Source organism: Platalea leucorodia (assembly GCF_965183815.1).
Source record: "Platalea leucorodia genome assembly, chromosome: 14".
NCBI classification, from domain to species: Eukaryota; Metazoa; Chordata; class Aves; order Pelecaniformes; family Threskiornithidae; genus Platalea; species Platalea leucorodia.
Genome location: NC_138836.1, coordinates 1,516,947 through 1,788,765, shown reverse-complemented (window position 1 = coordinate 1,788,765; position 271,819 = coordinate 1,516,947). Strand labels below are relative to the sequence as shown.

Sequence of the window (271,819 nt, the reverse complement as noted above, 5' to 3'; positions counted from 1 at the left end):
CGTTGATTAAATGCATTTGATTTCCTTTAGAAATCCCTTGTCCGGTGTAAATATTTCTTTCATTTCACAATGAAAAGATAACAACCGTGCAGTGTTTATTGTACCTTGTTACTCGGTGAGTCTCTCTCTCCTTAAAGTTTATATTGGATTAGATCTGCAGAAAATATGGTGGGGTTTTTTTGGTTTTGTTTTGGGTTTTTTTAATGCTGTCTTTTCTAATCAGTTCATTGTATTCAATGCGTGTCCCAAACTTAAATTAGCCTAAGGGAGTGTAGGAGAGTTCTTGTTGAGTGAGTACTCCACTGAAGGCTTTTAGACTGTCCTTAAGTTTTGGATCTTCAGTAGATACTGAGAGGTTTGAACAAGACTTCTTAAATCTTGCATCGGCCAGACTGTATGTCTTTGGTCAAGTTGTTGATACTTGCCTTGCCATGGTCTTAGACAGTAAACTGAGCAAATATGAACAAGCACCGTAGGAGGAGTCGGTCATCATTTTGTTTTCTGCAGGCATTTAAGAGGCTTGAAAGTAGTCCGACTTAATGAAAAGCTGTGTTGATGTCTTCAGCTTGTTAATGACGGAGCAGTGGGTGTAGGTACGCAGTAATTCATCAGTAAGCAAAATTCATGTCCTCTGGGCAGTGAGGTGTGGCTATGATATGTTAGTGAACTTGTTTGCTTTTGCTTGGTGTAGCTCTGGGGTTTCTGATGCCTTGGCTGTGGCCTGAGGATGTGGAGACCAGACTTGCTTGAGCGGCTGTGGTGAAACGGGTGTGGGCGATCAGGCCAGGTAGGCACGCACTGGCGGCCTGATAGGACTGGCTTTATTTAGCCTGTTACAAACGGGGCAGGCTTGTGCTGTACCTCTGGGATTAAAGGATACAAATTAAAGGGCGAACTTACTTCTGGTGAAAGCAAACTTACTGACGATTCTGGAAATTCATAATATGTACTATTTACCGCATCTGACGTTTTAGCAATATTTGTCTAATGTAAGGTACATAACAGGAGAGGGTTTGGCCATGAAATTATCTCTCAGAATATTAGTTCGTGTTTCCTGAGAATTGCGTGCTTATGCTTGGCGCTGGCTCCAAACAGCTACAGGAGACTTAAAAACGGGCTTCGGGAAACTTGAGAAATAGAGCAGCTAGCCTTGCAGCCCTGTTAACTGGCCAAATGAGAGGGCAGCCTTCCTGAGGGCATTTAGTACCTGTCTAAAGCACCTGAATTTGACTGTGCCACCGGGTTGCACAGGTGCCTCCTCGGCAATATTGGTCATTTGGGCGATTTTTTTCTCTTGCCTTTGGGTTCTTGGATGGTGAGAGGACAAGCGGGCAGAAGATGGGAAGGATAATGGAATAATAAATACAGTGCTGGGCAAGAGGAAGGATCAAGAGGTGCTTGGGGACGTAGCCTGTCTCTTCCTCTTCCCTCTCAGTCCACTTAAACCAAAACTTTCAAAAGGTAAGAGTGTAGGATATAATTCAGTCAAGGTTGGAACAAAAGCAGTTCCCTCCTTTCACCTCAACAAACACTTGCTTGTTGTCTCAAACCAAGGCAAGAAACACTTTTAATTACATATCTCGCAAGTTCTCCCCCGAAGGGAATAAAGCAGCCTTTCTGACCGCACGTGTTCGCTGCCTGATGAGTCACTGCATGCTGCCCGGACATACGTTCCCCTTCTGTCTGTAGCTCTGTGAACTTCTCCAGCCCGCGTGCAACGTTTGCCTGCTAATCTGAATTTGTCCTCACCACCTGCTAGTTACCGCAGAATTGCCCCCACTTCTCGGGTCTTCACTGATGCTCACCCGTCTTAGCACCGCGTCGATGTGGTCAAGGCTCACCACGTTAACGCCGCGTCTGCCTAGGTTTGTGGGGAACACAGCCTGCATTCCCTGGGTTCCTGTCCGGTGCTCTCACCGAAGAGGGCTCTTGGCATAAGTTTTCTGCTTTGAAATATCATGCTTCTGTTTTAATTTTTTTCTGCCTGTGCTGTTTTTTCTGAAGACCCCGGGAGAAGAGGTGTTAACGCGCCGCACCAAGTGCGTTAGCTCAGAGGGGTTGGAGCTGTCGCGCTGCGGTCCATCTCACAAAGGGGCCTGGGGCCTCGCCAGCTGGCCAGCGAGAAGATGCGTGTTCCTTCGTGTATTTTTTTTTTTTCTGAAATAGCTTTAGCCTTGTATTTTTGTGATCCAAGTGTACTTAGGGAGAAACAGTGCTTTTTTTTTTTTTTTTTTTTCCCCCCCGTGAATGGCTATAAAAAGTGCCCTGTAGCAGTGAGTGCCATGCAAAGAATTTGTTTTTCTGCTTCCAGAGGGCTTTGGTTTCTCTGCAAATTGGTGGGGTTTCGCAGTGAGCCTGGCACAGCCTGTTCCCCATCTGGCTCGGTGACCTTGCTGCCTTCTCCTCACCTTGGGCATCTCTCACCTGACTGGAAATGGAGTAAAGGCTTAGAGAGTGGTTACTAAGCAGCAAGGAGGCAGCGTTCTGTCGGTGTCAGGTTGAATGAATAGCTTCAGTGTTTGGAGGCACTGAGGAATTTTGGAGGCACAGTCCAGTGAGTCACAAAAGATCTTTGAGAGGCAGGCGGGGGGAGAGGGCAGTGTTGGGATACAGCTGATAGTGTTTCAGAAACTTCATTTGTGCTGAATTTGATATCGCTTGTCACTCTCCTGGGGTCTCTCAGAAGCACCACAATATTTGAACGTTGGTCTCAATATGGTGAAAGCATATTTAAGAGTGTCTTATCCTCCATAACACCTCCCGCTCAGCAGGTTCTGGTGCAAACATCTGCTGTGTTCCCACAACTGAAGCGGCCTTAATTTATGTAACTACGGAGGGATTAGCTGTGTTGAGAAGATCTCCAAACAGAGCATTACAAGCCAGTGGAAGTTGCCCTTGAGTTTCTGGTAGAGCAGATTGGCTATATCACTCCTGGAAAGGAGCAGCCCAGAGAAATGACAGCGGGAGCGTTCTTCCAAAACGGGAATACAGGATCTGCGTTGCCACCGCGCTCCCTGGCATTTTGGTTCGTAGAGGTTTTATCAGCCAAAGCCCTGAATGGCACAATTACAGAAGTGAATTCTGGCAAGGCTCTGCGGCGCGGGACCCTGCAGAGCCCTGGGTGCCTGCGGGGAGCCCGCCCCGATGCCGCTCCCGAGTCGCTGTGCCCTGCCGCCGGCTCTGGGACCATTCCGGCTGTTTTCATGTTACTCTGGGGAACGCATCCTGCTGGCCCTGCTTAGAGGACTGCAAGTTGCACAGGCCTGTCGTAGGCATTCCCAGGGCTTAAGGAGTTTTCTGTGGGCTGGATCCAGCTTATATTTAGCTAGCTATGCTCTAAAACATTGACTCTTGGCTGGTGCCAAGGGCCAGCCACCAAAAATGAAAAATCTGTGGTTTGGTCTGTTTTGAGGAAAGGCTTCAAGTACAGCAGTTCTTGTGGAATTCAAAAGGAGCTGAGTGTCCAGGACTCCTAGAAACAAAGCCTGAATTCTTTCATTAAATTTAGACTCTAGCTTTGAAAGGAAACAGAGCATCCTGTTAGGCTTTGACTTTCTATGGTACAAACATTACCCTATTATCTAATAACGTGCATTTCATAATTTTTTTCTTTTGTCTCAGAAGTAATGTATAAACTTCTAAACAAATGGACAGTATGGCTTTTTCGACTGGAAGCATACCTTGACTAAAATCTGTTTCTTCCCCCTTCCTCACAGGAATTGTCAGAACTGGAGAAGAGAGATCCTCAGGAGCTAGTTGGTAAGTTCGCTCAGAAGTATTTCTTCACATGTTTTTTTTTTCAAACTAGACCTTCTAGGCTCCCCCTTTGTAAAAAGCATCTTCCCTCTGTCCTGGCAGTGCTGTAGTTTGAATTATTGCCTGCAATGTTTTATCTCAGTGGAATATTTTCAGTGAAGTCTTCCTTTGGGAGAAGGGTACCATGCCTAAAAATATGAAAATGTTTTCGTATATTACATGTCTAAGACATATATGTAAAGGGCAGTGTTGGTGTTTTTCTAGATGAGCCTAAAAACAATAAAGCAGTAGCTTTGTCCAGACACCTCTGTGAGAGCCAGCATAACCAGGAATGAGGACAGATACTTTGTTCTGTGGCTTCAAAAACTTACCTAAAATATCCCCACTTAAATGTGATCCACGTAGCGATTTATAGCTGCTGTGTTGACAGAGCGTACCGTATGCTTTCTAATGGTTACTGAAACGTATTTGATTCTTGTGACTTCTCATTTACTCATTGCACCACTATTAGATTTGGAAAAAATGCTTGGAAAGTCCAGGGTCATCAGCTTGAAATAGCATCCTCTGCTTGGCCTCTGTGGAGCTGTACAGAAAGTGTATTTTATGTTGAAGCTCTGCCTATCTTGAACTAACCCTTTGTTCCTGAGGTTACTAGTACGGTTGTGTGGTAGCATGTAATAATATCATAAAAAATCATGAGTTTAGAAGTTGCTTCATTACCTGTCAAGTCAGCTTGTCAAGGCTCAAGCGTGACATTTCAGCCCCGAAGTGTGGTAAACATAAAATAAGACAGGCAGTACCGGGATGCTAAGCTGTGACTCCTACAACAGCCATCAGTGAAGTTTTGGACTTCAGTCCTTTTCAATTGGCCTGCCCAGACTTTGCACCAACCCAACTGGTACATTGAATTTCCAGCCTTCAGAGGGCAAAACTGCTGTAACCAGTCTCATCATAGAATGCAACAGAGATCTTTCTCCAAACTACTGATCTGCCCCCAAATGCACGCTAGAAACACGGATGAGACAACAGCATTTAGGGTAAAAAGTAAAGAAGAATATCTGAAAGCCAACTGCCCTTCTACTCTCTACTTTACATATGGGTGGAGCTCTGCACTTGTAAAGCCGTGTAGTGGAAAGTCCTTTCTTAGGTAAGGTATAAGGCTCAGGATCCAATTTGGTTAGTCTCCTTTTCCCCCGGTGGCTGCCCCATCCACAGATTAGAAGATTGAATCTCATTTGTCTCACGATAGCCCAGACTTGCACGCAGGCCTAAAAGCTGCACAGAGGGCACTTGCTACCATGTCACGCACTCGGGAGTGGACAGTGTTGGTGAGTCCGGGACCTGGATTAAGGTTTGCAATGTATCTTTAATATCCTTTCCCAATAGTAACACACGCAGAGCAAGGTGTAGGCTAGCTCTGCGCGGAACCAGGTCATTAGAGATCAGCACACTTGCCATGCTGGATTCTGTAGGTCTTTTGCATTAGACCATATCTTATCTAGTTGAGAAGCAACTGCTGCAAGAGCCTTATGGTTGGTGAACGTGAGAACCACGCCCTTCCTGGAAACTTGGACTTCCAGAGTTAGAATTCTTGAATGGAAAAAGGTGTGGGATTTTCTGACACAAAGCAAGTAACTACTCCAGTCTGGACGTCGAAGTTTTGTCTAATATCAGTATGTGGAAGTGGAAGTCTTAGTTTTCCACAACTGCTTTTTGCATTAAAAGCTTGTGGGCCTGTCCTTCTCCGAAGGTAATCTTACGTTGTTCAGCATCACCTCTGTTAAAGTCCGTGGTTATGTAGTTGCTTAAGTACAGCATAAATGTAGGCTCCTGCCAGAAGTAATGTTGCTGTTTTGCCTCCCCCGGACGCGTGCTAATGTTTGTGTGCCTTGAGCTGGTCTGGGGGTTGGAGCCAGCTGAGATCCACCTTCACTGCTCTTTTTTTTTTTTTTTTTTTTCCTGTGAGGCTTCCAGCTGGATCCATTCCCTGATCTGCTCCGTGCATGCTAGGTGAGCACTAGTGTTGCCACAGAGAAAACAGCAGGGATGGGCAGCTGGGAAGGGCATGGTCCTGACTTATGCTGAAGTGGTGATCAGGTAATCAAAGCCTGAAAGAATGGGAGGGGAGGTTTCCAGCAGTAATGGCCCTGTGGTTGAGGAGAGCGTATATGGGAAACTTACTCTGATAGGTTTCTGCATCAGTGTCGTCCTTTGGGGTTTTCTGTGCCACTCTGAAGAGTACACGGTGCTGGCGGACATGGCGTTTGCTGTTTCCTGCAGCCTTTCAAAATGATACTTTTAGGATGGACTTTTTTGTTCTTTGCAGCATGGTTGTTTACCTTTTGGACTGTAAGAAATGTTCTCTCCAGCCCTTAGGATATCTGAGCACAAAGTCAGTGTTCATAAGAGCAGAAAATATGGCTGAGTTGCTGGTCTCTTTCTGCATTTCTCAGCCCACAGAGCAGAAAGGGAACTAGTGTCCTTCCATGGATGGGTGACTCACTGGCATGTTGTTGCCTCCAGTTCTTTCCTCCGATTTGGCTGTTCTGGTGCCAGGAAATCAGAAACCCACACACCCTGGTTTATGCCAAGCAGACTTGATTACAGTGCCAAAGAATGCCGTTCTGGAGACCAGGCACCACCGGTTCACGTGTCTCCAGGGGAAAGCCATGCCCCTCTGATTACCCTTTCCAGGTCCTTGCTTGTTTTTTTGCACAGCGTGACCTTTATAGACAAGCTGGCGTCTGATACTGCCTGTAATCCCTTGTGGCTGCTTAAGACACGGCACACAAGTGAACCTCGAAAGGGACAGGAGTTCTGGGGAGCTCGGTACGCCCTGACAGTTGGCTGTGCTTTGGCCTGCTCTGCAGAGACCAGCAGCAGCTGAACATCTCCGCTTTGCCATAGTGCATGCACTGACTGCATAAAAAGCTGCAAGCACCTCTTGCTTGTGCTGGTGAAATTTTAAACTTTTAGGTCAGCTTGTGGAAGGAGAACGCGTGGGCTTGGCACCAGCAGCAGTGGCCTTCAGCAGCAGGATGCTTGAGTTGCAGACCTATCAGTGTGCTGGCTCCTACTTTCTTGAACTCCCATTTGAGTCATGGGATCTGCTTTATGGCCTTAGTTGTTTATCTGGGCTGTGAATCTGATTAGGGGCAGATGTTTACTTACGGTGAGCCAGATGGGTGTGCCCATAGTGGTTAATGGTGCCAGCAGCCAACTTCCTGAGGTCCCCACATGGAGATCCTCTAGGCTGTGATCCAGCAAATCACAGGCCCAGTTAAAGACTGTGCCAGTGTCACTACCTATGACTCATGTAAAAGTAAAACTTTGATCTTGGCAGAAATAACAGGATGCACAAAGCAGTTGGATGTATCCTGTGAGGACACACCTTGTTGTTAGCTGTCCATCTGCATTTACCGCTGTATAGACAGTGGAAAGCTGTGCCTGGGCCTTTGAAAACACAAAAACTTTTTATACAGGAGCCTGTGGCCGTATATGCAAGTTCCAGGGTTATTTCGAATGATAATCCCAGCTGCTCCTTCCTCTAGGGAAAGAGCTGGTGGGAAGAGGCTGTGGAATGGGCCATTCCGCTATCTGTTTGGGCAGGAAGCTGGGGGACTGCTCGAGGGCATGGATAACTTGCACTTCCTTACTGTAAATAAGCCTGAAGGGGCTAAACTCATCCTTTTCTTCCTAATGATGTGGCATCTCAGCCTGTATGTGATGAAATAACTGAGTAACGATGAAGGCTTGTGCTTAGTGTGCGAGGTGCACGTAGCCTGGCTGCTGACTCAGTCTTCAGCCGCATACAACTATGGCGGGATTGCAGTAGACAAAGATGTCTTAGTTCCAGTTCCTTGTAAGGCATTGAGAGATGCCTTCCCCCATCAGTATGATGTTGATAAATGAGCGTTTTCACACAGTTCCAACAAAAGAGCAAACGAGCACCAAAACCTGAAAAGTCATGCGTCAAAATATATCGTCTCATTGGGAGCTCTTGCTCTGCCTCCAAGGTTATTTCTGTTTCAAGGGAACTTTGAATCGATTGCTGAACGTATTCTTAGGACTTTGTGACTTCTCTTCTGGCTAGACAGAGTTCTTGCCCAGAGTTCCTAAGTTTTCATGAGCCCACAGTTCTCCTTCCCATAAATGTGTTGTTTCTCTGTGGCTCTTCTGGTCATCTGCAAGGATAAGGAGCCTGTGGGATGTCTAGTCTGGAACTAGGCTTGATTTTTTTTTTTTTTTAAGGTCCTTTCTTTTCCTTTTGAAGTCTGGGTTTGGTGGCCTTGTTTCTTTTTTAAATGTTTCTGCTGATGCTGTGAATCTCTTAAGCCATTAATCAGCTTTCACCTTTTCCAGAGAGCCTAGCGTGCCGTCTATTATGCCCGCTCCTGTCCGTTTGCTACCCTCTCTGGGTTCCTGAAGCCCTAATTAAACTAGAGGTTTCCTCATCCCACCAGCAGCTGTAACCTATAACAAATGTCTGCCTTGTTGTCAGGGAGCTCCACTTTGCCTGCCTTTCTGTAGGGGCTCTGGCAAGCTTTCCTTCCTCCATAGAGACACCCTCTCAGTAAATGCCAAAGGACACTTTTTGTTCATTATTAGCAATGGCTGAAGAATTTAACCCTCCGCAACATCTTGATCAAATAGAATGAGCGGTCGCCTGCTAGCTTTGCATCTCCAAAGGATATTGTCCTTAGTGCTTTACATTTTTACAAAAGAAATAGAAACTGTAACAGTACTGAACATGTGCGGTGTTGGTTATTTGTAACCTCAGCCATCCGATGCTCTGTGCTGGAAGGCAGGAGAGCACGCTGTGTTGAGATGCCGGGGTCTGCCCTTGGGGCCCTTCTGGGCTGCGGTCAGAGGAGCTGAGCTGCAGGCAGGTTTAATGTATAACTGCGGAGCTGCAAATGTGAATGGCTCGGTTGATACGACTTCTGTGCTGGTGTCAGGTCTCTTTTATCCACTACAGACTACAACTCTGGGATGTGTTCCCTGTCCAAATTATGGTTGAAAACAATCCCAGCTGCTTAAATGTGGCACAAATCTCTGCTCCAAGACTTGGCTAGAAAGCTGCCTGGGTTTCCTGTAGTAGTGGGAAAGCGGCAGGCAATAGAGGGAAACATGGCAGTTTCTTTTGCTGATAGCTCTGTAAACTGATCTTTACAGGGCAATCGGCACTCTAATAATACATCCCAACACAAACAGCTATAGAAATCTGGCAATCTGTACCGGTCTGTTCTCAGTCCTGCAGAACGAGTTGTTCTTTCTAGCAATAGTCTGCCTCTGTAAGCGAAGATCAAAGTGCCTGTTAAGGAAATGTTAACTTAAGGATGAAATGTAATTTCTTGTGGTTAACTCCTGACAGCCTTGGGGAGGGTCGTTCCCTTCTTGAACCATTTTGGTTCATGTAGGTAGGTCTTGAAATAGATAGGACCCAAAGTGATTACCTCCCCCAAAATGGCAATGAGCCAGGCTGCTTTAGATGGATCCCGTGATCCTCCACATACAGCGTCTGATCTGCTCTCTGAGAGCATCCTGGCGCAAGTCTTGTCGGAGACTCCAGGTTATCTGAGCTGTTCAGAGCAGGACTTTAAAGTGCATATGGAAGACCTGCAGTAGTGGTGGGCTCGGCATGTGGTGCACAGTGCGGGGGTTCAGGGATACGTTCCACAAGCCAACCTTCGTTCCTCTGAAGATCCTTTGCCTTTGAGGATCTTCAACAATTGCAGCTGGAGTGGGAAGTAGCTTAGCTTTTCCTATTTCCATTCTGGGGTGAAGAGATCCCTGAAAATAAAGCTGTAAGCATGGGTGTGACACAGAGCCACAGTACAAGGTAGATATCAAGAAAGCAAGCACCGCATCCCTCTTCTGAGGATCTAACCTTTAGGTTAGTTGCTTCTTGCTCAGCACTTTGAAAACACCACGAGTACCAGCTGACAGTGTTCCCGTGTTACCTTTACCCATGGGTTCTCAATGGTAGACTAGCACTAGCAAGGACATAAAACAAGTTTAATGACTTCCAGGGCTTAAATTCCCTTCAGTATTGCCAGAACTCATGCTCAGTTTGCTCTCTACAGCTTCTTTTTCAGAGAGAGTGCGGAACATGTCTCCAGATGAGATCAAAATCCCTCCTGAGCCTCCTGGCAGATGTTCTAACCACTTGCAGGTTGGTACAAGTCCACTTTATTTTTTTAAAAGGCTTGCAATTCAGTAGGGAGGGGGGATATTTGGAAACTCGGCTCAGTATTTTTGCACAGGTCAAAAATCCAGCATTAAAGCTGGGTTTTTACTACACTGAGTTTATGAATGCACTGTGTTAATGCTTTAGACTTTACAGCAATTCTAGCCTAGGAATCTCAAAGTAGCTTAAAGCTGTTTTCCAGTCTCTGTGGGTCACTTATGCTTTAAAATGGCTCTTGATCCCACCAGTGACACAGAAGCAATGTTTACTGTGAAGGCTGCTATCCTCTTACCTCAGCAAATTCAGCTCCGTAGGAAAGAACAAATCATTGTTTTTCTATACGGGCCTGAGAATCCCCTAGCTGGAATAGTTGAGGCAGCATTGACTGGATTCCTTTTCCACCTACGCGTCTAGATGATAAACATTGAGAGGGAAGGCTAGTAACTTGGAGGCAGCAAAAGAAAATAAATGGGTGTTTTCTCTGGTGCACACCCAAATACTTGCAGTAACCATCTTTGCAATAACCTTCCGCTCTGTTTTCCGCCTCCTGATGGAGGGCACATGAAAGAGCAGGGGCTGCTGTCTCCTACCACCCATTTGGGTTTTAACTGCAGTTATCTGCCGGGTAGAGATACAAGTAAAGAATCACTTCTGGAATGCTCTATAAAGCAAGCTACTGATGCGCAATGGTGATTCAGAATGATTCACCGTCCAGATCACGCTTTCTTCTTCTCCGCACAGTGTACCTGGGCACACCCATTCCTCCTCTTGTGCTGGAGGAGGATTTTACTGTTCTGACATCAATGAATTAGAGTGTTAGATCTGAGGAATGCACAGAGCTTGAGAGAGCAGACAGAATAAAGCAGATTTTCTTCCCCTTTGACAGCAGTTTACTATGTTAAATCAAAGGAGAACTTGTCCTCTGTTAGCAGGTCAAACCACATCTTAGAGCACTTTGAGCGAGGAGATGGGATTGTTCTTTAGAGATGCAAAATGTTCTAGGCTTCTCATGGCTGGTTTGCTCTTTCCTTTTGTCAGATTCTTCCTCTAATAAACTGTATCTCGAACTCTGCCAAAGGAAGTATTTCTTATTATAAAGTTGACTGAGTAGTTCCCCATCTGTGGACTTTGTGAACCATACTGCTGCCTCCACGGGGAGGGGACAAAAGGCAACACCTATTCCATCATTTCTACTCCCCAAATTCACCTTTTTGCAGTTGTTCCTTCAATCCTCCCGATGTGTGCGCTGGATGTGGAGATTGTGTAATTTCTTCTTGCTAATTTTGTGAGGACCTGATGAACATTTTTCTTATAAAGCTTTTTTTAAGGTTGATGAAAGAGGAGTTTCACATCAGCTCTTAACAATCCTCTTTTCTTCAGGCATCAGCAAACCCTTAGACAATAGTCAGTTCTGTATTCGAGCTGACTGTCCATACGGAGGGAGACATGAAGTGACTTATCCAGAAGCAACAAAGGAAAATTGACTCAACTCTCCCATCCCGAAAGACTGAAGGCCTAGCCTCTGGCCTTATTTTATATGCCTCTTGTACGTGAGAAGTTTGTGTCAAAAAGAAAAGATGAAGGAAATTGCTGAGAATATTCTCCTAGTAGTAGCACTAAAGTGTATGTTCCATCTGAAAGTTTCTGCTTTTGCTATCCCTTCAGCATCATCAGAGTAAAAATACTTCTAAGGTCTTTAGCTACCTTGCTGAGGAAGAAAAAAATATCATGTTTATTTTTAAGTCTTTCAGTCTTTTTGGAGAGTAGACTGCTTGACGTTTCCAGCCTGAGTCAGTTAAGTTGCCTTTTGCAGGGGCTTGTGGCTTCAGTAAGATACCATAGGCTTTGTAACTATGCGGGTGATCTGCAAAGAGAATCGATTCCGTCGACCTGGCCAGTTGTGCCCAAGCAGGGATTTAGAAGTGCCCCGCTCCTAAGAGCGTTTGGCTGCCAGCAGGCACCACCAGCAATACCTGATGATGGCATTGGGTTTAGTTCTCCAGCAGAACGTGGCTCTGCTCATCTTACCCAGGCACAGCCGTGCGCCTTGCCTTCTGCGCAGCGTAGCCCAGCAGCTGCTTGTCAGGTGCAGGCCTGAGTCTGGCGGTGGGTGTGCTGGTCCCTGCAAGTGTGGGAGAGCCTTTGTGGAGTTCACCTCTCCCTCTCCGAGCTGGCTTCTGCTTCCCTACAGTCACAGCTATAACGGGAAACAGCAGACTGGGAAGAAGGAGTGTGCCCTACTGCCTCAAATAGAAATCTTTAATCACTGAAGCCTTCAGAAAGTGCAAAGCTCAGCTCCCTTACCCATCCAGACAGTTCACGACGGTACTTTCAAACCTTAAAGGAGTGTCTGTACTAATCAGCCTGCCTGGCCTTAGGGGAGAGGTGCAATCCTTGCTCCGTGCAAGAAGGTCACTGGCTCAGTTGGCTTGTTTCCCCGTGTACGCTTTTGATAGTCAGCTGGTGTGCTCCTCCTTTTCGTACTGGCTCACCCTGTAATCTTTCTCCCTTAGGATAAAATTCAAAAACTATATGAGAGGAAGATAAAAGAGGGCATGGATATGAACTACATCATTCAGAGGAAAAAGGAGTTCCGCAACCCCAGGTGAGCCACCACCTTTTCCTGTGTGACCAAAGCACCACACGGCAAATTCCAAGAATTTTCCTCTTTGTTGGATTTGTAGCAGAAACAGGATCCTGAGCAAGAAGTACTACTGCTTACAAAAATGAGAAAGACATAATTTGATTGTAACTGAGACAGTAAACCTTTCTTTGTGTTCTCTGAGGCAACAACTAGAGTTGGTGTGTTGGTTAGATTTTAAATGTACAGGCTTTGGATGAAGTATTTTAGAAGATGTGTCTGTTCTGGGAGCTGGGAGATTAATTTGGGGGAGGTGGGAAATAATGTGGTTAGCGGCATGCCACATCCATCGTAGCAAGCCTAGCTTCCCAGGTTCCGATTTTACTCTTGCAGCGTGAAGAGGTGACAACCTCTTTCTACTAACAAATCTGAAACGCTTCTGTTTACTTTTAGCTCCCTGGCTCTGTTCTGAACTCTTGTCTTTCCTTTGCAGCATCTATGAAAAGCTGATCCAGTTCTGTTCAATTGATGAACTCGGTACAAATTATCCAAAGGTGAGGTGCGATACTTTTGACTGGCAAGGGAGTGGGTAAAAGATAATATAGGGCTGTAAGGCCTTACCTCGGGCTTTCTTGAGCCTGCTTGTTCAGAGATCCTTTAAGGGAACTTTAGTCTGGATCTCTGCATTGAAATGAACGTTTTTATGTGGTACTGAGCCTCAGTGCCTCCAACTTTGCTATAACGATTCTGAACAGAAGCTGCTGAAGTGTGTGGGTATACATGAACCTCCTTGGGGGGACAGAAGCTGAGCAGCAGAAAAATGCATGTCTTATCCCAGCATCCTTTTGGCTTCAGAGCTGTTTCTTCATTCACAACAGAATGTGGTCCTATAAAAGAAGGTCCGATCTGATCTTTGTGTCACTGGGATACAAGAAATTAGTGATGAATATCCTCGGTGAACAGAAATACGTAAAACATTTTTGAACTGGGTGTTGTGTATATGTGGAAATAGCCCTAATCTGACTTACGTTTTTTTCTTTAGGACATGTTTGATCCTCATGGCTGGTCAGAAGATTCATATTATGAGGCACTAGGTAATTCCAGGAAGTCTTCTTTTGTCCTAGCTTAGCTCTTTGTGTTCTGCAGTTAATTAACTGCACTAGGGTCTTCACTTCCTTTATAAATGAGAAGTCATCACATGCTGCTCTTGAACTACGGCATGCTGGTTGGATGTGCCTGAGTGTTACTGATGCTTCATCAGTCTGGAAAGCCTTTTCATTTAAATTGGTTCTTCAATGTTTTCATCTCTTAAATCATTAATTTAGTGCAGTAATGCTGTGATTAGAAAGCAGGAGTTAGTTTCACAGCAGTTTGATTTTCTATACACAATTTGAATTTTTTGATTGTTTGTGATGGGAAGTGTGTGAGTGAGAGAACTGTGGATTTTTGCTGTTCCGAGTGCTTCTTGTAACTTCTCATCTTCCTCAGCTAAAGCCCAGAAGATTGAAATGGACAAATTGGAGAAGGCCAAGAAGGAACGCACAAAGGTAGCTAAAAAACAAAAGAGACTGAGCTGCAGAGGTTTTGTTTGTTTTCCTGCTGAATTTCATTCTGTTGCTTTGCTGTTTGGTGTGAACTGTGCTCTGTGCTAATACTGTTTTGGTTTTCCCCGGTTCTGTCCTTTCTTCTTGCATGCCTTTTCCCAAGCTGCACAGATCAAGTTGTTTGCCATTCCTTATAGGTCCATTTCTCTGGGTTGTTTATTCGACTGGATTTTCTTCTGTTTTGTCAGTATTTTTAAAGCAGAGCTCTTAATGGTATTCAGTAAGCCAGATGTGGGCAAGATAATGCATGAAGAACAGCTTTTTTCTTAATCTATGACACTTTGTCTCGTGGCATAGCCTAGTTATAGCTTAATTTCCTCACCGCTCTCATTGTGAGACAATATCTGCTTTCTGTTCTCCTTGATATTGCCTTCTTGCATCTAATTTCCAGAAATGTTGGGCCTATTTTAACTTTAACCGGGCTTGTCGCAAAATGTACGTTCTTATGTACCCCCCAAAAAGAACACAGACAGGCTTTGGAAGATTTTATTCCTGTCCTTCAGTGGTGTTGCCTTTAAGCTAGTGGCTGGCATCAGAAAACTGTCTAATGTCAGAGATTGCTATCTAACCTTACAGAAGGCTTCTTATGTATTCAGTATGTGGAGGTATTTTTTCTTGCAGTGCATGCTGTGTCTTGCTACTTGGTTTGGTTTTTGCACAGTAACCCCGGTATCTGATTACGTCCTTGCCCGTATCTGCAGTTTTGAAAATATGAGACTGCATGCTGTTATAGCTCCTGTTGCTAGGTTTCCTGATATGATGCAGTCGCAATAAATCGTGCAGGTAGGGACTTGTCTTGCATGTTTCTTAAGGGAAAAAGAAGAAGAATTTCTAACTGTATAAAATACATTCATTAATGACCAGTATCTGTCCTTTCTGAGCTATATCAAGTTCCTGTGCTTATGCTGGTTAACAAACACTTTTTTATCGTATCTGACTTAGGAGCTGGGTTGCAGGAATCCTTAACAATCATGACTTCAGTACCCTTGGGCCTGAGATCTAAGTCTTTCTTTCGGCGTGACAGTCAGCTTGGAGGCCAATGTCTCACATGACACTAAAGCTGTTCTTTAACAACATAGAGAGGCGATGTGGTTTAAAAAAAGACTGTATATTAATACTTCATTTTTATCTTCTCCCCTTTCTCCTATGTGTCTGTCCCTTCCCAGATTGAATTCGTGACTGGCACTAAAAAGGGTACAACAACAAGCGCCGCCTCTACAACCACCACAACAGCCAGTACCACTGTGGGAGGTAAAGAACAGTTGTGATCGTACCTGTTAAGCTGCAGTAATGCTGGGATTAGTGCTTCCTGGAAACCCCGAAGGCTCCTTATTGATTGCGTATACAATGCAAGAAAGTGTTCTTCCAGGGGCTGATGGACTAGCTTTCCTCTAGTCCCCGTTGCCCGTGGCTGTCCTTCTGCAATGAAAGACTAGGGACAGACGGGATAGCGAAGAGATTTATTAGTGGGTCAAGAAGCCTGCTGATGGCTGGGGTCGTAGGGTGTTCTTGGGACTGATGCATCTCAAGAGATTCGGAAAGACTGAAAATCATTCTCCTGCCTACAGCCTGCCTTTTAAACCGGGAGGAAGGGAGAGAAACCCCTAGAGGCGGAGGAGTGGGTCCTGTACCCGCAACTGAGATCCCTGTGCTCTGTTAGAATTAGATATGCTTTGGGGCAGGGAGTGAACCTGTCTCCCATTTGGCTGGAGTTCAGGTGGAGAGTTTTACTTTGACTCTTGAGGTATAAAGTTGTCTTTCCTCCTCAACATTTACTGCCAGCGTGTGCTGAAATTAATGTGAGGGAAAGCTGCCTAGTCAAGCAGCGGTATATTAACAGTTGACAAGACAGGGTGTTACGAAGGGACTGGTGGCCTTTAACATAATGCTAATCCTCGTTTGCTTGATCTGATCGAATTCTTAGATGCCCAGAAGAGGAAGAGCAAGTGGGACTCGGCCATCCCTGTCACGACGATAGCTCAGCCCACCATCCTCACCACTACTGCAACACTGCCAGGCGTTGTCACAGTGACAACCAGCGCAAGTGGATCCAAAACTACAGTCATATCAGCTGTTGGCACCATCGTGAAAAAGGCAAAGCAGTGACTGGTGTGCTGGGCCTGGATTTTCGGACTCAATTGTCATTGAAGCTATTGTTCTCGGAAGGGAGGGGTAGCTTTCGCCTTTGGTAAAAGATGACAAGATTCTTTGAAACAGACCACAGTTCCCTTTTGAAAGAAGGGGGCAGGAGCAGGCACGCCAGCTGTGTGCCCACAGGAATGGACCTCTGCCGAAAATGCCTCTGTCTTTTCTTGCTGTGGGAAGAACCAGTCCGTGTGTGTTGTGCTGAAGGAAGGTGGTATCTGGAGTCAGCTTGTAAAAGTTAGCTTATTAAATTGCTGCGTTAGGTTCTTCTTTCCTGCTTGCAAGTCTGGTTTGGGGCGGGGGGGAACGGCAAGTAGTGAAGGAATATCAGTATTACCCTTGTGTATCCCAGGCCACGCTCGAAGGCTGCTAGCAGCTTGTGGTAGGTGCCTCCCCCAGGTGCGCTAACTCCGTTCCAAGGGAATGAAAGCAGAGACGATTGGTCAGTGTCCATCTTCAGACGTGTAGCAGAGACTTGAAGTGATCTACGTCTGTGTAGACTCCCTCTTTGTTATAGTACTGACGTCTGTGCCTGCGTGCCTGTCTGTGTAGATCGTAGCGACCACGTGTTACATAGTTGAACTGTTGAGGAAACTGTGCTGAAATCGTCTTGTTATCGTCTTGCAGGGATGGAGGTTTCTATAAGCTGCAGAGGTTTGATTTGTGAACTCGTTTGCAAAGATAACTCTTCCATTGCCACGGGATGAGATGGGACAGCAGATAAGCAGAGGAGAGTGTCTGATCTCGATTGTGATATTGTCCATCTTTGTACTAGGTAGCGATGTACTGTGAAATGCACACATGGCAGTTACTGCTTGCTCCACTGTTGTGAAAAAGTATTTTCGATTGAAAATTTTATTGTATAAATCTTCTTACCTGTGTAGCAAAAAATTATTATAAAAATGGAAAAGTCTTTAAAAAACCCTGGTGTAATTCATGTGTCTGCATTTCTCATCTTGGCGAGGGAGAATGGGTATCCATTTGTTGTGCTTTGGGTTGCGGATACCATCAGGTGAGCCTGGAATAATTCCAGCAGGGTGGGGGTGGCGTGAAGGTTTTTCACATCATGGATTTTTTTTAAATCTCAGACTCGGGGCGGGGGGGAATCAATTGAGGCATTAAACTGGTTTTCGTTGGAGGTACGTTTGTTGGAGAGGATGTTCTGAAATAGTTGGTAATTCAGCTGTTCTTCATGCTATTGTTTTTCAAACCTGTTCCTGTGTCTTAAACTTCTTAAAGTTACTTTCTAGTACTAGCACCTGGGTCTTTCCTAAAACCTCCATCTCTAGAGGCCAGTCTCCTAAAAAGGAGCTCAACAGCAGATGAAGTGGTTTCTTCATTGTTTTGAGGTAGGTGGGATAAATAACTTGAATGGTTCCATTTGTGTAGAGACACAGCTGCTAATCTGGACTTCTTTCTTCTTTGCACTGCTCGCTCCGGATTATTTAAATGGCCTTTAATTCTGAGATCATGATTTTTCCAGGTTCAGTAATTTCTCCGTTTCCCATTGTTTTAAGTTAAATTTCTGCCCAAAGCTTGTTTTTTCTAGCGCATAAGCGGTGTTAGGAGGGCAGGTTGCTAGATCAACAAAAGTGTAAATTTCTTAGAATTCAGTGTTGCTTTTTCAGGTTTTTATATACCTTATGTCGCTCCTGATCCAGGCTTGGCATCTATGGAGACTTAAGGAAGAAATAAGAGGTTGGTTTCTTGCTTTTAAATAATTTTAAAATGTGTTAAACACTTTGTCTTGGCAGTCATTTTAGCTTTAAAAAAATCATCTGTGTATCCAGGAATGCTCATGCGGGAGAAACCAGGGGACCGATGAGACTGTAGCTTGGGGAACTGGGGAGATGGTGGAATTGCTCTTTTTGTAAAACAATGAAATATTGAAAGACATGAAAACAGCAAGGTGGAAACATCTCTTCTGTTAAATTACTCTTCATTGGGCTTCTGACTTGATTCCTGCAAGCCTGAACTCCATCCTCATCCTATGGAGGATGGCAGCAGCTCCCTTGGCTGAGGGCTGTCTTCTGGTTCGGGCCTGTTGCGTGCTCTGCAGAGGGTGACACGTCTCACCTCAGCTCTTCCAGCTGCTCGTTCCCTTGCCTCGAGGAACGGCGTTTTCAAGGGTTTCCTTTAAAGGCCAGGGACGTACTTGTGGTGGGAAACACAAGCTTTGCAGCTCTGTGAGGTGACTCTCCTGTCTGGAATGTCTTGTACAATTCCAGCCTGTTCAAAACTTGTATGGCGTAAATATCTGTGCTGAAGTCCTGCTGAACAGCCTGCGGATGAAGGTGCACAGCAAATGCAGCAAAGTGGGCAGCAGCTGCTGCAGTTCCTCTCGGACTGCAGAGTCGTGAGGAACTTTGGGCCCCAGAAGGATCACTGCAGTTGTCTGCCCCTGCGCATGGGGGTGGGAGTGTGCCTGGGCTTCCCGAACAACCAGCATTCCTCTAACGAGGATCCCCGATACGCGCGCTGCGAGCAAGCCCCAAGCTGAGCGATGAACTCTCTCATTGAGCGCGTGCCTGGTGCCGGGGGTACCAGCCAGCCTCGCGCATCCCCTCCCTCGGCCCTGTAACGGGTGGGAAGCACAGAGCGGGACAGCCTGATGAGACAACGTTAATTTAACCAAATTTACAGATTACGTAAACTATAATGGAGAAGTTTTTGTGCCTTTTGTAAGAACTGACCGTCTTTTGCCTAGTGTCTTAGGAGTCCTTGTGGAGTTGGACCAGAAGTGATCACTGGCTCCTGACAGACAAAAAAAACGCTTGCAGATGTCATTTTTTTCAGTCTGTTTACACTGGCGTGATGTGAAATTCCTTCCTGACGCTTGCTTCTGCTCCGTTCCTCACTTTCTCCAGTAATTTGGAAAGACTTTCTTCCATGGAAGTGAATAACTGCATCTGACTGATAATGCAGTAAAAGTAATTCTTGATCCTAACCAGGAACAACTGTGCTAGATAAATTAGCTTGATTACAAAGAAATATTATTTATACACCTACTTAAGCATGTCAGCACTTGTTCCTCTGCGTGCCCTACCGTGTCGGGGGAGAGGAGTAGCAAAGGAAAGTGTGTGTGAATTTATTTTTTTTTAAAGCTGCTACCAGATTGCAGCTGAACACAAAGCAGAGGAATAGTTTGCGGGAAGAGAAAAGGGACTTGATTAAAAAATAAATAAAATAAGAAAGTGCCATCTGCAGCTGTGAATATGGAGCGGGGCTCCAGCCTGTTTCTTGGTACCTGGCAACTGCTGAAGTTCTTGGGGATGAATCACTGGGCTCCAGAAGTTACCAAACATTGTTTAAATGCAAGCATCTTGTTCGTATTGCACATCCTGGCACCCCACCCCTTCCTCTTCCATGCGCCCTCTTCCTTCTTGCTCTGCAGCATCCATGTCGTTCCAAACCGCTGGATTTCTTTGCAGACTCTGACCAGAGCTGGGGATCGCTGCTCGCTCAGCTCCCGCCTTGCTGCGGCGGGCAGGGAACGGCAACGTCCGGCGCCTCTGGAGCAATAGGACAACGCCGATCAGCAGGGCCTGGTGGTGCTACCTAGAGGGACGAGGAGAAAGCTTCCTAAAAGCGTGCTGAGCGGAGGTGGCCGTGAGGCAGCTGGAGCCGCGGTTCCCGAGCTCCTGCCGAAGCAGGCTTCTGCAAGGGCCCTGGCTGAACTGGGCTGCGCTCCGGCAGCTGCCTCCCGGGCTCTCCTGGCTGAGTGTTTGCTATCCGCAGCGGAGAATGCAACCTGAAACATGCGTGTTTGGTTTGGGTTTTTTTTCCTCTCTCTCCTTTCCAAAAAGCTGGAGTGGCGATGCCAAGCATTGTATAACAAACTTGCAGCCAGTACAATAGCTCGCTGCTCCTGTTTATCTTGCCTGTTGCTATCGGAAGTAATAGACGGATACAGAGGTTGGAAACTACAGTTCCAGGGTAAAGCCTCTTTCCTACCTCTGCGAGCGCGATGGTACAGGTTGGTGGCTTGCACTGGGCTGTGGTTGGTGCGCCCGAGAAAGGTGGAGGGAGCTTCGGCCGTGCCAGAGCCCGGCCTGAGGGAGAAGGATCCTGTCCTGGCCCACGAAGCCACGGCCTGCAGCCCTCAAACGGGAGGTTTGCCTAGTTTGCTTGTTAGCAGTGCGTATGGCTGCGCCGCTTGCAGGGCTGCGGGACGGCTGCCGAGCGCAGGAGGGGCCTGCGGAGTGCTCAGGTGCCTGCGTGATGAATGGCCCCGAAGAACAACCCGCGTCCGAGCTGCGCTCGTGCAAACTCGCAGCCTACGTGGCTGAAAGGTTCTTTACGCTGCTGCTGCAGCAGTGACTGCTCAGGGTGGGCTTCTGACTCCTAAAAGCTGTAGATGTTCACTCTTACCTCTCCCAGGGCGGGACTAGCTGTGCCCAGGAGGGTAAAACCCGTCCTATTTTCGTTATTCGTTAGTCTGGGAATTAGAGGCTCGTGCTCCTTGAAAACCACGGGGCTTCTCTCTGCTTACCGCCTTGGTAAGCATGGGTGTCTCCTGGCTGGAGTAGGTTTGTCTTAGCTGAACCTCCAGGTTCAAGCGCGGCCCTGTGGCGCTGGGCTGCTCGGGGGGGGAGAGCCGCGGCGCTGAAGTCATCCTTGGCGCAGCTGGCTCTGCCCTCGCCCGCCCTTCTGAAGTCTCTGCTCCCACCTCCATGCCCCGAGGTGTTGATTTTCTTTCCTATTTGCTTGTTGTGATTTAGAGATCTGCCCTCCTTTGATGCTCTTGTGGGAAGGGATTTTGCGCGTTCAGGGTTTGCTTTTTATTTTGTGCCTGGCTGGGTGCTGCCTAACCGCCAGAGCAGGTGGGGAGGGGCCGCCCCTGCCAGCCCCACCTCAAACCGTAAAATGGGAGCACCTGAAGCTATGTTTTAGTTGGATTGCTGCTGTACTGTCTGTTTTATGAGAGTTATTTACTGAAACTTAAAAAAAATAAGAGAGTCTTCCTTGCCGAGGCTTTGGGCCATGCCGAGGCTTTGCCGACGACACCGCCGGCTCCAGCAGCGGGGAGGTGATTGCCTCAGCCGGCGCCCGGCCAGCTGACACCTGCGCGAGCTCCTTTCCAGCTCTCCTCCATCGCCGGGGAGCAGGAGCCGCGGCTTTCTGCGAAGCCCCTCGAGCAGATGCTCTTTGCAGCGTGCCCAGAGAGCTATCGGAGGGGATGGGCTGCTCGCTCCTGTTCAACGTGTGAACCCAGGAAAGCCCGGGGTTGTTACCTCCAGAGAGAGAGAGATGCTTTTCAGCAGGGCTCTCTCAAACTGTCAAGCATTAAAATAAATAAACCGCTCTTGGGGCGCGAGACAGAAGGGGCTGTGAGGCTCCATCAAAGTCTCCTCTTCCATTTGGGCAGCATTTACACCCGCACATTCGTGCCTCGCGGCTTTTCCCTCTCCGAGCCGTGCCGTGCGCTGCCGTTCCTCTGTTTATACCCAGCTTCCTTCCTTTTGTTGTAAGCGAGAACCATGGACACCGATGACTTCCAATATTTAGTCTTTGTTTATCTGAAACTTGTCTTTGGCTGGGGCTGGGCTCGTGCTTTCAGTTGCCAATAAATAGCAAAGCACCAGGATTTCACAAGAAAAAGTTTTGCCTTTTCACGTAGACGGCGTCTGTCTGTCTGTCCTGCCATGGCTGTATGATCCAGCGTTAGGAAGAAAACAAGGCTGCCTTTTGGTGCGGCAGCGAAAGGTGAAGTTGCCGGTGCTTGTAGCCTCTCTCCTCTTTGCGTAGCCCTCGTAGGGCCTGGAGGCCAGGACAAACGGCGACGGTCGCCTTGTCTCCCGCTTCGCCTTGGCTGGCCCCTCGCAGGACTCCCCCGCTGTTGCACGCCTCGGATGGGGCCGGCCAGGACAAACGGGAGGGAAGGTGGGCTACCTTGCTAAACTTTTCAGACATGCCCTCGGTGCGTTTCAGCCCTTCGGCAGCCGGCTAAGATGCCAACCTCACCCTGGAAGGCCCTGCTTCCCCTGGATGGCCGTTAGGGTTGCGGGAGGCTGACGTTTTATCCCGGATCCTTCACGGACACCGTCCTCTTGTGTTGTTTCGGTGGCCCACTTACCTCCCGCTGCCGGCCCATCCCGGGGCAGCGGGCAGCAGCGGCGTTCAGCCGATTCTCTTCCAGGTGCGTGTTGATGCCGCGGAACCTCCATTGCAGAACAGCGGACACGCGGAGCTAATGCTGTCTTAGGGGAAAGGCTGAGGAAGGCAGCATGGGAGGATTTCATCCTGCGCTTTTAATTACCTGGGTAATTATATTAAGCATAATTTAGTGCAATAAATTATGTGCACATTAATGTACATTAATAGTAGATTATTAAACATTCCTGAAATTTACGCCGGGTAGCAGGATATTGCTAATGCTGTGTACGGTGCAGCTATGGGATCAAGTATTTGTTTTCCTTTTAGCAGTGTGTGGTGTTGCCGAATTCAGAAAGGGAACGGACGTGCTCCCGCAGCAGGGCCTGGGCTGTAACCGCTCAACAGAGACCTAGAAAAAGCCCCGGAGCCGCCTCTGGGTGCAGCGTGGTGGCAGGACGGAAAGAAGAAAGGTTCTGTACGAGCCGGCGTGGCATTAAAAAAGAAAAGAATTAACCCTAAAACCACTTATAATTACCAGTAATTGGCACTCGGACTGGTAGTCTCAGCAGAGAGCGCAATAATTTAGCGTGAGCTGTAAAAATGACTTGTTTTCACTCGTAAGGCAAAAATTTTTAGGCCACGTTGCCACAGCAGAAAATCGCCGATTGGTAAATGTGAGGTCCGCCATGGATGCGGCTGTGAGCTTTGGTGGAGCCATCTGCAGCCAAATCTGCTGATCCTTCCCCCCCAAAGCCCCGGTTCCCAGGCATTCGGAGCAGCAGATTTGTGCAGCAGCAGCCCGCTCCAGCAGGCCCCGCGTCCCAGCTGCTGAACGGCGGCGAAAGCTCCAGCTCACCCGGTGTTCTTCTCCGGTGGAAGTATTTTGGAGAAGTTGCCTGAAAGGCAACCCATAAAACAGTGGGGGTTTTTTTGGGTTTTTTGGTTGTTTGTTTTTTTTTTTTCCAAAAGACAAGATGAAATGAAAGCCTCTTAAAGTCTTATGACTGTTTACTGAGAATTTACAATTCCTCTCTGCTTCGGTGCCTTAAAGTTTGGTGGTGGAGTTGTCTTGATATCAGAAAAGTGCCTTGTATCAGCCCTGCAAATGTCTCCTTAAATGCAGCCCAGTTACAAGCCTCTGGGAAAATTCATGCTCCGTTCGCTTGGAGATCTGTTAGGGATGGGGGGACGCTTCCCAAAGAAAGGTGGAAAATGAACATCTGGGGCCTTCCTGGCAGCGCCCGTGGGGAGTAAACGGGCTCCTTCTCGCAGCTGGAGGTGCTGAGTGGAGCCGGTCCCGGTCCTTGCTCCTCCAGGCTGCTGGGACGAAGGGGAGGGTGATGGTGTCCGGCAGCCCCGGGGCTGCCGGGGTGTCTGCAGCTGAGACCAGAGATCCTTTACAGGAGGCAGCATAGACGTCCTCCGTCTCAGGCGGAGAAAGGAGGACATCCAGAAAGCAAGGACACCAAAGACTGGGGTGGAAGCCCGCAGCTCCCAAGCTTTTCTGGTTGGCTCCGGGGCTCCTGTTGGGGAACCATCACTAAAATACCTTTTTTTTTTGGTAACATGTTTCTTGCCTGTAGCTCAAATTGCCTTTTTTAACTGCAGCGCCTGCAGCATTGCTTACCCCGAGGCCGAGGGAGAAGTGTGGCGGTGGGAGGGAGGCTGGGGCTGCAGGAGCAGGGGCGGGGAGCAGCCACCTCTGCGAGCACCGGCACCCGCTCCCCTCCGGCCCCGGGAACCGAAGCCCGGCTTTCCCCTGCCTGCCGCCTCCGTGGCTTCCCGGGGCAGAGCCGCCCCTCGGCAGCAGCGCTCCGCTCTGTGCCCCATCCGCTGCTGGGCCTCGGGCATCGGAGCCTCGTGTCCCCGCGCCGACGTCGCGGCAAAGTCTGTTGTGGTTAAAAAAACCCACACGACCCAACCCCTTAATTTTCAGAATTTTAGCTTAAAACGTATGAAGTGGCACCCCAAAAAGGGCCAGGGTAATGCTGAGTTGCCAAGTCAAGCATTCGGAAACTAGGAAATACCAGACTTCAAGCGCCTGGGCCATCCTCAGCTGCGCCCATGCCTGTTTCCCGTTGCTGCAGTTTGCAGCGGCACGCACACATCCTCCTCTTTCCTGGGGCTTAATCCGTTCACACGTATTTACTTGAGCTTCCTATTTCTCCTGGTGAAAGGAATCCTGCTCCTCGCTTTCATTTGAATCAATGCTCGGTCACCATCCTTAGGGAGGCCATCAGCAGCCACCATGATGCTGTATTAATAATGAAGAGGCCAAAATTGCCCTGTTTGTATTTTTAGTCTCCAAGAAAGGCAGGAAATAGAGGACTTTTTTGTCTGGCTGTTGCTATTGTTTGTGCTGAAGCTGAGGGGATGCAGTTTTCCTTGCGCAGATTTATTGGGGAGCTAAAATGCAGCCTCCGCTGTTGCATCTGCTCTGGTACGTGCACGCTCCGCGCCTCGGGAGGTGCGAGCAGGGCTGAGCTGTGACAAACCCCGGGCTCTAAGGCAGAAGGGTGCTGTGGGACAAAAAACCCTGACGTGAACTCCAACCCCTCCTCTGCTGTTCCTTCGACTGGGGAAGGGGTTTCGGATCCAGCCCAGCAGCCGGGCTGGCCGCAGAGGTGGGATGGCTGCTCCTTGCTCCCTCGCAGCCCGGTAGGACGCATCAGGAGCGGGTGTGGACGGGCCGCAGCTGCGGCGCTACAAGGGGCCGCGTTGCCCCGTGAGCCGGATCGATCGCAGGTGAGGAGCGGGCTGTCGCGCTCGTGCCCGGGATCAAGCGGGATGCGGATCCGTCCTCTTTGTGAGCCGGGTACCGCGGCGGGGCTCGGCGGCTGGGTGGTGGCGGTTGCCGCGGCAGGAGCTTACCTGATGTTTCAGCTAGGGGCTACCTGGGCGCTGGGGATGGCGCACCCCACCCCGGCCAGCGGGAAATTTGGAGGAGAAGCCCCCGGCGAGGGGGCCGGGGAGCACCCTCGGCTCTGCCCCGAGCAGGCGGGTGAGGCCGCCGCTGCCCACGCCGCCCATCGCCCGCAGCCTCCCCATGGCAGGCGCCTTCCCACCGCCCGCTTGGCCCTTTCCCTGTGGGATGGCGCTTGTGCAGCGGGAGGGCGCGGGGCGGCGGCGCGGGCTGTGCCTGCCCGTCCAGGTGTGCGAGGGAGGAATGCCAACCCCTGAGTCACGGGCACCCCCTCCTCCCTCCCCAGCTGGGATAAAGCTCGTCCTCACCTGGGATCTGCTCTCATTTATCGTGGCTCCCACCTTTCCTCCCCGCCAGCCCCCCGGGAGGGAGAGGCGGCAGCTCCGGGCCGGCGAGGGGAGCAAGCACAAAGTCTATATTTGACTGGAGGGTACAGAAACCAGCGGGGAGGTATGCGGGATCGCGGGCTGCCTGCCCTCCCCGCCGGACTGGAAGCTGACGTTTAACCGGAAAGAGAAAAGGGACAGAAAATAGAGAGGAGGGAGGGAAAGAAAAAAAAAAAAGAAAGAAAAGGGCAAGGCTGGAAATCAAGTTGCAGCAGCAAAGCAGCGCGTTTCCCCTCTGCCTTCTGAAGAATTTCTTGGCTTGGCGTGTGGGTGCCTGTTATTCGGGCTGCAGCAGAGGATTTGGACACTGAGTCAGACCCAGCGCTAATGAGGTTTGTGGAATTAATTCATCTGTGTTCTTTAGCAGCCAGCTTGCTTTAATTTTTGCTGTGTTGATTAACCGGGGGTGAAATAAGGTGCGGGGCTCCCTGCGGAGCAGGTGGGCAGGGCACGGAGCGAGGGGGCTCAGCTCCCTGCCTGCTCCTGCCCCCTTTTTCCGCTGGTTTTGGCTGTCGGACGCCGTCCCGTGCCTCTCGCCCAGCTGGGAAGGGCAGCGCTCGGGCCCGAGCAGGGCTTCGCAGGGCTGCGCGGGGCGGCTTTTGGCTCTGAAGGTATTTGGGTGGGGGGCCGTGGGGCGGAGGTGGGGGTGCCGCGGTGCGCTAAGGCAGAGCAGAGCCCTTCGGGGACCACGGGTTGCAGGTTTCAGAGGTTGCCCTCTCCGTCCGCCCCGCTTCCAGGGAAAAAGGCGGTTGTGCCTTGGAGCTGGCACCCAGGGAAAGCTCTTAGGGGTGAAAGCACCAGCGGTCGGCCGGGGGGTGGGTGGCTCCGACTCGGCGAACCTCCGGAGGTTGTTCTGCAGAATGGGTGACTGCATGCAAAGCCCCTGCGAGGGGGGAGCGAGGGGAGGGGGTGTCCCGGGAGGAAAAGGCCATGGGGGAGTGGGGGGTCGGGGGGGCTTTGCCGAACTGCAGACGTCGGGGTATTTGCGAGCCGCCGGATCTGAAATACATGGGAAACAGGGAAATAGCTGGACGGATGGGTGCGAGGGAGCCGACAGGAGCGGGTTAGGTGGGGGAAAGGGGGGATGAGGAGTGCCCATGGAGGGCAGGGAGAGGAAAGGGGTCTCGTGGGGCCAAAGGAGCAGCGACCGCGCCGGGAGCAGCACGTGGGGAGGCGCGGGGGCACGGGAGGGTCCCGGGGCTGCGCGGTGTTCGGGCAGGGTCCTGACCGTCCCGCCGGTTCTGCCCCTGGGGGTTCCCCCTGCCCCAGCCCGGGGGGCAGAGGGAGGAGATGGGACGGAGCCCACGGCCCTTTGCCGGCACAGGGTGGTGTCAGCCGCTCCCTGACCCCGGCAGCTCCCTGTGGGTCCCCGGGCTGGGTCCCCCTTGTTTTGTCCTTCGCTGGAGGATGCTGGGGGCCGTGTCTGGGGTCTGGAGCTCGGCCTGGGAGCCGAGAGCCCCCTTCTCACTGGAAACAGCAAATGGTGACTCGCATGGAGCCTCCCGGCTGCAGAGGCACACCTGGGGAAGGAGGGGAAATGGATGGCAAAGAGAAACAAAATCAAAGACAAACATGATTTTGTGTTTAACCGATGCTTTGGTTTGCGGGTCAAGCTTTTGACGGTTTTCTGGAGGTTTGTCCTGATAATTTCCAAGTTTCGGAGCACGGCCCCCGGGAGCTCTGCGCCACCGCGTGTGCCGGGGAGGGAGCAGCGAGCCTGAGTCGTGGCCCCGCTCCGTGTGCCCGCAGCCCTGCCCGGGGAGGAGAGCGGAGCCTGCATGAGCCGTCGCGGCTGTCACTGCGTGCCCGGGGGGGAGCGGGACCCGGCTGCCTTTCTGCTTTGCCTCCACCGCTATTAGCTCTCCCTCAGCCCCCCCAGCCCCGTGCTGAGGCTGGCCACGGTGACCAGCACTGCCTGCCTGCCCCAGCACGCTGCGAGCACCGTGGTCCCCAGCACGCGTGGGCAAGCAGATGCTCCTCCAGATGCCTCCCATCTACCAGGGCGTCGGTCCCCTACGCAGCCCCAGCGCACCCCTCGACGGGACGGGGTGTCTGCAGCCACAAAGCGTTGCACTGCCCACCACAGGCGTTGCACCGGGGAGCTCCAGCATCTCCCTCGCTTTCCCATTCCCGTGTCCCCACCCTGCCGGGTGTCCCCCTCGCTTTCCCATTCCCGTGTCCCCACCCTGCCGGGTGTCCCCCGCGTGGCAGCTGGGGCCAGGCTCCCACCACGGGCTTGTGGCTCATCATAACCTGGTCCTTGGTCCCTCTCCTCCCTGGGGCAATGCCCAGCTTCAGCCTCGTCCTTCCCAGCAGAGAGCTGCTGGGTGGGGATGGGGCAGGGAGGGGACAGGGGATGACGCTCTGCTGCTCCAGCCCTGTCCCCGGCTCATTGCTCCAGTGGTTCCTTTGGAGCATCCCCTGGTTCTGGGGACGAGCTACCCAGCCCAGGCTTCCCCAGACTCGGGGCTTCCCAGGGTCTTTCTGGAGCAGGTTTGTTGGCTGTGCCGAGGTGCAGGCAAAGGCTGGGGGAGTGGGAGAGCGGGGGAAGGCCAGAGCGGCGGCCTGGGACAGGGTGGGATGTTTGTGTGCAGCCAGGAGCTGTTCCACTTTGTTCCCTGGTTTTGCACAACTGAGCAGCTTGTTGTTGTTGTTGTTGTTGTCGTTGTCATGAAAACCCAACCAAACCCCTGCAGCTTTTCCAAAGTGAAGGTGGGGTTTTCCCTTCCAGAGGACACTTCTGTCATCGAGGGATGGCCACTCGCGTATTTTTGCACGCACGTTACGGGCTGCGTTCTTGCGGCCGGCAGCGGCCATGGTCTGTGCCACCAACGTCCGGCGCATCGCCAACTGCTCAGCTAAATCCTCGGGGGCTGATAGCTCACAAGGCAACAGGACGTTAATATCGAGCTGAGTTTTATGGCCTTTTATCTCGGCACTTGAAAAGATATGACAGCAGTTTATGTGTCCAAAGCCCAGGGTGTGCCCGTCCAGCCCTTGGTGACTCTTTCTTGACTTGTGATTAAAGGAGGCTGAATTAGGTCTGTGCTTGGAGGCTACCTTGGAAGATGGGTGTGTGAGCTGAGCAGCCCAGTCCCCCGTACTCAATCCTTTCCTCATGGCCTTTGCCGTGATGGGAGATGGGATTTGCCAAGTGCTCGGGGAATGTTTTCGCTGTGTTTTCCCTTGACGGGCTCAAAGGACTTCCCTACCCTGTTATCTCGCCTGACTGGCATCTCCCCACCTCTCTGTAGTGCCGGTCGCTGCGGCTGGCCTGGCTTGCTGGGGCGGAGCAAGGGAAAAAGGTATTTTCCTGGCATCAAAACCCGCCCGTCTCGGTGGCGAGGGACATCACGTTTGCCAGCGAGTGGTGGCGTGAGGACTTTTGCTGAAGGAGGTCACGGGCATGTCCAGGGACAAGGACAACTGCCGGCCTCGGAGCCAGCGCTGGGGCTTGGCAGGGGGGACCCCCCCAAGGCAAACCTGCGCAGAGCCTGAGCTGGGGACGGTCGGTGTTGCAGGGAGCTGTGCTCAGGGGCCGCGGGAGGAAAATACAGGGATTTCCTTGGCCAACTGGTACCTTGTACCCGTAAGAAAACCAGCACATTGGCTACCAGGTCCTGACGAACAGCAAAGCTCCCCTGGCTGTCCCCCGCGGAGGTGCTGCCCTGAGGTTTCCATATTTCTCATGTTTCAGCTATGGGGGGTTAATTACGGTGTGATAAATCCCTCTGAGCACAGCTGACAAGATAAATGAGATACCAATGTCTTGTCCTGTGTTACCTGCGTATCCAGCGACCGTCGCGGAGAACAAAGAGCGAACGCCAAGGGAGACGTCTCCTGGGGTCAATGCCATGTTGGTTCAGTCCCTGGGCTGCAATGATTCCTGCGAGTGCTCAGCTTCATCTGTTCAATGTATTTCCACTGGCTTCAGTGACTGATGCAGGATCCAGCGCGATCCAACGCTGTTCAGACCAGAGCCGGTCTTCCCAGGGCTTTCCCTGGGCCCCAGGTCAGGCTGTCAGCAGCTAAGTCACCAAGTGACGGGTCTGCGATGTCCCCCGGCAACTCAGACATCTTCACTGCACACGACTCTTCCCATTTTCCTTCCCTGTTTTAAGTGGTTTTCACGTTCTCTTCATTTATTTTAGAGTCGGGGCTCACACAGCAAGAAGCTATAAGACAATTCATTTGCATCTTAGATTTCACACTTGCATCTTCCAGAAAGGAGATGCTTTACAGGTGTCTCTACACCAGATTTTTTGCCTCGACTGCTCTCACTTGCTGTGCTGGGGTGCTGGAGCCAGAGCCACCCTCCAGCACCGCAGCCGCAGAGCTCGGGTTCCAGCTTTGGCTCCTGTTTACCATGTGCAAATGCTGACTTCGGGATGGCACTGGGTTTTCTCAGTCACGTGCGGGTGCCGGGAGAAGGGGTCACTGTTTAGGATGTGGCCTCCGGATCCACGCAAGGGGTCCTGCTGCGCTGGACAGGGCGGGGGGAGCTGCCGGGCTCTTGGGATTCATTCAACAGTTCCAAAGCTCCAAGTCTGGCATCGCTATTTATTGCTGGTTCGACCATCCTGGAAACTCAGTGCAATAGGAAATAGCTGAAGGGAGGGGTCTGTTTTGCTTTTGGGGAAGAGATGTAGGCAGTTGCTTTGTTTTCTTCCTCTCTTTTTTCCTTAACCCACCAGGAAAAGCAAGGTCTTGACCCGGTCGGTGCTCCCACGTGTGGATAGCGCTGGGCTCTGGCCGGGAGCAGCCTGGGCTCCGGCTGCCTGCACCGACCCCGCTGTCCCGGGGCACCCGTCAAGCTGAGCACCCCGACTCCGGGGCGCGGGGGTGCTGTGGCGTGGCAGCTGCCCTGCCCTGGCATTGCCGGGGACTTTGAGCCTTTCTCACGTGCCTGAGCAGAGAAGGAGCCGCTCTTGGTTTTGCCTTTGTGCCCTGCCCTGCTGAGATCAGAGATTGCTTCCAGGCATCAGCTTCCCCTGGGCGGGCAGGGCTGTCCCACCCCGGCGGGGCCGGGAAGGCGCTGGCGGGAGCTGCCCCCACGGGCTCCGGGACCGTTTCCACCTCTCGGCTCCCCGCGACGTAGCGATCCATGTGTTTCAGGAGGAAGAGGATGGATGTGCTGCCACGGGCATGTGTCGGGCTGCTCCTCCTGTCCCTGCTCTGTGCCACCGGCCTCTGCCAAAGGAGCAAAAGTGAGTGCAGCCCTGGTGTGTCTGTCTGCGGCCTCTGCTGGGGCTGCGCGCCTCTCCTGGGCTCTGGAAACGCCGGTCCTCACGTTGATAAGTCCCTAGCAGATCTGTCCTGTGCCTTTCCTCCTATTTTCTATCTCCCCAGCAGCTGGGGCCCCTCTCTTGCTACCCCACTGCTCTTTTGGAGCCAGCTTCCACTAACCACCCAGGCAAAACCTCTACTGACTTGCCTGGGGAACGGGGTCAGCCTTTCTCATGCCCTCCCACGGCTCGCCTGGTTTTCTCCATTCCTTATGCCCTGATCTTCCCCTGTAGATAACCGCTGCGTGCTGTCCCGGGCGAAGAGCTGCACCGAGTGCATCCGCGTGGACAAGGAATGCTCCTTCTGCACGGACGAGGTGAGACCTTGCAGGGCAGCCCACGGCTCTGCTTCCCACCCTGCAGACGGGGGGATCCCACCATCCCTGGCGAAAAGCGGGAGAGGGACCCGACAGCAGGCTCAGCTTCTGGCTCCAGCTTCTCTCTGCGAAGAGCTGGTCTGGATGGGAAGCACCGAAACGTGGGTTTCCTTTGGTGCGGACAAACGAGGAGGAAAGGGTGTCTGGGGCAAACCAGCAGGAATACAGGAGTTTATCAGAAAATGCCAGTGTGCCAGATCTGAAACAGTGGGTGCAAGGGATGGAGGAAGAGTCTTATCCCAGACAACCCAGTAACTCACTGGTGGTCGCATTGCCCTGGTGCTGGGGGACACTGGCTCTTCTGTGCGAGGCTCGTCCCCATCTCTGCCCCTCTCCTGCTCCCAAAGGCTCGCTAATGGTCTCAGCAGAGGACCCTGACAAGAGCCCTCCCCCCTCGCATGGAGGATTCGCTGCTTTCTGTGGCTGTAATGTTGTTCTTGCTCCTCGCAGGGCTTCAAAGAGCCTCGTTGCGACTTGCGGGAGAACTTGCTGCGGTACGGCTGCAGGGAGGCCAGCATCGTGTACACCAGGGGCGAGATGCGGACCCAGCAGGTGGGTGCTGGGGAGGCAGCCCTTGCTCGGCTTCTCCTGAGGGGTCCCACCATTCCCAGCGTCCTTCATGTCCCTCATCCTCCTCTAGAGTCTTCAGCAGGAAAAATACAAAGTCCAGACCTCTGTTTATGTAGGGTCTACTAAAAACCAATGCTCTGCCTTCGCTAGCTGATGAACCTGTTGGCAACCAGCCCCGATCGCTTAGGGCTGGGGTGGCTTTTCAGGCCAAACAGATGTAAGCAAAATGCCAAGGTCTGGAGGAGGTGCCCAGCTGGACGCCGGGGAGGCTGCCCCGGTCCCCGGCTCTACGTGAGGGAAGGGAGTGTGATCATCCCTGCCTTCCCACTTCCCACGTACCTCCCTGCTCCTTGCCTCCCCCTCATTGCATCTGCGCAGGAGATGGAGTCCATCCCCTTCGCATCACTCTTTCTTCACAGAATTTCAGTATCAACACGTCCCTGAAGAGGACCCAGGTGTCCCCCCAGAGCATGTTCATGCGGCTGCGAGCTGGGGAGGAGATGAGCTTCGACATGGATGTCTTCCAGCCCTTGGAGAGCCCTGTGGATCTCTACATTCTCATGGACTTCTCCTACTCTATGTCTGATGATCTGGACAACCTCAAAAGCATGGGCCAAAACCTAGGTGAGACCAGAGCTGGGAGAAGAGGGGAGGCAGCTCCTGTGCTGGTGAAGGCAGGCAGCTCGCCGCTGCCCGCGGCTGCGAGTTCTCTGCCCGCACCAGAGAAAGGGATGCAACTGGCAAAGGGCCGAGAGGTGTCTGTTGTAATCAGAGTTTCTTATTATCGCTGCTTTGTGCAGCTTTGTGGGGGGATGTCTCTCCTGGCCCTGCAGGGACCATCCCTTGAGCTCTCTGCTTTCAGCCCACCTCGGGGCTGGTGCCCTGCAGAGTTGATCTGTGCAGTGGCTTTGGCATCCTGAACCTATAGGTGTGGTGTGTGCTCTTGCAGAAGCTCTAGCCTTGGAAAGGGGCTACCAAAGGTGGTATAGGCTTCTACCCCAAAAAAAGACAAGCCCCAAGCCCAAGCAGCTTAAAAGCTGATAGTTTGGGAGTCTCATCTAAGATCTGACCAGCAGAGAAGATGCCGAGGAAAGGACTTCTCTCTCTGGGGCAGCGACCTCACAGACATCTCTTTATTCACTTGCCTCCTCCTCCCTCCCTTCCTCTCCTCTCAGCGGGGTTCCTGCAAGCCCTGACCTCCAATTACACCATTGGATTCGGCAAGTTTGTGGACAAAGTCTCATCCCCTCAGACAGACATGAGACCTGAGAAGTGAGTGAGGCCAATGGGTCCCCGGGATGGGAGCGGAGAGGGGAGGGCGGGCACCTTCTGTTTCTCCGTGGCTTTCCTGACCTTTGGTGCCCGCGGTGCGAGAGCCTCCGTCCATTTCTCTCCCTTCGTTGTGAATGTCCCCCCTGGCCTCCCCACCCTGTGCTCAGGGCTTCTGTAGCCCCGTGCCAATGCCAGCAGTGTCCTCCTCCGCTTTCAGACCTTCCATGCTTTGCCACGACAGACTGCATGTCTTGTCTTCTCCTCCATCTCTGCCCTCATCGCCTCCCCCTCTCGGTGCCGATCGCTTGCCAACTCAACTTCGTGCCTTCCCTTGAGGGACTCCCCAGCCCCCGGGTGCTCTCCCCACACTTCCTCTGCTTGCACCCAGGCATCCCTTTGCTCCTGCCCCCGCTAAAACCCTGCTCTCCCCTTCTTTCCTAGGCTGCGCGAGCCCTGGAACAACGCCGACTCCCCCTTCTCCTTCAAGAACGTCATCCGCCTGACCAGCAACATCGACTACTTCAGCCAGGAGCTCAGGAAAGAGCGCATCTCCGGCAACCTGGATGCCCCCGAGGGCGGCTTCGATGCCATCCTGCAGACAGCTGTTTGCAAGGTGATGGTGGCCAGGGATGCAGGAGCCGTGTGGGCAGGGCTCTGCTTTTAATGAGTGGATCTTCTTGATGCTGGGTGATGAGCAGAAGAGCAGCATGCTGGGCAGCTGATGAGACAGCCAGGGAGCCCAGGTTGTACGTTCAGCTACAGTCGGTTCTTGCCCACCCAGCCGCACACTCCCAGTGCCGAGTTGTTTTGCATTCCCGGTTTTTCCTAGGTCTTAGACCGTCTGTGTGTGTATCTCTGGTGTTTGATCCCCAGCACAGGAGCCGCTTGCTGGGTGCCCTGCGTGTGCCCTTTGCTCTGTCCCGCTTTGTGCCTGTGCTGCTGAAACTCTGCTCCCTGGCAAACAGCCCACCTGGGCTTGGCCATTTGGCTGAGGGATGAGCACAGCTCCAAACACATCCAGAAAAGTGTGGGCTTGCCCCCTGTACCTGTATGTGCCTGGCACCGAGCTGCTGGGAGACACCCTGTGCGTTGGGGGTGCAGGTGGGGGAAGCGGAGACCTGCTGGCTTGGATTCCCAGGGCCACGTAGGCGGTTGCGTTTGCTGCCAAGTGGAGGTGGTGCCTTGCCCCTTGGGTTTTCCAGCTCCTGCCAGTGCTGGCCTGCCAACGGGTGCAAGTGCTGTGCAGTGGTTTGAGGGGCACAGAGATAAAGGTTTCTTCTCCCCCTCCCTGGCTGTAGGATAAGATCGGCTGGAGGAAGGACAGCACTCACCTGCTTGTGTTCTCCACCGAATCTGCCTTTCACTACGAAGCTGATGGTACCAACGTCCTGGCAGGGATCCTGGCGAGAAATGATGAGCAGTGTCACCTAGACACCAAAGGCACCTACGTGTATGACACCAAGCAGGACTATCCTTCGGTGCCCACCCTGGTGCGCCTGTTGGGCCAACACAACATCATCCCCATCTTTGCTGTCACCAACCACTCCTACAGCTACTATGAGGTGAGGAGACCACGGCGGTGGTGCCACGTGGGCTTACCTTTCCTCCAGGACCATTGCTCCTCTGCCTGCAGCTCAGCTGTGAGGAGAAAGTGTTCGCCCATCTCTTGTCCCCAAGTGCTGAACCACCACCTTGATACTTTGGGAGGGTGCCATAGTGTGTTGGGGGGCTGCTCGGGTTGTGGGAGGTCTCAGGGTGAGTATTGGGTGCAGGAATCTGGGCTTCTAGAGGCCTCCTCGTGTTGGTGTCCGTTTCTTGTAAAGCAGTGGGGACACAGAGCTGGAGAGTCATTTAGGTTGGAAGGCACCTTTGGAGGTCTCCGGTCCAAGCCCTGCTCAAAGCAGAGCCCACTTCAGTGCTAGAGGAGGTTTCTCAAGGCTTTGGCTCAGGGGGCTCCTGTCTCGTTGCAGAAGCTGCACAAGTATTTCCCCGTCTCTGAGATCGGGGTGCTCCAGGAGGACTCTTCCAACATCGTGGAGCTGCTCCGCGCAGCCTTTCAGGTAAAGCTCTGGGGCTTTGCTCTGCTCCCAGGGAAGGCAGAGGGTGGGCACCTCCTGCCCAGGAGAGCAGGCGGGATGCGGCCCCTCTGGGGCAGGCTGTAGGGTGGTCACAGGGCTACTGCTGAAAATCAATGCTGTGATGGTCTTCTGCCCCCCAGCGCATCCGCTCCAAGATGGACATCCGGGCTGACTTTGTCCCCAAAGCCATGAAGACAGAGTTCACCTCCTCGATGTACAAAAAGACAGAATCTGGCTCCTTCAACATCACCCGTGGGCAAGTGGTGAGTTCCCAGACAGCCCTGGAGGGGAGACGTGTGCGAGGGGCTGAGCCCTCCGCTGCGTCCCTCCTTCCTTCTTCACCCAGGGTCGGTCTGGCCGAGCTGCGGTCCAGCAGAGCTGGCTCAGCCCTGCGGCGTGTCCCTTCCTTCCAGGGCAAGTTCAACATGCGCGTGAAGGCGCTGGAGTACATCGGCGGGCAGCACGTCTGCAGCCTCCCTGAGAAAGACCGGCAGGGAGTTATCCACGTGAAACCCTCGTCCCTGAGCGACAACCTCGAAGTCACAGCCTCTGTCATCTGTGACGTGTGCCCTTGTGAACAAGTACGTGGGGGTGCGTGTTGCAGAGAGGTGACCTCCTCCTGGCCAGCCTGGGGTGGGAACGCGTTGACCGGTGCATATGGGTCCTGCTTGACCCTTCACCATTGCTCAGCGGAGGCTCAGCCTGGCCAAGGAGAGCTTCACCACTGCCTGTACCAAGCTGGGCATGTTGTCCTATGGCAGAGCTCAGTCTTGTGGGCAAAACTTTGCCCCCTAGATCTGCCTTTCTGATTCCTGAAATGGTCTTGGGGGCAGCTAAGCCCATGTGGCAACATCTCTTCTCTCTTTTCTTACAGCAACAAGAGTTTAACTCGCCCAAGTGCAGCTTCCATGGAGACTTCGTTTGCGGACAGTGCATCTGCCACCCGGGCTGGTAAGGACTTTGCCCAGCCCCGTGCCCCTCCCAGGGTTCCTGCTGGGTCTGGGGACCCACAGTAACACACGCTCATGCCCTGGGCATCCTGCCCGTGTGCCGTCCCCAGGCCAGGACCCTGCTGTCCTGCGCTCTGCTCCCGCCTCTCTCAGCACCATTTCCTCCCCACCAGGCGAGGGGACACGTGCGACTGCTCCCCAGCATCGTCCCCCAACAACGAAGCCTGCATCCGCCCTGGGGACGTGGAGCCGTGCTCGGGCCGGGGCGAGTGCCTGTGCGGGAAGTGCCAGTGCTACTCCGAGGACCTGACGCAGCGCTTCGATGGGGTGTTCTGCGAGTACGACGTCCTGCAGTGCCCGCGCACCTCCGGCTTCCTCTGCAATGGTGAGAGAAGCCCCGCCACCCCCAGCATCCCCCAGCTGTGGCATGCGCTGTGCCCCGCTCCGTGCCGGTGGCATAGGCAGGGTGTCCCTGGGCTGCTGGCACTGGTACGAGGGGTTGAGTGAGCGGCGATGGGCTGCGGGGACTCTGCGCTTGAAAAATGTGCAGGGAGGATGCTGTGGAGCCTGTTTGCAGCCCCTTTGCACCCCGAGGAAAGCGGGAGAGCCGGGGCAGCCTGCGAGCAGGGCCAAGGGAGCAGCGCAGTGCCGGTCCCTGGGTCATGCCTCCTCTTGCGTCGCAGATCGCGGTCGCTGCTCCAGGGGCGCGTGTGTGTGCGAGAGCGGCTGGGAGGGTCCGGGCTGCGAGTGTCCCACAAGCAACGACACCTGCATCGACAGCCGAGGGGTAGGTCCTGCCCTGCCTGCGCGAGGGACGGCCGGAGCAGGCAGGGCTGTAGCGAATTGCCCCCACGCCTGAGGCTCAGGGCCGCTGGGAGCTGGCGCCTTGCTGACTCCCAGTGCCGCTGCACGTCTGCTTGGATGCTAACTGTCATCTTTCCCTCCCAGGGCATTTGCAATAACCACGGGAGGTGCGAATGCGGCAGATGCATCTGTGACAAGGCTTCGCTGTACACCAGCTCCACCTGCGAAATCAGCTACTCCCTGGTGAGGCTTAGCCTGGGTTCCTCTGGGTTTATCACTTCTCCTTCCCACGTAGAGCCTCTGGGGAAAGAAAGGAAAGCAGGGATGAAGGCACATCTTGGTCAGGAGCAAAATCCTGAGCAGGGGTTAGTCTTGCCTGTCCCGCTTTCAGTGGCCAGGAAGGGTCTGGTATGGGAGCTGCTTTGCAGCCGTGGGCTTTCTTTCCCCTCCAGTTCAGCAGCAGCAGCTGCTGAATGTCCGTCTGTGTTTATCTGCGCACAGGTGAAGGGCAGAGGCTTGAGGCTTGGCTCCCGGCTTGTTCTGATTTGTCTCGAGACTGGAAAAAAACCATTTCACGGTCTCGTGCCTGTTTCCCCATTGACAAACATGGGCTAATCCCACAGTGGGAGTGGAGAAAGCTGGCTTGGTCATTGGGAAGGCCACCTAAAATCGCTGCCCAAATGCAGGCTGTTGGTATAAGAGATTTTGGAGCCCGCTTCGCTAGCTGCTTGCTCTCTGTTCGACCTTGCTCTGGCGCTGGGCTGAGGACCGTGCGTTGCCTCTCCAGCTCTGCCTTTCGGAGGCGATGGCCTCCCTCGCTCCCCGTGGGCTGTCTGCTGACCGTCCCACCTCGCCTCTCTGCCCAGGGCTTCCAGGCTGTGTGCGAGAGCATCCGGGACTGCGTTCGCTGCCAGGCCTGGGGAACAGGCAGCAGGAAAGGGAACTGCAGCACCTGCCACCTCCAGCTCCAGATGGTGGAAGAGCTGAAGAAAGGTACCAGGAGAAGCGGAGCTGGGTGCAGACACATGTGGCATGTGTCCCGTGGGCCCTGCCCCGTGTGTGTGCATGTGGGGCTGCTCCCCAAGCTTTTCCTGGTCCTGATGGCTTTGCAACCATGTCCCCTCTCTCTGCAGAGGACACCGGCGAGTACTGCTCATTCCAGGACGAGGAGGATGATTGCACGTACCACTACACCCTGGAGGGAGACCCCACTGTCGTCCCCAACACCACCGTCCGCGTGCAGAAGAAAAAAGGTGAGCAGGGACCCGGCAGGAGGGGATGTCCAGCCCAGGGTCTGGATCAGCAGTGACCTGCTCCACAGCACCCCTGATCCCCGCGTTGTCCCTTTGCTGTGCCCCTGGGCAGGGTCAGCTGCAGGCGGTACCCCCGCCCACCTTCCTGCGTGACAGGGTGGGTGACATTGCCTGTCACACGAATGGCAAGGAGTGGAGTGGAGCATCCTCAGAGACCAGCACCTTTAGAGATCAGTGCTGTTTCACTGCCGGCACGGGCAGAGATTGATGCGAGGTGCTGAACAGCCCCTCGGGGCGGCTGGATGTGAGCAGAGAGGTGCGATAGCTCTCCCTGAACAGCACTTTTCGTTGTGAGCACCAAGAGAGAAGCGCCCAAGCTTAACCAGGCTGCTCCATCCCTCAAAGAGCTGCGGTCCAGCCTTCCCCCTCTGCCCTGCCTCCCCGCTCCCTCCCTGCACGCCCCACGCAGGGGGCTGATGCCCGGGAGTGACGCTGCTCTCGCTTGCAGAGTGCCCGCCGGGGAGCTTCCTCTGGCTCATCCCGCTGCTCATCTTCCTCATCCTGCTCCTGGGGCTGCTGCTGCTGCTCTGCTGGAAGTTCTGCACCTGCTGCAAGGTGAGCACCTCGGCCAGATGCCCCAGCCTGGGGAGAGGACCAGATAAAGGCCAAAAACGTGACAAATTTCCAGAATCCACTCAGCCTCTAGCACGGCCAGATTCACCGGGGCTGGGTCCCAGTGGTATCCAGCACCACTGCTGTCACCGACATGAGTTGCTGTGGCATTTCCCCCACTGAAGGGATGCCTGGCTAAAATCAGCTTCCAGAGCCCCATCCATCCGTTGCCCACCCATCCTTGCTGATGTGAATCCTCCCAGCTGGAGACGTGGGGGCTTTTTTTGCCCTTGGCCGCAAAGTGATTGTGTCTTTGGCCATTTGTTTTCTAGGCTTGCCTGGCCCTGCTTCCCTGCTGCGCACGAGGTACCAGCCCTTTGACCTGGGGGGAAAGGGATCTGTGGGGTTCACTGCCGTCCCGGGTTGGGGGGGCATGCTGGGATAAGCGTCCCTCCTCCTCCTCCTCCTCCTCCTCTCTGGGCTGGGGAGGTGGATCAGGGGAAAAGCTCCTAGCAGAGAGCCTGAGCCAAGGAGCCCTTGGGCTGCGGCTCCACTGCTCCTCCCCGCCCGCCCCCGGTGTGCCCTGCTGGGAATTCCGCTGCTGGCTCTCCCCTGACCCGCGTCCCTTGTAATGCCTAGGTGGTGTGATGTGCTCTCCCCACTCACGGACACCCCTTGCCCACTCCACCCCTGACGTCCCAACACCCTTAGCGTGGTGGAAGCCCTCAAGATTCCCCAGAACAAAGTCTCCGGTGTTGGGAAGTTGATGGCTGGCGTTGTCCCAGTCTGCCCAGGCTCTGACCCTGCCCCTGGCTCTGCAGGTCGCACCGTTGGCTTCAAGGAGGACCACTACATGCTTCGCCACAGCCTTATGTCCTCTGACCACCTGGACACCCCCATGGTCCGCAGCGGGTCCCTCAAGGGTCGGGACACGGTCCGCTGGAAGATCAACAACAATGTTCACAAGCAGGGCTTCACCTCCCTCACTGCCGCCAACCCCAAAGATCTCAGTAAGTGCCACATCTGAGGAACAGGGCACAGAGGAGAGAACTGCGGGTGCCGTAAAGGACACGAACCCTTGGTGGTGGCCCCCAGCTCCAGCAGCCACGGCGTTACCTCCAAGCCCAATTGCAAGGGGGGTTGTTCCTTTATCTGCTTCTATCCTGGGGGAAGCTGAGCAGCACATTCCTGTGTCCAGCCCTGGAGACCTCCTGACAGCCTGGCCACGTGGTGGATGTACCCTGCACGTGTCTTAGTCTCATTAGCTCAGTGACCCGGCCTTGATTTTGCTGCCTCATCAGTCCAGAGCCACCACTGGACACTGTTTCCTTTGCCGGATCTGGCAGAGCACTTCCCAGTTAGCCCTCCAGTTCTCAGAGGGTTTTCTCTGCTGGTGCTATGGGGTTTGGGTGCTAGCGATACAGGGTCTGGACACTGAGCATCATGTGTGTCCCCATGCTTCCAGCTTTTGGCTGGGTTATTTCCCTGACCAAGAAGGAAGAAGTTTGACTTGGGAATTTCTCTTTCCAGTTCCCTACGGGCTGTCTCTGAGGCTGACCCGGCTCTTCACGCAGAACCTGGTGAAGCCGGACACCCGGGAGTGCGAGCAGCTGCGCAAGGAAGTGGAGGAGAACGTACGAGCCCGGGGCACGAGGGGGGCTTGGGGGGGGACTGGGGCAGTGCCCCTTCCCTGAGAGCCCAGACAGCTCTTGAAAGGAAGAAGCAATTTTTCCTCTTTCTGAAAGAAAGCACAAATTTTAAGATCACAATTGTGAGAATTATCAAAGCATCACGTTGATGGGATTTGAGGCTTGCTTCGGGGCACGTGGTCTGAAGCTCCTGTTTGGCCTCAGTTTGCAGCCTCTTGCCACCTCCTGGGGAGAAGCCATGGGGTGGTCTCTGCCTGGCGTGGCAGGGAGAGGTGGGGGGACCTGGGGTGGCCAGAGGGCTCTCGTGTTTGCTGGCAGCAGCGTCTGCTCGCTGAACACATCCCTGGTCAGCAAGGGATGTGTTGTGAAAGTCCCTCTTGCTCCTTGCAGCTGAACGACGTTTTCAAGCACATCCCCGGCTGCCACAAGCTCCAGCAGACCAAGTTCAGGTGAGTCACTGCGGGAGAGACCTCCTGCGGGGCAGGGTTCCCCCAGGGCCCTCAGTGGACCAGAGGGCTGGGGTGTGAAATCTGGGGTGCTGGGAGGGAGCGTGGTCTGTGAGACATCCCCGGCACAAGCCCAAGCCCGGTGCTTCACCCACCCAGGGCTGCAGAGCAGAGCCCACCCAGCCGTGCAGGTGATCTCAGCTGCACCTGGCTTTGGACCTGAGACTCCTACAGACAGGGACAAGTCCTGGTCGCATGGTGCTCAACGGGAAAATTCCCATTGACTTTGAAAGTTTCAGCCCTGTGCAGAGTTACGAGTGCCTGGTGCAGGACGGAGGAGTCTGGGGACACCGGCGCTGAGCAGGGAGTGTTGTCCCTTCCCCACGGCTCTGACCAGATGTGAACGTCCCCCACGGGCACGTTCCTCATTGCATTGGGAAACCCAGGGCTGGAGGGAGCAGCCAGGCAGGAGGGAACATGTGATGGGGCCACGGGCTCTGCAGGATGGGTTGGCACCCGCCGGGCAGCTGCCGCAGCTCAGACCTGCGCCGGGCTGTGATTCATGCAGAACTTTGTCTCCCCAAATGCGTTACTCACTCTGATTCGTTTTTTTCCACCCCCAGGTTACAGCCCAATTCTGGGAAAAGGTAAGAGGAACTTGCAGCCCTCTCTTGTGCTGCTTCTCCCTCTTCGTGCACACACGTGTGGGGTGGCTGAATGCCCCCGCGCTCGCTAGCCCCTCCAGCTGCTATGTGAGATGAGCAACCCTGGCCTCGGCTCATACCCGCCTTTCTCTTCCCGCCGGCCACAGGCAGGACCACACCATCGTGGACACAGTGCTCACCGCCCCTCGCTCAGCCAAGCCAGACATCATCAAAGTGACGGAAAAGCACGTTTCCCACGAGGCTTTCAACGACCTGAAGGTTTCACCGGGTTATTACACTGTCACCTCAGACCAAGGTAGGGAGCAGAGCCCAGCGCTGCCTCCTGGCTGGGCAGGGGGGACATTTCCCACCTCTCACCATTGCCCCTTCCCCTAGATGCTCACGGGATGGTGGAGTTCCAAGAGGCCGTGGAGCTGGTTGATGTCCGTGTCCCACTCTTCATCAGGGAGGATGATGATGATGAGAAGCAGCTGCAGGTGGAGGCCATCGATGTCCCCAGTGGCATTGCAGAGATTGGACGCAGGCTTGTCAACATCACCATCATCAAAGAACAAGGTGAAGGGCTGCAACTGTGGCACGAGATGAAGGGTGTTTGTGGGTCCTATGTCCAGACGGACTCGTGTGGTTTCTAAGGAGGGTGCAGGCTCCCTACCTGAGCTCCCCCAGATCACAAGCTACAGACTTGCCTGGTGACTCTTATGCTAAGTCACCTGGCTCTAAACTAGAGCATCTTTTAAAGCATCCAGAGAGGATTGTCATCCCTGGTGACAGAGACCCAGACATTTGACCACCACAGGTTTAGATACTACCGATTCCGTGGCAGATCCAGGGTTGACTGTATGCTTCTGCTGCTCTAGTTCATACGTTGCTGGAGTAAAGTAAACCCTCTTTGCTGTTGTGCTGTGCTTGGGGCAGGTGAACGTCCCCAGCACTTTGCCTTTGCTTCCCATCTGCTTGTTTTGAGCAGGGAGCAAAAGTCAGGAGTGGTAAAGTCTCCAGCCCATGCAGTAATATTTCATACACAGTTCACACCCATGGGCGACAGAAACTCCGTTCAGGGAGGACACCTGTGTGTTTGTAATGTGACTCTTCATGTATTTGCTCTACACATTCCTTCTCTCCTGCCCCTTCCAGCCAGCAGCCTCATCACCTTCTTGCAGCCAGCCTATTCCCACAGCCGCTTTGATAAGGTGGCCAAGATCCCTGTCCTCCGGGAGATCATAGACAACGGGAAATCCCAAGTCACGTACAGGACACGAGATCTCACTGCCAAGAATGGCAGGGTAAGGATGATGCTTCTGGCCTCAGCAGGCAGGAACGAGCGGGCACAGAGGGCTGGGAAGGATCCGGCCCCGGGGCTGCAGAAGAGCAGCTGGTCAGGCTCAAAGGGGATGTGGCTGGGAGAGGGGAGACCCAAGCCTTGAGGTCAGCACAAGGGCAGACATTCCCCTCCATCCCTTGCTCCCTGTGCCTCAGGGACCAGAGAGGCTGCCTCTACCTGGGACAGAAGGTACCGGCTGCCCCCTGAGCTGTGGGCACTGGGAGGCAAGTGGGGGTTCACTGGGAGACGAGGGGAAGCTCTCTGGGACCCTTCTCGTGGATGCTGTGGGCTATAATCACACACCTCTTCTTCTCCTCCAGGACTACGTCTTCACAGAGGGTGACCTGGTCTTCCAGCCCGGGGAGACCCGAAAGGAGGTGCAGGTCCCCTTGCTGGAGCTGACCGAAATAGATACCCTCCTACACAACTGCCAGCTCAAGCAGTTCGCCATCGACCTCCTCCATCCCAAGTACGGCGCCAAGATCGGCCGATACTCCCAGGCCACGGTGACCATCGATGACCCAGGTAGGGGCTGGCAGCCAGGCGGTGGGGAATGGCAGCAGGGGGTGTGGGACCCCCACACCGGCCCAGCCCACCCGAGGTGGAGTGAGGAGCTCCAGCCCTGCTCCTCACCCAAGCAGCGGCCATGAGGAGGCTCCTCCAGCTCCGACGGGTAGATTTGGGCCTCCCTCTAGAGGCCTCAGTGGGTACACACAACGGGTGGGAAGAACGTGGATAATCTGCGCTGCAAAAGGAAATAGAGTGGGTTCTTCATTCCTTTTCCTTGAGGATTTGAATAAAAAGCTATAAAAATAGGGGAGAGGTGGGACTTGCCATGAGATGTGCCTGGTGGTTCCTGTGGCTGGACAAGCAGAGCTGTAAGGGTTGTTGTCATCAAGTGGGTCGATAACATAAAGGTATCTACCACAGTACTGGTCATGAGTACTGGGGGTACAGGGAAGTCCCTTGTCACTGGGCCAACCAGAACCACTTCAGGGGCAGGCACTGAGGCTAGAGAGGCTCCAGAGAGCTCTTGGCTGGACTTGGTGGGTTTCCAGGAGAAGCAACTGGGCAACTTGAGAAGGCTCTGCCCATCTCCACCTTCTCTCGTGGCGGCACAGGGCAGCCAATCGAGAGGTTGAAGCATTATTAAATACATTCAGACAGAGCTAAAGATTTTCAGAGGCAAGAAGGTGGTCTCCTCATTTCTTCCTACCTGGGCAGCCTGTGAGAAGCAGCAGGAGGTGCAGGACTTGGAGGGTCTGAGCCTGACTCTCGTGCCAGCTTGCTGTGTGGCTTTGGGGGATGTCATCACCAAGTGCCTCAGTTTCCCTTCCCTACAATGGGGATCGGCCCCTCAGAAATGCTTTGAGAGGCTCACTCGGGATGGCCGGGCAGTGCCGGAGAGAGACACACTTCCTTCTTTTCCTTCCCCCTGGGGGAATAGCACTGATGTGCCCTTTCTTCCCTGCGTCTGCAGAGGTGGTGGATGGTGTCCCCTCGATGACTGGCCTGGGCCAGGTCTCCCAGTCCCCCAAAGGCCGCCTGAGTGCACCGCTTAATCCCAATGCCCAGGCTCACAGCTCCAGGGAAATCCGCTTCAGCTGGTTTCCTCCACCGGGAAAACCTCTGGGATACAAGGTAAGGGGCGAGTGGATCCCAGGAGAGGGTGTGGGTCCCATCCTGGGGGTGTTTCACACACCCAGTCATTTGTGCCAAAGGGATGGTGAGAAGAAGCCCAAAGGAGGGAGCAAGCTCACCCTTTCTGGCCCCCTATATCCTTGAGGGACCATTGCTGGGTGGATGTGGGATTTGCAGGACAGATTCCTGGTGGGTTCATCTCCTTTCCATCGCTTACCATAAAATGCCCAGACTGTCCTGGCCTTCCATTTCAGAGGAATGGCACAGCACCCCAGCTTTCCCAGAGCAGGTCTAGTAAGAGATGGGGTGAGGATCTGAAGGAATCATGGCTTGCTCTTGCTTTGCCAGGTGAAATACTGGATCCAAGGGGACTCCGAGTCAGAAGCCCATCTCATTGATGTCAAAGCACCATCAGCAGAGCTGAGTAACCTCTACCCCTTCTGCGACTATGAGATGCGAGTCTGTGCCTACAACGCCATGGGTGAAGGGGCTTACTCCGACATCATCCACTGCCGCACGCTTGAGGATGGTGAGCGACTCTGCACTTTGCTTCCCACCACATGGGAGCGAGTTGGTGCCTGTGCATCCAGCATGGGGTCAGGGCTCCAGCTGTGATGGTCTTGGGGATGAGCACTGAGCGGCTCCCACTGCGACCCAGCTGTGATCCGGGGAGCTCTGGGCATCTGTGTGCTCTGGCTCCTGACTTGCAGTAACCTGGACCCTTTGCTCTTGCCTTTCCAGCCCCCAGCGAGCCCGGCCGCTTGGCTTTCAACGTCGTGTCTTCCACTGTGACACAGCTGAGCTGGGCTGAGCCTGCAGAAACCAACGGGGAGATCACAGCTTACGAAGTCAGTTATGGACTCGTTAACGAGGACAACGGTAAGAGCTCATTTTCTGACCAGGGCAGTTGGGGCAGCTCAGCCAGGCTGAGGGGCTGGAGTACGCTTTCTGCAGGCTGGGCTGGTCCCAACCAGCAGCAGAACCAGAACAGCGCCAAGCACATTTCTTGTGAAAACTGGGATCTGGACGGGTCACTTCTTGATGGAGGGAGTACAGAACTCACCATTCAGGATTTAATCCTGCAAAGCTGAGCACTCTCAGTTCCCATTCACTTCCATAGTGTTTTGTGTCGGTTTTCATCTTAAAAACTTAGTTCATAGGTCTAGACTTAGGGCTAGGGTGCCAATAAGATGCTATTTGGTGACACACCAGCAACAGGAGACCTCTGCTGTAGGTTGACTTCAGTGTTCAGTTCGGGAATTTCCCCGAGACGATGTCACACCTGTTGTGAGCAGCCCAAATAGCTTCTGCACCTTGTCCCAGAGCCAGGCTCTGTCCTGACGTCAAACCTCAGCGAGCCTGTTGGCCAAGGGTGGGGTGCTGTGGGGTCCTCTGTATCTCGTGACTTCATGGGTGATGTGTACACCCATATTTGCAGTACCCATTGGCCCAATGAAGAAGGTGCTGGTTGAAGACCCAAAGAAGCGCATGGTGCTGATAGAAAACCTGCGGGAGTCCCAGCCCTATCGCTACATGGTGAAGGCCAGAAATGGTGCCGGCTGGGGTCCTGAGAGAGAAGCCACCATCAACCTCGCTACGCAGCCCAAGCGCCCAATGTCCAGTGAGTTACTGCCCTGCCTGGGTGGGGAGCGGGGGAGGCAGGAGCAGTGCTGGGGAGCGCTCCCCATCACCCCAGCTGCTTCACTGCATCCTACCCACTCCAGGTAGTGGAGTGGAAGTGGTAGTGGAAGGCCAACCTGAGCGTGGGAGCCCTGTGTGGTTTTGAGCTGCCTGTCTAATGGCACTTTCCACCTCTCCTCCAGTCCCCATCATCCCTGACATCCCCATCCTTGATGCTGAGGGAGGTGAAGACTACGACAGCTACCTGATGTACAGCACAGATGTGCTTCGCTCCACAGCTGGCAGCAAGCATCCCAGTGTCTCTGATGATTCAGGTACGTTGCTCTGAGTTTTGTGAAGGTCACTTTTAACATTCATTTTCCTTAACAACAGCTTTCAGCAATGAGCTTCACTGCTCCTTTCCTCCTCATGGAGATGAGGAGATCCAAGTCACAGAGATGGTGGAGATCAGCCTTTCCAAAGCACAGTAGCTGCATCCATGGGAACACTTGACTAGTCACGGTGTAAATAAGACCAGTGCCTCCTTGTCTTAGCCATGAGGCAACGAGAAATCTCAGCGTGGGGTGAAAAAGGAGCTTTTCATGGCCCTCCCTGCTCATCTTCCCTTCCTGTTGCCATTTGGCTGGACCACGACAGTTACTGTCAGCAAACAAGCACTGGCAAGGCACAGACCCCTGAGTCCCTTGGATGCTCAGAGTCTTGGCCAAGCCAACAGGAGGGAACTCACCAAGTGCCGGGGAGGCACTGGCCTCTCTTCCTCCATCGCTTCACTCTCTGAATGAGGCCGGCTCCCTTGTCTTGTACTGGGCCAACGAGGGGAAGATGGGCCATAAGTGAAATGATGAGGCTTGTCAGTAGGATCTGGAAGGTCTTTCTCAGGGGGTTTCTCCAGGGCCTGGGATCCAGGAGCAAGCCCCTGGTCCTTGCAGGGAGCAGAGGTAATAGGAACGCCAAGAGTTCAACCATCCTGTGTGCACATCAAAGAGTGAGGAAACCTCTCCTGAGCAGAGGACAATTGTCGCAGACTCTTCGTGACAGGGACAGGCGCGTGGTGGGACTTCGACTCTTGCCTTTTGTTGTGATGGATGCAGGGCTGGAAGACAGCCCTAGGGTTGAGGAACCCCATGCATGTCACGTTCCCTCCATCTACCAGTCGCACAATGGTTGCACCGCCTGAACTCATCAGCCAACACTTGGCGAGATGGGCTGTGAACGGGTGTCATTCCCACTGGCGCCTGCCCCTTCCCCTCCCCAGCAAGCAGCACGAAGGTGGTGGATAGCCCACTCTGTCCCCTGCAGATCATGCCAACACCAGTGCTTGCGTTGTCCCAAAAGGCTCCAAGTGGAAATATGTGCAGTTGCTGGGAGAAGACTTGGATCTTCGCCGCATCACCTGGAGGCTCCCACCTGAAACCATTCCCCGCCTCTCTGGCAGCAGCTGCCTCTCCTCAGACACCGAGGGTCTCCTCCGCGAGGAGGACAGCGACGTGGCTACTGGCAGCCTGACGAGGAGCGGGACCCCCCGGCCCCAAGCAGGTGAAGGACGGCTTCGTTACGGCACTGAGTGTCCTGTCTCGTCCTGCTCTGAGCCGAGGGGCTGGCAGCTGGGGTCTGCCCCAGTACCTGTCCCCTTCCTCCCCTCGTGTGCCCATCCTCGTGTTGGCGTGATGCACTGTTCACGTGCTGTAGTCTGCTTCAAAACCTTGTCCTGGTGTGTCTGCTCACGAGAGTGTCAAGGTAACCCCCATCTCGGCATGGACTTGGGAGCCTGCTAGCAAGTTGCTTCTACAAAAGGCTGGACCTTCAAGGCAGGAGCAAACTCAGATGATACCTGCTAAGTGCCACCTCCAAGGGCAGCTCCTCACCTTAATTAAGTGCCCTGAGCTTCTGGGCAGATCTGCTGGACTGTTAAACAGAAATCACTCTCTCATGGGTAGCTGATCTCTCCCGGCCTGCTGGGAAGGGATGGGGGTTTGTCAAGGACCAGGACAATGGAGCAAAGTTTGCTTTTCAGATCCAGTTGAGACGAGATCCAGAGTGAGATTTGGAGAAACTGCCTCCATAAAGGGCTGTTTTTCTTCCACCTTCTTTTTTAATCTGAAATTATAAACCTGTGCTTGCGTCAAAGGAGAGATGTAAGAGAACATGGCGAGAACCACAAGGCAGTGCCCCAGCGAGGCCGAGGTCTGGAGTTACCTTGGGCACCATGGGTGTCCCTGGTGCTGGGTGTAGAGCAAAGTCTCCATTTACCTGTTTGTTTCCCCATCATCGCGTCGGGTGGTTGTGGCTTGTTCTAGATGTAGCACTCCAGAATGACCTTCCAGAGTGGCTGAAGCCGGGATGCAGCCAAGGCAGCGTGCACCATGATGCCTCCTGCTTCCTCCCCATGGAAGCTGGAACAGCAGCCCTGTCCACAGCCACGTTCCTCATGGTGTGCCCTCTTTCACAGAGCACTTGCTGAATGGCCAGGTGGACTTCTCCTCCTTCCCTGGCAGTGGCAGCGGCACACTGACGAGGACAACAAACACCAGCTACCACCAGCTGAGCTCACACATGCAGCAGGAGCACAGGGTGATGGGGAGCTCCTCACTGACGAGAGACTACTCCACAATGCTGATGGGGCACGGTGAGTACTGTGGTGATGGGACCTGTCCTTCCCTTCCACCCCCATGACTGTTTTTGGACCCATGTAAGTCCTGTTGGGGTGGGGACTGTGTTCACAGCTAAGGGGGCCTAGGAACCAGAGATCTGGAAGGTCGTGTCCTCACCACTGATGTGTAGGTGCTTTGCTAAGGCCACCCTGCTCCCAGAGCATTTTGGAAAGGGCTCCCATCCCTCATGTGCAGAGTCCTTGGGAAAGGGAGCTACATCCTTATTCTCACACCGCGAAGCACTCCGGGAAGAGCGCGTGCCTCTTCTTCTTACTCTGTCTAGCAGCATGGTTGCCTTCCAGCTCTACACGTGTACATCAGCTGGCGCTGACAGAAGGTTGCTAAAAGGCTCTTCAAATCTGAGCCTTAAAAAGTCATCTTTGCAGGAGCCAGCACCCGGGCTGAACCCGCTCTGAAGCCTCCAACGGTGTTTTTCTCTCTTTCTCTTGCACCGCTTCTGTAGATTACCCGGGGAGACTCCTCCCTTCCATCCGTGAAGATGCTGGGAGGACAATCCCACGGCCCCGGGATGTGGGTTTCAGGAGCAGGGCAAAGGTGAAGGGTTACTACCCCAGCACTGGCTTTCGGGACTCTATAATCATGACTGATGGGTCCGCAGGGATTTGCAAGTACATAGGTACAGCTTTGTCCAGTGTCTCCTCCCAGCCACGCATCCCATAACAGCCAAGCCACCGGCCATCCATGAGCTGTTGCCATCCACTGCTCGCCCCAAACCCTCTCTCCATCGCTTGCTGTGTGCTGCACTGATCTTCCTCCTGACCCGGCCTGTGCCTCCATCACACCACCTTTCTATTTGCAGGTGACTTCAGCTGTGTTTCAACCCACCTGGGCTGATTAACACTCACGACCACTGCCACCATGCTCTAACGAGCTGATCAGCTCATTGTCCACATCCTCTTCATTCCTAACAAGCTTCTTGTTCTCAGTCTTACCCCACAGGCCTTTGGAGGACTCTTGGGGAGAACGTGTGCTCCATATGAGATGTCCCTCTGCAAGCTCCCTGGCCAAAGCCTATGTCAAAGAGGGGCTTCGTTCCCCGAGTGTCACCTGCCTGGGAGGCTGCTGTGCTCGCCATGAGCCTTGCATCCCAATGGGCTGAGTTGGTGGGGAGCCAGGAGCACATGGTCCTGGTCCCATCTAGTTGAACAGTTCCTGCAGGTGTTGGGCTGCTTTAGCTGTAGACTAGGGTTAGTCTTAACAGAGCCTCATCTAAAGATGTCCATGAAGCATTTGGCAGACTAGACAGGGTGCTTTGGGGTGAGCGAGATGGGCCACACACAGCACCCAGGGCCCTGCTCTGGTCTCTCTACAGCAGGGGCCTGAAGCTTACCTGGCCTTGTCCCGCCCAAGGTTGGCATTCCAAGGCCATGGGATGTTGCTGTAGGTGTGCAGAGCCAGCCAGTCCCCTCTCGTGACAGGCCGGCTTGCAGAGATGACATCTCGCCACGTTCTCCCTGGACCATCAGGACCATCCCATGCTTGTGTGTGCCACTCCCTCCTCTCCCCCAGTCCTCTTAGCCCCCAGCCCCCAAATCTCCACTCTGACGTTCCCTTTTTGCCTCAGACTCCAGGCTGCCGCTGGGCGTCCCCGACACCCCCACACGCCTGGTGTTCTCTGCCCTGGGACCCACCTCCCTGAAGGTGAGCTGGCAGGAGCCGCACTGCGAGAAGGAGGTGCAGGGCTACAGCGTGCAGTACCAGCTCCTCAACGGAGGTCAGTGAACAGGCGGCCGGTGCCCACCAGGCAGTTGGTGGTGAGAGATTCTCGTGGTGGAGAGTCTGGTCTGGGTCTTCTCCTGGGCAACTGGCTCTGGATGACCCTGCTGGAGCAGGGGGCGTTGGACCAGACGACCTCCAGAGGTCCCTTCCAACCTCAACCATTGTGTGATTCAGGGTCTGGTTCCAACTCTGCTCTTTGTGTAGCCTTGAGGAAACATCTCAGCTACCCCACAGCTCCTGTTCCCCATTTCTGCTGGAGGGACAGTTCCTGGGGTTGCTTGTGGAGTCACCTCTCCTCCAAAAAAACCTTGGGCTAGTCCTCCAATAGCCCCAACATCTTAGTTGAAGGTTTTTTCATCACATTGGACTTGGAGGAAGGATTGTGATGAAAATCTCTTATTTTTACATGAAACTTGGGGCAGTGTTAGTGAAAATGTAATTCTCTTTGGCTGAAAATCCTTGAGTTTTCAAGAAGCTGTTGTTTATCCCAAACTTTTTTTGGAACATCTCGTCCTGTACTGGCGGCTGTTGGTGGCAAGGCGTGATGGAGGTGGCTGGGAGGGACCCTGGGTGACTTTTCCAGGCAGTTCGTTTGAGATAGAGTTTAGGCGAAAGCCGTGGCTCTGTCTGTGTGCCTGCAACATGGTGCTGACATCCCCCTTCCCTGTGCGTCCCAGGAGAGGTGCACCGACTCACCATCCCCAGATCCAGCCAGAACTCGGTGGTGGTAGAGGACCTACTGCCCAACCACTCCTACATCTTCAAAGTGAAGGCGCAGAGTGAGGAAGGCTGGGGCCCCGAGAGGGAAGGAGTCATCACCATAGAGTCCCAGGTGGACCCGCAGAGCCCGCTCAGCCCTGTACCAGGTGAGGTGGATGGGGGACAAGGAGAAGGGTGGCCCTGATGTCTCTGCAGCTGTCTACAGTGCTGGCCTTGCTGTTTTCCCTCCCCTTACCACATCCTGAGCTCTCCTTTCCTTCCTTTCATTTAGAAATAGGACCTTCTTCCCCATGCACTCACCTTCCACTAGCTGTCTAGATAGCTGAGACCTTCCAGCTCGTTTCACAAATGCTGTGTGCAGACCCCTCCTGGGCTGCTCCTTGCCACCTTCTGTGGTACTGACCTCTCGCTCGTACCCTGCAGGTTCACCCTTCACGCTGAGCACACCCAGTGCTCCTGGACCACTGGTTTTCACCGCCCTCAGCCCTGACTCCCTGCAGCTCAGCTGGGAGAGACCCCGCAAGCCCAATGGGTCCATCTTGGGCTACATGGTCACCTGTGAGATGCTGCATGGAGGAGGTACAGTATCAGGCTGTGGAAGCCCAGTTCCCTGTGTAGAGCACAAGATACCTCCAGCAAAGGCGGCAGCTTGCTGCATTTTTGCTGGGACCAGCAACAAAGTTGTCTGCTTCCATCAGTGCAGACAAAGTGGGGACATGAGGCTGATTCCAGACCTGGGAGCTGCTGGACCCTGATGCTTTGTGTCATTGTATGGTCTGGTGTAACAAATGTGGTGGGAAGAGGAAGGACCTGTAGCTTATTACAGCCCAAACCCAGTGGAGGTTGGTTGTTGAGGGTCACCACTGTACTGAAATCGGGTTGTCTTAACCCTTGGTAGAACTGGGTGTGATCATACAGTCTGCAGGTGGCATGAAGCTTAGGGAAAGCCAAGACAGCAGCCAGAGTTGGGGGGAGTGTGTTTGGAGGGACCATCACTCCTGTCTGTCTTCACCGCTGGTATGTCTGTGTGGATTAGGGGAGCCCAGGAATATCTACGTCGAAGGAGACAATCCAGAAACTACCCTGACTGTGCCCCACCTGAGTGAGAATGTCCCATACAAGTTCAAAGTGCAAGCCAAGACCACCCAAGGCTTCGGGCCAGAGAGAGAAGGCATCATCACCATCGAATCTCAGGATGGAGGTACAGTACCACGTCTTTGTGGAGGTGCAAAGATAAAAAACCTCTCAGAGCAGAGAACACAACTCCTGGAGTCCCCTTCCAGCTCTGGTGGTGACTCCATTTTCCGTGAAAGACACGGAGACATTGTCTTCCATGAAGACATTGCTGTGCCTTGTGAGCACTGTCCCAGTCCTCATGCACTGAATGAGGGAGGATCGTGAGAACCTGCCAGTGTTTAATTTACTATGAAACTTCTGTCTTACAGCTTCTTACGCTGCACAGGTGTAAGACCTTCCCAGTCCTCCCAGTTCCTCCTAAACCTGGCTCTGATGTCAGCAAGAGAAGCCTCCTGAGCTGACTGTTGGTGCTCACTGTGCAGGGTTGAGGAGGTGGAGGCTCCTTGTCGTTTCCTGGCTGACTCGTCCCTTTTCCTTCTCCCCAGGCACTTTCTCCCAGTTTGGAGGACAGCAGTACATGAGAGAAGAAGCGTACAACTTCCCCACCAAATACACCACCAAAACCACCATCAGCCATTCCTCTCTGGATCCCCACTTCACAGGTAGGGGCTTGCTGTCTGCTTTGAAACCCTCGGAAAGCAAAGGGTAACTCTGCTTGTCCAAAGGTCTGAGGGTGCTTTCACCTCAAGCGTCAAAGGCAGGGAGGGTCCATCAGGCGGGACTGACGAAGAGGACCAGACCCTTTCCGACACCGTGTCCCTGCTCTGCCCCAGAGGCAGTTGCGGTTGTTTCCCCATGTGCTGCCCAGTCACAGAGGGAACGCTGAGTTTTCGAAGTCCCCCAGGACTATCCCTAGGGACCAAATCATAGCTCTTCCTGCAAGGTTAGATCTCGTCAGAGCAGGAAAAATCAACCATCTTTAATTACATCAGTGTAGTTGTCCCATGTTGTCCCACCTGAGTTCATGGACTCGTGGGTTCATGCTGCAACATGGAGAGTTTGGGAGATTCATCTTATTGACTGACATAGCAAAGTACTGAAGCACTTGATCTGGGGAGGTTTTCCATCAGTGAAAGTGGTATTTAAGGAGAAACCTCTGCCAGGAATCATCAGGTAGAGCAGATCCTATTCCCCGTGACCCTGTACTTAGCGCGGTGTCCTGACCACTGAGCTTCTCGTTGCAGATGGCATGCTCATGATGACCCAGCGAGTGGAGAGCGCCAGCAGCACCCTCACCAAACAGGTCACCAAGGAGTTTGTGAGCCAGACCGTGATGTCCAGTGGGACCTTCACCAAACAGACTGAGAGGCAGTTCTACGAGGCCTGAGCCAGGGCAGGCTGCCCGCCAGCGGGACATTTGTGTTCAGATGGCAGGACTTTGTGGAACGATCCAAGGGTGCTTCATCCAGACGCTGCCGCGGTGCCTGGGCAGCTCCTCCTGTGGGAAAAGACCCTCCATGGCACTTCGAGCGCTGGACATCTCCTTTGGAGCCCAGCGCACTCAAAGCTCTGGCACAGTTGGGTCACTGGGTGTGTGCTCATCCTTCAGAGCTTCTTCCCCCCGTCCTGCTCTGCAGACTCAGTTCTGCAGGGTCCACAGGGACGTCTTCCATGAACATTCTTCAATGCCCATCCATCCAAATGCATCTGCCGAAATCCGGGTGTCTCGATGGCTCCAGCCTCCCCAGATAAATGGAACAGAACGATTTCTTCTCAGGTCCTCAGTTTTGAGAGGATCCCAGCTGGCAACATCCTGATCTGTAGAGGGTCACCGTTTCCATCGTTGCTCCAGGCTCTCTGGCAACTTGCCTGTCCACTGGAGGCGGTTATTTTGTTCTGTTTCATTTTTTTTTTTTATGAGAGCTACAAGGCAGGGGCTTGGGGTAACCTATGCTTTCTTACTGCACCTATTTGTGTCTATCCTTCGCTGCTAACATTTGGTACCACAACAGCAAAGTATAGCCTTTCATTTGTATAGCATTACTCATGATGGCCTCTGATGCATATTTTTTTTTTGCATACAATATTGTACAGTTTTCATAGTACATATATAAATATATAAAAACGTATTTTATTATTTTATTAAAAAAATGGAGGTGGATGAGACCTATACTGAATGTGGAGGCTACACTGGGACTGTGGCTGCTGAGAAACCTGCATAAGTGGAAGAAATTAGTTAAGGGCTTGACCCAAAGGCCACTAAACCCTGTGGAAAGCCTGGCGATCAGCTGGTGGGCTCTGCCCTGGGCCTGATATCCTCCAGCACCGGAGACTCCAGCAGAAGGCTGCCAGCGGCCAGACCCGCTCGCTGCACAGCAGCCACCAGCCCCGTGCTCTCCAGCCGCAGCACAGGCGCGCAGAGGAGCTGCCTGGAGCTGGGAACGGTGCCTGGGATTCCTTACGTGGCTGATGCGGAGAGCGTGAGATGTTGGGGCAGAAGATGTTGGGTGTCTTTTAAAAGCCCTTTTGCCCAACAGCAACGTCCATAAAAGGACCTGTGAGCCCTCACGAAACACAAGGGAGAGCAACCCTGGGAAGAGCAGGTGCTGTCATCGTCCTGAGCAAGTCTCTGAGCCTCCTCCAGCCCTCGGCTTTAGCTGTCCTCGCACGTGGGCCTCCTTTCCTGGCTCTGGGCACGATGCCTGGCGCCTCGCTGCCCTCTGCCAACGAGAACACTTGGGCTCCACGTCTTGCTGAACGGCCTGTTTCCCTGGCGCGCTTCAGCTGCGCGGGAGCAGGCGAGGAGCCGGCCGAAAGCAAGGATCCTGCCCGCAGCAGCAGCTGCCACCGTTCTGGATTAGAGCTTCCAACCACAACAGCGGCCGCCTGCTTTCCCCGGCAGCATCGCCTGCCTGATGTGATCTGACGCTGCACCTTGGCTTTTTTGCTCTTTTTTCCTTTTTTTTTTTCTTGTTTTTTTGGACTCGGAAGGAGACTTTCCAGCACTGACACCACCGAGAGCTCCCGCTCCTCTCCGGGCTGTTCGTTTGAGTGGGACGGGTTCTACGTGTTTGAGCCAAAGATGCATGTGGATGAGTAAGGTCCACAGGAGTCTCCAGGACTACAGCTGGAGCTAGGTCAGTTTTGAACTTGGGTCGAGATACTTCATCAGCCCTGTGGTCTTACCGTGCCTTCAAGAAGCACTTATTTTTCCTGAGCAAGTACCAGTGGCGTTAGCCTGCCCGCCTCCCAGCTCCCGTCTCACCTTTGCGGTTGGGGTTTGCTCTCCAGCTGTGCCTCCTCCTGCACAAGGACTCCATAACCCTTTCCCTGTGCTTTGCGGTCCAGGGTAAAACGCTGAAAACTGCCTAAAAACGGAGCCCCACTTCCAAGCATTTTAACCAAAGACTATCCTGCAATCCCAGGGAAGAGCACAGCCCGCCAGCTGCCGCTCTCCCGGGCGCCAGGCCGTCCCCACGCGCAAGGCGGCTGCGCGCCCAGCCGATGCCTCGCACCAGAACAGCGTCACTTCGTAATTCTCGGCTGGTCCTTGGGGCTGGGGGCGATTCGGCCTTTCCAGCACGGACCCGGCAGCCCGCTCTGACAGCGGGTCTTTGATCAGCTGGCTTCCTCTTGCACTCAATAAATGTTTTCTCTACAGTCTGCCTCCTTCCTTCTCTTTAAAAAAAAATTTTTTTTTAAAAATCATCCCCCCAATACCCGCATCTGCAGCAGCAGCAGGACATGTGCCAGAAGCAGATACCCAAGCATCAGCGCCTGCTGCTCCGCCACCACCATCCCCTCCTGCGACTGCAGCTCCAGAGGCACTACTGGACCCCACGGCCCCGGTAATGGCTCGTTACACCAGTGTGAACTGGAGTTAAACCAGTCTCCTCTGAGGAAAGGTCCCCGGTGACTTTGGCATCAGAGCTCGGCTCAGGTGGGCACAGAACGACTGTGCAAATGTTTTGCATTTATTAGGCAAACGGTGCAGACGGACACATCGAATCCCTTGCGAAGCGAGGAAAGCAGCTGCCTCTCGGAGGGGGTGATCCCAGCCCAGGCGAGGTGGTCGCTCCTCTACAGGGGCAGCACCGCTGCCCCTCCGGAGGGTTTGGTGAGGTAGAAGGTGGCCGTGCCGCTGTATTTCTCCTAGGAGACAAGAGGAGCAGTACGCGCTGGCGCGCCGGGGCCGTACCACGCCGCGGCAAGAGGCCGGGCTGGGGGATGCCAGAGCCGGGGGGAAAGGCCCTGCCCGTCAGCCCAGCGTGCGTCTGGCCCAGCCGCCGCTCCAACAGCAGCCAGGCGAGATGCTCTTTGGGGACACTATGCTGTCCTGGCCACTGCCTGGGGTCCCCTGGCCCATCTACAGCGGGGGGCCATCAGCACGCCCCCAAGCTGACCCTTCAGCAGCCCCTGATCGACTGCTCTCTGACTTTTTCCAACCCCTTTTTTTCACCCCGCCGATGCTGCCGACCTCCACGGCCTCTGGTGGCAGCAGAAACCTGCCGCCAGCTCTGCGCAGTGCTTCCTCGGCTCTGTTTTTCTCCTAACTCATCTGGTGGTCACTGGTTCTTATTTTGGAGGATTTGAGGGTCAGTTCCACACTCACCCTAGCTACGCCCTTCGCTGTTTTGTAACTCCTGGTCACGTTCCCCCTCTCCCAGCTTCTCATCAGACAGCAGAGGCACAGCCCTTTCGGTCTCTCCTCGTTTCAGACACCTTCTTTAACCCACCCCGGCTATTTACAGGGCGCACCACGATCTCATACAGCAGCAAAACGAGGCTCTGCCTCATTCACAGCCCCGGTTCCCTGACATCCCATTTTGCTGGCATTTTCAGCTACCAGTGCACGCCGAGCTGCTGATTTAGAGAACGTTGATGATGGCACTGAGATCCTTCCCGGGCTGTAACCGCCGGCATTAAGCTCAGCATTGCCTAAGCTTGGCTTGGATTACTTTTCCCTAGATAGATAGATTTAGCCTTCCTGAAGCTCACCCGGCACCTTTTCACGCACTTTCTCAAGGCAGTAAGGTCCTTGGGCAGTGCTCTGCGACCAGCACGGTGCTGAACTGCCTGCGAGAGCTCAGCAGCCTTGGGGCTACCCCTGCGCAGCCCTGGATGGGCTACACCAACCCCGGAGCGCAGCTTCAGCAGCGTCCCCGGGCCATGCCCCGAGCGTTTCCTTGGGATCTTTAAGTCAAGCCCCTGGCACTCTTCTGCCACGCACCTGGATGTGGTGCTGCGCTCTCTCTGCAGCCCCAGCCTCCAGCAGCGTCACCGTGCAGCCTCCGAAGCCTCCCCCAGTCATCCTGCTGCCGTAAACGCCATCAACCTCCAGGGCTGCCGCTACCAGCTCGTCCAGCTCCGGGCAGCTCACTTCGTAGTCGTCCCTGGAGGGAGGAGACCCATGGTCAGCCCTGTCCTGCACCCTGGCCATAGCCCCTGCACCACGAGCAGCTGAACCACGCTGCTTTGTGCATCCATTGCCGTAGCGACCGGCAGCAATGCAGGATGCCGCGGATCCCTGAAGGGGCAGGGAAAGATGGAGGAAGGTGTCCCCCCGTCGGCTGGCTCTCCGAGGAGAAAAAGTAATAAGTGTAATTATTAATAGTTTCCGACAGATGGCTCCCGAAGTACAGAGGTGATGGCAATGCTGAGTACAAATACCAGACTGGTGTCGTGACCAATAATTTTATCATACCATAAACCAGTCTTACACAGTACAGCAAAGCAATAACCTTAATCCAGCTCCCAGAGGTGAGAAACAGCACGTAAATACTGCTAAGCAGCATATACGGCAAGTAAGGTGTTACGTAGCACAACTCTGAGAACAAATACAACAACTTTGAGAGCAAATAAATCAACATTGTGACCAGCGACTACTAAACTAATATAATGACTGCTTATAACAAATTTGTTTTAACGACAGATCTGCCCAGAGCATGTTATCTCAGCCCTTCGTGCCCCACGTTGGGCACCAAAAAGACTGTTGGGGTTTAACCCCCCAGGCAGCTCAACACCACAGAGCCGCTCGCTCGCCCTCCCCTCCCCGGTGGGATGGGGGAGAGGATCGGAAGGGTAAAAGTGAGAAACTCGTGGGCTGAGATAAAGACAGCTCTTTGCTGCGCACGCAAGCCGAGCAAAAGGAGGAATTCATTCAGTACTTCCCCTCGGCCGGCGGGTGCTCAGCCAGCCCCAGGGAAGCAGGGCTCCAGCACGCGGAACGGTGACTTGGGGAGACAAACACCATCGCTCCCAACGTCCCCCCTTCCTCCTTCTCCCCCCGCTCTGTGTGCTGAGCGTGGCGCCATGCGGTGTGGGACAGCCCTGGGGGCAGCTGTGCCGGCCGTGTCCCCTCCCAGCCCCTTGTGCCCCCCGCTCGCTGCGGGGTGGGGGAGAGGCAGAAAAGGCCTGGACTCTGTGCGAGCGCTGCTCCGCAGTAAGGAAACCATCCCCGTGTTATCAACACTTTCCAGCACAAATCCAAACCATAGCCCCACGCTAGCTGCTGTGAGGAAAACTAACCCTATCCCAGCCCAAACCAGCACGCCGCCTTAAGCGCACGTATACATGAGTGAGACCGCGAGCACTGGGACCCGCTGGGCGCTGCCGTAAGCGGCGCGCGTCTGTAACGTACCTGACCTCGTCCCAGCACCCCCGGCACAGAGGCCTGTGGGGCTTTTCCTAAAACTCCCCGGCAGGCTGAGCCACGAGAGACACGGGGCAGGACACGGCTCTGGCTGCCCCCGCTGCGGGGCCCACGGGCAAGGGGACCCAGGAGGACCCGGCGCAGCCTGCCCTGCCCCAGGGTGGGCGCATCCTCACCTGAGGGACTTGTGACTCTCCACCATCAGCCTCCCAAACATCTCGTAGTCCCTGTCCTGCAGTGCTCGCGCTGCCTGGGCTGTCCGCGCTATCTCGCCGATGACATGCCTGGCCCGCCGGTACACCTCCTCGCCCAGCCTGCTCCTGGCCGCTGCGGAGACACGCATGCCCCTGCAGCAGAGCCGCTCAGGTCTGCGGGATGCTGCTGGGGACGAGCACGGCCGCATCCTGCAACCATCCCATGCCAGAGCTTCTCTACTTGCGGCACGCTCCCATCCCGGTGCGTGCACCCACCCGTCCCAGGTGCTGCCCCACGGTCTCAGCCCACGCCATGGGGCACTGAGCTCCCGCTGCCCCGAGGAGCAGCCAGAGCCAAGGGAGGGACCGTCCCCACCTTCCAGCTCGGCCATGGTGGCATCTCGCAGGCTGGCCTTGCCGAGCGCCGCTGCCGCCTCCTCGCACTGCCGCCGGCGCGTGGGGTACTCGCTGCCCGTCAGCGTGTGCCGCACGTTGGAGTTGGTGATGAGGACGGCCAAGCTGGCATCGGTCAGCGGGACGAGGACAGTCTCCAGGGACCTGCAGCGAGAGCTCAGTGGGGGCCATGTGCCTGTCCCCCCGCCCGCTCCAGCCCTCGGCCCCCCGGGTGAGGCCACGCGGCAGGCAGCTCCTGCCTCCGCAGAGGCAAAGTCCAAGTGGCTTAGGGTTTCACTCGAGCATTTCACTCCCTCCCAATTATTAGTCCCATAATAGACCCCGACGACTTTGCGGGAAAGAGCCCAGGCAAGTAGCAGAAAGGATGCGGGAGGAGGAATCAAGACACAGGAATTAAAATGCAGGGAAGCCCAGCCCCAGGATGACATTTTGGGCTGAGTTCAGGGGTTAACCCTTCCCTGCACTCCTGCATTTATGTCATGGCCACAGGACCAGCTCGGCCCCCCCGCCCGAGGAGGTGGGCACGGCGCAGCGAGCTCGGCGCTCGGCCCTGACCTGCAGTCAATGAGCAGTGCGTGGCCTTCCTTGCCCATCACGGATATGAACTGGTCCATGATCCCGCAGGGCATGCCAGCAAACGTGTGCTCCGCTTTCTGGCACGCCAGCGCCTTGGCTACCAAATCACCGTCATCTGTGCCAGAGCAGAGAGATGGAGGTTAGCAGCTCTGGGACCTTCGCCCCTTGCCCTGGAGCAGGAGGAGCAAACGTGAAGGTAAAGGGTTGCTTTCCCATGGACCGGGATTTTGCTAAAGCATCAGCTGCAGGCGTTTGCTCCCGCACCAGTGCACGGCATCTGTGCCAGCACGGGTCCCCAGGTCCAGCTGGATGCGATAATTTGACACTGGTGTCTCAGATCTCTCCATTTTTGGGGATATGAGGGTGGGGAGAAGATGCTCCCAAGGGAACACCCTCTCCTTCCCCCCGCGCTGGGCCGTGGGCTTTAGAGGCATGGGCAGGTCAGGCTGGGTGAGCCGGAGGAGCCCCGCAGCCACAGCGGTGCCAGCTCCGGCTGCGGCGGGGGGCTGTGACCCACCCCACAGCGGCGTTTCCCCGGGGGCTGCGGGATCTTGCTGAGGGCACCCCCCTCACCCCGGCACCCACCCGGGAACGGAGGCGCCGGGGCCAGGAGCGGCTGCTGCCTTACCAGGGCAGAGCTGCTGGAGGAAGGTGTAGGCAGCCACCTCCAGAGCGGCCGAGCTGGAGAGGCCCCCGCCCAGGGGGATGTCACTGGCGACCACCGCGCTGAAGCCCGGCACGGGACCACCTGCAGGAAGAGAAAGGAGGCGGGGGGCCGTGCCCCACAGCTGGCGGGGAACTGAGGGAGAGGAGCCCCTGCCCGACATCCCATTTAAAAGGCAGCGTGACCTTTGGAGCTGAAAGCGTCTCTGCCCCAGGATTGTACCGGCACTGGAAGAGCCCCTGGAGCACACCAAAAGCCGGGCGCCGAGCACCGGCCCCGCGCGAGGGCAGCTCTATGCCGCCCGGCAGCCTGGGCCTTACCCCGGTAGTGCTGGATGACGCCCTTGATGTAGTTGGCCCAGCGAGGCTGCCCCGGGCACAGAGGGCTGCCTTGGCGGGGGGCCGGGAACTGCACGCTGTGGGGCTCGTCCGCCTCCACCGAGGTGGTGAGGATGGAGATGGTCCCGTCCTGTGTGGGGGACCCCACCAGCACCGTCCCCAGCTGCAGGGCCTGGGGGGGGAGGTGGGCTCAGACCCCGCGGCACCCCTTGCAGCATCCCCACTGCTGGCAGGGGACTGCGGCCGCTTCCACCCACAGCTGGCAGCACCCACCACGCGTTACCCTTAACTCTGCCCGCGCGGAGCTGCCAGCCCCCACCGCACGCTCCGGCTCATCACAGCATTAAACTTTCTGGCTATTTAATGCCACACAGGGTCAGTCTTAGCACCAAAGTGTTGTGACCGACCGCCCCGGCTCAGTGCCGGGGTGCTGGCCGCCGGGCTCCGGGGGAGCAGCAACCCCCGGCGCGGCCGTGCGAGGCTCCGGGAAGGTTTCTTGCCTGCGGGCGAACGCAGCCGACCTGCTCCCACGCTCCTCGGCCTCAAAACGATGAGCTGTAGGTTTGATTTAGGACGGAGCGGGGGCCTCCCCGCCGAGCCGAAGGAGTTGCAGGAAGCCCCAACGGCTTCGAACCCCTCCGCGCCCAACCGCCGCTCTCCGGGAGCGGAAAATTGTTTGCCGGGGTTGAAGAGGCTTCAGCACCCCAGGCGGTCGGGGAGGGGGAATCGCGTCCCCCCGCACTGAGTTCGGAGCCGGTGCCGCCCCCGGTGCCCCGGGTCCTGCTCCGAGCTGCGGCGGGGATCCCGGGCGAGGGATCCCGGGGGAAAAGGCGGCGGCCGGGGACCCCCGGAGGCTGCAGGGGGACGCGGAAGGGCGGCCCCGAGGGCGGCCGGAGCCGGGGCGGCGGAGCACGGCCCTTACCATGGGCAGCACGAAGCCGCCGTTGTAGTCGGTGTGCTCGCCGATGAGGTTGACCCGGCCGGGGGCCCACGCCGCCAGCACCGCCGCCCCCCCGAAAGCCGCTCGGTGCGCCCGGCGGGCGGCCGCCAGCAGCGGGGCCGAGCCGGGCCCCGCCACCGCCTCCGCCTCCGGCTCCGCCATGGCCGCACCGCTCCGCTCCGCTCCGCCCCCGGCCCCGCACCCGCACCGCCTCCGCGCCCGCTCCGCCCCCGGCCGGGCTCGAACCCGCGGCCCCCGCAGCCCCTTCCCTAGGGCCTATGGCCGCCCGTGGCGGTGCCCGGCCCGGGGTCCTGTCCCTGTCCCTGTCCCTGTCCCTGTCCGTCCCTGTCCCCCATCCCTTGTCCGTATCTATGGACAGACACACGTGTACGTGTACGCACCGCATATATACCTATATACGCATATATACATACGCGTTTTATGCCGATACACCTGCCGTGTATGTCTTTTATATATATAGGGATGTATACGTATAGAGGTGCCACTGCCCGTGTTACGCCTGCATGTGCCCGGGGCTGTCTATGCTTTTTATCCAGGCACAGGTGCACGCAGATACGGATCCGCACGCCGCGGTGCCACGGCTGCACTGGGGGGGGGGGGGGGGGGTATGGATACGCCGCTGCCCCGACAGCGATGTCGCTCGGTCCGCGGCCCGCGGGCAGCGGCGGGCGGCTGTGAGCCGGGCCCCCCCCCCCCCCGGGCCGGGGCGGGGCCGCTCCCGCGTCCGGGTCCGGGTCCGGGTCCCGCCCCGGCGGGGGCCGAGCCCATGGCCGGGAAGGAGCCGCTGCTGAGCGCCCTTAAAGGTGAGCGGGGCCCCCCCAGGGCCGGCAGCCCTCGCCCCCCGCCCGGCTCCTCGCTGCACCGGTTTGGCCGGGCCGGGTGGCGGCGGGGGGGCCCCGGCCCCAGCCCAGCCCAGCCCAGCCCAGCCCAGCCCAGCCCAGCCCAGCCCAGCCCAGCCCAGCCCAGCCCAGCCCCGCTGCCGGGCCGGGCGTCCGCGCCGCCGCACCTGGCCTTGGCCTTGGCCTTGAGGAAGTTCTCCTGAATTTCTGGCTGGGGCAGCCGGAGGGGTCGCATCCTGCCGGGGTGCGGGGCCCCTCCCGCAGCACCAGCGACCCACCCCGGGGCTGCACAGGGAGCCGTTCCCATGGCACCCATGGGACACACCGCCCCCCCCCCCCCCCCCCCCCAGCCGGGGCACCCATGGGTGCTGATGGTCCCCCCACCGCAGGCGGGGTGCTGCGGCTGCGGGAGGGCGAGCGGCCCTGCACGGACGCCTCGCCGCACCTCGCCTCCTTCTGCCAGCTGCTGGAGAGCATCCTGCGCCGGGGGCTGCGGCGTGAGTGGTCCTGCGCGCCCGGGCCGGGGGTGGCAGCGGCCCAGTGCCCGCGGCGAGGGGCCTCGCGCTCCCTTTCTCCCGCAGAGCCGGCCTGGGGCTTCAGGAGACGGGATTACTGGCACTGGCTGGAGCAGCTTCCCGCAGGGGACGACGGCAGGTGAGCGGCCCCGGTGAAAACCTGAGCCGTGGCAGCATCTGTCGCGACGGGCTCGTCCCGAAGGCCCCGGGCGCAGGGAGGGTGCTCCCACACGCCGCCGAAGTTTCAGCCCTGTGGCGAATGAGCGGTTAGGTCGCTTAAATAATCGCAGCCACAGATATTTGCAAATAATGATTTTAATAGAAATTCATAAAAGGATGATTTAAGAGTTCGATGGCAAGGTTCACTCTGTCGCTTATTAAACGAATGGAATACATGGGGGGGGAAGATTGCGATAGAAGGGGATACGAGGGGGCAAAGGGGGCCCCCCCTTGAATCACGACGTGCGGAATGGAGCCCTGGCTTTCTAAACTCCTCAGCGAGGAGCCTGGGTGCGGCTGGATCCAGTCCCAGCCTCAGACTTGGTCAACGGTTTATGGCCAAGGCTTACATGTATTGAGCAGCAGCTCAGGGTTTGTTCACAGTAAGGAGAGAATCCCAAGAATTGGGTAGTAACTAATCACTGGTTACTCACCGCTCGTTCGCGACAAGCCCCAAGCTGCTTCCCCTCTCCCCGAGCAGGCCGACCCCTCTCTCCATCAGCATCCAGCAAGCCGGCAGCTGCGAGAAGGCGCGGACGGCGCAGGGCCGCGGGCGGTACTTTCTGCGCGTGGCTCTGCAGGGGAAGGTGCTGGCGGCGGCCGTGCGGCAGCTGGCGCGGACCCCCCGGCTCCTGGAGGTGCGGCACCGCGCGGGGAGCCGCTACCCGCGGGCGGCGGGCGGCGAGGCGGCCGTGCGATGGTGGCATTGCTCTGCGTTTCAGTTTTACGATCCGGCGAGCTCCATCCTCGGCAACGAAGGCCTCCTGGGTAAGGCGGCGGCCCCTCCGAGGCGGGACGCAGCCTGTCCCGGGGCGACTGTCGCAGGCGTTACGGCACCGTGCCGCTGGGGCAGGGGAGGAAAATAGTCCACTGTGATTTTTTTTGTCTAAGCCAAACTTAGCGGTTAAATCTAAATGTGCTGCTGCAGTGATGGGAAAAGAGGTGTAAATATTTCAACGCGATTTGAATCCATTTAAGGTTGGTTTTAGTGTCATGGGATAGGAAAACTGCTTCTCAGGTGTCTCCCGTGTTGTTTCTTTGTGCCAAGGATGCTGGTTGAAGCGGGCCCAGCCGTCCGGCTTCGAGGGGAGCCCGTGGCGGCTGGGCCCGGGCTGCGGTGCCACGGGGGGTCGGTGCGGTGAACGGCTGCGGTGCCTTGACAGGCTGCACCGCTCCGCCCGCAGCCATGCTCCCTGGGGGGCCAGGCCAGGCTGAAAGCCTTTAATCTTCTGATTATGATAAATAACCCCGTGTTAACCTGTACCTAGATGGCTTATAAATCACCCGTGCTGCTGGTGCATGAGCAGATTGCAGATCTCCGTCAGCGTAATTGCAAGGCTCGTGCAGGAGAGCCTGGGCAGCTTTGCTTTGCATTTAGGTGGAGAAACGGAAAGTTGCTCGTCAGCAGCATTTGCTGCGAGCCTTGCTCTGAATTTGGGGAAATCGGACGTCGAGCTGCAGCGCTGCTCTCCCCGTGCTGGCAGCGGGGGCCTGGGACGAGCCTCCAGCGGCAGCCTGGGTGCCGGTGCTGGGACGCTCCCAGGGCCTCGCTCCCCAGGGCTCATTAGTTACACTGAAAACGGCTTTATTCGGACCTCTGCCGTGTCCCCACGCAGCTGTGGCTGCCGGGAACCCGGCGGTGACGCTGCCTCTCCATCCCCGTCCCTCTGCAGAGCCTTTCCTCTCGCTGCTGCTGGTGGTGACAGAGGTGGATTTCTCCCTGGACCTGCAGGTACGGTGACGAACCGGCGGGGTGGTGGCCGGCACACGGCTGCCGGCGCGGGGCCCCGGCCGCTTCCTCGCCGGGACCCATGGCGCTGACGCTCCTTTGCAGAACTGCAGCTTCTTGGACGAAAGCTGGCTGCTGCCGGTAAGAGCTCGTCTTTCCCCGGAGCCGTGCTTCCGCCACTTGGCCCTCGCTGAAAAGTCAACCGAGGGAGCTAAGGAATGATGTGGCGGGGAGGGACGGCCACGCGGCTCTCCGCCCGGCCGCAGCCGCGGGCGAATTGGCTGAGGGTCACCAGTAGCAGCAGAGCCGCCCCTGCCACCGAGGTGGGATCCTGCCGGGTGCCTGCGCTGTCACCAGGAGCAGATCCCAGCATTCCTGGGAGTAAAAGCAAGCAAGAGTAGTACCCAGGCCTAAATTGCTGACATAAATCAAGTTTTCCCATGCTCCCTTCCCTGATTTCTTGCCAGAAAATCCCCATTTCCCTGGGCTGGCACAGGTGACGAGTCAGTTGGTTTCGCTCTTGGTTTTGCTCAGTGAAATATCGGTGCATGTATTGAGAACAGTGGGGATGCCTTGGTGTCTTTTAAAAATGAAGAGCATTCCTCTCCTGCCTTTTTAACCCAAAAGAATCCCCAAAAAAGCTCGAGGCGGCTTTGGGGCTGGTTACGGCGTGTGCCGAGCTGCGGCGCTGCTGCAGAGGCTGGGATCCCGCTGGCTTTTGGGCATTTCTAACAGCGAGTGCTCCCGGCCGAACTGGCCGCGTTTCGGGTCCCTGACTAATGCGATGTGACACTAAGTGCTGCCGCAAACGGCGGCGGCCCTGGGGAGGGGCGGCAGCGCTCCCCCGCCTGCGTGGGGACGCGTGGGGCGAGGGAGGAGGGCTCATGGCTGAGTTAAGGGTTCTCCCGCTGCTTTGCCATCCCAGCCACCCTGCAGGTTTGTCCCGCCCGGGCCTGGGCACAGCCAAATCCCGGGAGAGGACAGGGACAAGCAGGCACTGCTGGCCCCAGCCCAGCCTGCGGCACTGGGGACCGACCTCTGCCCGGGCTCCTGTAGCCCTGGTTTGGCACCAGTGCCAGAAATGACCCAGGGCAAGGGGTCCCCATCCTCCTCCTCACCCTGGTGACGCTCCTTGGGTGTCCTGTGGCCGTTGCCAGGGCCACTGTCACCGGCCACTCTCTTCCAGGTGTCCATCACTTACGAGACGGTCCCATGCCGAGCGCTGGGGATGGTGCTCAGGTAGGAGCCCTGGGTCCTCCTCTCCGCTCTCCAGCGGGATCTGGACACCCTGGCACTCAAAACCCCCCAAAAGGGGGAGATAAACACCCCGCTGAGAGCATCGGGGCTGTCGCGGGTGCTTTTCTCCCCATCGGCTCAGCCTCGCTGGTATCTGCTGTCCACGGGGTGGCTTTTCCCTGCCTCCGCGTTATCGGTGAAGCATCGCTGATGGTACGAAAGGGCTGGGGGAGCCGGGCTGGGTCCCCGGGGCTGAGCCGGGGCTCGGCCGCACCCCCAGGTACGTGGACGGCCGAGTCTTTGTCACCGAGGTGCTCCCCGAGAGCCAGGCGGAGGTGGACGAGGTGGTGCTGGCCGGCGACATCCTCGACGAGATCAACGGCTGCTCGCTGAGAAACGCCTACAGCGGGCAGGTGGGTGGGCACGGAGGCTGGCGCATCCCCCCCTCTCCTGCCCCCCGTCCTCCCCTCTGCTTCCCCCTGCTCCCTCCAGGCCGGGGCCATGCTGCAGAAGCTGAAGGGAGAACCGCTCCGCTTCCGCCTGCTGCGGTGGCGCTGGCACGACGGCGGGGTCTACGAGCCGCTGCTGCCCTACCTGAAGGTCCTGAAGGAGAAGGAGCCCCGCTTCCAGCTCCAGCGCGGCCCCCGGCACGGGGGCGAGGGGGAGCCGCGGGGGCTGCAGGGGGGCAGGTAGGTCCGGCACCACGGGGAGCCCCCAGGCTGGGGGTCCCGGCATCGCCGCAGCCCCGTGCCCGCACTGTCCCCGGTCTCCGCTCAGGGCCTCTGAAGCCTCCCCGTGGCCTGGGGGCAGTGGGGGCTGCGAGCATCTTCCCCTGCGAAGAGGAGCAGGAGGAGGCGCGGGGTCCGTGCTCTGATGCCCCCGAGCCCTTTTCTCCCCAGGCTGCTCTACAACCTGCGGTACCTGGGCCGGACCTGCGTTGGGAAGGTGAGGCGATGGGCCGGAGCCATGCCTCGGGGTAAATTGTCCGTTCTGGGTTGCTTTTCCCGTGCCCGTGCGTTATTTCCCTCCTTCCCTCTCCCTTTCAGTATGGTGGCAAAGAGGTGCTGGACCGGGCCATCCCCGCCGTGCTGGAGAGGCCCTCGGCCGCGCGGGTGAGCGAGGCGGCGGGGGGCATCCCGGGAAGGGCTCGGGGAGAACACGGCAGGGAAATACGGTCTCTGCCCAGGGATATTTTTTTTTTCCTGCCGGCTCCAGGTTCGCTTGGCTGAGTACTTGACACCCCCCAGCCCTGTGGGGTTTCTTTCTGGGTAGAAGCATCTCTGCAGCCGGGATAGGAAAGTGCATTAAGGAGAAAAAAAAATTGCAACAGCCAACGGGGGGAGGCTGAGCCTGGCTCCAGGGGTGCTTTAGGGCTCGGTCGCTGTTGCTTGAGCCTTTGGGGGCTGGTTGTGAAGCGACTCCGGTGCGAGAGCAGGGGGTGGTGACAAAAAAGGGCAGCACAGAGAAAAACTCCTTGAAAAAGCTGTGCTTGACTGCACTTTGTCACCTCCGCTGTGGACTAATCTCTGTCTGGTGAGTGCCTTGTTAGAAACAGAGCTCGGGCGCTGTGGTGATCGGGGCTCTTCCCCTCCCTCCCCACGCAGGAGGTTTTATTTGATGTGAAGGAAGCAGAGGTCCTCGCACGGGAGAAGACTTCTTCCAAGGTGAGCGAGCGACGCCCGAGGGCCGGGGGAGGGCGGTTACGGGAAAACCGGTGGCTCCCGAGGCTGGCGGGGTCGCGGCGCTGGTTTAGACCGGGAACAGGGCCGAGGGGCCCGGCTGCAGCCCCGACGCCGTCCCCGTCCTGTCCCCGGCGCAGCTCCTGTGCCGCTGCCCCTACCCCGCCATCTCCTGCGTCGGACGCCGCGTGGGCGGCAGCAGCGTGTTCGCCTTCTGCGTGGCGTAAGTGCCGCCCGCGGGCCGGGGAGGGGGCGCGGGGCCTGGAAAATGAGCGAGCGCGGCCGGGACCCGCCGCGGGGTCTCTGCTGCGGTTGCAAGGCCGGGCTGGGCTTTCGGAGCCGCGCTCTCTGCCGGCGAGCGTACGCGTGTCCATTTTTAGCGCTTCCCCGGAGAGCCCGGACGGGAGCGCCTTCGACTGCCTGGTGTTCGCGGCGCGTTCGGAGCAAGAATGCGAGGAAATCGTGGGGCGAATGGGTGAGGGGGCGGTTTCTGCCCGCGGGTCTCACCGCGCGCTCGCGGAGCACCAGCAATTGCTGTTCGGGTCCGCCACCTGCAAGCTCGGACTTAATTTCTGTTTGTTGAGGTTACTGAGATGAAGAGAGACTTTGGTACGGTTTTCTGGTGGGTTTGGGGTTCGTGTTGGGTTTTGGGTTTATTTTTCTTTTTTTAGGCACCGCTAGACAATGATTTTATTTTAGGAAACAGCTTCTAGGCATACCCAGATGGTTCATTGTTTCCACTAAGAACTTGGAGGAAACATTGTTTTCGAGGGATGTTATTTTAAACCGGGCTTTTCCTGCGGGAGCCCAGCCTGCCGCCGCAGCTGAGCACCAGCATTCAGAAATCCCATCACTTGGGCTTCTTATTTTTTAACCTGCCTAAGCGCAAGCTTGGGGCTGCGCAGCTTACACAGCTCCTGGGCCACCGGGTTTCTCGTGGGGCCACCCCCGGCCAGGGTCCCCCCCCGCGGGCGAGCGGCTCGGGACCCCTTAGCGTCGGCTGGAGTTGCCGAGCCGGCGCTTAACTCCGCTCCAGCAGTTAAGTGGACAACATAGATGCAAGGAAATGGGGTTTAGCAGTGAGGGAAATCCCTGTTTAGAACCTAATCTTGGCTCCCTTTGGAGCACGCGTTCAGCAGCGCCGCGGCGGAGGCGGGAAGGGCATTCCCGGGGCCGCGGTGGTGCCGCGCGCAGTAAGGCAGACGCCCGTTCCCCAGCCGCAGGGTTTAGGCGCACGGCCTGGTCCGTCTGAGGAGGGAGAGCCCCGGCCCTCGCCCGCCGCCGCCCTTCGGCCGCCGGGAACGCCGCCGCCTCTGCCACGGCCCGCTGGAGTTCCTTCATTGAAATAAATCCCGCCGAGCCGGCCGAACCGCTTCCCCGTGCCGCTTCCCTGCGCCGGCGCCCGGTCTCTAAGATGTAAATGGCAATTACCGGTGCCACAGCCTGGCCAGGCCCGGCTGCTCAAGCCAGGCCTGCCTGAGCCCAGCCCAGAGCGCGAGGGCCAGGGTTTGGGCCTCACCCCGTCCCATCGGAGGTGGGAAAGGGGGGTCCTGCGGGGCGCAGCCCCAGGCCCGGCAGCTCCGCGTTGGGCAGAGCCATGCCACCGCACCGAGCTTCCCCTGCGCCGGAGGAGAGGAAAAGCCAAGCTCTGGAGTCGCGCCTCAAGAGCTGGTGCAGGCAGGTAGCTAAGCCCGGCCTAGGCCGGGCCTCCGCAGCCCTCCCGGGGCGGCCGGGGCAAGCTCCCCGCGCTACCGCCAGCCAGAACCCGGTTGCCACAGCTGCGGTCGCGGCTCGCGGGCATCTACTGCCGAGCGAGGAGAGGAAGCTTCTTCCAGCCCATGCGAACCAAATGACAGAGACTCCTCACATGTGAATGTAAAACATTTAATTTAAAAATGTTGACACTACAATATATAAAATAGCTATTATAAATGCACATAGTGTATTCTATAGCTGCCAGGTTTACGTTTTTAGGAAACTGTAAGTTACACTGTGGTTAAGACTTGTAGCTTCACCCTCTGAAAAAGTCCACATTTGGTCACAGTGATGTATGGTCAGACTAACAGCCCCAATTGTTAAACACTTGGATCAAGTCATAACCAGTTTTATTGCAAAAGGACCCTGTACACATTTATATCGATTCTAGTACCTTACAAGTTTAGCTACCCAACAAGTCATTAACATACAGAAACATGCATGAGAAGCAAGAAAGATCACCCATCCCTTCTGCATATTAGCAACTTGTCACTCCCGAGCAAGACGGCTCGCATCACTGAGGTTTGTGTGAACAGTCACTTTGAGCATTCATCCTGAGTGAAAGATGGAATGACTTAAGTACAAATGCAACATATTATAAACAATTTCTTACAAAAAAGTCACAAATTAAAACCAAAGTATTTTACAGAATTTACTACAAAACACCATAAAAACAGCCTTCACTTAAGCCCTCTCCCCCCGTATCCTGCGAGCCAACTGGATGTCTTTGGGCATGATGGTGACTCTCTTGGCGTGGATGGCGCACAGGTTCGTGTCCTCAAACAGCCCCACCAGATAGGCTTCGCTGGCCTCCTGTTTCAAGAGCACAAGAAGAAATGGCGTTAGAAACCCTCAGCGAAGCACGCTCAGCGCCGCGAGCGCCGGGGCCCCGCTAGCGATACCTGCAGCGCACCGATGGCTGCACTCTGGAACCTCAAGTCCGTTTTGAAGTCCTGGGCGATTTCCCTCACCAGCCGCTGGAAGGGCAGCTTGCGGATCAGCAGCTCCGTCGATTTCTGGTAGCGACGGATCTCACGGAGGGCGACGGTGCCCGGCCTGGGTGGAGGAGGGAGGAGGGAGCGGGTGAGCCGGGGCAGGGGCTGCGGCAGCGCCGGGCCGGGCCGGGCCGGCGGCCTTACCTGTAGCGGTGAGGCTTCTTGACGCCGCCGGTAGAGGGGGCGCTTTTCCGGGCCGCCTTGGTGGCCAGCTGCTTGCGCGGAGCCTTCCCCCCGGTGGACTTGCGGGCGGTCTGCTTTGTACGGGCCATTTTTCTTCACTTACCTACGGGGGACAGGCAGGCGTGACACGGGGCCCAGCTCGCCCCATCCCCGCGGCGGCGGGGCCCGCCAGGCCCAGCGACCCGGTGCGCGTTCCCCCTCCCTCCACGTCCAATCCCCTCAAGCCCCAGAAGCGGCAGATGTCGGCGAGCTGCCCCCCCCTCCCCCGCCGCTGAGGCGGGCAGGCGGCCAGCGGCCTCCCCGGGGAGGGGGAGGAGGAGTCACGGTTCCCCCCTCCACCCCCGCTCCGCGTCGCGTCGCGGCCCGGCCTCTCCCCTCCCCGGGGGAAGCGGCCTGAGTCACGCCGCCTCCTTCTTCCTCCCGGGCCGCCCCGGGGAAGGGGGATGGGAACCGGCCGTGACTCAGGGCACGTAGACAAGGCCCGGCCTGCCCGCCGGGCTCCGGCAGGAACCGAGGCCGCCGAGGGCCCCGCAGCCCCGCCGCCCGCCACGGAACGCGCCCGCCGCCCGCCACTCACCGCTGGGAGAAGAGGGAAGCACCGGTACCGGTAGCGCTGCGCACCGAAGCCTGCGCTGCTCCTGCCGCGACCCGCTCGGCAGCCAACCACCCCCTCACTGCGCCCTCCCCGCCGCGGGGACCCGCCTTTTATAGCGGGGGCGGCACACGGCGCGGTGACCTCACAATGCCTGGAAGCAGCGCGCCCTACCATTGGCCGGGACCTCCGCCGGCGCCGTGGCGTCACGACACACAAAGGCCGTGCTCCGGTTCCTCGCCGCTGATTGGGCGCATGCCCGGCCGCTGATTGGTTCTTAAAGTAGGCGTCCGATTGGGTACTGTGAGCCGAGAAGGGGCCAATCGACGGCGGGCGGGCGCTCTGCGCGCTGATTGGACGAAACGGGGCAGGGTTTGGATCCTACCCTTTGTTGCAAAGCTCCACAATGGGAAGTCAATAGGAGCGGGGCGAGCGGCGGCGGGGCGCGGCGGGGCGCGGGGCTCCCCCGGGCACCCCGCGCCCGCCCCCGCCGCCTGCCGCCCGCCCCACGCCCCCGCCAGAAAGCGCCTTTCCCGGCGCCTGCTGCGGAGGCGCCCGGCGGGGGGCTGCGAGCGGCGAGGGCCGGGCCAGGCCGCGGGGCCGCCGGGGAGCGGGGGGCGGCGGCGGGGCTGCCCCCCTCGCCGCCTGCCCCGGGAGCCGCCGGTGCGGTGGCGGGCCCCGTCCCCCCCGAGCGAAGCCCCTGGCGGGGGAGCAGGCTCCGGCGTTTCTCGCCCGGTTCCGCGGCCGCAGCGGCCCGGGGCCGCCGGTGGCGGGACCCGGCTCGGGGCCGGGCAGCGCTGCTGGCCCCTCGCCCCCCGAGCGTCGGGGCGAGCCCGACCCTCGGCCCTGGGGAGGCCGCCGCCCCCGGCAGCCGGCCCGGGGCACGCAGGGGCTGGGCTGCGCCCCGAATCCCCCGGCTTCGCCTTCAAACTCCCGACGCTAAAGCGAACCGCAAAGTTTCCCTGCGAGCAGGCAGCCAGAACCCCACGTTCCCTGCTGGTAGCACCTAGGAAGATACATGGCAATTAAATAAAAAGGCTGTCTTTCAGGGGAAGTTGCCGCCTTGAGTTACACCTCGCCATACATTACTATTTCATCGTATTTGTAGCGAGTGGTGGGAGCGGAGGCAGGTCCCTGCGCCGCGGGAAGGGTTCCTCCATCGGGAGAACGGGGCCGAACGCCCCGCGGTTGGAGCGCGCGGGACGCGGAGCGAACGCACCCAGGCGCCCGCTTAACGCGCCGCTGCTAAAGGCACCCGCGAGCTCCGCAAACCGGGGCGCAGCTGCCGTCGCCCCGGCGCCGCGGGAGGGTTTTGCATCCTCCCCAAACGCGTGCGTCTCTCGGGCCGAGGCCCGGCGCGGCGGGCAGAGCGAGGAGCGCGGCTCCTCCGCCCGCCCGGGTACGTCAAGCAAACGGGCGCCAACATGGTGCGACGGGACCCTCGCGCGTGCCAGGGCCGGAGCGACGTCGCCTCCTGCGCATCTCTGCTCCTCGTTTTCAGGTTAATTTTCTTTCCCGTAAAGGAAAACATTAATTATTTATCAGTGACAAAAAATCTGCGTATCGAGAGTGACTGGGGAGGTGCAGGTAAACAGTCATCGCACCATGTGGGTTTCGGAAATGCTGAAGTGAAGAATTCCCCTTTCACCTCAGTTGTTCACACTTCGGAAGAAGAAATCTAGAAACCTGTTCTGATGTAACAGCACGTACTTCGATGCGTTATTTTTAAGAGCGTACTCCGCTGTCGCTGATGCCGGGAGACCGGTGCTTAGTGTTTGTTACCAGGAGCGGAGAGGCTCCCGAGATATTTCCTTTCCCATGGCTTTGTAGCGCTGGCTGCTTACGCCTCTAATTTTAGAGATATTTTTGATTTTTCGTTCTCTTTAAGACTGGAGAAAAACTCTGCATCCTCTTGGATGAAACGGGCTGAGGGAAAGGCAGAGAAAAGCTGGAGAGAGCGGACGAGCGCGCATTACCAAGGACCCGCGCAAAGATGGGAGCGAATGCGCCCTGGGCGCTCGGAGCTGCTGTGTCCCGAGCGTTTCCCTGTTGCCTGGCCGAGCGGGCGGCGAGTCGTCCCGACCGTGAAACGAAAGCGAACTGGAAGAGGAAACGGTGTCAGTACTGGATTGTCCATTAAACATCAGCGCACACGGGTTCGAGGCCGTGGTTTCCGAATCCCTGCGCACAAAGCGCACGTTTTTTCCGTGTGATTCGTTGAGAATCGAAGGGTTTTTTCTGGGGGTTCATCGCTGACAGTGATTTTGTGTTGGGAATACAGGCGGGTATATGTAGATATTAACTGAAATACCTCCAGACGTATTGGCTTACGCAAAGTTGTCCTACGTGACCGAGAGCTGCATAATTACAGTGCTCCAGCCTCCCGTCGAGGGTTGTTAGGTGAATAAGGAGGTATTGATATCCTGTGACTTACTCCTCCAAATGCAGGGGAATAAGCTATTAAATTACCCCAGTAAAAGCCTGCCCGCAGTAGATGCTGAATCAGTGTAAATGAGAATTAAAAAAGTTATTTCCCTCCCCGAACCAGCTGCGCCGGCAGCACGCAGACCAGGCCCGAAAGTTTATTATTAACATCGTTCGCCCCGCACGTGCCGGCAGAGTTAAAAAAAGGTGTTTGCCTTATAAATCCTCGCTGCCCTTTACCACGCAGCTGGAGAATCCCAGCGAGGGAAGCGGTTCTGCGCGGAGCCCAAGAGATCAAAGTCCTATTAAAAGAAGCTCATATAATTTCCTCCCCGGGGAGAGAAGTTAATTTACGGAGGAAGCTCTTGGCATGGGAATTCAGCCACTTCCTTGGACACGGCTCCTTCGGGGGGGGATTGTCTCCCGGGGGAGGACAGGGAGCCTGTGCGATCTTCTGCTGGCCCAGCAGCCGGGGGCCTTTGGTGTCACCTACTCGGAGGTAGGTTCTCCAGGCGGCCCCGCTGGGCCTTCCTCCTCCTCCTCCTCCTCCTCCCGGGGACGGCGGTGCTGCTCCCGGGCACTTCCTGGACGGCGTTGTCCCGCCGGTGCGGAAGGCCGTGGAGCGACGAGAGATGCCAACGCTCAAACAACGCCTTGGCCGGGACGCCGCGCTCCCGCGCCCGCGTTGGGTCCCTGAGGCGGAGGGAAGGAAGGAAGTGAGGCCGCCTGCCACAAATAACTCCCCATCCTCTCACAGGCCTCCCGGCCCAGCCTCCCCCGCGCCCTTCCCCGCCTGCCTGGAGGGGCTCGGTGCCGTCCCCGGGGCCCGGGGCCCTCCCCAGCCTCGGGCCCTTCCTCAGCGTCGGCCCCGGCGACGGCGGCCTCGAAGCGGGCGCGATCCCGCCCCGCCGCTAGGGGGCGCCCTGGCGCGCCGCCGCGCCCCCCCCCCCGCACTACAAGTCCCGTCGCGCCCCCCCTCCCCGCGCGGCAGGAAGTGCGGGCCGCGCCGCCGCGGGGCGCCTCTGGGAGTTGTAGTCCCGCCGGCCCGGAAGCCGCCGCCCGCCGCGTCCCGGGTTGGCGGAGCGCGCCCGCGCGGCGGGACTACAACTCCCACCCCGCCCCGCGCACCGGGGCGGCAATGGCGGCGGCGGCGCCTGCGCGCGGCGCCCTCCGTGCGGACCGCGCAGAGTGAATAATAAAGGTCTCCTCGGCGGCGGCGGCGGCGGCGGTAGCGGAAGGCAGGAGGCATGTCCAAGGGCCCGGTGGCGAGCGGCCCCGCCGCGGCCGGGCCGGCGAGCGCCGCCAGCGCGCTGCAGGCGCAGCCCGAGAAGCCGCAGCACTACACGTACGTAGCCAGAGCTTCCCCGCCGCCCGCCCGCCCGCGCGCCAACACGCGCCTGACGTCAGCGGGCAGCGTGCGGCACGCGCGCACGGAGACCCCGCCACCCGCCCGCGCGGCACCGGCTGGAACCGGCCCCGACCGGCGCCGACCGGCGGCTCCCGCCCGGGGTGGGGGGGGGCGGCGGGGGCGGGGCGGGGGATGGGCCCTGTGGCGGGGCGGCCGCCATCGCGGCTCCGTCCCCCGCGGCGGGGTCCCTTCGCCCCGGCCCACGCGTGTCTCGCCTCCGGCGGGGAGGCGGCAGGCGTGGCGGTGGTGGCCCCCGGGGCTGTCAGCCCGGGCCTCCGCCCCCTCAGCGCTCCCGGGGGCTCCTCGGGCACCCGCCGAGGGAGGCGGCGTGAGGGGCCGGGGCCGCGCTGCCAGGGGTGGCGGGAGCGGGGCGCCGCGGAGGAGCTGTCGCAGGCGTGCCCGTGAGAAGCGTCCGCCGTAGGGAACCGTGCACCGGGGTGGCGGGCGGCGCTTGTCCTCTTCCCGCCTTTTCTCACGCCGTCGGGTGCGATTCCTCTGCGAAGGCAGCGCGGTCGGTGCCCATCGCCTCGTGGTGCCCATCGCCTCGTGGTGCCCATCGCCTCGTGGTGCCCATCGCCTCGAGACGATGCCTCGGTGACGGCTCGTTGCTGGAACGTGTCTTCCCTAAGCAAAACATAGCGTTTCGCAGCGTCGTCCCAAGGATACGCGACCTGGAGCTCGGGGCGTGTGAACTTGGCCTGCGACAAGTTGTTTGGGTTGGAGGTTGTGGCGGTGGTATTCAGTTCTTCTGCGCTAGGGATAACGGGGTGGATTGAGAGTGAGCGTCCTCTTTGTGAGGATGGGCGAGCGATGGCCATGTAATGGATGGAAATAGGTCAGGTGCTCCCCGTCCTCCTTATAAGAAAAAAGTTTGGGACTGTTCCTTGCGAACAAAATACGTGTGCCGAACTGTCTGCCCTTATCATTTTAGGGTGTTGTCCGCATACAGGAAAAATGTTGTACAAATTACCCGTATCTCTGGCTGGTGTTGATGCCCCCGCCCAAAATGAGAAGGGCAGGTTCGGAGTGTGGTCTGTGTTCTTTTAGTTTGCTTTTTCATAAAGTTGGTGACGGGCTTCTTCCCTGCCTTCACACTCTGGTACGCAGAATAAAAAGAGCTGCAAGAAGTGCAGAGGCCTGGATCCGTACAGCCCGTACGCCTGCTGCAGGGATCGCAGGCTATTTGACGTCCTCTTCCTTCAGGCTGCTCGGAATACCGAGTCTGTGGCAGAACGAGGGCTTGTAGGTGGTATCTCCATCGTGAAGATCCTGTTGTGATCTTCAGGGAGCTGGCAAGCGACAGCCTCATAGGTTACTTAATTTCTGGTGGTGTCTACAGTTAAAATTTGGCCGCCTTACAGGAGCGGCTGGGATGAAGGAGCCTGCTAGGACCGGTGCTGTGGTGGTAAAGGAGGGTACAGGACCTGCCCTTCGAGGTGGCGTTGCACCAGTGACAGAAGCAGTCGGTCAAAAGCGAGGGGGGGGAAAACCCCAGGTGACAACGAGATGAGGTAGAGAGATTGCAAGTACACTAGGGAGAGGAAGACAAAGGTGATAACACAGCTAAGCATGACCATGGAAACAAGGATATCAAGGATTAGGAAAGAAACAGTGGAAGAAAGAGTTCAAGAAATGGGAGGAGAAGGAGGAAGATCAGGACCCGGTAGCTGAAAAGGACAGCGTGGAACAAAGGTGATGGTGCAGTTAGCTTCTTTCCAGAGGGCAAAACGTGTATTTTCAGATGGATGCTAAAAATACTTCTGTGAAAACGGTTGCAGAGAAGCTGAACAACCATAAGTGAAGGATGGGCTTGGGGGCTGCAGTGCTGACAGCGGGATGTGAGCCATACTTTGAAAGTCTTGGATTTGTACGCTAGGTCACGTCATACTGTAAACCTCCTCCCGATAACATATGGGAACTTATTTGGTGGTCGTTTATGTGAACAAGTTGTATGTTGTCAAAATGTAAATATTTTCTTCCTTTTTTTTTTTCCCTTAAATATAGTTTGTTTCCATAAAATGACATGAAGGTTACAAGTTGTAAACTCAAGTAAGCTTAATTATCTGCATACTTTGCTGTTCCCTGGGGACAGGCAATCTGGTGCTGGGGATCTCTGTCTTGGAAAGTTTGGGTTGTATTTGTTAGGAAATGTTCCAGTTTCCCTCAGTGTCGATTTCTACGCTTGTATTTGCATGAGATTTTTAGGTACTTTGAACGGCAGCTCTAGATCCTGCCAGGAAGCCTTTATATTTGTTCTAGATGTACAGCAAGAGAAAATCTGAAAAAAGTAGAGTTATCGATGCTATCTCACACCTTTGGCGCTGTTTGCTAGCGGAAGAAGAGCCTAAAAAACTCCTTTGATTGTGTCCTTGGTAGCAGTTGTAGCGTGCAGCTAGATACTACCGGAGACCAAGTCGTCCTGGTACACGCCAAACTTTACTGTTGAATTATGAATGGCGTGTTTCTCATCTGCGGATCTGGTATTCTGTTTGTAGAATTTAAGTGAGTAATGAAATACTCAACAGCTGCTGGCGTGTTCTCTCTGGGTTGCTGGATTAGAGGTTTCGGCGGGTGGCTGTTCCTCGCCGTCCCGCAGCTCCCGGAGCAGGATGAGGCCGGCGTGTTCCTCAGCACAAGCGGGTGAGATGGGCTCGTTTCTGGGGTACCCGCGGGCTGGCGCGGCTTTGATCCGCTTCGGGCGATGTGCTCTGCAGGGGTTAGCTGGTTGCTCGTAGTGGGAAGTGGATTTGGTTTGGGTAAGCTGCGTCAAACCTCAACTAAGTATTGACTTTGCACCGTTTCTTAGCTCTAGCTGGCATGGTTATTTTTGTGTGTATCTATCTCTGTCTTTAATGTGTTATCTACAGATGTGGATAGAGGCCGAGTTCAAAGAAACTGAAAGCAAGTGATCAGTCACTCGGAGTTGTAGATACTGGGTACTGTGGTGTACGTTTGGTTTTGGTACAGTCGATCCATTCGGCTGTTGCCGTCTTCATTGGTTTTCAGTCAGGCTGGGCTCTTTAATTGTGAATTGTCAAGATTGTATCCACCGCTCGGGCGTTTATCGATCCGGCAGAGTTTAGATAAGTGAAAGTGGAGCAGTCCTTTGTTCACTGTGCATTCACCTGGAAGTCAGACAGTTTAATAACTCTGCGGGAAAGCAAACGTTCGGGTGAAGGTAAATTAAGCCATTTAAAAAAAAAAAAAAAAAAACCAAAAAACAAAGAGCGCCTTCATTCTAGTCTATTCAAAATACACACACTCAAAAGCAGCGTTGAAAATATTCTGATTTAGGTGATAAACTCTTCGGAACACAGATTTGTTGGGCATAACCCAGATCATCACTACTCAAGATAATTCCCTTGAGCGTGCCCGTCTTAAATGCGAGCAGCCATCCTGTAAATAAACTGCAGGTTTCCGCGTCCCCGCAGGCTGTACCCTCGCTTGCGTTCTGGACCGAGATGCCTGGGAGCGCATCCTGTCCTCCTTTGTACCACAGCGAGATAAGCTTTGCGGTTATGCCTTTGCAGCATAAAAGACAAAAACCGCGTCTTTCCTTTTGCGCGAGGGGAGGAATTGTGGGAAATTCCTGAAAGATTAGTACCCTGTAAGTAGTGCTAGAGCTGCGTCCACGTGGCTGGTCGTGCTGTCGTGTTAGCGACTGCTGGCTTGCGCTCCCCCGAGCTTTATCTTGCAACCGTTTCGATGCCAGCCGTTTGGAGGTAGAGGGACTAGCGCACTTGAGCGAAGGACGTTTTAAGTGGGGGTGAAAACCAGGTTGGCGCAATGGTTGAGTTGTAGCTCAGATCAAAGGCATTTTTGTATCTGCGTGTTTTTGAGTAGTGCCTTGTCTGGTGGTTTCTCAGCCTTAAATAGGAGCTCTGATTAGGACAGCGAAGGAAATGTGGGTGAGGAAGAAATAAAAATAGCGAGATCATAGGTGGACTTGGATTTCAATGACGAGTTTGCATGCGGAGTCTTATTTACCTCAAAATCTCATGTTTAAATTCTTACTCGAAACCAATGGCACGCAAAAACACACCTCGAAGCATTTGTAGTAGCAGAGAGTAATCCTTATCTTCTTATCAGCGGACAGTATCTTATCACTGGCAGGGCAAACACGGCATGTCCGATCTCAAATGTGCAGACCGACTGTCTGTGGGAAGAAGACCAAAAACCAGATGTGTAGCTAACACCTTTTCGGGGTTGTTGCTTTTTTTGTGAGTGGCTTGCTCTTCTAGGGCCCCGAGCGTTTGTCTGCCTAGTCTGTTAGCTTACACTTCCCACGTGCTTGAATTGGGTGGTCTTCGCAACCTAGCGAATACATTTAGGCTTTTGAAATTGTTTTTAGAAGCCTTTTGTGTTCTTTTTAAACCATCAGAACTCTTAAAATAACAAACTGTTGCCCTAATTCTGCTTTGGTTTTACTGGTGACAACCCTTAGATTAGTAAGCTGATGTGGACTTAGACAAAAATAGAAACTGTCCCTGTTGTTTAAACAAAACAAACAAACAAACCAACCAAACAAAAAACCCCACAAACAACCCAGAAAACAAAAACAACGACAACAAAAAACCCCCATGCATTTTTAGGTTTCAGATCTGGTAATACCCTCGGAGATAGTTAGGAAAGCACAGAATAAGTCAATACTTCTAAGCCAGGGACTTACCAGCAGTCTACTACATCGTTACGTGTAAATGGCAGCTTATCAGGCAAGGATAAGCTGGTTATTATTGCTGTTTTTTAGGTCTGTGTGAACTTCACTGAATACAAGTCCACTGCAAACTGGTATTAGGAAGTGTGAATCGTTAGAGGAAGCTGGAAATATAAAGTACGGGAGCGTGAACAGGAAGGGCTGCCTTCGCAGGCTGTGCTTACCGCCGAATGCTGAAGAACAGCCCTCCAGATGGTACGGTGCTTCAGAGGATGAGTGTTGCAAGCGGGCGGCCTGAGAGAGGGGCTGGGGGGCGGCGGGGGTCCTTTGGCCCCATCGGTACGGGCTCGGGGCAGGACTGCGCTGTCCTGCTGACCAGCGCCCGTGCTGGGGCCGTAAGGTATTTCTCCCTTCTGTTGGAGTGGGACTGGAGCTGTGGTTTGCTTGCTACGTCTACACTTAGTGAGGGAGTATTTTTGTACATCAAAAGTGGCAGGGAATTCACATACAGATAACGGCTGTATAGGTGGCATATAAATACTTTGCAGAGTGAAAAGCTTCATGTGCTGCTTTGATGTTTTCAGAATTAGTTTTGGTTTGGCTGGGCTTGCTATTTCAAAAATCCAAAACTCTCTGAAAGAGGAGAGGGATTCAGTCATGCAGAATTGTTCCAACTTGGAAAATGGTTCTTCCCATTTTTTTATTAAAAAAAAAAGTATTATGTTAATGCTTATACGTTGCTTACATGAGCATATAGGACAGTTTTTTGTGGCATGGGAGACAAAATTAAAATTAATAATTCTTTTAGAAAACCTCAGAGCTTAGAGTTTCCCATCATATCATTTTTTTCTCATTTTGTAGGTTTATGTGTTGTCTAATATTTTTTATATCGTGCGGCTTTATTTTAAGGAAAATTCTGTTGGAATTCAGTATTTTCTTTTCTTTAGATCTATTCTTTCCACCAGAATAAGGTTTTTCTAACTTCTATGAGCAGCTGAAACGTGCAGCCGCCTTGTTACAAAGGGTCTGACCAGAGTCCTCTGGAAAATCTTCTGCAGCGCGTACGGCATTTGTGCCTCGCCGTTTGCTGGCCGTCACTGCCCCGGCCACGACGCGGCAGGAGGGAATGTGTCAGTGCATCCGCTCATCGCGCTGCTGTGAGGCATGCTGGCGTGAGCTAACCGCACTGGTAGGCTGCATTAATATACCCGGCTGTGAACTGGGGCCGCTGGAGAGCAGGCACCCGCTCCCTTCTCTTAACCCTGCTGTGAGGAGCTGCCCTTTCTGAGAGAGGAGCAAAATAAAGAGCTGGAGCAATTATGTCTTAACTTGCTGCGTCGGGGCTCGTGAGAACCTGCTTGTCAGCACCCTAAGAGCTACGTTCATTTTCAGAGGATGCCAAGGTAGAGTTTTGGTCTTTCCATTAACTTTTTCTTTTGGCTTTTTAAAAAGTCATAAATCTTTCTGAAAGCACAAGAGACGGGGCTGAAAGAGATGCTGAGAAGTTACCTGGTCCGTCCCTTTGCCGAACGGCATCACCGATGTCTGGACTGTTCCTAAGAATTTTTTGTCTAACTGTTGCTTTTTTTTAACATCGCGTCAGTTAGCTTCCTCCTTAAAAACTCCTTAAACTAGATTTTGGTGAAATGGTGGACTACTAGAGGGAGACAGTCACAGAGGTTTCTATCTTATAAAGACTTTGTAAACTTTTTGTAACATTCAGCACATCGCTTGCAAATGGGGTGCAAAGCCGTTACTGAAAGCTGTGCCCTGTGCGTGCACGGAGCCAGCCAGCAGTTCCCCCGGTGTCCTAAATTAATGAATGGCCACGTGCCAGCAGGCTGGGGAGCAAGTGCAATTTCTCAGCTACCTTTTTTCCCTACTTTATTGAGAGATAGTTTGTCTTTTGTATCGGGGCAATCAAAAATGCAAAGCCTCACCGGGAGGGTCCATGGGGAGATGCTAAAGGCTTGTACTTTCTCAAACTCCACCTCGGGATGACAGCCAGTTTAGATGCTTGTGGTGATAATTTCCTCAGCAATCTCCGTCTTGTGTATTTTGATCAGTGCTTGATGCAGTTAATACCAGTTTGACATTTGAAATATCAGTTGGAATGAATGTTCCCTTGAAATGAATACCAACAATTTCTTCTCTTCTTAGCTTTGTTGCAGGCTGTCTTCTGATTCAGACGCCCTCACCCTGCCGTAGCGTTCATTCAGGTTTAGGTGGTTATTGTTACAACGAGAAAAGTTCTAGGTTTTCTTTGAAAGAAATATTTCGGTTTTAAGTGTTAAAGTGCAACGATGGCGATAAAAGTGCTAGTGCACTGAAAAGCTTGATACTGGCCTGATTCTTATCTCTTATTAAAAGTCAGAGACGTTTAATTGGATATAGTTGTCAGAACACTGCCAGAAGAGAAATGTATACCAAGTTTGTGGTCAGACACGAAAAATCTTAGGCCATCCCCAGCTACCTGTTGGTCAAAAATTGCAAATACATTTCAGTAGAGCATACTGGATATTAAGAATGATGGCACTGTTAATTACAGTGAAGAAATTAAGGTTGGATTACTTTTTATCATCGTACGCCCAGAATTTCTTTAGATTAATAAACAGTCATGAACATACGGAAAGGGAAACAGTTTCTTGAAACTATACCTGATGAATATCTGCAAAAATCTGACTTAATTAAAGTCAATATTGTTTTACTCGTTAGCCTTCATCCTCAGCATGTCACCACGGTTCAAAAAGAAGCTGTCGGTCCACACCCAGTACGCTCAGAGGTGATTTTTCTCCTCTAATTTTCAATAGCCTGTGAGCTTTCATTAATAGCGCTTGAATATTGCCATCATCGCAGAAATAAAAACAGCAGGTGCCTCAGGGCAGTTGCGCGGCTTTACAGCAACAACAATAAAAAATATTGTTTGCACATGTAAAATATCTTGAGAGTGCCACCAGATTTATTCGTGTATCGATTAGTCAAAGTGGGACTTGGGAAGTTGTGGTAGAGCCTGGGATTTGCCTGCTTTCCCCTTGGTGGGGAGCTGGAACGCGTCCCCATGTCCGCGTACCCGTTTGAGGCGCCGTCTGCCGTGGACTCCTGTAGCGGGGCTGCTTTGGACCAGTCCATCCCTGTGCGTAAGACTTTTATTCCAAGGCGTGCCTGCCTTATGGAGCGTCGAAAGAGTCCGCTGGGCTGTAGCAGGCGCGGATGAAGTCTGATATGAGTGCTGAACGGACAAGAAAATCGATTGAATGGCTGGCATTGATTCTTCAACATCAACCAGTAAGAGCTGGCTTTTATCTTTGTGCTGGCGCATGTGTTATGGGATGCAGGTTCCTGCTTGTTAGATAATCACTGTGTTTGGTTTGAAACTCACAACAGAAAATGTCTGTTCACAAATGTAAGCCTTTCCAAAGAGGCTGCTGCAAATCTGGTTGGCACTTAACCTGAGAAGAAGCAGATGCCGTTTCATTTGCAAATGCAGATGGGTCTGGATGAGAGCACTACAGATCCGTCATTTCTTGTGGAGCTTTGGTTTTCTGGTTTTGGTCCAGCATAAGTATAGACCTTCATACAGTTCATATACTGCCTTAAAGCTGTTGTGAGTATGGGGCTGCAGTTGGTCTACGAGCTGCTTGTTGAATCGTGAGGGTTCTTGGGGTGGTCAGGAGAAGGAAGGCTGCTGCGCTCTATTGCTGAAGCACCGCAAGGCGTTGAAGGTTAGCTGCCTAAAAACGTTTCATAAAAATCTGTAGCTGAAACCCAGAGCTGTGTAATGGCTTGTATGGAAATAATATTTTTCTGAATTACCCTTTACGGATTCTTACATGTGGGATGTTTTGTTTTAGGGAACTAGCAGAGTGAGTAACACAAGTTTTAAAACAGCCCGGCCCTGTTCCCAGCCTTCACTAGTGTTTCTACAGTTGCTCGCCCTGGGTAGGCTCTGTCAGCGATTGGGTCGCTGGTGGGCGAAGTACAGTGCGGCACAGCTTCACTGGAAGCTGGAACTTCAGTTTTTACAGCACAGGCCATCAGTGTTTTATTCAGCCCTTACTTAATTCCTTGTAGTCCAGTGCAGCAAACCTGATGCGTGTTAACTCCATTCGGACTCTGCCTTTCTGCAGACCCTCTCCATGCGTCTGAGGCTCCAGACACCAACGCCAGGATAAAGCAGCATCATCTGTCCCAGCCAGTTAATATAAGATAGAAAATTTATCCGGATATAAGCTGAATAAATGACCGTAATAGACAAGTCTGTGGATGGATGTTTTTGCAAAGTAATTAGTAGTAAAATATTTAAGTGCTCATATTTAAGCACATGTTGATATATTGTGCTGACAATTAAACCAGGTGTAAACCTTCAACAGCGTACAGCTGTCTGGGTGCAGGAAGCACCAGTATTTTCACGGAAACAGTTAGGCTCAACCCACATGTTATTGAAAAAATAATTATTTCAATATGATCCTGTTTTCATAGACTCAGCACTTACACAGGTGCTGTAGGGAAGGATTAATGGCAGCTAAATAGTTTGTAGAGCAGAAACCAACCCACAGAGTGATGAGGGTTGTCTCAGTTGGGGGTGATCCATGTTTTAAAACAGGGAGGTGTACTTTAGGCACAGCTGTGTTGTTCACATAAACTAGCAGTGTCAAACTGAAAATATGGCATTTAAACTTGGAAAAAAATTGGCTGTGTTTTTAAAATGTTGCCTGAACTGTCTAAATGCTTAGTTAATTTTGAGGTCATGTCAAGTAATACATATTCATGGCCAACTAATTTGGGAAAAAAGATCAAACTCAAGGAAATGTAAATGTAAACTCAAGGCTTTATGCGGACTTCTGGATCTTGCTGAATGGCTTTTAAGGAAACATCTCTGAAATGTAGTGCAGTTAAGTGTTTGCATATGCCCGTGCTTGGATTGTTTTAATTAAAAAGGTGAAAGCTCTCTGTAAACAAACACTTGTGTTTAAAGTGGATTTTATTGGTATGGCTTGGTCATACACACTTCATGGTCCACTGACACAAGAAGTTTATGCTTTCTAAAGAGAGCACACCGCCAAAAAAACGACTCCAATTGTGTTATTTGTCGGGTTTGAATGGCAGGACTTGACGTATGCCCGGCCTACGGGATGCACAGCGCCAGGGACGCCTGAACAAGCACCTCTTTCCCCCGGCGCCCGCGGACTGTAGCACGATTGTCAGCCGGTGGGGCTCGTGTCTTGGCTGTTCACAAACGCGATAAATGTTCATTTTATTGAGTTAACTCCGAGTTGAAAGCCTCGATTTTCTTTCCTCATCAAGACAGAATGTTGGTGAGCTACTTAGCTACAACATGGTATTTCTCTCCAAACAAAGCCATTTTTGCTATAACTGGAAACCAAACAATGTTTTCCCTGAAACGGGTGCAAGGCTGTCTTCCCGTGATGGGCTGGCACCGTGCTGTAGCGTCTCTCTTTCTTTCTCCTTAGTTTTTCAGCATAGACAAGACACAACTGTTTTTGTCTGACATTTTGCTTTTCATTGAAAAAATGTCCCGATCGTTCCTGATAGTTGCCAACGCGTGTTATTTTTAGCATGAACACTTGCAGTCAGTCAAAGTTTTTATCTATAAAGTATGGGGAGTAGATAGTTCAGTCCTCGCGGTTGAATTGAATTACTTGCGTTGTTGTCCACCCCATGATCTGCTTTAAAATTCAAAAATAGAGTTACAGTAGCTATCAGATTACTGTTGAATATGACTATTGTACTTGGTGGTGTGTTATCCCGAGTTTTCTGTAATCTGGCGGTTTGTGTTTTAGCTTCTGCAGTACACGCTATCCTTTAGCATTTATTTGGAAGCGGCCGGCTCAACTTTACTTGCTGAAGCGATTGGATGCCTAGAAGAAGGGAAACTTGTGAGTGCTGCCTACCTATTTCTGTAGCGAAAAGTGGGGGAGCCATGGGCTATGGATGTGAGCAGTCGTCTTTTTGATCCCTAAGGTACACGGTGAGTTATAGCAACTGTTAAAACAAAAAAACCCTCCACAACCAAACCAGCCCAACTCCATGCATCTGTAATAAGTCTCTCCAACTCTCACTTTCTTTATTTGCCCTTAGACTGACATTATTGTCAAGCTCTAATGGAGAAGGGGAAATCTAACAGCTTTAAAATCACGCGGTGCTGTCTGCTGTATGACCTTTTTCCAGTTGATGGTTCAATTTATTTAGGTGATAAAGAACACACTGAGGCATGTGAAGTCTATCTTCTTGACAGATGTGAGCTTACTGAAACTTTTTCCTCATCCTTTTCTCCTTCCCCACATTCACAGTCAGCCTTTTGTTTTTATAAAGTGATCCATATATTTTTTTTCTTTGAGGTTTAAATGCTTTCTGATCTTTCCAAGGTTTACAAAACTGCACCTGGCTGTTGAGGGTATGGAAAGGCAAATAGACTGATAGTCGTTGAGATGTACTGAGAGAGAGATGTTTGCGTTTTGTGTCAGGCGATGCATGGCGTATGCAAAAGCTCTTCTTGATATGAAGTGTGAGGATTTGGTCAGGTCTCTGAGGTTATTTAGAAAAATACCATTAAATATGGAAAATGGGGAAATCTCCAGTAGTGGTGAGCCACAGTAACTGATAAAGATCACTGGTAAAACCTGGTCAGAACTTCTCCTGAAATCATGCTGAAAACCTGCAAGATTGCTGCTAGAAGTGTTTGTTATTATTTGATATTCAGCGCTGGTTTGTGTGAGCCTCTGTTTCAATATCGGATTACATCTGCCAGTAAGTAAAAAATATTGTTTATTGAAACAGACTTGTCTTAACTACTGCTCTTATTAGAAGGATGCGGAGCATTTCCTTGCAGAGGTTTAGGCAGGCTGCTGCTAGTCTGCAGCTGCCGGTTAAGGGATGTGGCTGCCTTGTGCCCACCCCTGGGAACAAGGAACGACAGCTCCTCCGAAGGTAGATTGTTTGTTTCGCTTTTTTCTCCCAAATCCCAAGAAATCTTGGGAGTTGAAGGCTACGTTCCCCGTCAGGAAGCTTGCTTTGCATTGAAATGCCAGCATTTTATAAGACGCCGTGGGAATGCTGGTATCAAACCCTCTCTCGGAAATGGTTTGGACTCCGTGGTGACTGGAAGCCGTGAAAGCCCCGAAGTAGGCAACCTGCCGAGCTCCTCGCTGCGCCGAGGGAGTCCTGAAAAACCCAAGCCTTCTAGCAGCCCTGTTGATTTGCCAAGAGTTGTGTGAGGGTGTTATAGGGAATCGCCAATGCGGAGAAATTGAATGGCTGTTCCAGAATATCCATTTTGGAATGACACTATTCTTTAAATTCCCCCCCCCTTTTTTTTTTCTCTTACTCTGGAATATCTTCTTTGCCCTAAGAGCAAAAACTCCTGAGCGGTGTCAGAGCTGCATATCGTGGGTTTTCTCTATCAGTAATGATATGTTAAACGAAAGGTGCATTAGTAGGATTTTTATTGAGTATCCTGTTGGAATAAGTAGATTCTGTCATGCACCACTGACTCATTTCAATTGGAATACCACAGTTCAGTAAAAGAAAATAATTGAGTCATGGGTTTCTTACTTAAAGTGTGTCTGATATCATCTTTTGCAATAAAATTTTATGAAGGCGAAATGAATTTAGAGCGCTGATTAAATATGGACGGCTCTTTTCCTCTTGTGTTCGGGTGGCTCTTGGAGCTTAAGAAGAAAATAGCAGTTTTGAAAATATTTCCAGCAGATAGCATTATTGAATTAGAAACATCTATATCTACGGTTAGATATTTTCTCCTGGGTGTTGCAATGCTGCCCGCCTTGCAGGCAGTCTGTTGGGTAAGCACACCCTGGTTTACTTCAGGTATTTTTTTTCTGTGTTAGCTCAAACCACTCATGCAAACTTTAAAGCTAAGCTGGTGATTTTTTAAAATTATTTATTTATTTATTTTATTTTTTCCTAAACTGAATTAGGAAAACTTTTTCCAGCCTGCTCTCTGGACAGATCAGTGCCAGCAGGAGCTTCCAGCAGCGGAAAGCTGATGAGCAGCTGGGAGCAGTGCCCTCTGTCCTTCAGGCTGCGGCGTTCAGGAAGGATGTCCGTCTGCAAGTGAGGTGAACTGGGACCACCTGTAGCTGTACGGAGAGGTCTATGGCCTCGCGCAGTCCTGTCCGAAACGGCAGGACGCGACTGATACAAGAGTGCCAGCAAAAGCCCCCAGCGCTCCCATGCGCTTTTATGCCAATTAAATTATATCTTTGCCAGTGTGATCCTCAGCTGAGGCGAGACACAGGGCTAAAATAAATTGTAATGGCAGAAGAGCATTTTCTTCCTGGTATCTGAAATCTTATCAGGAACTTAAGCCTTGGTTTCAAATACAAACACACAACCAAACGCTTTATTTGCAGGTTTCTTGGTTAGATTTGCCTCTGTGGGCTCGTTTGGACAGTGGTTAGTACTAAGAATCTTTATACAGCCCTGAACCGAATATTCCTAATATTAGTGCTAATAGTATAGTGAAGTGTCCACGCCAGGCTGGACTTCACAGAAACGACCGGAGCCTGCGCTGCCTGAACGTGGCCTGGGCTGCCTTCTCGGGGTTAGCTTCTTGTGACCGAGGAGCAGCCGCGGGGATGGAGCCGCTCCGCCAGCGGCCGGGGCTTTGAGCATGGACCTGCCCGCTAGCGTAAAAGATGTCTGTAGTTTACACTGGTCTGACAGCAGATAACAGCACTGGTACCAGTCACTTAACGCGGCCCTTTACTAAGGGTGCTGGAGCGGTTACATGGGTGTAAACACACACCCACATGGATGCGAAATCGAGATGACAGTGGTGTTAGATCTCACTATTGTCCTACATTTACTGACAGTGTCTTACTCTGGATTAGCCAAACAATTACCTAGTGGTTTTCTCTCTGGTATCGTAGTGCTGCAAAAGATTCAGATCCTGTTTATGAGCCTCTGCGCCCTCTTTGGGCCCGAAAGGAATTTTGGCAGAAAGGGGATTGACTGGGAGGAGCAAGGCGGGCTGCAAAGGAGAGGAGCTCGTCTTGGGGCCTGCGTAAAGATTGCAAATAGCGGAGGGGCGTTGGAAGCAAAGGAGGGCCCAGCTTTGCATTATGGGAGCAACAAGGGTTCGCAAGAGTTGGTTTTAATCCTTTTGTTTCCATGCTCCTCGATATTGTTTCTCTCCCCAGTCTTCCTGATCCCTCTGTTACAAAGCGAGACTTCTCTCTTGGCGTCAGCGTGCATCTTCCAGTGATTTCAGGGACCTTTGGGTAGGGCTTTTAATGAGGAATTTAGCGCTCAGCTGTCTTCATGCATTACCAGCACATTTTCCTGAACTGAGCTCACGCCACTGCACGCGTGACTTATGTCAAGTTTGGCAGAAAGCTTCCGGCCCTGGAACGCGGTACGGACGCAGGTATCCTCCCGTGCTGCGCCGCTTGAGCGCACCGGGGGCGAACAGAGCCAAACCAGGAAAGCTGCAGCAAAGCAAGAGAGCCGTGCAGCAGCAGGCAGGGAATGGGACCGGGACGAGGACATGGCTGCAGTGTTGAGTTTAAAAATGAAGCTTCTAGGTTAGAGTTTTCTTCTTGGTTTCTTCCCCCCACCCCTCCTTTCTAGGTTTGATTTTTTTTTTTTTTTTTTTTTTGGGTGGTGTGGTGTTTGGAAGTACAATTTTATTTTTTTTTTCCCCTCACCCTGCTCATCTTTTTTCCTGCAGCTCCCAAAGCAGGTTGCCACTCAATTCCTCTGGCGCAGAGGGGGGACTAGCTGCAATTACTAGCTGCAGATGTAAACGCTTGCTGCCCTGCCCTGGAGAGTCCGGCTGCTACTAGCAATTAAAGAGAGTGAGCAGTTCCCCCGTAGTGTAAATTCTCGCGCAGAGTAATTACTGCCCCCAGAGGAAGTGGAATTTCAGCAAAGTAGTACTGTTGTTTTTTTTTTTCCCTAATACTTTGCAGCCTCTGTCACTCTCTGGGAGTTCCCAAAGGTAGTCTAAGAACCTCTCCTCCTGGCTTCCTAGTGAAATAAGCTTTCATTTCCAGTAGCGTCCATCCTGTTCGGCAGCAAGGTCAATTCAGCCTGGGGACTTTGATCTACATTGTTCTGGCTGGTCTTGTCCTGTTTGTTTAGAATTGCATTTGTCTTTGTTTGGTAGGGCTCATAAATGATAACAGTTCTTCCAGGAATGCGGGTGTTGCTGTTGATGTTAATATAGTATCAGGAGAAGCCCATGCTACGTGTTTGAAAATACGGGTTTGAAAATATGATGTATACGCGCGTACAAAAGTATGTGCATGTAAAGAAAGCGCATGTCAAGTAGACCAACACAGAACTGATGAGTTTCATGGTTGTTTTTTTTTTTCCTTTCTAAATAAATACAGAAGTAACTCCTATATAAAACAGAGGTAATAATTCTTCTGCCCCTCATCTGGGGGCTGTAGAGTTTCCTGAAATCTTTAGAGAGGAGTTGAGAAATGCAAGTTATCATTGCTGGATTTCCTCTTCCTGTACAGAGGCAGCAGTTGGCTGACACACGGTGAAATGTGAACCGGTTATCAACATGTTTTCAGTTTCAAGGGTCGTTCAAAAATTCCTTTTCTCAGCTGTTCTGGGAAAAAATTTATAGAGACCATTGACACCAGAAGAATTTGTCATGACAGTGTTTTCTGCGCTTCTGTTTAGAGCCTTTGCAAAGAGGCTACTGAAATATTAATAGCTTTCTGCTTTGTGAGCCATCACATTGCGGTGGTGCGGTCTGGGTATCCTTTCTATGTTCCCAAAACACATGTGGTTTAGATGCCTTTCCTATATTTTAATACAAAGTGGCTGGTTGAGTGGTCCATGTTCTCCCAGAGGAGCCAAAACTCGCTGCATGGATCAAGAAAATAAAGGGCTATAAGGCAATTTACCATTCAGGCTATTGTGGAGGAGGGTGATTTAAAATGTTGTAGTGGCGTGAAAAAAAGAAAAACCCACAGTGGTGATTGAAAGGCTTGAAATGACCAAGTTAATGTGACAACTCCTTTTCCTCTGTTGGGTCTGTTGCAGAGGTGATCACGCACGGTTAATGTGGTGTGCGGAGCTCCACGGTACCCGTTTGCAGGACTTGCTTTGAAATTAAGAGTGAGAGATCATTTATTTAACAGACAGCATTAAAGAATGAGTTTCTGATGAAGCAAGTTAGGTGTTAAACACTTTTCAGGTGAACCATTTACTTATGTAATTATCTCTCATTTACATTATAATAAATGTTTCTCCAGGGAGTTTAGCCAATCATGAAATGCAATTAATTTTCAAATGCTCTTCAGCAACAATTGACGCTCCGGAGACCGAACTCCCCAGTCAGTGTGTACGTTTTTAAACTCTCCTGCTAAAGGGAAGCTGTTTCAGCTCGGTTGATCGTGCAGTTGTTAAATTTTAGGGTTTTTGGCAGCGTTTCATACGTGCCTGTCACTAGAAGTCAGGAGTGCAGGGCTTGATCCCCAGGTTGTTTAGGCCTGGTGTCGCCCCTTAGTTTCCAGAGCATTGACGGGGTTCAGGATGCCGTTCTTCAAACGGAGCCCAGGACTCGCTTCAGGGAAGGTGGAGGAGTTTAAATGCTCTTGGTTTCTCTGGCCAACTCCGGTTGCAGTACGATACTGGCCAGGGCACGTAGCCAGCTGTTGTGCAGTTCCTCCATATGTAAAAGGGGAGTAACACAAACCTCGTGTCTCTGAGGCGTACGTGGAGGTGTCTGGGTGGAAGGGGCTGGCCGGCGGCTGCGTGGTATTGCTGGACGGCAGTCTGGGTATCGTGCTGCTTAAGTTTACTTAATTCATTTTCTAACCTAAACGTTGTTACGGTCACCTTTGTTCTAAGTCTTATTAGCACGCTAGTAAAATAAAATAATCTGTGGAATTCCACCTTTTACAAGTGTACTTGGTCCAACAGCTGAGAAAGCCTTTCAAGAATGGATTAATTTTATTGCAGCATTCACTTTTCAGATGAATTGCTGCTGTGGTTGGAGCAGGGATCTTCATTTGAATGAAGCCGGCTTTTTAAAAGTGAAAAGGAACAAAGTGATGCTGTTAGCCCTCACCTACTCCAAACAGACCCGTTTCTGCACGCTGGCTCCGGTTTTTCTGACGTTAAGCCTTGGGCCCCAATGCAGATACTGGTCCAGCCAGGCTGGATTGCAGGGGCCAGATGGGCTTGGGTTGAAAAGGGCTTACAGCCGGCTGCGGAGGCCCTCCAGCCCCCAGCGGTCGCCGATCCGAAGCAGTGGAACCTGCAAATATCATGTATTTGGAGGCTGAAGAGGAGGAAGAGCTTTTATCCTTTCATGCTTGCAAAATCCAGTGTAGGAAAGCTCTTGCCGGCGATATTCTCTCTTCATAGCAAACAAATAAAACCACTTCAGTTGAATCTGTGCGTTTTCCTGAGGCTTTCTCTTCAGCTAGGGGTAAAGAGGAAAGGAGGCTTTATTTACAGATGTTGCTTTCAGAACAAGTCTAGTATGATGATATTATCCGTAAATACATCTTTGGGCATCAGACATCTTTCCATTTATTTAGAAACACGACAGAAAGATTGTCTGATATGGGAATGAATACTTGACAAATTCCTATACTCCGTTTCATTGCCTCGGCGTACATAAGCAGTTCAAAATGAGTCCCTGTCTGCTGTTATATCATCCTGTTGCTTCCAGCAGAACGCCAGCACTTTTATTTTGACCAAGAAATTTTGTTACTCGCTATTTAAACTGACCTTTAAATGTAAGAGACCAGAATGTGACTTGTTATGGGATGCAGTTACCCCGCGTCTGCCTGCTCTGGGCCTTGTGTGTTGCTCTTGGAGGTGTCTCTGAGACCAAACCCGGTGGGATTCGGGTCTCGGCTCCTTGAACTGTTCCTATATTCTATATAATACACATCTTCTGTACAACACCTGTAAATACAGGGCAGCTAGTGGGTTTCAGGCAGCGTGGATTTTGTAAGCACCTACACACAGATCACAGTCAGATCATTATGTTGATCTAAACCATTTTGTAATCCTCTACAATCTGGGTTTAGAGACTGTTATTAGTGTCACAAATAAAGGCTTGTGACTTCTGTAGTTCTCGGGATAAAAGACGACACATACTTTCAGAGAATTACATATTAAAATAAAGCAGATAAACATGCAGGAGTGTGAGGATAGTTATCTCGCGTTTCAAGACCGAGTCCTGAGTTCACAAGATGGCAAGAGAGAAATTGATTAATTTTAATTTCGTAGTCGACCATGTACTGAAGAAGAAGCCGAGTTAAACCAGGAGGATGAGGCATGAGAAATAATCTTTTAAAAATCTTTCTCAGTAACTTGAAGCTTTAAACATGGCTACATGGAAGTGTGTTTTATTTGGTGGGTTTTTTTTAAACCGAGCACATATCTTTTAGGAAGGAAACCCCTTTTTGCCCAGATAGGTCTCAGATTTAGAGATAGAAATGGATAGAAAGGTACTATTTTTCTCACAAACCGTTTTCTAAGCTCATGAAAAGCCTCTTCAAGGGTACAAGAAATTCAGCTATCGTTAGCATTCACGTTTGTGTTCGCTGTTATCTGCCCCTTACGGACAAGCAGCAGCTTCCAGCCTCGCTCTTGAGAGGGAAAGCAGGGGAGGAGGCATCGCTGCGCTGGATGCGGGCTGGGCTTGGCCGGGCTCTGCGGGGTGGTTGGGTATTGCCTCCGAGCAGCATCCCGGTCCTAACCTCCTGCTGTTGGGTTTCTGCCTGCAGTTACCTGAAGGAGTTCCGCACGGAGCAGTGCCCTCTCTTCGTGCAGCACAAGTGCACTCAGCACCGGCCCTACACTTGCTTCCACTGGCACTTTGTCAACCAGCGTCGTCGCAGATCTATCCGCCGCCGGGATGGTACATTTAACTACAGCCCTGACATTTACTGTACCAAGTATGACGAGACCACAGGAATCTGCCCAGAAGGCGATGAGTAAGTAAAGACTGCACCCTGCTTTTCAGGTATTAGGCTTTTGGGATCAGTCCAGGTGATGATTCCAGCCAGTTCTCGTAGAGATGAGGCAAGTCAGCAGTAAAGCAGCTTTGTAACATACGTAACATTAGAGCAGATGTAAAAACTGTAACAGCAACCCCTGGGCTCCAGACCTGCTGCAGAGGTGATGCTAAGGGTGACTTGGATGGGAATTCAGCTCTTGCATCGTTCGGTGTCCTCACGAGCCTTGGCATCCTCAGCAAAGTCGAGGTGTGAAAAACAGCTCGCTGACGGACGGACTGAGGAGGACTCCGTTCCCACAAGTCCCTGACTGTCAAATGATCGCTCCTGCTCGCTAGCAGGGTGCCTTAGTTTTTCACAGCTTGCTGAAAGAGGAGGAGCTTTGCCCTGTAGTCTGCCCCCTGAATTATCTATCCCCAGCTTTTTAAATCATATCGGTTACTTGCCAGTTTATTTTGTCTTCCTGAGCCTTTAAGAAGCCAGTAGGGAAATGGCAGGTACCCCGAGTAGGGCAACATGAGGAAGAGTTTGTGTTATTGGGTCTTCTCTCCCTGTGACTGCGCTAAGTTTAACTGGAGCAGAGGTGCAAGTGTTTCTGCTGTGCGTGTGGCAGACTCCAGCAATTAAAGGGTTAACCCAGTAATATAACTTTAGCCACGTGACAGATATGGAAGAATAAATACTGTAGCCAAACTGTGGTCAAATATAGGGAGTGTTTTATATAGAGATGCTATAGAAGGATGGAATTTCAGTTCCCTTTCATGGTGCCAGTATAAACACACAGAAAAATGCTATTTATCGGGAAAACAATATTTTTTTTACCTGAATAAGTAAAGATCTTGTGACTCCAGCAGAATGGAATAATCCCCCAGCCTGAGGCCTCAGTTTCAATACTTTCTTCCTTGTCAGAAGAGAACCAGAGGGGACTGAAAATAGGATATTTGGGGGCTTTGGCTTCTAGATCACTCGTTCATATCTGGATCAAACTTGGTGAATGAAAACTGTTGCCGTCTCAGAACTCTTTGCTGATTTGTATTTTTAGCTTGATGCTGCAGTATCTAAACTTTACCTATTCCATCTTGTTCATTTTTTTTTTTTAATTTCTTTGTGTAATTGTTCTTTTTCTGCCTAAGAGGGGAAAGAAAGGATCAGTTAAAACGGTAGTATTGCAATTCTGCTTTCTTGTCCCGTGCTCTGCATAAAGGATGCATCTGGCTGTAGATAGACTGTCGCGGCCCTGTAGGAGCACATCAGCAGGAAACAGTAACAGCACGAAGTCTGATGGGCTGCTGAGGAAATGGCGTGTGCCGTGTGCCGTCCCTTCCATCACGGCTAGTATATCAGGACGCCTTGGCAGTGTCCTTGCTCTTTTCCAGAACCGTGGCAGTCACTAGGCTAGAATAATAAGCTGCTGCTGGCTTAATAATCCAGTTGTCTTTCTGGGAGGGAAACTATTACATATTGTGTAGTGACGCATTTAGGGGTTCTGTGTAGCTTTGGAGGGCACAGCGTAAGAGAAGAGGCAGAGTTAGCAAAGGTGTTGTCAACTACAGCATCCTGTGTCGGCAATATGTCTTCTGGTAGTGTCGAGTCCATCACCCGTGTGACTAAACTTTGGCTGTTCTTCCCCTCCTCCTGCACCTCAGGTGTCCCTTCTTGCATAGAACTACTGGAGACACAGAGAGGAGGTATCACTTGCGCTACTACAAAACTGGAATCTGCATTCATGAGACAGACTCCAAGGGAAACTGCACAAAGAACGGAGTCCACTGCGCATTCGCTCATGGGCCCCATGACCTGCGCTCTCCGGTGTATGACATCAGGTTAGTAGAGGCTGGGGCTCTGGATGAAAAGGGTAATTTCTGTACCCAAACGAAAAGTCAGACGATTGAAGGACAGTGCTGCTTCAGCGTGAAATGTTTAGTGTTGGAGTGATGATGATAGACCCTTCCTAATAAGGCGACTCTACAAAATCTCCGGGGCGGATACTCAAAATGGGGAAAGGGAGCACACTTGAAACTAGTTGTGCTGTGGTTCAGAGTCTGATGGTGGGGTCCAAATAATGCATCTGGAATTCCCAGGGAATGAAGAACATGAATTGCAGTTACTGTTCGACTAAAGATGTTCTGACAAAAAACACATGAATGAAATGCACCCACTTAGGAATTGTTGCCATGCTCCAATATGTCAGTTTTTATACCTGTCTCTTCATCTGCTCAGTCTGTATATTCATTTAACTCTGTCCACAAAGGGAGCTTCAGGCGATGGAGGCTTTGCAGAATGGTCAGACTACATCAGAAGGTGGCATAGAGGGTCAGTCGGCAGTTGCTGCTAGCCATGCTATGATAGAGAAAATACTCAGTGAGGAGCCAAGGTGGCAAGGTGAGTGTCACTTGGGTCTGTGGCGCTGGGAAAGTCTGGTGTTTGTGGAGTGCCCGCTCCTGTCGAAAACTTTTGTATAGTAAATACAGATCATGGTCGTCATCTGCTAACTGGTTGCTTCTTTTGCAGATACAACGTATGTGTTGGGAAATTACAAGACAGAGCAGTGTAAGAAACCCCCCCGTCTCTGTCGCCAGGGTTATGCCTGTCCCTACTACCACAATAGCAAAGACAGAAGAAGAAGCCCAAGGAAACACAAATACAGGTACCGTGGTCCTGGATGTTCTATTTCCCAGCTGAGTGGTGAGGTGTAGTGGAAGTCTGTAATGAAGGATCTAGGATTTTGTCCACTAGATAATTTTTTTTTTTTTTAGTGTGTCTCCGAGGCCTGTACAGACAGATGTGATGGACTGTTATTTCTGCCTAGGAGACAGGATAACAAGCTAAACAAGGAGTTTTGTTGTATATAGGAACCAGTATCTCTAATAAATGACTGTTGCTAAATCATGTTACAACTCTGGTTTTATGGCAAACAGAACCTGTGTCTGGCCTCCCCTTACCGTGTAAACTCCTGCTTTAGAAAGCAGTGCAGGAAAAAGAAAACAAAAGAAAGTTTTAAGTTCCCATCTAGAAACAAACACACGCAGCAGTGTTTTCATGGTAAAGGATTCGGAATCCTCAGGCGGCTTGTTGTGTGTGCGCGGTGACGGGGATCGCGGGGCGCGGCGTGGGCAGTGCCGTAGCTGGGCGTGCATTCCTAACCCGCTGCTGAAGACTCTGCTTTTGAGGCACCGGGGTGTTCTCGTCACTCAGCTGTCGCTGGATTTTCAGCACGCCGCGTCTCCCTCAACGGTTTCATCCAAGTTATAGTCCCTCATTTCCTCCAACACAACAGAGCTTTTGTTGTGGTCTCAGTGGGGCTTTTCCTTAGTTCCTTTTTGAAAAACATAAGACCAGACAAGAAAGCCAGGAGAGAAAATACCATGGATGTTCTCACTTCCTTCCCCACCCCCAACATTCACAGAAATTTTTGAATCGGCACTGAAATCCTGTATTTAAAAAAACTAAATAAACAAAAGTCAAAGGAACATTAATCCCAACACCTTCAGAAGAAACAGAACCACTAAGCCAGTCTTCAGGCAGCAGCTCTGTGCTGTCTGCCTCCGCCCAGGCCCTTTGGGAAGGGAAGAGGTGAAAGCTGCTCCCCTCCTGATCTCCGCTCACTTCTGTGTTGCTTTCCCCACCCCCAGCTGATGTGGCTGCCTCTTTCGGGCAGGCATCTGCTGCTGCTATCTGCTTCCCTCTGCTGTTTTTTGAGGGAACGGTTAAGAGCATAAAGAGCAGGGGAAGTAGGTCACGGCAAAAATTCAGAACTGGGAAGAAGAACTGTTCCTGGCTGGGAGCAGGAAAATGGCCTTGCCTTTTCCCCAGTGACCTGACTCAGCCTCTTTTCCACATGGCCATACTATAACCCTGGAAACATACCACTGTAAGGGCATTATGTGTTTTAGGATTAGCCAATTAACTTATTAGCTTTCTATGAATGTACAGGTCCAAAACAGAAACCAGACCCAGCATCTCTGGCACTAATCACATCAGCTGCTAATATTGTTAAGTTACGTTGGTTCAGGTCGCATTCGGTTTCAGATGGAGAGCTAAGCCACGTTTCCTTCACTGGGAAACTGGAAGAGGGGGAAGAAGATGCAGTAGCAGCAAGGTGGGGGCTGGGGAAGCAGCAGGCAGCCAAAACAGATTGTACAGCTGAGGGTGGGCAGCTGAACCTGCCTCCCGGTTGAGGAAGCAAAGCTGAAAGCGCGTTTGTGGGTCTGATGCATTCTCCTGCTACCTTATTTGCACAGATCTTCACCATGTCCCAGTGTGAAACATGGGGACGAGTGGGGAGATCCCAGTAAGTGTGAAAACGGAGACTCATGCCAATACTGCCACACTCGCACAGAACAGCAGTTCCATCCAGAGGTACAGTAACCTGCTTGCTCCGTTTGGTAGCTGACTAGAAAAGCAAAAGCATTCCAGGCTCCTGAAGGAAATCAGTGTGCCAGCTGGGAGAGCGTGTGGGCTGCTTGCAGTGTGGTCCTGGGACAGAGAAACTGCCTGTTGGAAGTAAGCTGAAATTCAGCTGCTTGACAGGGGTGCCTTTTCATTAGGTAGACCATGCGGGAGGAGGTAAGAAAAGTAGGGGAACACTCAAGTGTAAGAGCAGTCTCATGTAGGGGGGTCCTTTTGAAAGCATGATGTGGGTCTGCAGATGAGCATACAGCGTCTGTTTCCCTGCGAAAAAATTCTTGGTTGATGATGATCGCACTAAACCATAGATACCCATGAACTGGTGATAAAAACCACCAGGCTCTTGTTGTGAGCATGCCCAGAGCGTTCCAGTATCCTTACAGAAAGTGTAATTAAGACCTTGTCCTAGTCTGCTTCATGTTACAGTGTTGAAAAGCTTTGTTGGGCCTGTATCGGCAAAGTAACCATTGTCACCGCCTGTCAAACTGGGGGGAAGGGGAATAATCCATTTCCTACAATCATTGTCAACGGTTTGTTATTTTCCTTGCAAACACGTGGCTGTAACTTTCTGTGCTGTCATCTGTCAACTGTTTCCTACCTTTTACCATTTGTAATATCCGTGGAGCTTCCAGTGAGACTGAGGGACTTTATGGCAAACGGTGACCCTTGGGCGAGCTGACGTGTGATGGGTTGATCTTTGGGTGAGCTTAGCTGCGATGGGCATATTTCGGTGTTTCTGTAACTATAGCGGGTTTTCCTTTCTTTGAAGCAAAGCACTGAAACGGTCACCCTGAACTCTGCTGGCCTTTGCGCTTTTTATCTGTGTTCCTATCTTGCTGTTGAGTCTCTTCATAGTACTTTTGTACCTGGGCTGCTGGTCGCTGTTTTTTCCTGTTCATGTCTGGTTTTTTTTTTTTTTTGTTTTTTTCCCATCCTTAGATCTACAAATCCACCAAATGCAATGATATGCAGCAGTCTGGCAGCTGTCCCCGAGGACCCTTCTGTGCCTTTGCACATGTAGAACGTACGTGGGCTGCTTCTCTCGTCTTTCATGGATATTTGAGCTATGGAGAGTTTCTGGCCAAAATAGATAGTTTAAAATATAGGGCCACTAAACTAGAGCTTCTGTGAAGGATTTTCAAAAACCAAGTATTAACTTTGATAATTCCTATGAAACCGTGCTAGGGCGGGAGGTGTTGGCAGAGCTGGAGGCAGTAGGTGGTCTGTAGGACTCAGCCCGCAGCTCTCGCCGCGCTGTCTCGTGAAGCATCTCCCTCTGTTCCCTCGCGCTTGCTCAGTTCTCTGTACGTCAGTTTGGGAGGACTGGAACAGAGCGAGCTGCTTCTCTTCTGTACGTGGATGAACGGTACCTAGCGAAGTTAGTCTTGTATTTTAAAAAGCTGAGGATAAAATTGCTAATTATAGATAATGTATTGATCCGTTTTAGAAATCAAATACTGTTTTACTATTTATGAAGTTTTGCGTAGAGTTTAAATCTTTAAGTCAGGGTGGAGAAGAAAAATAGGCAGCTTTTTGTCCGCTTTCCCTCAAATCCTCTTTTCTCGCTAGCTCCCTGATTTATAGGGCATTATTTCAATCCTCATTTTCATCATCTGTAAACTAGAGACGCTCTTTTGGTTGTGGGCGTTCTGTATTCAGGTGGGTACCGATATTCATAAACGGTTACCTCCTGGGCCTCTGGCTCCTCCTCAGTTCCTGCGCTCCAGTCTCACTGTTGAATTTGCAGCAATTAGAGCAGGTTACGCAGAAGTCAATAGATTGGCTCTGATACTGACTCACTACACGGCCCGGAGCAAACCTCTTTGTTATTTGATTATCCTTTGTAAATGGTGGAATTAGTAATTGCTGCCTTTGTCAGGGAATGGTGAGAGTAAATTCCCTACAGGTTATGCAGTTCCTTTTATAGGAAGCCTTGTCGACAAGCAGTAATTATAGCTGGAGCTGTGGGCTATAACGGCCCAAAACACAGTAGTGCAACTACACAGTATGATCCAGCAAGCTCAAGAGAGAATGAAGTCTTGATAAAGAAACAGTGTTTAGCAAACTCCCTTGTGTATAACATAGTATTTTTGTTTAGGAGATGCCCTATTCCTAACAAGATTACTGCACTTGATACTGTACTACTTTAAAGCCAGAGTAATATTCTGTGGCACTTAGGTCATTCCAACCTGGTTATTTCTTGTGCTGTCTTATGGAATTGTATCTTTTAGTCCTTTCTTAGCAAGGCGAACACCAGGGGTCTAATTCAATTAAAAAAAAACAGGAGTCCATTTATTATATCTGCTCTTGACATGAGTTTTGCTGATTGTTAGCAAGAAATGTGTTGAAAGCAGTACTTTGAAGATACTGCGATACAGGCATGGTGTAAGTAAAAAGATGTGTCAGTAACGATGCTGAGTTGCGTTAGATGTAAATACAAGTAGTCTACAGCATCTCTGCTTTACCTTCCAAGCCAATGACACTTCCTTTTTGTGTATGCCTTTCTATGCACGTTCCTTTTTTTGGTAATGGTTTGTACTGAGCACAGATGGAAACTTATCTCCCTCAGCTAATTATAATGTACCCATCCACTTTGTGCCTAGCAATGAAGGAAGCTCCGCTCTAGTTCAAGACAGCTGAAAGAATAACACACAATTCATGCAGGGAAGATAATTTTGAGCAGCGTTAATGGACTAAAGAGCAGCACAGTGTACAAGTGATGACAGTAATACTGTAAGGAATATTAGATAAGTAGTAGCCATTTGCCAGATAAGGTTTCTCCTTGCTTCTACACTTATCAGTAGGTGCTTGTGGAATATTTTTTCTCTCGGGAATATCTAGGTATTCTTGTTCCTAAACGTCTTGTGCTCCGTTGCAATTGTACAGCTTTGAGTAACGTTCCATGTGCTTTTATTTCTTCCAGAGCCTGCGCTCAATGAAGATTTACAGCAATCCTCGGCTGTGTCTAGCCCGACACAGACGGGCCCTGTGATGTACATGCCATCGGCAGCTGGTGATTCTGTTCCGGTCAGCCCCTCCAGTCCACATGCCCCAGACCTTAGCAATGTATGTAGCAGTGTGGGGAAGCCTTGTCCATATTGTGTAAATCTGAGTTTCTCTGAGCCACTGTGCTTCTTTCTCCCAAGAAAAGAAATCTTAAGTATCCAAAAGCCCAAAGGATATGGCACTTTTCTTTTAGATCTCAGCTCCATGCTTTTTAGAGGGATCTGTTTGTTTGGAACATACAATTCAGTGGCTTTAGCATTGTCCTCTCACCTATAAAATTTCTAAGCCTTCCTTTCTATGCAGAGTTTGTTGATGTACTTTCAGGAAAGTGGAATACATCCGCACATGAAGTCCAACTCCTTCCTGTCTGGAGGTACATATTGGGCTTAGTTTCCAAGTACTCTAATTAAAGGCTGTGAGCCGATAACGTCTAAAGTACATAACTACAATCAAGTTTGTTTACATATGTAATCTCAGAGGCTTAGCCTGTGCATATTTGTGTGTTGCATTATAGGATATCCTTGATTCCCTCCCTCTCCTACTTCTGGAGATGGCTAAACTCTGGAATATGTTTAAGCAATGCCCCAGATTGTTGGTAGTACTTTATTTTAGTTGTACATACAAGAAGGGAGGCCTTTAAACGCCAAACAGATACACGCAGACAGATAAGAAGCCCATGGAATGCTAGACCACTTCGTTTTTGCTGAGATTTTTTTTTTGGTCGTGAAGTCTTTCCTGTTTGCACTACTGTTGATAAGGCGTGTAACCTTTTCAAATGGTTGGTCGAGGTTTTGAGAAGGTAAAATGACATGAGTTTAACTCATTTGAAACTGGTCAGAATGACGTGAACTCATTTAGGACCTCTGTTTTATCTTATTCCCCCTCTTTGAAAAGAGAAGCTGATAGTTTGATTTTATTAGTGCCAAAGCCAACCTAACAGTTCATAGTTCTCTTGAATTTGATTGCAGCTAGAATTCCAAACAGATCTTGAAAAAGTCCGGACATAATATTTTCTCTCGCTAAATAACACTGTGGAAAGCAGTAAAAAACAAAACCCTTTCGTCTTATGAATGTATCATCTAAATTCTCCAAAAACTGCAGTGAAATTGAAGATACCGTCCACTTAATAGACCATTTAGGTCTTTTCTATCTGAAGCTCTTAGTCTTTTAAACAGTCTTTCCTAATCCTTGGATATATGCCAAACGGCAACACATGTCTTTGTGTGACTTCATCACTCCACAGGGCATCTGCATGTCGCTTGCAAACAAATATGGCTTTGCTGGTGATCATTTTACATGATGAATTAATCAGAGAAAAAGGTCCCTCTAGCAGCCAGCCTCACGTGGCCTGTTCTGTTTTGTATTTGTACTGTAGGTGTGGAATAAATCAGGAACTCTGCCAACTAGCCCCACCTCCACCACAGTGAGTAGTAACTTTGCAACTGTAGGGAAGCGTGGACAGCAGAATGTCTGTATAAAAATAAAATCAAAACACTGTAGGATGCTCCTTCTTTCTAATGCCAGCCCAAACTGTGCCACATTTGAATCTGCGGTAGCAGTAGCTGTCTAAATTTTGTCTAAAGCACAGGCACGCTTGCCAGGGCAGGCAGATAATTTCTTGTCCCAGAGAAATGGGATATCTGCATTGATCCAGGTAGGCGCTTTCTCTAAAACTCATCTTAATCTCCTTTGCTGCTGTCTGCGGCTTCATCTACAGTGCAAAAGTGGCCTTGTTGCATGTGGTCGTGATCCCTGGTATTAGTCCAAAGAATGGAACTGTTGGAAAACCTTGGGTTTTTTAATGCAGCTGTTGATACTTTGCTTGTGCCTGCATTAAAACTTTCAGATTTCCAACTGGAAAGCGAGAGATACAGTATTACACGTAGCTCAGATACGCTTGGTTGTTCTGACTGCCGTAGCACCTTTCCAGGTTTCACGCTGCTACTCAGAGTGCAGACAGGATCCGCTGTAGCCTAAGGAAAGCCAAGAGAGTTTTGGTCAGGTTTGGAAACTTGATCAGTCACATCTGAGACCTGAAAAAGAATAAATGTCGCTAGAGCTGTAGGTTGGTTTTTATAAGACTGCCCTCCAGTACAAAGTAATGGCAGTAAAACCGTAATTGTGGGACTTTAATAAATCCAGTATCGACTGGAGCTTTTTCCTGGTTTTTAATTACTGTTTACTGGAAGCTTGTATGCTTGTGTTGACTGTCAGTACAATTGATGCACAGTGAAGTGAATGAGCTCTTCCGTGGGATGCCTCTCCTCTTCGAGTCGCTGCTGCTGGCTGGCTGTACTTTCCTGACACTTGTTCCTTCTATTAGATTCTTTGTAGGAACAGCAGTCTCGGAAGCCCATCTAATATATGTGGGTCTCCTCCTGGCGCCATTGGAAAGCCACACAGCTTGGAGACCATTGGTTTTCCTCCAGACTCTGTAACAGCAGCCGGCAGCTACAAGAAAGCACCGGGGTTTGAGCGAGAAGATCAGGTGGGGGCCGAGTATTTGAAGAGTTTCAAATGCCAGGTTAGTAGGGAATATTGGCTGGAAGAGTTGGGGGGATGAGGAGCAATGAGAAATTGCCCAGTCTAGCTTGAATGTATTTTTATTTTTCAAGGACCAAGAATGAGAAAGCACTGTCCTCATTAGCAGTTCTCAGATCCCTGCTGTTGCTTTCAGCCTCCCTTCCAGTCTCTCCCATCTTACATCTGTTCTTGTCTGCCTAGCTGCCATCGCACACTCAGTTTGTCAAAGTCGAGCTGCTGCTTGTTTTCCTAATCCCTCAGAACTTCTGTCCTGTGTTGACCCCGGGGAGCTTCCCACATATCACTTCTTGCTCTTTCTTTTTCTATATTTAGGTCCTTGCCAAGAGTTGCTGTTTCTTTCGCTGTATTGTCTCATGGAAACTCATCCTTCCTCCTCTGTTCTCACTCCAAACTCTTACCTTGATCTCCGTGACTTGGTTTGTCTTCTGTTTTCACCATTCGTTTCTCTGATGTATTAAAAATGTCATGTTGGTTGTCTCTGGCTGTATCATTCTGCTCCTTGACTCTCTCCTGTGGCTTCTGTAGTAAATTTGAATTCCTCATTCTCATTTGAAGAACCCTCTGCAATCTTAATCAACCCACATCTCCAGTGACGTTCCCTCTTACGCCTTTTGGATATCCCAGTCTTGCCTTGCTCCTTCCTCAATCTTCTCTGTCTCGCTCTCATGCCTTATTCAGGCTGCTCCCTAAGCCTAGAACAGTCTCTTCCATCTCTTCTGCCACACGTGAGCTTTTCCAGTCAGCTTCTTATTGTGAATTTCCTTTCTCGGTGTTACAGTTGATGGTTTCTCTGCACCATCCCTTCCAAGTCAGCCGAGTCCAACCCAGAGCTTGGGTCTCGGTTTTTATCCCTCACTGGGTTTGTAGATGTAATAGAATAATGTCTCGATTTAGGGGAAGGAATAGCTGTTTTTGTGAAGAGGTACCTGCAAAAATATTTACTGCAAGTTCTTTTTTTATATTTTTTTTTTTAAACTTGGTCTATGTTGCTTGAAAACAGAGATGACAAGAAATGCTGCTTTCAGCCTGGCTATGTTTAAACTTTTGCCTGTGATATTAAAGAAGCTAGCCTTAATAAGCTTATACTGTTGCGTTAGTATTGCACTGCTGTGAGAAAACAGTGGAAATATCCCGTCCAGACAAGATCTTGCATAAAGGTGTTGGATTTAGAAGCAGACTCTGTGGGTTTTGTTTTATTTATTTTTACAGCCTTGGGAAAATATGACCAAACTTTGCAGTAGGACCAGTCTTGAACACTGTTTAGTCTAATTAAAATGATTTAGTGACAAATGCAGATTAAGCTATATATGCACGTACGCTTTCTTATAAATGCTTTCATTGTCTTGCTCAATGTGGATGTGGCTTAGGAAATTTCCAATTGATGCAACACGTCTTTGGGGGTAAAGAGCAGACCATGCTGTGATCCTGGCACTTCTTGCGGGCGCAGCAGCTTGTAGCAGTTGTTTAGAAACAAAAGAAAAAACATGGGCTCGTTCTCTGTTGCCTCTGGTGCAAAGGAGGAGTGAACCCAAAGCCGAAGGACTGAGAGAACCCCTGTTCCCTGCCAGCAGAGGCAGGCTGCCAGGGAGGCCCTGCCTTGGAGAAAATGAGCAGCAAGCCTAAGCCAAGGAGAAAGGGGATGGAGTGTGAATAGGACTTTTAAAAGGAGGGCCAGATGATGAGCACTTATGTCTGAAGTCCGGGCTGTGCTACAAAGATACTGTATTCAGGTAGCTTCTGACTCATGTGGCTTTAATTAAGCAAAAACCTGTATTAAATGACTGGAATAAATAGCTATTAAGATATAGATGGAAGTAATCACAGTTGCCTTATGCTAGGCTTCTGCAGACAAAATTAGGTGTCTCGTAAGTGTCCTGATTTAATTTTCTTTTAAGCTATAATTACTTACTTCTTTAAATCCTCTGTAATTCCCTTTGGCTGCAGTGGTCACCAGAGATTTTCGTATACCCTGTAAATTAGACCTAGAATTAGGCATTTAACTTTGTTCACTCATATTTGAAAACTTAAGAGACGCTCTGGCTCAGCTCTGCAATAGCCTTGTCATTTTTCCTCTGTAGAATCGGTACAAATAGTTTCTATCCTATTAGAATGAAAAATGCACCTTCTGTGTTAATAGGTTCCACATAGTTTGTGGTAAGGCTGAGCCAGCAGTTAAAGCTAAAAATACTTTTCCTGAGTCCCAAAAGATTTAGCAAGCTGGAAAAATTCTGGCTGCACTGGAAGGACTCGAGTGCCACGAGCAGGAGGCGTTCCCAAGCCCTGACACACAGCACAGTAGGTTTGTTCCGTGCTGGTCAGAAAACATTCACTTGCACCCATAATTTATGTTCCCTGGTTTCTTTCCTGACTGCAAGAGAGCGAGCTGGAGAACTTCAGCCTGCCCTTTGAATTTCTGTCTCAATGTTTTTAGTGTTATTCAGAGCTAAAGGACGCTGGCTTAGTGGTGACAATCAGTTTGCTCCATTTTTCACTGGTGTTACGTGAATTCAAGGCAGTGGAAATTGAGACTAGATGAGAAATGAGTTCACTTTTTCTCCTCCTTAAAGAAGAAAAACCCTTCCGATAAGACTTAACTGCACTGGAGCCAGCTCGCTACGTTGGCAGGCAGCCTCTCGGTGCGGGGGGCACGGCTGCGTATGTGCTTCACTCCAGCTTCTGACATCTGTTGATAGCACATCGTGGGTTCAGATGAGTGTCAAACAGGGGAGGGATGTGTTGGATAATCTAGCAGGCGTGTTATCAGACACACACAGATGCGCTAACGTAACGCGTCTGCTGCACACAAAGGAAAACAAGCCCGTGATCGGTCCGGTGGTAGTTTTGCTGTATGTAAACGCACTGCATCTTGTTCAGGGAAGCGTGAGAGAATGGTACCCACCGCAGGAGGATCCTTGTGTCCGTATCTCAACTGCCTGTTTGCCAGGCTCTGACCTCCCCATCTGCCCGTAGGCATACGGTTGAGCAGGGAAAATGATTTAATTAAGTAAAACCAACGGATGAATTCTTCCGCTGCTCTTTCGCCTGTCTGGTTATGTCATCCCTCTCCAGCAATCATTTATCTTTTTTGTAAGACTGTTTAAGCCAAAAAGTCAAGGCGTATCACTTCAGGTCAGCGTGGCGTCTCACGCGCTGCTGTTTTACATCATGCCTGAATCTCCCCTGCAGAGGCGGTGACTGCCTGCATTTGCAATAAAAACGATTGAGCAGACTTTATGCCTGCAATATGTCTCTGGTTCGGACTGGGGGGGGTTGGAGAGCAAGTAAACAAGCGGCCCTGGCTCTCGGCACTTTTTTGCTCCCTCTCTGTGCCCGGAGGGTGTGATCGATCTCCCCGTGCCTTACGCGTGTAGCAGCACGGGAGGAGCAGAGCAAGGCCTGCAGAACAGACCGTTGCACACGGACAAGCTCGCGAGGCCGCTTGCTTCCCAGCTCTGGTTATTGTAGCTCAGAATTGACTGATGTGAGGCAAGAGGGTTGATATCCGCTAAGGATATAGTGCTGGCAGGGCCTTAAGCTGAATTTTTAGGCTGGATAATGGAATTCTAAATGTTTGTTGGCATTCATGCAGTTTTGCAATTCCAGACAGCCTTGACCTCACTTATGTTTTATAGCTTTGAGCTCTCTATGTTAATGGATGGGGGAAGGATTTTTTTTAAAATTAGTTTTGATGATGTTGCTTTTAAAATTGGTTAGTTATCACTTTATTTTACTTCGCAATCCTAGCTGGGAGCTGCAAAAGTTGGAGGGAAAACATAATCTACATAGTTTATTTTCCCAAAGCTGCAATATGTTTACATAATTTAAAAATATAGTGTGCCTCCCACCATTTCTGGACCTTTTTTTAGATACTGGTAGGACTGATGAGTGAGTTATAGCAAGACAAAATAATTCATTTTTGGTCTTGGTTCTTAAGATGGCCTTTGTGCTAGCAGAGGACTTATAGCCGCATTGAAGGCAGGTGTAATTGTGACGAGTCTTTGCATAACTCTAGGGGTGATGTCTTGTTATACAGAAAGCAAATTACTTGGAGCGTTTTCAGTTGGCTGTGCTTTCCCACTCTCTGAATTCTCTAGTGCCCAGAGCAGGCTGTAAGAGAGGAGGGGACTGTGTTTCTCATGGCCTCTCCAAAGCCAGCAGTCAGCCATTTTTAATTTTGCTGCTAATCCCTCTGCTTATCTTTTGTTCTCTTTCTTTACTGCAGCAAGCAAAAATGAAGTCCCACTCACTGGAGCACAGGAGCCAGGAGCAACCTTTGTTACAGCCCAAACAGGTACGGTACTGCTAGCAGGGCTCTCAGCCTGGCTCAGTGCTCGCACCACCGTAGACAGGGACACGAGAAATCTCTGTGGGTCCGGACAGCTCTGCAGGGAGTCGCAGGCAGTCCAGCCACCACTAGGGATGCTCAGCTTGAGGGATTACTTTTATGAAGATGGGATGATTTGCCCGAGGGGTTAGTTGTGAATGGCTAGACCTGCGTGAATTCAGGATAGATTCATAGGCCTGGACCGTGCTGGAGAGAGTCTCCAAATTACAGAAAATGGAGCTGGAATGGATCTCTGGAGTCATCTAAGTTCAAGGATTCGGCAAAGAGAATTTAGTACCAGGCTTTAAGTAGTGTGCTGAACTAGGTCTGAGTGAGTGAGTGTGCGACCCATCCCTATGATTGCATGCAACCTGTGGGTCACAGGAGTTAATTCTGGGGCAGCCTGAAGGGTGTTTGTAACACGGGGGCGAGGGGGAGAGTGGAGAACAGTCGGCAGAAATTAAAGAAAAGCTGTTAATCTCTCCCCCAGCCCAGTAGTAGCACCAGCCATCTGTCAGGTTGGAAGCAGGCAGGAACAGGTTCGCTGCTGCTCTTTGGCTCATTCCTGCATGTTTCTGAGGGGATGCTTCTATAAAGATGTTTTATTTCCTACCTCTTTCCCTTTTAAAACTCTCGTTTCAGGACATACTGGGTATTCTCCCAGTGGGGAGCCCGCTGACATCCAGCATCTCCTCTAGCATCACCTCCAGTCTGGCTGCGACACCACCAAGCCCTGCCGGCACCAGCAGCATACCAGGCATGAATGCCAATGCCCTTCCTTTCTACCCAACCAGTGACACCGTTGAGTCTGTCATAGGTAACTTCACCTTTTTTACTTATGCTAATAGGGCTTCCTCAGCCGTGGATCACCAGGTATGAGACTTGGAATAGCCATGGGTGTTCCAGTGAACTCCAGGTTTTCATCTCTGTCAGTGTTGGCAGATTCCTGAGGCTGTAAGCTTTTTCTGTGACTGTGACACATCTGATGTTTTCTGCAGGTCATTACAGATGAAATTCACCCACGGGACCAACAGAAGGCCTCTGGGCCACTTAATTCAGAATGTCAGATGGTGTAAAGGGCCTTAGTTCTAGGTTTGTCAAAGTGACAAAGAGGTCTTGGAGTAGGCAGGAAATCAGAGGGGCATTTTCCACAGTTACAACCCCGTACCTTCTAAATGACAATTTTATAGCAAGGGCTACCACCAGGCAGATTGGAAGGACTGGCCCTTCGTAGAGTGTGGGACAGCGGCTGTAAGAAAAAGGAGAACAGGAGAGTCCAGAGAGTAGAATCACTCCTTTTAGATAGGTGCAGGCTTTTGGTCACCTGGTTGTGGGTTTTTTGGGTATTTTTTTGGTTTTTTTTTAATCTAACGTTTCTGAGGTGATCTCACTAATTTGTTAAAACTAATAATAGAAATGAGTGGGCATGTGTGGGATGGAATTATATTGATCATGATTAGTGATGAGGCATGTTCAAATAGATACAACATTTGCAGGCGTTCATAAGCTTTCTTTATTTTACCCCATCTTTGAACCTCAGAGATGATTTTCAAGTGTTCCCATCTACTTGAGTGGCTCTTCAGCAAAGCAGGGACAAAGCACAAGCCAGACCCAGACATGTCATAAGCCAGTGTTATTGCATATTATGGACAGACTTGAAAGAGCAGTTTGGGGAAGACTTATGGGAACTGCTGTTATTTCATCAGATTTTTGTTTTCATATAACATTTGGGAATACTTTGAGACAAAAAGAAATCAGATCAGGCAAAAGAACCTGAACTGAAAAGCTGCCCATGACACTTCTGCCAAACCGTTTAAGAACAGCGTTGCACAGGGCGGAGAGTAGGGCTGTGCAGGCTGACAAATAGAGAGCGAAGGCTCCTCTGCATGTAGGCTCTTTGGGCCATCCTATCTCTTGAAGTTGTTGGTCCTTTATAACATAATTGGTACCTCTGTGTCTGGCAGAGTCTGCCTTGGATGACCTGGACCTGAATGAATTCGGAGTGGCTGCCCTGGAGAAGACATTTGACAGCAGCACAGTGCCCCACACGAGTGGCATCATGATAGGTACATGAAAGCAACAGAGCTTTCTTTATCTTCTGCCAAGCAGTGTTGCCCAGTCACCTCAGTGGAGCCAGCCCAGCAAAGCTCTAAAACCAGTCCCAAAATAACATTGGTTAAAACAGCAATTATAACAAACTCTGGCAACCGCTGAGCATCTTTGAAGTGAAAGCTTGCCCTTGTTGACTAGCAGAGCTGAGTTCTTGCCGTTGGGCCCAGGTGTTCGGGATGTTTCTTGAGACTGAATGGGACTTGCTTGATTTTTTTTTTTTTTTTTTTAAGTGTGTAAGTAGACTCCAGAAGGCATCTGATACCTTTAAAAACAGGCCAAAGTGTAACGATTTGCATCTTAAGCAGAAAACTCTCCCTAGCAGTAACAGGAAACTCACTGACCTGGTAATGCTATCCATCTGTCACAGAGTGTCATCACGGTCTGCTGATTTGATTCCTGGAATGTCTGTCTCATTTTAATACGTGGAGGTAGGCTAAGGCCTCTTCTACCCGTCTCTAATGAGTGTCCAGGATAAAAACGAAATGTCTCAAAGCTTTTTGGAAGTGGTTGTAGTTTCTGGCTACCCTGCTGCGTAAGACAGGTTTTGAATGAGGGCTAACTTTGGTGGTCTGAAGGTCTCCAGGGGAACTACGCTGCCTGGAGCTGTATCGAGGTAGGAAGGGACCTGTGGAAGGAACCCTAAAGAATATCACTTCCACTTCCCTGCCAAAGATAAGGGCCTGGCTGGGGAGTTCACCGTGCACGTCTGCTGATAGCCCTGCTTCTGCCGCTACCCGTCGCGGTGGCTCAGATCCTCCACGCTGCTTTTCCCTCTGTTCACGTCAGGTCTGGCTGTTACCTGGTGATCTTCTAAGAAGGGAGATCAGGAGAGAGTGGGGAGCAGGGCTGAGATCTCCCTCAAGCTGTGTGCGGCAGACAGAATGGCCTCTTGTGTAAGGGAAGTGTGATGTCTTTGGAGGTTGGGCTTTGCTTTATTTGGGGTTTTTTTATCACTGATAGATCCAGGCACTCAAGTAGGTCTAAAATGACTAAAGCTAGTCGCTGATTTTTAGTGGTTAAGATTGTGACCTGACCCAGCATGACAGTCTTCTCACTCCGGGTGGTTTGGAAGTATTAAAGGCAGAGGCACATGTCTTAGAAATGAATTTTTCATGACAAAGCATTTCACCAGATACCAAATTCATCTTCTCTGGACTGATAGGGACTGAACTCTGCTCAAAAAAACCCTTTTGTTGCTTTGGCCGATGAAAGAGTAGTCCGCTGAACTCTGGAGGGTCTTAACCTACCTGGTTCATGGGACGGCATCTTCAGTGCTCTTCTTAAAGGCTGAGAGGGGAATGAAACGTGGTGAGGAGCGGAGGGAATCCCGAGGGGCTTAGGAAGGAGAGAGGGAAGCTAACGCCTTCTGCTCTGAACTCCTGCGCTGTGCTCTGGCCCATACTTCACGGTCATACATAGCCATCCTCTCTGTGTGTTCTTTGTCCAGGTGGGAGTTTGCTGCAAAGTTCTGCTCCTGTAAATATCCCCGGGTCCCTTGGAAGCTCTGCCTCCTTTCACTCTGCCTCTCCTTCTCCACCGGTCAGCCTCTCATCGCATTTCCTCCATCAGCCCCAGGGACACTTAAGCCAATCAGAAAACACGTTCCTGGGGACGTCAGCTTCTCATGGATCATTAGGTAAATGCACAGTGTGTGTGTCCCATGTACATGCCTGTCTGTGCCATGTAAGTATTTTCTTTTAAGTTAGCTTTAATTTTAATGTATTATTTCACTGCTGCCATTTGTATCTCTTCTTCCCATGAGAACAGCAACAGCACTAGAAGCTGCTTTATCAAAAATCAGCTAATACCTTATGAACAAGGGAGCAATTCCCTTTACTCCCCGTGTTTCTAGGCGGAGAAAAAGAGACGGATAGGTTAAGTGACTTGCTCTGATGATGCCTTTCAGGGAAAAGAGCTTTGCCTTTTCCTGACAACAATGCTGTGCTGAGGCTTTACATAAAACTCAGCTTTGCTTAGTTAAGGCGGGGGTTGCAGTTTGCCCTTGGGACTGCTTGTAGGTCAGATTGGCTTCTGGGAGCTCTAGAGCAGGCTTGGGTCATTGTACTTTTTTCTCCTGTTCGGCACTCCCCAAGCAGTTTTGCAGTGTGGATTTTGCAAGCAGCTACAGTGTTCCAGCTTTGTCCCCTCCGCTGCTTTTTTTTTTTTTCCTTTCCCCCTCTTGAGGATCTGTTTCCTGTATGAGGGACTGTGAAGGGATGAGAAATTGCTTTGGAGCTTCAGCTGTATCAGGCAGAGCTGGGAACGGAGGGGCCAAATCTATTTTATTATCAAGACACAGGGTTACCTTGAGAAATAAAACTGTTTGATGGGCTCAAGGCTGCAGTGACACCGGCTCTGCTGATTTCTGTTAGTAACAGTAAATATTAGTTCTCTCTATTGATACTAGACATAAATGCTTCTTCAAATTTGAGATACACTTTAATATTCAGCTTAGCCTAATAACATGGTTGCATGCTTTTGTAATCTATTTGTGCATGCACTTACCTGTGTAACTGCATCCCTTGTTTGCATAGGCCAAAACCATGCTTCCGTGCCTTGTGATTGCTGTTTGTTTGGCTTTAACAGCTTTTACAATTACTGTAACAAGAAAAGAGACATCAGAGGGAATCTCTGCTATTAATTAGTGTTGAGGCTGGCTGTTCATCCCAGTTTCAGTAAGAAAAAGAAAACTTGCTGATAAAGCCTGCTTTTAATCTCAGAAGAAACAAGTTAAGCAGTTATATTTGTATTGACTATGTAGTTACACACACAAAAAAAAAACAAAAAACAAAAAAACAAACCAAAACAAAGAAATGCAGGAAATTCACAAATGCATTTAAATACTTGATTTTTAAGAAAAAAGTTAGATATTTCCTGTAATCCAACAAAACCATTTTTGCTGAGGTTTTGATAAGAGATTTAAATAGTAACCTAGCAGTTGGGAATCTGGAATGTATCTATTCCATGTGACTTGCTGAATGCACCTAAGTTAGTGTGTAATGTGCGTAGTTATTACTTATTTGTATTGCAACTGAGTTAAAAATACCTAGGCCTGGGCTAGTTCCCACTGTGCTAGATGCAAAATGAGCAGAGAAGGCGTTCCTGAGCAGAGGGGCTTGCTACTTCAAATGTGAAATGGGAACAGCAGGTGGAGAGAGTAAAAAGAAACGACGAGAGAAGCTTGCTCAGCATTATGGCAGAATTTGTGGCTTGCCAGCATCCTGCTTAGTGCTAGGTTCCCTTTCAAGAAAACTGGAGCTTTAATAACAATATGTGAGTTGGGGTTCCATTAAAACTTCTTGCTCTCAGCCGAGCGTGCTTCAGAGCAGCTCAAATAGATCTGTGGTAAGTGGCTCGAGCCAGCGAGGACCCTTGTTGCTCTGCTAAGTGACTTGTTAATGCACCTCAGCCCTTAGTGAAGACAAGTTACTATTTTTCAGCTGTATTTTTGGTAACTGTTCGTGTCTTGGCTGGTACTAAATGGGAAGTAAGCGGTGCTGGGTTAGCCCTCAGTGAGAGGCCCTTGGCTCCAGGGCTCGCTTGCAGACACAGTCAGTTTGGCAGCTGTAAGATCAGAATTATCAAATGCAACTGGACTTAGGAGTGTCCACACCCAGTGCCGAGCACAAAATGACTCCTGCATCAAACCGGTGCGTGTCTGCGTGCACAAGAATCCACATCACTCAGTAACTCGGTCTCAATATGAGCTTCTCCTACTGGTTCTCCCAGGAGTGCAAAGTATGGATGTTTATTTTAAGTAAAAATATTTTTGTTATTAAAAGAGTACAAACCTTGGAGTCTGTGAAAAATAGCCAGTTTTGTTTACAACTGGTTTTCTACTGCTTTGTCTCCTAAGCCTTGAATTTATTCCTGAAAAGAGAAATTCTTTGAACAAGCTAAAAGAGGGAGGTGGTTAGTCAGTCTTCTCCGGTGCGGATCGCTAGCTTTACGCTAGAGCTCTGCAGGGGGTGAGGCTGAGGTGTATACTATCGCCTCCGCTTGTTTGTAAACAGGGTTTTCCAGTTAGTGCTGTTTCTTGCATATGCAAACAGTAACGACATTGGCGCGTTTTAGTCTCACTGTTTGGGAAGTGAGACTCCTTTTCTAAGCGCCAAGCTGAGGAGGCAAAACAAGAAGTTTGCGTAGGGTATAATGTGAGAGAAAGCACCACCTGGGTTGGCTCTGTGAACCAATCTGTTCACCAGCGCTGATGGCTGTGCTGCACAGAAGAGTGGGAGGGTAGTACACAGTTCAGAGGCTCTCGTCTGAGAGGGGGATTCAAGCTGGTAGGCAGCTCGGCTGTAAAATAGACGCTTCTAAAAACAGCCTGGTTCAAAAGTTGCCTCCACTCAGTTTCTTGGGTCCTCCCCGTGTCATTAAAGATGAGGCCTAATGGTGTGAAACTTCCCCTATAAAGTCCCTCTGTGATGGACTCCTGGGTCCTGGGGCTGAAAGTAATTCTTAAGATGATCTTCTCTTTCCTATGTACATATTTTTGAATCCTGGATTTCACAGGGGTAGGGAGGAAATGGGGAAATTGCCAGCACCTGTGACATAACCCTCTCTATTTCCCTGTGAAACAGGTTTAAATGGGATGAACAGCAGCATATGGGAACACTTTGCTTCGGGGAGTTTTTCGCCCAGTACCTCACCTGCATTTCTGTCAGGTCCAGGTGCTGCGGAGCTGGCACGGCTACGGCAAGAACTGGATGAGGCCAACGGCACAATAAAGCAGTGGGAAGAGTCTTGGAAACAAGCCAAACAGGTACTTGGGCAACTCCTGGGAAGAGGGATTAGGGAGTGTAAAGGAGCAGGAGGGTGTCAGCCCTTCAACAGGAGCTTTCCAGATGTTGAGGTGATGTGAAGAGCTGTAGGTTTTGCAAACAGATTCTCTTAAGCATTCTTATTCTTTCTTCTCCCTTGGAAAGGGGGACTGAATCCCTGTGCCTGATGTGTTCCCATGCTGGAAGTGCAAGGCCGGGTGTCATAACAGATGCACTGAAGGGCTTGACAGTCTCTCAGACCTGCCAATTGACTTAGGGCCGTGACAATTTGCCAGTATGCAAAGTTCATCCCCTTGATGGTGCGAGCCAAATCTGTAGAAGCACAGCCCAACCAGATGGGGTGTCTGGAATGAGCAGCGCTTTGAAGCGAAGCTCCAAGGATGTGTCAGAATTTGGGAAGAGGGCAGACTGGACAGAACACGCTCCTGGTGAGGAGTGTATGGAAATGGATATTTTTGCCTGGAATTCTCTTTTGGAGGCTGACCGAGTTTTCAGACTGCTTCTTTTACCCTCTTTGTCGAAACTTGTAGGCTTGTGATGCTTGGAAAAAGGAGGCAGAGGAAGCAAATGATCGCGCCAACACAGCTAACATGGAATGTGAACTGGCCCGGGAGCAGAGGGAAGCCTTGGAGCTGCAAGTGAAGAAACTGCAGGAGGAGCTGGAGAGGATCCACACAGGCCAGGACCCTCAGTTTCTGCGCTCCTTCTCTGACCTGGAAACGCTCTCGCTCTCTTCGCTTTACACCCTTCAGAAACAGCTGCGGGCAAACCTGGAGAAAGTCGATAAGGTGAGTGCCAGGGATTCGCAGGGCAGGGCCTTGCTCTCTCTGCTCCTACAGATCGCAGCTTTTTTCCCTTTTCTTTAATACAGCCAGAAATTGGCAGCCTATCAAAGCAATTCCATGTGGATGTAGCCAAAGTGAGTTTTAGCCAGCTCACAGGAAAATACCTACCTCTTCTTTGTACCTACAGTACAGAGTTTAAGTCAATCAAAGCTGCTCTGTTGATCCTAAAGGTCCTAAAAGACATCATGCTGCGCTGCTTTGCTTTTGCTTCAGAAGATGAATGGGCAGAGAGCTGCGAGTCCTTCCCCTGCTGCCTCCTTGCTGTTCCCCAGACTGCGCAGCACAGGCCGGGAGCCCTTTTGCTTGGTGACTTCGATGCTTACGTTTTGCCCTGTCCCTCTCTCTTGCAGGCGGTATTTCAGATGCAGTCAGTGAAATGCCTTAAGTGTCAGGAGGAGAACCGGGTGGTGTTACCGTGTCAACACGCAGTGCTGTGCGAAACGTGCGCCGAGGAGGGGGAGTGCCCCATCTGCCATCCCAACAGGCCCCACTCGCTCCAGTCGTGACCTTCCAAGGACACTTGTTCTAATCATATCGTATAGATCTTTTTAACTTTATACATACGTACATATATATGTATGTGTACATACATATATGTATGTATATATATATGTATATATGTGTGTGTATGTGCCTGTTTGTGTATGTATATATATGCACACACACACACATACACACATAAAACAAAAATTAGTTGCAGAGCACTTTTTAATATTTTACGTCCCGTATCTAAACTGCCCCTCACCCGTGCCCCACTAATTCTAACTCTTGAGGAACTTTGAGAGCTGTTTTTAATACAGATCAAAGGGCCATTTGCAAAGAGTCTGTGTTTCTCCTCTTTTCTATTTAGGTGATAACAAATTTTTGACTATTTCCAGAAGGATTTAGAGTGGGCAAGAGAGGCTTCCATGTGCTTTCCAGAGGAAGAGTTGAGATCACGGGGAGGATCGAGGTGGATTGAAATGACTTGGTCATGTCTTCGGTCTCCCTGCTCTTTCACTGACCCAGCTTGGTTAAAGCCGTCCTCCCTGATGGAAGCTCCGCTGGGTGCCTGCCTGGTGGGCCTCACGTTGCCGATCTCTGAATGTGCAGGAACTTTGTCTGTCATTTAATCAGCAAAGTTCGCTTTTTAAATTTTTTTTACACTCTTTGTATATTTGTATGAAAAGAAGAAAAGAGGGAAAAAAAAAATGTATTGGACCTAGAGCAAGCCAAGCCCCAAAATTCAGTGACTAGTGTTGATTGCTGATCCAGCTAACGTGTGAGCAGCCTTAGAAGTATTGCCCTTGTGTCAGCTAAAGCCCTTTCGGAAAGAAATATGGATGCAGAGGTTAGTCCTCGCCAGGCACCCCTTTGTCTGGTGGCTGTCTAGAGACTTTTTACTGCTTCAGACCAGATTAATTTTGGTTTAGCCCCAGGGACCTGATTCATAGTCACTGCTGGATGCGTGAAACGATTCCAGGTAGTCTGCGGACACTTTTGTTGTCCAGAGTCCGCGTTGCCCGTGTCGGCACCTCAAGGATGCTTTGTGCACTGCTGGGTCGAGAAGCCCTCGTGCTAGAGATCACGTATGCCCATGGTGACAGAGAAGTGCCACCAGCTTCGACCTGTCCAGGAGCTGAGCTTTCCTGTGACTTTCTTTACCGGTGCGTCCATTGGATTTTTACATCAGGTGGATTGCAGTAACCTGCTGGGATCTCAACCAAAAGGCCACTCGGTTGACTAAACCTTTTTATTTTGCACAGGGATGCTGCCTGTGCTACCCCTCCCTGACCTGGAAAAGCACTGGAACCTCCAGCAGCCCACTGTTGTAGGAAAACTGAATTTTTACCGGAGCCTCTCAGAAAGCTTCATATTTAATGCAAAGACATAATTAGGTTTGCTTCCATAATTCCACCTTTCCTTCACATGGAAGGGCTTAATATGCATTCCCAGATGATCTCTTAAGTGCAGCTCTGTGTAGTTCTTTTTTATGTTTTTCCCATTAACTTGTTTTGGGGTTTTTTGGTAAAAATGCTTTTTTTTCCATGTGTATTTTATTGTAACTAGCATCAGTTTTTTTAATTTTTTTTTTTTTATGGAGAGACACTGTTGAGTGACTATTGTGGCTATGTTGTTTGGTTATAGCCTTTGAATGTCTGTGCCATGGGGCAGCGCATCTGCCTTGGTCTGATCTTAAGGGAAGACCTTTTATTAAAATACGTGAACGTTTCTTTTTTAGGAAAAAAAAAAAAAAAAGAAAAAAGTGGGGGGAGGAGGAAAAAGCCCAATTAAGATAAAAATTTACTAAAAAGTTTTTGTAACTAACTTAAATCATAGGAAATAAACTCTCGAATCAGGTCTTTTAATATTTATAAGAACCAGAGCTGCTCGGCCCGGCTTGGCTATGGGTTTGTACCGCGGGGTCGCAGCGGGGCGGCCTCCGCTCTCCTGCCTCCCTCTGGGGCTGCCCCTTTGCAGAGCCCCGCGGCACCCGGCTGCGTGGCGGCATCCGCGTCCCGGAGGGGAGCTGGCTTTGTCCCTGCTCTCGGGCTGAAGCTGGGCCGCCGACGGCAGCTCCCCTCGGGGCTGGTGGCCCAAGGGGAGGAGATGTTTGCCCCCCGCTCCCCTGGGGGCGCGTTGCTCAGGCAGGGGGGTACAAGGACCATTCTAGGCCAGAGAAAGCACGTTTTTCCCTTTTGAGTAAAACAGTTTCTCTGTTTTAAAACTTATACTGAAGGACCAAAGAATTCAGAACTTCACCCATTTGTGGCCCTTAAAATTTAACTTTCCCTTGCCAGACTGCACTCCCGGCAGGACAGCCTGAAGGAATTAGCACTAGCCCCGTCCCTTGCCCCCGCGTCTCTCGGCACTCTCTTTGCACAAGCACATAGACTGTTTCTCGCTTTCCTCTGGTTCTTTAAGAAACACTTCCTAAATTTAGGTTTCTATGAATTTGTTTGCTGCTTTTAAGAAAAAAACAAAAAGGAATATCTGAAATGTGAATTATTTTCTTAAGCATCAGATGGAAAAGAGAACTTCATCTTTGCGTATTTTGTGAATATTTGGGGGGCTACTTCTGAGACAATTTCATAACTGCGTGAGGTGACAGCAGGGGCAAGGGCAGCATTTCTGCCCCGCTCCGGTTGTTCCTGCCCCAGGCGGGGAGGATGAACCCCAATCCCGGCACTGCGTTTCAGGCTTAAGAGTCTGCGGTCAGCTTCTGGCTGGTGTAACGAGAGCCTTGTTGAAATAAACCTGGTGCTAACGCGTACAGCCCCCGCCCTGTACTGTCAGGCTGCCCTCCGAAGCAGGAGCTCCGTCAGAGCTGAGGGGCTTTTTTTGCCCGAGTCGCGCTGCAGACCGCAGCTCTGGCCCGCGGGGCTTCTGGCTGAGCAGCGCAGCCGGGTCCTGCCTCTCGCGCGGGCTCCTTATGGGATAACGACATTTTCCTCCCCAAATTTTTGGGAGCTTTGGAAGTGCTGACCTCGGTGACGAATTGTGCAGGTCAGACGCTTCTGAGCCAAGCGCTGGGGGAAGGGAGTCTTAATTGTGTGGTGAAACCACAGCATCTTACAGGTCAATAAACTTTTACATTATTATGGAAAACCAATATAGGAGCAGATGGCTTAAGACAGCGCTATCCTGGGTAGATAGAGACCAAAAAGCAAGGCTAGAGCTGTAGGCAATAGCCAGGAGCTGAAGAATTTCGGCATCGCTTTGGGCTAACAGGACCACTCGTAGCTCATCTCCGGCCTCAGGAACCGCAGCTGCGTGCCAGCAGTGGCCCAGGCGGGGCTGGGGGAAGCCCAACGTTTTCCTTCAGCAGCCCCCCGAAGGGGAGTCGCTGCGGCCGCTCCCCTGCCGAGGGGTTTTACACTTGCCCTACATCTCTGAAGCTGAACCTGAGCCACGCGCAAGGCTTGTGCAGCCGAGGCGGCGAAGAGACGCCCGTAACGCTGAACGGACTCGGTAATTCGCTGCTGTTCCACCAGCCTCCGAACCTCCCCTCTTTCTCCTTTCCCCCATCCGAGAAGGAAGAATATTACCAGTGTTTTCCTCCAGAATTACAATAATCCTTGGAGTGATGGCCAACAGCAAAATAGATGTTACTGATGTAAAACCTAGTATTTTAAAGGTGAAGTATTCCTGCAAACTAGTGACTGCATCGGAGAGATTTCTGGGGCTTTCCCACTCCGTAGCTTCCAATGTTAAAACAAAATAAATACAGTATACGTTTAAAAATACTACTACTACTACAACACACTGCAGTATTTCTGGTGGCGATTCTTGCCCGGGCCCTTCCCCGCCTTCCCCCGGAGGAAGGGCGCCGGGCAGAGGCGCCCCACGTCCTTGTAGAAGTTGGCAGAATGGTGATCGGTGGTGTGTAAAACGTGTTGTTGATTCCATGTATAGAACTGTGATTTCAGCTGTCGTTCTCTCGTACTCTGTAAATATGTGTTTTGGCTGTCGGAAACCTGGTTTAGACTCTTTTCTTGGCAGAGTGACTTTGCATGTGGGGCTGGAAAGAACTCAATCTGTGTCAGAGTTTCCAAGGGCAGGATGGATTTTTTTTTTTAGAGGACAATAAATTTTTATTTTTTTGCTAAGAAAAAAAAAAAAAAAAAAACTATAATAAAGCAGTGTGTGCATGTGTGTGCGCATGGCCGGGGTGTATGTGCAGCCCTGCTCCGGGCCTGGGGAGGCGGGGAGAGGTCGGTGCGGGGAAGGCCTTAAAATAACAGATTGAATTCATCGCCGTGGCTGGTTTTGCCTTCTCCCCTTCACACAACCCAGAATAATTTCTTCCCGCGCTCCCTTCTGGCTCAAGGCCCTTTTGCAGGGGGTTGCCCCTCGCCGTTGTGCTCGAGAGGCGAGGGCGGCGGGGGCGAGGCGATGCGGCGCCGGTCGGTGGGGCAGGGGCTCCTTTGGAAACGGCAAAGCCACAGAGCAAAGAGCGTTTTAGCACCTGGATTCGTGGTGCGGACAAGAATTTATCTCGAAGCGTCTCCCAGAAGAGCCAGGCTGGGCAGAGACATTTAAAGTTACGACATTTATGACATTTAAAGCATTACAGACACAGTTTCATGCATTGGTACCCAAAAGACCATGCCTTATGTATGGAGCCGAGAATTAGCTTTGGTCTAATTAATGCCTCAAAGCTGCAGCAGCCACTTACCCTTACTCCAACCGCAACAACAGCGCGAATCACCCGGTTGATGTTACAGATTAGCGAATAAAATCGGTAGCCGTAAGTGCCTGCCCCTTCCCTCTTGTGCTGCCGCAATCTGCCTGTGTCGGGCTGCTTCACCGGGAGGAGGATGATGGGGATTTCTTCCTCCTCAGCCTTGCATTTGCTAGGAACTGGTTTTGTGTGCTTTAAGCCATATTTTTTTAATGCTTAGGCTGGGCTCCTCCTGGTCCATGGGGTAAGTTACGCTCCCACCGTTCAAGGTTTATTAGTCCTCCTCTGTAAAGGGGATGATTTCTTTTGAGGTGGGAGAAGACTCACACGCCTGCCCCCAGCGGAGCAAAAATTAAGCTAAAACACCTTAGATAATAGATGCAAATAAGTGCAAACCTCAACCCAGCGGTCGGCCCGCGCCCCCGCCTCGCTGGGACTCCTGCCTCTCGCCGCAGGGACAGCCCGCCGGCTGCGCACCCGCAGCCAGGTACGGCACAGCCGTTTCGAAACCTAGGCTAACCCACCCGCACGCTGCAGCCCCCAGCGCTAAGCTGGCAGTAAGGCCCGAGGCCGGCTGGTAGCGGGTGCCAACACCGGGGGCACGGGGTTTCCTCGCCGGCAGCGGTAGCAGCGACCCGGCTGAACGAGGCCCTGGGACGGCTCCTCCGCAAGCAGGGACCCTGCTCCAGAACCTTATTTCTCTGCAAGGGGGGACCGAAACGAGTGATTTAAGCCAGCAAATGGCTTCCTTGTGAGCGAGCACCCTTAATCCCTCCTGCTGTGGGTTCGGTTGAGCCTGGCCATGTCATACAGATACCAACGAGGCTTTTTTTCCCCCTCCCACCCCACCACCGAGGGCTTGACCTGAATTGACCCAGCGGTTGCTCAGCCCGCCGAGAACGCGGCTGGTGCTCGGGGCGCCGGGAGGGCGATGCCTTCACTTCCCCCGCAACTCCCGGGGACCCGCTGCAGCCCAGGCACCGCCACCCCCTTGCAGGGCGGCGGCAGCGGGAGCTCTGGAGTTACAACTACTACGAATTGCAGCTAAACCACACTCCAAAATACCCAGCGAAGAGTTAGCAACCAGCTGCCCTGCCGGGCATTTTTGCTGGTACACCCGGGCCACCCCCCGGGCAATGCACCCTGCAGCACTGCTGCCCACCGCTGTCCCCCGCGTGCCCACCGCTGTCCCCCGCGTGCCAGAGCAGAGGGACGCAGGTCCCCGGCAGAGGCTGGGGGCAACGCCGGGGTCCTGCCCGCTGCTTCTGGTCCCTCGGCAGCCCAAAGCGCCGCGCGGTTTGGCTGATGGGGCTGCGATGCTCTTTAGCGCTGCCCAGGCTCCAGCAAGCTCCCAGCCTCCCTCAGCTCCAGCAAGGAGGTCAATTCAATTGGTGGTAAAATACAAAACCACGGACAAGAGCCATGCACATTTTAAAAAAGAAAAAAACACCCATGCAAACCCACAAAATACCCCAAACCACAAAGCCCGACCGGCTGCACAGGGAGGTGCCAGGCCTGGAGCCGGCGGCGCTGCGCCGGGCAGAGATGGCCGCCGGGCAGAGATGGCTCTTGCTCCCAGCGCCGCGCAGCCCCGAGGACACGCGCATCTGCCTTTCCTCATCACCAAACCACCACGCATCACCCATCCTAAAAGCTTTTTGCTGTGCCCGAGCCAGACCTGGGCTTTACCCGCGGCTCATCAGGCTCCTTCACAGGCCAAAACCCGGCTCCATCCGCCAGGTACGGGCACCGGCCGTGCCGCACGCTCAGCCCTGCCTCCAGCACCACTGGGCGGCCGCAGCTTTCCCAGCCATTTGTTTGTACCTTGGTGTAAATACTATTTTGCAATGGCCTGGGGCTCGGAAGAACACTACCTGATTCCCTGCGGAGGAAAACAGCCCGGCTGATTCAGCACAGCCAAGTCCTCGCCGAAGCCTGGGCCATTGCCCCGGAGCACCCCCTGCACAGAGTCAGCCCACGCATCAGCTTTGGGGCTTTTAATTTAAAATAAGAGGCTTATCCACAAGAGAAAAATTAAAAAAAAAAAAAAAAAAAAAGGCAGGTTTGGTTGGCCCCACCCCAAATAAATGACGCTGCACTTGCACTGCCCTGACGCAGCGCTGCAGACGGGAGGGTTGGGGACGCGGCCAGGCGATGCGGCACCGGCAGTGACAAGCTAATGGGGACGAGCAGGGCCAGCCACACACTTTCACGTCCCCCGTGTAGTGTTGCTAGTCCGGACAGGCAAAGAAATCCCCTGAAATACCGCGTGCCCACCCTCCCCGGCCTCACGGGAGCTACCCGAAGGTGGGGGCGAGACGGGCGCTGGGAGGTGTTGGGGACCCAGCCCCTGCGGACGGCTCCGGCTCCAGCGCCGGCAAAACTCCCGGGTCCCACTGGCCAGAGCCCCTCGTTTCGGGTCCCTCTTCCTCCGCCTCCCTCACTCCGTCTCCTTGGACTGCTTGGCTCGTTGCTTGCGGAGCTTAACGAAGGCCTGAGCCTCTTTGTCCCCCTTCCTGGACTCCAGCAGCCGCAGGATCTCGTCTCCTGCCAGAGAGGAGGGAAGGGATGGCGGGAGACGCTGGCTGCAGCCCCCTCCTGCGGCCGCGGGGCCGGCGGGGGCTCGGCGGGGCTCAGCACCACGTACCGGCGGGTTTGGGGTGGGTGAGGGGGAGGCGGGTCTGCGGCACCCGTCCCGCGTCAGCCTGGTCCTCGTCGGTGTCGAGGCCGGGCAGGTGGCGGAGGGGGAAGAAGGCTTCGCCCTCCAGGTCGTTGGCCCCCAGCGTGTCGTAGTCGAACACGGTCAGCAGCAGGCAGGCCCCCTCCTGCCGGCACTTCTCCGGGGGGATCAAGCTGCAGGGGGACGGGGTGCGGGGGACCGTCACAGCCCATCCCCTCCATCCCGAAATTCAACCTTCGCCCCAGGGACCGAACAGGGTTCCCTGGGGTGATGCTCTGTGGGAAGCCAGCCCCTGCCTCCCGCCGCCACACTGACCCCAACCCCTTCACAGCCCAGGGCCCCGGCCCAGCCCCGCACCAGCCGGCGGGACCCAGGTGTTTGGGGTGCCCCCACCCCAGCTCCCACGGCTGAGCCCCCAGTGGGGTGCGGGGGCGAATCCCAGGGCAGGACCCAGTTCCCGGAGCAGCAGCCCCGTAGCAGGGGCTGGGTGGAAGCGCGGGTGGCTGCGGGGGGCCCAGTGGGCGTCAGCCCCTACGTACAAATCGAAGGCTTCATCGAAGAGGGGGTGCAACTCGTTCCTCTTGCACTGCGTGGTCCGGGCCACCACCTCGGGGAACTCATGCCGGGGCTCCAGGGTGAGCTGGACGAAGGGGTCGCTCGAGCCTGGTGGGGTGCAGCCGTCAGCCCCCTCCCGCCGCCCCTTCTGCCCCAGCCGCGGGGGCTGGACACACTGGGGTGGCTGGGGGGGGTCAGGGCACCCTCACCGCCCCCCAGCCCAGCCAGGCTCCTGGGAGGGTGCGGGAACATCCCCCACCCTGCCCACACCTGGGTCTGCCACGGGTGGCTGCAATGGGGTGACCTCTCCTGGAGACCTCCCCAAACGACAGCCAACCCGAGAGACTGTCCCTTGTCACCCCGGCATATTTTTCTGTCTGAGAGGCAATTTGCAGGGTGGAAAAAAGCCGCCTGCCCTGGCTGCTGGCTTGTGCTGCAAAGGGAAGGCAGCGGGATGTGGGCAGCGCCCTGCCTGGTCCTGCCTGCCGCATCCCTCTGGAGCACCCCGGACCACTGCAATAACCCCCTTCGTCCCCAAACCCACCTCCTCGGATGCAGAAGCAAATCAAGACAGAGGCCCGTCACACCGAGCACTGCCAGCACCTCTCCTACCCAGGGGCGCATCGGGGACGGAGGGCAGGGGGTCCCGGGGCGGTGGGGCTCCCCAGCCCACCCGCACCCACCGTTGGAGTCCAGCGGGATGAGGTTGGCGGCGTTGAGCACTTCCACGCGGAGTTTCTGCTCCGAAGGGCGGTACAGCGCTTTGATCGTCACGGCCCCGTACTTCTCCGAGCTGGTGTCCAGCTGAGCGGTGGAGTACAGGAATAAGGGTGCTGCCTTTCGGCACGCTCGTGGAGGGGATGCCTGGGGTCTGGTGGAGGCTGAGTGGGCATTTTGGGGTACTGGGGGGTGATGGGCATCCTCTGGGGTGCAATTGAACCCCCTCCTGCCCACCGATGAGGCAAAACCAGCCCCAACAGCCTCAGGACTGGGCGGGTGGTGGGGAAATCCCACGTTTCCACAGGCAGGCTGTGCCGGGCAGCCCCGCGTGTGCAAGGGCGGGGTGTGGGAAGGGGCTGGGGGCACCATCCTGGCTCCTACCTGCTGCTGGATCCTGTTGCTGAAGTATTTCTGGATGAGTTTGCGGCTGGTGGCAGAGCAGAGGGCCAGGTGGGTCTCCAGCGACTGCGGGGAGGACAAGAGGCGACGGTCAAGCACATGGACGGGTCTGCAGCCCAGGGACACCCTCCCTGGAGGGCACCCAAAGGAAACCCCGGGGACTCCCACGTCCCCAGCACCCCGTACCAGGAAGGCTGCGGTGTGGAGGGTCTCCAGCGGCAGCCCGCAGCCCTCGGCGTGGAAGCACAGCTCCAGGCTCTGGGGAGAAGGACGCTGTTAGCAACCAAACCCCCGTCCCTGCCGGGGACCCCCCGGCTGCCCCCCCCGGTACCTTCAGGGCACAGTGCAGCTTCTTGTAGCGCTGGGTCGAGGGGCCCTGCTGCCCCGCGGCTGCCGACAGCACGGCCAAGGTGTGGTGCCAGAGGAGAGCGAGGAGGCTGCGGGGGCGAGGGAGGAAGGCTGTGAGCAGGGGTCCGGGGGTGGGCTGGTCCTCGGCCAAGGGGCTTTGCAGAGCCCCGGAGGGAACTGGCTCGTCCCAGTGGGCTGAGCAGCCAGCCCCAAAGCGGGACGGCCCCACGGTGCGGGGGGACGCTCCTGCCGAGGGACGGTGACGCTGCTGGCCTCTGCCATGGTGCCTCCCCGGTGCCCTGGTCACCTTTTGAAGTTCTCGTGGACCAGATGCTCGTTGAGATAATGCAGCTCCGACTCCAGGAACTTCATGAGCGGGATGATGGACTGCAGCAAGAGGAGAGGGGCATTGGGGAGGGCACGGGGGGCCGTATCCAGCAGGGCACGGCGGGGAGAGGGGCAGAGCACGGCTGGCTGGAGCCAGCAGGGCAGGGGGGCCCGGAGGGGCTCCCTCCCACAGCGAGGACGTGGGCAGGCTGTGCCCGGTCTGGTCCGGCTGCCGACACAGGCGTCAAACAAAGCTTACGGAGGTCTGGGCCCCAGCGCTGGTGTGTCCTGTGCCCCAGGCGCGGGGCAGGGAGGGGTGGGGAAGGGCGATGGGAGCCTCCACCAAGTAGGCAAGGGTTATTCGCGGCTGCCCGAAAAAGGTGGTCGAGAAGGGGCCAGGCCAGGTACTTACGTCCTCGGGCTCCCGGGTGTCATCGGAAGAGGAGAGCTCCTGGATGTGTCTGGCGATGCCCTTTTCCAGCTGCCAGGGAGAAATGCACGGAGGCACTTGGGCTTTGCCCTCTGCACCAACCTCCCCATGCCCGGGTCCGCCTTGTCTCCGTTCCAGGAGCATTATGGGCTCCAGGCCCCCTTGGGTGAGACCTCCCCACTTTGGGCCAGGTGAGGGCCAAGGGGGGGTCAGCGGCAGGTGGTCACCTTGGTGGCCAGGGCTTGCACCACGTCCCGGACCTCGTGGTCCAGGCAGGAGACGGTGCTGTCGAGCTGGTTGTGCAGCGTGTGCTGGATCTGCTGCTGGTCGATGACGTCCCCTGTGCGCTGCTCCAGCTGGGCCCAGTCCAGCTGCGATGGCAGCTTTCGGATCAGCAGCCGCAGCTGCTTGATGTTGTTCACCACGATGCAGAGCTGGGGGAGGTGGGTCTGCTTCAGGGTGTCCCACACCCCCTGGTGCATCCCCCGCCGGCTTCATCCCCATCCCCATCCCCCTCCCCATCCCCCTCCCCATCCCCATCCCCATCCCCATCCATCTTCAGTCCTGTCCCCATCCTCATCCTCATCCCCATCCCCATCCCCATCCCCATCCTTTTTCTCATCCTCACCCCCATCCGCATCCCGCTCCCCCTGCTCACACCATTTCCTTCCTGATTTTCCAGGATTATGGCTATTGGGGGTCAACTGGTCCCCATGAAAGCCAGACCTGGGATGTCAGCTGGGTGCTCAGCAGCTCATGCCCCTCTTTGCCCAGAACCCACGGCCAAATTCTGCCTCTTCCGAAGCAGTGGACCCTGCCCCGATACCAACTCTGTTGGCTGCTTCGCCCTCGTTCTGCTCATTCAGCGACAGAGCCTCAGCCCTCTCCTTGATGAGCCGGCAGTACATCAGGGCGATTTTGCACATGTCCTACAGGATAGAAAAGAAACCAACGGGACTGAACTGGGCAGCATGGGAACCACTGCGGGGCCAGGAGACCCTGCCACATCGGCGTGGGACACTGGCCCGATTCGTGGAGACACGTCTCCAAGAGCAGGAGAGGAAACTCCGGCTGCTGATGCCTGTGAGCATGGCATCTGCCGGCAGGGCCCGGTATACAAACCTCCACGAGCTTCACCATGATCATGAAGGCTTCCTCGGGGTCCGGCCAGTTGAGCTGCTGCCAGGTCTTCACGATCTGGGCGTAGCAGGTGGACAGGTCGACAGTGGACGTGCTGTGCTTGTTGTGCTCTCCGAAGGGCGTCAGCTGGGAGGGCAGAGAAAGCAAATGCAACTTAGCTTGTGCGGAAAGCGGTCATCCCAGGCAGGAGAGCTGCTCCTTTACTTTGGGGGGCTCTCGCCCATGGCTGCCCTCCCTCCCCTCGTCCTAAAGGTCGGAAGCGAAGGGGATGCTCACAGCATGGCCCCAGCGCAGGCTCATCAGCTCACTCGGGCTGCCAGAGGGCAGAGAGGGAAGGGGCGCGGGGATGCGCTGTGGGGCCAGGGTGGGATCAACTGGTCCAGGAGACCACATCCCTTGTTGTGTATTTGGGAGAGGAACCAGCCGGCTCCTGGGCTGCAAGAGGCACCTACGTGGTGGTCTCAATGCTGTGAGCCAGGCTCAGCGGCAAGGTGTGGAGGGAGCTGGAGTGTCCCCAAAGGATGGAGGGAGATGTTCTCCTCCCCGCGTTACCTGGTCCATCTGGATGGCTCTCTGTGCCCTCTCCAGCGCGATGGTGTAGGCCTTCTGCAGCCACTGGGGCACCGCTTCCTTGAACCATTGGTGGAAATTGCTCAGGGCCAGAGGTCCATCCCTGTGGACGAAGGCACCAGCTTCTCCAACCGCACAGCAACGGCACGGGGCCATCACCCCTCCTTGCTCTCTCTTACAAGAAACTGCCCCGAGGGGGAGGCAGCCCGTAGCACCGTCCTAAGGAGAAACCTCCCCCTGTCTGGAAGGTGAAGTCTCCATCAACCCCACTCAGACACAAGCCTGAAACCCCTCTGGTGATGCTCACACCAACACCAGACACCAGCAGCCTCGTCTGCCTTATGTGTAATTAGTGATGTAGGTGAATGGGAAGCATTTGGAGTTCCTCTCAATTAACGGCTCATTCCCTAGCTTCAGCATCTCCCCTCTCTCTGGGTTGGATACCTCTTTGGGAGGAAGTCCTTCATCCGATAGAGCTCCTGCAGGTTCAGGTAGAGCTGGAAAAGGCTCTCGGCCATGGGCTTGGACATGCTGCTGTCGACCTCGCGCAGCTGCCCCTGGACGTGCTCCGCGACCTGGCGGCGAGCAAGGGAAGGGGGGCGGCTGTTAGCGAAGGTCCGGCCGGGAAGGCTTGGTCTGCTAGGGGCTCTCTGGAGCCACGGGGTGAGGGTCAGCTCAGGGGACTCCTCTTCCTTTTGGGTGGCATTTCAGGAGATTCATTGGGTCAGGGAAGCAGATGATAGTCACTTTATGGGCACGCAGGGAAAGATGGAGAGTTTCCCTGGCTTGCTCCCTTTCCAGGCTTGCAACAACCAGTTGCCACTTGAAAGGTGGCCAAAACCTCAGCCTGGCTTTAGACCTTAGTCCCACGGGTGCAGAGCGGCCCAGGCTTGCTCACCAGGCTCTCCAGCTCCAGGTAGGCAATGGAGAAGAGATTCAACTTCAAGGTGCTGCAAGAGAGAAACGGGGAGTCAGGAGCCTGCCAGCCCCAGCCCAGCAAACCCGCCCCTGCAAACCCTCCCAGGCCATGCCCTTGCCATAAGGGCGAGGACAGTGAAGCTCTAAGAGGCAGAGATGGGACCACAGATGCTCTCTGTGGAGCCCAAGAGCCAATGAATGAGGCATCAAAGTGCCCTGTTGCTCTTGACCCCAGGGAAGGTGGACGAGGGGGGATCAAGCTCTGAAACCTACTTGATGAAGAATTTATTCCAGATTTTCTGGCACTGCTGGAGATCTCCTATCACCTCCAGAAGGAGTCTGGACAAGGCTTTGCCATTCTCCTCCATGCTCTGTAAAGGAAGGAACAGCTTGATTTGGATCCTTAGTAATTTTAAAATGACCCGGGCTCCTTTCTGATCTTATTTATTTCTATGATTTGTTCTTGTGGGGTAGCAATCTATCATTAGATCCACATTAGGAGCACCAAGAAGTTGTCGGTAACATCCACTGTTGGCTTGTGCTTGCGTGGCTGGGCTGGGGACCACCTCCTGTTCTCCTGAGCATTGCACCAAGGCCTTAAGCTTCAATGCACCTCGGCAGCTGCAGGTAACGTGGCTCATGGTATTTTTAAGCTGGAAACCCAAATGCCTTGGCTGCATCAGAAAACTGGAGAAGCCTTGTCTCCATCTTGTCTTCCCAACCCCTCGGGCCTCCCACCCCAAGCCCAGCAAATTGCTTCTTACAATGTCAGAGAGGCAGAGATAGGAACCGACCTTCACCATGGGCTTGAGGTGCTGCTTCTTCATGTGAAACCACTCCGCCGTGCCTGACTGCGAGAGAGGAGTGCTGGTGTGATGGCAGGGAAGCAGGAGGAGCAAAGCCAGCTCTGTCACCCCCTTCCCTCTCCCTGTCCCCTGGGTGCAGTCAGGACCCAGATCCGTGCGGTGGGAACCACAGGCTGGGACCACCAGGTTGAAGAGGGGCAGGTATTTCCCTCCCCATGGTGGCCCGTGTGGCTTTGCTGAGGTGTGGGCCTTGGGCAGGGGATGGATGGGAAGGGAGAGCCGCAGGGTCCCACCTCCCTGGGGCTGGGGAGGGCGAGATCCCTGGTCCCACTACCTTCAGCGCCTTGGAGACCATCTGGGGGAGGTCGGGGCTGAGCGTGCACAGCTCGTGGAAAGCTTTCATTTTGCACATCTGGACCAGGACCCTGCAAAGTGAGAACCTCGAGTGAAACCCAGCACCAGCCCATCAGAAAGAACAGCCTCTCCCCCCAGAGACCCTACCCAAACAGACCTTCCCCTCCCAGCAACATCCCCCACGGGAGCCCAGGAGGAGGGACAGGACAGGACAAGTGTCCCAGCAGCTGAGAAGGGGGCAGAAAGGGCTCACGGGGGGTTTTGCTCAAGCTTACAGGCTGGTCCATCATGGTGGCCAAGCCATACGACCCCATGCACAGGCGGCACCGGTGTTCAACTCACCGGAGCAGGGACTGGAGCCTCTCCGTGGACCTCGGGACAGAGAGGGGGAAAATGATGCGGTACCGCCGGATGAGGGAGACCCCGTAAGTCAGCAAGGACTGGAAGGACTCGGCCAGCTCTGCTTTCTGGGGAGAAGGAAGGAAATATGCGCTGTCCTCCTCAGCGGCAGAACCATGGCACCAGGGCGGAGGGAGCTGGTGGCTCCCGTTGCCTTCTAGCCTGCTCCAGGGATGGGAAAACCCCGTGATGCCTCGGGCAGCTTCTCCCTGGAGGGGCTGAGCTGAGCTTTGCGCGTAAACCTCATTGCTATGCATGAAAAATTCAGAGTCTCAGCAGGGTGCTGGGACGCCCTGGGAAAATGGGCGGGGGAAAGAAGGAATTGGGTCATATTTAAGTTTTGCAGGGGGTTGTGAGTGACGCGATGGCAGCGATGGAAGAGGGAGATGTCGATGCAAAGAGTAACGGCTTCTCTGCGGAGAGAGGGAACAAACCCCTGGGGCAAAGGGGCTCCCTGACCCATGGGCTGTCCTGGTCTCAATGGCTGGTTCTCCCCAGAAATGCCCCCCAGCACCCCTGGACCGAGCTCCTGCCCTTCCTGGAACACAGGGAGGGAAATGGCCCCGGGAGCTGGGAGGAGAGGCTCGGGCTGGGTGCACGGGGGAACCACGGGGGACAGGCTGGGTGCACGGGGAGCGGGCTGGGTGCACGGGGGACGTCTCCCTGCCCTCTGCCCCCCCGGGGTGCCGCAACCCCCTCACCTGCTCTGGCCTCAGGCGCTCCTGCACCCACTGGTACTCGATGCTGGTGATCTGGTGGAGCAGGCAGTTGCTGTTGAACTCGAGGCTCTGGTAGAGCTTGCTGTACGCCAGCCACTGCCTGGGGAGGAGGGAGAGGCTGGGCTGAGCCCCCCAGGGCTGGGGGGCACCCAGGGACCAGCGCGGGGCTCCCCCACCCACGGCTATTGCTGGGATTGCAGGGGCAGGACCCAGCTCTCCTGGTGCTGCTCGGGGCAGGGGGCAATACCAGCCACGCTGAGCTCCCGGAGAGACCGGCTGCGGTCAGATGGCCCCAGGGAAGGCGTTGGGGCCCTTGACCCCCGCGCGATGCTGCATCGTGGCTCCCCGGGCGTGGAGTACTCACGCCATGACCTGGTGGAAGTCGGAGAGATCCTTCTGCGTGGCGTGCAGGTACAGCACGGTGCTGGCGTGCTTGCTCAGCTCCCCGTCCCAGGCCATGCTGCCGGCCTGCGAGGATGCAAAAGGAGGGTGAGGTGTCCTGGAGCAAGCTGGGCTGAGCAAGGAGGGGGGCAGGCGCCGGGCTGGGGTGGGTTTGCAGGACCACAGGAGGAACGGGTGCCCCATAAGGATGCCAGGCACAGGTAGACATCATCATGATGCTCCTCCCCGTCACACTGCAGCAACGTGTCGGGCACGACGGGCACCAAAGGAAGCCCTCGCCCCCGCCCAGCTGCTGGAGGGCTGCTTCTCCCCCCCGGTACCTGGTGCTGCAGGATCTCATAGGACACCAGCTGCTGCAGGAGGTGGCGATGGACAGTGTAGCTCAGCTGGGTCCGGCTGCTCGTGGTGGCCCTCTGAAAAGAGACAAGGCACAGAAGCACTAAAATAACTTGCCTGAACATGCAGGGATGCAGTCAGAGAGTAGGGACACAGGAACCCAAAAAGCATGGGGGCAGAAAGCCCCCTTTGCAGCCGAGCCAAGGGGTGCAGGTGCACCAGGAGCAAGGCCCCCGTGCTGGCCTGGAGCTCAGGGGAGGGTTGAGCTGGTTTCCAGCACATGCAAACCCTGGTGCTGGCACCTCTGCTCCTGGGGCAAGGGTCTGTGACCCCGAGATAGGCCCCAAGGGACAGACAGCTACCCCGTCCTGCCAAGGCGATGGAAAGGGACCCCCTTCCCCATCCCCTCCCACCTTCTTGTGCGTCAGCAGGAACTGCAGGTGACACTGTCCCCGGTTGGGGTACGTCTCCGTCCGTGGCTCCAGCTGGTACCACTGGTCGTCCGAGCAGTGCAGGTCCTGCATGCACAGAGACAAGGGTGAAGCCCCAGGCAGCCTTCCCGGGGAAGGAGCTGCTCAGGGACCAGGTCCCACTGCATTAATGGGGCGGGAAGATGCTGTATTGGATAACTCTAGTATTGGACTAAAAAATAAAAGATGTGCAACCACTGAGCGAGTGTGTTGGACTGGCTGGGGCACCTGCCACCGAACTGAGGGACTTGGCATCAATTTGCGGCTCTGAGCCGGGATCCTGGGCGAGCTCGGCGCTGCCACGGGGCTGGATCCTGCCCAGACCCCATGAGGTTTAACCAGCGCCTGGGGAGTCACTCGGAGGAGAGGATGCACAGCTCACCTTCAGGCGAAGGACCACGTTCCCCAGGAAATCGTCCTGCCCTTTGTCTTTGCGAGCATCTTTAAAGATCCTGAAAGGCATGAAGGAAGGAGGGGGTGAAAAGGTGTCCTATGCCTGTGGTCGAGGCAAAGAAGGGCAACGCAGACCTGCCACCCTCCCTCCCTCCTTCCTTCCAAAGGCAATTTTTAAAATCTAGCAGGCAAATAAGCATTTTTGCAAACCCTCTTTCCTCTGCAGCCATTAGGGCCACACCAGCACCAACCGTTTGAGGCCGTGGAGGTCCGTCAGCTCCCCCAGCTTGTGCCGCACCGATTCCACCGTGTCCGAGTCCCTGCGAGGACGGGCAGGGAAACCCACCGTGGGGGAAAGGAGGACATTTAGGCGATTGCAAAACAGTTCAGGGAGATGCAATGACAGCAGAGAAGGGAGGGTGCTGTGGGGGAATATGTCGGGACTGAGGCCACCCCCAAAACCATCTGTCCAGCCAAAATCTGCAAGCACATGGCTTGCCATAAATAAAATCAGGGCTCAGGCTCAGCCCTGCCTGGGCAAAGCCAGCCTGAAGCTCTCTGCTCACGCTGGTCTCATCCTGCACTGTGCACTGCTCCGGCAGAAAGTGATGGGGAAAGGGGTCCCCAGCTGGTTTCCGGGGCTTTTTAAAGGGTGCAGGTTGAAGGACCGCCCCAGCCCACCCTCCCAGGAGGCAGGACCCTGCTCAGGGCCGGGGCTGGGGTCGCTGGCTGAGGGGTGCTGCCACTCACCACATGTCCAGGTGGAAGCTGGCCGTCTCCATGTCTTCAAACTCCCTGCAAGGCACCAGCAGGATGCTGTTACTCGAGCAGCATCCGAGGGACCGGCAGCAAGCAGGCAGGACAGCTGGGGACTACAGGCAGGAGGGTCCTCCCCGGGGAGACCCCAAACCACCCCAGGCAGCCTGGGGAAGCGGTGGCAGAGCCCCAGGGGAGGGATTTTTACGCTTTTGTTTTTCACCTCCCTGGACCCGCTGCATGGGTCAGACCAGAAGCCTGGCAAGTCCCAGTGGGCATCGCCCCAGCAGAGCCCCAGCTCCTGGCTGGGGCGAGTGGTGACCCCCCCATCCACCCCCAAGAGCCCTGGGCACCCCCTCCAGCCCCCCGATGAGCAAAGCCACGGGGTGGCAGATTACAGGATAAATGTCTCGTCCCACACCGGGCTGAGGGTCTGGCTTATGACTTGTGTGCGATGGATCTGGTCTTCAGGGATGAGGTCTTTGACCACAGCCTTCATCCGCTTCCTGTGGTCGGGGTGGGCCGGCTCCTGGCTCTTGGCCTCGATGCCCAGCAGGCAGTAGGGGTCACTGAACCCTGCGAGGGCGGAGGCGTGCAAGTCCCCGTCGGGAGCAGTGGCTGTCCCTTTTCCGATGGGACACCCACCCGTCTCCACTTACCGCTGACATCTTTACCCAAAATCCCCTTGGCTTCCTTCACAGTTGCTTTCAGGCAAAAAATTGGGCTCTGGAAGAAAGGAAAAAAAAAATAATTAATGCTTAATGGGGTCACCAACCCCATGAGGAAGGATAGGGCTCAAGAAGGATTGCATTGTCAGCTGCTGCTCATGCCAGCAAACAGCCCCGGAGCAACTCCCCCGTACAGCCCAGGGCACCCCGTACCCCAAAGCCCAAATCTGGGAGCCGGGAGGCACACAGCCCCCCAGCACCACCCCGATGCAGGGAGCCCCGGCCGCAGCATACTGGGGAGACGCCGCCTCGCTGCGTACCTCCAGTTCCTTGACCTGCTGCATGATGACGTTGTGCTCCTCCGCGTCCATGCCGAAAGCCTGGTGTAGATATTAGGGCTGGTGACGGATGCTGCCCTGTTAACAGTGGCTGGAGAGCAGCCAGGGGCTTCCCTCTGCTCCCCGGCAGCCAGCTGCAGCTCGAGGGGAGAGGAGAGGAGCAAAGAGCCCAGCAGAAGGGCTGGGGACCAGCTGAAAGCTCTTGAGGGAGAGCCACCTTCCCGCCATCCCAAGCCGAAGACAAATATGTCTCCCTAAGGCCAGTATTTCCCAGCCGCAAGCTGTCCCAGCCCTCCAGCTGGATACTACCCCTACGGCTTTTAAAGTGCCCATTAAAAGCTCCCTCCAAGTGCCCCCCATCTCCTTTAGCTGGGAGGGTGGACATGTCAGGGGATGGGTTTTGGGGACCCCCTTGGGGAGGTGGGGACCCACCTTTTGCACGTAGGCGTAGAGCTCTTGGGCGTCTGCGACATGGTCGTGCTTGGGCTTGCCCAGGCGGTGCAGGATGGTGTAGAGGACCTCCTCGTAGAGCAGGGCCAGCTGCGGGGGGAGCGCCGACACCTCGCCCGGGGCCAGGCCAGCGGGGACTTGCTCCATGCATCCCCCACGATTAGGGGGGTGTCCCCCCGTCGAGCCCCCCACCGGTCCCTGCCGCCCCTCTCCCAGCACCCAGCCCTGCCCGGCCACCACTGGCTGTCCCTGGGGAGCATCTTCAGGAGCTGAGCCATGTCCCCAAGCCCCAGCAGCACTGCCACCCCCTCCAGTGCCACCAAGGGAGACCCTGGTGGGGCCACACTCGTACCTCTCTCTTGGAGAACCGGTGGGACAGATCCATCTAGAGAAAGAAGAGAAGCAGAGAGATTTCCCGTCAGCTCTCGTGGTAGAGGGTGGTTTTAGGAGGAAACCATGGCCAGGCAGGGCAGGGCAGGGGGGACGGGGCAGCATCACCCGCAGCCCATCAGGGTGGGCTGCCCCAAGGATGCCGTGACACCCCACAGATGCCCCGCGGCCGAGGGACCACCTCCTCCAGCACCCACCGGCGGGGCAGCATGGGGGCTTCACCCCCAAGCCTTGTTAATTGAGGAGGGGGCAGCGAGGATGGCAACAGCAATTTGGGGTGACCCATAGGAGGCTTTAAAAGCCAGCCATCAGCCAGCCATCAGCCAACCCCCCAGAGCTGCTCACTGGCCCGGCCAGGCCCAACAGGACCAGGCTGGAGAGCAAACCAGCCAAAGGAGAGGGCAGGAGGCCAAAGCGCAGAGCGGAGCTGCAGGCTGGGCAAGGCAGCTACGGGCAAGGAGATGCCAAAAAGCCATCAGGATTTGTGACTTGAGTCCCCTTGCCAGAAAGAAAAATGAGCGCTGCTGCAATGGTGCATCGCTCGTTGTTGAGCTGAAGGTCCGTTCCCCACTTGAAGGATGACCAGCTATAGCGTTTACTTTCCAAAAGGCAATTAATGAAATTAAAACGGTGCCGTGAGACAAAGCACAGCCCAGCTCCAGGGGCTCCCCGGAGCCTACACAGCCCCTGTTGTCCCCCGCCTCAAATGTCACCTCCCACTTATCCAGGCTCCGCATGGGTCTGGCCAGGAGATCAAACCACCTCTGCCAAAAATACCCCTTTCCCTGGCAAACCCCGGCTCTCAGCCCATCCTCACCCCCTGTTCCCTGCCCAGCGCCGAGGCTGAGCCCGTCCTGCATCTGCTTCTCTAACCCCGGTCTGGATTCGGCCACCACTGCGGCCGAGCAACTCGCTCCTGCGCGGAGCCTGGCTGGGTGACGGTGACTGCCACCGCCACCAGCCGGGTGACACAGCCAGAGGGAGGGGGACCGGTGCCCCTGTGCCACCCGTTGCGGCTCCCAGCGCTGCAAGGGGGCGACACCAAAAAATATAATGGAAATTTTTGAAACGAGTTTGACCCTTTCTGTGCCGAGGGGCGTACGCCGAGCACAGCCCCAGCGCCCTGCTCAGCCAGGGCTGGCGGGGACGGGTGGATGGACAGGCCCTATCTGTGGGTCAGCCCAGGCCCCAAAATGACCTTAGGATCCCCTTAATAGAAAAAAAAAAACCAACCACCCCTAGCTGGAACATTAACGTTTGCTTATGGCAAATCTAGGGCTGGCATAATCCCCCGGCCATCTGGACTGAATTCAACTCTTCCACCCCCAGCGAGTTTAACCCTCGAGCTGCTTCTCTCCCACCTGCCTCCATGTCCCTTCTTTTAACCCCTGTTTGGTGCCGGGGCTGCAGCGGCTCAGCAGCCCCAGCAAAAGGGGGACCTGTTGCACCCAGGAGGGCCCCTGCCTGCTCCTGCCTGCCCCTGCCCAGGGGACGGTCCACCTTCTGCTGCTCCCAGCACTATCCTGCCTGCACCAGGGCACGGCAGGCACGGCTCTGTCCCAAATCCTCCAGCATCCCTGTGGGCATCGCTGCCCCGTAGCAGGGTTGCAAGCACGGAGGGGAGAGAAAAAGGACTTTCTGTCTCTGCTGCCATTACTTATCAGCAAGGCACAAGCATCTGCTCCTGGCCCAGCAGTGGAGCAGCAGGAGAGGGCAGGGGGAGGACTCACTGTTGATCTGGGGGGGCAGACCCCGTTGCTCCCTCCGGCCATCAGGGACGGCTGCTGCGGGATCTGCTTTGTGCTCGCCCATATGCGCATGGGACTGGTTAAGCTAAAGCTGAGCTGAGCCACCAGGATGTGTTTACTGCTGCTAATCCCCACGCCACGAGCCCAGCTCAAATCCAGGAGCGGTGCTTAAATCCAGGTCCGGATACAGCCGCCAGCATCCCCCCAACCCTGTTAGCTGCGGCAGTGTCACCCGTGCAGGCCAGCTTGGCTGCGGAGACGGTGACACTTAGGAGGGAGGACAAGTCCCTGGGGGGGGACACCAGCAGAACGGATCATCCCAGGGTCCAGCATGGGGCATCGTGCCCACAGGCTCCCAGCAGCGCCGGGCAGAGGCACGCAGAGCTGCAGGTGCCATCTCCACGGGGGTAGACAGAGGGATGCCGTCTGTCCGGCCACTGCAGAGGAAGTCGGTTGGGTTGGCCAAGAGCAGGGCTTTGGGGGATCTCCTGGCAGCAGGGAGCCCGGAGGGGCTGGGAGGCACTGGGAAGCTGTAGCCGAGCTAAGAGGGGACTCGGTGCTGGCACAGAGCTGCAGCCGACCCCGTACACAGCCCTCGGGTGCGTGTTTGCACGGGTACGGTACCCCCCCATCCCCACCCCCACTCCTTGCTCGCCCTTGCGAAGCATCCCGGCCAGGAGCCGGGCTCGGTCCCTTTTCCCTCACCCCCCTTTCACAGCCTCAGCACCCAGCTCTGCACCCCGGGGTCCCCTGGGCGCGGCCGCCCCGAGCCCCTCCCTGGGGCCATCGCACCCCAGCCCCGCTCCCCAGCCCCAGCCCCGCTCCCCAGCCCCCGGGGTAACCGCCACCTACCTCGGGGCTCTCCTCCCCGGGGAGGGTCCCCGCGGGGGTCTCGCTGGCGGCATCCATGTCGGGGGGAGGCTCAGCGCGGGGCAGGGGAGCGGCTGCAGCTCTGCCTGCCGCTGCCGCCTCTCCCCCTCGCTCGCAGGCTCGGAGGAAACCACAGACCTTATCGCACCATGGCCATTTTAACAAGCGGAAACGTGCGCAGGCCTCCTTCGAGAGCAGCACGGGGACGCAGGCGCCCTGGCCCCGCTTCCCACCGCCCCGTCCTGCACCCGCAGCCCCTCGGCGATGGGGACCTCACGGCGCAGACGGGGTGGGAGCAAAAGAAGGGTGTCACATCCAGTCCCTGCTATTATTTATGAGCAAGGAATTGGGAATAAGTGGACAGAAATAGTGCCGAGAAGGCAAAGCCCAGCAGGGGAAGGGGATGGTGGGGAGGATGGGCAGGAGCAATGGGGAGGATCTGGGCTCCAGCACGTGTATTTGGGATCCATCCTGCCCCACGAGCGCAGACGGGGAGCCCACAAAAAGCAGGAGTCATCTTCAGCCCCGGGGGATGGAGGGGATTTGAAACCCGGTGCAAAAGCTGCAGGGGGGGAAATCCCCGAGGCACCCAGGCGCGTCGAACAAGGTTGGGCTGAGAACTGACGCGGTTAGTGCATGCGCACTGGGAAAGGGCACGCGGCCTTATTCCCCGAACGGGCTGTCCAGGCAGAGCTGGTTACTGAGAAAAAAAGCAGCAGGAAATGGAGTTAAAAACTTGTGCTTTACCGTCAGCTTTCATTCTTGTAAACACTTTATCTGATTGCAACTCGCAAGGCAGTTGCCTATCACAGACCGGCAGCAGCGCCCACCCCTCGAAGATCCCTATCGAAACGCCTGCACAGATGGCAAAGGGGGGAGCTGCAGCCCAGGCGATGACCGAGGGAAGAGCTGGTTTGCTCCTGGATGTTTAATGTACTCACACCCAGAGCTAAGAGCGGGCTCGGAGCGGCTGTTGAGCTGCGCAAGCGATTGCTGCTCAGCGGACAGACCCACGGCCCGGGGAAGGACATCAGCCTGCGCTCAAGACTTGCATGTCTCTGCTGCGGCTGCTCAGCACCCACGGGCTCTGCAAAGCAGGGCCATGGCCATGGCTGACACTACGCTCTCCACCGCGAGGAGGTTTTGTCTTTCCAGCCTTCCTATTCCTGGCCCCAGACGCTCCTGGAAGCCGTACGCAAGATGCTTCGGATGCAGCGGGGGGTTCAGCGGTGCTGCGTAGCCTGTCAGGGATTTCTGCTTAATCCAAACAGAAAACCACGATCATGGAAACTGCACGGGGAAGTTTGCCCCCTTAACTGCCATGCGAGGCACCGCGAAGAGGCAGCTCCCGCAGCGGGGACGTGCCCGCCGGGAGGTGCCCGGCAGCACGCCGGCTCGAGCCGGGGCTGCCGGAGGATGCTGGCAGCAGCACCCCTGTGAGAGGAGGGGGGGAGGCAGCCAGCCCGTCCCTTCCATCCTTGCAATCATCTATCCTTTAACTAAGGCAGGTCGCACTGGTTTAGCTGCTTTAGGAGAGACACAACTTGCCTTTGCCCTGAAACCCTGTAAGAGCAGGTTATATTGGCAAAAGGGGTGCTCTGAAGTTGGGGGAGCGGGAGATGGAAAAGGACGGCCAGCCTTGGCAGTGGGCCGACGTGAGGGTGAGGTTTTCCTTATCCAGGGCAGCCGGCGCAGGACCAGGGCTGCGAGGGTGCAGAGCACAGGCCCAGCAAGTTGGAGAGGCAGGGGGATGCCGAGCTAATGTAGGGAATGAAACCCCAGAGATACAGCCAGACACCGAAAAGCTGAAATCCATCCCTGCTCTCACAGCGATCGTTCAGCCTCATCCCCTGCGGGCTGAAAAACGCTGCCCGTTCCACTTCTGCTCTCTCCCGTGTCAGGAGGGCTCTTTGGTAACTGAACTGGGCTTCAGCATCACTTCCCCTGCGCTCCCCCGTTTGGCGGCGGAGCCTCCTCGCCCGGCCCCTTTGCTGGCAGAGGTGCTCGGAGGCGCTGGCCCAGCCCTGCCAGCCTCAGCCTCGCCTTTAACCAGCCTAGCATTCGCTTCACCTTGGGCAAACAGTTTAAAAGCATCTCCTTCCTTGCTGGTGGAGGGGGACACGGCAGAGGAGCTGATTTCTGCTCTGCAGCCCTCTCCCCTGACACCCAAGTGCTGTTGATTGATCTGGGACATCAGCCGGGCTCCACGGCACAACGTTGTCAGTGGGAAGTAGAGGTGTAAAGTGCACAACTGCATTTGAAAATGATTGCTGTCGTCTTTGTTTTTAGCTTTGATTGCAAAAGCAAAATCTGGCCTAGCAAAGAGCAACCACAGAGATAAAGGCAGGACGCAGACACGGCATCCCTGAGCTGCTCACACCTTTTGCTGCTTCTTGCCGACGAAAAATAACAGGGGTCAAAGAAATGTCTCTTCCCTCAAACAGCAAAGAGAGAACAACGGGTAAGAGTTTAGTCAACCCTCAAATCCACCCCCCTTCTCCTTGTAATGCTGAAGAAATAAAATCCACTGCAATCATAAATATTGCTAAGCATCAGGCAATCATTCGCCAGCCAGGAGCCGGTGGCCGTGCTGGGGTTTTGCAGGTTTTAGAGAGGGAAACTTCAGCTTCGGTGTGGAAGTGTCTGTTAAAAAGCACTTGCCCCGAAAGCTCCCCGGCTGGTCGCCGCCCCGCGCGGGGCTGGTCTGCAGCCGCGGCGCAGCCCGGCGGGGTGGGCAGCGCACGGCCCCCGTCGGCGGCCAGCACCGGCCTCGGGGAAGGGCTCCGCGCAGGGCTCCCACGGCTTTGAGCCTCTGGCTGTGCAAAGGGAGAGTTGTTTGGTCGTCCTGCTTCAATAGCAGCAAATGCCCTTTTCTTGCTCCTGAGTTTTACCAGCAGCCACCTACCCCACAAAATACCAGGGACAAAAATCACTGAGCTCACAGATCGCATCGTATTTGCCCCTCGAATTACTCCTCGTCCGGGAAACAAGAAGAAAAGCCCTATAAAAGCAGCTCCAGAAGCAGCACAGATTTCTGGTTAGCAGACACAACCCCAATAAACTCCATGCCCCAAACCTGCAGGACAACCAGCCAGGACCTTGCAAAACATCCCAGCCATCCCAGGTCAGGAGCGCTGTAAAAGGACTTTGTTTTCCACAGGGAGCGGGTCGGCGTTCCCCACAACAGACCTCCCTCCCCACAACATCAACCTGCCCCCCAAAATAACTACCCAGGGGCACGTACCACAGATACATAGAGCCAACGCAATAGAGAGCGAACCCCGCCATTCCTTTTAAGAAGGACTCATCCGAAAGGAAAACCCTTTCCCTTCCAGGCTGCAGGGCTATCGGTGCTCCCGTGGGGTTACAGGCTGCCCCCGGATCAATAAAGTCCCCAGTCCCCTGGTGCCCAGGGTTGGAGGTGCTGCTGAGAGAAGAGATCTCCAAAGAGCAAGCATTATCGCCCTCTTTAAAGGGTATCTTCCCTGTAAAGGAAACCCTGGTACGAACGGACCCTCCGCACGCGTTAACAGCAGGTTATCTCCCTACCTCCTGGCTTGGTAATCCCGCAGCCGCAGCCTGCCCTCACCCTTATCTCGATCTCTTGGCTGGAAACGGGCAAATAGGCGAAAAATTGATTTCAACATGTCCCTCCCTCACTTCTCCTTTTAAACACGGGGTCCAATGACTCTGCAAAACCAGGCTGTGCCTGCCAGCGTTTGGCAAGGCGTACAGTAAAAGCACAGCACGGAGGAGAGGAAGGTGGTTTCAAAACGAGAAGAGGGATGGTCCTGCTCCGCCCGCGCGGGGCGGCCCCCGGGCCTGCGGGTGCTGTGTGCCCCGGGACCGGGGAGCTCAGCCCCGGGGGGGACCTCGGTCGTTTCCCCTCCTTGTCTGCTACAGGGCCTTGCAGTTATTGCTGCCCTCGCCCCGCAGCTTTGCTTCCCCGGGCTCTCCCGAACACTTGGAGTGCACCCAGCAAAAAGCAATGGTACCTGGGAAGGATGGGGGGACACGCGGCACCCCCCACCCCATTTGGGACATCTCAGAAGGATGCGAAGGCAGAGCCCGTCCTTCTGGGAAGAGCAAAGGGGACCTCAGCCACCCGCGCAGGGCAGGGCGGTTGTGAAAGCTGCGGTTCCCCCGGGAGCCCCGGCCGGGAGCACGGGTTTGGCATGGGACCTGCCGGTTCCACAGCGGGGGCGTGCGAGGATGACTCCGGCCAGGCAGCGAGCACCCCGGTCACCCGGGGGGCTTCACCAGCCAGCCCCAGCCCCAAACACCGCTGCGACGCCACGCTCTGCTCGGAGCTGCTCCAGCTCCCGGGGAGCTGGCTGGGTCCCGGAGGGGCAAGCGTGGCGCGTCCTGCCCACCCGGACCCCGCTTGCCTGCCGTCCCCCCGGCACCCAGAGCACAGGGCTGGCCTGCCCGGCCACCGCCCCGGCTCAAACGCTGCGCCCGGCTCCCCGCACGGCGGCACACGGCAGGGGGAGAGCGCAGCCCCCCGGCAGCAGCCTCCCGTGTCCTTCAGGAGGTCACAAACTTCACATTTTGACCCGGATGCCGTTCGTTTGGCTCGGGGCACCCCGCAACAGCTTTAAAACGTTTTCTCCATCACTGCCACGTGCTATGTGTACGCAGCAAATATTTCATCCACCTCCCTCTCCTGGAGAGATGAATTCGGTGTCAGCCGCTGGATTTATCGTCCCCTCACCGCGGGGCCGGGGCAGCGGCAGCTCTCACCGCAGGGGCAGGAAAGGGGGGGACACAAACGTCAGGATCATTTCAGCTGCCAGCTCGGGGTGCCGAGTTCAGGGCAGCAGGACCCGCGGCACGTGCGTGAGCCGAGGAGGGAGCCGGGTGGATGCCTGTGAAGGTGGAAGAACGCGGGGCTGACAGCCGGGTACCAGGCATGCCCCATGGCCAGTACTAAGCACCTTTGTGCCTGTCCTGGAGCACACACGCCAAATTATTGACCCGCTTCAGCGCCGAAACGGCCCCTCCCTGGCTTTTCCACCGCCACCTCTCCCCAGACGCGTGCCAAAGCCCCCCGAGGAGCCCACCAAGCCCCGCAGAGCCGCACGCTTGGATGATGGGAGGAGGCTGTAGGGCTGAACCCCCCTACAGCCCCCCAAGGAGCCCACCAAGCTCCGCAGAGCCGCACGCTTGGACGACGGGAGGAGGCTGCAGGGCTGAACCCCCCCACCGCCCCCCACATCCCAGACGGACACGCCAAAACACGGAACATTATTGCAGCCGAACCGTGCCGCAGGGAGAGCGACCATGTCCCGGCCAGAGCCCAGCCCTTCCGGAGCAAAGTACATGGAGGAGGAGGAGAGACTGAACTTGAGCAAGGGAAAGGAAAGGTTTAGAAAGACGGGATTTGCTGAAGCGAGCTTGTAAATGGAGCCCAAGCTGATACCTTGTGCTCCCGTATCCGGAGGCCGTCGGTAATGCGTAGGAAATGGCAGGCGGGCGGCTGGGAAGACGCGGCAGAGATGGATCCCAGTCCGTTTGCACCCTGAGGCGTGAGATCCAGCAGCCCCCGCCGGCGGGAACGAGGCCCCGCTCCTGCTCGCCGTTACGTGGGTCTCTTCACGTCCCGTTGGGGCCCCTCTCAGCAGCACGGTGACGGCCCTTGAGCAAGGAGGGTGCTGAAATACCGGTTTCCAGTTCAGTCTCATGATGGCAGCTCTTTGAGCTGAGAGCTGACTCATGCAGGAGAGCAGACGGGTGAGTAACACCCAGTACGGCTGCAAAGAAAACCCTGGCCTAAAATTAAAATCTCCGCCCTGCACGTCCTGGCATTTCATACCAACCCACAAAACCCCCACATCTGTTGCTTGGGCTTACTTGTGCAGCTTTAAACCTGAAACCGCCTCTCGGTCACAGCCTGTCTGAGCAAAACCCTTCTTCGAGTACCAACCTGGCAGTCTATGGCTGGAGGTGCCTGCAATGCAACCGCATCGGCCAACGCGAGCCGCTCACGGCGAGGGCCGGCCCCGCTGCCGGCTGCTCCGGGAACAGCTGGGTCCAGACTTCGCCCCACGCCTCCTGCCACCTCCAGCGGCGCCGGCGAAGGGAGCCGGTGCTGCAAGCCATAGCTCGTAAATCACCGTGTCCATCACGCGGCAGAGATGCAATTTGACCATCTACTGCTTGGAGAGCGATGGGGGCTCCTCGCGGTCCCCGAAGACACACAGACACGGACACACAGACACGGACACACAGACACGGACACACAGACACGGACACACAGACACGGACACACAGACACGGACACACACGCGCGGGGCAGGCAGGCGCTGGCCAGGTTGGCTTAACCATGGTCCCTATGACCGGTCAGCGCATCCCCCCCAGCTATAAAAGAATTAATGCAAAATAATGATTTAATTTTTTTTCTAATACGTCCCATGAAGCAGGAGTGCTCAAAGTAAAATCTGGGCAGAATAGTGAGGAGGAAGAAGAGGGGGGGGGGGGGGGCTCGGTCTCTTCCCCGGGCTGGAGGCAATCCTGGGCAAGCACGCACATGCCCCGTCTTTCCAGGGCAAAGACCTTCCCCAGCCCCCAGGGATATCGGCCAGATTTCAGGGCTGATAGCAGGAAATCTCGAAGTACTACCTGCAGTTCCTGCAGTAACAGGCTTTTGCATAAGATCTCAAAGCACTTTAGAAACACCAACGTTACACCACAGTCCCGTGAAGGAGGGAAAGAGCCGCGCGTTCGGAGCGGGGAAGCAGGCGCAAGGTGCCGTGAGCGACCTCAAACGAAGAGCCTAAGTCACACCGAGGAGACAGAAGCGTACACGGCGGTAGAAAATCTGTGCAAAAGATTAACTGGATCCAACACGAACTCTTCCCTGTGCCCCCTCTTTGACAGTATAATACCATCCAAATATTGGCATTTAATGGTACGGCTCTAGCTTTCACATGACAGCCTTTCTGCTGCACGGCTGATGAATCACGCAGGCCCGGACCAGATCTGGAGACGTATTAACGCACAACATTTCCCCCTGCCCTACTCCCACCCCGCTTCCAGGGCAGAAGCAGGCTTTCAATCGCACTTCCCTGCTTCTGTATTCAAAATCCCCGCGGGCAGCAGGGCCGGCTGACCCCTCCACCCTCCCTAAGCCCTTTCCAAAGCGGAGCACAGCTCCCAGGTCCCATCAGGGAGATGGCAGCGAGTGCCAAGTATCTAAGCCAAGTCTGGGTTTTCAGGTCGTAAGGAGGGAGGCAGGGATTCCCGCCGGCATCTCTCCGGCCAAACTCTGCACCCTCCTGAACCCTGCTGCTCCCCTCAGCCTGCGTGAGCCTTGCTGGCGGGGACCAGCCCAGCCTTTTGGCCCCACAGCTTCAGCGTTCCCGAAACGTGCCCCGCTTCTCACCAGCGCGCTCCAAACGCACCCAGACCACGATCCATCTCTTGAGTTTGGCTGGCTCCTTCTCGCCTCCCCACAGACCCCGCCAAGCTCCACGGAACAGGGACACTCACCAGCAAACCACTGTAAAAAGCTCACAGCTCAAAAGCCACCGATTTAGCTCACTAACACCCAGGCTGAGGAGAGGAATATTTCATTTATTCCAGCCTGACTCATCCTCTCAACATATTTTCCTTTTTCCAGTTAGCAAACCTCACGGTCTCTCTGCAGATCTTACCACTTGTCCGCACTAGTGGAAGAGACTCAGCTTGAACCATGGAGCCCGGTTCTTATCAGAGCAGACATCGAAGTGTTTCTTCTCTCAAGCACACTCCATTGCGGAAAAGTTTTAAAACGCTGGTGGGTTTGTGCCGATTGCGGGCACGAGAGCTGCACAGTGAGCGATGCTGGGCGAGAGACCTGGAAACTTCGCGCAATCTGTGTTTTCTAGGGTCATCGGTCTGGGAGCAGCGGGTAACCGGGAGGGAGCCACTTTAAATCAGCACAGAGCGGTTCTGCAGCACCTTACAGTTGGACTGATGCGATTCAGGAAACTTAATTCACAAAACAGGATTTATTAGGTTCTTACCGGGCTGTAACGTTTTATCTCCGAATGCTTTCCTTCTCCACCCACTGCTTGCTACAGAAAAGAACCCCGAGCGGCTCAGCCAGCCTTAAAATGCAGTGAAGCAGCCACGCGGGAGGATGCGAGAGCCAAGAGCGGCGCGGGAGAGCAGAACCTGGAAGATGTCCACCCCTGGCTCAGGGAGTTCAAGAGAATTAAGGCAGCGAGCGGCAGCTGGGAAGAGGAACGAAGCCAAGCGAGGTTCGATGTTACCTGCAGAGCAGCTTCTGAGTAACTTCTGTCCGACACGTGCCAGCGCAACCCGGAGGGACCCGCCCCATCTCGGGAACCGCAGGAGCGGATCCCGCCTGGAACGCCGCCTCTCCTGCCCCGCCAAGCTGTACCGACAGCTGGAGCACACCGGGAGAGGAACAACTCCCCATCTTCTCAGGGAGAAGAGCGACCGGGTGGACCGCACCACCTTGGAGTTCAGACCTAACCGAGCAGAATTACCCTTTTATAAAAAAAAGGATAAACTTATGGCTTGCTTCTAATCAGAGACAGATTTTAGAGGCAACAACTATGCTGCGTCCCTCCGCTACTTCTTCTAGCAATAGGTTACAACTTTTACAGGGACAACTGGTCTGGAAAAACTGTCTGGGTAACGTGTTAAGCAGCCGCCTCACCGGTTTACAACAGGAACTGCAAAAGGGGCATTTGTTAAAAGATTTTAAGATCTAATTTTCATTTCACAAAGTCAGTCAAGAGAAATCAAGCGACTAACGTCACCAATGAATAGCCAAGAACAAAATCCAAGTGATTTTGCTGTTGTTTAGTTCTCCCTCTCCCCATCCAAAGCTACCAAGTCACCGTCACATTTGCCCACTCCCGCACAGATGCACAAACACCCTAAGTTTTGAGATGATTTCTCTTTACTTCACAGTCTTGGCAAAACAAATCTGCATTCAAAAGTCATTTCACATTAATATATTAATCAAACATTTTCAAAATAAATATTTTTTTAAAATAACCATTTCTTTACATCACTGCAGTAGCAATTCTAGAAAAGTCAGTGCACAGACAGTAGCAATTTGATTAATCAGCTAGACTCAAACGAAAGAAAACAAGAGGTGGACCTTTTTTCTCTCCAAGCAGGCTGCATGCAGCAAGTCTCAGCAGTTTCCTAGCACACGATCTTTCTTCACGCTTGCTGGGAAGGATTTTCTCTCTCACAGACACCGTCCGAAGTCAGTGAAGTCTGATTTGTGCAAAGCTTTGTACAACGCAAAGTTTTACAGCCGGGTTACTGATGGGTCCTGCAGAGGTTCTGCACACTGGAGTCGTTGCTAATGAGATCAATGAATCGATGCTACGGAAGGAAAACGCTTGAACCCTCCGTCCTAGGAGCCCACGTTCAAGTTACCGGGAAGTGAATTCACAGCTGATCCAGGAACACTGACAGCATTGAACAACGTTCAGATGAGCAGCTCAGTTACACCTAGCAGCTTATGCCAACGCTTTGCATATTCTCTCAAGTGCTTCCAGGGCAGAAGTAAACCAACTATTTTCTCCCCATGAGCTGTTAATTCACCAGTTAAATCACAGCAGTGAGATGCTTCACTGGCCAAAAAGTGTAACTTGTGTTACAGCGGAGAAAAAAAAAGTGCATGACAGACTATAAAGAGAGAGTTCGGGACTTGGTGCTCTCAAGCCCACGTATCTAACTGGAAAAGAGAGACAACAGAGAGTTAGTGTTCCCCTCCGATCTGTAACCAGCGAGATGCTACCGATCGGCCCCGTAAAGGGCAGCGTGTTTTCTCAGGAAGGGAAGCTTGTCAGCATCGCCATGCAGCGCACAGCAGGGAAATCTGGAGGGCTACCAGGTTATTTGCTACAATTGTCAGGAATGACTTAGCTGAAAAAAACCCAAGGAAGTTTAATAGATATCTGAAAAACGTAAGAGACACCTATTGCCTTTGAGATCCCAAAGGCGCCCTCTGAAGCCCTTTCTCAGTAGCAGAGGGAAATGTCGGATGGGATACTCTGGATTTGGAGGAATACCCAGAGACACCCCTGTGCCCAGAGATGCTCTTGGCTGCACACTAAGGAAAATTCAAGACGCTCCCAAGAGCCTTGCATCCATGTTATGAGCATGTTAATTATCAGTATGGAGCAGTTCCTTCCTCTAAAGAGGTATCATTTAAGTATCAAAAGAAAGAGATGTAAGGGAAACAATCACAGATGAAGAAGCTCCAGTCCTAGCGATGCCGCGCACAGGGAGAAGGGAATACTGCGGGAGGACAGCAAACCCTCAGAGCTCTGCGAGGTAACCCAGGCTGCCGAAACCTCTCCCCTTGCTCTGCACCTATCTACCGCTAGAGTCCATGAAAGCTACGGGCCTTGGGGGAAGGCTCTACTCCTCGGTGCTATGGACCATGCCCCAGGATTCTGCCAAAATGGGAAGTAAGAAAGCAGTGAGTTGTGGAGAAGTTCTCTGTTAGCTTATTGGTTTTTCTTGTCCTCTGGTGGGAAGTATGGAGGAGGGGGGGGCTGGTCCTGAAATAAAAGACAATAAAAGAATATCAATTCATGGCTAAGGGGGGGGGGGGGGGGGAAACCAACACAAAACCAACAACGACAAAAAACCAAAATTAGTTCAGACAAACTTTGCTGTGTCACTGAGACAGAGAACTGCTAACGACCCGCCTGGGCTCCGACTGCAACACCAGGAGGATGCAGGAACTCACCGTGGGCATATAGACGTTGTGTGGGTTGACTGGGCTGTAGTAAGCACTGGCAGCGGCTTCGGCAGCCTTCGCTTCAGCTGTCGCAGAAAGAGAAGTTACAGATGTGGTGACACGCAGAGAACTTTTACCATCAAACAAAACCTCCACAGATTCTTGGCCATCAGTTGTTACTAACAGAGCACTATTTGACCCACACTTGAGTTGCAAAAGAGCTACAACAAACACGACAATTGAGCATTATCTCTTCCAAGTACTAAAAATTCAGTTGCCGCAGGATTGTCAAGTCAGAAGTGAAACAGTCCCAAGACTTAGTTTGGAAATGTCACCTGGGACTTGCCTGTTAGCCAACAAATAAATGCTAACAGCTGTTTTGCCTAAACACAGACAATACCCCTTAAAAAGGCAGTCAACAAACCATCCTTCTTGGGAGTGAAAACACAAGACAAAACAAAAATCAGCACAAGTTTCTAGCAGCTCAGGGGATTCATAGTTTAAAGATGGTAATTTATGAAGATAATCCAGATCCTCTATTTCTGCAGAATACAAAAATCTTGTAGAGCCATCTGGATCAGTGCCACTTTCCAAATAATAGTTCAAAGATGCTGGTCGTTTATTCAGACAAAAGAGAGAAGTTAAGGATATTTGTCTGGATAAGAATCTACCTGTGAGAGATCTATGGCTGTGTCCAACCACAAAAGCTCATTTTGGGGCTTTTTTTGTTTGGTTGGTTTTGGGGGTTTTTGTGTCGTGTTCCCCCCCCCGGCCCCGCAGATCTTTTAAGACCACGTTCAAAATAATTTTGATAAATCCCAAATGAGTGAAAACGAGACTGCCTTTTCCCCAGCTCCTTTCCATTATCTATTCCTCTGTTCCATATCGTTTAAGCAAAAGTAACCAGATTAGAGTGAAATGGGGAAAGGGGGAGCAAATATCAGCAAAGCCACATTTTCTAACTAAAATGGACTAGAAACATATTTCACCATCAATTTCTTTTTATTCATCTAACAGAGCAAGATTACCGCAATAGGAGAATCACAAACTGTGGTTTTTCTGCCACAACAAGACTAAATCCAGCTGCAAAATACCTGCTAATGGTATCCACCCTGGGGAGAATCAGGCTGGCCTCCAGACTGCGATGGATATACAAGCCTGGAGAGCAGGGGAGCTCGCTAATCGCTCTCCTGAATGATTTTAACTTCTAAGCGGAGCTTCTAAGTTGACGCTAAGCTCCCCAAGAGCTAACAGACAAGAAACAATGTCTGTTTCACGGGTAATAAAACCGTTGTGAGCTAATTCACCTGAACGCGCCTCTTACCCGCGGGAGTGGTGGGCAGGTCCGGACCGCTGACGGGGGGTTCCATGGGCCCCGGGTACGGCGGGGGTGGAAGCTGCATGTAACCCATGTCTCCGTCCGCCACGGGGGGGCCAGGATAAAACTCTGTCAGGAAAGGAATAGCACAGCAAAAAATGTAACTCCTCTGGGTGGGTCACAGCATACAGCCAAAACAAGCCAAAGGCAAACAGAATTAAACTCAGAAACAAAAGTTGCACAAGGCATCAGATCCAATCTAAAAGACTATGTGAAATTCGAGTTTCTTCCCCTTTTCAGCTATTTTAACTCTTGCTACCTAGAATAATCCCCATCCTCAATTCCCAGACTCACCAGGAGGAGGTGGTGGGTACGGATAGGCCCCGTTAGCTGCAGCTGGTGCGAAAGCGTAGGATCCATTCGGCATATAGGAGTAGCCGTAAGCTCCATTGGGTATTTCACCTCTGGAGACTGGAAAAGTAAAGATAAAGTTGACCTCACCAAAACATCAAGCCTGCATCAAATGCAGGCAAAGACAAACTTAAAGAATCCTTATCTGAAAAACAAACAAGCTCCATCCCAATAAATCTGCTGCTCACTGGATGTGAAAAAAGTATTTTTTAAAGCAAGCAAGTTCCAGATACAGCCTGAAACTTGCATGGATTTGAATCCTACCCGTTGCAACCGAAAACCGCCCTTGCTGCGAGACGAAGGCAAGGCCTCCTGAAACCACAGAGCTGCCTGGCGGACCCTGCCAGGCTCCCGTACCTTGCGATGCCACCTGCAGCATGCGCTGCCCGAACTCGATAGCACCCCCCGCTGAAAAGGTCATCTTGAATGTGGCGGATCCTTCCCAGCCGCCTGCAGGGAGGAAAGACAGAATTCAGAAGCAAGGAGAAGAAGTTTCGATGTTATTTAGCTTCCATGCTTTATCTACAGATGCCCTGTATATAATTCTTTAAAGAGCTCATCCCAAAAATCCAAGAAAAAAAAAAATGCAGATAAAGTGGCAGAATGACCCTATTATCAGAAAAATTCACACTGGGGTATTTCCAGGTCAAGAGACACCAGAAGAAGAAACATCAGTGAGGGAGACCTTCGACAGCTTACTGAAGTTGTGCCTGTTACCACACCAGCTGCCAACAGACCAAGCGATCAGAAGCACTGGATTTGCTCTAGGTTTGTATAAGATTAGTGCAGAAGACCGGGATTTTGTTAATCCTGTTTGCTAAAAAGCCTTTGCAACTACACCTAACTGTCAGCTATAAATTAGTTTGGGAGTCTGAGTGCCCAATGAAGCAAAGAGCTTAATGAAAAACATGGTCCACATAAATCCATTAGCGTCCATGGAAGATATTTCAAGTCAGGATAATAATAATAATAATAAAAAAAAAAAAACAAAACCCAAACATTAGTGACATCTCATATTACAGATTGAAAAACACGCACAGCCCAGAGTCCCAACAATGCATCAGAGCAGAAGCTGTGTCAGTGCTGAAACAGGGACGTGTAGATTAAAGAGCCTTTTGAGCTAAACCAGACTCTCATGGCTGTTAAAGCGACATCCTCATTAAAGGAGGCAGCCTCTGGGGAAAACTCACAAAGATTTAGTTAAAGCCGTTTGCCTTTCACACAGTTTGGAGAGTTTGTCGTTACTGCTCGAGCTTCCTCTCGCGCTGGATAGTCCCACTTTGCTCCCACACAGAAGCTACAATGCTGATTTCAGGATTATAGACTGACGTCTCCTAAACACTGCACTGTGATTTCAGTGCCACAACCAAGAGATTAAATCAGGCTGGGGATAAAAGAGTTCACCAAACTACGCGCCTTTGGTAAAAAGGGGAAGCATAAAACACTGATTAAAAAAAATTATTCCTGAAAACGTCTACCACAACCTTCTCATTGAACATAACACGAAAGCGCCCCTTGAAGATCCCCTCATTTCAGGACAGTCCATTCTCTTCCAAGTGTCATTTTTACTGCTAAAATGCACTACAGCAACAGCATGCCTTTCCTTGAATTGCACAAGAAATTGATGACGGAGAACAGCGCGCTGGAGATCTGCACCCGAAAACCCAAACAGATCCAGAAAGGAACCAGAGTCTTTGGCACAGGAGGACCTGGACGCAGAATTAACAGGTAACTCCAAGTGACCAAAGCGAAACGACATCCTCGCTCTTGCTGACTCTGCTCTGCTGTTCACTCAGTGAGATCGCTTGGCTGGTGGAACTTGGTATTCTGCACAGAGGGCAGGAATGAGATCGGTTGCAGAACAGATCTGTTCATTGTAACTGTACAGGGAACAGATCGGGGGAATATTTTTAGCTCCTACTTTCAAAGAAAGAAACATATTTTAGCTGTACCACAAAAACCCATCTGGTCAGTATCCACTTTCGGTTACACTGGATACTTACTTTGCTACGAGCTGTGTAGTCGAACGAAGATACAGAACATACGTCTGTTCTATACGTACCTCCAGCCTCGGCTTTCACTGTGCCTTTGATATAATTTGCTCCAAAGACAGGCTGCTTAATCTCGCAATCTTTCAACAAATAAAAGGGCATCATGAAAGACTGCATAGCATCCTTGCCCTTCGATACAAAGATAACCTGAAAAGAAAATAACGTTACAAAGGGTACTTAAAACAAACAGGAAACACAGCCCCGATTTATTATCTGAAGAGACTATTCGATGGACTGAAACTCCCTCCCACATCCGAAGCTCCTCGTCAGTTCTGCAAGCCAAAGGCCACACAGAACAGCCACAAGGGTAAAGTGAAGCCTCAAGGCAATAAAGCCTTCCAGCAAGACTACCCTTGCTCAGATAATACTCCTCCCAGCTTCCAGAGAACTCACTGCTCCACACGGCTTTGATTTAGTAGCTGTGCCTTCGCACTCAGCATTTCCAGACCATTGCTAATTTCCAATCTTGAAGATGCCTGATGGACTAAACAGCTGCCCGTACAAGAACTAATCAGATTTATTATCTTTTGACGAATAGATAGGATATGCAATGAATTCATAATGCTCCCCAGAGGGAGAGGATGAGCCATACTTCAAGGGGTAGTAGATTATCTGGACTTTCATGCATTGAGGACATTTAAATACAGAATCGCAAAGAGCCCTTATCTCCTTACACAAGATAAAGCCTTTTACTACTTACTCGGTAGGGAGTCAAGAAAACGCTGCCTTTCTTGGTCCCTTTGAAGGCATCTGGCATAGGTTCGATATCACTGAAGGTAATTTCTATGTGATCATAGGTCATCAAAACGCTGCAAACAAGAGGAGAGAAGAGACGCGGTGTTACAGTGTTACAGCTCAAGGCAGAAGTGCAATACCCATGCGAGTTTACTGACCTACCAGAACTGCATTCAACCTCAGGCCAGTGCTCTGCAGACAAAATCAGTCTGGCTTGCGTTGGTTTTTTTTTTTGGTTGGCAGTAGCAACTTAAGTAGCACTGGCTGCTTGTTCTCCGCCTTCTGTTCCCTCCTCAGTGTGCGGGCACAGCTACTGCTGTCTGCGCAGCCCGGCAGCAAATCTAGTCAATTGAACTGATCAAGGTCTCAAGACACAGAGAGAGATTTTTTTTTTTTTTTTTTTTTTAAGTTGTGTAGCATTTCTGCTGGATCAGTTCCCTAATTTGGTTCACCGCAGGTAACACAACAGAGGAAGGACTGCTGAAGCAGGAACTGCTCAGGCTGGCTTATGCAACGCGGCTGTTGAAGGTCTAGCCACAGCTTAAGCATCTCTGTCACAAAAACGTGATCAAGAGGAACTCCCCTTTCCTGCCTCTAGACTTCATTAACCCGTGTTGTCCGCACTGACTCCTTAATTCTCAATTAGAAACTGACCCGATTAAAACCTGTGCAATACCCTTGCACGGATGCAGCGGGTAACCTGCGTTAACATAACAGCACCCGCATTAGGGACTCTAATCCCTAAGGCTGGAGAAACCTCCACCACCTTTATCTTCGGCAGCTTACGTGTTGCCATCCTCAGATTCGCCCTTCTGCCAACAAGTACCTGTCCTTCCAGCAAAAGCTCCAGAAGGGCACAGGGGCCAGCAGCTCTGCTCGAGCTCCAGCTGAACCAACCACCACAAGCAGCCTGGGCGGCCGCGTGAGAGGTAACCCCCGATCCAAGGGGGGCTGACAACTGGGAACAGTAACACGTTAAGCTGCCGCAGTTGTTTGTTTCAGTGAACACAAACTTAAGCCCGAGTTGATCTCACTAAATTCTTCTAGGAAGAATCACATCCCAAATGGAAGCCAGGCGCAGAATTCCTACACCAATGTTTAACCAGCTTCATGGAAAGAAGCCCTGAAGAATGAACTACTCCTTTGTCCCAGAAGCAGGTGACTGCCACGTCAGAACCGAAGCACGCTGGCAGACGCAGAGGGTGAGGACAGCCCATTGCCGAGCAGACAGAGGCAGCTCTGTGGAGGCTTTCCGTTTCCATGGTTATATCCCAGCACCTTTTTCCAACACTGCCGCTGCTCCCGCAGCGCACGGAGGGGGGGTGTGCGCAAGGAACCCAGCAAAGCGAACCTGGCAGCCGGCCCAGCGCTCCCCGAGCGGGCGGCTCCTGAGCAGAGGCACACTGCAGGTGCAGCATCCCAGCTCTCCAGCAGCACTGGGTGGCGAGAGACGGATGAGGCTTGGGTGCAGGCCAGAGTCACCTGGCTGCGGGCTGAGCTCTGCCAGCCCTCGGGGAGAGGCCGGGGACAGCAGTAAGAGCCAGCAGCGGGCGGGGGGCGGCCAGGCTGCGGAGGGGAGCGGCGAGGGGGGGAGGCCCGCGGCTGAGGCCCAGCAGAGCTCCCCCCGGGGAGACCCAGGGGCGGGGGGACACGTACAGCCCCTACCTCCGCAGGGAGAGGAGGAGGAGCCCAGCCGCGCCAGGGGGGCGTATATAAACCCTTACCCCCCCCAGCACCGCTCCCCTCCCCACGGAACCGCTCCCCCTGAGGGGGAAGGAAGCAAGGAAGGGGCGGGGGGGGGGACACACGCAGCCCCCCGCTATCCCCCGGCGACTGCGGCCGGAGGAGGGGAGAAGGGGATGGCACCTCACTTCTCGCTGTTGTTAACGATGACGCCGCCGCCCTCCGAGTGGTTCCTGTTCAGCGCCATGGCCGCCGCCGCCTCCGCCTCCTCCTCCCAGCGCCGAGGCCGCTCTGCGCCTGCGCGGGAGAGGGGCTCTTGGCGCGGCGGCGGCAGTGAGGCACGACGGGACGGCCCGCGCGGTGCGTGCTGGGAGTTGTAGTCCCCGGGGGCGGCCGCCATGACGCCCCCCTCCCCGCCTCGGGCGGGGTGTCATGGCGGGTGGCGGCCCCCCGCGGACTGCCCGGTTTCGGGGTGCGTCCAAGCCCGCTCTCCCCCACACCGCGTCCCCAACCCTCGCCCGCCACCTCCGCCACCCCGCCAAAGCCCAGGGGCAGCAGGCCCACCCGCTGCTGGGAGCTGCTATCCCCCCCCGACCGTCCCTGAGGAGAGCCCCTGCTCCCACCACGATTCACAATCACTATTAATTTACAGAGCTCAAGCCAGCTTCGGTTTTATTAAGCTTCCTCAGTTTTTTAATACATAAGAGTAGGGGTAATCCAAAGAGCCAGTCTCCTTTCTGGGAGAGCTCTCGAACGTGTTTATAAGCCCATTAATCACCCCTTCACGTGTCCCGCTGACCATATATAATAAAATGATTTAAGTTATTTGGGCCCCGCCTGAACTTGGCAGCCGTTTTCCTGGCTTTTTCTGCTCACAAGGGCGCTGGGGCACAGTGGGAGCTCGCAGAGCGCCCCGGCAGCATTCGCATCGGCGTCTTTATTTTAAAATGCTGAATTTTGCTGCTGTTTGCCCCTCAATTTTTATCCTGAAGAGGTTTCCAGGCCAGCTCACCAGCGGATACAACATTTTCCCTCGGAGGACGTCCAGTTTTGCACGCAAGAAGGGGCTGTTTGCACATCCCATGCAACCGCAAGCAATCGTAACGCTGTTTGGCAGGATCCCCCCCAGGAAAAGCCCAGAATTAAGTGAAATGGAGACAAAATCAGACTTGCAGTAGGTGGTATGGGCAGAATCCAGATGTTTGGTAGAGCAGAATAAAAATCATCCCACGTATGTGATGGTGCTGCAGATAAAATGAGGCTTAGCCCCTTCAACAGCGAAGATGCTTGCTCCGTTTCCAACAATTTTTTATTTCACGTTTGATGCACGTTGCATGTTTCACACACTTGCAAACGGATTTTTTGAGCCCAATATTGGCTGCTTTCCATGCTGGAATCAATCACATCCTAAAATTACCCCTTTATACTGGAGAGCGTTAAACCAGAAGGACTAACCCGTCGCCCTTTAAACAAGTCAGGACCCTGTCCGTCTGTCTGTCTGTCTGTCTGTTTGGAGGGAATCTGGGAACAGGAAAATACCTGTGGCGTTTGCAGAGCTACCGTAAGGGTATAATCCCCTGCCTCCAGGTGTGCAAGCAGGAGGAATTCTTAAAAAATTAACAATTGCATAATTTCATTAAAAATAGAAGCCCTGCAAAACTAACAAAGTGTTTTGAAGGCCTCCTCATATCACTGACAACTGTATATCAATAATATACAAATATATATTGAGAGCATATATTACCCTAAATTATATCTCTTTTTACCCTAAATTACCTCTTCTTATATGGCTTTGAGCTTTGTCCCATAGGGTTTGCAGCCCAGCCCTGTCCGAGTGTCTGAGAACCAGATGGGGTGCGGGGGGGGAAGCAGAAAAACTACATAATGGAAACCAGATTTAAATAAATGCAGTGACATAATCTGTACGGTTCTTGGCAAGAAAAGAGCGAGTTTGTGCTTTTCATATCCGCTTTTTCAAGAAGATGTAAGTGTCCCTTTTAAGAAATGATTATAACAAACAGTCCCGACTCCTCTCCTATTAAAGTCAGCAGCAGCCAGCCGCTCGGCCTCCGCCAAGGCGCCCGGCTGAAGCGTTGCCACCTCGCACGAACTAAGGCTCGCCCAATAATGTTTTTCTCCTCGCTCCAGCCGATATTTGGTATTAAGAAACTCAGCCTTCCTTTTAAAAAAGGTGCTGGTGTGAGTGCCAGGGTGCGTGGGAAGCTCTAGACCACCTCGTCACATAGAAAATCTTGGAAATTCATACTCTAAATGCTCAAAACACTAAGGAAAAAGTGCCTATCTGTTCATCTTTGTTATTTCTAAGCTGAGGAGTGAGGTAGAAGAGAGAACCGAGACAATTCATTGTTTGAATTGCCCAGGACTGACAATATTGTTATTGGATTTTAGGATTCTTCCACTCCTTTTGCAGTCAAGCAATACAAATGTGTATTTGGCACAATTCCCTTGGACACACTTGGAAAATAAAATCTGTGTTATTTTACGCCAGATATACAGGACACAGAAAAATAAACACGAGATAATGGGACAACTATAGTGGTTTGGTGTTTAAAGGAAAGACAACCCAGAGCGATGTCTGTATAATCTTTAATGGCAAATCATAGTCCCTAACATCATTATATTATTCTGTTACAGTTTTTTCACACGCTGTAAAATACTCTGCAGTAACTATATTTTAAAAATCCTAATTAAAAAGAGGAACGCTCTGTGACAGCAGAAAGAACTCAAGGGGACCCAGAAAGGCTGTTTAAATTGCTGAGTGCTATCTATCCGTCTGAACTCACCACACACCACATTTAGCCCTTCGTTTGCAGCAAAAAAATCAGCGCGCCAGAGCTGGCATAGTGCACATGTCCTAATCGTTCCAGTTTACACCCCAAATCATTGGCAACGCAGAGCAAACTCTGGTCCAACGCCCTGCGGGGGGGGATTGCTCCTGTCTTAAATGGGTCAGAATTTGCTTTATGCCCTAAACCATGAGGATTTCTAGAGCATCCAACCAGGATAAAAGCAAGCAGCGGGAAGGAGAGGGTTGGGTAGCACTTCCCAGCTGCAGCGCATCTCCAGGAGCCCTCAAATCCCCCCGTAAAGCTGTGTCTCAGCACCCCAGCTCCCGGGGCAGAGGTGAATTAAGCAAAAGCAGCGGCACAACCAGAAGCAAAGCCCGAACACCAGATGCGTCCTCCTGAGCTGCTCCCATGTGGTTACAGGACGGCAAGGGAAAGACGTAGGATCCCGCCGAACCATCCCAAACCCTGAAGGAGTTGAGAGACTTGCGTCTGTGCATTGGGCAACACGGAGAAGGGAGGGATGCGTGGCTCGAGCATGGGTTTCCCCACGGAGCAATCAATCCGCCTACGGTGAAACGAAACGGGGCAAAGGCCCAGATCCGCTGTATTTATTTTGGCAAAACTCCTCACTGCAAACGGTGGGAGTTTTGCCTGAATAAATGAGATTTAGGGCCCAGACAGAGCCGAGATGGGAGCCCGCATGCGAGATCGCTTCCTGCAGGCGCGCAGCAGAGATCAAGGTTACCTTCCTCTTCCTCTCGGAACGTGACCACGCACAGGCTGTTGCGTGTCTCTACCCCTCTTATCTGCTGAGGCATTTCTGGTACCAAGTCCTCTCCGGCGTTCGCAAAACAGCAGCGGCGCCTGCGCTGCGTCACCGCTGACAGCTCGTGCAAAGGCTGAGTTTTGCAGGAGAGCGACTGGCGTGAGCCAAACGAAGCGGTTTTGAGGTGGGAGCTCAGGACACGGGGAGTGAATTCCCATCTGGACAGAAGTCCGGGCAGCATTCCCGCTGGCCGGAAAAAGCCAAGATTTCATCCAAAGATTTCACTCTGCAAGCCCTACCTCCCCTTTTCCCACCGCCTGCAGCATTTTAGGAGCCACCGCGTGCGGAGGAGGAGGAAGAGGAGAGATTTGCAGACACATCCCAGGGGTCCCTCGCCCCAGACCCACACACCCGCCCTGCCCTGGGGAGGGGGCGGCTGCGTTCGGACCCTTCGGCCCCTCCACCGAGAGCCCAAAGCCACGGCTGTTTGCTGGGGAGCGGCACCCCTTCCCGCACCAGCAGGAACTGGCAGCGCTGGCAAACGCGGTACAGTAAGGGAGCTCTTTAAGCCTCGGTGTTTATGTAAACGTGGCTTTAACTTTAAACCTCTCGGCTTTGTGGCTCCCCTTTTTATTCACGTTCACTTTTTTCCCTTGGCTCCCCTTGAATATACCACTAGGATTTCCAGCTTATCCTTCGGGGAGTATATATATATTTTTCATATATTTAGCTAAATGGGCCATTTTCCATCCCTGTTGACCGTTGATGCGTCATCACTGACTCACTCACGCCAGCAAAGAACCTGACCCAATATATTTTCTCTCCAGGTATATAGTACACAGCATTGTGATTCTGTAAAGCAAGCTTCGGGAGGTAGGTAGCAAACTAATCCCAGAAAAAATAAACTCGTGGAAAGGCGCGCTGCGCTGAGACAGGGGCTGCACTGTGCCGCCCTTCCAGGCAGTATTTCTGTATTTTTCTTCTGGAAAAGCTCCCTTAGGACACGGGAACTGGCATTTTTGGCTCTCAGCCTCAGGTTTCCACCTTTCCTGGAGGGGACACTTGCCTGAGAGCAGTTTTTGTTAATTGTTACTTATTGCCAGAGTCTAAAGGGTCATTTAATCACTGACTGATGCTGTACCTTCTATCACTGTGCTCCCAGCTGTGCCTAAAACACACCATTTGCCTCTGGGACATATTCACAGCACCTCTTTGTCACTTAAAAAACTCTCTAAGCTAACAGCTACATTTACAGCTCAAGTGTGCCCAGGGTACTTTAAGAGTTGCAAGTTTAACAGTATTAAAAACCCCTAAAATGGTAGGGTCATCAAAAATGTGGGCGGGAAATTTGGCTGTAAAGCTTCTGTAAGCAGTTCCCGAGGAACACGTTTACTAAAAGCATATCCACAAAACTGTGTTGTGCTGCTCACTTTGCCATCTCAAGGCAGGAACGGTGCTGCTGCTTCTCGGCAGGAGGCTTCTCCCCTTTCCCAGCTGGATTTTTGGCTGCGGTGGGGAACAGCCCCGCGGCCACGGGGCTCCAGCACAGGCAGGACCGCGGCTTTTCCCAAATGAGCCTGGCCACAGACCAGCGTTGAAAACATCTGCTGGCCGCAGCACGAGGGAGGACAAAGATCCTTGTTTCACGTTTGCAGCACTAACGGGTGGTCAGCCCCCCAGGGAGAGGGACAGCGTCACTGCAGCATCGCTCCTGCGCCCAGCCGGGCTCCCCTGCATCCCAGCCGCCCCGGAGCACCCTGCTCACCCGCGCCAAGGCACGATGCTGATGCGGGCAGCGGGGAAGCAACCGCATCTGCTTTGGGGGTTCGCCCGGTCCGTGCTGGGCTTGCTACTTCAAAGGCACTTCATAAGGAGTATGTGGAAGGTGTGGATGAGCTAGCGCTTAAAAAAGCAGCAGTGACACAGAGACCGAGATAAGGCACAAAGCGGAGCACCTGTGCAAGTCGCCAGGGCAGTGCGAGCAGATATCAAGAAGGACCGGGCAGCCCGGCAGCTGGCCAAGATACAGCTTCGAATCTATGTGGCACTTCTCCTGAGCAATACGCTTTACCAAGAAAGGCTGTATCGCGGTCCCTGATGTCCAGAAAGGGAAACTGAGGGGCAGGGAGCAGCACAGAGACTCGCCCAAGTTCGCTCAGCAGCCCAGCGGCAGAGCCAGCGCTCAGATCCAGCTCCCTCCTGGCTCCCAGCCCGCGGCTCTGCCCGCCAGACGGCTTCATCCTCCCCTGGGTCACAAACAGCACAGAGCGAGGAGGCAGGACTGCCACAGAGAAACAAAACGCTACCAAAGAGAAGCCGTGACGGCGGCAATACACTGCAGGAGAGACTTTCCTGGGTCTTCCCGTGCTCCTGCTCTCCAGGCGGTTACCTACGCTTTAGCACCGAAACGCAATCTTTCTTCAGTGGCCCGATCTGCAGGTGGGCATCGACGCTCTCCAGGAAGAAGGCTGGTTTCAGCTTGTACAAGAAAAGAGAGGCAAATTGCTGGTTGATCTTGTTCTGGAACGGGTCAAACTGACCCTTGACAAAATGGGAGACCTTGAGCTGCTGCAGGCAGGTCATCTTGGAGTCCTTGACTCCGTAGAAGGTCAGGGCCTTCTCCGAATACTCCAGGAAGACCCCAATTGTGTGGAAGAACGGCTGCTGGATGACAGACTCAAAGCCACCAAACCAGGCCACGTAGTTCTGTCCGTTCCACTGCAGGCAGCAGGACTTCTCGTTCCGCCCCAGGCGCCCGCGGTTGTAGGACTCCCGGGCGTTGAAGTCCTCAGCGATGACGCCGATGCTGACCCAGCCGTCGATGAGCTCCACCTCCCAGTAGTAGTTGCCCCGGTTCATGAGGTTTACACCCAGCACCTGCTCGCAGTTGATAAACCGGGTTGGGCTCTCCGGGTAGGGGATGGGGCACAGCACCCGCTTGGCCCCTTTGGTGCCAAACAGCTGGATGAACTTGTCGGCCGTGTCACTGTCCAGGTCAATGATGAAGGCAACTGTGTGGGGCAAGGAGACATGAGGATGAGGAGGAAAACAGGAGGAAATCCCCCCAGCCCTCCCCGCTCTGATGCCCTGCTCCAGCCTTCAGTGATTAGCACGATCCTTTCTGGCTTCCACCATCACTCTGTCCCCTTGCTTTTAAATCCCACGGCCAACTTCAGACGATGAGGATAAGAGGCTGGAGGAGCTGATACTCCCATAAGGAGGATGAACACAGGTAACCAGGCAGAGGCGAGAGCAGAGGCTGCTCGATGAGCTCAACCATGATATCAGACATTGGAGAAGGTAGGTGGAGCGGTAGCAGGGACATCCCATATAAAAACAGGTTTCAGGCAACCACAACCACAGCAGGGAGGGACCCCAGGAAGACAGGAGAACAGCCAGGCACATCACGGCTACAAACCAGCTGCTCCTTGCAGTCGGCTCTCGCTGCCCTGTGGCTCCCGCAGGCGTGCGGAGCCACGTGAGAACCGCTGCTGGATCCCGAACGGAGGGGATGAGCCCTGGACACGTGTCGCTGCCAACTGCACTGCAGGTCTGAACCCGTGGTGTGCCCAAACCCTCTAGCAGTGGCACAACACGTCCTGCTTCAGCCCAGGCTTTGCTGCCCGCCTCGCCGCGGGGTGCACCGGTGCCGCCGAGGCAGATCTTGTCCCCTACGGACATCTCAGTAGGTGACCCCACGTCCCCTGTAAGGCTGTGGGGGGACGCGCGGGGTGTTGGAGCCCAAGCCCAGCCCTGCACCCTCCAGCCTCAGCCCCTTCTGCCCCACTGTCTCTGCTCGGCCACCGAATTATCCCTCTGCTTGCTGCCGCTGAAGCTGACCCTCATCAGATGGCTGCTCTGCAGCAAAGCAGGCAGATGCACAAACTCTGATCTAATTTAACCGAGGATCCAATTCGTCAAGGGCTGGAAGGCAGCAGAAATTACACGCTACGGCTGCAGCCCCCCCGGCAGCTGGTCTGGCAGAACCACAGACATGGGAAAAAAAATATCACCTAAACAGATTATGACTGTTGTCAGGAAAGCAAGGAGGCTTCCTTGTTAGCTGAGCAATATTTCCTCTGGTGGCGGCAGCGCTCCTGCCAGCCGTCGGCTCGGGACCAGCACCGGCCGGGCATGCGGGAAGGAGCCGGCCAGCCGGGCGAGAGGAAAGGGAAGATGGACCTTAGCAACAACCGTCAAAGCAAAAGTCCCTCGCTTACATTTCAGGAAGTAATCGCGGCTCTCCAGGCAGGCAGGATTGTTTGACTTGTCTGGAAATCGGGACTCAGCCAGCGCTGCAGAGACAGGGACAGAAGGGTTTGCCATCAGCAAAGAAACCGATGCCACAAACCAGGGTGTTACTGGAGCATCCCCCCCCGCCTGACACCCTGGTGGTACCCCGCTGCGGCCCCGAGCCCAGGTCAGCATCCCCAGCTCCCCCTGCACATCCCTGCCGGCTCGGACGTGGGAAAGGACAGATGCCACCTTTGCCAGCCCAGGGAGATGGGCAGGAGGGGCATGGAACTGGCTGCAATTCCCATGGGCATCCGAGAAAATGAGAGAGAGGAGAGAGCTCAGGCTAAATGAGAAAGCGCGGGAGAAAGCTGCCGCGGTGGCTTCCTAACCCTGGCAGCTTCGGGAGATCAGAGCCTGCCCCATGAAGAGGATCGTCTGTCCTGGGAAGAAAGAGTCCCCTTTCACGGGAGGCCACTTTGGCCACTTGCCCCCTCCCGCAGGGCCCTGCCTAACTCCCAGGCTGTTTGTTGCCTCTCCAGTGTCCGGTCTCTGTGGAAAAATTCATAAAACCTCAAGGACAAGGCGTAAGCCCAGAGAAGGATTGTGCAACGTGCAGCGCAGCCGTGCCGGGCAGCTTCCAGGGCTGGTGGGAGAGGGGCCAGCACTCGCAGGAGCCATCGAGCCTGCAGGCATCTCCCACCTAGGCAGGGAGGATGGAGGGCGACGGGGTGACCTCCGGGCAGAGGGTCTGGGTGAGCACAAACCTTCCTCCATCTTCTGGAAACTCAGCCCATCAATTCCCTTCCCCTGCAAGTGGTTCCACTGGTTTTTACAGGCAGCGGACAGCACATCCTTCACAGCACTCACGGCTTGGGTGCATTTGGTGAAGTTCAGCTCGTTCTGGAAGCTCAGAGGCGGAGAGAGGTTTTCTTCCATGGCTACTTTTAAGGCCTGAAATTCCTGAGCCAAAAAGAGGGAGTTTCAGGAGGTTTCAAAGAAGCCAAAGCTGTCTCTTGTTCCGCCACCCCACCCTGCCCCGGAGGATTTGGGAACTGGCAGCTCGCAGGACTTGGCCCAAGGACAGCCTTGCATAAGGGAGGAGAGCGCTTTCTCGGCCGCGCGTTCCTGGCGCCTTCTCTTCGCTGCCTTTCAGACCCGGGCCCAGACCATGCCCACCTCGCATGGAGCAGCGTCTCCTCGTGCTGGGCTGCCGGGGAGGGGGGATGCTGGGTGGGGGCAGCCGGGCACCCCAACCTCTCGCTCTCTGCGCCCACACCTAGGTACCCAGCCTGGGCAGCACACCAGCTTCTCCTGAGGCACGGCCAGGATGGAGGTGGGGGTGATGGAGGAGAAAGCCTTGGCTGCCCTGTCCCCCCGGGAGCAGGGAGCGGAGAGGACTGTGCCAACAGGAGTGAGACTCTGCAGCCCTCCCGTCCCGGGGCTCCTGGCACCCAGCTCCGTGTGAAATGGGACAAAATCCCAAAAGACAACGCTATCGGCTCCTTCTCCTCGCCCGATCCCACCCAGGCACCTGGAGGAAGTAGATGGTGTCGGTGCTGGGGACGTTCTCCAGGTTTTGCTTGCACTGGGCCAGCTTGGCTCGCCTCTCCTCCTTCCAGTGGAGATCGGCCTCGGCGTCTCCCAGCATGGAGCGCTCCCCGTCCTCAATGAAACCGGCCACCTCCTTCTGGAAGGTCGCCAGAACCTCGGAGGCTTCTGCAAAGAGCTTCTCAACTCTTTCTCTCTCCTTCGTGGCGGCACCCTGAGCGCAGGGAGAGAGGGGTCGGGGTCACCTCCCGCAGGCAAGGGGCTGGGAGAGCACCCTTGTCCCCTGCCCAGCACCCTGTCCTCAGCTCTGTGGGGTCCCCGACACCCCGTAACCCCCTTCACCCCAGAGCTCGGAGCACTTTACAGCCCAGGTGTCAAGGGACCTGGCTGGGCACAGCCGCGTACTGCTCCACCACGTCTCGTGTCCCCAGGTGGTGAAGTGACGTGTTTGCGCAAGGCCCAAGGGGACCAAAACCCCCATGAGCCTGGGGAGGGAAGGGGCAAGAGCCAGCGGGTGCCCTGGCACGGTCCTTCCAGGTTGCAAACAAAAGCAACCAAAGATGCCGCGAGGGTTAGCAGAGATGAGGAGCAAGAATCCTCAGGGATCCTTGCCAGGGTCACCATCGTTTTACGGAGCACTTGCTCCTCTGTGAGCACCACCTCTACACCCCACGCGCCCCAAAAGCTCACGGCCCCTTCGCCTCCGCTCCCCGGCCCAGCCGAGCTGCGCTAACGGAGCGGAGCCGTCGCGGAGTCACCTTAATGAGCTCCACCATCTTCTTGGCCTGCGCGATGGTGACTGCCAGCTCCTCCAGCTCGTTCTCCACATCGCTGAGGAATTTGGCTTGTTGGGCCTGCGGACACGAAGGACAAATGCTGAGATCTGCTCCCCGGTCCCGGCAGCAGGGAGGTGCAGGGGACCCAGCCTCTCCCGAAGTTCAGCCCACAGCCCCCTCTCTGCCCGTGACCTTGCTATCAGGCTTCGGGTGCAAGGGGAATCGTGAGTTGTTTTGCTCTTTTCCTCCCCTACAACATCCAACCTGCAAACGTCCCTTCTCACTCGGCTGGAAAACTAAAGGAGCAGCCGGGCTGCAAAGGGTCGTGCCCAGCTCCACGCTCCCCGCCCGGTCCCAGCAGAAACCAAACAAAATAGGAATTTGAAAGCAAAACCATTGGGCAGTGACTGCAGCACGCGCAGCTAAGCCGTGTGCTCTTAGTGTGTATCCCAAGGCTGGGAAAAATCTGCCTGGGATGGGTGCGAAACCGAAAGGCAGACCCGGAGCACTCGGAAACGCAGCGCTGAGTCTCCTGGACGTTTCTCGTTCGGAGCAAAGCGAAGCAGCTCGGGAGCACGGGTGCTGCGTGGCTGCTAAGGAAGCACCGTCCGAACGCGGCGTTTCCTGACGCGCTATTGTTAGCGCCAGCCATTGCCCGTCACGAGGACGGGTCCCTCGGGAGCCAGGAGGGCACCGCGCTCCCCAGCCGGGGCCGTTCCCTGCCCCGGTGCTCAGCCCCCAGCCCCCTGCGGCGCTCCTGCCCGGCGAGGGGGGACGGGCGCTCTCCCCGTCCATCCTTCCCACCCCGCGGCGCGAGGGCGGCGGCAGGAGATGTTAAGCAGCGCCTGTTGAGGCTTGACAGCTCCTCAGGGCTGGGATCACACACACTTTCTATTTTAAGGCTCCTGATGACTAATAATGCCAGCAAAAGGGTTTTCCTGCAGTCCCAAGAGCCTGTGAGGGAGTGGGAGCTGGCTCAGGGCTGCCGCTGCGACCCTGCCAGCATGTCCGCAGCCCCCAGGCTCTCCCTGGGAAAAAGCAAACGTCCCCGAGGTCTCCAAACGCCCCATGCCGACGCGGGGATGCCACCACGCCGCCAGCCTCGCAGGCTCCCATCTGCCTGCAGCCCCGCAGAGGCCCCACGCGCTCGAGGCAGCAGTGCCCAGGAAGGCAGCACCACGCTGGGCTTGGAGCCCGGCTCCCGGGGAGGCTCGTGGGTGTGAATTTGGGAGGTGACTCAGCCGCATCTGGGAATGGGAGTGACGGAAAAAACCCCGCTGCCAAAACGCCAGGACACAAAGGGCTGGTGGAGCGGGAGCAGCGGCCGGGCAGGCTGCCAGCGCGCCGAGAAAAACCGCCTTGACGAAGCTGTGGGAACGAGACGGAGAAGACGGGTGCCCTGTGACCGCGGGGGCGGCCGCTGCAGGGCGGCCCGGGCGCCCTCGCCCCCAGCCCGACGCCCCCGGGACTGCGAGTTTGGCCCCGCGGTGGGACCAGGCCCCAAGGGCTGGCAGGCAGCAGGTCTGCCCCCAACGCCTGTCGTGTCCCCACCCGCAGGGTGACCCGATGGCACAGCACCCTGCCCCCCATGCTGGGGTGGGGTCCCCCGCGGGCACAGGGCTGCAGCACCCACCCCGCGTCCCACCAGGGCGGCACCTGCACACCCTCCCGCGGGGATCGGGTCCCCCGTGGGGATGTGGGTGCCGCACGAACCCCTCCCAGGGGTGCTGCCCCTCAGCCCGCCCGGGACGCCCCGCCAGCCCCGCACCCCGTACGGACGCTCCCACGCCAGGGTGAGGTCCCGCGCGGGGACACGGGCGCAGCACCCTCCCCACCCCGCCTGCCCCATCCCTCCCCACCCAGGACGCCCCGCCGGCGCTGCGCCCCGCACGGACACCCCCATACCCGGGTCCCACCAGCCCAGGGTCCCGCGGGGGGACCCCCCCGACCCCACGCACCTCCTTGTGCTCCCGCTCCCGCTCCAGGGGCACCACGTCGTGGCTGCGATGCTCGTGGGCGCGGCAGCGGGCGCAGACGCAGGTTTGCTCGGCGCGGCAGAAGCCGTCGAGGGGCTGGAGGTGGCGGGGGCAGAGCCCCTCCTCCAGCCGCCGCAGCGGGGCTACCAGGCGGTGGGCGCGGAAGGCCGGGGCGCGGCGGTGGGGCTCCAGGTGGGCTGCGCAGAAGGAGGCCAGGCAAACCAGGCACGACCGCGCCGCCGCCACCCGCGACCCGGCCGGGCACACGTCGCACAGCACCGCCGCTCCTTCCTCCCCCGCCGCATCCTCCTCCTCCTCGGCTCCCGGTGCCATCGGGGCGGCTGGGGATGGCGGGGACGAAGCGGCGGCTGGGGACGGAGGGGGCGGCGGGGAGGAGGCGGCGGCGGCGGCCAGCAGCGGCAGCACCTCGCAGAGGGCGCGGTTCTTGCGGAGCCGCAAGGCCGCGGGGACGGGCTCCTGGCAGAGCGGGCAGCGGGCAGCCCCGCCCGCCCCGCCGCTGCCGTCGGGGGGGCCCGGCCGCTGGCGGAGCGCCCCCAGGCAGCCCTGGCAGAAGTTGTGGCCGCACGGCACCGTCACCGGGTCCTTCAGCAGGTCGAGGCAGATGGGGCAACCGAAGGGGCCGTCGGGCAACCCCGGAGCCGCCAGCGCCAGCCGCAGCGCCGCGGCGGAGGACGGCGGGGCGCTCCCGGGCGCGGTCTCCATCCCTGAACGCCCCGAGCAGCCGGGCCCGGGCCCGGCCCCGGCCCCGGCCCCGCCGGGGGGCGGGCGGCCGCCGCGCCCCGCCCGCCCGCTCCGCCCCCCCCGCGCCCGGAGCCGCTGCCGCCGCCGGGCCGGGGCCCCGCTCCCCGCAGCTGCCGGGGGTCCTGCGGCCTCCCGGGGGGCCTGGCCCCCCCCGCCCCCGGGACCCGGTCCCCAATCGCCCGCCCTCCTGGGCGGGGGGGGGGGGTGTCTCGTCCCCGGGCTCTGCTCCCCCCGCCGGGCATCTGGTCCCTCTCCCCGGCACCTCCCGGGCGATCTGCCCCCCGCCCAGGGTGCGCTGCCGCCCAGCCAGGCTCTACGACCTCCTGAAGGATCGGCCCCGCTGGGATCCGGACCCTCTCCGGGGGGCTGCTGCCCCCAGGGGTAGCCGCTGCACACCCCCACATCTCCTCCTGCCCAGGGCAGCTGTTCCAGCCCAGCCCAGTCCCCCTCCCAGGGGGCTGCTGCCCCCCCCGAGCATCCCCTGCCCCCGGAGCTGCTCCCCAGAACCTGGAGCCACCCCACTGCCCCCAGGAGCCGCTCCCCACCCCGGGGCCACGCGGAGGGTCCTGAGCTCCCCCGTGCGTGGGTGCTGGTGCTTCCCTGCCCAGCCTCGCAGCGCGGCCTCATGTCAGCCGCTCCCAGAGGCACAAGGAGCCACGGTGCCCCGGTCCGGGCTCGGTCCCTGTCCCCTCTTCCTCCGGGGCCAGCAGGCACCAGGCAGGGATGGGGCTGGGAAGACACCAAAATGCTTTCGGTCTGAGGATCTGCCTGCTAAACACGGGATCTCCGGACACCTCCTACGGAGGGTACGCAGACAATTTTTCAGCTTAGATAAGTTCCCAGGTCTGTGCCAGCCCAAGGTCCCACCCAAGGACAGGCCTGGGAGGAGCGGGGAGGTGTGGAGTGAAGGAGAAAGCATGGCCAGACAAATGGCATCTGTCCTTGACGGGGATTGATCCTTTTAAGCCTTTTTTCCCCAAAGGAAACAAGCTGATGTGATTCATTCCTGCACGTTCACCTGCACATCCCCAGCGCCTTTGAACCCGGTGCCCAGTTTCGCCCTGTTAGTCCTCACCAGAGCTGCGGTCTCACCCTTGGAAAAGCTTCAATCAAAGCTTCGTATTTTCTTCTGCGCCAGATCAACCTTGGGGCAGAGCCATAGGAAACCAAGTTTCCTTATCGCAACTCTGCTGTAAATAAAGCACCTTTCATTTCTGCCGCCAGCCCCGCTGGGAGGGGCTGGTCCCGCTGCTGGCCCTGCGAGGGCGCGGAGGGGCAGGATGGGGCCCAGCAGGGACGGGTGCGGGAGCAGGGGCACCCAGCTCACCTCTCCCAGCATCGCTTGGTCCCACGGCTCCCACCAGCACCGAGGTCAAACCAGTGGGAAAAGAGAGCTTTATTGGGGAAAGCAGCTTCATCTGAAGAGCAACTGCAGCGTGGCACCCGAAAAAGTTGCTCTGCCATGTCCGAGGGCGGCAGGAGGGGAGCGGGAGGGGCTGGGGGAGCAGGACCCGCCTGCGCGTGGGGCTGGGGGAGCGCCGGGCTCCCTCCGTGCTGCTCCACCGCACCCCGTGGCACAGCACCCCTCCAGGGTCCCCCTCGCCCCCAGTCTCCAGGCTTGGGAGGTTCGGGAGGGATAGGAGAAAGAGGAAAAACCTCATTCTTTGATGCTCCCTATCCCCCTCCTCGCCCCGTCCGCGGGGACAGGCGCCCGCACATGCCCCCGCGCAGTGAGTGGGGGCTTCATCCCCCGTGGGGGCACGGCCCTTCGCCCCGCAGCCTTCCCCCGCCCCAACTTGTGTCACCACCTGGCAGCTACACGTGCAAATCAGACGGGTTAATTTGCGCGTGTGTCCTCATCAGCTCTTGTTAAAACACTGCACCCGCTCCTGCCTCGGCATCGGGGTCCCACGCGCACCGCAACAGCCCCCGGCTGCAGCTCGGCTACGGCACCAGCCTGGGGCTTGCCGGCCCGGCTAACGGAGCAGCGCGGCGGCTCTGGCTCAGTCCCTCTGGCACAGCGTCACCGCTCGCCCCTCGCACAGCCAAAAGACGGGATAGAGGGGCTCGGTGAAGACGTTGTGGAAGGAGTGGATGAGCCGCATGCTCTCCCCGAGGCCGTAGAAGGAGAGGAGCCCCTTGCCGTAATCCAGGCGGACCCCCAGGGTCTTATACAGCGGCTCCTGGATTTTCTCCGCCCGGCCCTTGTGCCAGGCCAGGTAACAATCCTCCCGCACCTGCAGCCCCCACGAGCCCCCGTCCATCCCGATGTTGAACTTGTGGCCCTGCTGCCACTGCCGGGGGAGGCTGCGGTAGGTGACCCCCAGGACGACGGAGTGGCTGGAGATCTTCACCTCCCAGTAGTGGTGGCCGCGGCTGTAGCCCTGCGTGCACAGCGCCTGCCAGGGCTTGAAGCGGGGTCCCTGCTCCTGCCGCCCGTGGACGGCGCTGGGGCCGTGCTTGGCTTTCCAGTTACCTTTTGACAGCTCCAGGTACCTGTTGGCCGTCTCGGGATCGAAGGTCAGGTTGCGGTGGTCTGGGAAGAGCAACAGCGCAGCTGGGGCTGAAATGCTTCATCAGACCTTTGTGCCCTTGGCGTGAGCCCCCCCAAAGGGGATGCGGCTTAAACTGCGTAGGGCTGGCTCCCAAAATAGAAGGGAAAAGTTGTGGCACGTTTGGAGGGGAAGGGGAGCGGGGTGAGATGCGATACCTGCCTGCCCGCCTGCTAGAAGGAACGGAAAGAGCCCAGAAATAGCTGGCGAGGCACCGAGACGCGGCGCTTGGCGCAGCCCCTGTGCAGCCCAGCTCACAGCCAGCAAGCAGCGGGGGCTCCCTGCTCATTTTGGAAGAGATATGCTTGGTTTTAAGAGCAAAAAATATGAGCGTGGGTGGGGAGAGGGGGAGAAAACCAGGCGTTAAATGAGCAAATATGGTATTGCGGGGAGACGCTCTCCTCTGCACGGGCTGCGGTAACTCCTCCTGCCGCGGGCGCTCGCCGGCCACCAGCACCTCGCCTTCCTCCGGCAGCAACCCGGCCGGGCCAGCTACGCTGGGCTCACGCCTGCTGCCCAGAAATAACATGTTTTTTCCTATTAATAACCCTGAGGACGTTTTGTGGGGCCTGATGGAAGGAATCCTTACAGGTCCTATGGGCATCGATTGCTTCCCGTGGAGTGATGTGACTGACATGCCCTGAACGTTACCCAACAGGGAGGAGATGGGAAAAGGAGTGCTGAGGAAATCCCTAAGGAATTGAAGTGGGATGGGCCCACGGAGGGAAGGGGACACGAAGGACTGCGGCTGGGAGCGCTGGGGCCATACCCCTGGATAGAGAGCAAGGACTGCAGGCAGGGCTCTGCAGGCAGGGCTCTGCAGGCAGGGCTCTGGACTGGCGCTGTGCTGTGCGGGGCGGCTGGGGCAGCCCACGACACATCCCTGTGGGTGCTCGCTTGCCAGCTGCTGACGCTGCCTGCCTGCCTGCCTGCCTGCCTGCGGGAAAGCGCTGTGTCTAAATATGGGCCGTGGGGAACAGGCACGTCGCTCCTACCCGGGCAAGGCGCCCGAGGCGGGTGAAAAGGAGAGGATGGAGACGGGGCAAGACCTGGAGCAGTGACTGACCCGATGCCGGGCACTGGCAGCCCCAGTTTCCATGGGAAAGTGTTCCCCGGTGCCGCTAATCCCCCTAACGAGCCCTTTCCCAGCTGCGCCGTGTCCCCCAGCCCGTCCACCCTGCCCCTGCAACACCCTTCTCCGCATTCAGGGAGAGGGATTGGAGAACCAGGGAAGGAGCCCCGTCACCGCAGCCACGCCACCCTCCTCCCAGGGAAGAGCTCGGCTTGGTGAAATCCCTGCCTGCCGGGGACCCCGGCGGGTGCTGTCCCTCCAGACCCCCAGGGGCTCCTCACCCTTCAGAAGCTCGGCTCGGAGCTGGCACTGGGGGAGAGCAGCCACCACCTTCACCGCCGGCCTCTGGGGATGCACCGGGCCTGTGGAGAATGGGGACGGGCATTTTGAGTGATGCCGCCCAAAAACTTGTTCCTTCCAGGTTTCAATGGGAGGAGGAGGAGGAAGTTCATCGTATCCAAGCCTGGGAGCAGGCACGTGCCACCGTGGCTTGGCATTGCCAGCAAGGAGGGGCCACAGGGAAGCCACCCAGCTCATCCCACCCTGGCGATACCCATCTGCTGAACAGTAGATGCGTGGCCCCATCCCACCCCCCTGTGCCCAGCAGCCATGTCCCCAGCATGGTGACAGGGGCCAGGCTGTGGTTCAGGATGACCCGGAGCCCTTCGGGGTGGCCCTGCGAGCAGAAGGGTTACCTTGGCCAACGGGGTCGGGGGCTTTGGGGGCGACGGAGCCGGGCAGGTCCTCCAGCAGGAGCCTGGAGATGTTGGTGAGGACGTCAGTGATGGGCTTGACCACGCTGGCCACATCAAACTCCACGGGGAGCAGCGCCTCCGGGCTCTCTGGAGGTGGGAGCAGGGGGAACTCCTGCAGACAGACACACGGACACCCATGCACCGGCCTGGGGAGGATCAGCAGCTCCGAATCCCATCTGCACACACCGCATCTCCCCAGTGGGTGACGGGGGCATCCCCAAAACGTCTGCCGTTAGCCGCGGCTGGCGCGCGGGGCCAGGGGCCAGTCGCGGGGGAGCGTGGGGCTGTGGGGAGCAGAGGGGCTGCGGCACAGGGCTTTGTGCCTTGCTGGCGGTGGAAGAGCCTTGCTGAGCGGTTTGGGGGTGGGAGATGCTGCCCATGGCCCTGTGGGCAGCACCACCCGCCCCAATCCAGCATCGCCACCCACGCCAATCCAGCATCACCCCCCCCTTTTCAGGGTCCCCCCCAAAAGCAGCTCTTCCCCGCAGCCCCATCGCAGCCCTGCGGCGGGCTGAGCCTGCGTCCCCCCCGGGGAAGGGCTTGACCACGTCTCTGCCCTCACCGAAAGGGCGCGGGGCCGGCAGCACCCAGGCACGGGGAGGGACGCGGCGCCGGGACGGTACCTGGAGAAAGGTCCTGTGGTCGGGGCAGGCCAGCAGGCGCTGAGCCCTCTCCCTGTGCTGGCCGAGGACGTCCAGGCGGTCCTTCAGGAGGCTCCAGTCCTCCTCCACACGCCCCAGCGCCGCTGCCTGCTCTTGCTCGATCCTGGCCACCGTCTGCCACTGGCAATCCTCCAGGGCTTTCCTCAGGAGGGCGAATTTGCTCAGAATCACCGACTGGAGCCCCTCGGAGGAGTCCTGGCAGGGAAGAGCCGTGAGAGCCAGCACGCTCCCACCCGCATGCCCGGCAGGGAGGCGGCCGCGGTGCTACCTTGATGCTGTGCATCTGTTCCTCCAGCTCCTGCATCGCCCGCTCGATCCTCTCCGATTCCTCCTCGGCTTTTTCCAGGGACTCTTTCAAAAGGGCCTGTGAAGGGAGGCACCAACACCCTGCGGCGCAGCATGCTGCCGCCCGCCCGGGCCCCGGAGCCCTCTCAGGGCTGCAGGACAAGGCTCACAGGGAAGGAGAAGGTTTGGGAAGGGGAGAGGCTGCGACCAGGATCACCGAGAAGTGAAACCCCGTGCTGTCTTTCACCCATTTTTAGCTGTGCCCCTAGATCGGGGGTCACAAACACCTATGGCACTGTTCATCCGGTGCTGCTGGATTTACCCAGCTGTCTGCTGCTCCTGACAGCCCCTGGTTTCTTGGGGAGCAGACGGGCCCTGGTGGCATCTCCCCGGCCAGAGCCTGCGCCAGCCCCTTGTTCAGCTGAGGCTGGGCACAGCTCGGCGCACAGAGGCGTGTCGCGCCCCCGCAGCAGGGCGCGGGACAGCGGAGGTGGATGTCGTGCCGTGCCCGAGCTGCCATGGCTCCCCTGCCACCCCGCTCCTGCTACCCCTCGTCCCCACCTGCTTTTTAGAGCGCTCCTCCTCAAAGAGCACCCGCTGGTGCTGCCGGCACTGCCGGACGGTGCAGACGCAGCAGATGCACCGCCGCTCCTCCTCGCAGTACAGCTCCAGCGGGCGCCCGTGCTGCGGGCACAGCTCGCCATGGGCCACCTCACACCTCTCCGTGCCCGAGACCCGCGCCTCGCCGTCCCGCGCCAGCTCCACCACGCTGCACAGGGTGACGTTCTTCTCCAGCTCCGGGTGCTGCTCGAAGGCCCTGCGGCACTCGGGGCAGGTGTAGCCCTTCTCGGCCCTGGCGGGCGCCTGCTCTTGCTTCTGCCAGTGGCCGCTGATGCAGTGCTTGCAGAAGTTGTGCCCGCAGGGCAAGGTGACGGGCACCCGGAACAGCTCCAGGCAGATGGAGCACACCAGCTTCTCCTCCAGCTTCTGCGAGACGGGCGATGCCATCCTGCCTGCGCCGGGGATCGGGGCGATGGGGGAATGAAGCCGGGGAAATAGAAACTCAGCTGTGCAGAGGAGGAAGAGATGGTGACGCTGAGCCCAGAGGCGGGTCAGGGCTCCGAGCCAGGCAAGCTCTTAAAGAGACACCCAGTGGGTGCCCCCTCGGCTCTGTCACACGCTGCGGAGGCTACGGGGAGGGTCGGAGCTGCTCCGCCCGGGCATGGGGAGAGCGGCAAAGCACAGCAGGAGGCCCCGGGGAGGATGAAACGCTGCAGCGACAGCACAGGGAGACAAGGCGAGAGGCTGACAAGGTTCCCAGCAACGTGTATTTCCAGGAATGCGTTTGCACGGGTACACATACGATGGATAATTTGGTTTCACTCCTCTTTTGCCCTTGGAGGGAGCGGAGTCTTTTGCCCAGAGGCGACTGCGGTGCCTGTGCACTGCGTACCTTCACCTTGTCTTCATACAGTTCAGTTTCAGGGAAAAAAGCTCCCAACCTTCCAGTCCAAACCTCAGCTCCTTCCCCTCGCAGACGTGCGATCGCTCGCGCGCACGCTCCCAGGCAGCTGAACGCCAGCAGGACGGCCTCGGCTTGCAACGGTTCTGCAGCCTCCCCGCCCGCGCGGCTTTGCTTTCAGCGGCGAGGGCGAGCGGGGAGGTCGGTGCTGCAGCCGGGGCGCTCGCCAGCGAGCTGCTGGGGGCTCGGAGCAGTTTCTGTGCACGGGCTGGCTCGGAGCCACCCCCCAGGCTGCCCCTGGCCTCAGGAGGTGACTTGGGACCTGTCACAACTCCCTGCGTGTCCCAGCAGAGCTTCAGCCCCCAAACGTTTCTTCGGGTTGAATCTGCAAATTCTGACCAAATATTCAGAGGTCAGAGAGAGGCGTAACACGCCCTGCGTGTCTGCCCGGCACCGCAGGACACGCGCACTCCCGCCGCGCTCACCTCACCAGCTCATCCAGCCCGGCTTAAACCGGACCCCGGAGCCCTTCGGGGAGGGAGGAGCGTTCAGGGAGCTCAGGCGCAGCTGGTGACGACCCTGAGCAACGGCAGCGGGGCGGCATTTCAGCACCATCCCTGTTGTTTGCTAAAGGCTCCGACGTCCTGAGGAAGGGGGGATCCTCAGAGAAAGTTACTGGGAACCAGAGCTGGGAACAGGCAGCTGCAACAGCAAGAGCACGTTGGCATCTGGGGGCTTAAACATGCGAGCGGGGGATGCGCAGAGCCTGCAGAGCACGGCAGGAGGCTCTCCACAGCTTGGGTACAGGACTGGCAGCAGCCAGGCCACCACCCTGCGCCTGTCCCACCCCCGGCAGCTCGGCTTTTGCTCCACCATTCCACACCGCGTACACGCTGCCCGGGAGCGCAGGGAAGGAGACTACGGACCACGTGCTTGGGTAGCTGTTGGGAGAAGCCAGCTCCACAAACGCTGATCGCGTGCAGGTTTACCACCTGCGTAACCACGCTCTTCCCGCCCTGCAACATCCAAGAGGGGAAAGCGACCCCGGCCAGGGGAAGGGCTGCCCCTCTGCCCTGCACCCCGCTGAGCTCCCCAGCTCCGCGCAGCTGGCCGGGACACCAAGCTCTCCCCAACAAAGACAAGGCAGCGCCGCCAGCGTCGCTCAAAGTGTGTTTTATCAGACCCATCTCTTTAAGAGGACAGCAGAAATGAAAGCTGACGCAGTCCCGAATCGCAGCGCTGTAAGGGGAGGAAATCCAGGCTGCCTGGCTCTGCTTGCTCCATAAAGAGGCAAAAGGAGAAGCATGAGCCCTGCAGAGAAGCAAGGCAGGGCCTCTCGGGGGGCCTCTGCCCTGCCCTGACTGATCAGCTCTGCTACAGAATCAGTAGCAAGATTCCAGCCTGGCCACGGATTCGCTTTCATCCACGAACGTCCCCTTCAAGCACCCTTTGACCACACAGCTGCCAGCGCCTCTTGCTCCCAGCTGCGCGCTTCCCAGCACTGCCAGCGCAGGGGAACTGGGAGCCGAGGGGCTGAGACTTTGTCGTTTCCCTCCAGAGGCGCAGGCGGCTCCCAGCTGCACGGCTGTGTGAGTGCAGGGAAGCCGGCAGCCCCATCAGCCTGGCCGGCACCGCAGCCCGCACCAGAGCGCCTCGGGAGGAGGCCGGGCCCCTAGTAAATGCCGTAGGTGGGCTCCGTGGTGTCTCGGTATCTGTCCAGGTACCTCAGAGGCTGGTGGCGCGGGAACTTTAACTGCGGAGGGTGGTAAACGGGCGGCCGCACGAATTCAAACACAGGCTCTCTCATATCTGTAAAGGGGTGACACAGAACGTCAGCAAGACGGCTCAGATCCGAACCCCAGGCCCTCTCCTTCGCCAGCAAGGGCCCCCGTGCGCACACGTGGTCAAGCACGCCCTGATGAAGGCTCTCTTGGCGATATTTTCAATTGTTCATTCAAAATGGCCTTCTAGAGGTTGTTTCCTCAGACTGCTGTTAGTTTGGCGGAGGATGGCTCGCTAAGCACCTGGTCTGGGCTGTAACAGACCCCAGGCAAGGGCCAGGACCAAGCAAGAGCCTACAGCCGGAGCTCGCTTCCCTGACCCTGTGCGGTACCCGCAGGGCCGTGTCCCAGCCCACCAACGGGCCCCCTCCCGCACCCCCGCACGCTGCGTTTCTTACTGAGAAGCTGATGGAAGACCCAAGTAACGGAGCTGTCCCACTGACACTGGAAAAACGCCAGCCCTGCTGGGGTCATTGCATCCTCGTGCTTTCTGTAGAAGTCAAACGTGCTAAAGGTTCGCATCTTCAGGCTGTGGCTGGAAACAAGACAGAAGCACAAGAGCCGAGGTGAACCTCTTCTCCTGCAGCACTCTGGTAGGCAACCACTTCCCCACATCATCCCAGAGTCTATAAAGCAGAGGTGGAAAAGGAAGTCACCAAAAAAAATGTCCCAGCTTCTCCAGCTCTGTGCCCATTTCTGCCCCAGGCAGGAAAAAACCACTTTTTTAACAGCCTGGTTTAAAGCAACAGGCCTCCGCAGTGCTTGCAGGGCTGGGACCGTGGCTCCAGGTGACACACAAACTCAAAGCAGCCCTGAACAGCCCTGCAGATTAAAAGGAACTGCTCTCCTACAGCAGTAACAAACATATCCTCACAAGCAATAACAGCCCAGCCAAGCGAGTGTGCAATTGCCCAGTGAAAGCCTGAATTACCACGGCACCGGCCGAACATCCTCGCTGAAATCTATGGGGCAGTCTTGCTTGAAGAGGAGGAAGACGAAGCGATGGTAGCCAGTTCCCATGGCAGGGAAGGGGGGCAAGTAATGACAGATCTCCTTACCCGACTTGACGTCATTGCCTGGGATGTTTGTCCTGCACACAAAGACGTTTACGTCACCATATACCCATTCATTTCCCTCCATCAGGACCAGCAGATTCACCCAGGATTGCAGATCACTCTGTGCTACGTTTTGACGTGACTTACGCCCTGTTTGACAAGCGAGCAGATGGTAGAGGCTGCTTTCACTGGAAGAAAAATCACAGCCAGTGTTTTGAATGCCAAACAGCAGCAACACCCGGAACTACTGCAGCTTTAGCAGGACCCAGAACACGGCTAAAGAAGCTAGCAGCAGGAGCACCAGAAAGAGCCACGGAATGGTCTTAGCAAATACTTATTCCTGAGCTCTGGGAGAAGAGTTTCTGCTAAGCAGCACGCGGCTCTGATGTGCAGTACTCACACCAGCCAGTGGAGGTACTCCGAGTCCGTGTCTCTTAAATGTCCATCTGCAAATGCACACAACAGAGAAAAGCGGCTTAGTGACAACCTGGTGTTTGCATCAACCCCAAAGCGAGAACGCCCAGACCCCCTTTGAACGGAGGGGGCAGCTCGAGACCTCCCAGCATTCCTTTCCGAGCAGAAAAGTAACTCGTTCTTATAGGACTGAGCTTAAAATGAGGAGCAAAGAACTCCACAGATGTAATTCCAAGGTTAAAAGGACTTCTTGGTCAGCTGCTTCGCCTCACTGTGCCTTGGCTTCTCTGGGTGAACAGCGTCAGCTAACCTACCTCCCAGGCAGACGGCTGAGAGAAGAGTTTGGGGGTCAGCAAAAGATGGGCGTCAGGGAATTGCCCCCACTACATCGTGACACAGGTCCTATTGCGTCACTGTCCCATCTCTCAACGGCTACAGGTTTGGGGAGGCTACAGCCTTTCCTGGATACGTAATACCTCCCTACTTAGAAGATACCGTGCAGCCAAAAGAAACAGGAGCTAACCAAAAGCAGAGTGAAACAACCCCGTTTAAATGAGTTCCTTTTAAAGAACCTGCTACTCACCTGGATTTGTGAGCAACAAAGTCCAGAGGGAGCCTTTATCTGCCTCATATGACACTGCAGGGGGACTGGAAGCCTAAATGAGCAACACAAAGAGAATGTAAATCACTCAAACAACAGGTTCCATGAAGACCAGGTCATGATTTCCAAGACAAAGAATATGAACTGGGCACGGCCACGCCACCCGAGTAATCCAGCTCCACCTGGAGAGGCCCCCGGAGCGTTAATAGACATCAGCCTGCCGACAGACGACAAGCCTGTCGCAAAGCTCTGTCCTTATCGCATCCACGAAACACCTTTCCTTCATCGCAGAGGAAACGCCCCTGTGAAAGAAATCCCCCAGAACGAACAGTGCCCACAGAAGCATCTGCCCAAACCACCCAGGCTCCCCGTGGGGCTGAGGTTGTTCCCAGCTCCCCTCACGCACCTCTGACGGAGTCACGATGTTCCCATAATAGACCGGTACGAGGTGCTCGTCTTCTTGGCTGTACTCCACCCCCAAGGTAACCCAGGGGGTGAACGTGGCCCCCTTGAACAAGTCACGAAATATCCCGCAGTGCTGCGCCACGCGCTGCTTGTGGAACGGGCCGCTGGTCTTCTCCCACTCAGCTCGGACTTCGTCGAGGGGGATCAGTGCTGCAAGGAGAGAGAAACGCTGCAGGAGGCAGCCGGGGACCCAGAGCGGCCGGGGCAGGGAGGGAGGTGGCGGGGCACAGACCAGTCTGGAGCCGCGCTGCTCTTTCCATCTCGGCATTCTGGCGGTTCTCCCTCAGGACCTTTTTTCTGTCCTTGATTTCCTTTGCCCGCGACGGCTTATCACGCACTAGGCTGATGTCAGTCTTTGGCTCTTCAGAGAGGGGTGAAAAAATCACAGACGTGAAAAAATCTGAATATCGAAATACCCAGACACAAAACCCCCGCGAAAGGTTAGAGAGTGTGCGAAATAGACACAAACGTCAAGACGTCAGAGACCCGATTCTGCCACCTCTGCACCTCTGCTCCCTCCTCCTCCCCCAGCTGATCGCACCCCCAGACCCCGAGGTTTGCCAGCTGGCGAGCAGGTCCGCTCTCGGCGGCTGCTCTGCAGCCACGCTGTATTATCTCCAGCCGGTCTGAAGCTCTGGTTCCGGGTCTGCTTTCTCTGAAACTACTGGGGTTCCAAGGAATCACTTCTTTACTCTGCCCCCCGTCTTTTGGCAGGTCCTGGCCACCCTCCCTCCTTCCAGAAAACTGCCATCCCTGTCCCCTGAGACATCTGCGCTCTGCAAGCGTGTGCGTCGGAGAAGGGCCAGCCTCGTGCCAAAGCGCCTCCTCAGCTCTCTACAGGGCGGGTTTTGGGGCCCCCACAACAGCTTCCTTCGCCTCCAGCAGTAAAACCCCGCGGGGCGCAGCTCCTCCCGCCAGTACCCGGCTGGGGGCTCGTGTGCTGCCGGTAGGTCTTCCACCAGCGGGGCTTCCTGCTCTCCTTCTCCGCCAGCCTGAAGTAGCGAGTGAAACTGCGGTATTTCTCCAGCGCTTCCAAGTTGCTGACGTCAATATCCTCGTTGGGCATCGGCCCCAGCGGGGCCGCCCGCCTGCAGAGCGCAGCTGGAAGCGGAGAGAGTTCCCGTTTTATAGAGAGCAAGAAACGAGGCCGAGAGCGCCCGGGAAGAGCGGGAGCGCGGTCCCGGGCCGGAGCCTCCCGGGCCGCAGCCGCCCGAGCCGGCCCCGCCAGGGACGCTTGGGGAACCCAGGCGCCCCAGAGCTCTCCCCCGCCACCCCAAGCCCACGGCCCACCCGCGGGGCACCCGGGGCTCCCCGGCCCGTGTCTCACCGGCCGTGCCGAAGGCCCGCCCGCCGCGCAGCGCCGCGCTCAGCAAGGGCGCCGCCATGGTGCGCGCCGCCCTCAGTGGAAGGCCCCCGTTACCATAGCGACAGGGGCCGCGCCGCGCAGGGCCTGCCTTGGAAGGCCCCCCGCTGCCATAGCAACGGGGCCGCCCCGCGCAGTGCCTGACTAGAAACGTCCCCAGAGCGACGGGCTCGCCCGCCGCCCCGGGCTCCCCACCTCCGCCCTTGCTCCCCTCTGTCCCCGGGCAGATCCCGCTGACGGGAGCGGAGCGGCCCTGCCGCCACCCCGGGGCAGCAGGGACGGGAGGTGAACCCGGCACAACAGCCAGGCTTCTTCAGAAAACCACGGAGTCAGAGAATGCCCGGAGCTGGGAGGGAGCCCCAAGGGTCATCGAGTCCAGCTCTGTCCCTGCACAGGACAACCCCAAATCCACACCGTATGGCTGAGGGCGTTGTCCAAATGCTTCTTCAATGTTGTCAGGCTCGGTGCCGTGACTCCCTCCCTGGGGAGCCTGTTCCAGTGCTCCACCACCCTCTGGGCGAAGAACCTTTTCCCAACGTCCGACCCAAACCTCCCCAGCATCTCTCCCTGCCCTTCCCTCGGGTCCCACCATTGATCGTCAGGGAGAAGAGATCAGCGCCTGCCCCTCCTCTTCCCTCGTGAGGAAGCTGTAGACCGCGATGAGGCCTCCCCTCAGTCTCCTCTTCTCCAGGCTGAACAGACCAAGTGCCTTCAGCCGCTCCTCGTGCGCCTTCCCCTCCAAACCCCTCACCATCTTGTGGCTCTCCTCTGGACGCTCTCCAGTAGCTTTGCATCCTTTTTGTACCGCGGCGCCCGGAACTGCACACAGTGCTCGAGATGAGGCCGCACGAGTGCAGAGCAGAGCGGGACCATCCCCTCCCTCGCCCGGCTGGCGATGCAGTGCTTCATGCACCCCAGGGCACGGTTGGCCCTCCTGGCTACCAGGGCACGCTGTTGGCTCATGGTCAACTTGCTGTCAACCAGAACCCCCGATCCCTCTCCGCAGGGCTGCTCTCCAGCCTCTCCTTCCCCAGTCTGTACATACATCCAGGGCTGCCATGTCCCAAGTGCAAAACCCAGCACTTGCCCTTGTTAAACTTCATCCGGCTGATGACTGCCCAGCTCTCCACTTTGTCCAGATCCCTCTGCAGGGCCTCTCTGCCCTCGAGAGTGTCAATGGGCTACCAAATGACCCAAAAAGGAGAAGCTGGAGCTGCCTGTGAGCTGTGGGACATGCTGGGGGTGCTGGGGAACCTCAGCACAGCCCCACGGCAGAGCCGTGACAGCTCGGCCAAACCTCTGCGATCCCCCCAGACGCCCTGGGCTGTCACAGCCCAGTGGCAGGCAGCTGCTTGCCCACGGGCCAGCGGCACTCGCCCTGAGGGATGGAGGCCAAACCGTGGCTTCCCAGCCCGTAGGGATGGATTTCACACTCTGAACGCTCCGGGATTGTTTTTAAAGAGAAGGGAGAGCTGGGATTATTTATTGTTTGTTTTCCTCCTCCGTGGGGAGGGCACAGCAGCCTCCTGCAAGGACGGACCCAGCCGTCCCACGGGTAGCGCGTGGGGACGCCACCTCCTCAGTCTGACAGAGATGAAGTGTTGTAGGACGCTTTCTTCAGGGTCTCCAGGAAGAACTGCTCATCCTCTAAGAAATCGCGGTCCTGAGAAGGGAGGGACGGGTGGGATGGATATCAGAGTGCCACAGAAACGGGGTCCCAGTCCAGGGTGTCGCTCCTCCGTGAGGGAAGTATCCCAAGCCCTCCTTCACGCAGCGAGCGGTGGGCAGGTACCCATCCGCGGCACCTCCTGGGGCGTACGGGCTCCCCCCAGAGCCACAACCTCACGCTCTGAGCGAGACCCACAGGGGAAGCCTCAGCATCCCCGCAGGGGAAGGACCCAGCAGGGAAGCAGGGGGCTGACGGGAAAGGCTGGGGACATCACGAAGCCAGAGTCCAGCAGAGCTGGCTTCTCCCACCCAGGGATGGGGTGAGGAGAGGGGCAACCCCATCGAGCCAAGGACGATGTCCATCTCAGGTTGGACATCGAGCCAACCCAAGACAAGCTGTGAGGATCCTTGCTTCTGGCATCACTCCTCTAGGTGCCCATGGCTTCTGCGAGCCCTCCCAGCCCAGCCCTGGGGCTCAGTAACCATCTTAGGAGACACCGCCCTGTGGCTATCCGGCCCGCATCAGGCTTCGCCCAGCCCTGCTCCCACCCAGCTGGTTCCAAGCCCCTTCCAGCCCCGGTCCCCGGTGCCTCACCTGCTGGGCCCTGTGTTTCAGCAGCAGCAGTTTGGCGTAGAGCTCGGTGGGGCCGGCCATGGCCAGGGTTTCCCTGCTACCCCCTGGGCTGTGCTGAGGAGGCGGAAAGCCTGGAATGAGAGCCCGAGCGTGTGGTGCCGCCACCGTTAGAGGAACTGCGGACAGAGACAACAGAGCATCCCTTTTTTTGCTGCCTGCATCTCCCTGCAGCAGGGTCCTCCCCAGTCTCCCAGTGCAAACGGGCTGTAACCCACCTACCTCTCCCCTCCTGCCCCTCTGCCCCCTCCTACCCCCCGCCCTGGCTCAGAGAGCGCCGCTGAACTCCTTCAGAGGCAGAGGCGGCCAACACCAAATCACATCTGGGGTTTATAAACCGGGGAACTGAAACAGCCCCCAGGAACACCCCAAGCCTCCCGAGAAGTGGAACACGAGTGCAGCTGCCCCCAGCACATCCCTCCCATCAGCAGCACGCAGGAGGCCCTACACAGCGTGCTGGAGAGGCCTTTCGTAGGGGCACCGAGGTCCTGGTCTGCGGTCAGCAGCATCACGGGGTTGTTGGGCAGCTCCTCGCGTAGCTGTTCGAGCTGTCTCCTCTGGTGAGCCATGCTCAGCCGCTCCTGCCCCGTCCCCCGGAGAAAGGCAGAGAAAGAAGCCGTTGGCAGAGATTCAGGTCCTTGGCACGGCAGCCCCAGACTGACAAGGGAAAGCGAGGGGGTATTCACCTGCTGCAGACGCTGTTCCTGCTGCTTCAGCTGCTCCAGGTGCTGCTGCATGACCTGCAGCTTGGTCTGGTGCTCAGACTCCACCCTGCACGCCTCCCGCAGGGCTCGCTCCCCTTCCTCGTACTTCTGGGACGAGAGCTGCAAGGCAGAGCGGCTGGGGAGGCTGGGGACAAGGACCCTCGCTGCCCTGGGGCAGGGCTCCTCTGTGCATCCCCTTATCCCCCTCCCAGGACAGGATTAGGATTCCTGGCTTCAGGAGGGGTGTGAAACCCCGGCTTTGCTGCCGGCCCGTGTACAGCTGTGAACTGCAGCGCAGATGCTCCGCTTACCTTGGTCATGCTTTTAATCTCCTCCTCCCGCTGCCGGATGCGCAGTGCGGCCCCGTTCACCTTCTCCTTCTCCAGCCTCAGCTCCTGCCAGGCCTCGTCCAGCAGCTCCCTGTCCCTCGCCAGCTGCTCCTCCTTGGCTTTCAGCTCGCGGCCCCGGATCTTCAGCTCTGCCTGCTCCTAGGACGGGCACGGGGGAAAGCAATGCGTTACCTGCCCTGTCCTGGACACTCGCTCATGTCTTCCCAAGTGAGGGGAGAGATCTGCCCCCGTTTTGCTCCTCGCATGTGCCAGTTTGGGGTGCAGAGCAACACCAGGTGCTCAAGCAGTGCCCTCGTCCGCCCACCGCTGGGGACCGGGGCCGGCAGAGCTGGGATCGCACAGACACACACTCCTTCCCCAGAAAGGACGGAGCCCCTCACCATGTTGCACACCCTAAAACACGCTCAAGGCACGGCAGTTTGTCAGCAGTGGAAATATCCAGCCTGAATGGTTATTTTCCACCCTGGTAGTCCTTAAAAATGCAGCTCTGCTGCACTGTCTGTGCTACGCATCCCCTCTGGACAGTCCCAGGGGGAACAGCACTGGCTCTGGACACGTCCCCATGGCACGGGGAGGCTTTGCCTAACCCGCCATGGGGGTTTCCTCTCACCGGACAACGGAGGCGGCTGCGCCTGGTCTGGCTGCCCAAACCCCTTCACAGGTACCGGCGAGGGACAGAGGTGACTGATGCGTCAGTCAACACCTAAAACAGGCCGGTGGAGGCTGTTCCTGGAACAGCCTGATTCTCACCACCCCAAGTGATGTCTCTGACCTCTCTGTCTTAAGCACCTGAAGGCAGCTCTGAACGTCTCCCCAGTGCGCAGGACCCATCCGTGAGCCTGCCAGGCGGTGCTGGAGGCCACGGCAAGGGGCTCCACTGCGGTACCTTGGCCAGGCTCATGATGGTGCCCTCTCTCTGGGAGTCCATCTGCAGGGCTCGGTCCATGTCGCGCTCCATCCGCTCCTTGCTCAGCTGCTGCTGGGTGTGAAATTCAGCCCACTCGGCCGCCAGCTTCCGTCGCTCCTCCGAGCACTTCTGCATCACCGACTTCTGCTCCTCCAGCAAAGCGCTCTGGAGGGCGTCGTGACAGAGGAGAGGGAAAGCACCAAGTCCCATTTGCTGTAGGATTTTTCTCCTTTAACCCATCTCTGCCACTAAACCCCACACAACATCTAGAGGCTGGTCCAAGCCCATGGCGCCTGACGTGAACCCTGCATGGAGAGCTCTGGCCCCACGCTCCTCGAGGACCAGCGTGCCTCACGCACGCACACAGCAGCCTCTCGCATCTGCGCGCCAGAGGGTCGGTCCGATTGCGATTCACCACGCGACCGGGCGTGGGATTGAGGAGGCAGAGGAAGGACGCTGCAGCCCAGCACCCAGCTCCTTCCTCCACCACACGCTGCCGCGCGGTCCCGGTCAGACTCACGGGACATGTGAAGAACACCTGGAGGTGTCCGCCCCACCTCACCTTCGCTCTCTCCAGCTCTGCTCGCTCCATGGAGAGCTGCTGGGTCATGACTCGCCGCTGCTCCTCCAGCGAGCGCTGCAGCGATTCCACTTTGGATTGCTCCGCCGTCGCCCTCCATCGCTCCTGGGTTCGGACACAGAGGACAGATGCCGTTCACAGGCTCCAGGCCAGGGACAGCCAGCGGGCAAGACATACACCCCAGACCCAGACAGGAGCGCTGACCTGGGCAGAGGACACAGCGTGGGCTCACCTGCTCCAGCAGCCGAGTCTGCTCGCCCAGCCTGGCCTCCATTTTAGCGATCACCTCCTGGAGTCGGCTCCGCTCCTCCTCCATGTCCCTCTGCTGCTGCGACAGCCTGTCCTGGAGCACTGGGGAGAGGGCCATGAGCAGCACGAGGTGGGAAGCCCCCCTCTGTCCATACCATATTCATGGAAAAACTGCACGCATTTGTGCTCACCACCTTCTGCACATCCCCAGGACACTGTTTTGTGAAGGGGAGACCCTGAGATGTCCAGTGACCAAGGCAGGCGAGGCTTTGACAGCCTCGGCTCCCAGCCTCTGGCTGACTCGGAGCAACTTCTCCCTGTTTTCTGGGTGTCCCCAGCCCCGGCAGGGACCCTGCAGCTGTTTTGGTACAGAGGAACGGCAGACGTACCCTTGAGCTGTTTGTCCCGCTGCCGTGCCCCCATGGCCAGCTCCTGGGAGGTGGTGTGGTGCGTGGCCTCCAGCTTGTGCGAGAGGTCGTGCAGGTCGCTGGAGAACTTCTCCATCTGCTCGATGACACCGTTCAGAGACCTGCGGAGAGGAGCGAGGGGAGGGTCACCCCTGTGGGACACACTTCACCTCACCGCGATGGAGAGGGGGATGTGTGGTGGGCCAAAGGGGATACGATGCCGGCTGCCGGTACCTGGTGTGCGAAGTGGCACTGGTCACCGCATCGATCTCCTGGTCTTTCAGCCGTTTCAGCCGCTGGAGCTGCTCTTCGTGGTCTTTGCGCATCTCCTGGACAGACACCCTGCAAGACACGGGGAAGGAGCCCACCACGGGCTGTTAAGAACCAGTCCTCCCCGTGACGGGCACCGTGGAAGAGGCCTGGTTGTCGGGCCGAGAACCAGGTCCCAGGAGCTGAGCTGGTACGGTGGTCTGTCACGGGGCATCCCACCGACATTTGGGATTGACCACATGTGGGGGTTACAGGCTTCTCTACCAAAAACTGATTTCTTATTGACCCAAACTATGTGGACATCAGTGACTGACTGACCTGAATAAAAGGGATTTGGGGGAGATATAAAACACTGGGTTCGGCATCTTTCAAAATACAATGCATTCACTCTGAAACGATGTCTCCAGCCAGATCTCCCTGTGTCCACCAACAAAGCAAATCCCCATTCCAAAAGCCACCGAGCTGCCCACAACCCAGTGCTTCGGGAGTCTGATTTCTCCTTTCACCGTGTCCCCGTTCCCTGGTTTCTTTGCCAAAAAAGGGGAACTGGCCCCACGCGTGCCGCTCGTGCCGCTCTCACCTCTGCAGCTCTCGCAGCCGCTCCAGCTCCAGCGCGCTCTGCTGCTCCAGCACGGCCAGGCGCTGCTGGTGCTGCGCCAGCAGCTCTGCCCGCGCCTGCTCCGCGTCCTGGCTCTGCGACAGCAGCTGAGCTGCCAGCTGCTCCTTCTCCCGCCGCAGCCTCTCCTCCCGCTGCCCGTAGGTCTCCTCCACCATCTTCACCCGGCTCCTGCCCGGAGAGGTCACAGCAAGGAAGAAGTGTTGCTTTCATGGCAATACCCAGCACTCTCCACCCAAAGCGCCCACAGGGATTTAGGAGCAGGTCGGTGTCGCTGTGTGCGTGGGGAAACACGCAGACTCTCCGCAGTCTGAGCCCTGAACCCCCCTGCTACTGCCCCGTGCGGTGCCCTGGTTGGGGACGTGCTGGCAATGGGACTGCCCTGTCCTCCCTGTCACCCGTGGGACAGCGTTGGCGAGAGTGGACCCCCACCTTGGCTCACCCATGGGGCTGCTCTCTGCCCCCAGCAGGTCCACATCGACATGGCCCTGTGCCTGCCCACCCCAGGGATGGATTTGGGAAGCGCCCCAGCACTCCCACCCCAGGGGAGATGGACAGGGCTGCAGGCAAGGACCTGACAGAGGAGGGGAGCACAGGCGAGAGCCTGGTACCTGTGGGCACTCTCGAGGAGATCCAGGTCCTCCTGGTGCCGCTGCTGGAGACTCTCCAGCAACAGTTTGTGCTGTGTCTGCTCCAGCTCCAGCGTCCGGACCTGCCGGGCACCCGGGGAGAAGGTCCTTGTGCTGCCCTGGGGACAGAGCTCCCAAAGCAGCACCTGGTGGTTGTAGGCACCTCTGGACAGGGAGGTTTCTCCTCCCTCCTGGTGCTATTTGGAGCAGACATGGCCCCTTCTCCTCCCCCTGAGTCACCCGTGGTCCCCCAGCCAGCAGGCGATGGGGCTCACCTGGCTCTCCAGCTCTGCCACACGGGCCTGGGCGCTGAGCAGCGCTGCCCGACAGCCTGATGCATCCTCATAGAGCTGGGCCGCGGGAACCCCCAGCCTCCTCTCATGCAGCAAGCCCAGGGCTGGGGACTCTGCCTACGGGGATGGAGAGAGAAGATCAAGGCCCTTCAGGATCAGTGGCTTTGCGGTGTGGCCACCAGCCCCCAAAGGAAGGCACGTGCCTCACCTGCAGCTGCGGGGCAGCCTGGAGATGGGCCCCGGGTGTGGTAACCTGCGGAGACACAGGGATGCTCTCAGGGAGGTAAAGCCTTGGGGAGAACATCTCCTCCTCGCCTGGGAATGGCGATCCATCCCCAGCCTCCTGCAGTCCCTCCTCCACCCTTCCCCAGCCCAACCCTGTTGCTGGCCTGGGTCCCTTCTCCCCAGGTGACACTCAGCAGCCCCTGCCCCAGGCACAAGCACGCTGGGCTCTTCCTTCTCTGGGGACAGACTCAGGGAGAAGAGCAAGAGTCCTCTGGGAGACAGCGCGTGTCCTGCCACCAGGGCAGGGCCAGGAGGCCCAGCGAGAGGCGAAATGGAGGCTTCAAAGGCCAAGCAAGAGCTTCCCTCTCTGTCAAAGGCTCTAATTCCCCTTCAGTTGTCTAAAAACAATCTCAGAGCATCTTCACCACCATACTGGGGAAAACCAGCTGAAGAAAAAGTCCTTTATCAACAGAAGCCTCTGTTGTCTAGTTAATATAATATATATATGCCTGGGGAGCTATGTAAGCGCTGCTCAGGCAATGCAGGGCTGTAAATGCACATGAATTACAAAGCATCCATAGCACATCCACTTTGGCCTGATAATACGACTTGTGGCATCTCGGGGCTCTCCAAACACTTTGCCTCCACGAACACATGCTCCCAGAGGTGCAAAGCAGGGCACATCCTTCCTCCTGCCACGGGGGCACGGGCAGAGCTGCCCAGCAAGTCGGCAGGGGAGGGCTGGCGATCACCACCCCGACCGCACGTCTCCTGGGGACGTGGGAGCAGCAGACCCACCTGAGCGAGCGGGGCAGGGCCCTGTGTCTCCTGCTTTCCTGGGAACAAGGCCGCGGGGACTGAAAATTGAACAAGTCCACGATTCAGACAGGGCAATGGGAACCATCCCCTCCCAGAAGGACTCAGGCCAAGGGCAATACTGTGGCTCCTGCTTTTTTTTTTTTTTGCAGGGCACGGGGACTCCCTCTGCAACCTGCTGCCCAAACCACCCAGCCACACGAAACGCACCCAGGGTGCTGGTGTCTCTGGAGGGATCCCCCTTCGCGGGCTCCGATGGGGGAGCTGAGGCTTGTTTCGCGGTGCTGAGCCAGGGGACCAGCTGCCTGCGCGGGCACAGACACACGAGCGATGCACAGCAGTGTCACAGCTCAGGGCGAGGCGCACAGACGTTATCCTGCTTGGCATTTCTTTAAGTTTAAAGCTTGGCTGTTCCACTGTGATCAAACAGGCAAGAGCCTGACGACCCTTCAGAGCTGCCTTCCCTCCCAGTTACAGAAGTCCCGGACCAAAGCGATCCCTGCTGGCTACCAGCTCTCCCCATTCCCCCATCTCACCCACGCAGCTGCTTTCTGCAGGAAATCTCACCCGCGGAGGACACCTGAAACGCGAGGGAGGCCTTACCCGGCGCCGTCTGCGCTGGCTGCCTTCTCCTGTGGGGCAGCTGCCTGCTGCGGTGCTCCTGCGGAGGCGGCTGGCTGGCTGCAAGCAGAAAGCATCCTACGTGGGAGAGCCGAGGCGATGAAAGACAAGATCCTTTCGCCCAGCATCAGTCCCCGCCTCGCCGGTGAAAGCCTCTGTCCCGCTCAGATGCGGCAGGATTCGGCCTTTTGGCTGCAGAGGGAGCAAAGACACCCCAAAACCTCCCCCACCCACCGCTGCATCCACCCCCCGCCCCTGGGCGGCCGCAGCCCCAGCTAACACAGCCCTGCCCACGATACGCGGCTGGCTGCAATCCGCTTCCGAGCCCCATTGGAATGGCACCAGTCTGAACCCGTGTCTGTGTAAACCCAAACTGGAGGAGGCGGTTTGCCTGGAACTAAGAGGAATTGAAGGGGAACGAAGGCAGGAGCGGGGAGCACGGGGGGAACCTGTGGGGACGTGCTGGCCCAGGACAGCTCCGCGGGACGCGGGGCAGTGTGTGCAATCTTGGCCACAACTGGAAGGAGAGCCCAGAGGTGCAACGGGACCGTGGGCTGGATCAGCGGGAGAAAGCCCCCGCGTTATTACCCCAACCTGAGACAAGATAGTGCTCAAAATCAATTTCTTAAATCTGAGCCGAGGGTTTCTGAGAGGTCCTGCTGCAGCAGCTACACGTGGAGCAGAGGGGAGCACTGCAGCCATCAATTGTGCCTTTACCTGATGGGAGAGTGGGGATCCGGCCCTTCGCCTGGGGCCTCCGAGGGCCTGGAACTTCTCTCCTGGGCCTTCGCCTGGGCTTGGGCTTTCTTGCGAGACAAGGCAGCGCTCAGCCAGTTCTCCTCCTCCAGCGGGTCGGGTTTAGCCACTGCCTCCTCCGCAGCCGGGAGCTGGGCGGTGGGGCCGGGCCGCCTGGCTGCAGCAGGGCTGGGGTAGCTGACCGCGGGACTGGCCTTTGCTGGAGACGGCGGCTCCGAATCCATAAAATCCTCATCTTTCAAGCCCAGCCAGTCGCCTCCAGCCCTGCTGCCCCGCACAGGGCTCCGGCTGGCTGGAGGAGGAGGTTTGGAGCGGGGCTCCGGTTTCGGTTCGTTGCTGTTCTCAGCTGAAAACCTGCTGCAAGGAGAAGCAGTCGCATACCTGCCTGCGAGGGGACCCCGGGGACCCTGCCTGCGAGGGGACCCCGGGGACCCTGCCCGCTCCGCCGCAGCGGCAGCGTGGCCGGTGGCTGGAGCCACAGAGGCACACAGAGCGCCGTACCTCACCGACTGCCTTCTCGACAGCCGGCCCTCAGGCGTGGAGGCCACCGTGGGCTGGTATGCTCCAAAGACAAAATCCTCCTCATCCCATTCCTCTTCCTTCTCTGTTCAGACAAACAGCCTTAGGTCAGCGCCCAGAGGAGCAGCTGGCTGCAAAGACAGCAGCCCTCCTCCTCCTCCTCCCCTGCAATTCCCATTGGGATCGCTGCCTCTGGGAAAACACAGCTGGAAACACCTCCCCTGGAAACCCGCAAGCAACATGCCTCCCCAGGGCGGCTGGGAAAAGCGTCCTTGTTGGGAATCAGCCCATGTACGAAGGCAACTGAGTCATGGCTACTCTGCAAATGCCCCAAGGCTGCCTCTGGGGCAGAGCACCACTCTTTTGCATTAGCCACCTTCCCCGCTCCGCACGCTGACTGAGAGCCCATCAGCCACCCTGCTCACCGCTACAGAAAGGGTGTTTCCCCTGCGAGGGCATTAGAAATCAGTCTCGTTCTCCCAAGCCAACGCTGTCACCTCTGAAGACCGTCCCAGCATCCCTGGCGGTGCTCACCTGGCTGCCTCTGGTACTTCTTATCCAGTTTGAACTCCCTGCGCTCTCCCGTGCCTGGCTGTTCCAGGATTTTGGCCACAGAGCCTCGTCCCAGCAACTCGTCCAGCTTGGAGCGGGCTGGCCGGAGCTCCTCTCTGTTGGGGACAGAGCGGCAGATGGGTTTCTCCGAGAGGCAGGGCTGTTCCTCGCCACGCAGCCTTGCCAAGGCGCTCTGGCTCTTCTCTGCGCAACGAGGCTGCTCTTGCCCCTTTCTGGGACCCAGAGGCAGAAGCTCCAGCATCCCCCACCCAGCACGGTGGCACCATCTCAACGCACAAGCCATCCCCTGCTTTACTCCCACTGCCTCTTCATCGCCCTTACTCTTCTGCCTTCTTTCCCTGCTTCTCGTCTCCTTTTGGGCCATTGCCAAATCCCAGTGCATCCATCAGGTCGTCACCATCGTCTTCAAACGTGAACTCCTCCCTCCTCCGGACTGGGGCCACCGTGTGCAGGGGCAGCTGGGGTGGGGGTGGCTCTGTGGATGGGATCACACACGTAGGAGGTTTGATCAGGGCTTTGATTTTTTTTTTTAACAAGAGATCAAAGCAGCCCTGCCTCCTCTTATCTCTCTGGACCATTTACAAAATCATTTTTAAATAACTCTTGTCAGTGACCAAATCTCCCAGCAAGTGACAAAGCGGCAACGCACTACTGCCTGGTCTGTGGCCACGCATCCACTGACGGGACATCGCCGCCTGTCACTGCCGCTGGGCTTTCCAGCTCTGGCTAACAGCAGGAGCCTTTCCAGCTTTGCAGGTTTCCAGTCAGATCATTCCCGCCCCGCTTCGCCCAAAGCCCCTGCTCCACCAGTGCACCTTAGTCCTTGCCCTAACCCACCAGCTGCTGCTTGTGTCCAGAGCGGACTGACCGAGGGGAACAGCAATTTTAGGGGTCTATCAGACCCATCAGCATCCCCGCTGCAGGAACGAGAGGGATGAGTGCCTGTAACACAGCCACAGCGCAGCTGGATCCCACCCAGAGGTGCCCCAGCTGTGGTTCGGCACGGACCGGCGATGCTCTCAGCCACCCAAATCCTGACCCAGAAAACTTGTTCTCGTTCGGCAGCAGGCAGAACAGGCTGGCTGAGGCCAGAGGTAAGACCTGAGCCTCCGCTCCCAGAAAGGAAAGGTCCTTCTGTAACCCATGGCACGCTGGAAATACCAAGCGCTCGGCGAGCTGTGTCACCATTAACCCGTCACCAAGCTGCTCTGTAAATGACCACGCTGGTTAACGAGAGATGGGGCTAGGTGGCTTTCCACTGAATCACTTCGGACCTCACACAAACTAATCCAGGCTGCCGATTCAGTCAATACAAAGAGGATGCATCGAGCAACCCTGCTTACCTTGCTCTTTGCTTGGCTCTGGTTTTTTCTCGGAGCTGCTTTTAGTGCCTGCTGGAGCTGGCTTCTTGGGAGCATCCCGCTCCTCATCCGATAAAAGCCCTGCCAAAGGATCATCTAAATCTGGGAATGACCCCGTAGGGGTGGGAAAGGAGAACAATAATAAAGCAAACAAAACCAACGTTATTTAGAAGAAGAGGTCTGCACTAAGCCAAGCACTATCCCCCACCACGCGCACGTGGGGAGAGGAGACCCAATCTGCCCAAAGCCCTGAAGGCAGGTTCTGCAGCGCCTGGCACGCCCTGAACTCAAGATTTACATTCTGTTCAGTTTTTCCACATTTTCTTTCTCCTCGAAGAAAATAACTCAAAATTTGGGTGCTTTAACGCTGGAACGCTGTTTAGGCAAAGAAAAAGGGGAGAAGAAAGCCCACTTAAATCGCCTAAAGCCCATTAGTGATTTTAAGAGATGCTGATCTTGGTTAAAGCACAGGCTTTGACGACCAGATCTCAGCCGTGCCAGGAAACCGCCCCCGTTTGGAAGTCGGACAGAATCCCCCCGCCGACACAAGGGCGCCCAAGCATTACAGACCGTCCTTAAAAACCAACCCGCACGCGAAAATGCAAACGCCCCCAGGAATCGTCTCCCACCCCCGTCCTGGGGGAGACCTCAAACACAGAGCTGTACTTTCTTTTCCTTCACCTCTGGAGGATTAGATTTGCACTGCCACGGTGGGGGTGGAGGACTCCGTATCTCATTAACCAGCCAAGCCTTCAGTTAACAGAAGAGGCAAGCTACGGGCAAAGAGCAAGGGCAGAGTCCTCAGCTGCCCCCCCGCGTCGCTGTGCTGAGGTGAAGCGATGTCCTACCTTCAAAGTTAAATTTCTTGTACTGTCGGGAAGCAGGGGGGGATGAGAGCGGCTTCTTCTCCGCCACAGGTACAGACGCTCCTAGAAAGAGAGGCCGCGGCTCTCAGAGACAGGGCACTGCAGAGATGCCCCCCTCCCACCCTGGCAGCAGCCCCCTAAAAGCACGTATCGCGACGCGCAGCCCCCCGCGGGGTGGGAATCTCTCTGGAGGGGTCTCCTTGCAGACAGAGAAGGAGAGAAGGGCCTGGGGAAGAGCAGGGCAGGCTGGGGACCGGCGTGTTGTAAATGAAGCCCCTCTGGCTCTCCTTCCACGCAGAGCAGGCAGATCCCTGGCCTTTGACCTGCACCAGGGAACCCAAACGGGGTTCGGCGGCAGGCGGCAGCGTGGCCGTTGCGGCTGCCGATGGTACCACACCACGCCAAGAGGCCGGGCCAGGGATCTCCCACGGGAGAACGCATGGCCAGAATAACGCTCTGTGTCTGGGTCAGCCCCAAACAGGACCAGGAAAAGGATTTTAGGAACAAATCCACTTTTTGTTCCCTATCCCAGAAGAAAATACCCCTTGCTCATTTGGAACCAGGCTATGAAAGGAAGAGCAGAATCTCCTTTTCACCTTTCTCAGGAGCCAGCAGCTTCCCTGTGGTTTTTACTGCTCCTCCTGAGGAGTCACATTTCCCAGGACCTTTCACGGTTGTCTTCCCTGGCCCAGGACTGCGTTTTGATATTCCCAGGAGATCAGCTTCCATGTCGTCCATGTCCTGGAAAGCAGCAGGATGAGGACAGGAGCAGGGTGAGCGCTGCTAATGCCTCAGCGCTGCTCCTCCCTTTGAGGCTGGTGCTGGAGGCCATGGCTGCAGCCCACGGTGGGCTGAGATGAAGGACATTTATGCTCTTACCTTCAGGGTCTGCAGCAGAGCTTGCGGGTCTGCGTCGGAGGCACTGGACCCCTGCATGCCAAGGAGGGCAGAGATCAAAGACAAGCAGACCTTGGAAACTCCTCACTCCTTGCTTCCACGCTCCAGCCCCTGGTTTTCCTCATTTTACGGAATGGAAGAATACGTGCCCAGCTCCTCCTGGTGTCCCCCTCACTGGCAACCTCCCCGTGCCTCAATTCCTTTGCTGAGATCCTGCTGCCTCCAGGAGAAGCGTCAGGAACACCCAGGCCATTGCTTTGGGAAGGGTCCTTCCTACGACGCTTCATCCGAAGCGCACCCAGGAAGGCCGGGCTGCGGCACAACGTGGCTTCGCTCCCTCTCATCCAGGGGACCTGCAGCCCTTCTCCCGCCACCCACCCGCTCCCCCGTCCCATCTTCCCCACCCCACAGAGATGCCAGAGAGGGGTCACCTCTTCAGCCAGACTTCGTGGTTTACCCCCGATATCCCACCGTGACTTGGACGGGGTGACACCGGGGGCAAGCCTGGCCTGGCTCAGTCCCAGCCCTCAGGACACCCAGGCTCTCTCCCAGAATTTGGGCTCACCTCTGCAGCTTCGATGCCCTCTGCAGTGAGTTTGCTGAAGAAATCCTCCTCTAGAAAGGACCTGTGACACAAGCCCGGGGGGTTAGCAGCACCACACGTGAGCTCGGCACAGCGGCCCTGGGGACAGCCAGGCCAGGCGGTGGAGGGGACCACGCGGGTGCACCGCGGCAGCCACATCGTACAACAGAAAGCGAGGCTAAAATAGCACTGAGATAAAAGACAGGAGTGCTGGGCCTGCTATATTTAAGCAAGCGTTATAAGGGAGATTTACAGATGTACAGGGCTGGGGGCACCCGGCTCTTGCTGGAAAGCTTCAGGCTCAGGCTGCCAGTTCCCCAAGGCATCGCAGGTAACTCGCCTTCCCAGGGAATTGCTGTCGGGGCAGGGAGCGAGGTGGAGGAGCCAAGGACAGGGCAGTAGGACTGGGGGAGCACAGGGAGCTCCAAGGGGGAGAGGCTGTGTCTGAATGGCACTCACTTCTTGCTGGCCTGCGAGCTGGTGCCCCGGGCTCTGCCACCGCTGCTCCCGGCCAGCTGGGAAGCTCTGGCAGACTTAACAGGGGTTTCATCTGGAAACAAGGCAGGGAGAGATCAGGGTGATGGACACGGGCATGTTCCTGCCCGAGGCACTCCCAAGGGGGATTTGCTGTCTTCTCATGGACCGCAAAGGCCTGTACTCAGCAACAAACTTCACTTCGCCTCCCCAAACCGACGTCCAGCCTCTGACTGTGGGAAACCCTGCTCCCCCCCGCTCCCTGCTCCATCCCCGCTCACAGCTGGAGCCCCTCGGAGATCAGGGGCTGTTGCACCAGCACCTCCTGCTCCCAGGAAGGGAGTAAGGGCACAAGGATGCTGGATGCTGCCCTTTCAGCTGCAAAGAAGGCTCGTTTTACCATCATATCCCAGGAGGTCACCAAGCATGTCATCAATAGAGCCTGAAAGGAGACAAATTAAAGGTGTTGAGGCAGGTGAGCTCACCAAGCCGGTGTAGAAAAGCATCCAATTTCAATACGGCTTGCTCTTTTGAGATCCCACAAGAATAAAGGTTTGGTTTCAAGCATCATTAGCGTAAGGCCTTCTGTGCTGGTCTACGGAGAGCTGCCACAGCCAGGACTCGATCCAGTATTTTATGGATGTAAGATTTGGCTTCACTTAGCCAGAAACAGGATTTCTTTATCAGGCGAGCCAGCTGCTTTCCGTTCAGTTAGTTGCTGGCCACAAGCAGCACCTAATCTGTGAACTCCCACCCTGCAGTATCTCGGAGCCCCTGGGCAACCCCAAAAGCATTGCTTCAGTGTCAGGGGCTGCAGGAGGCCTCTAAACAAGCAGCGAGGGAGCAGGTGAGGGGAAGAACCAAAATAAATGCGTATATTCTCCCCTGGATTTGGGAAAGCCCCCAAGAAAGGCATATAGGACCCCAATAAGCAAATCTACTTGATGTGAGAGGCAGGTGAACCTCGCTGGTTCAGGAATGACACCATGCGCTCAACTGCAGCTTCCAGACAAGGACCACGAACAGTTCAGTAGCCAGGACTGCCACCCGGCCCCAGTGTCCCCCCTCCTCCGACCCACGCGTTCCCAGCAGATCAAAGCGCCTACGGACAGCGAAAGGAAAGCATGCGAGTGCACGTACCTCTTAAACCCTTCTTGGGTTTTGTAGCCTATGGAGAAAGACAAATTCCCTCATTAGAAAACAAAGCAAGCCTGACCTGGACTTTCTCAAAGCACTAAAGCCAAAGGAAGGTTCCTCCAGAGAACCCCACAAGCGCCGGTGATGCTCTCCTCCCGCCCACGTGCTTGGGAACCGGCACGCGAAACGCCGGGCAATCACAGAGATATTTACAGCTTTGGAGACACCAGCGAGCCCAGCCCCTCCTGCCCGCCAGCCCGGCAGAAGCCTCCAGCCCTCGGGATCGCTTCTGCCTCCGAACAGAGGTGCCAGAGCATCAAATCTGGATTTCCCGGGCCTGCCTTCGTACCGTGTCGCACTCACCATCGCAGGATCCCAGCCTTCCCCTGCTCCAGCACGTCCGTTCACAGACTCGTCCGATCTCCACCTCCGCGGTGCGGGGGGACCTAACGCCGCGGGTCACATCCACGCCAACCTCCCGCCTGCGGGGAGAGGAGGATTTCCCCGTTCGCTGTTAACAAACGTCCCTCTCCCGCTCGGGGCCCCTCTGCAGCGCGCCGGGCTGGCTCCCTGCCGCTCGGACCCCTCCGAGCTGCTCTAGCCAAGGCTCGATCTGAGTCTTAAAAACAACCCCTTATTCCCCAAAACAGCCTTGAACGTCACGCCGGCACCAAGGAATCGCTCTGCAAAACAACCCGAGAGGGAGCAAGTGCCACCCGCCGTCCCCCACGCGTGCTGGCCCGAGCAGGGAGCCCAAGGGTGGCTCCTGCTGGCCCAAAGCCCGGAAAACACGGCGGGGGGCCGGGGAGGGAAGAGGGAGCCTCCCCTCCTTGGGTGCCCGGGGCCCGGGGCCCCGGGGCGGGCGGGCCGGCCGCAGCGGCGGGGCCCGCGCAGGAAACGGAGCGGAGCCGGAGGCGAGGGGCGCGGGCGGGACGGAGGGACCCCGGCCCCGCGCTCCCCGCATCCCGTTGCCATGGCAGCGGCCGCCCTCCCGACCCGCGGCATCCCGGGCCCTGCTGCCCCCAGCGCCGCGCCCGCAGCAGCCCCCGGCCCTGCCCGCAGCGTCCCGCTCCCCCCGCTCCCAGCACCCCGCACCCGCAGCTCCGCAACCCCCGGCCCGCAGCACGCCCGCCGCGGGAGGCCGCAGGCCCCGGCCCGGGGAGGCCCGGCCCCGCCCGTCCCTTCGCGGGGCGATGGGAAATGTAGTCCCCGCCGGGCTCGGGGAGGGCCGGGAGCCGCAGCCCCCGGGAGCCGGGCCGCGGCGGCTCCGCTCCCCCCGGAGCTTGCGGGGGGAGCCGGGGCGGGCCCAGACCCCCCCCGGGCACCTCGCACCCCGCCCCGGGGGCCGAGAGCCGCAGCAGGGCTGTGCCGTTCGCCTCGGGGGGGCACCCCGGGGGACGGGGCTTTTGCTCCCCCCAAGACGTGCCTTCGAAGGCAGCAGGCTGGCTTTGGCGCAAATCATCAGCCGCACTGGGCTCTAAAGCCCTGCCTTGGCGTGTCATTGATAAAGAGCCATCACGGTCCTGCTTTCGAGGCACCCAGAACCCCGCTGGAGCAGAAGGCGCCGGCCGGAGGCCAGGGACCGGGGCTGCAGCTCCAAAGAGCTCCCGTGGGCCAGGAGAGCAGCGGCCACCGCTTCCAGCCTAGGAGGTGGGAACCCAGGCCGGGCCCGGGAATCCCAGGAACACCGGGAATACCCCGCCTGGGAGGCTGGAACCCGGGAACCCCCCGCCTGGGAAGGCTGCGTGGCACAGCATCCCGGATGGTTCAGTAGATGAACTTGAACCAGTGACCACTGCTCCAAAGGGGCCAGGTTTAGCAAATCCAAGCCCAGCAGCCTCCGCAGCAAGGGGCGCTGGCGCTGCTGGAAATCAGAAACATCAGAAGTTCAGGTTAAAAAAAAAAGCTCACACTCACCGCAGCTGGGTACAGGACAAAGGCAGCCCTGCTCCTGCCCTGATCGCTTGTACTTGAGTTGTTACTTCTAGAAAAATCCCTGAAGAAATGCCTGTCTTTGAGATTTTATACCCTGCAGCCCCATCTCCCAGTGGCTTTCACCACGCAGGCTGCCAGCCCGGGCGGCGACACGGGCTCCTTCTGAAGTCTTCACCAAAAGGTGGCAATTTTAGGAGTCCATCGTCCAAATCAGGCCGGCAACCATGGCCACGGCCCGCTCGGTTCAGCTCTCTTCAAGAAGGGGGTAGCTTACAAGTGTCATTACTTGACACCAAAATCACTTCTACCCGAGCAGAAGAGGCTCGGCGCTCGTGGAAATGGTACCGTCGCATTTTGTCACAAGACGGACGAGTCCTAACGAGGACGCAGGGCCGTTTCACACAGTTTAAACGCTGTTTGCTGACCATGGCAAGTCACGCCAGGTTGTGGCATTCGGGTATTACCACCACCAGCAGCAAGATGAAAAAAAGCGTACAACGTCCTCACCAACAGCAAGGAAGCGCAGCATTTGCCGTTACATCGCGATCTACTCCAAAAAAACAGGGGGAAATAACTTGAAAGAAATAGCTTGTATGAATTACAGCTTCTGCTGCCAAAAACTAGTGCTCCATCGTTGCTGTTGGCGGTGATCAGCCAACAACAAGAGCCGCAACACCGCCGAGCAGCGTGCCGCCGCCAGCAATGGCCGTCGGACCGGGCTGGCGGCCCTAGAACGCCGCAGAGTGAAGCCAGAAAGCTCGGACTAGAAATAAAACCAATAAAATCCAACTAATTTAAGGTCTTTTGAATACCTCATTCTGCTTCACCCGTGACTTTAAGTGAGATCCACCGATGGCAACGCATGACAGAAAGGCACTTTGAAAACACACTTTGGTAATTTATTAACTCCGTACATACAGTTGGCTAGTCCTGTCCTGGGGAACGCGCCGGCACCCTGCTCCTCCCGCGCCCCTCCCCGGGGCAGAACCACGGCAGGCAAAGCCCTGTCCCGCCTCGGGAGCCTGAACGGCGGCCGTTCCGTTCGACCTGAAAGACTCAGCAGCCAAAACGTAAGCTTGATTATTTTATTTAAAATTAAACATTTCTTTCTGTTCGGCTACTGCGTGTGGAGCCAAACATTGTGTCTGATCATTGTTAGTGCCAGGAAAATATCCTCCATGAAAACTGATCCAAAATTAGAGACTTTAACAGATACCAAAGCTGTCAGGGAAACGGTTCTCAGGTGTTGCCTCAGAACTGAGGGATTTGGGTTTATGCTGAAGATTTTTACCATTTTAAGCTCAAAGTTGCTCTTATCTGTGGTGAAGAGAGGTTTTATTGTTACTGGACAGAGTTATCTGTGGTGAAAAACAGCGACGATTTTGCTCAGTTGTAGTTGCACTGATTTCACTGGGCGCCAGGAGGTTCTGTTAAAAGCGAAATCTTTCATCTGTTAATCCAGACAGCACTGTGCAAGTCCCAAGTCAATATAAAACCAAAATTAAGCAAATCGGAGAAAGCTCCTTGGAAATGCATGGGTAGGAAAACCAAAATCTAGACACTTCACTTGGGATTGTCGTTGTCTTGAAGAATGCCTTTAAAAACCAGAAGAACATCCCAGAACAATCTGAAGGCCCAAGGACCTCGGTCAACTGATTTCTGCCCTCAGATACCGGCTTCATCACTCCAAGTCAAATTTGCAGTTTCAGCCGCCACACGTGGTGTTTTTTCACATCAAATCACCGTAATTAACATTTGTAAAGTGCTTTGAGATAGTGCTATGAAAATACCAACAGTTAAAAGAAGGGCAGAACATCTACTATCAGCACCTAGCTGATTATTACTGCTTGGCTTTTTCCTCAGAGCAGCATCACTATATTCTCCTTTGGCTTCCTATTAACAAAGAGTAAGGTGCCAGCGTTGGCGATGGCACACGGGCAAAAGGAGTTTCTGCAGGGCAGGGACGAAGGATGCCTTGGAAAACATGAAGGTGTCTTCTGGAAAGGTGAATGAAGCGGAGCTGCAGAGGAGGATGGGTATTTACTTCCCAGCTAGCCCGGGAAAGCAGTGCCACATGCAGATTCACGTGCACAAAACTACGCAGGAGGCTTTAGAGAGCATAAACGTTTGCCAAAGGAGAGAGGTGATGCTAATCTTAAAAAAAAAAAAAAAAAAAAAAAAAAAAAAATCAAGACATGGGTGCTTTCGGGGGGAGGACATAACTGCTCGCTCAAGCTATTGCCCGAGGGCTGTTAACTACTTAGTAGTAAAATCCTGCTACCTTTCCAGTTGACAGTAACTTCTCTCTAGTTAGCAGCTTCACAAAAGCAATCCTTGTATGAATCCATAAAGCTTTCCCAGGTTTTTAAAAGGTTAATTTTACCATTATAATTGCACTTTAGAAACAGGCATCAATCCCTACGCACTCTCCCCAAACACCTCCTCGATTTATAACAGTGGAAAGAAAGGCTACAATTATTCACTGTCCTACAGCTACCAGGGTTTGAAAGGTTCAATTTAGGTGCCTGAAGAAAGGACGCAAACACCCAGTTTTCAGGTCAGGAAAAGTGTGCATTTTGAAAAAACAGCAGGCGTCACAGCTTGGCTTGCATCGGCTTCAGGTGTTTGTGGAAAGACTCATGAACCTGTAAGAGGAGAAGACAGTGGTCACAGCAAGGTCAGGCCTGAGCTTTAGAACAGTTTTAGCTCTTTACATCTTGCAGGGTGCTTTTATACCAAGGAAATCTGAATCAGAGGCACTTCGGGGATTTAAGAACAGCCAGCTAAGTCCTGTATTTGAATGTCTATATGGCAGAAAGGATGAGAATATAAGCCAAAAGAAACAGCTTCCCCACTACCTTTCTTCTAAGAAGAAAGGATGCAAGACATCTTCTACCCATACAGACAATTCTTTGGCATTTTCATTCAAAGAAAATGGGTAGAGGTCTCCTAAGGGGACCGTAATGAAGCTCCTAAGCCCCCCACTGACTTCAGAAGCACAAAAAAATTGAGCAAGTTCTGGCGGGATTCAACTACAACCACAGTCTCTGGCAGCCCATCGCAGGAGACAGTCTGCCCAAATCAAGTACAGGCAGGAAAGGCCACCGCGACGGGATCTGGAGTCGTGTTTTGGCTGATGGAGGAGGCACACGGACTCTTCTCAGCTCAGTTTCTTTTATCAGCTCAGCTGTAGCTACAGCCTTAGGGCAGATGTGCAACACCTGCCACTTAAGTACTACATGAGAGCAGTTTGTTTTCTTCTCCAGTCACTACTACGGCCTGAAGGCACCAGAAGATTTGCCAGAGAACAGGTAAGGCTTTCACAGCCACTGTCACTAAGCAGAATTAACAGCAAGTGAAAATTTCTTTAAAATTCAACTGTTTCTCTAGGGAGAGTAGGATTTCCTTCCTCAACTGAGAAACTCAAGTGTATCCCACAGGGACTTGCGTGAGGTACACGGGGGAGGGTAACTGAAGAAAGTACACTGAAAGCAGAGGAGCAGACGTAGGTCACTAGCTTTGGCCCATTACCACTAGTGACTTTTCTCCCCAATTCATCAATTACATGCCGAGATCACTGGATCAAAATTAAAAAACCTTAGACTGGGTTATTTCTCTGGATACACGTGACCTAAGGATGAAGAAATAAAGTTTCTTTACCTCTGTTTTGTTCAGTGGGGATTTCTTTGCCCACTCAAACATGTTCTCGTAGACATTGCCATCATAGCGGCCGAGCACAGATCCAAGATGAACGTCATGAAAGTCAAAGGAGTCTACCAGCGCTACTGCGTTGGGACGAATTATAGCTAAGAGCTCTTTCACGCGCTGGTTCACTTGAGTAATTTGGGCATCGGTCAGAATACCCGCCTTGGGGAAGAAAAAAAAAAAAAAAGAGATTATCAGAAGAGTATGCAAGTCACAAGAACCTTCCCTTCCCTTCCCCTGCGGTCTAACATAGGCCAGCCTTCCCCCCCACAAAAACACAGCACTTCACAAAACACTAGGTTTTTTTTCTAAGTGCTAAATGATCAAACTGGCAATTTGCCATAGCATACAAGCAAAAGGAGATGCCTAGCGTAGCCCACCGTGCTGCCTAGCTGTTTAATCTTTGATGGGAGACTCATTCTTTAGAATGCCTGGACGTTAACTTCAGTAGCAATTTTTCCTGAAGAATGTGCATATTAAATTCTTCCTGGCTTCAGGGAACTTTTTGGAAAGCAGCAAAGAGGAAAATAGGAAGACAAAACATACCACATCTGCCTGAAGACAAAATAAAACACTGCTGCACAAATACATTCTCAAAGTGAAAGAACAAAGAGAAGAAAAGTCATGCCTGACAATTTAAACCCATTCACTGAAGGATGGCTTAAAATTCAGAGTACAATATCTCCCTTTTGTGCACTCATTTACAAATGCATACCGCTCTCGGAGCACGTCTAACGTACATCTCCTTTATTCACTCCTTGGTTTTTAACATATAACACCTGGTCACGAACTGGAAAACATTTAAGCTAACCTAGACAGATGCCACGTCACCATTTATCATCCAACTGTGCTTCTGGCAGATCACAAGGGAAACCGGACAAGAGCCTTCCGTCAGACCTGCGCTGCTAACGGCCTTCTGGAAGTCAACAGTCAAGACCTTACGCCTAAGCATTCACGCCACTTTGCATTTAAAGCATCTTTGCAAACAATGACTCTGTCTCTAGAGATTTAAAGTGTTGGAAAAGACACCAACCTGCAAGAAATCCCCTGTGTTCTTGCTGATCCCGTACAGCGCATACAGGAGACACAGCTCAGTCATGACAGCACGGACAGCTGCGTTACTGATCTCAGACAGCTTTGCGGTGAAAAGCTTCACTATCACGTAGTGACAGTGTGCCTACAAGAAAAGAAAGGAAGGTGAATCAGGTTCACGAAGAGATGAGAAGCTCTTATAGCATATTTCTTTATCAGGCACATCGCTGACCTCAGATGCTCGCACAAGATCAACAGAAGTTCTGTTCCAGGCATCCTCCTTGCTCCTTCTGTGGTTCAGTTCAGCTTGCAAATTCTTCGCTGCAGCTTCTACGAGCCTATTTCATAAAAGGAACAAAACCAGGTTAGGCAATAACACCACATTAACAAGATTACGTACACTGAATTCATAGGAATTTCAGCCTAACGCATCAGAAGAACTCGGAGGTCACGTGCCACGACTGAATACATGCCTGAGTGAGTGGCTCTAAACCCCCTGTCATCACTGCTGCAGCTAGAACACAGCTACAGAGGGGTAAGACGACATTTGACAGCACATACGTGGCGCTTGGATACTTACTCACCTGTTCTACTCTCACACTTCCTTCACAATAGGCTTTAATAGCAGGATTGTTTCTCTCCGGATAGTTCTCTGAGCAGTTTGAACAATGCTGGTATTTGTATGCTCGAATATACTTTACATTTAAATAAGAAAAAGATATTTCAAAATGGAACGAAGCAGAGTAACAAGGCTATGTGTAGGCTGTAGGTAGCCTCTTGTAACCTCAAAGCACTTCACACTGACCCAGCCTGGTAAAGCGTATCGCTTCTTGAAAGCGACACAATGAGCAAAGCTTTGCAAACCACATCTTGAGACTCTAACATCAACAGGGCAGCGCATCACTACCATCTCCCAGGACACACAATTTTATTCGTGCTTGGCTCAGCCTAGTAAGCGTGAACTCACCGGGCAGCACGTGCTTTGTAGGCCTCTACCAAGCTGACTGGATCATTGATGGGCACAGTCGCAATCCTAGCAGCCACATGCTGTGGCTGAATGCGTTGCCTGGAGAGATCGTTAAGGTAGGACACCATGCCAGTAACCCGCTGCCCAGAACTAACTTGGTTGTAGCTTTTGACAAGGAACCTGAAAATAGAGACAACAAATAGCAACTCTTACTCATGAGTTGTCTGAATGAAGAGAGGTTATCTTACCTAGGGTCAGACTAGCAAAGAACAGTTGTAAACTTGTATTTTTCTGTCAAAATTAGGGCAAGGGATAGAAACACGAGAGACCAGGTTCATGGTAACACGGGATACTCTTCTGCTTATCTCCAGCTACAAAGATTGTAATGCGAAGGCAAGAACATCTCTGGACAGAAGCTACCATACCTAGCCGTCTGCAGCATCATGACTGTGTTTTCTCCCTCGTAGGTGCAGGATGGGGTGAACGTGACATAGATGTCAGGAAGGCCACTGCAGCGAGAGTAGCCGTGCCCACCACACGCCATCCGGCATTCCTCAATACCAGCACTGGCAGTCCAGGAAGTGAATGCCTTCAGCCCTGCGGTCAGCGCATGGAGCTGATGGACAAAAGCAAAGCCAGTTTAGGTTTTTTATTTTCCATTCTTAGCTTGCACACCTACATGCTAAGTACTGCAGCTCCCAGAAAAAAGCAGAGTCAACGCCATCCTTCCAGTGTCCCACAGGGTCTTGTTTTTCTTGTAAGGACTCTTTCCTGAGTCAAAGTATTTATACGAAAGCCTCTATACATGTAAAGATTTCTTTTGAGTACCCCATCCTTTCTGTCTCTATGCATTATGTCCAAGACTGTTTTCAATTGCCTATTGTCACATTAGGTTCTCACACAGAATCGCTAACCGAAAACTGACATTTTACAACCCTAACCCCTCAGTACAGTACTGATACCTTTGATCAACACACCAATTCTACCCCAGTGACTTGGAAGAACGATCAAGAAGCTACAGCACAAGCATAAGACCAGTCTTCACTCCCAAGTGACACGTCATCATTCCTAAGAAGTGACCTTTTTTAAAAATATATTCACAGTAGCTTTCGCATTGTGCATTACTCCCTATTTTTTTGTGAAGGGCTGCTAAGTGAATAGTGCAAATAAAGAAATAAAAGTCACCAGCACATCCTCAGCTTGAGATCTCTGAATCTAAAGAATTACAAGACATCTCATGAGTGAAAGCCAAAAAGGCTTGACGCCTTTTCTCCCATGCTGTAAAGAAAACTTAGATAAAATCAAGAGAGGACACAGTACCTCTGGCAGCTCACTCAGATTCCCTTCATTGATGTCACTACTAACACGACTATAGGTGTCTCTTATGTAGGCTCCCACAAAGTGAAAAGCATATGCTGTTGCCAGGAGAGGAAAGAGTTTGTATTGTTGGGTCTGATAATCCAAGATCTGGGGTTCGGGTTCCCTAGAGCAAAACACAGGTGAGTTAGTATGCCAGCGGCCAGCAAACTGCCATCAAGTCCTCTTCAACTCTAAGTAGCTTCTCCACCTCGACAGTACAGGCTGCATCCTTATCAAGCCAGACTATCTAAGACCATACAGCAAAAGCCTCTGGGAAGGGGAAGGCACTTCCCAGGATGAAACAGTGCTTTGAAACAATCAAGTGCCAAAGCAAACAACATCAACCACAGTCCCTCTTCCCTCCAGTATTCGGGAATTTTCCCTCAGCACATAGGCTGCTCTTTTATTTCACTGCACTTACCCTGGCTTTAGCTCAGACTGGTGTCTCACTGCGCTATAGCGGATGGCAATGGTACAAGCCCGGGACAGGGAGCGAGCTGCGTCGCCTACAATGAGAGATCGGATGAAGACCATGGTCCCGTAGGTTAGCTTGTCACTAAGTGGTTTCACGTAGGTACCATCTGGTTCAACCTACCAAAAAAAAAAAAACCAACAGCCTGTTGATTTTTAAAGTTTCCCCCCTTTTACACGTTCACATCTCAAGCTCTAAACCCATCAAGTAGCACTTACAAGCAATCTACAATCTTGTTGGTACAGTATTCAACCACACAAGAGCATTTGAAGTGTCCATTTCTAACAGCATATGCTGAAAGTCACTGCTTTACCTGGGCATACTTCATCAGCATGTTTTCCCGAGGAATTCTGAAGTTGTCCATTTTCAGGTAGCCATTATCCATTTCATCGTAACCAAATTTTGGCCCAATGTCACCCACCGTAATACCTGCCACAGACAAAGCCGCTTGCATTAAGAAACAGGAACTAAACACCACGCGAGAGGTTCAAGCCTTCTCCAATAAAGAGTCTGTTTAGTTTTCTAGCAAGTCCTGGCATTGTTAGGAGTAACAGCTAAGGAGGACCTTAACCTCTTTGATGGAAAAGTGGACATCAAAACATGGGGATCTTCAGAATTTACATGCAGTCCTACTATCCAGTCACTGGGAGAGTCTCTGAAGATCATCCAGCTCACTTCTAGCTAGAGAATGATGAAAGGTATTCTCTCCCTTTCAGAAAGCAGGACATGCTGCCTCACGGAATGCAGAGCTGGGAAACACTGGGACAGAAACAAATCCCAAACTTTCGCATTGAAAGTGTGACATGAAAGATGATTTAGTGGTAGTTTAGTCACAAGAAAGACTCCTTTAAGCCCTGTGACCCACCACCTACTCACTGAAATCAGAGCGCGAAACAAGCCACGTGCATTAACAAGACACATGCAGCTGTATACAGCTGGAGAGAAACAGACCTAACGTATTCCATGAGTCCTAAACCCTTAACGTTCATTTTTACCTGGCAAAGGTTCATGGGTGCCCAGCTGCCGTATGGGAACAATGAAGGCATGCAGCCCTTTGCACTGGCCCTGAGTGTAGAGCTGAGCCAGAACAATGGCATAGTTCGACGTCTTTCCAACTGCAACAGGAGCGGGAGTCAGAAGGGAAAAAAAAAGCAGCCAACATACTTATATACACAGCGGCTCTTTCCTTAAAGCAGGATCTGTGATTACCTTAACCGCATCACGCGTTACAAAACCAGATTTACAACACTGGCTATCATCTGCATTCTACAGCTAGACACACAATGTTGCTCAAGTCAATCAAAGTTGCACAACACGACTCTCTTGCCTATACAATACCAAGTCCTTGGCAAACCTGCCAGTGGAGCTGAAGGAAATATAAAGATTTTGATACAACTGATCAAAAATTACACCAAATCCATACACTGTGAATGATTCTAAGAAACAATTCCGAGCACACAGAAAATCCAAAGTTTTAGTAGGCTCTGATAAGTCTGTTACTTGTTGTGCCGGAGTAACTGCCCTCCAGCCAACTCTTTGGATCAACTTCCAACCATCATTCTGTAGATACAAAACCCGTGACATCACCTCCCTAGGTTTTTTCCATACATCTTCCAGATTTAGACACAGTGTGATGCACTTACGTCCACCTGGCCACCACTTAATGGAGGTCACAGTGGGGCTGTTGAGGATGAATTCCTGGGTAGCAGGGTCGTAAGTAGCTGTAGTTTCTAGACCCCGAAGATGAGTTCCTGAAAATAAGCAAACACATTGTTTGGGCAGAAAGTCAGTCACAAAACAGAGGCAAGGACAAAATTGGGCAATGGAAAGTTGAGCTCCAGTAGTAATATACAAATTTTAACTTTGCTTTTAGGCTATATAAAGGACTAAATATCAACCAATTAAGGAAGGACAAGTGAGAGTCAGACCATATTCTGGGACCTGAAGCCAATTCTCAGAAAACATGTTGGGTTTTTTTCCCAGTGGTCTAAGACTAGTTTTCCAAGCACCTCCAATCTGACACCTTTTTGCTATGACACACCAGCAGCCCCTTCTCATTTAAAAAGGTCCACAAAACCACGCTCACCTGGCTTTCACTAAAACAGCAACGTGATTAAACTGCAAAATAAAAATCCTATACTTTTCAGCCACAAGATGAAATAACTAGTGCCCATCATCTCTTCATTCCCTCAGCAGGCCTACACTCTCCTCACTGGATGGAGCAGTTTCTCCCAAAGGAGATCACCTATAGCTCCAAGACAGCACGTAGCGGCATGCATATGCTAGGGCACCGATGCAGGTGGATGAAAAGACTGCAAAAAGATGAAGGTAACGATTCCAGGAACAGTCTTTGCCTTCTGCCCCCAACTCTTTACTTCACACACACCTGTCTCAGCAGTGGCATCGTCCCTGCGTGCGTTTAAAAAAAAAAAATCACCAGGCCTACTTGCTTAAACTAGACAAGCTGTGAACGCTCCTGATGGTCTGGACTGACAGAGCAAGACAGAGCCAGTGACTCTGCACAAGAGCTTCAACATGAAAAAGGATATCGCCTTGATGCAACCACATTTCCAAAGCATGGAGTTAGTGGCAGACTTCCACAGGCAGCTTAACACAGGCTTACTTTGCCGGTACAGGATCTTCAAACCTCACTAGTTGCAAGAGCTTCTCCGCAGGCTTGCAGTTACTTTATGCTTCATACAGTCTCCACATTTCACTTCAGCACAAAGGTGCATCCTGCTCATTTTTAGAAAATAATTCTCACCTGCAACTCTCAGATGTCAAAATTAAAGTTTCCCAAGGCATAATATCCTCCCTTTGAAACTTGGATTAAACGTGTTCAATCACAATACTGCTGGAGTTATCAAAATCCATTTCAAAGCTTGAAAGCAAAGGAATAGCAACAAAGAACAAAGTCTACTTGAGACAGAGAATTAAAAAAAAACCAAAACATGTCATGCTCCAATTAAAAAGAACACATGGGAGCGAACTGGGGGAATAAAACTCCCCACAAAACACGAGCATTGGAACCAAGTCATCCACATGTTCTCTGATCCAAGGTCAGTCCCAAGGTGAGAAGCAACTCTTACTTTTTTTTGGCATCTCTTTCAGTACCTTAAACCTCTGTCCTTTTGTCTTCACACTGAACGTTAAGCAGCGTAATCACACTGGAAAGAATGGTAAGTGTAGGAATGAACAGATGTCATCAAACTGACATCACCATAGCCATATGCAATCATCGGTACTGGTCTGAATGGCACAAGAGGAGCACTCAGTATGCTCATATATAGAACTACAGACATCAAACTCTCCCATAGGGGAAAAAAAGGGCAAGCAGCATGTGGCATAACGGTCTATTAAAAATTTCAGAGGCCATCCACTTTTCCCTATAGCCACAATTGCTCGCGTCAAGACCGCGGGGTAACCACACACCATTTTTCCCAGGCATGGGAATCCTTTGTACACAAAGCCATTCTTAGAAATAGCATTTAGTGAATGTACTGTACCATGGCCCATTTCAGTCTGGGCATAAGTGCCAATGATCTCCAGGTTCCAGGCAGGCATGAAGAAGCGATCCTGCTGCTCTGGGGTTGCCTGGGTGAGAAGGGTGGGAAGGAACATGCCCAGGTGAAGGTCCAGAGGCTCAGGCCGTCCACGATGAACAAAGCTGTGAGGAAGTGTCATGGGATGGGTGTGTGAAGGGGATGTTATGGGAGGGAAGCAAGCATGAGGATTGATGGTGGAGATTCAGGAAGAGACAAAAAGAAAAAAAAATGATTCATGTGTAAATCAGAATTCAGCAAGTGTAATTTAGAAAGCCAGAGCACTGTCCTTTTCTCAGGCCTGAATAATAAGAAATTACACTTACTCTGAAATAAACGTGCTGCAATGCATTTCTTTCTAAACATACATAAAATGCATTTGCAACATTCCTGTATTTTTGATGCACCACAATTGGCAAAAAAAGGATTAATCCAAACTAAAAGAAAGACCAGACCTTGGCTACGGTTTGGAACCCAGAGCATCCCTAAGTTAAACAGGCTGAGTCAGAATGTCAGTGTGTTGAAGACGTGATCCGGCTAGATGAAGCGAGCCTTCACCCAAAGAGATGAAGTCCACTTTTTTTTTTTCCCCCCATGGTTTGAGGGTAGAACCTGGTAGAAGTCCCAGTTTATCCAGCTGAATGAGCTAGGTTTTCACTGAACTTTCTTTTTTAAAAAAAAGAAAGTCCTAACTGCATGTACTATCTGCTTCATATTTTTTTTATTAAAGATCAGACCCAACTAGTGTATATTACATTCCAACTCAACTCTCTTCAACTTTTGCTATTTTTAAAAGCTCTCTTAAAAGGACAGTGCTCTGCATGTGTAAGTCAAAGTTGTGAACATAAACAACTAGGCAAGAAAGTCAATATTTTTCAACCTGTAAATCACCAGCACAAAGTCTCTCCAATTAAACCTGTTTCATGAGAACTACTCTTCCTCCAAGTTCTGCCAAACACCACTGTTAGGTAGTTAAGTGGTCTATTAAGTTTTTTGATATAAAGAATTAAATGCTCATTAAATCTTTAAATATTGATAGCTTTGAGTATGAAAATAGTGGGGATATAGAGTGAGGATCAGTACCTTCTGTACAAAGGTTGTCCATCTGGCACGTTTATGTAGGAAATAATTCTTTAACAGGAATATATATATTTAAATCAGATGTGCACTATGGAAAGAGCACTGATCGGAGCCGAGCTCAAACTCATACTTGCGTTACCTCTAAACACACGTTAATATGAACTAGCTCTATCCCTAGAGCTTCCTAAGCCCTGTAGTTCTTTTCTTTGCTGTTCTCAGGCACCTACAAATAAATTCAACCACCTAATAAACCCAGTCGCAATGTTTTCTAAGGTTTTTGACTGAACAGTGACCAAGCTCAACAGCGGGCTAATGGGTTATCAGGAATACCAGATTTTAAGTGAGTTCAGTAGTGGTGAGAAGTACACAGCTGACAGTCAAAGACTGAATGAAAATCCTTATTTACTAGCAATAGCTATAAAGCAGGTAGAAACAGTACAGTATTTTCACTATTCTTTTTTTTTTTTTTTCCCCTTTTCAGCCCTGTGCCATTTGTGCTTTTTCTTTCTTTTATTTTTTCGAGAGACTTATTCACTATGGAATAGGTTAAAATCAACACAGGCTATCAAGTCGGTGCTCACTAAGGTAAAACTCCGTAACTACCCATCCAGGCTAGGATTCAATTCAATAATCCAGAGGTCTGTTTCCCCATCACCAGTTTCTAAACATCAGGATTAAATTAAGCAGAGCTTAGTGACAATTACTGCAGAAGCTTTACTGATGAAGTAATTAGATGCTCAACATTCACAGCAGGAATGCCAAATGGTTGCATTTTAATTATTCAGCATGGAAAGTATATTTACTTTACCATAATAGTTCTATTAAGTGTCAAAATACTAATTTTGCCATCAGACAACATGAGAACTATAAGCTAACCAGACCATCACTAGGCAAGAAAGTGCAATGATCTAATGTGAAATAGCAAGTAAAACAAATCACTTCAGTGTGGATGTGTGTCTGATTGAAAGAAGCCAGTGTGAAAAAGCAAACAAGGTCAGCAGGCATTTATTGCTGCCATCCGGTTGTCTCTCAGCTTCTGGTGTGAGCTAGGTTTGCTCACCCCATCTCTCCCAAGCAGAACGACGACAGGATTTCCTCTGCTGCATCTTCTGCGCACGTTTTGGCTACCATGAGTAGCTGTAACTGAAGAGCCAGGCAACTGGCATTACAGTCTCGCTTTTGCAATTGTCCAGACTTGTACCTATCGTGCTTTCCAAGTTTAGATACAAGCACTGGAGTCTTTGCTTTGTTAAACTATTCTTGCTGGTATTTAACAGCCATAATTCCAGGTTCTGGGCTAAAAGACTCTTTTCTGATCCATTACATGTTCTTCCATTTGAAGAAGCAAAAGTCGTTTTCAACAATAGTAGGAATAAGATGTTTTTCTTCTTTGAAAGCAAGATCTTTCCATGAAGTTGTACAGCTGCAATGGAGTAGCATCTGGAAGAAAAGTGCTTGGGGCAAAGCATACCTTACTTTCAAAAACAAAAACGTGCAATCTCACCCTGCTGCACTGCAACTAAAAGTATACTTCTGACCTGTTTATGCAGGCTCATTATGAACTAAGAACCGAGACACACATACCCCAAATTCAGGCAAAAATAAAAACCACAGTACTGTTGACAGACATGTTCCAACCAGTTCAAGTGGAATTCAGACTCCCAGGGCTGAGAACAACCTCCTCATCTCAAAACAAAGGTAAACAACTACAAAGTCAGCGATCAGCTAAGAGGTGCATTCTGGAAAAGACCAAAACTACCGCTGCGATTGCTGGGATGTGAAATGAAGCAGCTGTCTGGCCACAGGGCAGGAAACGTCAACGGTTAACCAAACCATTTTACCTTTCCCCTTTTAGATTTACCTAGGGAGCATCATCAATTTACAAACTGGAGTTACAAAAAAGAGGTTACCCATTGATCCCTGAAGGGAACTAACCATGTCCCATTTCGGTTTGGGCATAGGTGCCAATTATCTTGACTCCATGGACCAGAGGCAGCCATTTCTCCTTCTGAGCATCAGTCGTTTGGGTCTCTAAGGTTTTTCGAAACATGCTGAAGTGGAGACCGAAAGGTTCAGGAAAACTGCCCAAGCATGTTCTACAGGAGAGAAATAGAAGGATCTGGATCTCAGTCTTACTGTGATGCTGAAAGGTTTTTCTCCAACGGTAGCATAAGGTAAATAATCTATTTGCCTATTTCAATCTTTTTTTGTCCCACAAGCAACCTCCAAATATGGAGGCATCAGAGCAACGCTAATGGGAAAATAACTGTTTCTTTCAGGCATTTTATTCACCCTATGAATCCTGCTGTTGCTATGTAACTGGAAAAAATACTGTTCTACAAAGATTCACGGGTAACTTAAAACTGAGGACATGAGAACCAAATTATTTTCTCCCCCATCTCTCAGGCTTGGTGAGAATCAATCCCACTACTGCCAGGAGCCTAGAACTGGGCCATATTAGCTAGAAGCACTGTGTACTGAAAAGGAAAAGGCTTCTTAGGTGACCAAGTGCTTTTCAGAAGCGCTCCGTATTACCTGTAGCTGCTTCTATCAGCTGCGAGATCAGGAACTCACCTTCAATTAAAATTAGTGTTACAGGCTAGTGCTGGAGGGAATGGAAGGAAAATCAGACATTTTAGATGTGCTTCATCAAAACAGTAGTTATTTCATGAGAGAAAGCTCTATTGATTTAGCAGCCACAATGGCAGGCAAAGTAGTACATTCCCACTCAAAACAAGCTCCGTAGCCCAAACAGGCTAGAAAGTTTCACTGGGTAAAAGCTATGTAGTCAATGACAGCATCTTCCCTTCAACGTTCTGCAGTCTGAACAGTTTTTTCATCTTCCATCTATTGTACATGAATGCTTATTCCATCCAAATTCAAAGATGGAGGAACAAATGAGTGCTCTGCATGAATACCTACGCACAAGACCTCTCCCACCTGCCCCAGATACCTACAAGGAAAATATATCCTTCCATGTCGAGCGTGTTGGGTTTGTGTGGCAAGGTTTTGGTAGCGGGGGGGGGGGGGGCTATAGCGGTGGCTTCTGCGAGAAGCTGCTAGAAGCTTCCCCTATGATAGGGCCAACACCAGCCAGCTCCAGGACGGACCCGCCACTGGCCAAGGCTGAGCCCATTAGCGACGGTGGTAGCGCCTCTGGGATGACAGATTTAAGAAGGGGAAAAAGGTTTTGCGCAACAGCAATTGCAGCCGGAGAGAGGAGTGAGAATACGTGAGAGGAACAACCCTGCAGACACCGAGGTCAGGGCAGAAGGAGGGGGAGGAGGTGCTCCAGGCGCCGGAGCAGAGATTCCCCTGCAGCCCGTGGGGAAGACCATGGTGAGGCAGGCTGTGCCCCTGCAGCCCATGGAGGCAACGGTGGAGCAGTGATCCACCTGCAGCCCCTGGAGGGCCCCACACTGGAGCAGGGGGACACCTGAAGGAGGCTGTGACCCCCTGGGAAGCCCGCGCTGGAGCAGGCTCCTGCCAGGACCTGTGGCCCCGTGGAGAGAGGAGCCCAGGCTGGAGCAGGTTTGCTGGCAGGGCTGGTGACCCCACGGGGGACCCACGCTGGAGCAGTCTGCTCCTGAAGGGCTGCACCCTGTGGGAGGGACCCACGCTGGAGCAGCTGGTGAAGAACTGCAGCCCGTGGGAAGGACCCATGTTGGAGAAGTTCATGGAGGACTGTCTGCTGTGGGAGGCACCCACGCTGGAGCAGGGGCAGAGTGAGAGGAACCTGCCCCTGGGGAGGAAGGAGCGGCAGAGACAGCGTGTGATGAACTGACCCCAGCCCCCATTCCCCATCCCCCTGTGCCGCTGGGGGGAGGAGGTAGAAAAATCGGGAGTGAAGTAGAGCCTGGGAAGCAGGGAGGGGTGGGGGAAGGTGTTTTAAGTTTTAGTTTTTATTTCTCATTACCTTACTGTGATTGCATTGGTAATAAATTAAGCTAATTTCCCCAAGCCGAGCCTGTTTTGCCCATGACGGTAATGGGTGAATGATCTCTCCCTGTCCTTACCTTGACCCATGGGCCTTTCATTATATTTTCTCTCCCCTGCCCAGCCGAGGAGGGGAGACAGAGCGGCTTTGGTGGGCAGCTGGTGTTCAGCCAGGGTCAACCCACCGCAGCGAGGTATTAACACCTGCCCAGGGAGCACATTGAAGTCTGTTGCCAACACAGATCCGCACTGCACAGTGGATGCTATGCATATAGTTTTTCAAATTACAGCATCATTCCTGATTGGCATTTTATACCATGCCTGGAATGAGTGCCTGGGAGCAGAGTAAATAATTGATAATTCAAAACCAGATCCCTATGCAAACTGTGAAAATCAGCCTTAGGGTGAGAGAAAGCAGAACAAAGCTTCTTCAGCACCACCGAACTGCATGTTGAAGACGCTTATTTTAAATGGAACAGTTTTTAAATGGACAAGATTGAATGAGCCATGGATTCTTCCAGAAGCAAAACTATTGTCATCAAGTAATCTAACACTGGTGATTCAGGTATCACTTGTGCTTTAAGCTGGTGTGAGTGCAGGTACAGTGTCCAGAGTTCTTGGGATCAAGGCAGCCAGTTCTCTTACCAGAAAATATTCTACTGCCTACAGAAGCACATATTTACAAAGCAGAAGTTATCAGGGTGACCAAGGGCTTAAAAATGCCACAATGACAGGGAGACAGAATATTTTTCAGCACTCTTATAGCTTCCTACATGGATTCTGCTTTTACTCCAGGACCCATACAGCAATAGCAGCCTCCTTTACTTCCTCACTGCCTACAACACAACTACTGTGCATCTATTCCTCGGGCCCAAAAGGACAAACCTACAGGGAGAAAATGAGTGCTGATTTTGAAATACACTGTTCCAGTGCAGCTTGCGAAGAGATTGAACAGTTCTTTGCATATTTTCAGGAGCCACTGAACCTGTGAAAAAGGTGCAGCACATGCTCTGCTGTTAGAAAAATCAGGTCAGACACTGCTTCTTTGAAGGTAATGCTCCAGAAAAAACATCTGCTTAAAGGTCACACCAGCAACTCTCACTGCCTATCACTAAGTTTAATTGCAAGTGCCAGATATTTCATGCTTAACTAGCACCTTCTCCGACAGGAGTAAGAACGACATTTTGGAAGCAGATAACACCCCCGTGTCAGAAGGTCATACTACTGCACTGACTGAACATGCCGCATGTTAACAGCTTCTTGCGCTAACAAAGCTGAAAGCAGAACTGAAAGCTAGCTGATTTACAGCAGAAACTTTCCATCTCTGCACGCTCCACACCGAATGATCAGGATTTTCTTAACATGCCTTTGAACAACTTGAATGACAAGGAGAGAGAATCCGATTTTCCTCGTGACAGAGGGCAAACAGAAGAGGTACTAGCTGTGAAGGGAGGAAGAACAGGTTCTCTTTCCTTCTTTTTCCTTCTCCAAACTCCGACTCCTTCCTCTCCCAATTTGTACATTCCCACGTGGCATTTCCCACTACCTACACAGCTTGTTCTCCAGCGGCTGCACGGTGTAACTGTTCAAGCACTTTGCTACACCAAGACTGAACGCAGCTACCTGCATCTAGCACTAGCAATTTGATCAATGACCAAAGATCACCTCGTTACTCTGAAGTCAGATTTGCTACGACAATCAGTGAGGCAAGGGGAGGGCTGCAGTTCCAAATCCACTTACAGGAGAAGGATGTGTAGTAATATGCTACTTTGGCAATATAGATCTTTCCAGATTTCACTGCAACCAGCGCCACCCACGTAGTAAAAGTATTTGAGGGATGAGTTTGATAGCACATCTATCAGTGAACGGAGTACAAAGGAAGCAAAGTCTACGTTTTCAGAGACTCCAAAGCTAAATGAACAATTGCAAAGACATTCTCAGGCTGCAGAACTGGGTCACAGAATAGGGTCGTTTACTTTAAAAGCAAAATCCGCAAGTAAACTTTTCTAGCTTTTTGCAGTTCTTGTGGTGACTCTCTCAAGGAAGAGCATGAAGGATCGCCTCAGCGGAGAAGGAGCCAGGGGTATATCTCTGCTCACCGGGCTTCAGAGTTAACAAATGCTATGGTAATAAACTCCTTTTCTAGCTGTATCAAAAAACCCAAGTCAGACTTCATCCACTCCAAATTAATTTAGCAGCAGCTAGTAGGGCCCCTACTACAGTTTTTCTGGTTTGATTTGCTGAAAGCTACGCCAGGTCCTAACTTTAGTGTGAAAATGAGAAGCGGGGACAAATTCTCACAGGGAAAGCACACGCTCATGCCATGCTTATGAACACAGGAATCATCTGTTGAGCTGCAGCTCTCGGATCTCCTCTTCTTCTCCCAACTGTTTTTCACTTCTTCATTTAATCCCATTTTCCTCGATGAAGGTTATTTAAATTTGAAGGGGAATTAAAACTGACCAGATTGCTCTCTTCAAAGAACTGTGTAGCATTACACATCAGAAAATTTCCGATTTTTCATGCTGACTTACACTTTGCTGCGGTTAGACTGTAAAAGAAATCTGAAATATTGGCACTTTAAGGCTGCTGGCCTTCATAAGCTGTAGTCACAGCAGCGACTGCAGTGCTGACACATGTGAAGACACAGGAAGAACTGACTAGATGAGAAGCAATTAAAATGGCTTCTAAATATATTTAATATATTCTCTTATGTTTTGGAGTCCACAAAGCCCTTGTAGAAACAGGAAGGAGGAGCATTCAGTTCGACAAGTCACAGCCGCAGCAACTGTTTAAGCGTACCTGCAGGGCAGCTGAAGGAAGAAGCATTTCTCCTCGCCTATTCATGAATCAAGCTACAAAGTTGGTCAGTCATGATGCAGAGCTACCTAATGAAGTTCTGGGAGCTACAGCAAAACAACTAGCTCAAAATTCTTAAAAACTGCATATGTAAATAAATCTGTCCCCGCTGTTTGGGGATAATCACAAGGCATGAGGGACTACTGGCAAAATATCTTAAGCTTCCATATGTAAAAATCTGATGGTCAATCACAATAAGTGCAACTTGTCATCTGAATCAAGGTCTTCTATTTCTTAAGCTTCATTCAAGGCATGTCACAACACCATATCCATTCAATTTTCCAGTTCGCAAAAAACAAATAAACCCAAAAACAGCTTCTCCAGGTCAGCTTTTACACAAATGAAGTCCCTTCTAGTTAGCATCAATTAGCATGTTTGGGTATGTGACAGAAATAAACTTAACTCTGCAAGTTGGGTGGAGTTCACCAAGTTTAAAAAATGGTTGACACTCAGCAGGTGAAAGAGTGGGGACAGATGTTAAAATGCAAATGAAATCAAAGGATGAAAAAGTAATCCTTACATTTCTTCCATTCACTAAGAAGCAGTAAGCCAATATCCTCCCTTGCAAACACCAGGCATCATAGTAAAGAACTCAAATCAAGCATATTAACAGTGTACGGTTCTTAGAGCAAACAAACTTCACTTGTAGGTAAGAAGTATATGTACTGCTCTTCATTCTTCTACATGGTATTACAGAAGACACTGGAAAATACAGTCAGTCTACAGTAATTGGAATTATCTTTTGAAATCCTGAATGTCTGCAATTAGAATTGACTCGGAAAAAAAGTATGCCTTCCTCGTTGTTTCAGTTGATTTTGCATCATGAATCCCGACTAGTCACACCTGCCTATTCGTATCACATAAGATATGGATGTATTCTTTGGTACCTATATGAAATACTAAGCTTTCACCCATTTGAAGTTAAGAATTGGTGACTCCCAAAGGAAAGACAAAACCAGAATCTATCGTTTGACTACTTCAGAGAAGTCCTGTTTTCATAAAACGTTGTCAGTAATGCTACCAAAAGACAGCATTTACATCGTTGAAGTCTGCCAGCTGGTATACTGGATAGACTTCTCTGAATTTTCTCCATAAAAATAATTAAAGAAACTTCCCTATCGCCTCCAATAATCCTTGTGTAGGAAAAATTAATGATTAACTTTTGCCATGCAGTACCTGAATAATCTAACACAGTCACTGAACTTTTTTCTTGTTATCATTGTCCACCGATGCCAGTTTTGAAAAGAAAATTTTACATCACTTCTGTGAGAACTTTCATGACACAGGTCAGCATAAACCAATTATTTCTTTCAAATTAAAACTACAGCAGAGAAGATGATTTCAACTAACTGGTCCCAATATTCATGCCCTGAGGCCAATGACAGCTTGCCTACAAATCCAGTTAGAGGCGGCCCGTGATTCTACCTGTGCATTATTTAACGTGCAAAGTTCATTTAATGTGCCAGAGGATATATTCATGGTATTAAGTCCAGATTTCTAGAGCTGTGCAATCTCTCTGTTGAGCAGTTTGTTTGATTTTTATCAGAATGAGTTTAATAGAACTAAGGGCAGAAATACATCAAAATCAGAACTAAGCTCCCTGCAAGCTGGAAGGAATGAAATTCAGATGTAAAGATAGTTTTATTGTTATTAACTTAATCCAAGGGTAAAACTATCAGATAAACAAAAGGTCAGATACAAGAAAAAGCCTCTAGGAAAAAGGGAACCACTACAGCACCAGGAGCTTGGAGTAGGAGACAGGACAGATAGTTATAAACAAGAACTTATAAGCTTCTTGGAACATTTTCAAGTATGCCTGTAATGCGACTTTAATAGGTCTAAGTGCAAAGTGAATTAATCAGCTTTAAGAGATTTCATTAGAAGCTGCAATCTCATAAGATCTATTCAGATTCAAAATATTTCAGTATATTTTTTTATTTCTTTTGGAAAAAAAAACCCAATCAGGCTACAAGTCCCATTTTTTACTTTCTGCACCACATAAAGGTGTAATTTAATATAAATTATAAATACACCACATAAAAAGGGTGCAATTATTAATGGTGCATTTCTAGTCAAAAATCTCAGAAAACACAATCTCCAGGAAATCAGGGTTTCATCTGAAATTCACTGAAGCCAAGACTTGATTGGGCTTTCGTACAGGTCTTTAGCTTCCTTTGGACAGCAAACATAGGAAAAAAGCACAACTCTGATGTCCTTGGTGATGATCAAAGCACATACAAGAAGCAAACTCTACAGCTAGGTACCTTTTAAACCAGTAGATCTCCTCCGGATCTGCAATTCCATATTCTCTTAACTTCATCACCATCAGAGCGCTCTTCCTGACGGCTTGCTCATAGCGCTGGCTACGGGACAGGAAGTTCAAATCCTCGTGCTGGAAGTCAGGGTCATTAAAAACTAAGGCCTCTGGGGACAGAGCAGAAGAGGACAACAAACTCAGTTTCCACAAAGTTCAACAGACAGTGGGTGAGAAACAATTCAGTATCTCACGTGCTGTACCTCAAGGTATAGATATCAGAAAATTAAAAATAAAATTAAAAGTTAATGAAATCAGAAAGAAGTCAAAGCTCTTGGAGAGAGGGACTCTAGCAACAGGGCACTCTCCCATTCCACACATAAACCACATTTTAAGTTAGGAGCACTCTGGACTTGGCAGGAGGTTAATTCACTGATGTAAGACCTGCAGGCCTCTCAATAACGATCTCAAATCCTCAAATAGCCATCATTACTGCCAGATCAGGCTGCCTCATGAACTTTGATCCCCATACGACTCCTTGCAGAAGGGCACAGCTGTTATTCCCACTATGCCGACTGGAAACCAAGGTACCCAGAGGCCACTGACTCCCTGTGTCCCCTTTGGCACACAAGTTACACAACACCAGTCCGGCAGTCCCACCCCAGCGCGGGCTGGGAAAAGAAAAGAGGATGGAAAGATTTCATTAATCTCGCATATCCTGGTAGCGGTGGGTGAGAAACAGGTCGTTTGTACTCTTGGGCAAGAACGTACTGGGAAGGAAAAAGGAGGGGAGAGGGCCCAAGAGAAACGCCCATGGGAGGCTGCCTCTCGCCCTCTGGAGGAAGGGGAAAGACAGAGGTGAAACGACACTGCTCTACCAGGGTCCCCCCAAATCCTTTCTGGGAAGGGGACCAGGGACACAACACTGCTCCTGCTCCCCTCTAACCCGTTAGACAAAAATCCCTGCCTTCAGACGGCCCCCTCACAGCCTTCCCCGCTCCCTGGGGCCTCCCCTTCCCCAAAAGCTCCTCCCCACGCCCTCCTTCCCCCCCCCGGGTCTCCCTCTCCCCACACCTCCCTCCCTCCTCCGGGGCCTCCCGCCCTCAGCGTCGCCCCCCCTCCCCAGAGCCCTCCTCTCGGGGCTCCCTCTCTCCCCACACCCCGGTTTCCCTCTCCTACAGCCTCCTCCTCCTCCCTTACAGCCTCCCCCACGCCCCCACGCTGGGCTGTCTCCCCCTCCTCACAGCCCCCCGACCCGGACGGGCCTCCCGCTCCCCTCAGCGGCGGCGGCCGGCCCGGGGCCTCCCTCACCGATCTCCTTGCGGCGGCGGGTGCGGTCGGCGCCGCCGTCCAGGATGTGCGTGAGCAGCTCGGGCTGGAAGGTGGCGGCGGCGCGCTCCTTCCGCAGGTCCGCGTTCATCTTCATCATCATCATCACCGCGGCGCCGGCTCCGCTCGGCCCCGGCCCGGCCCCGCCACCGGCCTCCCCCGCCGCCGGCCACGCCCCCGCCGCGTGACGTCATGACGTCGCGCCCGCCCACGTGACTGCCGGCTCCCGCGGGAAGGGGAAGGGGCAGCGGCGCGGCCCGGCTCGCTTAAGCCCAGCCTGCCTTAAGCCCGGCTTTAAACTGGCGCACATGACACCAGGCTTTAAGGTGTGCGTCCAGCGGCCTCGCCTGTGCGCTTAAGTCGTGCGCTGAACGCACATGACGTGCTGCGTCCGGAGCTGCCGCGTGAGTCAGGCGTGCCTGCAGCCTCTGCCTTACGTTGGGCGGGAAGCGGTGTGCAGCTGGGGCCGGGCAGGCGTTAAGCTGTGCCTTAAACAGCGCGCTGAGGGCGCGCGTAGCATCCTGCGTCTGCAGCCAGGCACTTAATAGTTAATTCCATAAATAGTTCATTAAATGCCCATTTAGCACGCTGCATTTGGTCGCGCGTTAACTTCGTTAGCTAGCGCAGTACATCTGCGTGCGACCTGCTGCGCCTGGGGCATTAAACGCACACGTAGCAGTGCTGCGGTTGAGGTCGCACACGTGTCAAGCGGTGCACTGAAGCATGTTGCAGTTGGGGCTGGGCGCGTGTTAAAAAGTGCATGAAATGCACGTTCAGCATCTTGCGTTCCTGGCTGATCCCGTCCTGCTGCACAGCGTGATTCGGGAGCAAAACCTGAGCGATGCAGGACGGGCTTTGCCCTACTTGGGAGGTGCAGAATTAAATTCCTGGTGTGGAATTGAAGCTGCTTTTTAAACCTGGGTTAGGTGAGGCGGAGATGCAGGGAGCTGCAGAGTGCACAGAGGTGGATTTCCACCTCCATGGCTGCCGGTCGGGACCCTGCCAGAGGGGTTTCACAGCGCCCTGGTGTGCACAGCCCTGCGTGGGGCCACGGGGCAGCCAGGGCCGGAGTTCGGGTTGTGCAGAGAAGGGGTGAGCCAGGAGCGCCCCGGGTGCCGGCGGCCTCCCTCGGCAGCCCTCCCTGGGATGGTGGTGGGGCAGTTTGCAAGGCTGCAACCCCCTGAGCAATGCGTGGGGTGGGCAAGGGGCACCAAGCGTTAAAGGCACAGGGTTGCAGCTCAGCGTGCTCCTGCTGCTGCATCATCAGTATTGGGGGTCGTCGAACCCCTTGGGGTGCCCCCACTTGTCCGAATTGCAGGAGTCTCTGCCTGGGCCACTGTGCAGCTCTTGGGGTCCCCCCCAGCGGGGCAAGAAACCAGAGAGAAAAGCAGTAAATGGAGCATGGAAACGCGCCGAACGCAGGCACCCTGCAAGGGAGACTGGGGGGGAAATGGTGCCAAAAGAAACCACTTTGGGGCACAGCCAACAGCCTGGCTACGGCACTGGCCGGGCAGAATGAAAATCTTGCCGAAGCTGCTCTGCGTTCCTGCTTTTCTGTGTGCTTTGCGCTGTGGCTACTGATGAAACCAGGCTGGCCTGTATCCAAGTAATCGTTCTCCAGCTGCAGGATCAGACACTGCCAGAATTTCTTATCCTGCAGCATGAGAACAGACTCGGCATCATACCTTAAATCTTGCTGCGTGGTACCCCATTGCCCCAGCAGCTGGGGCTCTTCCTGCATCTCCGTCCCTCATGCTCTCCGAACTTCTCAATCACCATTTTCCCCCACTTCCTTAACCTTTCTCAACCCATCCATAGCCTGGGGGAGATCTGGAGGATCTGGTGGGCTCCCTGTTGCTGTTCCCGCTGGGTTGTGGTGGGGAAAGGTAGCCCCTCTTTATGCCAGGATGCCCAGGGCTCGGTACGTGCACTGAGCTGCAGCCAGGACTCAGCAGGGAAGCTGTGAAGCTCCTGCAGCCCCTTGGGCAAGGAAGGAGTTTTGGGGCACTGTCACCTCATATCTGGTATCAGGTACTGGGGTGGCACGAACTCAGATCTGTTGCTTTCCCGCAGGCCCAGCAGCCGTTGTGTGAGATGCTGCCAAGTGCTGGGGTCTATTACTTCCCCTGGGAGATCAACAGCTCAGTCCCAGAGGGGGAGGCGCTGAGGACGTTTGGCAGGTGAGAAAGGCACCCCGGTCTCCTTGCAAGCCAGGCCTTTCCTCCGCTGGCCAACCCCTCTCCCTTTGTTTGTAATTGTTCTCTCTCTGCACTGCTGAGCTTCCCAAACCGATCGTTCCCAGGTTGTGCTGCTACGACATGGCCCGGTCTGAAGCTGTTCTTGCCGCTCAGCACAGCTCAGCTCAGTACCAGGTCTGTGTCGACACCAAGTTTGTGGAGCCGTTCCAAGCCCAGCTGGGATCTTGCTACATGGTCCTGGGAGAGGCTGAACACAGGGAAGGTAAATGCTCCAGGAACCAGTGCCCTTTGCTGCTCTTCATGGTCCATCAGCTCCTTCGTGGCTCCCTGGGGGCACGGTGAGACGCGCTGTCACCGAGGTTAGCGTCGGCCGAGGCAGGCGCATCTCGTGCGGCTGCCTCCGGTCACACCAGCCTGTGATTCAGCAGGGGCAGCCTGTCTCTCCTTGTTGACCATAAGGACCACCCTTATCTTGGTGAAAATCTGGTGCTCTGGCACAGATTTCATTAGAAACAAGAAGCACTTCAGCAGCATCACTGAGCTTGTGAAACCCATGCTAAAGCCATCTGGCATCATTGCCAGCCACCACATCGTCTTCGTGGCTGATTGATTGCAGCCATACCTCATTGCGAGCCGGCTGGGTTGGTCTTTGCCATCCTTGAAAGGCTCTAATTATCTCCCTGCCCTCAGACGCGGGGCGTGAGGAATGCAGGCAGGCTCTGTCAGGCAGGGCACCCTGTTGTCCTTTCCTGGGGTGCCCTCAGCGTTACTCCGGCAGCACGGTGCTTTGTGTGGGGAGTGGACCTGGGCTGGGCCGTGGGGCTGTGAAGCAAATCCCGAGTGTTGTCTTGGCCACACCTGATAACAAGCATTCGCATTCGTGCCATTGAAATCCTCGGTGGCACATGGAAAGCCACACTGCACGTGGCATCTAGTGAGTGACCTGCGAAGCCACTGCTGCCAGATTCCTTTAGAAAGACGTTATTTTGGTCATCACAGCTTAGGAGTGAGGTGGCCCCATTTTGCAGGGGCGGAAGGGGAGCGGGCTGAGGTGGTGGCTGTGTCACCAAGGTGTGGCTCCTTTTGTGCAGCTCTGTGTTACCATTTGAATGCCACCAATGGTTATAGTCAGCATGGAGCCTCTTCTAAGCCTAGGTTTGTTCTGTCCTCTTCTTGTCTGCACAGAGGCATTCAGAAATGAGCTTAGACCCGTCCCCGATGCTTTTTAGACAGGGAAAACCAAACTTCATCCAGCCACGAAGTAACCAGATGCTGCATGGCAGGCACTGGCACCGACATGTCCTGGGCTCAGCGTTCCCCGGCGCAAGGAGAGCGCAGTGTCAGTCCCCAGCATTTTGTAGCCAACAGGGCAGAGGGAAAGCACGTCACTGAATTAACCTGCTCCCGGGCCTGCTGCTCGTGTCGGTGGAGGCACGCGGCCGGTCCGGTCTCCTGCAGGTTCTCAGGCTATGGTTATTTGGCCAGCTGGAGCCATATGCTGCCTGAGGGAACCTCTCTGCCTCTGAGCTGCTCCCTCTGTTTTTCTTTCTACAGAAACTTCCTTTTTATATTCCCAGGTGAGGGTCTTGTGGTAAAAGCGCGAATATTGACCTGCGTGGAAGGGATGAATGTGCCCTTGCTGGAACAAGCCATACAGGAGCAGAGGAAATACTTCAGCGAGAGGCAGGAGCGGATGGGAAGCAGCACGTCCTGACAGCAGCTCTGAGACCAGCCATACGCTGGCCCTTGCACTGCCATTTGCAACAAATACGTTAAAAGTAAATTTAGAAGGTGGGCTTGCAACATACTGCTTTTTGCCATGGCAAATAGCAAAGTCAAGTCAGTAAGCAGGGAAACGCTTGAAGACTGTGAGTCAGTATGTGACTGTGGGTTGTCCGTTCACACCAGGTGTCATCCCTGAAAATAGCTCTGGGAAGTAGGTTTGTTGTTGTTTACAAGGGTGGTTAAGGAAAGGGAGCGCTTGAGTTATACTGGTCCTTTTGTAATGCAAGGCTTGGAGACGTCAGAAAAAGGAGAAGTCTCCGAATCTGGAGTTAAACAGCTCACCCACACGCGCTGCTGAAGCGCAGCGCGTTACCGGGCACATCGGACGCCGAGGGCATTAGCCAGAGTTCGTTAGGCCTGCGTGGCTGCGGGTCCGTGAGTGCATGCGCTTGGTTACCGTGACTCAGCTGCCGCACTGGAGCGTTCCTGGCCAAACACTCGCATCTGGGCTGACCAACAAAGAAACAAGAAGAACAAAGACTTACTATTTTCAGTAGCACCTTCCTCTCCAGGTCTTCAGGAGCTGGTGTCCAAGGGGGGAGATTGACTTTAGCTCCAAAACAAATATTTGCAGTGCCCTGAGAACCACCACTTGAATTTCTTCCTTGACACAACTAAGTTTAGGAGACCTTAAATCACTAATTTTTTTTAAGCATCTAAAGGTTTTGACTGATATTGTCCTAAATAAAGATTAAAAGATGAGGCAGCCTGTCTTTTATTGGTTAAAAACCTCTCTTGCTAAGGCAAATGCATTAGGCCCTGCGGAAACCCCATGGATGATGTAAGAAAGTTTAGTGATATGCAATTTTCCTCCCTCTCCTAAGTACTGGGTGTGTAAGGAAGTGCTTGGCTTTGAAAAAATTGCAAGAAGAGGAGATGAAGTTACATCAGAGCCACTCTGGTTTAAGAACACGGTGCCAGGCCCACCTGGCAGAATTAAACCTTCAACAAAAAGACAGAAAATCACTAATGTGAGACGAGAATAAAATGTTAGTGCACGAGAGAGAAGAGTCTCCTGTGCTATAGGAATCCCTGGACCTGGAGTGAGCTGGGACTGTGGTTTGCAGGGGAACTCGGCCACCTGCAGCCTTTTCTGCTTTTTGCTCGGATTCTCTGGTGAAATATTTAGAAAATAAGGACTGAAGCCGTACAATGCACAGCAGCAGATCAAAATGCAACAGGTATTGGCTAAGTCCCCTGTTGCCAGCAGGCTTGATTCAAGGGCCTGAGATGGCTCAGTAATTACAGTGCTTGCTATCATCTTTAATCATAGTTTAGCCTTTTGTTTTTCTTCACACAGTTACGGAGATCCAAAGCCCTGCCTCAGCATGCTCTCTGTTCAGCCCAAGTCCAAAAACATGATCTCAAAAGGCAAGATTTTAACCTGGTTTTGTAAGAGACAATGTGTCATCTGTCGTGATGTGTTTATGTTTACACCTCATCTCCTGTCTGTTCTACCTTCCTCCCTGTGCTTAAATTTTATCCAGATGGCCAGGCCTGCCAGGGAGTTGGGGATATCCAAGATGCCAGGACTGGGAATATCCAAAATACCAGGTTCCCACAAGCGTTATGAAAAAAAAAACCACAAACCCAACCAGGGAGGAAGAGGAGAGCAAATTTGGCAATGACTCCGGATGGGGACGGGAGTGCAAACTCAACCTGCACAAGCCACCGGAGAACCCACACAGGAGTGTGCCGTGGCTGTGTGTAGATCCCTCTTCAGCCACAGAGCAACCACACTTTGGTTCCTTCAAATTGGGAAAATCAGGATCAATTTAAAAAAGATTTTTGAGCTGGTGGCTCAGCAATGGGCTAAATCAGTCCTTTTTTAGGTCACCTAAAAGTTGGGGTCTGCACTGTGGACCCACGCAGCCAGTGGGCTGCCGTGTCCTGCGGTGCCCGCCCAGAGCCGCGGAGCCCGCCAGCCCTCCAGAAGACAGTCCCTGTGGCTCTACCGGTCCTGGTGCCACGTTGCATAATATTTTTTTTAATCTTGTCTTCTGTCAGCTGTCAAGTCAATGATTAATCCCCCCGCCAAGGACATCTTCCAAAAGGCTGACCAAGTGGCACAGCCCATGGTGGGGAGGTTCAAGGGACAATTGCACAAGACAAACAACACAAAAAAAGACATTTCTGCTGTGTGTTTGGCCTGAGCGTGTCCCAGGGAGCCCGAATTACACACCACGGCCCCTTGACGCCAGCCCCTGTACCGACGGCGCTGCAGAGCTTCCCTTGGCCCTGTGCAGTCCCTGCCGCCTTTCCCGCAGGCCCAGAGCACCTCTTCACGTCCATTTTACTCGATTTTTTGCTTTAGCCAACACACTCTGCTACCTCAGTCATAAGCAACCAGTCCCGGGCAGCTGGTGCACGGTGTGTTTGGCTCTTTGGGTCTGCCCAAAGACCCTCGGACACCCCAGCCAGCCGCCGGCGTGCCCGGGCAGCCCTGCCCGCGGCTGCCCCAGTTCAAGGCAGGTCCCTGTGCTGGGGGAGCAGCAAGGGGGGACCCAGACCCCAAAAGCAGCTCAGGGAGAGCAAACACCTCCTGCACATTTGGGGTTTTTTTCCCCCCTTTTTTTTCCTTTTCCTCAGAAAGCGGCGCCAGCCCCCCCCCCCCCCCCCCGCCGTCGCGAGGCTGAGGCAGGGCCATGGACGCCTTCCAGGAGGTGTTTCAGAAGGTGGAGAAGATCGGGGAGGGCACCTACGGCGTGGTGTACAAGGCTCGCAACAAGCGGACGGGGCAGCTGGTGGCCCTCAAGAAGATCCGCTTGGACTCGTGAGTGGGGCAAAGCCCCGGCACCGGGGGCTACCATGGCTCGGCCCAGCCCAGTGCCCACCCAGCCCGCCATGGCACCAGGCTGGCCGCTTCCTCAGCAGGGCGGCAATGGGGTGCCGAGGCGAGGAAGGCAAATGGCTGCTCTGGGGCCAGCAGTGCCATCTGTGGGGAGATGGCTGCCAGCGGAGCCCAGCAGTGCCCCAGCCCCAGCCATGGGAGTGAGCAGCAGGCCCCTGAGCCCAGCGTCCAAAATGGTGTGAGAGGCTCAAAAAAAGCCTGACATGAGAAAAAAATAACGTCTCTATTGGCTTGTACAAGCAGCTAGGGCCTGACCCGGCGCTACCTGGCCCTGGCGCCATGGCCCAGGGCAGGGGGACGTAGCCGCCATTTTGGGAGGTGGCCTCTCCCTCGGGGTGTGGTGCCGGGGCCTGGGAGGCTCAGCCTCAGCAGGGCCGGCTTCGACCCCTCCAGGATGGGGACCGAGCAGATAAAAGATTATTACTGTTCCCCTGGGTCAGCCCTGGGCTGTCTCCACGATGGGTGTCAGTGTGGACCAGGGGCCATGGTGGTGGGACTGCACCCCATGGCAGCCCCTCAGGACGGAGGAGGCGGCTGCCTGAGGGGCAAAGAGCTTTCATCTCCCCACACCTCCAAAAAGCAAAGTTTGGGCATTTCAACCATTGCTTCTCCAACTGTGCCCCCAGGTGCTCCCAAACAAGCTCTGTCCCGCAGCTTGCACTGTCTGGGTCACCCCCTCCGTCCCTGTCCCCACGGCTCCATTTCCCCTGCCTGGCCCCAGCCCGCCCCACGGACACCTCCATCCCAAACCGGGGCGCCCGGTGTGAGAGACCCTCCCCGGGGCAGGCGATGGGGTGCAGTGAGGAGGGACACAGGACCCCCATGGGCTGCCAGATCCCACGGGGGACGGGGTGCCATACAACCCATCTCTGCCGCAGGGAGACCGAGGGCGTCCCCAGCACCGCGATCCGAGAAATCTCACTGCTGAAGGAGCTGAAGCACCCCAACATAGTCAGGTAAGACCTGGATGAACCCTCCCCAGCAGCGTACTGACGAGCTCCTGCTCATCCCCATGGGGAGCTCTGGGGACAGGCAGCAAGAGGGGCCGTCCAGTCCCTCCCTGACTGCGCAGAAAGGAGCAAAATAAACAGAAAAATGCAGGAATCGCTTGCACTTCCCTGGCTGGCAGCAATAGCCCGCAGCACTGCCACTTTCCTCCAGCGACACAGACTCGTCCAAGCTGCTGCCGCCCCGTACTAGATGCTGCTTTTATGTCTGCCTCTCTCTGCTCCAGAGGACTGGCAGAGCAGAGACAGCTGTGGGAGGAGGGATATTTGGGTATGTCCAGACAAAGGTCTGGAGAAGGTCTCCAGTCTCTGTAGGAGACTAACACTCCTGCGTAGCATGGATTCCCACACAAAGGTACTGAAGGGAGCGCTTGCACGTCTTTTGCAGGCTCCTGGATGTCGTACACAGCCAGAAGAAGCTCTATCTGGTGTTTGAGTATCTGAATCAGGACCTGAAGAAATACATGGACTCATCCCGAACTGGAGAGCTTCCTTTAAGCTTGGTCAAGGTACAGTGCGGAGAGAGCGCTAACGGGCTGGGCAGAGAGCGTGTCCTTGCTGCCTTCTGCTGCGCAGAGCCAGCACTGAGCTGCTCTTACCCAGACTGCATCTGGAAGAGATTCATCCTTGGCTGGAGGCATTCAGCCTCTCAGACCGCAAATGTTTCAGCTGGGAAAACCTCCTGGCACTATTGCTAAGCACATTTGTTTCCCAGCTGTTTCCAGGCTCTTCAGCCCATCTCGCTGCAGAACAAACTGCTGGTAAGAGGACAGCTGAGGGATCTATGGCTAACGGCCTCTGTACAGAGTAATGGATGGGTGGAAGGGACAGCCACTGCTTGGATTGGAGTCCCTCTGTCCCCATGTAGGGTTGGAGCCGTTTGTGCGCATCCCTGAGTAGTGGCCCACAAGCCTGGTGTTGCCTTATAGCAAGGTCTTTTTTCCCATTCAGGTCTGTAAATGATCCAAAGCGTGTTGGTTCACATGATCCAGCCTTCGAAGTGGTTTCATTGTGGCCTTGTCTGAAATCTCTCCTTAGAACTACCTTTTCCAGCTGCTGCAGGGTGTGAGCTTCTGCCACTCGCACAGAGTCATCCACAGGGACTTGAAGCCGCAGAACTTGCTCATTAACGAAGCAGGAGCAATCAAGCTGGCTGATTTTGGACTGGCAAGGGCTTTCGGCGTCCCCCTGCGCACATACACTCACGAGGTATCGCTGAGGCTCCCTGCCACCCGAGAGGGGGGTGCACAATCCGTAGTGGGCGAACAGCAGCAGCATCACAAGTTACTCCTCCGTAGCTGAGGCACAGCTGTGCCCAGGCACATGCCCTTAACCTAACCCGCAGCTGAGGGCTTACCTCATGTCCCCACAAAGTCTGCTGACTGCTTCTACCCTAGCCTGCCTGCAAGCTGGGTTCCCACCTTCTCCACATAGGGTATATTTATTTGTTCCAGAGTGTCCTGTTGAAGAAGGATCTGTTAATCCCGATCTTGCTGTCACCAAGGTGTCTGTTTATGCAGCATGGCCTTGGCACACTCTGATTTGTACGGTCGCTGCGTCACAGCTGAGAAGGGAGGATCCCATGCCTCTGGTTTCACCCAGGGAAGCTAGACAAAGCTTGTTTGTTGGTTCCTTACCAGGTGGTGACTCTGTGGTACCGAGCCCCTGAAATACTGCTGGGATGCAAATACTACTCGACCGCTGTGGATATCTGGAGCATCGGCTGCATCTTTGCAGAAATGGTAGAACGGGTTTAAATAGTCTCTTTCATGAGCAGGGAGGATGCAGCCGCCATGGGAAGTGGGGGAGGAGGGACAAGATGCGGAACACCTGTGGTGCTGGGGTGTGTATTACGGAAAGCCCACCCTGAGGCTTAGCTGGTCCTTAGCTGCGGGCTCAGAAGGAAATCTGCCACCCTCAGGGGCCTGGCAGAAGGCAAAGCAGCCTCTCTAGTCCAGCTGCAGTTCCAGGCATACAGGAATGCGATGCCTGTCCTTGCGGAAGGGGTAACTTCGGTGTTGTTGCAGCATTTTGATCCTGGGAGGAGAGGACTCTCTTGCAGGTGTCCCCGCAGCAGGCTGCGGAGAACTAGCGCTTCATAGCACGGCAGAGTGGATCGCCGAGGGGTCCGTACTCCGCTTTGAAGAGCTCTTGTTACCCCTGCAGTGCAACAGCTCCCAAAGCCCCCAGCTGCAGATCAGCAGAGCTTGGGCAAGTAGGCGGGGAGGGAGCTAGCCTGCAAGAGCAGATGTTAGGAAACTGGAGACAAAGAGGGATAAGGGACTGGCTGAAAGAGGACAGCCTCAGGAGAGCAGGGATCCATGGAGAGGAGCTGGAGACAAGCAGACAGACACCCGTGACTTCCCCAACCGCTGCCTGGCAGAATTGCTGCATTGTAACTGCCCTGCTCCTGCAGTTTGCATCTGCTGAAACAAAGGGTCGCTTGCAGCGGGAAATAGGGCACAGAGCTGATGGAAAGGTGGGAACTGGCTTTTTTTTTCCCCCCTCAGGTGACCAGGAAGGCCCTGTTTCCAGGGGACTCCGAGATCGATCAGCTCTTCCGGATCTTTCGCACCCTGGGCACTCCCACCGAGGCGACCTGGCCCGGGGTGACCCAGCTGCCTGACTACAAGAGGGACTTTCCCCAGTGGGCAAGGAAGGAGATGAAGGAAATTGTTCCCAATTTAGATCGAGACGGAAGAGACTTACTGGTGGTGAGTGAGGGCTCAGAACAAGACCTGGGGGACAGACAGGACCTTTTCAAACTGGGCAAAGAATAGGGATATTTGGGACTGATGTACCCAGAAGTGCGTTAGCTGATCTGGCTCTAATGCTCATCTCTGCCACTGCAGAGACACCAAATCATCGAATAGGGCTCAGTCCTGGCTCTGAAGTGGGGCTGTCAGCGCAGGTTCCTCTAGGAAACCACTGCATCGAGGGTGAAGAAACCCCTCTAGCGTAACCCCCATGGGAACTTCAGCTGCGGGTCACTCCCGAGGCCCAGAGAGGGGAAGAGGCAGAACCAAGCTCTGCATCTGCGCCCAGCCGTGTGCGGGTGCGACCGATCATTTGTTTTCTAAAAGCCTAAATCTGCTGGGTTTTTCTCTTGGCAGCAATTGCTCCTGTACGATCCCAGCAGCCGCATCTCAGCCAAGGCAGCCCTCAATCACCAGTACTTCTTCTGGAGGAGCCCGCGGAGCCCTGAGGAGCGCCGTGCGCTGCAGAGACGCTGCAGATGAGAAGACACAGCTCTCCCCATGCACTTGCACCCCCGGGTAGCGGTGCCGATCTGGTGTTGGGCACTTCGCAGGGGGCTGCCAGGGTCTCATTTCTCCCGAGGAGCCTGGAGGGGACGTTCTTGCGTTTAGAGCCTCTCAGCCTGTTGCTGGGGGAAGGTTTGTCGAGGTTACAGCCAGCAGAGCTGTTTTGAAGAGGTCCTGTGCAAAAGGGTGAGGGTATTTATCAGCATAAACCGCTGAAATGTAGGTGAGGGAGCATCTTTCCGAGGTCTGTCCTTGCACTGGTCAGCCCGCTAAGGTGGCAGACGGTGATTTCTGTCTCTCCAGCACTGGAGCATCCCCAGGTCCGTCGGTGGCAGGTTCTGACACCAGGGCGTGCTGGAGCTCCACTTTGGATAGGGGAGCGCTTCTCCGCTCAGCCCTTTGCTGCTGTAACCAACGACTGGGCTTGTCAGCACTAGGCAGGCTGTTTAATCCGAGCTGTTTAACAGAGCTGGCGTTCTGCTGTTCCACAAGCTGAAGAGCGCTATCAGGTGTCTTAATTTGTGCCTTAGCTGGGGCCAGGAAGCCGAAAGATCCAGCTAGCGTAAAGCACTTGTTGCCTATGGCTGGAAACGGGAACAGCTGAAACACGGGCTTTCCATCGCAGCGCCAGATGTAACGCTGTTCCCTGCGCTTTATTGTCTTGGCCATGGTTTTGCTGTTAAAACGTTTGGAGAATTGTCGCTAACTTTTGGTGTGGTTTCAACATCTTTTTTTTCTTTCAGTACAGAAAAAAAATAAAAGCTTGTTACCTGTTCAGAAACCTTGGTGTTTATTGTTTGGCACGGCCCAGGGGGCTAGTGACAGGAGGGTCTGGCTGGTCCTTTCCTCCGCAGCGCTCTTCTCCCTTCATCGTCTCCTGCACTCTTTCTTTTACCCTTTCCAGCCCAAATCCTTGGCGGGTGCGGGGACGTGCTCGCAATTCTGTTGTGGAAGGAGGGGCTGGTAGTTCTGCAGCCCAGCGCTGTCTCGGTGTGGTAAGGTGGGCTTGCTTTCCATCAGAGGTTGCCACAAACAGTTCAGAGTTATATTCTACTCACTTAAATACTGAAAAGACGCTTTTTTAACTGAGGGAAGCCGAACTGCTGCACTCCTGTTTTTCACGCGCGTGCACAGGCGCCCTCCCAACGCCGGTGAAGCCGGGCGCTGCTCTCGGCGCAGCCTGACAGCTCCCCAAAGCTCACGGCCCCGCAGTCTCACGACGGATGAAGAACGCAGCAAGGCGAGAGGCGGCCGCAGGCGCAGCCGGAGCACAAACCCCCCTCCCCAGGCACCAGCGAATTCGTGCAGGGGAGAGAAACCTTTAGAGTCGCCCCTGCCAAAGCCCCTCTCAGCCCAAGCCCTGCCCGCCTAAAGCCCAGCTCTGCTGCCCTTTGGCTTCCGCCATCGCTCCTTCCTTCTCCCCACCCAACAAAAGGCAGCGGGTGCCTCTGCTTAATTCCCGACATCAAAAAGACCCGTGGCAGCCGCACCTCCTGACAGATCCCCGACAGCGACGCCCCGGGACCTGTTGCTCACCTCCCTCCGGGCCCTGCCACGCCGCCGGGCTCTGCCTCCCCCGCAGGTTTAGAAGCCACCAGGACCCGGGCAGCTCGCTCGCCTCTGCAATTTGCACAAATTAGGGGTTTTTTGGGGGTGGGTGGGGGTTGCTTGGCTTTTGAAGCTGCTGTTAGGAGTCATGCTGGAGTGGCTGCCGGGAAAAAGCTGACCTGCTTGTGTTCGGGAGGGGTGGTTTTCTGCTTGAGCAGGGCAGAGCAGGCAGCCGGGCTCCCGCAGCAGCCTCCAGAGCCGGCGGCAGGAAAATGGAAGCCCCGCTGTGCTCCTGCGGCATCTCGCGTCCTCCGCGGGACGGCACCCAGCTCGCAGGGGCACGTTTCCGAGACAGGGATGGATTCTGCTAGGGGAATCGTTGCCCTGCCTTTGCACACGCGTTTAAAGTCAATTCATTTTGTGCAGATAATGCTCCGTTGTTTGCTCTCTGCAAACAAATGCTCGTGTTGTACCAGCCAAACTGTTTGCAGAAGAGTTGTTTTCTTTTTAAAGAGACCTGCGTTAAGAAATAAATACCAGGGACATTCATCCGCTCCAGAAACATAAATAAAAATACTACAGCTCGTCTAGCCCGACAAAATGAAGCAACAAGCTGAATTTCAAACATTTATGAGCCAACCCCGCTGCCAGCAAAGGGAACCAACAACAGCTGTGTCGAAATAACCGCTCTGGGAAAGCCACGGCGCAGCGCCATCGTCCCGCGCCCCCGCTGCTTCCTACGGAGGCATCAAGAGGACGCGACGCGAGCCGCTCTCCGCGGATGGGGACCACTCCACGGCAAAGAAAAGGAATTGTTGGTGGGGCTTTTTTCAGAACCAAAAGGCAGAGCAGCCTTCAAGGAGACTGCTCAGCCAGCCAGGCTGCTCAGCCGCCTCATCGTCTCAACGCCTTCGCCCAGCCCTAGGTAAATGCCTCCCACCACGCGGTTAGGGAGCGCTTTATCCAAAATAATTAACTGACTGCTAATTACTAGAACTCCAGGTTCCTTAGTTACAGAGCATTCCCCAAAACTATTTAATCAGCTCTTCAGGAAAGACTCACCACGTGAACATCATACTGCTTTAAGAACAAGCACGGTTTTACCTCATTTGCGAGGGCAGCAGCCCCGACGAAGGCAGCCCCGCACCCTGCCCCACGGAGCCGGCCGAGGGGAAGGCTCACAGCAAACTCACCTGTCGGACAGAGCCGAGCCGCAGAAAAGGCAACAGCCCCGTTGCTGATGGATCCTCCCTGCTTTCAGCCGGCCGAGGGGAGCAAAGCAAAGCACAGCAAGGCTGCTCCCAGTAGCTTTGAAGAGCTGGGACCCGAGGACTGCGGGGAACCGCACTGGTCCGGGGCTCCTTGGTTGCACTGGGACGTGAGCCTCACCCGGCTCTGCTCCTGTGCTCGAGGGCTGCTGGCCTTGCCCGGGCAGGAGGCCGGGCCAGGGTTTCTCTCCTGATGTGTCCCCTGGTCCATCGCAGCCCAGCTCCAGCCCTTGCTGCTGGTCCGGAGCAGCCAGGAGGGGGATGCACAGTGCCCCGCGCACCAGCAGCGCTCTACCGAGAGGGAACAGGCTGGGAACGGATGCTCTAGCGCATGTGGAACAGTTTTCCCCACTATAAAACAACAAATTTCCCCGTATTGATCATGGCAGCCGAGACAGCCGTGGACACCAGCCATAGGCCTGACACACAGCCCCTGCAGAGCGCGGGACAGAGCCTGGGAGACCTCGGGCTTGGTGTTTCCATCGCTGGACTCAGCTGGTTAACGCTGAGCACTGCCTGCAGCAGGAAGGTGATGGGACCTGTGACTGTGCTGAGCTTGCCAGCACGGGAAGAATTTCTTCTTGGAGCCCAGACATCGACCGCCAGCTAGGCTGTATGGAAATAGAGGCCGCACCGCTGCTCTGATGGGGAGAGAAACCTCTACCCTTATGGATTATTTTGGGGGTGTTGGATTTCCCAAGTAGCTGCAGCTAGAAGAGCCCTTGAGAGAGGGGGAAATAAAAGGTCATTTTTCTCATCCCACGAAGCCAGGGGACTCTCCAGAACAGGGTAGGGACTAGGGAAGAACATTTCATCTCTCGTCTCAACAGGGACACGTGGGAGTTAGGACTTGCTCGTTCCAGCAAGGGCTGAGCACTGGAAGTGACACAGAGGAGCGAAAGCTTGCCTGAAGAAACAGCAAGTGCAGATTTTCAGGTACTGCTGGGTGGATCCTGCAGCCAAGGGCTGTAGAAAGCAGGTTCACATCACCGTTGACTGCAAGCATCATCAGTCTGCTACTGAAGGTCATCCCTTCCCTGGCAACACATCTGCCTCTGTACAGGTGCCCCAGAAATCATCTACTTCCACAGGGTTTGGTTTGGTTTTGCTTGGGGCTTGCCTTCCTCTGCCAGCAGCGAAGCGAAGCAATGACCCAAGTCATCGTACAGCCAACACCATCACTGGTCTGCAGCCAGGGGGGCTCCAGGGACAGGGGGGCTGCTCCGTTCGGGAGCTGCCTGCACTGAGACTGGATCAAACAGAAGGTGGAACGGCGCCCTTTGGCGACCGAGTCCCTCTTTCAGAGGCGTCCAAATGACCAGGAGCAAAGCCCCACCGGTTTCCAGTTTTAAAGACAAATATAACAAAGTCTTTAAAAATATGGGCTCACAAGCAGAAAGACATTTAGGGGGTTCAGTGCTGTGAGATCGGGGGAGCAAGAGTCTGCAGACCCTTTGTAGATTGGGCTGCGGGGCACAGGGCTGCACGGGGGAGGACCAGCCGTGCCTCCGGCCACGCGGCAGCCTCAGCCTGCACAGACAACACAGCCACAGAGGTGCACTTTCTATCTTTATTGCATGCAGAAGAATGACCCAACTGGAAAACACTCTCGCTCTCCCCCCTTTCTGGGCATAACCGCGTTTTACCTACTGCCAGAGGAGTTCTCGCAATCAACCCCCCTTTGCTGTCACAGCGGCACCCAGGGGACCGCGGGGACCCCCGTGCGTCAGGCCCTTAACGCTCACGATCACGCTTTCTTCCTTGCACGACCAAGCTGCGTCGGGAAGCAGAGATAGCTAAGATAGAAGAACAGGCAGCCCTAAATGCTAGATGCTCCATTCCTGTGATCGCTGCTGCCTCCGTGGGGAGAGGTGTTTTGAAGGGATGAACTCCTGAAGGAACCCGATCCAGTACATGCCTGGACCCATTCAGTGCCTGAACCGGGAGAGCCTGGGGGAACGGCTCGCCTGGTGGTACCGCTGATACCCCTCGGACATGGCTGGGAGCAGCAGGAGGCTGCTCAGCGAATCCTTCTGGCAGAGAGCCATGGCCTCCTTGTAATTTATCTTCTCTTTAGTGACGGGGTCAATGAGATCTTTTTCATAGTTGGACTCATCCTGGAGCCTATTGGCCAGGTCGCCTGTTATCATCCCTGTCTGGGCAGCTTCCAGCACGGGGATGCGACCGGTTTTCTTGGGATCGATGAGCCCTCCAGTTAGATGCTGGACCTCCAGATAGGGGAAAGCGCTGTCCTTGGTAATCCATCCCTTCTGAACTGCTTCCCCCACAGACAGCCTTCGCTTGGTCACCGGGTCCTCGATCCCTGTGAAAGCTTTCTGGGCGTTGAGCAGTCTCTGCATGTAGGTCCTGTCGATCAGCCCCCTCTCGATTGCCTTGTGGACTGAGAAACGGTCCCGAGAAATGAGGTCTATGATGCCCCCCGTGGCAGCCTGGGCTTCCAGGAGCTTCTGAGCCGTCAGGGGATCGAGCAGCTTCTTCGCAACAGCAGTCTTGACGTTGTACTTGGTGTCGGTGGTGGTGTCGTACACCCCAGCGATGGGGGACGTGTCATCACAGAAGCCTTTCTGCGAGGCTGGTGGGAAGAAGCTTTGGGTTTGGTGGGTGGTTGGTGATGAGAGTGGGGATTTGGAGATGATGGAGCCAATAGAGAGGGACGGGGGAGGCTTGGATTCCCCAGCCACCAGCAAGGCGAATTCGGAGATGGGAATCTTGCCATCCCGGTACAGCTGGTACTCCTCCTTTGTGATCCTCCTCAGCCTTAGTGCATCATCGATGGAGTACTGCTTCCCGCTTTTCTTGTCAAGGAGAACTGAGACTTCCCCGTTTGGGCCCAGGGTGGTGACTTCCTCCCAGTCACACTCCAGCTCTTGCAGCTGGATGTACTGGCCTCTGTCTATGATACCTCTCTTATAGGCCTCGTAAGGGGACATATCCTTCCCTGTCTCAGGGTCCAATATAGAGATCTTGGTGGAGAGGTTCGTCTCTCTCATCTGGGTCTCGTGACTGATTTCTTCCCGGTTGACCCTTGACTGGAGATCTCGAATTAACCTCTCCTTGTTGTAGATCTGGTCCTTCTCCCTAAGGATGTCTGCCTCCAGCAGGGAAAACTCATGTTCCAGCTGCTTCTTCTTCTGCCTGTCGTTCTCAGTCCGTTGGTTGAGCAGTTTGGACTCCTCCCGAAGGAAGAGGACTTTCTGCTGCTTCTGCCTCTCCAGCTCCCGCAGTTCACTCTCCAAGTTGGCTCTCTCCTGGATGGCCAGGTTCCTGGCTTTCTGCAGCTCTGTCTCTTCGCGAGCCCACGTCCTCTTCATGCCTTCAGCTCTCTCAATCTTCTCCCTGAGCCGCCGTACCTCCTCTTCTGCCTTTTGCTTGGCCCCTCTCTCCCTGTTCAGCAGCTCCCAGATGCGTGCACGTTCGCTCTCCAGCGCTCTGTCCTTTTCCACTCGAATCACCTCCTTGTAGATGGTCTTCTCCTGGGATTTTGTTTTCTGCAGGACATCAACTTGCATCTGCAGGTTCTTGCATTCCCTCTGCAAGTTCAGCACCTCCATCTTCTCACGGTCCAGCTCCAAGCGCAGGTTGCTGGCAGACTGTTCGAGGACTGGATCCTTCTCCAACTTGACCACTTCTTCCATAATGATCTTTTCTTGCACTGGGGCTGGGCTCTCCTCCAGTTCCTTTATTCTCAGTGTAGTTTGTCTCATCTCCTTCTCCAGTGCAAGCCTCTTGCTTCGATCCTCCTGAAAGCTGAGCAACTTCTCTTGCTCTTCCACCAGTGCACGAAGCTGTTGCACATCACGTTCCAGACGACGCCTGTTGCTCACCTCCTCGTCCAGACTCCGGCTCAGCCGGCTGTGCTCATCTCGGAGCTTTGGATCCTTTTGAGTCAGTATCACCTCTTGGACAACTACCTTTTCCTCTGGCTTTCGCCTCTCCAGTAGCATGTATTTATTCTGCAAGTCATAGATCGCGTCCTCTGCAGCTCTCCTCTTTTGAGACATGTTACGCACCTCCTGACGGAGGCGATCAGCTTCTTTTTCCAAGAGTGGATCATTCTCATATCGGATGACTTCCTTGTTGACCAGCTTGGTTTCCACCTTGGATCTCTCCCTCTTCCATTCATCCCTTTCGCCCTGCAGCCTAATGAGCTGCTCTTGGGTCCTGCCGTTGGTGTTCACCAGTTCATTGAGCTGTTGCTTCAGCCTGTCAATTTCTCTAAGAATCTCTGGACTCTTCTCGTGTTTTATCACCTCCTCTATAACCTCCTTAAGCTCCACCACTGGTTTCTGTGACCTGAGGACATTGAGCTCTGCTAAGGCCTCTTCCACTTCACTCTCAATCTTTGTCCTTTTCAGAGTAACTTCCTGCAGCTCCCTTTTCAGGTGCGCAATTTGCTGCTCCGTTTCAGGATCCACCAGGAAAATCTCATTGACCCTCTCTTTAACCTCTATCCTTGGTTTTTGCTTCTCTGCAATACTGTACTGGCTCTGCAGCTCTCCCAGCTCACCCGTAAGCGTCAAGTTCTTGCTCCTCTCTTCTTCAATCAGAGTTTTAAGCTTGGAAGACTCTCGCAATAACTCCGGGTCCTGCTCTACCTGCTTCACCTCCTTAACAATGATTTTGGGTTCTGCTGTTTCAATTAGCCTTTCCACCTCCTCAATCTTGTTCTTCACCTTCACTATTGCTTCTTCTGCAGACTTCCTCTTGAAGGTTTCCTCATCGATTTGTAGCTGCAGGGTCCTAACGGACTTCAGCATTTCTGGGTTTTTCTCCAGTTTGATCAGCTCCTTCACCACCACTTTCTCGCGGATATTGGGCTGCTTTCGCTCCAGCACGTGCAGCTCTCTCTTACACTGCTCAAGTTTGGAAGCAGCGGCCAAGCTTTCCTCCTGGAGACGTTTGATCTCCTGACGAAGACTGGCTGCTTGGTTATCCAGGCTTGGATCTTTCTCAATTTTTGTGATCTCTTTGGTGAGGAGTTGGGCAGGAATGACCTTCTTCTCGCTCTCCATCTGGGCAAGCTTCTGGCTCATCACGTCAATGTCTTCTTGCAGGCTCTGCCTCTTTTTGCCTTCTTCTTCAATCTGCTGCACCATCTTAGAGAGGTTGCTCTCCACCTGTGGGTCTCTGTAATATTCTATCACCTCCTTTTCTTCCACTCTTTCAATGGGCTTCTGAGTCTTCAACATTAGCAGCTTGTTTCTGTGTTCCTCCAGGTCCTCTTCAATCTTGGCCACTTTCCTCCTTTCCTCCTCCAGCTGCGATTTCAAACCCTCAGATTCCCTGCTTGTTGCGGCTTTATCTTCAGATTGCTGGGCTTGCTCATGTACAGCTTCAATGTCCTCATGCACTTCCTTCTGCAAGGAAAAAACAAAAAAGAATTAAAAAAAGGCAGGGAAACCGAGTCACTCTTTGAATCTGGCACAGAGGCTTTTGCCACGGCAAGGCGCGGTAGCAGACAGAACTGGTACGGAAACCCCAGGGAGCCCCCAAATCAGGCTGCTTGTAAATGGCAGATGAGGACACGTTCCCACATCTCCAGCACCTGACTTGGTGCGTCTTCCCCCGTCCCCTTGCCCACCAAGGCGCTTTGTGCTGCCCTGAGTATCTGCAGCTGAGAGGGTAACACGGGCGGTCCCCGCCGCGCTGCTGGCTCCTGGTAGCATCCCAGAGCTCTCCAGCTCAATCTCTTCTCCTTCCTGAGCACACTGACTGCAAGCCATCCCGGCCAGAGGCCTTTCCTACAGGTGGAATCAAGCCCTAGAAAGGCATAAAAGTTGGAATTGTTTCCAGAAGGTTGTGAGCACTAAATTCCAACCACATCCACGGACAAATCTAGAGTTGGATATAGCTGAGAAGAGGATTTAAGGACCCTAATTCAAATCTGTTTTCCTAGCATAAACTACAGCTTCAGTAAACAGTTGAGGGCCCGCAGAGGTGATGAATGTCACAACCCAAGATCAGTGTCGGTGAAGCTGTGGTTACTCGTGGTCTTTTTCTCACAGGGGTTTCCATTCCTGTCCTTCCTCCATCCGGATGCGGAGGTCCGGGGAGGGGTGGGGGATCCCAGGCTCAGCAGATTGCTGACAGCTTTGGAAAGATCATTTCAAACCCAATCTAGAGTACCCCAATCGTGCCATGAGCTGTTAGCTGGTACCTTCTCAACAATCTTCTTGGCAAACTCCAGCCGGCTGAGCTGCTGTTTGTTTTCTGCTGCCACCTCCATGTAGAGCTTGGTTACATCATTCTCCTGAAACAGAAACGGCGGTGAGAGCCTCGTCCCCCTCACCCTGACACAGCTCCGTTTATGGCACACTCCCCCACCCCTCCTTTCACCTGGATGCACTCCGTGTGCTGCACCATTCCAGGGATTAGCGTCTTCACGCCTGACTTTCTAGAGAAACTGAGACGCAGAGCCTAAGGACTCACAGAGGAGACCCCGTCCCCTTTATTTGAATGCCTGTTTGATGCCTGCTAGCCTGCACAGGGTCCGGACTTCCAAATCCACCCTGGGCCACGCATGGATGGCAGCTGGCGAACAGCCCGCGGTGATGCGGGGGAACGGGGGTGTAACTGGGAAGAGCACGCAGGAGCTCTGGCTCAGTCCTGCCCCCAGTGCCTGCTCCCCTCTTCCGCCCAGGTGGGTGGAAGTCCGTCTTTAACGCACTACTAACACAGGTCCCCAGAGTTGGAGAAAATGTGACACAACGAACATCATTCAGCAGTAACACTGAGAAAGGTGGAAAATGCCCTGCTCTTTGCCGTGCAGGGCTGAGACAAAGGTTTGAAGGCCTCCTCTAAACCCGCTTCTAGAAAAAGCATTGGATTCTTCTGGAAATAGAGCTGTTTCTACACGGAGACCTGTTTTATGTTTAAATAGCAAGTCATACGCAAATCTCAAGGGAGATCTGGCGAAACAGTAACAATCTACATTATTCTTGTTGATCCCAAATGCAGAAAATGTGTAAATAAAAGGGTTTGGAGGAGAACATCAAATTCACCTACATCAAGGGATGCCTGTGTTTTCACACACAATATGGTAAGGAGGCATCATCAGCAATCATCTCAGCCAAAGCTACCAGGCACAGCCCTGATTCTGGATCTCACGTGCTGCTGTGCCCCGTAGACAGAGAGATCCCTGATGACGTTTGTCCTTGGGATTAGGACCGTGATCAGCTGCGGCTGTAAGAGTGGATTAAGGCCTTGCAGAGGGCACGGGGCTTGGCTAAGGAGCTAGACACCGGTGTCCATGCCCTCATCTTAACATCTTACCTGGGCCTGGATGCTTTCTTGTAGGGGGGTCACGCGCAGCCTCTTTGCAGCGAAGTCGGTCAGGGTAGGGTCCAGAGAAGAGCTGTATTTGCCTGCTTGGAGTTCATAGTCCTGTTCAGAGCAGAAACAGAAGAATCAGTTGGGATCTCTCGAGTGAGACGCTAAGGGAGTGCTCCGTGGGAAAACCCAGCCATACATTGAGGGTGGACTGCACGTTCCGGGACAGTCTGACCACTGCCTTCTTCTCGGGCTCCTTGCTTTCGATCTCCTCCACCAGCCTCTGCAGGAGAGACACATGATGTTAAGGACAGCCCGAGATACAGCAATCCAGCAATACTCTTGCAGGCAAGAGCTGTAGCTCAGCCTGGTACTGAAGGAAAGGTGGGAACAGGAGGACATTTAGGAAAGCCTCTTGGGCTTTAGAGGATCTCAGCAGCACTCTCGCTGGCCCAGGACCTGCCTCACTGATTTATCATGAGGTAAATACCAGCCAACACAGAGACCTTCACGTCTCATCATCTGAGCTCATCAGCTTAGGATCTGCTCGAGGAGAGAAAGATGCAGGGCCCAGATGCAGCATCTCAGCCCGAGGTGCAATCTTTCAGGATCTGGGTGTCCCCTCTCCGTGGAGAGGATACCAGCCTAGGGGTGGCTGGGATAGACTGGGACACCGGCACCGTAGATGAACGCAGCAGGGCAAGGTACTTCATCTGTGGGTGCAATCCGTTGTCTCCTTGTTCTAGTTCATTCACTGTAACAGGTGGAGCACACAACTGGGAGTGGCTGGTGCTATTTTGCATGCCATCCACAAGCAAATTCCCCCACCCCGTAACGTTGCAGGTTCTGCCCGGGAACTTCACCTTCTGTGCCTGCAGCTTGTAATTGATCTGGCTCGGCCCATCAGTGGTCTTCACTTGGTGCTTGGGTAGGTTGTTCATCCAGAACATCAGGTTCTCATTGGAGTTTTGGAACTGCTGGTAGGTGAGGCTGATGTTTCTGAGGGTCTTCTCTCTGCACAGCACAAAGGTGAACGGGAACATTAAGGGGAAGGGCAAAGGTTGATGTGCAAGTTCCCAAAAAGACACTATGGTGAGACTGTCACCACAACAAACACCAAGATAACAAAAACAAGAGGGTGACAACTGGTCCCCGAGTGGGGAGCATAATGGTGTGCACAGCAGGTTTGCTACTGCAGCATGAACACAACCTGGGAGATGAGAGAAGGAAAAAGGCAGGCAACCAGCAGCAATGCCTGCGAGAAGTGTTAAGCAGCAGGGTCTCTCTGGGTAGGGCCCCTGGGTCGGGCAGAGGCCAGCAGCCGGCTACTTAAACTGCCTTCTGGCAGCTATCTGGGAGCTCCGAGCCTGTGCTGGGCCCAGCAGGACGGACCTGGTCCCCAGTGTTACAGCAGAGTGGTCAGGACCAGGGTCCTGCAATGAAGACCATACTCTTGGGACTCTGACTAAGGCTGGTCCACGTTGGCTAAGAGGAGCAGAGATGATGCCATAGCTCCTCACCGCTGATCCAGCTGGTCTGCAACAGCGTGGTAGCGATCATTGAGGAGCTGCACCTCCCGCTTCTGCCGGGGCAGGTCAGGGCAGTACTCCTGGAAGTTGTTCTGCACGGCGCTGCAGCTGTGCTCAGCATCCTTGAGCCCTCGGTTCAGCTTCAGCACGCAGTCCTCTTGGGCCACCAGGTCCCGCTTCATCTTCTGCAGGGGAAAAAGACACCTCCAGGTTTGCACCAGCCGATGCCCCAACCAGAAATACCCTCCTTAACGCTGTTACTACCTGTGCAGCGCCTGGGAGCTAGCCAGGCTCTCCAAAACAGACACGCAGCGTGGAAGAGAGGTAGCAGTGAGACTTGTTCAGTAAGGAAGGTGGGAAGCAAGGCGGGTTGGACGGCGCATGGAACAGAAGGGAGAAGTTTTGGGGAAGGCAAAAAAGGGTCACTGAGAGCCAAGGGTGAGAGCTAATGGCGGGGCAGGGTGAACGGGAGCAGGAAAGAATAGGGATGGGTGTGCGGCAGAGCCACAGAGGTTAGATGCTAAGAGGTTCATCGCATATTTTAGGGACCCCAAAAGTCGCCTGGGAGGGACAGAGTTTTTTGCTAGGTGGTGAGTGCAAGTTAGCCTGCAACACCAACATAAAACCTTCAAGGAACAGGTCCTTGGAAAGGCTTCACCGCTGGTGCCTCGGAGTGCTCAAATAAGCAAAGTCCAGCTCTCCCCACCATTGCTACCTGAGCTCAGAGATCTCCCTTCCCTAACGAAGGGCCTGATGTTCTCCTACCTGCAGATCATTGGCCCGATCCTGCAGGGCATTGGGGGATGCAGGAATGATGCTATCCTGAGCCAGCTTGGCCTCAAACGTGCTGACGATCTTGTCTGTGTTCTCAATCTGAGTCTCCAGGTTCAGGGCAGCCTTAGCCCTGGGGAAGGGAAAAATGACAGGACAAGGTTAGCTACAGAAGACCCCACTCATCTCCTTTTCTCTCTGATTTTGCATGTCTAAGCTTATTTAACATCAGAGCTTCTACAGCATGGCAGAGAAGCAGCAATACGCACTCCCAACCCTGTCATGCTGCCCAGAAGTCAGCTGGATTGCATTTCACTGCACGCAGCATAGCTGGGGCACCCACCCGTTGTGGTGGACCGTCCACAGTGGGGGGATCCGACCACAGACTGCATACAGGAACGCCTTCGGAGGTGCCTTTGATGACAGATGGGAGGTTTCTAACCTGCACTGGGCTGGATGGACCTCAACCAACGCCCATATAGACCAAAAGCATTTTCTCCCACACTTCTGTGTTGACACCTCTGTGCAAGGACTTCCTTCCCTCATCCCCATCAGCCCTTGCCATCGTCACTCACTTCTCGTTGTACAGGCTGGAGAGCATATTGACATCGTTGTATTTGCTCCTGAGGGCATTCAGTGTGACAGGGAGCTGGGAAGCCGAGGTGCTGGTGGGTTTCTTGGAAAGGTAGGTCTCACACTCCTTCTGCAAGGCATCCTTGGCTGCCCCCAGGTTCTCGAGCTTCTTTGTTGTTTCCTGGCACAGCAGACGGGAGCAGCGTCACCCAACACAGTCATAACAGTGCTGTTGCGAAAACGTGTCCCCCTCAGGGGCAGATTTTGCTGTGGGGCTAAGGGTGCGGTAGCCCTCTCCTGCGGTGGTGGCCCCTGGGGCACAGCCCCAGCCAGACTGTGGCTGTCTGGCAACGGCAGGGTGTGGGAAAGAGATCAAACCAGACAAAGATGGAAGAAACCTCCCTGCCCGAGTCCATCCTTCTGCCAGGGCCAGATAAATACCCACAGATAAAGATGTAACAAGCTGAACTACTGCAGACCCAGACCTTATCCCAGAGGGAAGGAGGGGGGCTCCAGGACACTGCCTCTTTTCCCGCCCCCCTCACATCTACCAGGCTGTACTTCCCATCAGGTCAGCCAAAGCTGCTCCTTGGATGAATTCCCTCTAGCCTCCTATCTTTTATGCTACAGACTTGAGAGTAAAGGGTGAGAGCATCCCCACGACAAGGCTGAGGACTCCCCAAGGCTGGCGCCTGGCCCACGGCTCTGAAACGAATGGACCATCTTGCTGCAGAGCTGAGCCAAGGAAAGAGCCTGCGCTTCTTTAGGGTTTGGCTTAACCTGCCCCATTTCAAGGGCTCAGGCCAGCCTGAAACCCTCACAACTGCAGCACAGGTTTCTCCTTTGAAGCAGCGGCTGTCACCTCCTGTGTAACTCCTATGTCGGTTCTGTTTTGGGCCAAGGACACAGCGCTACCAAGCTCATCCTGCTCCAACCCACCTGCTGGTGCTTGATCCTCCTGGCGAGGTCATCTGTGGGGTCACCGTAGTTCACCGGAGACCTCACTCGGTTCAAGATCTCCTTCTCTACCTGGACCAGGTCCTTGCCAACGCGATCCAGGCTGCCGAGAAGCTGGTCAGCTTGGGGATCATCCTGGACTACAGGGGGGCTGCTGGACAGAGCTGCAGTGAGACACAGCGTAGGTTAAGCCCCATTTCTCATCTGCCGTCCCAGTCTTGGTGCACAGCCCTTTCCCCAGGCTCTCCCATACGTGGTCCCGAAAGCTCCAGCTCCCTCCCACAACAGCCCTGCTGCAAAGCTCTGCCCTGCGTGTTCTGCAGCTCTGAAGCACGCAGGCTTCTCCTGAGCATGGGGTTTTGATGCAACGATAAACAATTCGGTTAACATTTCTAATCCGCAGAGCATCACGCACGTGTGTGTGCCTACCCACGGCAAAGGCTTAGGAAAATGGTTTTAGCTCTGCCCCGGCCAGCCAGAGCTCACGCCCAAAGGAGGGGCAGGGACAGCCATGTGCTGCCATGCAGACACATCCCTGCTCAGCTTCGCTGGGAGCTTTTTGAACTACAGCTGTGGGAGTACCACAGCTAGCCAGGGGTCGGGATTTAGCCATGGCTGCCTGCTTATTCCACAGCCCCCAGCTTGGGAAGAGAACTGTGAGGAACTTGGATCCCAAAGGACGTTTCATTAAGGCTTCTGGATAGGCACATCCCCCTGCAACCCTGAATACTCCACAATGGTTGATGGAGCTGGATCTCAGAGGTTTGAGAAGGGCAATGGAGTTTAAGTGAATCGCTTGAGATCTCGTGGTGAGTCCCTGGCAGCACCAGGAGTCAGGTTTTCCCATCGGCTGCTCTTTTCCGTAGAGCAGAAGGCATCCTCGCACCCACCCGTGGGTACCTCTGCCTGCCCAGGAGGGTGCTCTGCTTCCAGCCAGGTCTGGGAGCTCTGCAAGGGAGGTGCGTGGGCTTGCTTTGGAGCGGGCTTGACTAAGCGCCTGACATACCCTTCTGGCTGGGTTGAACCTGCTCCTTCTGGCTGCGTCGCAGGGTGCTCTGAACGGCCGCTTGCTTCTGCTTCACCGCGTTCAGTTCCCCCTCCAGCCTGCGAGCAGAGAGGAGCAGCATCAGCCAGCAGGACGGGGAACCGCTGTGCTGAGCAGCCTCGACAGAGCCAGCCCAGGAGCAGCTTCGTGCCTCTGCCGGGGACGGTGCGCCCAGGGGCAGGGGATGGCTGCGACCCTGCAGCCTGTTGTAACGCAGATGCCCCTTAGGGAGGGAGCAGCAGCAAGAGCAGCCGGTTGGTTTGAGCAGCTGGTTTCTCCCAATGATGCCAGTGCTTCCCAACTCTTGCCAGATGCTAACAAAGCTGGAAATTTATTTCATATCACTGCAGCACTTCATAGGAAGCGAGTACAAGTAGCTGCTTCTGTGGCTGCAGCCCTGGAAACACCAACGCTCATTTGTAAGGGTGGTTCCCTTCTAATGAACCCAGAGCTGGGACCGGCAGGAGCTGGAAGGACCAAGAACATCTCTGGGTGGGAGAAGACTGCTGGAACCAGGAGGAGGGGCCTTTGAAGGACCAGGCCAGTTCACATCCCCGCTATGGCCTGCTCCCGCTAAGCACCGTGCTCTAAAACCAGCAAGTCCCCGTTCGCCTGGCTGCTGCAGACGAGGGCTGTCCCTGTGCAGGGCTGGGACACAGCTCCATGCAGAGGGACTGAGTGGTGGAACAGGCTGGGAAACACAACAAAGACAAATATTTTGCATGTAGGAAGGGAAGCAAACACTGGGAAATGAAACAAGCTGCCAGATGTGCCCTGAAATGGGAGGAGTTTTCCAGGCAACACCTGCAGAGCTGTTATCCAGGAGGACGTTGCAAACTTTTACTTTTCTGTTTTAAAACACACACGAAACCCATAAATCTCAAGGATTCAGTAATGTGGGACGTGTGAAGAGGGGTACGCACTCAAAGAGCAACACAATGAAGTAATGCTGCCGGCGCGACTGGGGCTCCCATCGTGGATGTGCCCGAGAAACTCTGAATCTGGGCCGTGGGCTTTTCCACAGCGCTTGAGCAGCACTGATTTATCCGAGCACCCGGGGACATGATTAAAAAGGTAATGCCGAAGCTCCCCGCACCACCACCCTGTCCTGTGGGAACCACAGAGGCTGGCTGAGCAAACAGCAGCCGACTACATGGTGGTTCAAGGAGCATTTCTCAGTCTCCAGCTGGGGCTGGCTGCGAGGAGATACCACAGATAACTCTGTCCTGTTTGGCAAGTCCCAAGCTCCAGACTGATTCTGCAACGAATTTAGTCAAACCTATGCAAGTCACATGTTTGGGTGAAGAAATCAAGCCTGACTGCCAGAAAACTCTTTGACAGCAAGGTCTGTGCAGCGCGCAGTGCTGTCGAGGAATGGCAGGAACCTGGCCGAGATATTTGGGTGCAGGGAACAATCCCTCTCCAGGAGGGATTTCGTACTAGACGGTCAAGAGGTCTGTCCCCAGCTGCTATTCCTCTGCAGCTGAGGCAGTCACGCTGGCTATGACCTAAGAACAAGACTGAACATCTCTCTGGGTCAAGCTCTCCACTGCAGACAGACTCACCTATTGACCTTGTCTATGGACTCGGGGTCTGGTGGAGGGATGGAGAAGCAAGCAGAAGGTGCCTCCTGGACCACACCAGTGCTGCTCTGCACCACCCACATCTCCGGGTTGCTGTTGTCCTTCAGAGTGTACTTGTCACCTCTTGTCAGCTGCACCTGGGACAAAGACACAAGATCCAGTGAAAGGCTTGGCTTTCCGGCACTAGGCCAGTTCCTCCCACCGCGGAGCCAAGATCTGGAGCAACCAAAGACGATTCCAGTTGCCTGCCTCTTCTGAGGGTACGGCCAGTCAAGCCCTCACCTCCCCAGCATCCCAGTCACAGAGGGTGTCCAAGGTGAGGGGCTGGGAGGGACGCATCCTGCGCAGTTTCAGTGGGCTGATCTCCTTGCTCCTTCTCTTCAGGTCAGTGATGCTCTTCTCTGCCTGCCTCACCGCCTTCTCCTCATTCTAGACAAAACAGGGAAGACATTGGTTGCGACCAGGCTTGGATGAGAAGGGGGGGGTCACACTACAGTGGGTACACTGGGGCCAGTTGTCCATCCTTCTGTGGTCACTGCCGGGGTGGAGTCAGAAGTGTCTCCATTCTCAACCCCTCCATGTCCCTTCTTCCCCTTTTCATTATCAGTGCTCTCCTGTTTCCTTTGCTCACAGCAGATCTGCCCTTGAAGGCACAGCCTGAGTTAACCTTAGGCGATCCCACACTGTCATATTAAATCTCCTGGAGAAGTTTTTCCTTCTCAGAAATGGAACAGAGACCTGCCAAGAGGTGGTCATATTCCAGTGTCAGAAGGTACCAAGATCCCAGCAACTCTTGGGAGCGAAGTGTGTTGCACGCATGGGAAGATACCGCATTGAACGTGTCCCCTCCCTCTCTCCCGGGCAAATGTTCCTTTCCTATCTGCATCTCATCCCTGAGGTCCGATTTCTTTATTCCCTCCCTCACCCTTGGCTCATGAGAGTGCTGAGGAGATGGGAGGACCTTTCCCTGCTGCTTGGATGCCAGCAGCTCACGCTCTCTGCGGGCCCTCTGATCCAAGTGTCTCATGTTTAGGACAACGCACAGCTCCTCCCTGCACTTCTCCTTTACTCTGATGGTGACCTGGGGCCTGGCTCTGTGTCGCTGATGGGGACGAGCGCCTTCCCATGGGTCACTGCCCCACAGTGTGAGCAGCGTGGACTACGGAGGCTCAGCACCCAGAGCACAGTATCGCCATGGGCTCCCCCCTCCCTAGCGCGCAGCGGGGGTGAGCTGTCCCAGGAGGTTATTTACCCACCTCTTCCCCTTCCCCACTGTTATTTCTTGGGGAGGTTGTAACATTCGGTCTGCCCCTTAGGTCTGGCTAGTGCCACCAGCCCTGAAGACCTCACCTCCAGCTGAAGCAGCAGATCTGACACCACCCCAGGGCTGTCTTTGTTGAACTTGCTGTATTTGGTGTCCAGGTCAGAGTTCATCTTCTTCAGGGAGCGGCTCACAGCCTCAGCATCATCCTGGAACTGGAGGTGTGGGTAGGAAAACAGCCAGGGATGGGAGGACGTTACTATCTCCAAGTCCAGTGGGGTCTCTCAGTTCCCAGGATCTCTCCCACAACCTGTCTGGGGCTCACAAGACCACTCTCAGTGCTTGGGCAAGGACTCTCCATCGCCTGAGCCACAGGCAAATAATCCCAATCAACGGACAAGTCCCAGGTCACGACGGTGAGCAAACCCTCCCCTGCCCCTCTCCTCCAAGCCAGCACACTAACGCAACAGGGCGGATGAGACGAGCTGGGAGCCAGTCCTTCACTGCAGCACCAAAGGACTGTGTTTTGAGGGGTGTCTCCCCAAAATACCCTGACTAGGTGCAAGCAAAGGATCTCCCATCCTCATCCCTTTGCTGTCTCTCTTCCCAACCTGCCCACTCCGGCCTGACCCTGCAGCCCCATGGCCCATGCTCTGCTCATTGCTTTTTACCTTCTTATAGCTCTCCACGCTTTTCAGTTGACTCTCCTGGCAAATGCAGAGATTCAGGAAATTCTGCCACTCGTTCTTCAAGGCTTCCTGGTGAGCCTGTGGTGGGACAGAGCACGACTCCGTGGGCTCCAGCTAGTCCTACCTCCCCACCAGCGGTCTCCTTTCCCCAGAAGTCCCAGAGATCAGAAGAGGGGTAAAGATCGCTGTTGAGCAGAGACAAAGCTATGGCCCGGCGTTGCCTGATGCTGAGCCTGAGCAAGCATACTGCTCCACAAGGACCTGGCTGCAGAGCAGCCACCATTTCTCAAGGGGGCTCAGCTCCAGCGGTGTGGGTGGCTGTGAGCCCACCTCGGCTTGCCACTGCATCTGCAGGCTTGGAAATACAACCTTGGAGGCTGGGAGCTGGTTTCAACTGGGAGAGGTCATGCTGTGTCATAGCTGGAGTTTCACAGCAGCACGAACGTGGCTGCATTGACCACAGGTCTGAGCACCAGACCGGGAGCTGTTCCCAGCACACAGATGTTAGCCACTATCTCCTGGAGATTTCTGAAGGGGTGAAGACCCTGCACCGCCCCCAGCCTCCCCATAGGGCTGGAGCGGGCAGAAAGATGCTGCAGTACAGTCGCTGCAGTGTGGGAGGAGAGAGTAACACGGCAGCTCCGCAGAGGAGGTGAAGAGATCTCTTCCAGCCTGTCTCCTGGCTCTTGATCCACAAATTATGCAAAGCCTTCTCATTCTCTTATAGGGTTTGGGAGGAGACCCCCTTTCCCTACCTGGATGGGCTTGACAGCTGGGTGCTTTAACTCAATCATCCTATCCCCGTCATCCTGAAGATGGTTCACAAACTCCTCCTGGCTGAGCAGCTCATTGGTCTTGAAGTCCTGAAGGGGAAGAGAAACGTCATGACAGCGGGAGCACGCAGGGAGCACGGAGCGGTCTCCTGGAGCACCAAACCCCACGTGGCAGAGTAAAGGCTCCCAAGGCACAGACATCCATTTGTTTGTTTGTTTTTGAAAAAAGAAGGGGCTAGGCAAAGCTAAAACAAATTAGACGTGCTTGGGCCCCAGAAAGCATCAGGGCATTCGTTCAAAGAGCATTTTCCTAAGCAATTATTCCTCTCTTCTTCCTGGTCCCAGCATAGAGCAGTCACTGGGTGTTGTACTTTGGACGTTGAGGCTGACATGACGCTGAGCCCTTCCCTCTCCTCTGACCACTGAGCCTCACCGACAGCTCTGTAATGTAACGTGCCAGCTCAGGGGACAGGAGGGGACACGCAGAGTGGCTCATCCTTAACGCCAGAGTGGACCCAGAGCGTCTCTTCCACCTCTGTTTCTGTGCCCAGCGCTATCGGGCTGCCCTGGGAAAGCACCAGGCTCAGGGCTGGTGGTGGATGTCGAGGAGGCTGGGACTCACGCTGCAAATCTCCCGCCCCGGTGGCAGGACAAGCCACCATCCCCAGGAGCTCACCTCGTACTCCCGACGCACGCTTTGGACGTCCATCATTTGGTCACTCCAGTCCTGCTTCAGGATCCTGGTCTGCTGGTCCGTCAGGTAGCCCAGCTCCTTGGTGCAGCCCTGGAGGTGGTGGTACAGGCTGCCCAGGCTCTGCCCTCGCCAGATGGAGGCTTTCTGCCCATGCACACGGGAGAGAGACGGCGTTGGTGCCCAGCCTGAGGACCCCCTTTCCCCTCCTCCTCCTCCTGCCCAGGACCCCGCTCGCGTCGCACATCCACCGGGAGATTCCCAGAGACCTTGGCAAGACATTTGCCGCTGCTTGCTCTTATCTGATGGGGCTGCCGTTCCCTTTCCCTCCCTCACAGACGGGATATGTTTGTCTAACCAGAATCGCAGGTGTAGGCTGCTGCCTCGGGCAGTCTGCGAGCTGCTATATTTCTCACAAATGCCATTCTTCAGCATTCTTCAGCAATCTTTACGGGCCCAGCTGGCTAAACCCAGGACCTTCTTCCTGGCCACCTCCTTTGCTCCAGCTGCTCGCTTCCTCTCTGGAGCCCTCGTTAGGGATCAGTGCAAGCCTCAGCATTTGCAGTCCTGGTTTGGAACAGCCCGTAGGCTGGGACAGGGTTTCCTGCTGCTGCATCCGTAACCCTGCGCTCACGGACACACGGGCAACTCCAGATCAATGATCCATGGAGAGACACAGATCTCACCCACAGCATTCCCCTGAGGGCAGCAAGCACGCTCTCAATTTACACCCATTCCAAGGTGGGAAGGAAGCGGGGAAAGAAAATGAGGGACACAACGTCACTACGCAAGACCAGAGGTAGCTCCTGCCCTGAGCCGGGCATTCCCTGTCCATCAGGGAAGGCGTTACTCTGCTGTGTGACCCCACCTGTCCAGAAAACCACCGAGAAGCTTACCAGCAAGTCCTTGTACTGGCTCTTTAAATCTGCCACATCCTGGGTTACGACACGGCCAAGACCAAGGGGGAAAAAAAAGAAAAGAGAAAAAAGCCGTTACCAAAACACCCTCAGTGGCAGATGCTGATGAGCTGATTTATGGAAGATGCTTTAGAAACCATTCAGGAACCGCCTCCCCGGCCCCTGCGTGGCTTGATCTGCCCGAGCTCAGGTCTCCCCTGTGCAGAACAAGGGTGGATATTCACCGTCAGGAGGAGCAGACGGGACAGGCAGCCAGACAGCGAGCAGAGCCCGCGGGGTCCTGAGCAAAGCCACCAGGAGCAAGGAGGGGACGGAGGGTGCCTTACCCCAGAGCGGAGGTGCTTGATCTGGAGGCCATAGGCTTCAATCTCCTTCTGGAGGATGTTGTGCTCAGCTATTTGCTTTTCCAGCTCTGACATGCCAGGGCCGTACTGTCCCGCGTTGACTTGTTTCTGTGCAAAAGGAGTTAGGCAGAGACTAAAGCAAAAGATTTGATTTCAGGGAGAAACTCCAGTGAGTTCTGGCAGGGTATGAAAAGATCTGGTACCTGATACCAGTCCCGGAGGAAGGGAAGGGATCTTGTTGTTGTTTACCGTGATTGCTGTTGGTTGCCATTTCCCCAGCCATACACAGCGGCAAAGATAACCAGGCCTTATCACCCCGGTGTACAAACCTAAGCTGAAGCAGCCACCCTTCCCATGGTGACACGTGTTGGATGCACATAGTTGCCATCCATCTTTCAAGGGAATCCAAGCGGACTCCAAACTGGGCCCTCCACATACCCAAGACCTTGCAGCAAGGAACCCTAGGATGTAGGGCTGTAAAGGCCTTGAAGTCATCGCCTTCTCCATCCTTTCATCCCACAGCAGGGCACCTCTACCTGATCCCTCTGCGGTAGCACTTAATCTGAAGGGGTCAATCAAGAGGCTCCTCCAGAGGGTTTTAAGAGGTGGGAGGAGAGTCCTTCTCCTACCCAGAGTTTCTTCCACCACCCCCAGCATCCCTGCATGATGCTGAGCTCACGACGGCTGGCAGAGCCCTACAGGCAACAGCGGACGTTATCTGACCTTGTAGGAGTTGGGAGATACATCTAAAACCAGCTGCTGTTACCATCTTTTGGTCCAGGATCCCAGCCCAGTCTACCCTGGGCCCCACATCAGGGACGTTCAGTTGTTCGTAGAGGGCCCGGTACTCTGCGCACAGCTGCGTCACGCGGTCATGGAGCTGCTGGATGCTGCCGAGGAGAAAAGGCACACGTCTCCGTGTCAGTTTGGAAGGGGGAGAACCAAGGTGGGGTTTGTGGAGCCCAGATTTCACTCCTAAGACTCGGGCTACTTTGTTGTCCCTTTGTGACGCTGGCCTCCTTCAGCAGCGGAGGTACTTGCCCTGGTGCTCTCCATCTCCAGGGATGTCTCAGGAATTTCAGCCCCAGAGGAAGCTGCAGGGAGATCAGGGCTGTCCCTTCCCAGCTTGGAAACAACTCTTCCCTCCTGATTTCCACCTAGCAGGGCTGGAGAGCGAAGGGGAGCGAAGCCCCAGAGACCAGCTGAAGCTTTTCCTTTTCCTCTGCCTTTCCTAAAATGAATGCCTTTCCTTCATGCACCATCCAAATCCCCACCTCTAACTCCGTGCTTGCCTGAAGGAATGGCATTTATTTTAGGAAAGGCAGAGGAAAAGGGGATTTGCCCTGGGAGTGGGGCCACCTTTTAGCTCTGCATTTTTCTGGTACCTTTTACAAGAGCTCCCAAATAAGACTGGGGACTCCTGGGTGAGCACTCTGGCAGCCACCCCGCACACTTTACAATATATTGGCAGAAGCCTGATTTTAAGGCTAAAGTCTATGGGAAGAAGGGTGGAACTCTACCTCTCATGGCAAGGCCTGGAGCTCAGCCTAGATCCTAGGGGGGTTCCCAATTGCTCGGTGCCCCCATCACACCAGTTTCCCCCTCTGTACTCACTCCTTCTCTATCTCAGCAGCCTGAGGGTGTTTCAGCCGCTTGGCACGGTCCGCATCCAGAAAGAGGTCCTTCAGCAGGGTCTCCGCTTCCTTCAGGTTCTTGGCGTTCTCTGACTGGAACTCAAAAGCCTTGTTCTTCTGGTGATTGCTGGCATCCTGGAGACCAGGGAAGACAGAGGAAAAAGCCTGGCTGGAGCACGCAGACCTCACAATATTCTCCTTGGCCAGCGCAGAGGGCCTGGATGCTCAACGCGCCGACCGCAGGGGAACCCTGGTGCGAGGGTGCAGCTGGGGAGCGTATGCCCAGCCAAGCTGCCTGCTTCAGCACCTCTCCCGCCCAGGGGACCGGCGTGGCTCAGGCTGGCTGCCTGCCTCTGGGCTTGCTGGGAGGCCCAGGGCTGTGCTGCTGCAGGCGAGGCAGCCTCGGCTGTGGGAAGCACGAGGCACTGAGCAGAGAGCACCAAGGGCAGAATTTGGGAAGCTCCGTATGCAGCCCCAGGGGCTGGGAGGCTCTGTGGGGTGCTCTGCTCCTCCCCAGCCTCGAGTCAGCCCCCAAACCTGCACCAGCGAGCTGATGCACAGAGCGAACACCTGACCTGTTAGCCTAAACACGGCATTTCTAGGCAGAGCCTTTCACCTTCCCACCACCCTCTGCCACAACTCACCTGCTTGAGCCTGGACTGTGTCTCCAGGATGTCCTTCTCCACCTGGTCGGCATTCGTCTGCATACGGGAGATGAGAACGGCCAGCTCGTTTGTTGAGGACCTGAGAGAGGGAGCAGCAAAGCAGAGGGGTGGGTGAAGGCAATTCTCACCCTCTTCATCGCTGCCCAGGACCTGACACAGGCATGGTTCTTCAGGCCTTTCCCCCATGTCCTGGTCTCCAAAGAAAGAGTCTAAGCTGTGGCCAAGGATGCATACAAGTGGTCGATGCTTGGCTTGTTGCCTCCAGCCAAGTGAAGGTAAGAGGTGGTGCGCTCAGAGTGAGCGGGAGGAGGCTTTTTGCACATCACGCAGCTCATCTGCACAACTCCTTGCCGCAGGACACTGCAGATGCTCAAAAGTTCGTGTGGATTCAAAAAGCAGTGGAGGGGGAAAAAAAAAAATAATAAAATCAATCCCTGTAGGGTTCCCAAATGCACTGACACCACATCTGGGTTGGGAAGACCCGAAGCCACAGACAGCTGGAGGCCAGAGCACCCTGCGGAGGCAGCACAACACGCTTGCCCTGTTCGGAGGTGCTTCCCTGGGTGTCTGCCCTTGGCTGCTGGTAGAGGTGGGCGAGATGGCCCTCAGCCTCACCCAGAGCTGCCGTCCTGTGGTCTTGGTTCATGCGAAGTGCTCTGCACTTCAGCCCACTGAGATGCAGAAGAGCCCAGTGCCACCCCAGGACTGGCCTGGAGTGGACAAGGACTTGCTGTGCAGACCACAAGCCCCCTGGGCACTGCGTGGGCTGTTGCAGTCATGCTGCTTTCAGGGCTTGGGGACAAATTTCCCAAGGCCGTAGCACAACTACAGCCCTCCTCGCCCCAGTGAAGCTTCACTGGAGGTCCCCATCAGACCATTCCTTGTTGTCTCTCACCTCGGTGCCATCACACAACCAATAGGTACCATCGTGGCCCTTATTCCCTCACCACTACTGTGAATGAGTGCCCAGAGCCCTGCCGAAAGAGCTGGATCCAGAGCCCGCAGCAAGGCACGGGGTGGCTCCCGCAGCTGCGGCCCCAAAGCTCCCTGTGGACAGGGAAGCACAAGCCTTGGTGCCACCTTTGTCCTCATGTCCTGTGGCTTCTAATAGCATCTGCCGCTGGGGCCGGGGCCGGCCCTACCCTCCAGGCAGGGAGAGCGCAGCGCTGCCGGGATGTGGGCGAGCAGAGGCAGGAGGGTGGGGAGAGATAGCATCATCCGGGGACTGGAGCCCTTGGACGACTTGGATGGGACATGGTTCAGCAGAGGCTCAGCTCGGTTCCGTGCCTGCCCTGGGGTCTGAGACCAGAAGGGAGAAGTTTGAGCAGTGACAACGGGACATTGCATGGGGGTCAGCTGAACGGGGGACACTCCTTCAGGGCTGGTTGGTACAACCTGCTCTGTGCCTTTGGTGAAGGAAGAAGGCAGGAGAAAGGTGCTGTCCTGCAGCAGAGCAACCCCCATCTGCCCTCCAGCCATGTGGTTTCCTTCCTAGCGCCCGAATCCAGCAAAGGACCGTGGGAAGCTGTTCCCTTAATGGCTCTGTCTGCTCCAGCTCCTCCTCATGGCTCCAGCTATTCCACGGTTCATACCAAAGGCTAGAGCAGATGTTGGAATGTTCACTTATTACAGCCTCAAGTGACTGCAAAGCGCCAGTGAGCGTTATGGTCACCCCAAGCCAAGCACTCGGATGCCACTCGTGTTTTACGTCAGCTCAGCCCACACTGACCGCGGCTGAGCTCGTGTAACTCCGCGCTCCTGCGCACAGCATCCTCCTGTCCTCTTTCTCCGACTCCTCCCTTGGTTTTGATTTCCCAAGAGCGTGGCGTGGGCCTGCAACACAGCAGCTCCCAGCTCCCTCGGAGGCTTTGGGTTGGCAGCGTCTCCTGGCCATGCCTCAGCTTCCCTGCCTGCAAAATGCACGTCAGCGAAGTAAATGGGCTCTGCCGTGGTCTGGCAGTGCCCTCTTCTACAGGGTCTAATTCCAGGGATCACAGAGCCAAAGAGCCCAAGCAGGGCACTCATCATCATCATCAAAGCATCACTGTCTGCTACGACGTGTCTTCTATAGCCCATTAAACATCCTGCCCCATGGATGCCTTTCCTGGGGTAAGCTGCAGCGCTCAGGGAGATGAACGGTGGCCCCAAGTCCCAGCACGACGGGGTGGATGGGAGCAGCACAGAGCCAGGACTCGGTCCCCGTGAGCCTGAGCGTGCAGCAGGCTGGAAGCTCGAGGAGGTCCCCCCTCCCCAGGAGGTTACACAATCTCCCACTCATCCCCGACACGCCTGGAATGAGGTGGTGTCCCATGAGCAAATACTTGAGCACCACCCAAATTTCCTGCCCGGGCTCTCTGCGCAGGGAGGAGAGAGTGAGTCACGGGCTGGCCGCCATCCCAGGGGACGGACGCCTCTCCCCATGCGCCGAGGTCTGGCTGAATTCAGAGCGTGAATGGGGTGCCCGCTTTGAGCCCCGTTGTGATGTGACCGCGGATACCTCTGTGCAGCTCCAAGAGGGGAGAAGCGAGGATCCATCCTTCCCAGGGAGGGTAGATTGCCAACAAAATCCTGCTTATTCCTGGTGGCATTCCCTTCCTGGCTGAAGGAAACACTGGGACACCCCATCTCTTGGTTCACAAGGCTGGATACACGAATCAGCTTTGTTTAGGCCAAGCCACAACAAAACTACGGGCTGAAAAGACCTCACCAACCTCCCGGTCACAGGGGCTCAGCCTTGCCCGTCCCCAGCCTGCATCGCACTGCACGGGGCACCTGAGGTTAGAAACGAGGATGTTGTTGCCAACAACCTGATCTTCAGGGAAGAAGCGATGCTTCCTGGAGAGCATCATCTCAGGAGCAGAGGGGGTCTCTCTCCTGCGTCTCCTGACGTGGAGAGCCAGGAGGTCTCTGTGCCAGCCAAGGGAGGGAGCCTGGCAGAGGAGGAGACCGAGACCCTGTGGCCAGCAGCCAGGCTGGAAGGGGCTCTCCAGCCCTGCAAGCAGCAGAACCACTTCAGTCTGCAAAGGAGCAGTCTGGATGCTTGAGGAACGCTGAAGCTGGGTAGGAGACGTGCCAGGAGGAGAGGGGTGGCTACATGCTGCCCTGGGAGCCTGAGGAAGGCCTGATGCACGGGTGGAGAAGCTGGCTGTCAGCTGAGCCTCCCCCAGCTCACCATGCTCCTTGGTCAAGGTGGGATCCATGCTGAGGAACTCACTCAGTCCATGCACACTTGGAGAAGGGCCCAAACCACCACAGTCCCTCCTATCCCAACCACGGACCAAGCTGAGAGGAGCACAAGCTTCTCCTGTCCACACTGACACCCATCCATGCAGCCCACGAGCGGTGTCACCAGCCTTCCTTGGGGCTGCATCTCCTGCCCCATCCCTGCTGCCCCCAGAAGCCCTCACTCAACCGGCGCTGACCACAGCCGGGCTCCATGTTTCAGGGTGAAGATGCTGACACTTGGGCTGCAGAGAGGCAGCTTGGCATCAAGGAGCCATGAGCTCGCCCATGCTCACGTTGGGCATCCCTTGGCCTCCCGGGGCTCGGGTCCGACTCTGCACATGGTGCATGCGTACAGCCCCAGCCCTGGCCTGGCCGAGATGGCTGAGGGCACGGCTCAGCAGAGCTCCTCCTGCTCCTCCTCCTCAAGAGCCAGGGCAGGCCTCCTCCCTAGGGCTATCTCATGCCTAGAAGAGGCAGAGCACTATTATTATCATTATTAATTGGTTCATTTCTCATACCACTTTCTGCCTCCTAGACAGTCCAACTGCACACAAGGGACAGTGTCCCTTAGCAGGAGCAGGACCGTCCCCCACTCCCGGTCCCTCCTGTCAGAGCACGTTTGGGCAGGACCACAGCACCCAACTCTCTCCATCCCTTCCTTCCAAGGGACTTTGCTTTATGGCCACAAGGCAGACCCCAAAGCTGGGTCTGTTCTCCCTGACACGCAGAAGTCCTCTGCCAGCCCGAGCTGCTCACAGCAGACCACCACCAACCCCCCCAGCGCTGGTTAGTCCCCTGAGCCCGTGCCTGTCCCCCCGGGCACCACACTGCTCTAGACTGATCAGGGAGAAGCAGAGGGAGGCGGTGGCAGAAGCAGCAATCCCAGGAGACGATTAAACCAGGAGATGACTTGCCATCCACCTCCAAAATCACCCACAGCCTTTGTCAAGATCGCACCCAGGCAGCCAGTTGAGCCAGATCTGATTCAATTCTGCCTTCTCACGGGTTTTCCCTTCCAGCCCTGCAGCGTGCCTCCTCCTAGAGCAGGGCGCAGCGAGGATGCTCCTCGGGGACAAACCTGCGCTTGCTACTGCCTCCCTGGGATGCATCCACCAAGCGGAGACAGCAAAGGGCCCTGCGAGCTGGGATGCTCAACACCACGGTCGCAAGGACCAAGACGAGGCGCCGGTCTAGGGGTCCGTGCCAGCAGCGGCACCTGCTAATCGTGAAGCCCCTGCGGCAGGGAACCTCAGCTGCTGCCAAGGTTCTGGCCTTGGGGCCACCAAGAGCAGCTATGGGCCACCAATATTTTCTTGGGGCCATCTGCAGAGCATGTGCTGGCGGCTGCTCTTGAGACAACTCATTCGCCTTCATTTTCTCAGCTAATATGGGTGCTGACCAAGCCCCGGGCCATGGGCAAACGAATTAGCCTTCGTCTGATGGCTGGTGCCTCCTAAAACAAGCACGACTAGCTCAGTAATTGCCGCACTTCTGGCTCCAGCCTCCATCCTGCACAGGGAAGAGGTGTGAGGCCTCACCGGGATGCGGCTCCAGTTATCCCGAGAGGCTCACGCTGGGGAGAACCTGGCCCAGGCTCTCTGCGGCACCGCGGGGGCTGCAGCGAGCTGTCCTGGGAAGCCTCACGAGAAACCCCCAGCCCGGGTTCAGAAGCCAGCTGGGGAGGTGGATGGATTGCATTAGCGAGACTAAGAACAGAGGCTGACACAGCTCCGGGGCTTCTGGGGAGGTGGCTCGTTGCAGTCAGGCCCCGACAAAGGCTTGGCGTTCAGAGAAGCCCCAAATCTGTCTCCCTGATGAGTTTGTGAGTGCTCAGCTCCACTGAGGCAGAAGCTTCCTCCGGCGGGGCAGGGGGCCAGCTCCCGCCGCCCCCACGGGGAAGCCTCCGTCTTTGTGGGAGCCCCCTCCTCCCCAGGTCCCGCTGCCCTGCCCAGCAGCACCGGGCCACCACCCTCCTCAGTGGCTGTTTGCTAACGTTGGGTTTGGCTCCCATAAACGGCGCAGTTGGGTGCCGGCACCGTGCTGCGTCCACCCAGGCGTCTGTACACACACCATCCCGGGCTGCTGCTGGTGGCGGTGGCCCCAAGTGATGGGGCCAGCACCCCCTTCTCCCTGCAGGTCCCCTCCTCTTCGAAACAAACCCCTTTGCGATTTCCTCAGCCTCTAACCCTGGCTGGGGAGAGGGATTCCTGCAGAATCAGTCCACTACCACTCCAAAATGCAAAATTGCTGAGGGAAGGTGGAAAATAACCTTGAGTTAGCAACTGCAGCTGAAGGGAGGGATGAGCGCTCTCTCTGCAGGAGCACCCCCTCCCCGAGAAGCATCCTGGTCCCATCACACATCTTGCTCCCCAGAGCTTAGGGAATCTCTTCAGAGGAGGACATGGGTGTTAGATCCTTTTGGTGCCGCCTCAGACAGGCCTAAAAGAGGCAACCTCGGTTGTTTGACCTGCAGGGACCCAGCCGGTCACCAGGATGGATTAGGGCACTCGCCAGCAAACCCACTCCTCACCCATCTTCACCACCTGAGCAGCACCAAACTGAGCATCCCTCCCCAGGGATCCCAGGTCCCAGGGCAGCATCACACCAACCTCACACAACCAGCGAGTCCGGGGATCTCAAACGCAGGCTGGTATCTGCGTCACCATCAAGCAGATCTTGCTCCACCCAAGCAAAGAGGCTGCGTTGATTCTCCCTACTCCTACCTGCCCAAAAGGGGCTTTGCACCTCCCTGCTCAATTAACACAGCTCTGAGCACATCCTCAGGCACTGCTCACCCCGGGGGCTGCAGACGCTTCTGGGCTGGAGCGCAAAGCCCACCAAAGACAAGGACAGCAGCTGGGGCAGCGCGTTTTGGCATCAACCCCCAGCGAGCCCCAGCTTTCTGGCGGCTCCACAAAGAGGGATGGTTCTTCGGGTGGCTTAGGAGACACTGAGCGCTCTTCCCTCATCTTCCCCCAGGGTCCACAGGACAGCTTAGAGAGAGGAGAAGAGTTGCACTTACTTGCTAGGCTTGGCAGGGGAACCTCCGTTGGGGGAACTTCTGCTCGGGGAGCCTTTGCCCATCCCCTTGAACATGTTGGCGAGGTCCCAGCTGGTCTCTCGGAGTCTGCAAAGTCGTCGTGGGCGCCGGCTCTCCGCTCTGGTCTGTCGGGATGGAATGACAAGACTTGGCGAGGGAAGGTCGGCAGCGCGCTAAAGAGCAGTTTCTGGGAGGCTCCTCCCCAAACGCAGGTGAGCAGCAGCAGAGATGGAGGCACATAGGAAAAAATTACTCGAAAAACCAGTTTGGGGTGGAAAGAGCGGAGCCCCAGAGGGAGAACGGGAGACCTCGCCCTGGCTTGGAGGGTGTTTTGGCACTCACAGCCACAACCGTGCAGCAGTTTCCCAGCGGAAGGGAAGAGAGCACGGCCTTTGCAGGGAGGAAAAGTCTGCAAACACGACTTCGAGGGAGTGCACCGCGAGTACTGGAACACATTTTAAAGCAACTTCTTGCATTAGCTGTTTAAAATGGTAGAGAAGGAGCAGAAGCCCTACGGACAAAGCCAAACGAGCTGTCCAAGGCAGCAGCGGCAGCTTGGGAACCACCCGCTCACAGAACACGATGTTATTTTGCAGTTCAGTAAACTTTTGGCCCAGGCTCAGCACAAGGTGGCCCTGGCTCCCAGCAAAACACCAAGGGCTCACGGCAGAACGAAGGCCAGCGGCTCTGGCGCAGCATCACAGGAGCCTCAGCCAGCGGGATTCAGGCTCTGGGACAAACTCGGGTACCAAAGCCCCAGAGACCTGGGTCTGAGGCTCTGCTAGACACCCTGACTACACAAGACCTTAGAGCAGGCTTTGCCTCTGGGCAGCTCTTTCCCCTGTGGAGCAAAGGCTCAGAGTCCCAGCTGGTTCCCAGTACAGCCCAACACCACCCTGGCACCTCCGTGGCTCCCGGGGGCGCCCACCCAGGCTGTGCTGCACGGAGGGGCTGCCCAGCCCCGTGGGTCTCCTAAACCACAGCCAGGGATGGCTGCTGCCTGCGTCCTCTGGGTTTCAGACAAAGCAAAGTTCAAAGTTTCCTGCAAACCAGGAACGCTGTGTTTCGGGCCGATCCAGCACGGATCCCGCGGTGACATGGGATCCTTACCCAGTGCAGGACCAGGGAGGGAGGGCAGAGGATGGAGGTGGAAGGAGACAGGAGCAGATGGGGACCGCAGCCCCCTCGTAAGCACCCGCCACCCATGATGCCAACACAGGTTTGTGGCTGTTCTTCCCCATTTTCTGTGGCCCAAGGACAACCCAGGGCCAGAGGCAAAGGTCTGGGGTCCACTGTCACCTCCTGGGTGACCTCTTGGTCCTCTTTAAATCGGCACAAAACAAATCACGCTTGTCTCAGGAGAGAGGGAAAAACACACATGGGACAGGCTCCTTTGCAAGGGGCTTGCTTTCTGCTATGGTTTTGCTCTTCTACAAGCTGCAAAGCCCTGCCTTTTCATGGTGGTATCACAGCTTGGGCCCTGCTTCTCCCACCAGGATGGCAGAAGCATGAAGACAGGAGGTCCCCCCGGTGCAAAGCACTGGGAGGTGGCTGGTGTGGGCCTTCGGAGGGGTGACCTCTTCTCCCAGGGGGCTGGAGTTAACAGAGACCTGCTTCAGGGCCTGTCTTTGCTGTGGGGGGGTCTACAGACAGGATGGAAAGCAGTCGCCGAGAGACCACCCCTTTGCCATTAACACCCAGTTGGCCAACGACAGCAGCGATGCTCTTTGACCGGAGCTGCTGGAGGGCCCCAGGGAGGAGGGACCAGCGCAGCACATCACCCGTAACCCACAGGACCAGACCCTGCTGCAGTTGTATTCGAAGGCTTAAAGCAAGCTGAAGCCTTGCCAGGGACAGGAGTTGAGAGCATTTAAGGCCAAGGAGACTTCAGTTCGTCCCCACGCAGAAGAGGAGTACGCAGGAGCCCGTGGCCGCACGGGACAGCCCCTTCCCTGCAGGGCTGTTTGCACGACAGGGATCAATCCCCCGTGAATTCAGAGGAAACGAAACTGAAGAGCAGCTGCCTGTAACCCCCTGGAAGACAGCGTGCTCACACATGGAGAAAGTTCTAAGAAATAACACCAGAAGCAAACCAGGCACAAACCAACACACCCCACCCGGACAACTGGCTTCCCAAGCCATCCAGCACCCGCAGCCTGCAGCTCCTCACCTGCAAAGCCTTAAACCAGCACCTTCCTCTCCTCTGTTTAAGGAGACAGAGGTGTGACCCTTCTCCTGGCCAAGTCCCCACCTGGCAAGGATCCCTCGGGAAGACAGAGCGTTTTAAAAGCTGACACTCTTTGATCTCGTCCCTGCGCGCACACAGACGCACGCTCTGGCAGCCTCCGTGCCCTACGCAGCCGGGACAGACAAACACAGGGCTCATCTCGGGGCCGATGTGGGAAGAGGCAGCGTGCTCGGCAGAGGAGCGCCCGTCCGCTCGCAGGCAGTGCGGGACACAAGCTAGAGAGCCGGGCCAGATCCCGCCTGGTTTTGAGCCCCGGTCCAGGGCCGATGCCGAGCATCCAGCCTGCCTCACCGCAGCGAAGGGACCTGCCTCCTCCTCGCTCGGGCAGACGCGGTGGGAGGAGAGGCAGATCCAGCCCGCTCGTCCCGCAGAGAGCCCACGCGAGGGGCAGCTCTTCGCTGCCTGCTGACTTGCGAGGGGCTCGCCCAGCCCGCTGGGAAGCCCCAAGGGGTTTGTCACCATCCCAGCCTCAGGAAACAAGAGTGGCAGGGGGAAGCCGTAGGTAGAGCCAAGGATGGCTCCGGGGTGACAGGCCGCGCCAGCGCAGCGCCCCTGCCACCGCATCCCGCCCAGAACCAGCTTCTGCTGCAGCCCAACGCCTGCTGCGAGGGGGGGGACGCTCTGGCTGCTGGCAGCCCTGCTCCCCCACGCTGCAGCGACCGCCGCGACCCGCGCGGGCGAGGGGACGTTGCTGCAAGAATCCCCGGGGCGGGCGCTGCCTGCTCCAGCCCAGGTCCCTTCCAGACCCGCGGTGGGTTTTGTTCAGACCAGCCCCAGCCATGCCAGGGCAGAGTACGATGGTTAACTCAGGCCCTGCAAGATGCAACAGGCAAGGAGACCAGTTCGACCAGTTCAACCAGTTCTCCACCACAGCCACCCACACAGCTGTGCCTGGCACTTGGACCTGAGCCCAACACCCTGGGCAGGAGCGCCCCACAACATCCTCGCTCCCCTGCAGCTGGAAGCCTAAGCACAGGTCCTCAAGACGACCATCCGAAACAGCAGCCTCCCGGCCACCCTCCCAGCCCACCCAGCCGCATTTCCCACGGGATCGCTCTGCACTGCCAGAGCTGCCTTGCCCGGGTGAGATCATCCGCAGGGAGACGGGTCAGGGGTGGGCAGGCGTCCTTTCGTTCCCGGTGAACCAGCCTTGAAACGCTGCCCTTGATCTACAGACAAAGCCAACCCGAGAGGAGGCTGCGCCTCGCCCGGGCGGGTCCCCAGCCGGGCTGCAGCTGGCTCTGGGGGCTGACGCATCTCCTCGGGGTACAGACCCGGGGCTGGCTGCTCCGGCAGAGCTCCAGGTACAGCAGGAGAGGGGATGGGAAGTCACATCGTAGTCAGTTTATTCGCTTTCCCGAACAGGGTCTGGGGATTCGTGCCAGTAGCCGGGAGCCGTGCCAGGGTGCAGATGCCTGGTTTTACGGAGCAGCCACATAACCAGATGTTTCTTGCTGCTCACACGGATGAGTAGGTCGCCTGCAGGGACAGATAGCAGACACAGCTGCGTAGAGGGCCTTGGTGAGCAGGTAACATCTCAGGGAAGGCAGCTTTCAGGGACAATCCTGGATTAATCTTTCATAGGAAATTGGCAGAGGAGGAGTTTAGAGGACGGCGTGCCTTCGTTATCAGGCAGGCCTCTCTGTTAAGTTTTTACAGAGGAGATGACGGCTTAATACGACCCATTAATGATTTACTACTACCCGTTAAGACCATTTGCCCTTCTGGATGACAACATACTTGCCGCCTCTGCGCCTCTCCTCACCACCCTCGGCTCACCAGCCTCTCATGAGTTTTCTTCCCACTTCACCTCCTTGCTTTTGACCTTCTTCATTCTTGAAATCATTCTCCTGGGAAGCAACGTGCTGAAATCAAAGCGACGAGCAGAGCGCTTACTCTGCACAAGCCTCCCGTGTCACGCCACCAGGAGCTGCTCCTGCCCAGCCACCGGGGATGACTCCATCGTTAAGGTCTTAAACGACCCTGTAGAAGTGGTGGTGCCTACGGGGGAGCAAGGAAAGGACCTTTACAACAAGCTGAGCAGCTGGGAGGCGGGAGGAGAAAGGCGGGAACCATCAGCGAGCGCGGATGCAGGAGGGCGGCTGGGCTTTAGTCGTCGACGTACCTGGAAACAGCCTTGATTTGTTCATAAACCACCACCTACGGAAGAGCAGTTAATGCATCTCCTCACCCCCGAAAAGCACCTGCTAATGGTCACCCATATTTCCACCAAGTAAAAGCAAGGGCCCCTCTCATCACCCGCCCCGTCCAGCAGCACCCACCACCACGTCCCCAGGGACAAAGGCAGGGAGAGCCTCACGGCCGCGTGGTCGGGGAGGCAGCGCCCCGCGGCCGGGGGACGGCTCCCCCCTCTCTCCTCTCGCCTCTCGCCTCCCCTCCCATGCAAACGCAGAGGCAAGTCACAGCCGCTCCTGCCCGCGCTCCGCATCCGATTTTTATTTCTCGTGGTTTGAGAGGTGCACGAGGCTGCGCAGAGGCGGGAGCCCGCTGTAAGCGGGACGGACGCTTTGCTATGCGGAGGTGCTGCTTGTTTGGCAACGGGACCGGCAGCTACAGCCAGCCCAGAGCAAGACTTGTTGCAAAGGGTACGCGTAAGGCTCGGGCTGCCCCCAGAGAGAGGGAAACCCTCCCACGAGTCTCCAAAGCCACGGAGAACAGCAGAGCACGGCGAGCAGCCACGGGAGCCAGGAGCCACAGGCCCTGGGTGCTCACCACCATGGGAGGCATCGGAGCGTGTTCCCACCTGCACAAGTCTGCCTCCTTTTTCCCCGTAGATGCCAGGGACAGCACATTTCCCTATCATTTTTTCCCCAGCCCTTTTTCCTCTTTGTGGAACAGCTTTCACACAAGCCAAAATGAAACTTCAGAGCCAGAATAGCCTGCCTATTTTAAAAAATTGCTGCCCCACTGGGAAGATAGGACACCTAAAATGACTCAGTCCTCAAACCTCGTTTTGCTTTGCTTTATCTTTACCAATTGATAAGCGGAGAGGAAGCGCCAAGGCCCCCGCGCTGCTCCCCGCGGGTCTGATTAAGGCCCATTAAAACCTTCCCGGGCCGGGGCTGGGCTCAGCACCCCGCCAGAGTCAGCAGAGGAAAGCCGGCCCCAGCTCCGGCTCGGCTCAGCTCCGGCCCTTTCCCCAGAAGAGGCCGAACCCAGCACGGCTCCCGTGGCACAAATGGGAAGTCGCGGTCCTGCTCCTTTGTGTCCCTCTAAATACAGAGGAGGTTTGCACCGCGCCGTCGTGTTAACAGCTCGGTCCAAAGGCTGTTAAGGACTACTCATCCCTAGACCCTTCAGACTTCAAAAGGACCTGCCCGCTTCCCACCCCATCGCCTCTCCACGCTCATTACAGCATCCCGCACCTCCTTCTGAGTTTAAGCCCCAGAGCTAACGAGCAGGACATCACGGCAATTCCCCACAGCAGCTAATGCGTTAGCCTAATTTTCCTCTCCCCGGAGGATTAGCAAGGCTGTAATAGCACTAAATAAATTCCCTAATGGCAGATTCTCAAGACACTTCGTCTGGAAAACTTGTTTATAACTTACAGGATGCAGCCTGCAAATTTGGCTTTATTATCCAGTGACGCTGCTGAAGGGAGCTGCTCCCCAAACACGGTGCTTGGATGCGAACAAGATGTGTCCCCGATCATTCGCCAGGCAACGGGGGGTGATTAAACACCTGCGGGGAAAGGCAACCTGCGCACACGCGGCACAGCTGGAGAAGCCCCCTGTGAAATCAGGGTGGGAGACCAGAGGTGCTGGGGGAGGCTGCTTTCCCGTCTCCCGAGCAAGCTGCTTTGCTCAAACGGCAGCGCCCTGGAGAAGGGACCGTCCCCTCCCAACACCGGGCCGAGGCACCAGGCCCACGTCGGGATGATGGAAAGTGAAACGCGAGGACAGGTTTGCTCTCCTCCGAGCCTCCACGCTGAAGCGCAACGCAAAGGCCCCGCGACGCGCGCCAATACCTGCGGGACGATGTGTTGTAGGTGGTGGCCAGCCGAAACACGTACACCTGGAGCAGCTCAAGGGCGTACCGGCTTGGGAGAAAAACTTCTGGCCTCGATACAAAGGGCTGACTGGAGGAGAAGGCGTTCAGAAGAGAGGGGTCCAGGCTGGAGCACCCCATCTGGCAAGGCCTGAGGGGCACGCACCAGCTCGGAGGGACCATGCTTTCAGACCCCTCCAAACCAAACCAAGCCCGTCGAAGGGCTCTGCCTGCAGCACCGGGCTAGCGGGGAGAGGAGATAAATCCCTCCTGGGCGACCGAGGCAGGGAGCAGAGCGCGGTGGCAGCCCCTGCAAGCCCCCTCCCCGGCGGGAGGGCAGCGCCGGAGCCCACCCCGTCTGCGGGGACGGAGGGTGCAGCTCCCGGCGCATCGCTGAGCTGGGGCAGCTCGCGCCCCAGCCCCAGCCCGCCAGCCCCGACTGCCTTTCACATCGGATGTGAATCTCCCGCAAAGCTCCATTTCCAAGCTGCTATTGCCCAATTCAGTGGCGAGTGCTTCTGGGTCACAGGCAGGGACCAGCGCAGGACGAATCCGTCTGCCACAACTAATTCTGCGCGGCCAGACTTCGCCTTCTCCGACTTAATTTGATGCTCTGAGAAAATTAGACGTTCTCCCACTTCTGTGGAAAAAGGCAAGCACTGAAGGTAATTCAGAGGCTTTGATGCTGCTCTTTAGTCATTCGGGCACCACAGCCACGGCATCGCTCCCCGGACTGACCACGGGCTGGGGACGGGAGCCACTAATCCTCATGCACAGCGTGCGAGCCCCGGGCAAACTGCCGTGTCTGGTCTGCACGGACACCACCGGCCCGCAGCCCAGCAAGGGAGGGACAAGACGACTATTTTCAGAGTAAGAATTTTAACTTTAATAACCCCAACACCACAAGTGCCCGGCAGTGGAGGAGTTTGCCAAAGATCATAGTCCGGCCGTGCCTAGAAATGCTAAGTACACAACGTACACATTCGGGTACCTGGGCCCGAATGTTAATTCGATGGCACTGGAGCACATGAAAGCTGCGCCCAAGGCCACATGCGCACAACAGACGGGCAAACTACGTCCTTTGAAAGTGGTTTTAAACTCCCCCTCTGAGACGTTGCTGCTTTTAGGGCAGAGGTGGGAAGGTTTTCACCCTGGGTTACTCGCAGCAGCCCAGAGCAGGGCTGGGAGGCGGCGGGGGGACAGACACAGCCGCCTCCCTCCCACGCCAACCCTCGCATGCGGGAATTTGCATTTGGCTTAGCTCTAACCCAAACATTGTAATCCGGCGCTCGGCACGCAGCGAGGCGCTCATCGTTCGCTCCCCGCTGCAAAAAGTAAATCCCCAACGCAAACAAAAACAAAGAGCGAGGACACTCCAGGCATTTGGGCTGGAGGCTCCAGAGCAAGGACCCCCGCTCTGTCCCCACCCGCATCCCGCCGTGATCCATGCCCGCAAGAGAGGGGGTTTTTGCAGCAACGGCAGCAGCTACCCGACGGGCAGTTCAGGGGACTTTGTAGGGCAGCAAAGGACGGAGCCTCCCCTCCTCGGACGCAGAGCAGCGCGCTCGGGCCAAGGAGACCTCACCCAAAGGGCGAGGGTCAGGGAGCGGCTGCGTTTTGCAAACCTGCTCACGCTCGGCGCGGTTTGGGAGAGCCCGAGAAGCGAGAGCCCAGCACGAACCTTCGCCGTAGGCGCGTCCCTCCGAGGCGCTGCGCGATCAGCTCCCGGAGCAGAGCCGCTCCGCACCGAGCCCTCCGAGCGCCGGGGGCGGCTGGGGCAGGTCCCGGGAAGACGCGGGACTCGAGCAGCGACCCCGGTCGCTGGGCTGGGCGGGCGGCTGCAGCCCGCAGCGCTGCCAGCGCTGCCTCGACTGAGAGCAGGGGAGGAGGAGAAGGCAAAGCAGGCACCCGGAGCTGCCGCTGCTCCTGCCTCAGCCCCAGGAAAGCTCAGAGCACACAGGCTGCCGCCAGCCCGCCTCTGCCGAGCGGCTTTCAGGATGATCGTCTGCTCCCTGTCCTATTCCGTCCTCCCTCCTGGAGCTTCGCCTTACACACGGAGGGCACCCACCACGCGTTCCTCCCACCCGGATCAGAACGGGCTCCTCTTTGGCAGACAAACTGACCTCCAGCTGTCCTTAGGTTTGGAAACGGTAATCCCATCCTGAAGAAAAAGAGGAGCAGCCATTTACAATCAAGATCACATCAAATCCCTCCTTTAAGTTAGCAAACTCCCAATTTACGTGCCGAGCTGACCACCACAGGGTGTTTGTGCCTGTAGCTCCAAGGGGGCAGCCGAGGAGAGCCGCGCGGGAGCAGACACCTCTCCGCGGACGCATCTTCTCCCAAGAGCCTGGCCCTCCCCGCTGCCACCGTGGCTGGACAAGGATTCCCCCACCTCCCCGCCGGGGCCCGCAGCCCCTCGCCGCCGGGCACGCGACACGGGCTGCCCACCCAACCTGCAACGGCTCCGTGCCCCCCGGGACGCCCGTGCCCCCCGGGACCTCTGTGCCCCCCGGGACGCCGTCCCGCTGAAGCAGCTCGGATTAAGCAGCGATGATTTCCCCCAGGAACAGGCCACCTTCCATTTAAAACGCCCCCAATTCCTTGCTTTAGAGGCAGAGGCTGATACTGAGGAGCTCCCAGGCCAGGCTATTGCTACCCCAAGCATCACCTCTCATTTCTCTGTGAGCCGCCCGGTTCGCCTCATGCTGATCGCTTCTCCCGTGTCCCGTTTGTCCCTCACGACGTTGTCACGAGGCCCCTCGGAGTGCGTGACCCAGCGGCCATCGCCCCAGACAGCGGTGCCTCGCTGACGGCGGGGCCGAGGGCCGTGAGGGGCCCCCCGCTCCCATCGTAACCCACGCAAGGGCAGCGGGCACGGCCAACTCGGCCCGCGTTACGATTCCGGAGCTAGGCGCGCAGGCGCTCCGCAGGACACGCGCCCGACAGCCATCACCTTGCCCGTTCTGCTGGAGCTCCGCTCGCGG

The 271,819-nt window shown here is 54.6% G+C and overlaps 16 protein-coding genes across 47 annotated transcripts in view; 6 read left to right on the top strand and 10 right to left on the bottom strand.

Annotated features, from left to right (window-relative positions):
• SAP30BP (SAP30 binding protein) overlaps positions 1-17,192 on the top strand; it is a 31,529-nt gene extending 14,337 nt beyond the window's left edge. For both annotated transcript variants that reach the window (XM_082326901.1, XM_082326900.1), the window contains 8 exons: positions 3,717-3,759; positions 9,843-9,931; positions 12,460-12,551; positions 13,021-13,081; positions 13,570-13,621; positions 14,016-14,074; positions 15,298-15,382; positions 16,056-17,192. In XM_082326901.1, the coding sequence (XP_082183027.1) occupies positions 3,717-3,759; positions 9,843-9,931; positions 12,460-12,551; positions 13,021-13,081; positions 13,570-13,621; positions 14,016-14,074; positions 15,298-15,382; positions 16,056-16,237 (663 nt within the window). In that variant the 3' untranslated portion in view covers positions 16,238-17,192. The remainder of the gene's footprint in view (positions 1-3,716; positions 3,760-9,842; positions 9,932-12,459; positions 12,552-13,020; positions 13,082-13,569; positions 13,622-14,015; positions 14,075-15,297; positions 15,383-16,055) is intronic.
• A 13,593-nt stretch (positions 17,193-30,785) lies between these two features.
• On the top strand, positions 30,786-53,880 carry ITGB4 (integrin subunit beta 4; the record flags this gene model as incomplete). The annotated part of the gene is made up of 40 exons (XM_082326815.1): positions 30,786-30,888; positions 31,201-31,283; positions 31,794-31,895; positions 32,333-32,537; positions 33,089-33,185; positions 33,627-33,798; positions 34,484-34,747; positions 35,156-35,245; positions 35,404-35,526; positions 35,677-35,844; positions 36,138-36,214; positions 36,387-36,598; positions 36,897-37,000; positions 37,162-37,260; positions 37,884-38,010; positions 38,151-38,270; positions 38,779-38,885; positions 39,215-39,248; positions 39,704-39,892; positions 40,413-40,516; positions 40,922-40,980; positions 41,601-41,624; positions 41,789-41,937; positions 42,018-42,197; positions 42,777-42,925; positions 43,284-43,488; positions 44,444-44,604; positions 44,953-45,133; positions 45,346-45,483; positions 46,043-46,225; positions 46,428-46,559; positions 47,581-47,781; positions 48,695-48,871; positions 49,360-49,533; positions 50,482-50,631; positions 51,314-51,502; positions 51,780-51,935; positions 52,393-52,557; positions 52,979-53,095; positions 53,678-53,880. The coding sequence occupies 40 exons, from the start codon at positions 30,786-30,788 to the stop codon at positions 53,818-53,820; spliced, it is 5,613 nt and encodes a 1,870-aa protein (XP_082182941.1). The 3' UTR covers positions 53,821-53,880.
• Positions 53,881-56,391: 2,511 nt separating this feature from the next.
• GALK1 (galactokinase 1) lies at positions 56,392-62,373 on the bottom strand (the record flags this gene model as incomplete). The annotated part of the gene is made up of 8 exons (XM_082326531.1): positions 56,392-56,585; positions 57,664-57,826; positions 59,262-59,412; positions 59,656-59,837; positions 60,249-60,384; positions 60,898-61,017; positions 61,254-61,443; positions 62,194-62,373. The coding sequence occupies 8 exons, from the start codon at positions 62,371-62,373 to the stop codon at positions 56,514-56,516; spliced, it is 1,194 nt and encodes a 397-aa protein (XP_082182657.1). The 3' UTR covers positions 56,392-56,513.
• A 607-nt stretch (positions 62,374-62,980) lies between these two features.
• Positions 62,981-69,969, top strand: LOC309597284 (uncharacterized protein). Of its 3 annotated transcripts, XM_082326542.1 has the most exons (16): positions 62,981-63,035; positions 63,461-63,568; positions 63,653-63,725; positions 64,287-64,443; positions 64,528-64,573; positions 65,479-65,537; positions 65,640-65,675; positions 66,721-66,773; positions 67,051-67,183; positions 67,263-67,459; positions 67,670-67,715; positions 67,817-67,882; positions 68,375-68,434; positions 68,590-68,672; positions 68,830-68,924; positions 69,667-69,969. In XM_082326542.1, exons 1-16 carry the CDS (start codon positions 62,999-63,001, stop codon positions 69,699-69,701), a joined length of 1,284 nt encoding a protein of 427 aa, XP_082182668.1. In that variant the 5' UTR covers positions 62,981-62,998; the 3' UTR covers positions 69,702-69,969. The 3 variants fall into 3 exon arrangements, with proteins under 3 accessions (XP_082182668.1, XP_082182667.1, XP_082182669.1); XM_082326541.1 differs by having other exon boundaries at positions 68,375-68,672; XM_082326543.1 differs by lacking the exon at positions 68,830-68,924 and having other exon boundaries at positions 69,667-69,717.
• A 348-nt stretch (positions 69,970-70,317) lies between these two features.
• Positions 70,318-72,108, bottom strand: H3-3B (H3.3 histone B). The gene is made up of 4 exons (XM_082326636.1): positions 71,960-72,108; positions 71,344-71,485; positions 71,107-71,260; positions 70,318-71,017 (listed from the first exon to the last, which is right to left on the bottom strand). Exons 2-4 carry the CDS (start codon positions 71,469-71,471, stop codon positions 70,889-70,891), a joined length of 411 nt encoding a protein of 136 aa, XP_082182762.1. The 5' UTR covers positions 71,472-71,485; positions 71,960-72,108; the 3' UTR covers positions 70,318-70,888.
• Positions 72,109-75,548: 3,440 nt separating this feature from the next.
• Positions 75,549-121,015, top strand: UNK (unk zinc finger). 8 transcript variants are annotated; one of them, XR_014229728.1, is made up of 18 exons: positions 75,551-75,743; positions 94,206-94,415; positions 96,083-96,259; positions 96,688-96,818; positions 96,948-97,083; positions 98,678-98,795; positions 99,783-99,867; positions 101,767-101,909; positions 103,225-103,272; positions 104,173-104,373; positions 108,616-108,684; positions 109,360-109,534; positions 110,682-110,783; positions 112,277-112,465; positions 115,413-115,594; positions 116,144-116,401; positions 116,809-118,104; positions 118,204-121,015. XR_014229728.1 is itself a non-coding variant. In XM_082326802.1 (17 exons), exons 1-17 carry the CDS (start codon positions 75,646-75,648, stop codon positions 116,962-116,964), a joined length of 2,394 nt encoding a protein of 797 aa, XP_082182928.1. In that variant the 5' UTR covers positions 75,550-75,645; the 3' UTR covers positions 116,965-118,218. The 8 variants fall into 8 exon arrangements, 5 of the variants coding, with proteins under 5 accessions (XP_082182929.1, XP_082182928.1, XP_082182926.1 ...); XR_014229729.1 differs by lacking the exons at positions 116,809-118,104; positions 118,204-121,015 and adding an exon at positions 115,758-116,041 and having other exon boundaries at positions 75,549-75,743; positions 116,144-116,232; XR_014229730.1 differs by lacking the exons at positions 116,809-118,104; positions 118,204-121,015 and adding an exon at positions 115,758-116,041 and having other exon boundaries at positions 75,549-75,743; positions 116,109-116,166.
• Positions 121,016-121,307: 292 nt separating this feature from the next.
• Positions 121,308-139,762, bottom strand: UNC13D (unc-13 homolog D). 5 transcript variants are annotated; one of them, XR_014229743.1, is made up of 34 exons: positions 138,791-139,762; positions 136,153-136,185; positions 135,783-135,890; positions 135,333-135,392; positions 135,004-135,070; positions 134,743-134,920; positions 134,339-134,383; positions 133,840-133,908; positions 133,578-133,647; positions 133,139-133,243; positions 132,710-132,802; positions 132,352-132,455; positions 131,970-132,087; positions 131,212-131,336; positions 130,850-130,940; positions 130,504-130,560; positions 129,983-130,080; positions 129,690-129,741; positions 129,236-129,366; positions 128,774-128,894; positions 128,204-128,347; positions 127,912-128,010; positions 127,309-127,515; positions 127,064-127,132; positions 126,632-126,711; positions 126,308-126,413; positions 126,163-126,234; positions 125,959-126,042; positions 125,541-125,661; positions 124,842-124,965; positions 124,270-124,475; positions 123,924-124,169; positions 123,312-123,504; positions 121,308-121,907 (listed from the first exon to the last, which is right to left on the bottom strand). XR_014229743.1 is itself a non-coding variant. In XM_082326908.1 (32 exons), the coding sequence occupies exons 1-32, from the start codon at positions 138,845-138,847 to the stop codon at positions 124,063-124,065; spliced, it is 3,201 nt and encodes a 1,066-aa protein (XP_082183034.1). In that variant the 5' UTR covers positions 138,848-139,762; the 3' UTR covers positions 123,549-124,062. The 5 variants fall into 5 exon arrangements, 1 of the variants encoding a protein (XP_082183034.1); XR_014229744.1 differs by lacking the exon at positions 123,312-123,504 and having other exon boundaries at positions 121,310-121,907; XR_014229745.1 differs by lacking the exon at positions 121,308-121,907 and having other exon boundaries at positions 123,179-123,504.
• Positions 139,763-148,546: 8,784 nt separating this feature from the next.
• Positions 148,547-156,013, bottom strand: WBP2 (WW domain binding protein 2). 4 transcript variants are annotated; one of them, XM_082326910.1, is made up of 9 exons: positions 155,915-155,963; positions 154,206-154,408; positions 154,009-154,117; positions 153,320-153,455; positions 151,615-151,707; positions 151,201-151,317; positions 150,853-150,975; positions 149,538-149,614; positions 148,547-149,346 (listed from the first exon to the last, which is right to left on the bottom strand). In XM_082326910.1, exons 2-9 carry the CDS (start codon positions 154,214-154,216, stop codon positions 149,293-149,295), a joined length of 720 nt encoding a protein of 239 aa, XP_082183036.1. In that variant the 5' UTR covers positions 154,217-154,408; positions 155,915-155,963; the 3' UTR covers positions 148,547-149,292. The 4 variants fall into 4 exon arrangements, with proteins under 4 accessions (XP_082183036.1, XP_082183038.1, XP_082183035.1 ...); XM_082326912.1 differs by having other exon boundaries at positions 154,202-154,408; positions 155,915-155,962; XM_082326909.1 differs by lacking the exon at positions 154,206-154,408 and having other exon boundaries at positions 155,915-156,013.
• Positions 156,014-158,332: 2,319 nt separating this feature from the next.
• Positions 158,333-168,561, bottom strand: TRIM47 (tripartite motif containing 47; the record flags this gene model as incomplete). Its single annotated transcript, XM_082327058.1, has 6 exons — positions 158,333-162,313; positions 163,523-163,597; positions 164,303-164,498; positions 165,070-165,300; positions 165,845-165,940; positions 167,821-168,561. The coding sequence occupies 6 exons, from the start codon at positions 168,559-168,561 to the stop codon at positions 161,688-161,690; spliced, it is 1,965 nt and encodes a 654-aa protein (XP_082183184.1). The 3' UTR covers positions 158,333-161,687.
• A 1,024-nt stretch (positions 168,562-169,585) lies between these two features.
• Positions 169,586-176,446, bottom strand: TRIM65 (tripartite motif containing 65). The gene is made up of 7 exons (XM_082326865.1): positions 175,874-176,446; positions 174,488-175,782; positions 173,910-174,005; positions 173,603-173,836; positions 172,920-173,091; positions 172,506-172,586; positions 169,586-171,136 (listed from the first exon to the last, which is right to left on the bottom strand). Exons 2-7 carry the CDS (start codon positions 174,932-174,934, stop codon positions 170,604-170,606), a joined length of 1,563 nt encoding a protein of 520 aa, XP_082182991.1. The 5' UTR covers positions 174,935-175,782; positions 175,874-176,446; the 3' UTR covers positions 169,586-170,603.
• A 98-nt stretch (positions 176,447-176,544) lies between these two features.
• Positions 176,545-181,095, bottom strand: MRPL38 (mitochondrial ribosomal protein L38). 3 transcript variants are annotated; one of them, XM_082326866.1, is made up of 9 exons: positions 181,032-181,095; positions 180,626-180,805; positions 179,937-180,065; positions 179,646-179,854; positions 179,222-179,294; positions 178,625-178,670; positions 178,101-178,412; positions 177,568-177,704; positions 176,545-177,197 (listed from the first exon to the last, which is right to left on the bottom strand). In XM_082326866.1, the coding sequence occupies exons 1-9, from the start codon at positions 181,087-181,089 to the stop codon at positions 177,061-177,063; spliced, it is 1,281 nt and encodes a 426-aa protein (XP_082182992.1). In that variant the 5' UTR covers positions 181,090-181,095; the 3' UTR covers positions 176,545-177,060. The 3 variants fall into 3 exon arrangements, with proteins under 3 accessions (XP_082182992.1, XP_082182993.1, XP_082182994.1); XM_082326867.1 differs by having other exon boundaries at positions 178,101-178,259; XM_082326868.1 differs by lacking the exon at positions 176,545-177,197 and having other exon boundaries at positions 177,675-177,795.
• Positions 181,096-182,543: 1,448 nt separating this feature from the next.
• FBF1 (Fas binding factor 1) lies at positions 182,544-199,169 on the bottom strand. 10 transcript variants are annotated; one of them, XM_082327071.1, is made up of 31 exons: positions 199,117-199,169; positions 197,563-197,681; positions 197,203-197,230; positions 196,463-196,504; positions 196,048-196,138; positions 195,571-195,631; positions 194,988-195,038; positions 194,705-194,849; positions 194,091-194,171; positions 193,225-193,344; positions 192,203-192,356; positions 191,843-191,976; positions 191,291-191,393; positions 190,751-191,146; positions 190,016-190,111; positions 189,623-189,717; positions 189,395-189,453; positions 188,580-188,624; positions 188,354-188,488; positions 188,061-188,161; positions 187,414-187,620; positions 186,798-186,905; positions 186,546-186,715; positions 186,140-186,258; positions 185,890-186,012; positions 185,307-185,492; positions 184,382-184,558; positions 184,053-184,190; positions 183,815-183,947; positions 183,331-183,485; positions 182,544-182,730 (listed from the first exon to the last, which is right to left on the bottom strand). In XM_082327071.1, the coding sequence occupies exons 2-31, from the start codon at positions 197,563-197,565 to the stop codon at positions 182,647-182,649; spliced, it is 3,540 nt and encodes a 1,179-aa protein (XP_082183197.1). In that variant the 5' UTR covers positions 197,566-197,681; positions 199,117-199,169; the 3' UTR covers positions 182,544-182,646. The 10 variants fall into 10 exon arrangements, with proteins under 10 accessions (XP_082183197.1, XP_082183204.1, XP_082183203.1 ...); XM_082327078.1 differs by lacking the exon at positions 199,117-199,169 and having other exon boundaries at positions 183,331-183,440; positions 197,563-197,826; XM_082327077.1 differs by lacking the exon at positions 199,117-199,169 and having other exon boundaries at positions 186,546-186,685; positions 197,563-197,826.
• Positions 199,170-200,008: 839 nt separating this feature from the next.
• Positions 200,009-221,840, bottom strand: ACOX1 (acyl-CoA oxidase 1). Of its 4 annotated transcripts, none has more exons than XM_082326612.1 (14): positions 221,652-221,840; positions 220,351-220,510; positions 213,227-213,387; positions 208,313-208,420; positions 207,665-207,784; positions 206,983-207,098; positions 206,619-206,788; positions 206,159-206,321; positions 205,264-205,454; positions 204,839-205,018; positions 204,104-204,209; positions 203,873-204,016; positions 202,795-203,001; positions 200,009-201,779 (listed from the first exon to the last, which is right to left on the bottom strand). In XM_082326612.1, exons 1-14 carry the CDS (start codon positions 221,773-221,775, stop codon positions 201,729-201,731), a joined length of 2,001 nt encoding a protein of 666 aa, XP_082182738.1. In that variant the 5' UTR covers positions 221,776-221,840; the 3' UTR covers positions 200,009-201,728. The 4 variants fall into 4 exon arrangements, with proteins under 4 accessions (XP_082182738.1, XP_082182737.1, XP_082182740.1 ...); XM_082326611.1 differs by lacking the exon at positions 213,227-213,387 and adding an exon at positions 210,176-210,336; XM_082326614.1 differs by lacking the exons at positions 220,351-220,510; positions 221,652-221,840 and adding an exon at positions 210,176-210,336 and having other exon boundaries at positions 213,227-213,383.
• Positions 221,841-221,880: 40 nt separating this feature from the next.
• Positions 221,881-226,253, top strand: TEN1 (TEN1 subunit of CST complex). Its single transcript, XM_082326615.1, has 4 exons — positions 221,881-222,073; positions 223,743-223,849; positions 223,972-224,129; positions 225,445-226,253. Exons 1-4 carry the CDS (start codon positions 222,047-222,049, stop codon positions 225,579-225,581), a joined length of 429 nt encoding a protein of 142 aa, XP_082182741.1. The 5' UTR covers positions 221,881-222,046; the 3' UTR covers positions 225,582-226,253.
• Positions 226,254-228,297: 2,044 nt separating this feature from the next.
• On the top strand, positions 228,298-232,942 carry CDK3 (cyclin dependent kinase 3; the record flags this gene model as incomplete). The annotated part of the gene is made up of 7 exons (XM_082326816.1): positions 228,298-228,425; positions 229,382-229,459; positions 229,899-230,019; positions 230,549-230,719; positions 231,151-231,252; positions 232,021-232,224; positions 232,624-232,942. The coding sequence occupies 7 exons, from the start codon at positions 228,298-228,300 to the stop codon at positions 232,747-232,749; spliced, it is 930 nt and encodes a 309-aa protein (XP_082182942.1). The 3' UTR covers positions 232,750-232,942.
• A 4,575-nt stretch (positions 232,943-237,517) lies between these two features.
• EVPL (envoplakin) lies at positions 237,518-262,644 on the bottom strand (the record flags this gene model as incomplete). Its single annotated transcript, XM_082326505.1, has 22 exons — positions 262,559-262,644; positions 256,291-256,390; positions 255,627-255,781; positions 254,779-254,902; positions 253,995-254,120; positions 253,648-253,686; positions 252,737-252,898; positions 252,043-252,150; positions 251,270-251,365; positions 250,688-250,813; positions 249,620-249,766; positions 249,320-249,474; positions 247,716-247,813; positions 246,692-246,873; positions 245,755-245,933; positions 245,174-245,312; positions 244,400-244,593; positions 243,743-243,893; positions 243,079-243,162; positions 242,883-242,993; positions 241,768-241,860; positions 237,518-240,967 (listed from the first exon to the last, which is right to left on the bottom strand). Exons 1-22 carry the CDS (start codon positions 262,630-262,632, stop codon positions 237,518-237,520), a joined length of 6,093 nt encoding a protein of 2,030 aa, XP_082182631.1. The 5' UTR covers positions 262,633-262,644.
• Positions 262,645-271,819: the final 9,175 nt, after the last annotated feature.

Coding starts and splice junctions, on each gene's coding strand:
- H3-3B (XM_082326636.1), bottom strand. CDS start 71,471: ATGGCCCGTACAAAGCAGACCGCCCGCAAGTCCACCGGGGGGAAGGCT. Junction 71,261..71,343: donor AAGAAGCCTCACCGCTACAG/GTAAGGCCGCCG, acceptor TCCTCCACCCAG/GCCGGGCACCGTCGCCCTCC. Junction 71,018..71,106: donor CAGCCATCGGTGCGCTGCAG/GTATCGCTAGCG, acceptor CTCTTGAAACAG/GAGGCCAGCGAAGCCTATCT.
- MRPL38 (XM_082326866.1), bottom strand. CDS start 181,089: ATGGCGGCGCCCTTGCTGAGCGCGGCGCTGCGCGGCGGGCGGGCCTTC. Junction 180,066..180,625: donor GCACACGAGCCCCCAGCCGG/GTACTGGCGGGA, acceptor CCCTCTCTGAAG/AGCCAAAGACTGACATCAGC. Junction 179,295..179,645: donor ACATCGTGACTCCGTCAGAG/GTGCGTGAGGGG, acceptor TTGCTCATTTAG/GCTTCCAGTCCCCCTGCAGT.
- TEN1 (XM_082326615.1), top strand. CDS start 222,047: ATGACGTGCTGCGTCCGGAGCTGCCGC. Junction 222,074..223,742: donor GCTGCGTCCGGAGCTGCCGC/GTGAGTCAGGCG, acceptor GCTTTCCCGCAG/GCCCAGCAGCCGTTGTGTGA. Junction 223,850..223,971: donor GCGCTGAGGACGTTTGGCAG/GTGAGAAAGGCA, acceptor GATCGTTCCCAG/GTTGTGCTGCTACGACATGG.
- WBP2 (XM_082326909.1), bottom strand. CDS start 155,973: ATGGCGCTGAACAGGAACCACTCGGAGGGCGGCGGCGTCATCGTTAAC. Junction 153,456..154,008: donor TTTTCTTGACTCCCTACCGA/GTAAGTAGTAAA, acceptor TTTTCTTTTCAG/GTTATCTTTGTATCGAAGGG. Junction 150,976..151,200: donor GTACCCACCACCTCCTCCTG/GTGAGTCTGGGA, acceptor CTTTCCTGACAG/AGTTTTATCCTGGCCCCCCC.
- ACOX1 (XM_082326612.1), bottom strand. CDS start 221,775: ATGATGATGATGAAGATGAACGCGGACCTGCGGAAGGAGCGCGCCGCC. Junction 220,511..221,651: donor CCGCCGCCGCAAGGAGATCG/GTGAGGGAGGCC, acceptor CTCTGTCCCCAG/AGGCCTTAGTTTTTAATGAC. Junction 213,388..220,350: donor GAGATCTACTGGTTTAAAAG/GTACCTAGCTGT, acceptor TCTCTCCTGTAG/AACATGCTTGGGCAGTTTTC.
- UNC13D (XM_082326908.1), bottom strand. CDS start 138,847: ATGGATGCCGCCAGCGAGACCCCCGCGGGGACCCTCCCCGGGGAGGAG. Junction 135,393..135,782: donor TCTACGCCTACGTGCAAAAG/GTGGGTCCCCAC, acceptor TATCTACACCAG/GCTTTCGGCATGGACGCGGA. Junction 126,235..126,307: donor AGCTGCACTGTGCCCTGAAG/GTACCGGGGGGG, acceptor CCTTCTCCCCAG/AGCCTGGAGCTGTGCTTCCA.
- LOC309597284 (XM_082326541.1), top strand. CDS start 62,999: ATGGCCGGGAAGGAGCCGCTGCTGAGCGCCCTTAAAG. Junction 67,460..67,669: donor CGGGGGCTGCAGGGGGGCAG/GTAGGTCCGGCA, acceptor TTTTCTCCCCAG/GCTGCTCTACAACCTGCGGT. Junction 67,716..67,816: donor GCCGGACCTGCGTTGGGAAG/GTGAGGCGATGG, acceptor TCTCCCTTTCAG/TATGGTGGCAAAGAGGTGCT.
- FBF1 (XM_082327071.1), bottom strand. Junction 195,039..195,570: donor AGGGCATCGAAGCTGCAGAG/GTGAGCCCAAAT, acceptor CTTGGCATGCAG/GGGTCCAGTGCCTCCGACGC. Junction 192,357..193,224: donor AGAGCCAAGCAAAGAGCAAG/GTAAGCAGGGTT, acceptor TCCCATCCACAG/AGCCACCCCCACCCCAGCTG.
- TRIM65 (XM_082326865.1), bottom strand. CDS start 174,934: ATGGCATCGCCCGTCTCGCAGAAGCTGGAGGAGAAGCTGGTGTGCTCC. Junction 173,837..173,909: donor AACAGATGCACAGCATCAAG/GTAGCACCGCGG, acceptor CTTCCCTGCCAG/GACTCCTCCGAGGGGCTCCA. Junction 172,587..172,919: donor CCCCGACCCCGTTGGCCAAG/GTAACCCTTCTG, acceptor CATTCTCCACAG/GCCCGGTGCATCCCCAGAGG.
- UNK (XM_082326800.1), top strand. CDS start 75,646: ATGTCCAAGGGCCCGGTGGCGAGCGGCCCCGCCGCGGCCGGGCCGGCG. Junction 75,744..94,205: donor GAGAAGCCGCAGCACTACAC/GTACGTAGCCAG, acceptor TTCTGCCTGCAG/TTACCTGAAGGAGTTCCGCA. Junction 99,868..101,766: donor TGCCTTTGCACATGTAGAAC/GTACGTGGGCTG, acceptor TATTTCTTCCAG/AGCCTGCGCTCAATGAAGAT.